The sequence below is a fragment of the Microtus oregoni genome, unplaced genomic scaffold (assembly GCF_018167655.1).
Source record: "Microtus oregoni isolate MIOR12 unplaced genomic scaffold, Mior012 000019F_ref0000042, whole genome shotgun sequence".
Taxonomy (NCBI): Eukaryota; Metazoa; Chordata; class Mammalia; order Rodentia; family Cricetidae; genus Microtus; species Microtus oregoni.
Window position 1 is genome coordinate 16385044 of NW_024543078.1, and position 288358 is coordinate 16673401.

Sequence of the window (288358 nt, forward strand, 5' to 3'; positions counted from 1 at the left end):
ATCTATCAAAATAACTTTTTTGAAATCCTAATTTTCCTAATCTTTATCCCTATGACTCAGACATCAATACTTTCATGTCTAAATTCCTCTCAGTCTTGTTTCTTGTCTCATTATTTCCAAAGATCTTCTTTCTTTTCTAGTTCTGAAAACTCTATTTCTATATTCTGTCAGTTTTCATATTGAAACATACACACAGCAATGAGCTCTGAATCATAAAATTCTGCATTAAATCCTAACAAGAAATACAAAACCCAAGGCTGAATGATTTAACTGATAAGGACCATTGCTGGCTCATGGTGAATGGCAAAATGTGTGCTGGTGGAATGTTAGCTGTCTTTATAAGTTAAGAATGACTTCAAGGCTTGGGTTCTTCCCTCCTGCTCTTCTGACATTCTTTTCTTTTAAATATGTTTTATAAGTCATCAATTTTAAGTGTACAATTAGGATTTTGGCAAGGTTGTAATTATGAAACCATGACTCAAAATATTTTCATGGGTCCATAAAGTTCCTTTAGCTTGCTGCTGTTCTTCAATTCAAGTCCTGGCAACTTCACCTAAATGGAACATTCTGATATATTTCCATCCATGTGTTCTTCCTTTCATGGCAGGTACATGCTAGGTCCACCCAGGCTTATCCTTGTATTAATAACTTGCTCCTTTTTGTTGCTGGGTGACAGTTCATCATATAAGATCAATAATGCATGTAGTTTATTCATTCACTAATTAATGGGAAATTGGTTCCAGTTTGGGGTTTCCATGCATTCAGCATCAAATCAACACTTGTATGCATGACTTTGTGTTAATATAGGACTATATTTCTCTTTCTCAAAGGAAATGTATCTCATTTTCAATTATGTGTTTTTCAGTGTATATCTGTTTGTGAGTGCAGTGTGTTCATGGAGACCAACATTAGGACTCTTGTTCCTTGAAGCTGGAGTTAACAGGGAGCAGTCAGCTGCCTTACATGGGTACTGGGAACGTGGGTCCTTTGTAAGAGCCATATTTGCTCTTAACCATTGAACTACCTCTTCAACACCTTTTCTCTTGAAATATCTAAGACATACCTATGATCATATGCTGAGTACCATACTAGCAGCTTATTTTACTTTTTAAGTGTCAGTTACTTTCAATCAGCCATGATCCTCTAATATGAAATTGCATAGTTGTATGATATAATCTTGTCCTGTTACAGTTGGAGCTTCAATCATCCTTTTGTCTCGTATACTCACTGTGTACAGTGCAGCACCAGTCATTTAGTAACTGGAAGGGTTTCAGATTGACAGTTACACTGTTTATTGATATTACATTGTTCATTTTCAAATGAGCCTTATAAAATAACCCAAATTCATATATGGTACCCACATTTCTCACCTTATTTTGTCTTATCACATAGACATTATGTTATCTTATATATCACAAGAAGGGTAAATATGCTACAATAAGATATTTTAAGAATGAGACCATGGTGGTGGTTTGAATAAGAAATGTCTTTTGAACATTGGGTGCCTGTGATGACTTGAAAGAAACTGCCCCTCCCCCCAAAGGGTGGCTCTATTAGGAGGTGTGGCATGTTGGAGTGAGCATGGCCTTATAGGAGGAAGTATGTCATTATGGAAGTGGTTTCTGAGGTCTCTTTTCCTCAAGCTACCCTCAATGTGGCACATAGTTCACTTCCTGTTGCCTGGAGATAAAGATATAGAATTCTGAGCTCCTTCTCCAGGATGATGTCTGCCTGTACACCATCATGATGATAATAGACCAAACATCTGAAACTGTAAGTAACCCCAAATAACTATTTTTGTTTATAAGAGTTGCTGTGGTCGTGGTGTCTTTTCACAGCAATAGACAGAAGCTGGTATCATGGATTGTGGTTCGACTGTGATAGGCCTAACCATGTTTTTGTTTGGAGGAATTTGGACTTTGGTACTTCGGATTAGGAAAGCAGTGGAAAGCTTTAAACACTGCTTAATGGGTCATACTAGTTGGAGCATGGAAGACATGGTATTGAGGGTGATTTAAACAGTGGGAGCCTGTCTCAAGAGGTTTTTGAGAAGAATTTTAGTATGTTGCCTAACGATTGTTCTTAAGATATTTTGGTGAAGAATGTGATTGCTTTTTGCCCTTGTCTGAAAAGTCTCCCTGAGGTTAACGAGAAATGGTTTGGATTAATTTCATTGGCAGAGGAAATCTCAAAACAGCCTAGTATAGATTTTGTATATGGTTACTAGTATAACTTTACTGAAGATCTATGATGAAAAGGAGCAAGTTAAGCAAGGGAAAATACAAAATGTTCAATTTGAGGAGAAAAGGAGCACCAGGAAGTGGAACAGAGTTAAATCTTGTGTTCAAGTAAGCAAACAGATTAAGGAATAGAGTAAAGGACATGGTGACCTCAGGGCAAGATCTTACACAGCTAAGTTTCCAATTTGTGAAAAGAAATTAAAGAAAAATTTAGAATTGGCTGTCATGGTGCACACCTTTAATCCCAGCATTTTGGAGACAAAGGCAACTGGATCTCTAAGTGTGAGACTAGCCTGATCTACAGTTTGGGCTCCCAGATAGCCAAAATTAGGCAGTAAGGAAACCATGGAAAACAGAAAGCTGATAAAGATGTAATTGAATGCAGGGACCATATTCCAGCCCAAGTAAGCAGCAGAACTTGGCAACTTCTGCCACGTGGCTCTTATTTTAGAGTTCAGAATACAGAAAGGGGTTATGGAATCTTCCTCTGAGACTAAGGAAAGCCACTGAGGCCAGGCATGTGTCAGGGGTATCCCTGCATGGAGGCCCAGAGAGGTCATTGTATGAAGTTGTGAAGGTAAAGCCTGGGTTGCTTTGGAGACCCTAAAATGTTTGAGATGCCAGAGCTAATAAGATACCTTCTGAGGAAAGCTACTAGCAGTGGAACCAGCCCAAGAGAAAGAAGTATGTTGCAGTCAATGAAGCGGAAAGGAGTTGGAAATTTGAAGAATTTTTTGACATTAGATGCGGAGATGCAGAGTTTAGAGTTTGCTTTGTGCTTGCGGTTCAAGATGTGAGCTCTCAGCTTGCTGTTCCTGCCACCATAGCTGCTGGTCATTGCCACACCATTGTTCTGCCATCATAGACTCCAATCCCTCTGGAACAATAAACCAAAAATAAACTTTCTCTTCCTTGCCTTTGGTAGTAGTATTTTATCACAGCAAGAGAAACGTAATAGATACAATCACATTCATATAACTTCCTGTTTATCTTTATAACTGTCTTATTATTAATTATAATTACCCTCTGACTATGTCTAATTTATAAGTTAAATTTTTTTAAGAAAAATAAAAATTATCTTACCTCAAAAACAAAACGATCATAGACTATGTAAGGTTTGGTTCTATCTACAGTTTTAGATATCCCCTGGGAATCTTGGAATATATTATGTACAAGATGGAGGTGCTAATTCAGAGCCTGACAAATCGCATTCCAAAGTGTCTGGATAAGCAGTATAAGAAAGCCCTATTTCCTCTATATCCTTCCCAACACTGCGTATCTTACCCGTGGTGTGTATGTGTACACACTTGTGTGTATTTGCTTATGTATGTGTACTTGTTAGTGTGTGTGTATGTATGTATTTGTTAGTGTGAGTGTGTACTTGTTAATGTGTGTGTATATTCTACATGTGTTACTGTGGGTGTGTATACATGTGTTGGCTGGTGTATGTGGGACCCTAAAGTTTCTCTCCAACTTTATTTTTTGAGATATGGTTTCTCACTGAGCCCAAAGTTCATCTCTGAGACAGGGCTGGTGGACCCATGAACTTTAGTGACCTATCTGCTTCTGTTCCTAACAACCCCCTCTACTTGTCCTCTGCCCCATCCCATCCCATGGTGCTTGGGTTATAACAGCACTTTTTTCTCTGTCAAACTCCCTTCTCCCAGCTTTATATGTGGATACTGGGGATTCAACAAGTCCTCATACCACACGCCTGTAAGATCTTTGTCAATTGAGCCACCCCCCCCCCTTTTTAAGACAGCTGTTACTTTGAACTGTGTGTTCTGCAATTCACTTTGTAGATCTGGCTGGCCTTGAACTCAGAGATCCGCCTGCCTCCATCTCCCAAGTGCTGTGATTAAAGGTAGCTGGAGTGCAGAGATTTTTTTCTTTTGTTTTCCTTTGTTTTTGATGAAGCTAAGCTATCGACTTTCATTATCCAGCATTTAAAAATAATTTCTAAATACATGAACTCAAATGGCACAGTGGTTTATTTTGGAAAAGTATCATAGTTTTGTCTCCTATATTTAAACTAGTCTGTAACCGATTTTATGTTAAACTTTAGGACAGTATGCGCAAAGGACTGAGGGCTTTGCTTTCTGCTCTCCATGATTTTAAAAAGTGTTTGTTTTTGTACAAGCCACTAAGCACGAACGCTAAGTGTCTTGCCATTTTTGTCATATTAGATTTATATTTGTCTTTCCTTCATTGTCACCAGGGCAGAACAATAGCTGGATGATGCCATCTCTTTCTAGAACATTCAAGAAGTGTTTGTTCACTTCTTAGACCTAAACTGGACACGGTCTACTTACCAACCAATCACTGAAATGGAAGTGAGACAGCCACACTTGATCCCACCCGACAGGGGTTTGTTTATGGATACATTTGAAGGGCCTTGACTTAAAAAGGACACACATGTCACCTGCTCTGATGGCCAATATTGGTTGTCATTTCACTGCAGCTGGAACCACCTCAAACACAATCTGTGAGGCCCTCAGGTGAGAAATTTTCTGGATCAGATTACTTGAAGTAAAGAGACCCGCCTGAGACATGGGCTGGACCTTCTAGTGACAGCCCACACAGGACAGGAAGCCGGCAGGTTAGCTTTTGACTGCTTGCCCTCACTCTCCCTGGCGAGTTCATCTGTCCTGTTGCTAAAGCATTTCTTCACCAACGCCAGTGTAGACTAAAGACTACCAGTTCTCCAAGAATCCTCCAGGCCCGGCATCAGATTGGAACTGCTGAGACATCTATCAGTAAACTGAAGAAGTACTGAATGCTTGGCCTCTCCAGTGTGAGACAGTCATTGTGGGACTAAGAAGAGAGCATCCTGTAGGCTTATCAAATACATCCCCTTTGAATATATATATTCATTCCTTCCCTGCTCCCAGGAAGCATTTGACTTACAGATGAAGTCAGGCAGTGGTCAGCAAACAAATGGCATGACGTGCTGCTGTATACTACATTATACTGTATACTGTGGTACTGGGAAGAAAATGGGTAGGATGCTGTCAAGTATGGGGTGGCTTGAAAGTTAAGGGAGGTTGGTTGGAAAGGGCTGAGATGATGTTGGAATCCAGATCCAAGGAAAGTGATGGGGTAGATGGTACAGATAACAGATTCAAGAGGCTTCATACTGAATGAGAATTGCAAAGCTGCTAAGGGTAAAAAGCAAGGAGGCCTCTGTAGTTGGGAAAGAAAAGGAATTGGGGGATGTGAATGCAGATGTGGGCAGGTAGATCATTTTAGGAAAGTTTCTCTCAACCGGGGGCATTTGGTAAAATTTGGTAATGTCTGTGGAAATTCTGGTCGTCCTCATCTGACTCCAGCCTGATCACCAATAGGGTTGAGAAGCATTGTTTTGGGTCAAAGCAAAAACCAGCTTATCAGTGGAGTAAATTAGAACAACACAGGGGTGGCTCAGCTTTAGTTTTCTTTCATTCTTTTTTAAAATCAAGAAAACTTGGCTGCTTGTTGTAAGTGAAAGGAGCAGTAGGGCAGGAAAAAAGCATGCCTGAGTCTTCTGAGTACACCCCCCCCCCCCCAAACACATATACACACCACTCCTGTGTTTCATGCAGCTGGCACTATACAGGCCTTTCCTATGCAAGGAGGATGACTTTAAAATTCAGGTCTTTCCTTGTGTTCCCACCACCCAATGCCACTGAGCCATTTAATGCATGGGGGATTGTGTTGAGAGCTTCCTACAGGCCAGGCAAACACCAACAAAGCTACATCTCCTGTCTCCAAAATTCTTTTGAAAAAAATGCATTTATATTCACACCATCCAGAGCCATTTTCCATTTTGGGAGTATGATGAAAGTGCCAATTCCTTACTTATCAAATTTAATGAAGAGATGTTAATAACACCTAGCCACTATCACTGTATTCGAGCCAAATTTGAAACATTTTTTTATTAAATAGTGGCCAGGAAAATGGACACTGGCCAGGTCCATACTTGAGATTCACGGAGTGTAGCCGAGAACCACCTTAGGCAAGGGCTTATAAAGGCAAACCCCACAAAGCTATGTACTTCCTGCCTTCCTCCAATCAGGGGCAAGCATACCTCCTGACTTAGTTCCTGTCACCTACAGATGGTCAAGCAAATCCTGTGCAGTTGGAGCAACCAAACTTGTTTACAGAAGTGAAAGCCTGTGGCTTGTTACATGAACAACAGCCCCCTTCATTCCAAGAAGTTCTCTCTCCTTGGGTAAGTGAGGCTTACAGGTTTCTCTGTCCCTGGACAAGTGGGGTTTACAAGTTAGAGGCATTTTTGTTTTATACGTCTCTTAAGAACGGTAATTTAAACTTAAACATAACTTTAGCCCTTATAGGGAGAGCATCAGATTTCCTCTCAGTATTTGCAATTTGGGTAATTGACTGTTTTTAGGTTAAGGACGTAAGTACTGTTTAAATAATTGGGTTTTTTTTGGGGGGGGGGAGGGGATTTGTTTTGTTTACTCTAAAACGGAAACTTCCATTGCATCCTCAAAGGACTAGAAATAAACTAGGTGGTGGTGGTGCACGCCTTTAATGGAGCTCTGTGAATTCGAGGCCAGCCTGGTCTACGAGAGCTAGTTCCAGGACAGGCTCCAAGGTTACAAAGAAACCCTGTCTTGAAAACAAACAAACAAACAAGCAAACAAAAAAACTAGAAATATACTTAACATATTTCTCTCAGTTGACACAGTAACCTTGAAACCCGATAGCTAATCGTTTCCATTTTGCAGACGGGGAGGTAGAAATGTACCAACTAAATTAAGTTTTTAGCTAACTAAAAACATTCTCCTGGCTGGGACTGTCACACTCAGGTACAGCCTTCCCCACCCCCTCAACCCTCAGCAGAAGCACGTACATTCAGTCCAGGTCCCTGAGGGCTGGGTGGGTGAGCCTGGCTGCTGGGCGAGCTCTTGGTGAGGGCTGGGCCCATTTGAAAGCGGTTGGTACTCAGGACTGGTACAGGAAGTCTTGAGTTCTTCCCGTTCACAAGTGCCCGCCCTGGTTGCTCCACCCCACGCTGCTCTGTTTGCTCTCCAGACAGACCTGGGCGGGCTCAAGGACGGCCACCCGCTATCAAGTCTCACGCTGGCCTCGCCCTCGGGTCGGTCCCGGGCAGGCTCCGTAGCCTCGGGCGGCTGGGGCTGCGGGGAGGGCCCGGGAGCTCGCCCTGCCCCTGGGAGGCGCCTGGCATTGCCCGCCCGCCTGCGAGGCCTCGACCCCGCCTGGCTGCGGAGACCGGCGCGGCGGGAACCCGGGCGGCAGGTCAGTCTTCCTTCCGTCCCTCGGTCGCCGAGGTCAGCTCGGGGGCTGCCACGCGGTCCGGACGGCTGCAGGCCGGGCCTCTGCTGGCCCCTGGGTACCGATCTGTCCCGGAACCCGATCGCTCGCTCTGCACACCGGGACTGTCCGGTCGGGGACACGGCCGCCGCTGCCCGCTGCGGGGGAGGGGTCTGCACCTGGCGAGCGGCTCACCCCGGGGACACCGAATATCCCAAACTTCTCGTATCTTTGTAGCCGCCCGCTCAGAAGTTGTTCTAGGAGACTTGAAAGTTTCAGCCAGCAACTTTGGCGTGGGTGTCAGGATGTTCTGCCCGGTTAAGGGGATCTGGTGACACACATCCTACTTCAGCGTCGTTCCCTAGGTGTTCACAGTTTAGGTTTCCCGCTCTGCTTGTGGTTGGGTTCATTCCGAATATTTTTAAGGGGGCGGCCTCGGCGGCACTGGGCTCAGTAAGTGAAGGAGGAAAAGTTCTACTTGAGCGAAGATGGGACAAAGTTTGCACTGGGTGTACTTATGAATCATTTTCACGAAAGCATCTGTCCTGGGTAGGGTTTTTTCTTCTTCTTGTGATTGTTCGTTAACTTTGCACCACCCGGGGTCATCTGGGAAGAGGGAATTTCAATGAGCAAATGCTTCCATTTGATTGGCCCACTGGCCCTTTGGTGGAATGACTGTGAGCAGTACCCCTTCTGGGCAGGTCCCAGTGTGTTTTAAAAAAGCCGAGTCCTCCAAGCCAGTCAGGCAGGAAGGAGCCATTAGGCAGGGTTCTTCCCTCCTGGCTGCTCCTGTCCCTGCCTGGAGTTCCTGTTTTGAGCTCCTGCCCAGACACCTCTTTAGGATGGACTGTAAACTATCATATGAAATAAGCCCTTTCTGTCCCAAGTTACTTTTATCCATGGTGTTTATCACAGCAATAGAAACCAAACTAAAGCAGAACCCATCAGGTTTTTACTTTTATCTAGAAATTCTAAGAGGTTCATAATTACTTTCACGGTTAGTTTCGGTCATTTATTCTAATATTTATTAATATAATTTTATACCCCTTAGAAATGTTTTTGGCCAACCCCTCAAAGCTCCCATTAGTAATTTGCTAATCTGATTACAATGATAATTGATTAAGGTTTCATGGTTTTCTTATGGATTATGGATTTCCTCTTATCTGTATATCCGTAATCTCAAAAGCAAAGCTGTTTTCATATTGACGGGAGTGGGTAAGAACGCGTGTCAGAAAAAACAAAACCAGTCTGAACTAGCCAGTGACCTGACCTGCCAGATTAGATAGCTAGGAAAACCCTTGCTCTTTGATGCTCATAGTGTCTGACCTTTGAATTTAAAGCCACACACCTCTTGAGTCTATTGAGCCTCGTGTTAACACAGCATTCTCAACAAATGAGTATTTACTTGTGTGTAAAACCATGTTCTTAAAGTGTATTCTATAGTGTTGCTAAGTATTAATAAACCAGTAAGTAGAGTTTTGAAGAAATGATTTAAATGAAACACAGTGGATATTTTTTAAAGATTTGTTTTTTATTTTTAACTAGGTGTGTGTGTGTGTGTGTGTGTGTGTGTGTCTGTGTGTGTGTGCCTGTGAGTGTAGGTGCCAGTGGGAACTGTCAATGGCATCAGACTCCTGGAGCTGGAGTTACAGAGGGTTGCAAGCTGCCATGTGGGTGCTGGGAACCGAACCAGGTCATCTACGTAAGCATTCTATGCTCTAAACCACCTGCCCTCTCTCCAGCCCCAATCAGTATATATATACATGTGTGTCAGTATCTTTTAGATTTCAAAGCATATGGATTTCTAACTTGATTATGGTGGATAGACTTCTCTAGTTGGAACTGACATCAGGATCCCAATCTTAATTCTGGGGAAAATATTGGAAGAAATGAGTTCTGACGCTCGAGTTTTGTTTTTCACTGTTTATCTCACCTCTCTGTCAACAGATGTGATGGCACCGAGAAGAAAAGAGAAATACAAGCTTCCCGTTCCACTCCCAGAAGGCAAAGTTCTGGATGACATGGACGGAAACCAGTGGGCGCTGGGCAAGATGATTGGCTCCGGAGGGTTTGGACTGATATACTTAGGTAAAGTATGACCAAGTCGCTAAGTATAATTATGGCTGTAATCATTGTAACTATGGTAGCAATGGTATTTTAAGGGTTAATTGAAATAACAGAAGTCATAATTTTTTTTAAAGCCATTTGAAGATAGTTAATGTTTAGTACATTAGCTGAACACATTAGGTTGAAGTCATAACTGCCATAACATGTTTGCTGTTGTCTTTTTTTCCTCAATAACTTTTAGAAGTCTTTTCAGAGCATAATTGCACAATCTGCCAGACAGAATATAAATTTTCTTTTTGGGAACTTGTTTTTGCTGATTTTTATAGCTCATAAACAACAACTATATAAATATAAATCTTAAAAATGATTATTAGATTATGCGTATAATATGTTTAAGACATGTCACAAGGCACTTGTGGAGGTCGGGGGACAATTTGCTTCTCTCCTTCCACCCTTCTGTGGGTTCTGGGACTTAGCTCAGGTGGTTAGACACCCTTACCTGCTGAACTGTATTCTGGACCTGACTGTATGACTCTTAATCATTACTAGCTTGGCAATACGAAGGCCTAACGATTTCTTGACGATGTTCCACATAAAATTAAGCTTTAGCGACTGAAAGCATGTATTACATAGATGAATGAACTTCTCTTGTGTGACTGGAGTTTAGTAGTTAAGTTGTTCTTGGAAAAACTGACAAAGTAGTTGCTCAAATTACCTTCTGTGCCTTATGATACAGGTAGGGAACCCTGCTTGGGTGTACTTCTACAGTGGATTGAAACATTTAGAAATTTATCTCTATGGTAGAGACCATTTAGGACTGTCTTCATGCTGTGGTGGGTTGGGGAAGGTATCTGTTTCGTGATTGTTTTTGATGAGGAAAATACTGGTTGATAAGAAAAAAATAATCTGGGTTTGGTGTGTAACTCATGAAAAGTCTTGGGTTCATTATTAAGCATATCCCATCCGAAGCAAAAAAACACAATGGAAGATTTATCTTACATATATTCATCCACCTTACAACTGTTTCTGTAATAGACATTTTTCGGGCTTGTGCATGGTGACTCATTCCTGTAATCTCAGCTTTTGAAAGGTAGAGACAAGGTCAGTTTGATCTAAGTCAGAAGTTCTAGGCCAACTAGGTCTACATAGTAATATCATATACAAGCAAACAAGCAAACAACACAAGGGGAACAACCCCAGAAAATAAACAAGGAAAAACAACGAACAACCAAAGCACCCCTCCCCTCAAATACCAGACCAAAAATATCCTCAAAATATCAAAACAAATAAACAAAAAAGAAGCTATTTTTGGGGAATTCTGGGTTCCTTGTCAAACAAACACGTTTCTGGATCATGAACGATTAAGATACTATTCTTTTTTGCCTTTTGTGTTTGTTTATTTTGAGACAGTCTCAAGCAGCTAAAGCTAGCCTTGAACTCCTAATCCTCTTGTTCTTTCCTCTTTGGGCTGGAATTACATACCTGGTTGTAGTTTTCAATGAATGAAAGAAATTCAGTAAGTAAGCAACTGCCTATTTATTATTTTGCCTTATATAATTCATAAAGAAGATTAGGACAGAAAAATTCTATAGGCTGAGTAAAGAGCAGTTTCTCAGTTTAAAGAGTGTCACTGTGTGTGGTGGCTCATAACTGCAGCTCCTAGCCTGCAGGAGCTGCAGCCGCCAATTCTGAGATGAAGACTAGACAGGGCTACATCATTAGAACCTGTTACAAAACGAACAAACAAAAACGAAACAAAACATGATAGTAGGTAGGCAACACTTTTCAATAGAAACATAATGGGAATCACCTATATAATTAAAAAATTTCAAAGAGCCACATTAAAAAATATTAAGAGCATCAGGTGAAATTCATTTTACTAATATGCACTATTCAACTTAAAATATCCAAAATAATTCATTCTATTGTGTTCATATAAAAATAGAGAAATACTTTACATCTGAGTGGAAGTCTAAATCTAGAGAGCATCAAGTGTCAAGAGCCTAATACTATGAGTGGCTCGTGAGAAATATAGGCATGAGTCTAGGGAGCACTAGGTGTGCAGAAATGTAGGCATGAGTCTAGTGAACGCCAGGTGTGCAGAAATGTAGGCATGAGTCTAGTGAATGCCAGGTGTGCAGAAATGTAGACATGAGTCTAGTGAACGCCAGATGTGCAGAAATGTAGGCATGAGTCTAGTGATCACTTGGTGTGTTGAATGGTGGAATACCTGCCTAATAAGTGCTATTTGAAATGGTTTAGTGAACTCTTTCCTACAGCAGTGAGTTAAGATCTCTAGTATATTGTCTTGACCATAGGTCAAAGATAGAAGTGAATAAATTGTTGCTAATGTGACTGTGACCTTGCGTCTACAGCCTATCGCATGTTTACTTTTCTGATGTGAATTATTCAAATAATTTCAAAGAACTGGAGAAAAGCTTCAACTATAATGGTCTTATCCCTTTTCAATTCTTAAAATGTAAATATTTGTGTTTATTCAGATTTTTTTATTAGACATTAAAAAAAATACCAATCTAAGTTTCTCCTCCCTCTCCTCCTTCCATTCCCTTCACATACCTTCTCACCCAACCCCCTTCCAATCCTCAGAGAGGGTAAGGCACATTGCCTTGTGGAAGGTCCAAGGCCCTCCCTACTATATCTAGGCTGAGCAAGATATAGATAGGATCCCAAAGGGAATAGGATCCCAAAAGTCAGTACATGTAGTAGGGATAAATCTCGGTGCCATTGCCAGTAGCCCCTCTGTCTGCCCCAGCCATGCAACTGTCAACCCCATTCAGAGGAACTAGCTTGGTCCCATGCTTGTCCTTCCCAATCTGGATGGAGTTGGTGAGCTCCCATTAGCTCAGGCAAACTGTTTCAGTGGGTGAACCCATCATGGTCTTGACCTCCTTGCTCATATTCTCATTCCTCCCACTCTTCAACTGGACTTTGGGAGCTCAATCCAGTGCCCCGATGCAGGTCTCTCTGCCTCTGCCTCCATCAGTTGCTGGATGAGGCTCTATGGTGATCTTTAAGATATTCATCAGTCTGACTACAGGGCAAGTCAAGATTGGGCCCCCTCTCCTCTATTGCCTAGGGTCCTAGGTGGGGTCATTCTTTTGGATTCCTGGGAATTTTTCCAGAACCAGGTTTCTGATAACTCCATAATGGCTCCCTCAATCAAGATATCTCTTTCCTTGCTCTCATCTCTGTCCTTCCTCCATTTTGACCATCCTATTCCCTCAAGTTCTCTTCTACCCTCCTTCTCTTCCTTCTTCTCCTCCTGCCCTCCCTTCTCTCACCACCCCTATGCTCCCAACCCTGCTAGTCAATCCTGTCTGTTTCCAATTTACAGGTAGGTCTATATATATTTTTCCCTTTGGGTTTACCTTGTTACTTAGCTTCTCTAGGATCATGTACTATCGGCTCAATGTCCTTTGTTTATAGCTATTATCCACTTATGAGTACATACCATGTTTATCTTTTTGGATCTGGGTTACCTTGCTCAGGATAGTGTTTTCTAATTCCATTTATTTGTGTACAAAATTCAAGAGAAGTACTCTAATGTGTAAATGTGCCACATTTTCTTTATCCATTTTTTGATTGAGTGGCATCTAGGTCTTTTCCAGGTTCTGGCTATTACAAATAATGCTTCTATAAATGTAGTTGAACAAATGCTTTTGTAGTATGATTGAGCATCTTTTGTGTATATGCCCAAGAGTGGTATTGCTGGATCCTGAGGTAGGTTGATTCTCAATTTTCTGAGAAACCACCGTACTAATTTCCAAAGTGGTTGTAAAAGTTTGCAATCCCACCAACAATGGATGAGTGTACCTCTTACTCCATATCCTCTCCAGCATAAACTATCATTGCTGTTTTTGATATTAGTCATTCTTACAGGTATAAGATGGTATCTCAGAGTTGTTTTGATTTGCATTTCTCTGATAGCTAAGGAGTTTGAACATTTCCTTAAGTATCTTTTGGCCATTTGAGATTATTCTGTTGAGAATTTTCTGTTTAGTTCAGTACCCCATTTTTTAATTGGGTTACTTAGAATCTTACTGTCTAATTTCTTGACAAAATGTATATATTTTGGAGATCAGTCCTTTGTCTGATGAGTGGTTGGTGAAGATCTTTTTCCATTCAGTAGGCTGCCTTTTTGTCTTATTGACTGTGTCCTTTGCTTTACAGAAGTTTCTCAGTTTCAGGAGGTTCCATTTATTTATTGTTGCTCTCAGTGCCTGTGCTACTGGGGTTATATTTAGGAAGTTGTCTCCTGTACCCATGCATTTAAGACTACTTCCCACTTTCTCTTCTATCAGGCTCAGTGTGGTTGGACTTATATTGAGGTCTTTAATTGATTTGGACTTGAGTTTTGCGCATGACAATGGATATGGATCTACTTTCATTCTTTTACATGTTGGCGTCCAGTTATGCCAGCACTATTTGCTGAAGATACTTTCTTTTTTCCATTATATAATTTTAGCTTCTTTGTCAAAAATCAGGTGTTCATAGGTATGTGGATTCATATCCAGGTCTTAAATTCAATTCCATTGGTCAGCCTCTCTGTTTTTATGCCAATACCAAGCTGTTTTCATTACTGTAGCTCTGTAATAGAGCTTGATGTCAGGGATGGTGATGCCTCCAGAAGTTCCTTTATTGTACAGGATTGTTTTGGCTATCCTGGGTTTTTTTTTTCCATATGAAGTTGATTATTTTTCTTTCAAGGTCTGTGAAGAATTGTGTTGGTATTTTGATGGGGATTGCATTGAACCTATAGATTGCTTTTGGTAGGATTGCCATTTTTACTCTGTTGATCCTTCCTATCAAAGAGCATTGGAGATATTTCCATTTTCTGGTATCTCCTTCAATTTCTTTTTTCAAAGACTTAAAGTTCTTGTCAAGTTGGTCTTTCACTTCTTTGGTTAGTGTCACCCCAAGATATTTTGTGTTATTTGTGGTTATTGTGAAAGGTGATGTTTCTCTGATTTCCCTCTCAGCTTCTTTATCATTTGTGCATAAGAGGGCTACTGATTTTTTTTATTTGATCTTGTATCAGTGGTGTATTTATCAGCTGTAGGAGTTCTCTGGTTGAGTTTTTGGCGTCACTTAGTACACTATCATATCATCTGCAAATAATGAAAGCTTGAATTCTTCCTTTGCAATTTGAATCCCCTTGATCTCCTGTATTCTTATTGCTATTGCTAAAACTTCAAGAACTATGTTGAAGAGAAATAGAGAGTGTAGACAACCTTGTCTTATTCCTGATTTTAGTAGAATCGCTTTGAGTTTCTCTCCATTTAATTTGATGTTGACTGTCGGCTTGCTGTATATTGCTTTTATTATATTTAGATATGTTCCTTGTATCCCTGATCTCTCTAAGACCTTTATCATGAAGGGATGTTGGATTTTTGTCAAATGCTTTTTCAGCATCTAATGAAATGACCATATGTTTTTTTTTCTTTCAGTTTTTTTATATGATGGATTATATTGATAGATTTCCATATGTTGAACCATCCCTGCATCTCTGGGATGAAGCTGACTTGTTCAAGTTAGATGATTTTTTTTTTTTTTGATGTGTTCTTGGATTTGGTTTGTCAGTATTTTATTGAGTATTTTTGCATCCACGTTCATGACTGAGATTGGTCTGTAATTCTATTTCTTGATTGAGTCTTTTGGTATCAGGGTAGCTGTAGCCTCATAAAAAGAGTTTGGCAATGTCCCTTTTGTTTCTATTGTGTGGAACACTTTGAGGAGTATAGGTATAGCTCTTATAGGAAGTTCTGGTAGAATTCTGCACTAACACCATCCAGCCCTGAACTTTATTTGGTTGGGTGGCTTTTGATGACAGCTTCTATTTCTTTGCAGTTTATAGGTCTATTTAAATTGCTCACCTGGTCTTGATTTAATTTTGTTATATGGTATCTATCTAGAAAATTGTCCATTTCTTTTACATTTTCCAATTTTGTGGAGTACAGGTTTTTGTAGTATGACCTCATGATTCTCTGAATTTCCTCAGTGTCTGTTTTTATGTCCCCATTTTCATTCTGATTTTGTTAATTTGGATGTTCTATGTCTTCTTTTGATTAGTTTGGATAAGATTTTGTTTATCTTGTTGATGTTTTCAAAGCACCAGCTCTTTGTTTCATTGATTCTTTGTATTGTTTTCTTTGTTTCCATTTTGTTGATTTCAGCCCTTAATTTGATTATTTCCAGTTTGTACTCCTCCTGCGTGAGTCTGCTTCTTTTTGTTTTAGAGCTTTTAGGTGTGCTGTGAGCTTTCTCTGTTTTCTTTATGTCGGCACTTAGTGCTATGAACTAAGTCTTTCTCTTAAGACTGCTTTCATGGTGTTCTATAGGTTTGGATATGTTGTGCCTTCTTTTTTTGATTGAATTCGAGGAAGTCTTTAATTTCTTTCTTTATTTCTTCCTTGACTTAGGGTGGTTTAGTAGTTGAGTGCTCAATTTCCATGAGTTTGTAGGCTTTCTGAGCTTAGTATTGTTGTTAAATTCTTATTTTAATCCCTGATGATCCAATAAGACACAGGGGGTTGCTCCATTTTTTTGTATTTGTGGAGGTTTGTTTTGCTAGCGAGTATGTGTTCAATTTTAGAGAAGTTTCCATGAGGTGCTGAGAAGAAGGTATATTCTTTTGTGCTTGGGTAGAATGTTCTATAGATATCTGTTAAGTTCATTTGATTCACAACATCTGTTTGAATTCAGGTTTATATTGAAGATTAACTATCATGTTTATACCCATGTTTTATGAATCTCTATGTATTCATGTACACCACTTGTTTGGGTCTGGTCATTAAGGAGGACTCTTGGTGCTCTGGAGTGATTGACATCCCTATTCAAGTGCAGAAAGTTCTTTTAGTCTAAGTACAGGTCATATGGCTTTTAGTTACTTTGTTTCATATGATCCAACTAAACTTCTTTTACAGTGCATTTCAAGATCCAGCATGTTGGGTGCCATTCCCTCCCACCGTCTGAATTTTAGGAACTGTACCCGGGAAAGGCCTGCACTAGCATATACTCACCATCATTGGGCAAACTTTTAAGAAATAGTTATTCTGACAGGGAGGGAGTGAGGGGGAGAGTGTGGGTGGGGGGGACAGAGACAGAGACAGAGAATGTTTCCTTCTTCAGAATTATACGACAAATGCTTTATTGGCTTGCAGTGGCTCACAGAGTCAGCTCAACTTTGCTAATGTGAGTTTTCACTGATTATTTCCAAAGCTGCAAGTAAGGAAATCCTCGAGAAGCCGTCTGGTTGTGGCAGTTTACCATGGCTCTCTCTCTTCATGTTGTGCATATGTATCGAGAAGCACTTACATTCAAGCATTTCCTAATAACCTTGTCCAGTGATTCCTTTCAGGTGTGCTCCCCAGACACAGTGCTTTGGCAGCCCCTTTATCAGCACGCGTGGCCTCAGGCTGAGAAGAAAATAGCTGCTCTGCCTAGCTCATTGTGCATGTACAACTGTCCTCTAGCTTGGAGATCAATAGCACAGGCCTGTCGGTAATCAGCAACTTGGAGCAAAGGGGAAGGGGCAGAGAAGTTTTGTGTTTACTCTTGGAGAGCTAATGTGCCTGTAGCATTCATGGCAATAGTCATAAGAGGGAAAAGAAGTCTGAATGCAAGAACAAAGTCTGTGCTCTCTCTTTGTATATGAAAGGGGGTTGGAAGGAGGGACAGAAACTGGTTAGGGTACGGGAAAGTTGCAGTCATTTTAGTACCAAATGAGCAAAAAACTTTCTGAAACTCCAGGGAAAGAAAGAACTGAAGGTTTGAATTCCCTTTAATGCTGCATGCAACATGGAAGCCACTACCCAAGGGAGGCATGCATAATGAGAGCAGAAGTTTTGGCGCTGGGAAAATCTGGGTTGAAACCCGACTGGCTCCACTAAGTCACGGACAGACCGAGTAATCCACCTCATTAATCCTCCGGAGGTTTTGTCTCTGTTCTTATAACTGTAGCAATAATTGCATGGATTAAATAAGATGTTTTAAAGCAGTTTGGAACCTAGTAAGCACTTACTAAGTAGAATCTATTTAGAATTTCCCATTCTAGATATCTGGTGCCATCGTACATTAGGAAGAGACCTTCATTGGAGGGATCTTCTGTTTTTTTCTGCCTTGAATTGTGGTGGGTTCGCTACTAATGTAAAACTAAGAACACAGGGACTGTCTACAGGTGCCTTTATGTTTTATTGACCACTATGTGTCTGTTCCCTTTCAAATTCACTGGGGTGATATAGTGTGTGGCGAACATCGCCCCTTAGACATATTTGCTTCAGATATGAAAGGAATTGGATTCTTAAAATTAATGAAAATTTAAAAAAGAAGAACTTGAGGATGAATGTCTATTACCTTCCTGTAAAGGAGTTTATTGTTGGACAGATTAGGCCTGAGATTGTGGTACTCAGCCCACACAATTGATTTTGCTTTGTTCTCTGCTGTAACTACAGATATCACCTGTAGCCCAGTCAGCAGGCATAGATGTGTTCTATTAAACACAGAGACCAGCTCAAGGGAACTCTCACTGAATCCTCGATAAGAGTGGCTCTCAACCTTTCTAATACTGCAGCCCTTTAACACAGTTCCATAAGATTGTTTTCATTGCTACTTTATAACTGTAAATAACAGTTTCTGATGATTTTAGGCAACCCCTGTAAAAGGGTCTTGTGATCCCAACCTACAGGTTGCAAAACCACTTCTCTAAAAGAATGCACATATGCTTTATTGATAATAAATTGATGTTATTATCTTTTACAAAGAGTAACATATTGTTGCTAAAATGGACCATTTGGTGATTCAGTATTAAGGACCATCTCTTATGGAAGAGTGATTAAACTCTGTTAAGTAATTTTATTACATTGCCTTACTGCTCTTCAGGAACAGAAGGAATCGGTGTGAGGGGGGACTTTGAGAAGTTATCAAATTTAACTTGTTTATTGATGAAGAAATGTTTCTACTTATAAAAGAGTAGAAGAATGTTTTATAGTATTGCTTTATTAGTTGGTTGGCTGCAGTGGATTGATTTTTAAGGTATGCAGAATAATACTGAGGAAATTCAAATCATAACACTAACAGCAATACTAAATGTTATTTTGGTAATGTTTTATAGAGAAGGCAATTAGTCTTGTGAAAATGAAAAGGGGATAATGGAAAAGAAGGATAATTTGTTTTAGAAATTATAGTAGCTGTATTTATTATATATACAATAAACTAGTTCCTAGTGAAGGCATAGTTAAGAGATATAAACTCAAGTTCACTTGTGTTTTTAAAATTTATTTAGTGTATTAGACCTATAGGTGAGTAAAAATATCTAGAAGATGAATTTGAATTTTATGTGTGCTGTCAGCAGGCTGTTAGTTTTGAGTTTATATGAGACAGTGCTTGCTGTTCCTTTCCCTCCCAGTCAAGAAATCCAAGTAATTAAGAAAGTTTGTTGCTGGGCAGTGGTGGCGCACTGAGTATTTAGGAGGCAGAGGCAGGTGGACCTCTGTGAGTTCGAGGCCAGCCTGGTCTGTAAAGAGTTTCAAGACAACTAGGGCTACATAGAGCAAATGTTTCAAAAAATTCTTGGTGAAGATTTGGGAGGGATTCTTCCAAGGCTTAGTCTTCATTTGAAGTTTTAATTTTTTTAGAAAACTGTCTGACCTTAAAAACCATCTTCTCTTCGGCATCTTCATTTTCAACAGTTTAAATGTCAGCCTCTGGTCTCACGGGCAGTTCATCAGCTCCCTGCTTCTGCTTCACACTCGAGTGTTTCTCCCTTCCACTGCGTGGCAGCCATCCCACTGCTCTTGCAGTGGTCAAGGTTCCTTCTTTTTCTTTCTTTGTTTAAATTGGAAATTCACTGCTGTGGGGAAGTTTCTTCTTCATGAAATGAGCTCACCTCTGTTGCCACAATAAAAGAATTCTCTGAGTTCGAGAGCTTCTGGCTTCCTCATGAAATATGGATGGACTTCTGCTTCTGTAAGGGAAAGGAGAAGAGGAATAAATAGTAAGAGGTATATTCCTCTGTTCAAGACCCAGGGGTATCCGTGTATACGAAATAAATTAGGTGAAAATCTGGGAAACTTCAAGACTCAGAGTGAGCCTTCACTAGACATGAACAGTGCCCACATTTGATGGTACAAAGGGGTGAGTGGGGTTCTGCACGGCTTCCACGCTTGGTTTGTAATTACACTGCTTCTCAATGTTTGCTTCTTACATCTCTCTCATGTGCACTGTGTTTCTCCTGAACACTGTGTCAAAGACTGTTTTAGCAGAAGAGGTGGGAAAACTCAGCAACTCTTTCAAGACAGTTGCTAGAGACTTGTACTCTTTCTTTACAAACATGAGCCAGGTGGGCTGAGCTTCTCCTTAGCATCTCTGGTCCAGGGAAATGATTTTGAAGAAAGATATCCATGAAGGCCAGAAACATCTACAGATGCACTGTGATCCCAGGCAGTGAAGCATGTGGCCCTTCATTGGCATTAGACTATAACAGGAGGATCTCCTGGCAGAAGAGCTGGCTTTTGCTGCGTTCTGCATGCTGCCCCTCCAAACCCATCTTTGATTGGCACCTATGCCCTATTGAAACTGGCATCACACCTTCTGAATGGGCACTGTGCCAGGCTAGCAGATGGGTATGGGCAAAGGCATGCCAGAAACCCAGTATGTGAATCAAGTTTAAGTATCAGGGGCCCAAACTCCCATCCAGGGATATAAAAACTGCAGTCTGTTGAGAGCTTTTTGTGCTTAAGGTTAAAGGACATGCCATTTCTACTCCAGCTTAGAGGTTGATTAATTTTGAAAGTCAAACAGGAACTCCTGTGGTGGTGTCAGGCAAAAGTCTGTCTTTGGTGAATGAGAATTACTACTCCATGTAGGGAAGAGAAAGTATTGTAATGAAGTTTCCGAGGAGACTGACTCCCCTGCAAGTCCCTCCAGCACTTAAGCAGCGTGCGTTCAGTGAAGATGAATATTTCTCTTCTCCAGCAGAGCCAGGTGCAATCAAAGCCAGATCTTCAGCCCGCTGCAGTAAAGAACCCTAAATTTAGAAAGGGCAGGCGAAGTTTAGAAGAACTCCGTGGTGGCGGCTCTTCTCACCACGAGCCGATGGAGCCTCACAGAAGTGTACAGAGGAGGAGATGAAGGGAAAACTCCAAATAGAAAGCCTCCAGAGGCTTCCAGCCTGAAACAGGAAGATCCTTAACAAACCAAGAGAAAAAGTTGAGTCCTTTTCCCTCAGTGCAGAAAGCTTTCTGAATTTTTTTTTTTTTTTTGTCAATAAAATCTTAGGTTACTGGGATGTTAGGACCAACTTAATACATAATAAACTTCCTATTCTTACTTTCATTTCCTTGCATGTCTATCATGTATATAAACTTTGCTTCTTGAATAATGGATTTTGCATAAAATTGAGCTCTAAACATCATATTCCTTATGATTGTCTCACACCCACCACAGAACTGCCCCACACCAGAAAGAGAGCACTCCATCCGTGTGATCCTTTTACCCATAGCTCCTAAAAGCTCTTAAATTCAGAGACATGCCTGTAAGACCAGCTGTGACCAAGAGCAGCCTCGCTAATCGCGTTATAGCCCCTGCTTTTGCTTTTCCACTGTGTAAACTTTATCTACGGAACAGATTCCACGAGGCCGTTGTGAATACTTCAGCGTATTCAAAACATAGAACTGCCACAAATTAAACTACTAAAACTAAAGCTGGTGCATTGTAACTGCCAAGTAAAACTGGCACGTCCCCTGTCAGACTGCAGGAGAGTGTGCCATACAGTCCTCGGAAAACACAATTCATCCAGAAGTACTCTTGTCACTTGCTCTGATATTAAACCAGAGAAAGTGACATTAATTAAAGAAATGACACGAGCCAACAAAGGCAATGAAATTCTACGGTTTGGCTTTATGCAGACCTTCATCCAACCTGTTCTGCCTAGGTACCATAGCCGACTCTGAAGAGAGCGTGGGTTATGACTTTTTCTCCTCCTCTCCCCATTCAGGTAACAGTCTTGGACAACTGCAACTTCCTACCCAGCACTGGGCTAGTTTGTTAGTGTGGCCCAGTCATTGTTGCGCTGCTCGAACACTGAGTTGGTGTCACGTGGTACACCAACTGCACTTGGGAACCCTGTTCAGTGTAGAGGGAGAGAGGTACGAGAGAGTTGATCTCACAAGCAGCAGAGAACCTAAACTTGTTGGGTAGAGTCAAGGAGGCCTATTGCTAGGACCAGTTGACGGGAACCCTAGGCATGACGGGACAAGCAGGAGCGAACCAGGGCTTCCCCTCTGTTCCCGTGACATGTGTCCTCACAGTCATTATTGTACTGCTTATCCATATACCAACTTTTCAAACCCTTCATGCTGCACATGGCCGTGCTCACCTTGCACCACGCTGTCGGTCTTAAGAGGCAGGCCAGAGTTACTAAAAAATGATTTTTTCATAGGAAAAAAGCTATAGAAAAATTTTCGAAAGAGCACTAAAACTTGTGTTTTTTTCTTTTTAAGTATAGTGTGTGGTCTCTATGCAAGGCATTTTAATTTCATATTTAGAGACAGTATTGGGTATATTTTAGGGAATTTGGGTTAAGTGTATCATGTTTATTTTTAAAAATATCTTTAATATTTTTAATATTAAATAATGTACTTTATTCATATGTTATAGGACTTAATGGGAAATGATTGCTCTGCTAATACATAATATAGAGGAATTAAAAATATATGGCCATTGTACTAAATCAGACCACTTCTGTATTTAGAATAAAGTAGTTTTAATGGGTAATATTTAATTGAAATATATTTAATAACCAGTACTAACCATTTTAGGGGCAAGTATGGTTTCCTATGGGCTCTACTCTCTGCTAGGCATGGAATATGTTAAAAAAAAAATCAACTTTACAAAAACTATAAGCACAAGTAACCTTAACAGAAAGTAAACAATCCCCCCCCCCCTTTTGTGTGGGGCTGGGAATCGAACACAGGGCCTGGTGTGTGCTACACAGGCACTCTGTCACTGAGCTGCATCCCTAGCCCTGGAACTCTTCTAACCCAAGTCTGCGAACAGGTTGATGAAGGGATTTACGCACAGTCATAAGCTTTTGTCATGCTCTCCAAGTGTAGGTATTTTGTATTTGAGGCTCAGCGTTTCTTTACTGTATAATTAGTCACAAGGTCTAATGCAAGTTTTCTGTGTCGGGCCGCCGGTGCCTTCAAAGAGACAGTGGTGCTTCAGAGGAGCAAGCAAAGGAGGCCAAAGTTGACACACATAGAGGCAAACAGTGGAGGGAAATCAACACGCCTTGCGGAGTCAGGCATTGGCAATATGTCGGTGTTCAGAGACTGTCTTGAATTTGCAATCCAAGTGACATAGAGTATTTAAATATGAGAGGCAGTAGTATCGAGCCTGCTACCACTTGTTTGACTAGCTCAGAATAGAACTCGGAGAGGCAAGGGCTCAAAGTTAAATGAACATTTATACATTTTAAAATCAAATGAAAGATTCAGAGTATATTCATGAATTAATTTTTTCCGGAATCCTAAATTTAATCAGCTGGAATTACTTTTAAAGTGTCATTCTATTTAACTTTGGGGGAATGATGAATTTGCCTTTTAGTAGGAATGCTGTATTTTATCATGAAGATGAAACAAACTGTCTTTTGTTAATTACTCCCCAGAGACACTGGCCATTTTTCTCCCCTATGCTTAGTGTGGAGTAAAGGCAGTGCCCACAAATTCATTTCAAACAAGACCAATTGGAAGCTTCGCCATGCGTGAGAGGCCTAGAAGAAGGCAGCTCCCTTTCAGGTACTCTGCATGCCCGGTAATGAGCAGTTGCAGAGGGAATGCCTTACTGAGGGGACCCGGAACACAGAGCAGAAACATGATAAAGAACGAAAGAGAGGTGTGTGTATGTCCAGTGAGTCTGATAGCTCCCGAGATGAGCGTGTGCAGCCCTCCTTAGGTCATCCTTGGCTGCTGGAACGTTTCCTAGAATGCCTAGTGCTGATGTAAATGGTTTCCTTACGTTATTTCCTTCCTTGGGAACTTGATGCCATTTGGGCCTGTGGAGGTAGTGAGAAGCCTCCAGGCCGCATTTTCAAAGACTGTCTCTGACTACTTGAAGCACAGGCTTCTTTGCTCTATAATTGATGTCCCTTGTGAACACTTTTAGTTTATAGCTAGCCAGAGAAAATATGGCATGTGACATGCTTGTGACAAGCTCATTTCTAACACAGCAGCTAAATAAGCGATTGATGGTATTGGCAGCTAATCTGCGAAATCTGTTAGTGGTGATGCTTACGGTGGTGCCATTTTCATTGAGATTGACAACCAAGGCGCAGGCCCTGGTGGTAGGCTTTTATTATTCAGATCACCAAATCTGTGAAGGAACATCTGATGTTTCCAGTAAACCCAGTGCTGAGCACTGAAAAAGAAAACACGTTGAAAATGTGCTCTAGCTTAGGTCATACATTAATATTCTTATGAAGAAAGAGTGAGACTAGTGAACTAGTTGTACTATCATCTGATGACAAAGAGTTGATGAGCTTTCAGGCTACTCAAAACTGAATAAATTTATCTCATTTATAGGGATGTTTGTTGTTTGTTTGTTTGTTTATTTAGATTTTTCAAGACAGGGTTTCTCTGTATAGCCCTGGCTGTCCTAGAAGTCAATCTGTAGACCAGGCTGGCCTCGAACTAATAGCGATCCACCTGCCTCTGCCTCCCAAGTGCTGGGTTTAAAGTGTGCACCTCCACTGCCCAGCTATTTGTTTTAAGTCTAATAAGCAAGAACGAGGACAACAAAAGGAGCCCCTTTAGTTATGACACATTGTGATGTAAATGCAATGACCCTGTGAGAGACACTTTACAGACACTGAGTTGTCTTTCTTTCTTTCTTAGAGGATAATTTAAAGACACACAGTTAGAAAACTAGGTCTTTTCAAAGCAAAGCACAAAAAATACTTGAGTAAATAAAATCTTGCTAATGAATTTGCTCCTTGCTAAAGAACTTGTTTCAGATAAAAATATTTACAATAGCAGTCTAGACTTTGAAAAACCTTTCTTTTATGGTGCTCTTGTGGGAAAAATTAAGACTGTTAATGGGGAGATGAGTTTAGGTGCTTGATACAGGTACTTGGTATGTTTTACAATGAGAGTTTTTATACCGTTTTATTTGGCATGTATACATAACACGAAAAGCAATGTGCAAAATACAAGCTATTACATTAAATTAAAATATTTATAGCAAGCCTGATGACATACCCATGTGATCCCAGTAGTTGGAAAGCTGAGACAGGAAGATCAGAGGTTCAAGGCCAGCCTCAGATACATAGTGCGTTTAACTCTCTCAAGAAAAAGAAACGTAAAAGGAAGCAAATGCAAATACATTAAAAACAAAAACACTATGATATAGGGTCATTCATTTCAGTTTCTGTAGAATGTGAAGGAAAGGTATTCATTGTACTAGATAGTCTTGATATCAAGAGATCATGCATTATAACAGATCTCCAGTGTGTAACTGAGAATGGTTATGAGTCGTGTAGACCTTCCCTCTTTACAAAATATTGAGAGGGAATATTGAATGGATGGGGGGGAAAGCCCATATATAGTAAGCTCTGAGAAGAAAACAAAGATCTACATAGCGAATGGAAGGATGGTATATGGTTGAGGAGGAGAAGATTGTATGAACTTCCATAATCAGAAAAAGTTCATCTGCAGCAGACAGCTTGGAACAGGTCTCAGTGTTCTAAAATTAATTACTTAATGTAAATTGTATGTATCATGCAACCTCTCAAAATGAAGAGACTGTTACTGGGGAGAACTTTTCTGTTCCTTCTACCACTGAAAGAGGTGTATTAGCAAAGGGACACATGTATTTTATTAATGTAAGTGGAGCAAACCTAAGCCAAAGAGGATATAAAAAATTATCAAGAATTAGTACCGAAAATATTAGCAGTATGTCTAGCAGATTGTGTCAAAAGTAACTTTAAAGACCTGTAAAACCTAGACTTTCCCTTGACTGACTTCAGTGTGTTAGAAAATGACTTAAACACAGGGATGGTCTGATGATTACCAGAAGATTCTTAACCTAACACACAGATTTTACATAAGAAGTCAAAAAACGTTTACCCAGAAAATGGAAAGACTTCATGATAGTTAAGAGAAATGGGACTGTAGTTTCAGCGTGTTGTGTGGCCAAAGTTTATGTTACTGAGGAGATAAAAAATAAATAGTTGAGATTTCAGAGAACCTGACATCATTTTGTAGCAGGTTGTCATTAAGATAAAGTAGACGTTAAGCACATGACTAAGACATCAAAAAAATAAATGAATTAAAATATGTGAATCATGTGTGGTGGCTCACACCTGTAATCACTCTAGAGGCTGAGATGGGAGGAATATCATTAGCTTGAAGCTACCCTGGGCTTAACTGAGCAGACTCTCTATGTATCTATCTATCTATCTATCTATCTATCTATCTATCTATCTGTATATAATCATCAGTTACAGCAAAGGAGGCCATGAATTTGAGAGAGAATGGGCAAGAGGAGGGTACATGAGAATGACTGGAGGGAGGAAAACAAAAGGAGGAAATGAAATAATTTTATTTTTAGTTAAAAATAAAATATTTATTATATAAACCACTTAATAAAATTTGGGGAGCTAATTTTAAGAACATCAATTTATAAATAAAATTTAAATGTAGTTCATACTTTAAAAATAGATCAGTGAGCTGTGGTAAATATGTGTTAACAAAAGCATCAGATTTTTACCCTCTAAGTGAACTCCAAATATACTTAATAATGGAGACAGCTAAAGCAAAATCAGATATGTATCAGTGTCTAAGAATATTTAGGAGCTAGATAAACAATAAGTGAACTGAAAGTATAAGTTTTATAGAATGAATGAAATTATATATAGTATACACTACAATTAGTGACTAGCTGGTAGAGTAACTCCAATAAAATTTACATTGCTGGGTTATAATTCAGCTTCCAGTTAACAGTAGGTAAGACGTTATAAACTCTTTACTAAGGAAGATAATTCAGGCTCAGAGATGGCTCAGTGGGTAAAGCCACACACTGCCCTTCCAGGGGACCTGCATGTGGTTCCCATCAGCCATGTTAGAAGACTCACTATTGTCTTCTAGATTCAGGGCGTCTGATATTTTGGCCTTTATGGGAACCCCCTCATGTACATACACACCCCAGTTTAAAATAATAATTTAAAAATATCTCTAAAAAAGAATATAACTCACTAAATTTCAGAATCATAGGAAAGTCTATAGAATATTCTAGTATTGTAGGTCAAAGATAAATACTTCAGTGTCACGGAGGAACTTTGGGTGCCTGGCTCTTTCTGTCATTTCTCACATTTATTTTTGGAAGTTTCTTGCATGCACTTCCTATTTACTCAGTTAATATTATTTCTTTTTCAGGACTTTGAGGAAGTTGAAGACTATATAGTTATAGTAATTGTTTTCCTTTTATACCAGTCTCAGAAAAGAAACTCACTAAGAAGGTATAAAGTGCATGAGGTTCAGAGACATCAAAAGATAGTTTTGGATGGTAATGCAAGTTAGGATAGAAAGTGAATTAGACACAAAATTTTGGACTCAACAAGGTAGACTATATGATGTAGTATTTTCTCTGAATTTGTCAAATGCATATGAACTCTACATTGTTGATGTATTTATTGTCTGTATATATTGTTTCTAGTTATTATATATGGTTTTTCTTATATTAATTATATACTTTTTAGACAAAAAAGGGGAAATACAGTGATATTTTGTTTGTGATCTAACAAATAAAGCTTGCTTGAAGATCAGAGGGGAGAGCTGAGCTTCAGATTAGCCATAGAAGCTAGAAAATGGTGACTCACACCTTTAATCTCTGGGGAGTCATCTTTTTGATTTGACTTCTACATGATCCTAGTTGTGACTGGTTCGTACATTCGAGAATAGGTTGTGAGGATTAGAAATGTTAGGTAGGAGGAATAGAAATAAAAAAGAAATACAAAGACATAGGATAGTATCGGGAGGGCAACTTAGATCCTACTCTCTCAAATTTATGATCTTCTCTTTGGAAATTGTTTCACACAGACATACACCATTTAGTGTTGCTCATATTGTATGTGTTTAAGGCTGGCCACTTGGAATTGGATAAACTCTCAGGGACCTCATACTTGGAGAACTGATTTTCCCTCTCTCAGCAGCTGTTAGCTGCGCATAGCTCTTTAACTAGGTTGGTGCCTTGTGAAATGTCCCACTGATGTCCTGTCAACTGGTACAGCCATTGTATAGGTCTTGTTGGAACAACCATATTGTTGAGGTTTTATAGGTGCAGCTTTCTTGACATATCTAGAAGACACTGTCTCACAGCTGCCATCCTGGCTAGTTCTTTGGCTCCTCTAACCTTTCTGTGATGTTTATGTGAACCCTTGGATACTTTGAGAACCAGTCTTCAGGAGGAGAATCAGTTCCCTTCCATCCTCCACTTCCTGTGTTTGAAGTGTGTGACATCTTTAGCCATGGGGTCTTAGCTTCAAGCTCAGGAGATAATCAAAGGCAATGGCTAAATTCAAGGAACCCAAGAAAGAACCACCAAAATGGCCACTCCATGATTACAGGGAAGGTTTTTATTGTGGATAAGACAGAGAATATGTCCTAGGGCATTATGGAGATCCAGAGCAGAGAGAAGGGAGCGGACTGGACATGACCTGGCCTAAAGAAGCACTAGAAGAGAAAAAAAAAAAAGCAAGGAAGAATAGAGGGAGTGGAAGGTGGAAACCTTCCCATTATAAATGGAGCCCAGGATCTGGAACCGCCTGGGGCTAGTATAGTGGAGTAGAGCCAGGAGGCTAGGTTAGGTGAAATAAATAACAAGGACACATGAGCAGAGACTGAGGGAGCCTGGAGGTCAGTGTGGGCTTTAGTGTGCAGCCACAGGTATAAGTCATTTGAGAGCCCTTTGTCCCTTCTGCCAGGAGTAGGGGAAATGATTCTTTTTGAAGACAGGCAACCAACCTGTTTCATAAATTCCCAGGGAATTCTGGCTTTATCTAACCACTAGAAATCCATCTATAGTCCAGTTTGAGCTCATTTCTGGACGTAAGCACTGCCAGAGACATAATATTGATAATAACTTTTGTGTGGTTTCAAGGTCTCTTAGGCTCCCTTGACCAGAAATTTCTCTTTCCAGGCACATGGGTTCTGAATTTTAAGAGCATGTTGTATATTTTATTATGTTTTTTTCAAATGTATGTTTTCCTGATATTTTCTCACAGCCTTTTTTAAAATTCTGTTTAGTGTCTCTTACAGAGCAGAAAAAAATTTAAGTAAGTTCAGTCTTTAAATTTTCCTTCATTGATTATGGTGTTGTTGATTCTGAAATCCACATTACCTCAATTTTCACCTGCTGTCTTTCACCCATTATTTTGCTGTCACACTTTTACATTGATATTTACTGCCTCTTCCTTCTCACCTCTGCCTCTCTCCCGTCTCGTTTATTTGTCCTTTCCTTCTTTGACACAGTTGAACTGGGTAGTTCAGTGTAGCCTCGGTATTCTCCTGTCTCAGTCCCCCAAGTCCTTGGACTCCGCGAGTGTGGCACCACACATAGCCTGTGGCAAATTTTCACATAAAATTGGTGTCTATCTTAAATTTTTATCTGAATATCTAATATTTTTTACTTTTGCTTTCTTATTTTTTTATTTTCAAGACATGAGTGTTTAATATTTTAGTGGAGAAGTTTTGCATCAATATCAGGTCCATACTCATGTAATTTCTTTTTCTATTAATGTATTGATGTAGTCTTGGTAGTAATGTGAAGCAAATTTCATAGAATCTTCTGAGTGTTCCTTTTACATTTATTGCTAGGAGTATTGCTACAATTTCCTAATTATGTGTTTATAGAATCCCCCAGTTAACCCAGCTGGGCTGGGCTTCGGTCTTTCCATTTGGAAGACTAATGTGTGTTCAGACTTCTGTAGGTTTCCTCAGTCTTCCAGTAGGTTGAACACTTGAGGTTCAGCTACATTGTATACAACATCCTGCTGTTGGCCTTGTAATGTCCATGTTAATGTTTTTCATAGTGCCCGGGGAATGAGATACAAGCCCAATGTGTTTTCTCTATTTTGTATTGGTCAGTTAGGATTAGAGATTTTCTCACATTATTGATCTTTTCTAAGAATTAGCTTTTGTGATTTATTAATTTTCTCAGATTTCTTTTTTTCTTTTTTAAGAAAAGGAAACAAACTATCTTTTTAATTTTATACACCAACACCAGCTTCCACTCTCTCCCCTCCTCCCATTACCTCCATCTTCCCCCTAACCCACCCCTATCCATTCCTCAGAGAGGGTAAGGCACATTGCTGTAGGGAAGGTACAACGCCCTCCCTACTATATCTAGGCTGAGCAAGGTATCCATCCAAAGAAAATAGGTTCCCCAAAAGGCAGTATGAGCAGTAGGCACAAATCCTGATGCCACTGCTAGTGGCCCTACAGCAGCCTGCCACAGCCATACATCTGTCACCCCCTTTCAGAGGGACTAGTTTGGACCTATGTTGGCTCCTTCCCTGTCCACCTGGAGTTGGTGAGCTCCCATTAGCTCAGGTAAACTGTTTCAGTGGATGTTCCCATCATGGTCTTGACCTCTTTGCTCATAGTCTCACTCCTCCCACTCTTCAACTGGACTTTGGGAACTCAGCCCATTGCTCTGCTGTATGTCCCTGCCTCTGTTTTCATCAGTTGCTGGATGAAGGTTCTATAGTGACATTTAAGATATTCATTAATCTGACTACTGGGCAAGGCCAGTTCAGGTACCCTCTCCACTCTTGTCTAGGGTCTTAGGTGGGGGTCATCCTTGTAGATTCCTGGGAATTTCTCTAGTGCCAGGTTTCTTGCTAGCCCTATAATGGCTCTGTCAATCAAAATATTTCTTTTCTTGCTCTTCATCTCTGTCTGTTGACTGAGGTTTCTGTCCCACCCGGTCCCACAGCCTTTCAGTACCAAAGAAATATACAGAGGTCTACATTAATTATAAACTGATTGGCTTATTAGCTGAGGATTCTTATTAGCTCTTATAACTTAAATTAGCCCATAATTCTTGTCTGTGTTAGCCACGTGACTTGGTACCATTTTTGGTGAGGCAGTCATGTCTTGCTTCCTCTGTGTCTGGGTGACGACTACAGACTGAATCTTTCCTCTTCCCAGAGTTCTCCTGTTCTCCTTGTCCCACCTCTATTTCCTGCCTGGCTGCTGGCCAATCAGCATTTATTTAAAATACAAGTGACAGGGTAGAGACCACTGTCTCAAAGCATCTGTCCTTCCTCCATCTCTACTATCCCGTCCCCACAAGTTTTCCTCCCCTTCTTCCCTAGTTCACCCTTTCCCCTTCCATTTACCCTTCATCTCCATGCTCCCAATTTTGTCAGGAAATCTTGTCTCTTTCCCCTTCCCAGGTGGTTCTATATATGTTTTCCTTAGGATTCACTTTATTACTTAGCTTCTCTAGGGTTGTTAACTTTTGCTTTACAGCTGCTATCCACTTATAAGTGAGTACATACCATGTTTGTCTTTCTGGGTCTGGGTTACCTCACTCAGGATGTTTTTTTTCTAGTTCCTTTCATTTATATGCAAATTTCAAGATGTCACTACTTTTTACTGTTGAGTAGTACTCCCTTGTGTAAATGTGCCACATTTTCTTTATCCATTCTTTGGTTAAGGGGTATCTAGGTTGTTTCCAAGTTCTGGTTATTACAAATAATACTGCCATGAACATAGCTGAATGAATGTCCTTGTAGAATGATTGAGCATCCTTTAGATATTGCTGAGTTCTGAGGTAAGTTGATTCCCAATTTTCTGAGAAACTACCCTACTGATTTCCAGAGTGGTTGTACAAGTTTGCATCCCTACCAACAATGGATGAATGTTCCTCTTGCTCCACATCCACTCCAGAACTAGCTATCATTGGTGTTTTTGATCTTAGCAATTTTGACTGGTGTAAGATGGTATCTCAGGGTCATTTTGATTTGCTTTTCCTTGGTGGCTAAGGATGTTGAACATTTTCTTAAGTGTCTTTCAGCCATTTGAAATTCTTCTGTTGAGAATTCTCTATTTAATTCTGTACTCCATTTTTTAATTTATTTAGAATTTTTATGTCTAATTTCTTGGAGAGCAGACCTCTGTTTGATGTGGGGTTTGTAAAGATTTTTCTAATTTATTTATTATTGCTCTCAGTGTCTCTGCTACTGGGGTTATATTTAGGAAGTGACCTCCATTGCTGATGCATTTAAGGCTCCTTGCCACTTTCTCTTCTATCAGTTTCAGTGTTGTTGGATTTATAATGAGGTCTTTAATCCATTTTAACTTGAGTTTTGTGCATGTTGATAGATAGGGATTTATTTTTATTCTTCTACATGTTGATATCCAGTTATGCCAGCACCATTTGTTGAAGATGTTTTCTTTTTTCCATTGTATAATTATAGTTTCTTTGTCAAAAATGTGTTCATAGGTATATTCGGGTCTTCGATTTGATTCCCTTGGTCAACCTGTCTGTTTTTATGCCCTCATGTGTTTTCATTACTATAGTTCTACAATAGAGCTTGATGTCAGGGATGGTGTTGCCTCTGTAAGTTCCTTTATTGTACAGGATTGTTTTGACTATCCTGGGTTTCTTGTTGATTATTGTTCTTTCATGGTCTGTGAAGAATTTTGTTGGTATTTTGATAGGGATTGCATTGAATTTATAGATTGGTTTTGGTAGGATTGCCATTTTTATTATGTTGATCCTATTTATCCAAGAACATAGGAGATCTTTCCATTTTCTGATATCTTATTCAACTTCTTTCTTCAAAGATTTAAAGTTCTTGTTGAACAGGTCTTTCACTTCCTTGGTTTGTGTTTCCCCAAGATATTTTATGTTATTTGTGGCTATTGTGAAAGGTGATGTTTCTCTGATTTCACTTTCAGCTTATTTATCATTTGTATATAGGAGGGCTACTGATTCTTTTGAATTGATCTTGTATCCTACCACATCATTGAAGGTAGAATGTATTTATCAGCTGTAGAGTTCTCTGGTAGAGTTCTTGGGGTCACTTATATACACCATCATATCATCTGCAAATAGCAAATGTTTGAATTCTTCCTTTCCAATTTGAATCTCTTTTATCTCCTTTTGTTTTTTTATTTTTATAGCCAAAACTTCAAGGACTATGTTGAATAGATATGGAGAGAGTGGACAGCCTTGTATTGTTCCTGATTTTAGTGAAATTGCTTTGAATTTCTCTATGCTTATTTCGATGTTCCTGTCAGCTTGCTGTATATTGCTTTTATTATGTTTAGATATGTTCCTTGTATCCTGATCTCCTCCAGACCTTTATTGTGAAGGAGTGTTCGATTTTTTTCAATGCTTTTTTAGTATCTAATGACATGATTATATGGGTTTTTCTTTCAGTTTATTTATATGGTTGATTAAACTGATAGATTTTCTTATGTTGAACCATCCCTGCATATCTGAGTTTAAGCAGACTTGATCATGTTAGATGATTTTTTTATGTGTTCTTGGATTCAATGTTGCCAGTATTTTATTGAATATTTTTGCATCCATGTTCATGAGTGAGACTGGTCTGTTATTCTCTTTCTTGGGTGAGTCTTTTTGTGGTTTTTGTATCAGGTAAACTGTAACCTCATAAAAAGAGTTTGGCCGTGTTCCTTCTGTTTCTATTATGTGGAATACTTTGAGACATATAGGTATTAGCTCTTCTTTGAAGCTTTTAAATCTATGTTCTACCATGAGGCTCATTACCTCATCTCTCTAAACTGCTCTTGCTGCTTCCCCTGTGTTTTCCTGATGAGTCTGCCTTCTTTTTCCCAGAGTTCTCTCTCTGCCCTGAAGTCCCACATATACTTCTTGCTTAGCTGTTGGCTGTTCACCCCTTTTTTTTTTTAAACACCAATCACAGCAATACTTTTTCACCCTGTGTATAGGAATATTTCACAACAAATTCTCATTAAAAAAAAATTTTTAAGAACAATTTCTCTACAAAACAAGTTCCAGGATAGTTAGAGCTGTTACACAGAGGAAAAAAAAATACCCCATGTCTTGGAAAACCAAAAAGGAAAAAAAAAAGGCAAAACCCAAAGAATAGCAATTATGGTTTTCATTTATTTTGTTTCACATTTTTACTTTTAAAGTTTCATTTTTAGATTTTAGATTTCTAAAAAGCTCACAAGAGAGTACCTATGTATAGTCTGCACCAAGGCTTATGAAACCTGGATGACAGTACCCTGGTCATCAGCTGTGACACAGTTTAACTTGTTAGTGGCTCTTACACTCTGCTGGATGTTGTCCCAGTGGCTTTTTTTTTTTTTTTTAAATCTTAAATCCCAGATGATATAATAGCAACAGTTTGTTAACACTGAGTAAACTCCTCGGTCTTTTTACTGAGACTAAGTCATGTAGTGTTGTTCAGTCTGCTTTCCAACTTTAGAGCCCATGTGGTTCCCAACCTCACTCTTGATTATTGATTATCTAGGATTGCATGCACATGCACAGTTCCAGTAGTTCTTCGGTTGTCTTTTTGTCATTTATGGAGTTAGTACATTTGTCCTTGTGTTTTAAGCTATTCCTTGCTATTTAGTTTGTAGACTTCAGAAATTTTAGTGTTAGCACACTTAGGAATGCAGGGGACAAATACTAAGTAAAGCCTGGAATATTCTATTGATTCACTGACTCAGTTGCCCCACACAAGTCTCTGTGTTTCTGATTTATGGACTTCCTCCTAGTCTTTTCCGGTCTTTGAAATGAGTGAAAAGCCCTATCTGAAGCATTCTGTCCCCTATCTCAGCCTCTCTAGGTGAGTTCTTCCTTTTCTTAGACAATGGTGTCCCCATTTCCTATCCTCTTTTCAGCATGCTTAGGGAACCATACAGAAAGGATTAAAAATGTCTAAATTTGGTCTGAAGAAGTAACTACTCTTAAACTATAAGGTGCTCCCAAAGGAAAGAGACCAGAATAATTCATGGAGTACTCCACCCACCCTTTCGCACTCCCTTTGGCTGCTCTCCAGAGCTTTTAGCCCTGTTGAAAACTCAGTGTGAAAATCAAATATATTGGAGTCTCTTGTGCTGCTACGGTGCACTACAGAGGCATCTGTTCTTTTGCTACAAGAATAAGGTCAATAACACCACATATAATTGTCCCTTCTTCATCTTGCAAGAGAATTGGTCTGAGTTCTATTATTTTCTTAACTGTTTCTGTGGCTTCAAGGAGAAGGATCAACTGCCCATACAACCTTGTTCTTTAGGCTGTATTTCTTCTCAGGTTGATCTGATAGCCAGGCACCTGTTGGCTTCTTGCATGTCTCTCACTTTGGGCTATGAGTTTCCATTTACAAAAAGTATATTGTAGAGGGAAATACTGACACTTGGTTCCCTTCATCCATTTACTGGTTAATTTTAGCCTTTACTAATGACTTTTGCCTACCATGGTTATTACTCTGATGTTTACTAAAATTGCCTTTGCATTTTTAAGATTTCACCTACAATTATTAACTGAACTTTACTCAAAAGAAAGAACTTCCTTATCTTATTTATTTATTTATTTATTCAATTACTTACACCACTATGGTCATTGAATATTTTTCTTTGGGCTAAAATTTATTACTATCATGCATTTTATAGCCTAGGGACCTTATCTTGCTTTTCCTTGTCCGTCACTGGAGTCAGACATTTCTTTATGCACTCCTGGTTCATTTAATCAGAAATGGCATTTAGAAACCACAAAATGTGCCCTAGATATGCTCATTAATACATGCAATGAATTTGATTTTTTTAAATTTCTGTGTCATATCTTTAGTTTTCTAAGTTAAGCTGACCATTCAGCTCACTCTTTTTAGAGTGCTTTTAAGTAAAAATATTTCATGCTATAAATTTCCACCTACAGCATCCATTCGTTAGCACATCTATTAAATATTCATTGAATATGAGTAGGTTCTAAACCTAGTGCTTGAGACACAATTCAATAAAATAGAACTCTTTCTACTGTTTGGTTTACACCATGGCAAAGGAAGACAATCATCATTTAAATGCATTCCAATTAGTTTTGATATATTCTCAATATTTTCAATTTTATGCATTTCATGGGTTCTAGTACACTTTCACATATCCTTTGGAACCACTTACTGTGATCAGAGAATATGGCTTAGTATTTTTAAGAGTTACTTTGTAAATAAGGCAAGACTTGTGCTTGCTGTCACAGTCTCTGTGAGTTCCTATGTGCAACAGCCCCATTGTCTCCGGAAGACACTGTTACTTTGGAGTCATCCACTATCTCTGACCTTTGTAATCCCCCCCCCCTCTTTCTTCATAGGTCTCTGATCTCTGAAGGGAGAGGTTCAGAGACATTACATTTTGGGATGAGTGCTTCAAAGTCTCTCACTCACTTCACATTGTGTCATTGTGGGTCTCAGTTAATTACTACCTACCACAAGAGGAGTCTTCTCTGATGAGGGTTGTGTGATACACTGATGTATGGTATAGTAATCCATCATTAAGGGTCATTTCATTGCTTTGTTCCTTTAGCAGATAATAGGACTAGGTTTTCCTCTGGAGTCTACGACCTATCTGGTCCCAGGTTTTAAGTCACTTTAGTAAAATCAGGAATGGGTTTCATCTCATGAATTGGGTCTCAAATCCAAGCAAAATGTGGTTGGTTCTTCCCATAACATTTGTGTCACTATCATCCCAGTGGATCCTGCATGCAGGTTACTGTTATAGGTCACAGTTTGTAGCCACGTGGTAGTGATGATTGCTTTTCTCCCCTGGTAGTGTGCAGAGTTCCTTCCAGCAACATAACTCCAGCTAGTCACTGGTGAAGCTTCTACCGGGGCATCCGTTTGGTTTTCCTGTGTTCAATGGATAGTTGCAGAAGGGGAACTGGACACAAAGTTCCACTGCTAACCAAGAAACTATTTATAATTAATACCTGTTGGGACATGTAAAATCTGTTTTCTTCAGTACAGTATCACTGTGTATATCACCAGGACAGCCCTCATGTCCAGGAATAGAAAGCCAACAAAGAACAGAGTCCATGTTTTTGTGTGTGTGCCTTTTGTTTTTTTCTTTTGAGTATTTTTGTTTTACTGGTTTTTATTTTAGCCTTTGTGGTTTCTTTTATTGTTTTATTTGTTTTTGAGAGAACGGTCATAAGGTTAGGGGATAGGGAGGTAGGAAGGGTTTGAAAGAAAGAAATCACAAGGCTGAGGATAGGGAGGTGGGAAGGTTTGGAGAGAGAGCCCACAAGGCTGGCCTTAGGGAAGTGGGAAGGGTTGGAGAGAGAGCTCATGCGGCTAGGGATAGGGAGGTGGGAAGGTTTGGAGAGGAGTTTCAGGGAGAACATTATTACATAAAAAAATTTATTTTAAATTATAAAAAGGAATAGAAAATGGGAGTTATTTTCCAGATACAAATTTGGACAGTCTAAAAGTAATAGTTTTATTCATTCTTGAAGAAAGTGTGTGTTCTTTACTGTTTTTAATTCTAGCTTCTAGAGAAAAATAGTGAACTGTACAGTTTGGTGTTGTGTAATATTTTGTGTTCTGACAAATAAAGCTTGCTTGCAGTCAGAGGGCAGAGCTAGCTATTAGTTAACTTGAGAGGTTTGGAGCACTGTAGATAGAGCACAGGAAGTGGTAGGTGGGGCTGAGACAGGATCCGCTGCCCCTCTGGACAGAGGAACAGAAGAGGTAGGAAGTCACTGGTGGCTGCTCCTCTGCTTCTCTGATCAGGTTTTTACCCTGATTTCTGACTCCTTGTTTTTGTCTATAAAGATTAATTAGATTTACATTCATTTTGGATCTGTTTTGTTTGTTTGCCTGTACAGTATTGAATGCCATTTGTATTTTCTACTATTTTGTCACTAGTTTTTCCCTATAATTCTGATAGTTGTTGATTTATATATTTTAAAACTACTATTATATACTTTCAAGGTATATTATCTTTATTACAGTTTATTTCATGATTGGATTATTTTCTTTTGTTTGTTTTTGTTTTGCTTTTTTGAGACAGGGTTTCTCTGTAGCTTTGCAGCCTATTCTGGAACTAGCTCTTGTAGACCAGGCTGGCCTCAGACTCACAGAGAGCTGCATGCCTCTGCCTCCTGAATGCTGGGATTAAAGGCGTGTGCCACCACTGCCGAAGCTTCATGGGCTTCATGATTGGGTTGTTATCTAATAATTCTTCGCTCAGTTTCTTTAGCTTTGAAACTCCATATTCTAGCTTTCTTTGTTTTTTTGAATTAATTTTGTTGTATTGGTTTATTTCTATTATCTGTTTAACTTAGCAATTTACCATAATCAAGCTTAAGTTTGTGTTTTATCAATAGTATAGATTCATCTGAGTTTTAATTGCATGGCATTTTCTTATTTTAGCTGATGAACTTAGTTTATTTAAACTCATGAAGATTCTTGACATTTTATCAATTAATATATATCATTATTTCATGTGTGTGTGTATTGGCCTTATGTTAAATGCTAACACAGTTTAGACCCAATATTTTTCCTCTTGAATAATTTCTCTTATGTTTTTGTGGGACATGCTATAGATCTAATATTCACTGTTTCCCATTAAAGTTTGACAGAATACTTTAAAAATAGTTATCCAGGCAACTCATGGAGTACTCAGCTATCACAGTCATATTGTGATTACATTTTCCCCAACTAATTTGAAATTTTCCTTTCACTACTCTATTCCAGGCTCATCAGTTTTTCTACATGAGAAATCATTTTTGCTAATGCCAATTCAAGTTTTGTTAACACAATTCAACGGGAAATTTATTGTGCAAAACTGTCATCAATATGCAAGATCAATAGTTGAAAAAATGACTTGTAGTTTTCAGTTCATGCACAAGCAGTGACAGTTATGTTAAGCTGCTATGTGTTGGACAACATCTGTAAGATGTCATTAGTTCCCAAGGCATCACATATCAGAGGTGTTAATGTTAATTTCTGCAATGTCTTTGGCTTTATTCTTTATGGCAATATTGCACTTAGGTAAGTAGTTGATGAATATCTGATTTTTTTCCCAGACAGTAAAAGCAGATACTATGGAAGGTTAATATCTAGAATAGGCTTGGCTTTTCATTAAAAGCAGATATTTCTTTCTCCAATTAGCTGTCTGATGATTCCATAAGGGGAATAGTAAGGGGGATAGTGCTTATGTATGTGAAACATTTATCTCCAGGGATCTTCTGGGCATTTGATTTTAGACTGTGGGGCTCTAATATTACTGGTCTTGGAAGTTCAGGAAGGCTGTGGTATAGCTATATCGTGATAGGTATGGAGATGCCTCAAATGTGTGTGAACCCATGATTATGTTAATATGAAGCAACATGAAAAAGGATTCAGATTACATAGTAGTGGGAACACACAGTGAAATCACCCAGGACTCAAACCTTCAACAGGCTGGATTCCCCCCGCCCCCCAGTGGTTATAATAACAATTTCTTTATGAGAAATCCCCATTTTCTTCTGTACTCTTCAGTTTCTTACATTCTATTAAAGGCTTAAAAGATTTAATTGTTGTTGTAGTCATTTGCTTTTAGACAAGAGGCAAGAAAGAAAACTTACCTTGTAGTGTAAAAGGGCCAAGGAAAAAATACCCTGCTCCTGATGTGACCCCCAAGCCCAAGACTAATGCCAAGAAACAGAATCCCACCAATCCCTAAGCTTGCCCCAAAATCAGGCCTGAAAAATCCCACCAATCCCACCAATCCCTAAGCTTGCCCCAAAGTCAGGCCTGAAAAATCCCACCAATCTCAGGCCCAAAAAACTCTATGTATACCATGTCTTTTGCTCAGTTCTCTCCTGTTTCTTGCCTAGCAAGAGACAGTCACTCTCCTGAGTTCTTCCCTCCCAATGAATCTTTTGTGTGAGATTTGTTATGCAGTGTGACTTTGTGTTATTCCCTGGCTCCTGACTGCCGGGAGACCTTTCCATCTGAGCTGTAACACTTACATACCTGACATAGGTATTGCTGCACAAGGACCAAGATTGGTACAGGAATGTTTCTCCCCAGCCTGAGGTATCATGTTAAACACATTTGTCATAAATAAGGAAGATGGGTTTTCTTACCGTTCGTCCATACCAGCAACATAACCATTCTCTGTGTGTACGCTCTTCATTTTATTCTTCCTCAAACCTATATAATCCTTTCCTCCAGTAGTTGGAACTGCATATGTGAAAATAAAATAACTCTATTATGCAGATTGAAAGATAATTTTAGTTGATATGTGTAGTTTATCTTTTTAAAATATGGATCCACAACCTAAGATCAATGCATATAGCATTGTTTATAAGTCCCTTGAGATGTGCCAGTGGCTAGGCCTTGCCCCTGAGAATGTCTAACTGCTAGGTTCCACCCACAGAACACTACACTCTAATTTCATCACATTTGGACCCCACCCTTCCCCTCTAGACACAGGCAGCCAAGCTCTGTCCTACACAGTAAAACGTCCAAGTTCAGGACTCCTGCCATATATTCCCACTTCACTACCCACAATAATTCATACCCTTTCTTTTCTCTAGTTAAAATACAAACAGTCATATAAAGTAAAATTAATAATAATAACCAGATATAAAAACATACTACCATCAACAAAACGAATAGAAAGAAAGAGTCCAAAATTAACAAACCACAAGAAACACATGCAGGCATGTGCTGGGACACAAGCATTCACATACCCAGAAAAACTATACAAACAAAATTAGAGACCATAATATATAAGCAGATCTGTAAGGGTTAAAAATAAATGCCCAGCCAAAGCATTGTGACACAAACAAACAAACAAATAAACAAAAACCAACCAAAACCCTCCAAAATTACCACTGAGTTTATTTATTTTTTTGTTGGGCATGAGCCTGCTTTTCAGTGTGTATTTTTATATCCCATGAATCCATTGTGGAAAACTAATTTTTCCTTTGAAAAGGTATTTTAAGATGGACGCTAAAAAGAAATCCCACACTTGTTCAGAATTGAGTATAATAAAGGCTTATTTATTTAGGGGTAGACTCACAGATTATAGTCTTCTGCATGAAAGGGGAACAGCAACCAAATCCAGCAGCCATTAGAGAGAGGAAATACACACTTTACGTCTGCATTTATAGTAGAAGAGGCCACACCCAAATGGGTGGGCAACTTAAAGGCTACTGCCTGTAGGATTTCCTACAGCACCTCCCCCTTTTGTTTAAATAAGAGAGTTCTAAGCCTAATACAAAATTGTATACAATAAGAACAATATCAGGATAAAAATTAGAATTACAACACGCATAAACAATATCAAGCCAAAAAAACCCACGTGATAAATGGCCCAATAATTCCCTATCCTAAGGAGTTTAAGTCTTGTATTATAAATAACTTTGCCAAGTCATGAAAGTAACTATGATTGTGTAGTCTTCAACCCCATCAAAAACCCGAGAAGGGAAATAATATTACTTGAGTAAGCAGGAAGTGCAATCAAGCAACTTCCAAAATGTGCAACAAATGACAGAGACAACTAGCTACCTGGGCAATCACCCAAAGTCTCATTTGCAACATTGGAGCAACCAACTTTGACTAAGGTCTAGACAGACCATTTTCAGAGGTAAGCTCTTATCTGTTACCATTCTTTATTTACCAGATTTCTTTTTTAACAACAAATACAGGAGAATTCCAAGGGGTGGTTGATTCTTCAATATGCTAAACATCTTGTTGCTCTTGTACCAGCTGTACTAAAGCCTGCAGCTTTTCTTCAGTTAGTGGCCATTGCTTAACCCATATTGATTTCTCAGTTAACCACTTAACTGAGAAAGGTAGGGTTGTTGGTACCTCTAAAGGTTTTCTAGTTGCTTTATGTTCTTGAACAGCCTGAATGACTGGTGATCTTTGTGTACAGTACCCTATAATATTCATCTCAGAATTATGAGTTTCTGGAACTGCTGGAATGTTAATCTGGGTATTCCATTGCTGCAGCAGGTCATGACCCTATAAATTCACTATAATATTAGCCACATATGGCCTTAGCCTTCCTTTCTGTCCTTCTGGCCCTATGTATTCAACCTATCTTGTGCTTTGTTTCAGTTGAGATGGGTCTAATTCCTAGGAATTGAACATCTGCCTCTTGAAGAGGCCAATTTGGATGCCAAGATTCTGGAGTAATGATACTTACATCCACACCTGTGTCTAGTAAGCCTTCAATAAAAATGCCATTTATACACACTCTTAGCTTTGGTCTTTGATCATTTATAGAAGTCTGCCAGAATATACGTTTCTTCTTTCCTATTGGAATTTTTGATTCATCCTCCATGTTTATTCCATCATCTATAACAGTATGGCTTTTTACAGAAGGCTCTGGATTTTTTAATTTTCCTGGGGAGACATGTCCTCTATAGTGAGTGGCAATGACTAGACCACTTTTGACTTGGGGGCCTGCAAGAGGCCCCGCAAGGAGTTTCCTTATGGTATCGGGTTGACTTGTTTGTCTATTGTTGATCTGCATTCATTGGTCAATGTCAGCCTTTGCCACACCTTCTACGTAATCCATAAGGTTGATATCTTTTATTTTTGCCATTCCCAGAGGAGACATTATTTATAGGAATTCTTTGTCTACAATCCCTTCTCAGATGTCCTATTCTACCAAAATTAAAACATTTACCATTTTGATGTCTCCTCATTATTTTGGAAATTGCTTCTCCTACCCAAGATTCAATATTATAGTCAAATGTCTCATTTGTTCATTGTATGCAGGATCCATTCATCCATTGGTGCTGATCTAACCTTTAAAGGCCCAAATATCTTTTTCATTCTAAGTTGGCATTTTCAAAAGCCAGAGATTCAATAAGTACTTATCTAGCATCTGAGTCTGTTACTCATATTTGTACAGCCTTAGTTAATCTTTGTAAAAAGTCAGTAAAGGGTTCTCTCTGGCCCTATTTAACCTGGTATGATTCAGTTTTTTTTCTTAGTTCTTGAATCCTGTTCCAAACATTTAAGGCTGCTTTGTGGTACATGGACAAGATTTGTTCATTATAAAGAACATGAGGGAGTGGGTCAACATAAGTGCCCTCACCAAGAGTTTGATCTTGGGAGGTCTCAAATCCTTTTGATTTTTCCCTGTTGTCCTAACATTCCACATTAGTTGATGTCTGTTATCCAGGACTGATGAAACTAACTGAAACCAATCATGTGGCGTTGCCTTTGTCTTTAGAAGCCCATGTCTTTACGAGCTCCCTAACAAATGGAGAATGCAAGCCATAAGGTACTACTGCTTGCTTAATTTCTTTTAAAGCATTCATTCTTATAGGTATCCATCTACCTTCTTTGGATCCTTTTGGGCCTTTAGAACTTGATGCTTTGTCAGAGTAGATTACCGGGTGGAAGCTAACACCCTGGTAAGTCATCTCTGACAGCGACTGGCCATGTTAAGTCCTGTTCTTTTACCTTCTTTCCCTGTTCATCAACTCCAATAATTTCCTCAATCGTTTCAAATCTTTTTACTATTGTCTTATGTAAAGCCTGAATCTCCTGGCCTGTATATATTTCTAGTGATTTCATTGAGCCATCTAGTGTCTGGTCCTCATTTTGCACATGTGATTTCAAGGTCTGAGGTTTTTCCTTTAAAGATAACCTCTTCCTTGGACATTATTTAGAAAGCCTGCAGATTGCCTTCCTGGAGAGATACTTTATCTGCTAACCTATCATAACTTTTTAACAAATTTTGATTGTCAAATTCAACACTATGATTTTTTTCAGATAATTTCTCAGTACCCTTTGATATTGATTCAATTTTTTTCTGTGAAATTAATGTTACTTTTTCCAATAGTATTAATTATTTCAGGAAACTTTTGATTTTCTATGATATTAATCCTGTCAGCTAGCTGATCATTATTAGTCTATAAAGACTGCAGCATTTCTAAAAGCGCCTCATTCTTGGCTCTGTTATCAAATGATTTTCTTAAGGATATAATATGAAGAAAAAAATTGAGTCCCTATATCCAATAAATGGATGTATCATAATAACCATATATGCCTTGCAGAATATAATCCATAGTAGTAGCAAAAGGGTTACTAAAATTCTCAATGGTAATGCTGTCTGCCATTATATAACTTTCAAGTTAATTGATTTATTAGTTAATAAAATATTTCCCTGTGTTATGAGGTCTGGTAAATTGTTTTAGGTGTGATAATCTTTATTGTCCAGCAGGTGTCTTTGTTCTAGACTCACGACCAGTGGTCCAACTGGTGACATCACAAACAGCCCTTGGGCCTCGTTGGTTTTCCACCTTGGTACTGGTTAAATACTGACAAATATGCTTTGCTTGACAAATTAAAAATAATTAAATCAATTCCATACATTTAGCAAGGAGCCCAGACCTCGGGAGCAGGGAGCACAAGCCAGAAGCTGTGCAACTCACAGTGTGGCAGGGAACGTGGCAGTGGGGTAGGTAATGTGCTCTAGCTTGGGAAATTTCCAAGTCGCCGTGTGCAATTAGCTCCGTTGTGGAGGGGTTTTACAAAAAACCACTTAGTAGGTGAAAGCAAGCCAAGCAGGTAGGGGTGGGAGACTGTCTGGGCTGTTTAGGCCTTTTAAGGCGGTCCACCCGGTAGGTGTGGAATTCAGATCCACGTGGGTGCCAGATGAAGATGGCTGCTAAAAATAAATCCCATACTAGCTCAGAATTGAGTATAATAAAGGGTTATTTATTTTGGGGTAGACTCAGAGATAACAGTTTTCTGCTGAACAGAGAACAGCTACCGAATCCTACAGCTGGATGAGAAAGTGACTGCACACTTTAAATTGGCATTTATAGTATAAGAGGCCACACCCAAGAGGGTGGTTAACTTAACGGCTACTGGCTGTAGGAATTCCTACAGCAGTGTTTGGTTATCAATTGGAAATAGGTTCTAGGTTAGGGATGAGACTTGGTGTTTACTTCCTGTCTCGGTACTGGCTTAGACCATTTGGCTTAGACCTGTAAAGACCCTGTGTATGCTGCCAATCTCTGTGAATTCATATACACCGGTCCTCATGTGTGTAAAAGGCCTTGTTTCCTTGGTGTCTTTTAACCCCCTTGGCTTTTTCAGTCTTTCCCCCTTCTCTTCTGCAGATTTGAGCTCCAAGGCGAGGGATTTGATGGAAACATTCCATTTAAGACTGAGTGTTCTAGGTGTCCAGTCTCTGTATTAGTTCCCAGCTCCTTTTAGGAAGCTTCTTTGATGTTGGCTGATTAAGATACTGATCTGCCAGAGTCCAGGTCTGAATGAGGGCAGGGCCTGAAGATGGGTGGATGCAAGGGCAGTGACAGGAAGAATCAGACTCAGGACACTTCTTAGCTTTGTTTGAGGAGAGATGGACCGAGAGAAAGCATATCCCTTGTGGAGACACAGGTCCCAGCAGAGTATATAAGGTGTTGGCGAGGGAAGGAAATGAGCCAGACCATGGTGGTCTGGAGAATCTTGCATCCTGACTATCTGGCAGCCAGAGTGCTTCTTTAGTTATACAGAATTTAGTAAGTAGGGATACATTTTTGTATTCCAAAACACAGATCACGTCATTTTTGTTTTTGGACATGTGTTTCACTTCCTTTTGCTCCTCTAGTCATCATTGATAAACTATGACAGGACAGAGTTACCATTTTCACTGATAAACTGTTATATTTGAGAACCAGTTTTATTTATCAGCCCCATAAGCCAAATTTAAAAATCTAGAGGCATATAACAAGCTGTTCTCAGGCTAGTTGCTTTTGGGGCTACAAGGACATTAAACCAAAACAATCATCAAGCCCTCCCAGGCTTACTGCCATGTCCCAGGTAATTTATTAGTAACTCTTAATGGTCAGAATGCCCAAGAAATATCCTCAGGCCAAAGGTGCTGCAGATGTTATTCAAATTCTGGCATAATACAATGTTTACATTTTATATCTTTATAGAATTTGTCTATATGTCTGATCCTGGCATTCTGTTGTTCCTTGGTCATATGATACCAAGGTGGCTCTGCATGTGCTAACTTTCTAAGAAAGGGGGGTCCTGATGTTGCATACTTTGATCATCTTCCACTTCATTCTTTGTTCATCAATGTAAGTTTCTGTGTAGGGCAGAGGTAACTTCAGCTAATCTAACTTCGCTGCTGTATATGCCATATATTCCTGAGTGTATAGTAGGAAGACACTTGTAATCTGATCTGTGGCCAACTCTTCTAGTCTGCTGAATCTTGTTGACCTTTTTTAGTTTACTTTGTTTTGAATGTTTTGTTCCTGGATAAATATAGGGACAGATGTTACTTGAATGTCTCATAGCCTCATAAAGAGACTTCTGGCTTCTTTATCTGTGTCACAATCTCCAAGGCATAGGGAAGACCTCCAAGTAGCTAAGGATATCTCCCTAATGTGGGGGAATCATATGATCAGGACTGTCTCAGGGAAGTTTAGAAATAGCATTCCTGGGTAGGCATAAATGAGTCATAAGAATTTTTCCATCAATTCAATATTCGCAAATTGTATACATATTAAAAGTCTCCGAAATGTGCAACATGTGGAGATGAAAACCAAAGGTGGCATGGAGGCCATCATGTGGCTCAGCTTTGCTGGATCTTTGTCAAACAGCTCTGCTAGCTTTATGAATTCAGACATGGCTGTGCCACTCGTCTATGACTATAGCAGAATGTTGTTAGGAGACATTGCTATGTTAGTTTAGCTGAATAGTAGTGTTTGGTTTTCTCATAGGTCCATGGTCTATCTAATCTCTTTAATTCCAATCAGATAGTGGTTGGTTACTCTCACTCAATAGTGAGATGTTGCATTAGCACATCTTGCAGGCATGCCCCCATTGTAGATCTCAGGGTATGTAACCAAGATGGCATTCACATTTCTCCGCTGTTAGTGTGAAGAGTAGTAAACTCTAGTCAGTTAGAGTGAAGGCTCTTAGTAGACACTTGCCGGACTTCTCCATGTTCAGTGAGTTATGTAGCTGTTGTCTTCAGCAATTACAGCCTTACCGTTAGTTTGTAGAGAGCAACAAATAGCCTTGACTATAGTCTTGATTTTTTGAGTTGTCCTCTGGCCGACAACTCATTTAGATATAACCCATTCTGGGCACTGGAGGTTTTATTTGGTAGTGAGAAATATCTAGTTATGGCTTTGCCTTCCCCATTATTTGATAATGACAATTTATCTTTCTTTCATGTATGTATATATTTTAAGAATCTTATAGGTTTACATATAGTCCCTATGTTTTTGCATCCCTTCCCCATATTCCCTCACTTAAGCTCCTCTTTACATCCCCTTTCCATTTGATCTTCGAGTTCCACTCTTCCCACTTCCATTCAACTCATAATAATCTATGTTTTTTCTCATTCCTAGGGAGACTCTCCCTTTCCCCCAGTCCCTTATTCTATGCCTAACTCTGTGGTTGTATAGATTGTAGCAAGCTTATATATAGTTTAACAGCTAATACCTACATATAAGTGAATACATATTATAATTTTCTATTTTGCTCTGGGTTACCTCACTCAGGATGATTTTTTTCAGGTTCCATCCATTTACTTACCTGTGAATTTCATTTTTTTTTTGTTTTTTAATCTCAGTGCATTGTGCAAATGTAGTACATTTTCTTTTTCCATTCACTTATTGATTGATGGATATCTAAACTGTTTCCAGTTTCTAACTATTGTGAATAGAACAACAGTGAACATAGTTGAGCAGGTGTCTCTGTAGTAAATTATAGAGTCCTGTGGATATATACCAAAGAGTTGGGTAGCTGGACCTAGAGGTGGACATATTCCCAGCTTCCTGAGGAACCATCACACTGCACACTGATTTCCATAGAGGCTGTACAAGTTTGCACTCCCACCACCAATGGATGATTGTTTCCCCTTACTCCACACACTCACCGGCATAAGCTGTATTTGTATTGTTTTCCTTGGCTGTTCTTACTATGACAGAGTTTGGTTTTCTGTCAGATTGTTTCCCCTAAGAACTCTGCCTTGCCATAAATGCTGATGCATTTCCCTTAAGTAACCTGGACAAATGCTTTAGTACCGTATAATCCTGATTTATTTACATGCTTGTCTAAATCGCTGTGATGTGCCACAGCCCCTCCTAGCTCCTTAAGATCAGTTCTCATCATGAGGTTCAGTGAAGTCCCTGAAACCCCATACTACTTGCCTAGTTGCTACTGGATGGGCCTCTTTCTTAAGTCTCCCGTGAATATTGTTCTACTAGCTCAGTGAAGGAAGCAGCAAACACTGTCTCTCACATGTCCAGTTCCCTCAGGAATACTTGTCCTCCTCCTGTGTTTTCCAGTTAGTGATGCTCATGGGAACTTCAGCTGGTGAGAAGCAGAGGCCAATGACTCATAGGAGCCAGTCCATCAGGGACTGATTGTGCATGTTTATGCAGCCTTGTTTTCAAGAAGGGGTGGGAAATTTCATACTTTTTTTCTTTTCCCATGTCACTCAGACCAACCTCATCCACTATATGTTCAATAACTTCATGAGGCAGGCTTGGGTGTGGGCTCTTTCATTTTCTAATTCTCTCTTTTTCATTCATATAGATCAGGCGAAGAGTACCTGTGAGGGTTATAATTTCCTCTACCGGGCCATGGTTCAGGCCCCCATGTGAATGCAGACTCATGGATTTTCCTTTCCTCTGTGTATAGGTTGGACTAGAAGAATATTTTCTATCACTTTGACATCTCCCTCTTTTTTCTAAAGGACTCATTATCCCTCGGAGCCCAAGTTTTGATCCCAAGAAGGGGATCTGACACTTACACTCACCCTCACGCCTCACCTCTGCCCCTCTCCTACCACATTAAAGTAGCACCCACATTTTTTTTTTCTTACTTGGACCAGTTTTTTCTGGGCAGACAGGTCAGCTTCCGTTATTTTAGTGCTCACAACAGAGAGACCATACAACTAACAGTGTATCTGGCTTAAAATCCCTCCTGTTCATACTGGTCTCAAAACATTATTCTACATTTTCAGGTCGATTGGTGGTTGGTTTGGGGACAAGGAGGCATGCCATCCCATACCAGGTTAGGGAAGACAACCTTGATGTTCCTTCCAAGCACTTCCATTCGTCAGATTGGTCAAGCTTGCTTGCTTGTCTTACAAAACGTAGCAGGGAACATGCAACTGTCACTACAGGGAGAAGCCACATCATTTCATTCAACATGGGTAAAGGCAGCCATATCAGGACTGCCCCTTCTGGCATCCTACCCACAGACAGATCAGCATTAGTTGCCTATATTATCTTCCATTGCAATTGTTTCTCTCTAGCATCTCTCTGGTTTTGTTGGGTTGTGTTCATACACCATGCCACTTCCTGAGGAAACCCCCAGATATGATGCCAGTGACAGACCTAAGGAAAGATTCTACACAAAGCTAGTTTAGCAAACTTATTGGTGTTACTTACAGGAGCATGGATGAGGGACTCCTTATAGGAGCATGGGTCATTTGGGCAGCTGGATCAATGAGAAGCCCACCATGGCATACATGTGAGAACTATATCCTTGGAACACCCTGAACATGCTTAATCTCATCTGTTTTAGCTTTCTTACCTTCCCCTGCACTTGGATCATGTGATTAACACTATTTATTCATTTCTTATATCTGAATGCCTGACTATAGAATATGATAAGTAGTATGTTCAGTGTCAGACAGACATGAGTTTCAGACCTCAGTCAATTTTTCTTAGTGAGACACTTATTCCATTTCCCCAGCTTCACCAGCAGTTTTTATAAAGTAGAGATGGCGCCACAGTTGTAAGAGGCTTTGGGGTTAATCTAGTTCATGGACATATATCTAAGATCTCTTTGTGATTTGGTAGATATGCACTGTTTTGGAATAACTATTATTTTCCACTTGTCTCTTTTTTTTTCTGCAGCTTTCCCCACAAATAAACCAAACAAAGATGCAAGACATGTAATAAAAGTGGTAAGTTTTGTTATTACATTTATAGTCCTGTCTTTCTGACTTTCCCCCATTCTGCCTTATTTTCATAAAAGTACAGTCTTTTCTCCACTCTTTTAGGTAGAAAGAGTGGTTTAGGATTCCACTTCTGTTTATGTCCTGTGGGCATAGTCCAATAAATAACATGTAGTTCAGTTAGTGAAGGAGTCATGTGTGAGGGGACCCCATGGTACAGTCCAAGGTGGGCATAGTCCAATGAATAACATGTAGTTCAGTTAGTGAAGGAGTCATGTGTGAGGGGACCCTTGGTACAGTCCAAGGTGCCTGAAGACATGTTGGCATACAGCCAGTGCTTATTTATGTGCACAGTTCTCATTGCTTTCAGGAAGATCTTTGCAGAAGACTTCCTTCATGTGTAAGAATATATTGGGATAGCTACAATATGTTGTCTAAAATGAGACTTTTCAAGTTTATTTAGTGTTTTTTTTTTTAAAGGAGAAATCTGGTGCTTATTTGATGAAGAAGAATTCTATAACTATTACATATTTTGCATGTGGATGCTTATATATTCAGAGTTGAAATATAATTTGTTTTATTTTTGAGATAAGTCTTCCTATTAAACTTAATTATTATTTTTTTCATAGGAATATCAAGAGAATGGGCCATTATTTTCAGAACTTAAATTTTATCAGAGAGCTGCAAAAAGAGAATATAGTAAGTAAAAATAGCTAAGCAACCATGCCGTGTATGGACTTGATAAAGTGAGGCTTAATATTTTGGTCTTCTTCTGGCCTTCTGGAAAATTCTTTTCCATATGAAATTTATTGTAAAGTGATATACTGAACTGTTATAACATATAAAAGCAAGACAGATGGTATACACATCTTGATATGGCACACATAATGGGTTATATATTTTAAGTCAAAGTTTTTCTGCTACTTTACATAACATGCTGACTTGTGGAATTATCAAGAATTCTCTAAGTGTAAAAGAGTGTAGAAAGAAATTATTTCTTTTATAAAAAACATAGATAGAAAGTACATAGTGACAAAACTAAAGTCGGGAGAGCACAACACACACAGGGAAGGGTTGAAAGGTGCATTAACGTATGTGAAAATGATTACATGTTGCGATATTTATGAAACCAGTAGAAAGGTGAATGTTGAGAAGTTATTTGGAGCTAGATATCATAAATAAGAACGACCAGTTGGAGATCTGAATGTGAAATGAGTACAGGCAGAGATGAAGGACAGTGGAGAGGCTTCTAAGAGCTAAGGGAGACACTGCGGGAGTTGGTGGGAGTCATAATGACTAGAATGGGCAGGGTCCTCTCTATCTTGTTCAGGAGAAAGAATGATGGATCTGGCCTGAATAATTAACTTTGGTTCCTTAATAAAGCTTCTAAACACTGTGACTAGTCTCCACCAACTGCTTCAACGGTGTCAGAGTGACAAATAGAATCCATTAAATTTGATTGTTTTATCAGGAAAGCTGTCTTAAGCATGAAACACATATGGGAGAGAAGTGAAAACAGTGATTAAACTACCTGATTGTTTAACTGGATTAAACAATTCAATTATGATCTTTTTTTGGTAAACAAAATTTATTCAAAACAGTTGTTTTACAGAATAAATAACTTTTAATTTCAGAGTCAGGTACTTCTTCTGCTCAATTTGTATTTTTTAGACTAACATGGTTGTAGGCTTTGAAATGAAGGCAGTAATAAGAATAAGTGCCCTCCTTTGTAGTCAACATGTGTTACATGTAGAAACTTAGCTAGCATATAATGAAATGATTTGTTTTCATGAATAAAAATATTTATGAGTGATAACAATCTACTTTGTAAGACTATGTCTTTTATGGTACTATTAATTTTGTTTCAAACATGTATTTTGTGTTAATTGTACTGGAAACAAAAAGTTTGAAACCATGAGATAGATATATCTATTTTTATTCTGTTTTTACTTTCTTAGGTCTAATTACTATTTTGGTTAGATAATTAAGTCTTAGCATCTATACAAAGGTAAAAATACCTTCCTAAATCATGTTTTTTGTTAACTTTTCTTTGCAGTTCAAAAGTGGACAGCACAGAGGAAACTTGATTATTTAGGAGTTCCTCTATTTTATGGATTTGGTCTGACCGATTTTAAAGGAAGAAGGTAAAAGCAAATTATAATCATATAAAATTCATATGATCACTTTTTATTATCAACAAACCTTTCCTTAGTGATCTAGCTGATGCAACTCAAAATATGTCTTGGTTCCTAGGCATCAGGAAGCCTCTGGTGGCTCATCGGCTTGGTTCTAGGTTCTGGTCTCTCTGGAGAATGTAACCAGGTGTCCGCCAGGCTGCAGTCATCTTAGGTCCTACCAGGGAAGGATCAGCTTTCAGTGGTCATTCCTATGACTGTTGACAACCCTAAGGTGTCTCTGCAAGGAGCTGTGTGTTATAAGGAAGCACAGCCGCTTTCCCCAGGGAGGGTGGAAGAGGAGAGGGCAGACACACACACACACACACACACACACACACACACACAGTGGGATAGAGACGGAAAGAGACGGAGATAGAGAGAGACACACAAACAGAGAATATGAATCTAAATGCACAGTGAAGTGTGTCCAAGCAGGCGGTGTCATAGATGTTATCCTACTTTGTCAATTTTAGACAGGTGATAGTTTTACTTTAGATGTAAGAAACCAGGCCTGGGGGTCAGCCCTCTGTTCAGATACCTTTCCATAGTACAAATAAAGTAAAGTGTCTCCTACAGGATTCTGAATAGACCAGAAATCATGGGGCATCCGTAGCATGTTACATGTACTGATAAATCATCTTGCACTCTAAGAGTTGGCTTCAGAATTGTGTGACATACTACTGAAGAAAGGATAGAGAGAATTCTGGGTAAAACGGAAGAGCAGAATTTGCCAGTGTGATCTGGTTAGGGATAACTGTCAGGAAAAAAAGAGACTCTTACAAAAAGAGGAAGACCTTTGAAGATTCGCAGAGGCAGTGGTAGAATATACCAAAAGTGTGGCACCAAAGATGGGCAACATAGCCTAAAGGAAAGCAAGAGATGCAGGGCCCCAGCCACATACTTCCTTTACTGGTGGAGGGGAAGCAGGAACCGCATCTCAAAGGTAATACAGACAGATTCTGGTAAAGCCAAACCAAACCATACCAAACCAACCAACCCAAACACCCAAAACAAGTCCTCAGAACATTCTCCGTATCCCTCACAAGCCTCACATTGGTGGCAGTTTCCTCCAAGGCTGAACCATTCCATCCTGCAGTGCTACTTCTGAAGCTGGAGAAAACAATCAAACTGCCTTGTCTGAGTCCTTGAAACTGAACAGATGTACTAGGCCCCTCCCTGACAGAGAAAATAACAGAAGCGGAAAGCCCCTCTGAGAGGAAGCAAAACCAAACCACAAATAGTCTCTCAGACCAGACCAACTGCCTAGAAGAAGCAGAGCCAGCTTGAGCTGCCTGGTTTAGCCAAAGTGAGGCACCTGGAAGGGACACTTTCCACATTGAGCTTTCTGCAGCCTGTGCAGTGTGCTCCTGGTTCTCAGCTTCCTGAGCTGTGGGCTTTGGTGATGTAACTGTCTTTAAGTCATTTCTGCTCCTCTAAGTAACTGGCCCATTTTCCTGTCAGTAACCCCAGTAAAACACGTTGATTCATCAAGTTTGACTTTTGTGGTATCAATGGTTTGCTTTGTTGTGGGTTCCCTATCTTGGGGCGAGTAAATGTGTGTGTTGTCTTCCCAGAAAATGTTTTTGTCTTAAAACAAGACAAATTGTAGCTTTTATTGAGATGATGATTCTTCTGATGGTCAACAGTAGAACAAACAAACTGTTTTGTCACTCATCATGATCCATGGGCCAGTAGACAGGCACTATCTTGAGAAAGAATAAAAATAAAAACAAAGTAACAACTCTTGTTGAAAATTGAGATACCTTGGAGGGCTGAGGACGGAGTAATCACAAGCCAGAGAATCTGAATTTAACCTCTCTCAGCACCAGCATGAGAGGCATCCATACAAAGTGGTGTGAAAGCCAGAGGGAACAGGACCATCACAGGGTGAAGGTTGGAGGAGTCTGCTCAAGCACTGAAGTACATGGATAAACTTAGTCCTGTTCTTGATGGCTGAGAACAGTTCTCATCAGCTGAGGATAACTCTGAGCTTGAGGTCAGTGGGTGGACCACCTCTGGAACCCCTGAAAAGACCAGTATCAGCTCAGGACTCCCAAGACCAATTTCTCAGCACAAAGATATATTTTCCCCAGAGGAGCAGAGGTCAGGGAATAAAAGACAAAGACAGGAGATAAAGGAAAAGGGAGAAGGGGAAGGGAGGAAGGGCGAAGAGGAAGAGGTATTTGATCTGGAGGGACAAAGGATTGCTTCTGGATAGAGAGGAGACAAATGTGGCACATAGAAAAATGGAGGTTTATAAAAGAAAAAGGGGAAACCTCATGTTAGAATGGGGTGTTTAAATGTGTATTTTAATTAGGTGAGCCAAATGGGACTTTTGATTGCTGGACTTCAGTACTTTGATAGGTGGACCTTGGTAGTCATCCTCAGGAGGAGGAAGTGGTCAAATAAGGGAGTAGACTTTGGTGGCTAACCTTAGGAATGTAATCTAATGGGTTAGCAGGGAAGAGAGAATGGGGGAGTAGGGTAAGGCTTGGTAAAGCGATATGCTTTAGTGAGCCAGTGTCCCTTGACCAGTGTTCACTACTGCAGAGCCTAAAGACTCTGAGTTATTGAACGTGCGTAGCAACATCCAGTGGAGCAGCGATGAAAACTGGTACTCAGGAAGCCTTAATAGTATGAACATGGGTCTTTCTTTAAAACTTTTATTTATTTATTTATTCATATGAATGCAGTTCCCCTCCCTGTGCTCTTCCCACGTGCTTCCCACCTCCTCTCCCATCTGAATCTACTTTATTTCTGTCTCTCATTAGAAAAGAGCAGCTTCTAGGAAGTAACAGCCAAACACAACAAAATAAAATATAATAAGATAAAACAAAAGCCATCATGTTAAAATTAGTCAAGACAAGCCAACAGAAAAAGAGCCCAAGATAATGCACAAGAATCAGAGACCCACTTGTTCACACATTGAGGAGTCTCATAAAAGCACAAAACTGAAAGCTATAGTATAAATGCAGAGGGCCTGGTGCAAACCCGTGTGGGTCCTGTGGTTGCTGTGTTAGTGTCTGTGAGTTCATGTGAGCCTTCCTCAGTCGTTTCAGAGGGCCTTGTTCTGGTGTTTTCACCTTCTCTGTCTCCCTTCTGCTACCTCTTTCATGGGGTGGTTCTCCTAGCTCTGAGGGGAGAGATTTGATGGAGACATCCCATTTATAGCTGAGTATTTGAAGGTCTCTCTTTTTCCTCCTAATGTCTGGCTGTGAGTCTCTATATTTGTTTCCATGCTGCAGGAGGAATCCTCTGATCTATTGGTATAGCAGATTATCAGTAAGAGTCATTTTATTAATACTTTTTTAAAGACTAGAACTATTTGCTTTGATCCTAGCTCATTAGGCCATCTAGACTCTTAGTCTTGGACACTCAAGCAGTGTGCAGTTTGTGTTCCATTTCATGGAGTGGTCCTTAAGTCAAATCGCACATTGGTTGGTCACTCCCAAAAGGTTTGTGCCACCATTGGCCTAACATATTTTGTAGATCAAAGGTTTTGTGGCTGGGTTGGTGTTTACTTTTCTCTTTTGGTAGCCTGCAGAGTACCTTTCTGTGTCACAGACACTAGAACGTGGGGGTGAAGGTTCTATGTAGGCCCCAGCCAGGCCTCTCCATGTCCAGTGAGCTGTGTGGGTGTTGTCTTCAACAATGGGATCTTATTGTCAGTTTATGGAGAGCAACCTATTGTCTTGTCAATACCTGAGTTGTGTAGGGGTTTTCATAGGACCCCTTTGGCCAACAACTCAGTTGGATTAAACCCAGTCTTAGCACTGGAAACTTCACTTGGTGACAAGAGATGGCCAGTAGGGGTTCCTTTTTGCTCAATATTTGGAGACTTTCTACTTTGATACATTTGACTGCAAATTTCATGATGTTATTTCTTTTAATAATCACCGAATAATACTCCGTTGTGTAAATGTACCACATTTTCTATACCCATTCTTCAGTTGAGGGGCATCTAGGTTGTTTTTAGGTTCTGGCAATTACTAATAATACTGCTCTGAACATGGTTGAACAAGTGTCCTTGTGATATGATTGAGCATCCTTTGAGTATATGGCCAAGAGTGGTATTGCTGGATCTTGGGGTAAATTGATTCCCAATTTTCTGAGAAACCACCTTACTGATTTCCAAGGTGACTGTACAAGTTTGGACTCCTACCAGCAATAGAAAAGTGTTCCTCTTACTCTGCATGCTCTCTAACATAGGCTGTGACTGGTGTTTTTGATCTTAGCCATTCTGACAGTTGTAAGATTCTGTCTCAGAGTCATTTTGAGTTGCATTTCCATGATGACTAAGGATGTTGAGCATTTCCTTAAATGTCTTTTGGCCATTTGAGATTATTCTGTTGAGAGTTCTCTGTTTAGCTCTGTACCCCATTTTTAATTGGGTTATTTGATATTTTGATGTTCAGTTTCTTCAGTTCTTTATATATTTTGGAGATCAGTCCCCTGTCAGTTGTGGGGTTTGTGAAGATCTTTTCCTGTTATGTAGGCTGCCATTTTGTCTTACTAACTGTGTCCTTTGCCTTATAGAAGGCTTTCAGTTTAGGAGGTTCCATTCATTAATTGTTGATCTCAGTGTCTGTGCTTCTGGTGTTATATTCAGGAAGTAGTCTCTTGTGCCAGTGCATTCAAGGCTACTTAATCCCTTCTCTTCTATCACGTTCAGTGTAACTGGATTTATGTCGAGGTCTTTGATCCACTTGGACTTGAGTTTTGTGCATGGGAGTAAATATGTATCTATTTTCATTCTTCTACATGTTGATATCAAGTTATGCCAGCACCATTTGTTGAAGATGCTGAAGAGATAGTTCAGCAGTTAAGAGCATTGCCCACTTTTTCAAAGATCTGAAGTTCAATTCCCAGCAGCCACCTGATGGCTCACAACCATCTGTAATGAGATCTGGTGTCCTCTTGAGGAAAAGACCTGGTCAGCTGTCTTTATCAACATAAACCATGAAACCCTATATGGATAATTTCAACAGGAGACCCCTATATACAGGCTGCCTGTGCATGCTTCAGCATTATCTGGGCATAAACAAACAAACAAACAAACAAACATGTCAACATCTAGTTGTGCCAGCATCATTTGTTGAAGATACTTTCTTTTGTCTATTGTATAATTTTTGGGCTTCTTTGTCGAAAGTAGGTATTCATAGGTGTATGGATTTATTTCTATGTCTTTGATTTGATTCCATTGATCCATGTGTCTCTTTTTATGCTAGTACCAAGCTGTTTTTATTACTGTAGCTCTATAGTAGAGCTTGAAGTCAGGGATGGTGATGCGTCCAGAAGTCCCTTTATTATACAGAACAGTTTTAACTATTCTAGGTTTTTCGTTTTTCCATATGAAGTTGAGTATTGTTCTTTCAAAGGGATTTTGATGCGAATTGTATTGAATCTGAAGATTGCTTTTGTTAAGATTGCCATTTTTACCATATTAATGCTAATATCCAAAAGTATGGGAGAGATCTCTATTTTCTGATATCTTCCTCAATTTCTTTCCTCAGAGACTTAACATTCTTTTCATAGAGGTCTTTCCTTTGTTTGGTTAGAATTATCTGGTGTAGGAGGTCCTTCTGCTTATGTATTGCTTTCATTGGTTAATCAATAAAGAAACTGCTTGGCCTGATAGGGCAGAACTTATGTGGGTGGAGAAGACAGAACTGAATTCTGGGAGGAAGAAAGCAGAGTCAGAGAGCGGCCATGGAGCTTCCAGGTCAGACATGTTGAATCTTTCCCGGTAAGCCATGACCTCATGGTGATATACAGATTATTAGAAATGGGTTAAATCAAGATGTGAGAGTTAGCCAATAAGAGGTTAGAGATAATGGGCCAGACAGTGATTAATACAATTTCTGTGTGGTTATTTCGGGTGTAAGCTACCTAGGCAGCTGTGATGAACAAGGGACCAGCTCCCATCAACAGTTTTCCCAAGATATTTTATATTATTTGTGATTATTGTAAAGGGTATTGCTTCTTTGATTTCTTTCTTGGTCCATTTATCATTTGTATATAGAGGTGCTACTGATCATTTTGAGTTAATCTTATATCCTACCACATTACTGAAGGTATTTATCTGTTGTAGGAGGTCCCTGGTAGAATTTTTGGGGTCACTTATGTATACTGTTATATTATCTGCAAATAGTGAAAGTTTGACTTCATCCTTTCCAATTTATAACTACTTGATTTCCTTTTGTTGTTTTATTGCTGTAGCTGTAGCTTGGAGTACTATACTGAATTGATAGGGAGAGAGTGGGCAGACAGCCTTGTCTTGTTCTTGATTTTGGTGGAATCACTTTGAGTTTCTCTCCATTTAATTTAATATTGACTGTTGGCTTGCTGTATATTGGTTTTATTATGTTTAAGTATGTTCCTTTTATCCTGGTCTCTCAAAGATCTTTATCATGAAGGGGTGTTGAATTTTGTCAAAGACTTTTTCAGAATCTAATGAGATCATCATGTTTTTTTTTCTTTCATTTTGTTTATATGGTAGATTACATTGACAGATTTTTATATGTGAACCATCCCTGTGTCTCTGGAATGAAGCCCATGATGATCATGGTCATGGTGGATGATTTTTTGATGTGTTCTTGGATTTAGTTTGCCAGTATTTTATTGAGTATTTTTGCATCAATGTTCATGAGGGAGATTGGTCTGTAATTCTCTTTCTTTGTTGCATCTTTGTGTGGTTTGGCTTTTAGGGTAATTGTAGCCACATAAGACGAGTTTAGCAATGTTTCCTTCTCTTTCTATTGTGTGGAACAATTTGCGGAGTATTGGTATTAGCTCTTTTTTGAAATTATGGTAGAATTATGCACTAAAATTATCTGACCCTGGGCCTTTTTTGGTTCTGAAACTTTTTGAATGCTTCTATTTCCTTAGTGATTTAGTCTATTTAAATTGTTTATCTGGTCTTTATTTAATTTTGGTATTTGGAACTTATCAAGAAAATTGTCATTCCTTTTAGATTTTCTGATTTTTTTGAATACAGGTTTTTGAAGTATGACCTAATGATTCTCTGGATTTCCTCAGTGTCTGTTGTTATGTCTGCCTTTTCATTTTTGATTTTGTTAATTTGGTTATTCTATCTTTCTGCTTTTGATTAGTTTGGATAAAGGTTTATGTATCTTGTTGATTTTCTTAAAGAACCAACTTTTTGTTTCAGTGTTTTTTTTTGTATTTTTCTTTTTGTTCATATTTTATTGATTTCAGTTCTCGAGTTGATGCTTCCTTGTCATTTACTCCTCTTGAGTGAGTTTGCTTCTTTTTGTTCTAGAGCTTTCAAGTGTACTATTAAGTCACTAGTGTGAAATTTCTCCAAATTCTTTATGTAGGCTTCCTCTTAATACTGGTTTCATAGTGTTCCATAACTTCAGGTATGTTGTGCATTCATTTTATTAAATTTTAGGAAGTCTTTAATTTCTTTCTTTATTTCTTCCTTGACTCAGTTTTGATTTATTTTAAGAGTTATTCAATTTTCATGTGTTTGTAGGTATAATGAGTTTTCCTTCCCACCTGCCTGTTCCTGATTAACCACTCTGCGTTGTAATATTCATTACAAACTTTTTGACCTATTAGCTCAGACTTATTATTAACTAACTCTTATAACTTAAACTAACCCATTCCTATTAATCTGTGTATTATCATGTGGCCATGGGGTTATCTCACTCCTTTGGGGGTCTCCCAGACTTCACCTACTTTTTCCCTGTATCTTCACCTAGATTTTGCATCTGGCTCTATTTTGCCTGGGTATTGGCCAAATCAGCTTCTTTATTAACTAACCATAATAAAACATATTCACAGCATACAGAAAGACATCCCACATCATGTAGGCTTTCTGGCATTTGTGTTATTGTTGAATTCTCACTGATTCTATAATATACAGAGGGTTATTCCATTTTTTTTGCATGTTTTGAGATTTGCTTTGTGACCAAGTATGTAATCAGTTTTAGAGAACATTCCATGAGGTGCTGAGAAGAAGGTATATTTTTTTTGTTTTTTGGGTAAAATGTTCTATAGATGTCTGTTAAGGCCATTTGAGTCATAACATCTCATTTCTCTGTTAACGTTTTGTCTGGCAGACCTGTCCACTGGTGAGAGTCGGGTGTTGAAGTCTCCCACTATTAGTGTTTGGGGTTTGATGTGTGATTTATACTTTAGTAATGTTTCTTTTACAAGTGTAGGTACCCTTGTATTTGGGGTATAAATGTTCAGAATTGATACTTTATCTTGATGGATTTTTTCCTTTGATGAATATGAAATGACCTCCATCTCTTTTGATTAATTTTAGTTTGAATCTATTTTGTTAGATATTAGTATAGCTACACCAGTTTGCTTCTTTGGCCTCTTTGGTTGGAAATTTTTACCCAACTTTTTACTCTGAAGTAGTGTCTGTCTTTGAGGTTGAGATGTGTTTCTTGTATGCAGCAGAAAGATGGATCCTGTTTTTGTATCCATTCTATTAGCCTATGTCATTTTATAGGCAAATTGAGTTCATTGATATTGAGAGATATTAATGACCAGTGATTATTAATTTCTGTTATTTTTGTTTTTTTTTTTGTTGGTGGTATTGTGTATTTATTTATTTAATTTATTTATTTTGGATTTGTTATTTTGAGGTTATCTATTGACTGTTTTTCATGGGTGCAGCTAACTTCCTTGGGTTGTTGTTTTCTTTGTAGTTCTTCCTGTAGGGCTGAGTTTGTGGATAAGTATTGTTTAAATCTGGTTTTGTCGTAGAATCTTTTTCCCTCCATCTAGAGCGAGTGAAATTTTGTTGGATATGGTAGTCTGGACTGGCATCTCTGGTCTTTTAGTATCTACAAAATTTCTGTCCAGGACCTTCTGGCTTTCAGAGTCTCCATTTCGAAGACAGATGTAATTCTGATAGGTCTGCCTTTATATGTTTCTTGGCTGTTTTCCTTTATATTTCTTAATATTCTTTCTTCATTCTGTATGTTTAGTGTTTTATTATGTGGCACGGAGATTTTTTTTCTTTTGGTCCAATCTATTTGGTGTTCTGTAAACTGCTTGTATCTTCATAGTCATGTTCTTTTTTAGACAGTTTAGAGAGTTTTCTTCTATGATTTTGTTGAATATATTTTCTGTGATTTTGAGCTGGCAGTCTTCTCCTTCTATCTCTATTATTCTTAGGTTTGGTCTTTTCATGGTGTCTAAGATTTCCTAGATGTTTTGTGGTAAGAATTTGTTGGATTTAAACTTTTCTGTGATCAATGAATTTATTTCCTCTGTTTTATCTTCAATGCCTGAGATTCTCTCTTTTATCTTTTATATTCTGTTGATTATGTTTGCATCTCTAGTTCTTGTTCATTTACCCATTTTTTCCATTTCCAGAATTTCCTTGGTTTGTGTTTACTTTATTTCCTCTATTTCAATTTTCAAATTTTGAACTGTTTCCTTCACCTTTTATATTGTTTTTTTTCTTAACTTTCTTGGCTTTTTTTTTTAGAGGATTTATTGATTTCTTCCTATTCTAATTTGTCTTTTTCCTCTGTTTCCTTAAGGTATTTTTCATTTACTTTTTAAGGTTGTCTATCATTTCCATAAGGTTATTTTTAAGATTGCTTTCTTCTGCTTCATCTGTGTTGAGATGTTCAGATCTTGCTATTGAAGAACCACTAGTTTCTGGTAGTGCAATTTTTTTTTTTTTTGCTTTTTATGATTTTGAATGTATTCTTACACTGCCATTTACCCATCTGGGTTTGGGATAATTATAGGTGGGTGTTTATTCTTGTGATGTATGTTTTTGTTGTTTGGGTCTTTTGTTCCTTTGTTGTCTATTTCCATTATTGTTTTTTGGCCTCATTGGTCAAGGGTTCTGGTAATTGGCTGGTTGTCAGTTGGAGTAGGGTTGTCTCAGGCAAGGTTTCTGGGTATCTGAGTGTGTAGATCCAGTGTATCATCCAGTTTTTCTGGCTGGTGTGGACTTTACTTGTGCCTATGGGGCCTGTTCTTCCTACTTGTGTGGGTGGTGCTTGCGCCTATAGGTTCTGCTGATGTTTCTAGAGAGGGTTCTTCGAGAGGAGGTTGCTTTTATTCCAATTGGTGCAGGTGATGCTTGTGTCTCTAAAGGCTGCTGGTCCAGATACTTCAGGTGGTGCTTATGCCTCTAGGGCCTGCTGATCTTGTGGCAGATGGTTGGTCAGGGGGGAGGATGGTGGATTTGGGTGGAGGAGTGGGTCTTGTAGGTTACAGAGTCCAGTGGATAGCGGTGGTGGTGGAGGGTCCTGCCTACAGGACTCTTTCCTGTTGACCTGCTGCTGGGACTGAAATGGGCGTGGGTGGGCACGAGATGTGTCCTGGGTCTTATGGCCTAGGAATTGGGGCAATTTATCTGGGATACCAGTCACTGACCTCTTCTTCCAATTGGTACAGGTGGAACTTGTGCTTCTAGGGGCTGTTGATCTTGCAGAAACATGACTGGTCAGGGGGTGGAGGATGGGTTCAGTGGGTTTGTGCAGCAGAGCGGGTCTTGTAGGTTATGGTATTCAATAGGTGGCAGCAGTGGTGGGATAGTGGGTCATTGTGCACACATTCCCCAGCAGCTTGGACTCATTATCCTTTGTTGTTAGGTGGCAAGCTTTGTTCTTTAAAATTTGTTAAGAGATAATCTCAGAATTTTTATTTCAGGAAGATCTCTTTTCTGATATCTCTTACAGTTACAGATTCATGGTGATGGAAAGACTGGGAATAGATTTACAAAAGCTCTCGGACACAAACGGTGTTTTTAAAAAGTCAACTGTGCTGCAGCTTGGAATCAGGGTGGTGAGTTTAAAACTCTTTACGTCAAATGCCTCAACTTGAGATTACTTTCTTGTTGTGCTTTTTACAGAATTCTGAGAAAATAAAGATGATTTCCTAGCAATATCAGTTATAGAGGGTAGAAAGCATTTTGGTGAAATTATTAACCATGGGCTCTGCAGATGACAGGCTATGCTGTGTTTGATCACTGCTATTACTCAGTTTTCCCTTACAGCTTAGTTTTGCATATCAGACCAAGCTGAGGTTAGCTATAAAATAACCTTTCTTTTGTCTGTGGCATTTCTAACTGCAAATTATAGCCAAATAGACTACTTCTCATGCATAATATGGTATGGTTTGATCTAAAGTATTTTGATTATATGTTTAGGGGTGGTGGCAACAATTAATTATACCAATGGATCCCACCCCCTTCCCCTCCCCCCACTGCTAACCATGAAGCAATGTAGTCACAAATAACCTTGAATGCATTCATTTGTTGATCAAGCCACGTATTTCCCTTATTTGTTTGTGTTTTGCTTGGATCTTTTCCCACCCCAATCGTAAGTAGACTGAAACAGCTCATGTCAGGCCGTGATGTGGAAAATAATTAATTTCTCCATTATCTGTTCATCTATCCATTCTCCTAGTAAGTGTTTACAGAACACTTCTTTCTCTCTCTCTCTTCTCTCATATATGTCTCCCCCCCCCACCGTGTGTGTGTATAACATGTAAGGTTCTAGGGGTTTAATGATGCCTAAGAGTTTGTTATTACACAGGATAATAATCAGAGGTACAATATTTTGTTCTGATGTCTTCAAGATTTGAATCATAACTACTGATTGATGAGTGAACTCTTTTACTCATAGATGTCTTGACTATTTTCCTGTACTTTTAAGCTATTTATTCTCAGTCTAAATTGTTTTTCATGTTACTGTGATAAAAATACCCTGGAAAAAGCAAATTAAAGGAGAAAACATTTACATTGTTTTATAATTTGAGGTTATAGCCCCTCCTTGTTGGGAAAGTCACAAACAACAGTATCTTGGGGCAACTGATCACATTGCATTCATAGTCAGGAAAGAGTGATGCGTGCCTGTGCCAGCTCTCTTTCTTCATTTGCTACAGTTCAGAATTTCATCCCAGGGAATGCTGCCACACACAGTGGCTAAATCTTCCCTTCAAAATTAGTCTACTCGAGATAATTCCCTACAGCTATTCCCAGGGGCTCATCTCCCACACGATTCTAGATTTTTTTTTTCCACTTGACAATTGAGATTAAACGTCACATTCTGCTTTGTACATTTTGGTCTGACGGGTCACTGGGCTTTCAGTGCCATAAGAATAAGTATTGTTAAGTCTTGATTTCCCTCCCTCCCTCAGAGGTTCAAGTACAAATATTCGATGTTTGAGGATCATTTGATTCAACCCTTGAAGTAATAAGGGCGTCCCCAACACCCCAGCCGCCTGCCCGGCTAGCTTATGCCCCGAAATAATTACACGGACACTGTATTCTTTTAATCACTGCTTGGCCCATTCTCTTCTAGGCTAATTCTCACATATTAATTTAGCCCATTTCTAATCATCTGTGTGTAGCACCCCAAGGTGCACTTACCGGGGAGATTCTAGCCTAGTCCATCCTGGGTCGGAGCTTCATCCCGGGAGCGGGGCATGGCGTCTCTCTCAGGCGTCTGCTCCAGAGAGGAAAGCAGTCGAGTCTCTGACCTCACTTCCTCTTCCTCCCAGCGTTCTGTCCTGTTTTCTCCTCCCACCTATCCTCTAACCAATAAAATGGGCCAGGGCAGTGCCTTTATTAGCCAATGACCTTCCTCCATCAAACCCTTTATGGGATGATCAACCAGAAATGATATTTTAGGATAATCAATAATAGTGAGATACATTATTTTACCATGCATGTAAATAAACCATTACTCTAGTGTAAAACATTGATACTGATCTTATCTATTTTTTTTCACAGCTGGACATACTGGAGTATATACATGAAAATGAATATGTTCATGGTGATATAAAAGCGGCAAACCTACTGTTGGGTTACACAAATCCAGATCGGGTAAAAAGAGCATTAACATTTGCTTTCAGTGAGCGTCTTTGGAGTATTGTAGTCAAATTTAGCAGAGACAGACTCTTAACCCACAAGAGTTTACAAACGAGGGCTTAGTATGATGAATGTTTCAATTTGTCTTGCCTTGCTTACCTAATTTAATCCTTGCACCAGATTAATGAGTAATTAGGATGAAGAACCCAAGAGTCAGAAGGGTTAAATCATTTGCTAATGGACACACATTGAAGAAGTGTCTGAGCAGGAATCTGAGTTTCTAAGCAAATGCAGATAAAGTACCACGGCCATCCAGGGAGAGGGGATGGCTCTGTGCAGAAAGATGGCTGCATGGGGCTCCATTTCTTCTCCCTGTAGTTGAGTAAAGAAACATGTCCAAAAGAGATTCCCGTTGGGGTAGAAATCTTCTATCGAGTATCATAGTATTTCTTGAGATGTGGCCAGGACAATACCAGTTTCAAGCAATTATTAGTAGCCCAGGTTTCTAGGGCAGTGAAACTTCTGTATTCACCAACACTGCACATATATCGTTATTTCTTTGTCAAGACCCACTTCCATTGGACATCGTGGTGATGCTATTGTCATTGTTGGTTTATCCGTATTAACAAAAGTCTTACTGAGGAGAGTTGAGGTGAAAGCTGCAGGTTCAGGGGTGGGATTATATGGGAACTCAGAGCACTTGCTGCTTATGTTTACCCAAGTTACTCAAAATTTATCTAAATTAAACACAAAAGTTTCTCCAAATAAAATAAGTTATAAAAATATGGCAAAAGTAACTAAATGACTGAAATTTACTTTAAGTTAATTTGAACTATCATATTTTGCAACTGTTATCTAATGTCTCAACAGATTTAAAGTAAACAAAATAACAGTAAGACTCAAAAATAGAGAGAAGTATAATTTAAGTGCTTAATGGACCTCTCTGTAAGTATTGAAAATTCTAAATAAGAGAAAAAGTCTCAACAGAACATACTAATAAGTTAAAAGTTTAAATCTATCTCTAAATTAATCCAACATAAAGAATGAATACATATAAAATATCCCCGTGGGGTTCATCACTTCGCTAGTCAGGAGTAGAACATCTCCAACTCTTTGAGGACTGGAAGAGGTTTAGCTTCCTGTCTCCCTCAGGATGCAACATCTGCCTGTGGTTTTCTCTCTTCTGAACCTTCAGCTTCTGCCTGAGCCTGTGGTCTCCCATGGTTGCCCACTCCATGCTGTAGTTAGGATGTTCCTGGGTGTTTGTAGGGCTTGGCTCTTGGCGGCTCTTTTGAGGAGCACAGTTCTGTGTTATACATTTAAAGCCTCCAAACACTTATTTATTTCATGATTATTGTGTGCAGCAGGGGTATACACCCAGGCATGACTTTTCTCTCCATTTGGAAGAGATTTTATATGCTGCTGCATAACTTACATGTCTTATTTCCTTATAATTTACCTTTTTGGGTTTTGAGAGAAGATCTCAAATAGTTTTGGCTAGCATTGAATTTGCTCATGTAGTCAAGGCTAACTGTGAGTTCCTCATCCACCTACCTTCAGTTCCAGAATGCTGGGCCACAGGGATAAGCCACTGTGCCTGGCTTTCCAGTCTGTCTTCTGAACTTAGGTTGTACTTTGGGCATTTTATTTCCATGCAGATGATCATAAATAATGTGGATAAGGGTACCAGCGTTTTCTTTATTGCAGACTTTGTTTATAACCAGGGAACTTGCTTACAAGAACTTTATTTCATAATTTGATTTTTATTTAGAATTTATTCTTCTGCATGAAAAGACAAAGAGCCTAGCTTTACTGTTTGCAAGTTTTAGGTTTCTCATGTTTCTGCAACACTAGGTTGGCATCAAAATGTTTATGAATCATAATTTCTTCTCTTGAATCCTAGTGTGTGTGTATGTGTGTGTGTGTGTGAGAGAGAGAGAGAGAGAGAGAGAGAGATCAGTACCATGAATATTGGTGCATTGTTTACTTGAGCTATATACTGCGTTTCAGCATTAGGTGATATGCCTGTTTCCTTCTTGCCTCTGACCCTACTTTATGTATTTTCTTTTTATTATTTTTTCTCACTGTCACTCTAGTCATATTTTCTATGTTTATTTATATAGATAAATTAAAAAAATTGGTATTCTTACTGAAGTTTTGGTATGTTTTTAAGTTAATTTGGTTGAGACCTGACGTTATAAGACAGAAGTTTCTGCCTTTCCCAGTCTCACGCCATTCAGTCCCAAAGAAACACACAGAGGCTTATATTAATTATAAACTGTTTGGCCTATTAGCTCAGGCTTTATGGCTAACTAGCTCTTATAAACTTAAATTAATCCATAATTCCTTTCTATATTAGCCTCATGGCTTGGTACCTTTCATCAGTGAGGCATTTTCATCTTGCTTTCTCTGAGTCTGGCTGGTGATTGCATCTCTGCCCTTCTTCTTCGCAGAATTCTTCTGTCAGGTTGCCTCGCTTATACTTCCTGTCTGGCTACTATCCAATTAGTTTTATTAAACCACTGCGAGTGACATATCTTCACAGGTTACAAGAGCATTATCACACAGCACTTCCCCCTTTTCTCCTTTCAAAATAAGAGCTCTGAATCCAGTCTCCTTTGTTTAGCTTTTCTCCTGACCATTATCTATAACAACTTCTAATCAACACCCTAAACAAAGGCAAGCATTCATAATCCATTATTTTTTGGGAATGTGAGTGGTGTTTTCTAGGCAACTTCCTGATGATTGGGTGCACAGACTATTTTATGAGACCCAGGGAAAAATTAGGATTATGGTCAGTTCCCTAACTGGAATGTGTGACGTTTGATCATCTCAGCCAGCAGTCTTGAAGCTGTTCTTGATAGAACTCAGAAAAAACTGCATCAAAGGTGCATCAGAGGTGCTCTGAAATGTTGGATTGTCTGGGCCATCTTGCTTCTACTGGAGATTTTTCAGGGGGGATCTTCCTCAGTCAAACCTTATTTTACTTAACCCGGAATGAATCCACAACCTCTCATTTTCTGTGGAAACAAAAGCAAAACCTCATCTCCAGAGTAATGTATCTTTTGACTTAAATTTTGACTTCAAGGCATTTTCAAAATATATAGGCTGGATTAATCCAACGGCATTTATAATTAAATATCTTTTAGCAACTGTTGCTCCTTCCTCGGCCATCAAACAATTCAAAGACAACATAATAACATACAGTATCCCGATGCTCTATGCATTTTCCATCTTCACATAGTTTTTAAAAACTCTATTTCCTTTATTTTTATTTTTAATTTTTGTGGGTTTGTTGTTGTTGTTTTATTTTGTTTTGTTTTGAAACAGAGTTTCTCTGTGTTCTGTGGTTGTCCTGGATCTCACTTTGCAAACCAGCCTGGTCTAAAACTCACAGAAATCTGCCTGCCTCTGCCTCCCAAGTTCTGGGATTAAAGGCATGCACCACCATGTCCAGACCTCAAACCCACAGAGATTCACCTGCCTCTGTCTCCTGTCTGTTGTGACTGAATGTGCACACCACCACACTCAACTATATTTATTTTTTCTTAAAGAACTTTCTCCATCCTTTTTCTTTTCTCTCCCAAGCATATTTATATTTTAAAACACACTGTAATCTGTTTATAGCTCTTTTCCTCATCTGAATCTGTTTTTTATTGTATATCTTTATCTTTTTCTGACCACATGAGTCTAAAATTTGCTCAGAGATATGACTAGAATTAAAGCTGCAGCTTTAGTTTCCCTGCAACTGGATTGGCTCCACTCCTTAGCTTTTTGGGAATCTAGCTTCACAGCAGAGGAACTGGTAGAACCTCAGCTCTGTGGTTTCTAGGTCCATGCCACCACCAAGAAGCATGCTGCTGGCTACTCATGAACACCATTTAAGTGTTTGATGGCAGAGCCTCTTAAAAGAGCCACGAGGTTTTTGCAGCCAAAGCTGAGTCAGGAACTTTCTCTTAAAGGAGCCACGCCTTTGCTTGCGTCCAGCGAACAGAACCTATCTGAAAATATGCAACTTCCAAGAAGCTCCAATTGGCTCCTGTGGGTCTAGAAGCCTTTTTAAAAAAGCTTTCCTAGGCTTTATAAAAAAGGGGAGTGGATATGATATAGAAGTGAATACTTTACATTGGCATGGACTTTGGTTTAGTGATACAAATTTAAGGTCAGTTTTGTTGTATGTATACTTATATTCTTATATAAGGTATTATGTTTATACATTCTCATTTTAAAATGTAATATATAATTAAAAATTACAGATTAATGGATAGTCGTTTATAATAGTCAAACTTGTAGTCATGTTAGTTGGTTTTCTAGATATATAGAGATATATTTTAGTTAGCTAATCTTCAACACTTCAAAGACCTATAGAATATGGCATTTAAACTGTTCTAAGAAATTAGAATTTTCTTGACAGTGAGATTTGTCTGCTTCTGGCAGCATCAATTTCTTCAGAGAGGTTGATGGGCATTGAAGAAACTTTTTATGGAATTTGCCTTCAGTGTGACAAGGCTAGTCATTTGGGCAAGAAACTGCCCTTGTCTGGACTGGTTAGTGGTATGCTGTATAAACTGGACATGCAGGACCCACAGAAAAATGACTGCTGAACTTGCCTAAAGAAGGTGAGACTGTCCTTCAGGGTTTATGCTTCATGAAAGAGTCTGCCAGACATTCTCCAGGACACAGAAGAAAGTGACTGACAAACTACCAATATAGGTGAAACAGTCTTTCAAATTTCCTGCTTCATGGAAAAGTCTGCAGGATACTATGAGCTTGTAGGCTGAAGATGGGTGCCCCAATGTAACAGAAGAACTTAGGGTCACTTTCCAGGCCGTGAGGTGTCTCTTTCAATTGTAGAGTTTTAGAAGTTGCTTATGATGTATTTCCTGTTTACTTGGTAGAATTATATCTGCTTCACTGGTAATATTGTATTCAGTACAGGAAATATAATTTTTCTTTTATGTTTATTTAGTTAATAATACCTAAATTATTTTTTATGTATAGTGTTCTATCTGCATGTATGTCTGCATGCCAGAAGAGGGCACCAGATCTCATTATAGATAGTTGTGAGCCATCATGTGGCTGCTGGGAGTTGAACTCAGGACCTCTGGAAGAGCAGCCAGCAGCTGCTCTTAACCTCTAAGCCATCTCTCCAGTCTATAATACCTAAATTATAAGTTATTTTATAATAAGTTTTATTGGGAAAGTATACTTACAGAAGAGACATCTTCGAAAAGGACATTAAATAAGTTTTAGCCCATGTTCTGAACTTTGTTATGCCATGGGCCTTCTATCATATTCTTATAAAATAGGATTAAAAGTCCATGTTTTCTGGATGTTAACACTGTGGATTTCTTAAGCTGTTTTAATGATGTTTATGAAACCTTACTGATTGTAGAATACTGGACAGTGTTGCCTGGTTGGTCCTTAGAACCCAGACACATGCCTGCTGACCTAGTGTTTAAAAAGGAATATGCAAATTTTATTGTGTTTACTCACACTGGCCTTACTTGAAGTGATGCTGCATGGTGATTTTGAACAATATCCCATCCTGCTCTGTCTTCCAGTACCACAGCGGGGGTTAATAACTTGACTGGCATCAGTGAAGCTGTTCCATTTCTACCTTTTGTTGATCAGGGGTGTATTCTTTTTTTCATGGGCCTGGTATATTCGTTTGTGTGTGGAGGTGCCCCTGCTGATTTTGATGGATGCTGATCATGGTGGATTTCTTTAACATCAAGACTGTTTTACTCTCAAGAGCACACAGCTCTTATTTGTGTTGTGTTACTTTTCTTCCTAAGCTGGTAGGACTATGAGTAGGTCTGCTGTTCATTCTCTTTATTTCTCATAGCACCCCTGTCTGTTTTTCTTCCTTATAACTTTTCAAGAAATACTTGATTGACCCGCCAAGGCGCGAGGCAAGTGGTGATGCAGTATATGTTGCCTGATTTAGTACCAGGAGTATGAGGAACCTATGAAGCTTATGAGACTCCCTTGCCTGTTGTGTGACACGTGTTCTGTTCAGAGCTGTCTACTATGTCAGAGAAAATGATCCCCAGGGAGGTAGCATGCCAACACATGAGTGTAGGACATGACCGGAAATGTTATTTCTTAAGATATTAGTCACATTGCTTTCTTGCTATATATACTTCTAGATTTTCTGAAAGCTACTTTGGAATTCTTTTAGTCTGATTTGTCAAATGAAATCAAAATCAGCCCAAAACTTAGTTTACATTTAACTTTTATAGTGTGTTAACACTACTAGTTTTCTGAACTCTAGTTGATTTTCTGAAGTATTTTTAAGTCGTTTAAGTAATCACATGCATAGCCAGTTAACTAAGGTTCCTACTCTTTAATATTATTCTCACCATTGCATACTAAAATGCTTCTTTTGAAATCATATTAGAGCTGTATTAAAAGTATACATTTGAAGGTACAGAAATGGTTGAACTCTTAATATGGTCTGTTAACATCTTATTAATTTTGGAGAGTAGTGATGGGTAGGAAATATTGACAATAAAGACAAAATGATTTAAAATTAGAATGTCCATACTTAAGATTAATATTTTACAAAATATACTTCCCAATGTTATGACTCAGAGAAAGTGTTCAATATAAAATTTCATTATGATGAAGGTACATATTTTTAAACTTCATTGTGAAAAATTTAAAGCATACTGACAAATAGAGAACTTCATATACATGTTGATTTTAAAAGTAACATTTTAAAATTTTGCTTTATTTATTTTTGACAGTAGTATATTAAAAGTAAATTACAGGTACTGTGCCATTTTACACAGATATTTAAGAATAATTATATGGTTTTATTACAGAATAAAACACCTTCACCATATTATAATCACAGCATTGCTACTCTTAACAAAACTGATAATGATTCTTTGGTGTCAGATACAATTTTTGTTTTTGTTTTTGCTTTTTCTGAAGTTCATGGAACATGGAAATGTGATCATCTTATCGGAGTTGCGCTATAAGATTCTTTCCCTTTTTGTACAATTTCCCCTTCTGAGTATTGAGATGGTTATAGGGTTTCTTTTTGGTTCCCTTTCTCACTTAAAAGTCTTTGAAACTATCAGGCAGCTATTATTATTGTTTGGATATTGTTATGGTTTGAATATTATTATGGTTGGAACAGGCTTGTGTTTTGAGCAGCTGTCCCCTCATGGTGCTGCTAGAGTATCATTTAGGGTGGTACTCTAGGTGGGGGTAGGCAGGACAAAGTAGATCACACAGAGATATAAGGCTTGTCCATAAAGTTATATTCTTGGTTCTGTTCCTTATTTATTCTCACTTCTTGTTGGTTATGAAGTGAACAGCATACTCTACCTTGCTCTTTTACTGACACAATCATAGAAACGAATCCTCTGAAACTGTGAACCCAAATCTGTCTCTCTTTCTTCAAGTTTCTCAGTGAGCCATGTGGTCCCAATACTGATGAATGTGGCTAGCAGATTTACAAGTTTCATTTCAAAAACTACAGGTCTATAGCTAGACATCTGCAACATGGTATTGAGTTTCTAATCTTGTAAATGGCAAGCTAGGGATGTGTTTCATTTACAGACTTCTAGCAGGTGGCACAAGGCACGGGGCATATTGAACATTCAATAAATAACTGATAACTAAGCAATGAGAAATTGAATGTATTTTGTAGTGTTCAAGGAAAATGTGTATCTTTAGCCACATACAGCTAGTTTTAGTATAATGGAGTATATTACCTAAGTTTATTTCTAATTTTCTTAAATTTCTGTTGGGAGAGATCTAGCCACTGTACCCAAGACTTTCACTATTTCTCATAACATTTATGAGTGTTTTCTTTCTTTAAAAATTTTATTACATCCCCATTGTCTCAGTGTGTGGGTGCACCCCTCGTGGTCCTGAGTTCCTTGCTCGTGCTCTCTCTCCTTCTGCTCCTGATTTGGACCTTGAATTTTCAGTCCGGTGCTCCAATGTGGGTCTCTGTCTCCTTTCATCGCCTGATGAAGGTTAATATTCAGGAGGATGCCTATATGTTTTTCTTTGGGTTCACCTTCTTATTTAGCTTCTCTAGGATCATGAATTATAGGCTCAATGTCCTTTATTTATGGCTAGAAATCAAATATGAGTGAGTACATCCCATGTTCCTCTTTTTGGGTCTGGCTTACCTCACTCAGGATAGTGTTTTCTATTTCCATCCATTTGCATGCAAAATTCAAGAAGTCCTTGTTTTTTACTGCTGAGTAGTACTCTAATATGTATACATTCCATACTTTCTTCATCCATTCTTCCATTGAAGGGCAAGGCCAGCTGGCCTGGGTCTGAAAAAGCCTGGGAGAAAACCGGACTTGCTGAACATAGTGGACAATGAAGAGTACTGAGAACTCAAGAACAATGGCAAGGGGTTTTTGATCCTACTGCACATACTGGCTTTGTGGGAGCCTAGGTAGTTTGGATGCTCACCTTACTAGACCTGGATGGAGGTGGGTGGTCCTTGGACTTCCCACAGGGCAGGGAACCCTGATTGCTCTTCGGGCTGACAAGGGAGAGGGACTTGATTGGGGGAGGGGGAGGGAAATGGGAGGCGGTGGCGGGGAAGAGACAGAAATCTTTAATAAATAAATAAACGGAAAAAAAATAAAAAAAGTAGAAAAACCCCAGGCAGAAAGCCAGTGAGAATGTGAAAAAAAAGAAAAAAAATTATTACATTTATTTGTTCATTTATTTGGGGAGCATGTCTCACACATGCGTGTGTTTGTCAGAGGAAAACTTGGAGTCCTTTCTCCCTCCTTCTTCCATCATGTGGGTCTTGGGAATCAAATTCAGATCATTATGTTTAGTAGAAAGTATCGTGACTCACTGAACCATCTCACCGGCCCTGTGCATGTTTTTTGTTTTTTTTTGTTTTGTTTTGTTTCCCCAGAGATAACTCTGCCAGTATGTTTGTAAAGAGAAACAGTATGAACTGCTTTGGATTAAATGTCTCCCATCAAAAACTGATGATGTTCCATCCCTAATGCATGAGAGTGAGACCTCATTTGTAAACAGAGGTCAAAGTAATAGTACACCATTAGGGAGGGCCTATTCCAGTGTGATTTGTGTCCTAAAGAAAGGGAGACTATGGAGAAAGAAGGGCGTAGAGGGAAGATGATATGGAGAGACAGGGATACCTATGTAGAGGGAATGGACCCGTGAGCCACCAACACTGAGGAGATGCATATGAGATGGTTATCTTCCACAGCCCTCAGGAGTGTTCTCTAGAAACTAATGTTTTCATGATTTTCATGAGGACAATAAAAGGTCTCCTGCTTTAGCTGCTCTATAAATGTTCATACTTATGAAATGCGGCATGTGTTCTGGTTAGATAGCGTTTCCAAGTACTTACTCTGTACTGGATGCTGGTCTAAGACTACTGTGTTTAAATCACTTTGTCCTTACAGTATCACTTTGAAGGAAAGCTGTCCTTTTTTCTTGGGTGATAAAACAAAGTTCAAAGAAGCCAAGTAACTTGGCTAGGACAGCGGTGGGCCCACGAGGTGGGGCTGCTCCTGGACTGATGGAGTCTGACTCCAGGACTCATGCTCTCTGCTCTGCATCCTTGAGTCAGGCCCCTGAACTGAAAGCTGCAGCTCTGTGGTAGTGTAGCTCATCTCTACTCAGAGCTTCCCACTGCTTGAAGATGTCGCCCCCAGCAGGAAGGAGATCCTGTGCTTTTCCCATAGCCACAGCTGTCACTGTCCTATATTGAGACAGAACCTGGAGCTGAGTGGACAGAGGTGTCCATTACTGATTGGTTAGTTTGCTTTTGGCAAGTGTGGCTATTTTCTTTTCAAATATCCTCGTCCTACCACCCCCTCCCAGTTCATTTATAGCCTTCTGTGCAGCCATTCAGACTTCTTCCTGGCTCATGTGTGATGACAACTTCTGGTCCTCTTTTCTAGATCCTTCTGCATGTCCTACGGCGCCTCCCACTGTCTTTTCTCTTCCTTCTCTCTTTCCCCCTTTGCCCACTGCCTATGCTTCTCTTCTGTTCCTTCCAGAGCCGTTCAGCAACCTGTGTTCCAGCCTCTTAGAGCGGCCTTCAAAGTCTCCTGAAAACACTGCTTTCCCTGACCTGTCTGATGCGGCAAGCAGTGACCCTCCCCCTCCCGTTTCCTTCCTGTGTTGTTTCTTTGTTTCTGTTTCTAGGACTTTTTGATATATTCTGAGACCCACCTTAAATGTTGCTTCTTTTCCTGAGTCTGCGATGGATGCAGGCGCCTGTTATCAGAAACTTCACAGGCTGTTTCTTGTCACTCTAGCAGCTGTTTCCAGATCTACAGGTGCCACTGCCCTCTCCCCTCCTTCTGTGTCTGCGGGCGGAAAGAGTTCAGCTTCTGGTCTCAGCTTCTGGTCAGGTGGATGGACGTGCAGATCGCCAGCTGCTGGAACTTTGTTCTGCACAGAGCACTTAACCTCACTCATCCCATTTTCTAATTCTCCAAAATGGCCTTCAAATAACTTCCTTTTAGGGAAGTTTGATTTGATTCTTGCAAGCGCTAGCCCTTCTCACTTAGCAAGAACTCAATACATAAGCTTTTTTCTTTTCAGCTTATGATCACCAATAACTTATTTTGATCCCTAATTTATTTAAAGTAATTTGGTTCATTTTGTCTGTGTGCTTCCCGACCAAGTCAAGCAGCAGGCTATATATAAAGTAGTACATAAAGGAGTCCAGTTTGTCCTGCCTCCTCCCCTGGGACTGTCTAACTTTTAAATACAAAGAAAAGAGAAATGTTTTTTTCTTTGTTGTTAAACAGCAAATCTACGTGAACATAAGTGAACCCTAACAAATTGCCTTGTGGTGTAAGGGGTCTATAATGTCATGGAGGGATGTGCCGGAAAGTGTGTGTGTGACTTCAGATTTTGGTAGGAGTGAAGAAGAGCGTGGGGAGAAAGCTGTCTGTGAGGGGGACACTGCTGTGGGATGATCATAGTTTTACCCACCAAACTGGAAAATCAGAGTAGCCAAAGTGTGAGAACATCAGGTGGCAAAGGAGACCGGAAGTGAAATCTTAGCAGAATAGAGCTGGAGGACACAGGGTGTGGGAGCCTCTCTGGCCATGTGACAAAGAGTTTCGATATGGGCTTGCTCCATCTAGGTAGGAAAGTTGTGATTTTTTATGGTTATGCTAAAGGAGAATTTCATGTCATTCATAGTCAAGGCTATGATTTACTGAGTTTTAATCAAATCAGGCTGTCAGAAAGGCAGATACTGAGGGAGAATTAGGAGTTCAAGAAGTGAACCTGATGGAAGGATAAAAGGGGGTAGGGAAATAGGTGGAGCACTTTCTGCTTTCTTTGTGTCATGGCCCTTTGAGTCTGGAGACGGAGCCGCAGAGCTGAGCAGCTGCATATCTAGCTGTGGTGCTCCACAGTGAAGACTGCCCATCAGAGGAGATGCCAGCGGCTAGAAAAGGCAGTATGGTCTTCTCCATGATTAGTCGTGGGTGGAGACCGCCCAGAAAAAGTGTGGTTGGGTAGGGTTGCCAACTGCCTGAAGAGGGCCAGTGACCCAGTTGGGGCCTTTCAGCTTTCCGGAGGCTTTCAGCTTGCTGTGTTCCTTACAGGAGAAAGAGTGGTGGTTGTTGTTGTTGTTATTCATTTGTTCTATGGCTTGTCCCTCAGTGGGTACCACACCATCTTCCCCTCAGTGGGTACCACACCATCTTTTCCTCAGTGGCTACCACACCATCTTCCCCTCAGTGGCTACCACGCCATCTTCCCCTCAGTGGCTACCACACCATCTTCCCCTCAGTGGCTAGCCCACCATCTTTTCCTCAGTGACTAGCATACCATCTTCCCCTCAGTGGCTAGCCCACCATCTTCCCCTCAGTGGCTAGCATATCATCTTCCCTTCAGTGGCTAGCCCACCATCTTTTCCTCAGTGGCTACCATACTATCCTCCCCTCAGTGGCTAGCCCACCATCTTCCCCTCAGTGGCTAGCATACCATCTTCCCCTCAGTGGCTAGCATACCATCTTCCTCTCAGTGGCTAGCATGCCATTTTCCCCTCAGTGGCTAGCATACCATCTTCCCCTCAGTGGCTAGCATACCATCTTCCCCTCAGTGGCTAGCATACCATCTTCCCCTCAGTGGCTAGCCCACCATCTTCCCCTCAGTGGCTAGCCCACCATCTTCCCCTCAGTGGCTAGCATACCATCTTCCCCTCAGTGGCTAGCCCACCATCTTCCGCTCAGTGGCTAGCCCACCATCTTTTCCTCAGTGGCTACCATACTATCCTCCCCTCAGTGGCTAGCCCACCATCTTCCCTTCAGTGGCTAGCATACCATCTTCCCCTCAGTGGCTAGCCCACCATCTTCCCTTCAGTGGCTAGCCCACCATCTTCCCCTCAGTGGCTAGCATACCATCTTCCCCTCAGTGGCTAGCCCACCATCTTCCGCTCAGTGGCTAGCCCACCATCTTTTCCTCAGTGGCTACCATACTATCCTCCCCTCAGTGGCTAGCCCACCATCTTCCCTTCAGTGGCTAGCATACCATCTTCCCCTCAGTGGCTAGCCCACCATCTTCCCTTCAGTGGCTAGCCCACCATCTTCCCCTCAGTGGCTAGCCCACCATCTTCCCCTCAGTGGCTAGCCCACCATCTTCCCTTCAGTGGCTAGCCCACCATCTTCCCTTCAGTGGCTAGCCCACCATCTTCCCCTCAGTGGCTAGCCCACCATCTTCCCCTCAGTGGCTAGCATACCATCTTCCCTTCAGTGGCTAACCGACCATTTACCCATCTGTGACTGTTTAGTACTTTTAAAGCTATAGAAATATGTATATATTTTGAATGTCAGGCTATACTAATTGCTAAAATTCCAAACAGGGCTGAGTTTTAAAAGGTCCATATGAAGATAGATTTTGGGGATAGAGACTTACTCATTTTGCTGAGTCTTTTACTTTATGGTCAGCATCTTCTCATGATGATTTAGTTCCTTCCTGTGACTCTATTAAGACTCTAGTAGCATTTCTGATGGCTGTGCTGCTTGTGGCTGTGAGTATGCATGATTTAAATCACTTAGACTAAAATTTGGTTCATGTATCTTCTCCACTGAACTGTTAGCTTTTGTCTTTATATTAAGGGTGAATCCTACACCCTTCACATTCTGAACACATTCTTGTGACACAGAGCTCAGTGGTGGCCAAAATGGCTGGAGAGTCTTTCTGACTGTTATCTGCTCCGTTCCCTTTTCTTGTGTACCAGAGAAAGTGAAACTGTAAGTCCTTCCCTTTCCTCTTTGAGATTCAAACTTTCTCCAGTGTCTCTCTCATTCTGGAGCAGTTGGGTCAGTTTGCTGAGCACCCAAAAGTTATTTCTCTGTGAAGTTTGGAAGTCTCTGTGCAGGGTAATAGTTTAAGTGCTTATCAGCAAACAGAAGAGGCATAAGCATTTGGCCTGTGGCTCGTACTGTGGCTTCTTTCTGCCCAGTTTTCTCTATCGATGCCTTTCCTATTAGAGTAGTCCTGAATGTTCCTTGTCAGCCAAACATGACTGTGAAAGTGCCAATGTGTGCCAAGAGCTGCTCTAGGGTCCTGGCCCTCTTTCTATGACTTGGGAGGGCTTCAATGTCCATATAAATAAAATGGGCATCTTGACCTACCTATAGGACTTCTTGCTATCTTGGGCCAGTGACTGAGCATGGCATAGTGCATGGGGTTCACTCCTAAAAGAATTAGATCTTCTAATCTACATGGAAAGTAGAAAAAGACAAGATCTCCTGAGTAAATTGGGAGCATGGGGACCTTGGGAGAGAGTTGAAGGGGAGGGGAGAGGCAGGGAAGGGAGCAGAGAAAAATGTAGAGCTCAATAAAATTCAATAAAATTAAAAAAAAATAATTAGATCTTACTTGTTGAGCTAATGCTGTATATGAAAAGCTTCTTGATAGTTTTCTAAAAACAGCAAATTTCTCCAGTGTATTAAAATAAAGTTGTTTTCCGGATTATGAGGGCTGCATCTTTTGGGAAAATCTACTTTTCAAGTGAAGTATATTCAGTTCTTGAAAGAAACAAAGGCAAGAGTGCATGAGACCTAATGAAGGCAAGAACTGATTGCTCACCTGATCGGAAGTGCCCACCTACTAGAGATCGATTACTTAGCTGTGGGAGAGAGAGAAAAAGACTCGGAAACACGTGTTTCAGATTGTTGGGACACTCACAGAGGCGAGCCTGTACCTCCTTGTCTGAAGGTCAGAGAGTTTGAGCTTGTTTTTGTTCTTTCATTGGCAACAGGTGTGGCTACAAAACGAGCGGTCCTGGCCTAGGGTGGGGTAACTTATTGTGGACGTTAAGATGGCCCATAGAGGTGGATCCACTTCACCCAGAGAATTCAAGCATACTCCTCTGTTCCTTCTTTTAAAATAGGCAGTGACTGCCTACAGGATACTTAGTCTAGAGTGTGTTCACTTCATATTCCTGCCTGGAACATCAAATACTTTACTCAGGAAATAATGGCTTGCTGTCTCAAGTATTGAAGCAAGTAACTGTTCTGATTGTCCTTTATGTCATGTTAAAGCAGTGGTATGCCTTCTCCCCTACACCCATTTTGTACTGGGGTATAAGAGTATATGGAAAATAAACATGGGTGAATTCAACATTAGGTATCCTTGCTAAATTGCCCTGCCAGTAGAGACTTACCGTGTTCATACTTTAAGAACATGGCTTTCTTCTGCTCTGCCTTCTGTACTCAAGACAGTTAAGGTTTCAGAAGAGGGTTCCTTAAAAGGCAGAGATTAGTAACCTATGTGACAACAGATGAAAAAATGTCTGCGCCTATGATGAAGCATGGCTTAAGTTAGGAACTTGAGTGTCCTGGTTCCTAGAACATTTTTTTCCCACCATTTGGTTTAGTGAAACATTGATCTGAAGTCTGACATTTCTCTTTAGTTTCAAGTTTCTTTTTAAAACTTGCAATTTATTTATTATTTTGTGGTTTGTGTGTGTGCACACGCACACAGTGCATGTATGGAGGTCAGGAGGTCAGAGGACTTAGTTCTGTCCTTCCACCCTGTGAGTCCCAGATACTGAACTCAGGTATTTAGACTTGGAGGCAAGTGCCTTTACCCACTGAACCATCTCACTGGCTTGCAACTTACCAGTTTCTTAAGACTTAATTGTGAAAGTCATGTATTTAGAGGACAAAGCATTACTCACTGGCCTCTCTGTCTCTTCTCTTCCAGGTTTATCTTGCAGATTATGGACTGTCCTACAGATACTGTCCCAATGGGAACCACAAACAGTACCAAGAAAATCCCAGGAAGGGCCACAACGGAACAATAGAGTTCACAAGTTTGGATGCTCACAGAGGAGTAGGTAGGTCGTTCTTTTCTAGTTCATGCTGTTATCTCAGAAGGATGACTGGGTCAAGAGTGCTGAAGCTACGTGAGGTGACCGCTGCATGGTCAGGATGAAGGATGAGCACACTGGCGAGATTTCTGTGCAAAGTAGTGAATTCCTGTTATCTTAGTGAATATCTGACAGAAACCAGAAACCACTTGAGTAGACTGTGGCTCTCCAGAAGGGAGGAAAGCCTGCCAGTCATTAGGCTGAGAAGTCACAGGTCTGTGTGTGAGGCTGCTGGACGGTGCTGTGGGGGCATCAGGATCAGTGGCAGTCACGTGCTGTCCTGTTAGCGTTGTGTCCTTCTCGGAGCCTTAAAGGCATCTCTCCACAGCAGCAGCATCCTCTGAACCCCCAAAGTGTTAACTTGGGAAATCTCTCCCAGTCGCCTTTCATAGATCTTACTTATTTAAACTCACTTTGATGGTATTGGAAACACATTTGCAGGTAAATTACATACATAGCCCTTTTATTGGATATTGATTGTACTGCCTTGCATTCTAAGGCAGACTTAATTCAACAATTCCCTAATTAGTTAAAGTCATAACCTATGTCTTGTATTCATTTACCATTAATTAAACCTTAGCTGTTTATTACTCTGCAGTCCAAATCCAATAGCCGGCCCAGAAAGCCATGGAAAAGGAAGTAGGAGGTCAATATTGAAAATATATGGTGCCGAGTCCCACTGATGGCTGCTTTGCTCACAATCAATATGCTCAGTGCAACTGTACTTTCTTAGTTGCTCTGTCAGCAAGACAAAAAGTCAATTCTAATGTTATGCTAGTGAAAAAAATGGCGATTATTAAAAAACTTTGGCTTTCAAAATTATATTCTTTGCAAACTTTGTTTATAAAAGTGTTTTCAGACATGGTAAAGCAAACATAATTTTAAACAGCCGTGAAAGATGCAGCCTCACTGAGGGTCAGCTCGACTTTTGTGCTCATAGCGGCCTTCGGACTGTTAGCCTAAACTAATACTTTCTAACGAGTTTTACTTGGTGCACACGACTGTATATTATTGCCTTTTCTATTAAAAGGACCATTGGCCATGTAATGCAGAGGGTGTTGATCATTTTCCAGAGCAATTAAAACCCATAGTCTTTTAAGGAAGGCCGTCAAGAAGGTGGAGCCAATGTGTTGATGGTATACCACCTTCTTCCTAGGAAAACTGCCAGGGAACAGTTTATGAAGTGAAAACCAGTTTTTCTACTCTGGAGTGGAGGGAAAGAAATCAGAATATGTCTTTGTCAAGTCTGGTTTTCTTAGAAAAATAATGGTTAGTGTTGTGGAATTTTTCATCACTTATGTTTTTGATGTTGTTAACCCTTTAATGTAAAATGTGACATGACTTTGATTAAATTAGGAAATAGGAAAACAACATGCTGATTGACAGTGGTGCTTCTTAAAACTATTTATTTAGATTTATTTTATGTATATGAGTATTTGGCCTGCGTGTGTCTATGTGTACCAGATGCATGCCAAAAGGTCAGAAAGGGCATTGGATTCCCTGGAAATGGAGGTCTCCACAGCTGTGAACCACGTGTGGGTGCTAGGACCTGAATCTGTGTCCTCTGCAAGAACAGCAAGTGCTCTTACCCATTAAGTCATCTCTCCAGCCCGGATAGTGGTGCATTCTCATTTTAAATTTTGTCATTTTCAGTGAGCCGAGGAACGTTTGCCAGACTTACCTGTGATAAGAGAACAGAGTTTTCAGAGACACAAAAGAACTCCTGACCTGGTTACGCCCCACCCATATTCTTAAGCACTGTTATTAATGTTGTAATGCTGAGTCCCTCGAAGGCACTGTTTAACTGTAGAAGGATTAAAGCGTAATTGTCAGACACAGTATCTGGGCAAGTCTTCTTTAGTTAATTCTGCATAGTGTTTGTTGTGTTTTGTCTTCATGAAATATTTAATCCAATTTCTATTCAGTACTCAACTTCAACTTCTTCCTCCCAATTATAGTATGTGCTGATTGAGACTCTGGGTAGATTTCTCCACCTGGGTCTCGGGTAGAAGACTGGACTGAGCGTGATCATAGGCATGGGGCTACATCTGAAAGAATGTTCAGGAAAGAGCCAGGGAAACGATTTTGAGATTTGCAGGGAAGTCTTGTGGTCTTGTGCTTGAGTGTTCATTTAATCACAAATCGACCAGCTTTTCTATAAAATAGTGGATTCCTTTCATGCATTGTGCATATTATCATCTATATTAATACATGTATGTTTGCCCACATATACCTACCTATGCATGTGTACATATATACATATATTTACCAAAGACATATGTATTTGTTCCATGATAAAAAAAGGAAGATTGGATATTCTGTGTTTGAACAGTGTTTGTTCCTAACATTTTCGACTGAATTTTGCAAAATAAAGCTTTTCAGCTCAGAATTTTGTTAAAAATGAACTACTCATTTAACCATATTTAGAAACCAGAATAAAGGGCTCAAATTCTATATGTAAATGGAGAAAATCAGATACTTAGATATCTGTATGTTATCTATTAGCATAGTATCAGCTATCTTTTCCTATTCCAGTCCAGGGGAGAAAAGAATGCAAAAGAAAACAGCAAGAATCAAGAAGAGCTGTCCCTGTGAAACAGATCCTGTGCATGTCAAAGAGGTTCCTGCACGGCAGCTGTGCCTCTGCATAGTCAGGAGAGGGTTTGCCCCAGTGGGCTGCCTGCTGACCTTGAGATTCTCCTAGTCCTTGACTAGACCCTGAGAACACAGCTATGTTTTATAGGCACTTGTCTAGGTACCATTTAGTCCTCCTACCTCCATGTTTTCTAATTCATAGGCAGCTACAGGGAGTAGGTGAAAGGGAGGAAAAGAACAGTTTTTCTACTATATAGCTCACTAAACCAAAAGCTGTGCAGAGGGGCATACTGAGATGAGATGGAAGGACAAAAGGATTGACGGGAAGATGGAGATTCCTGGGAGTGGTGCAGAAGGGCATGACTTCTACACCCAGCAGTTGTTCTTCCAAACTCAGGACTCTGTAACTGTAGGGAACTCTCAGCACTGACTTGCTCCATCAGGGTAAAATAGCATAAGAGTGTAAGGCGTAGTTCTTCATTATTAATTTTTCCTCCATAAAACTAGCATGTACGAGCACTGACATACTTTGTTCTTGTTGCAAGATAATTAAAGAGAATTATATGTGTGTCAAATACACTGTTTTAAAATTTGTTGCATTCTTAGTAATGTTAAGAAGCAATATTTGGATCAATGAGTAATATGGATTTTTGTAGATTTTTCTGCTCACTGAGGCATGCAGTCAATACCTAATTTCTCTAGAGACAGACTGCATTGAACAGATAGAGCTTTCTTACACACTGCAGACCTGGGCACTGGGTATATAATACCTGTTCTAATCTGACATCACTGATGCCATACAGTATAACATCTAAATTGCATTTTACATTTTAAATGTCTATTTGCTTATGTAATATATCCAGTGTCAAAGAAAAAATATATTGCATACTTAATTTTTTTTTTTTGCCATGTGCTACAGCACATAGAGTTTAAATCTTAGGCTGCTTCTTCCATGGTTTCATTTCACTTCAGGACTCCAACTTAGAAAATATAAGGGACTCTGTCTCTGTCTCCTTTCATCGCCTGATGAAGGTTAATATTCCTGAGGATGCCTATGTGTTTGTCTTTGGATTCACCTTATTTAGCTTCTCTAGGAACATGAATTATAGGCTCAATGTCCTTTATTTATGGCTAGAAACCAAATATGAGTGAGTACATCCCATGTTCCTCTTTTTGGGTCTGGCTTACCTCACTCAGGATAGTGTTTTCTATTTCCATCCATTTGTATGCAAAATTCAAGAAGTCCTTGTTTTTTACTGCTGAGTAATACTCTAATATGTATATATTCCATACTTTCTTCATCCATTCTTCCGTTGAAGGGCATCTAGGTTGTTTCCAGGTTCTGGCTATTACAAACAATGCTGCCATGAACATAGTTGAGCATATACTTTTGTTGTATGATAGGGCCTCTCTTGGGTATATTCCCAAGAGTGGTATTGCTGGATCCAGGGGTAGGTTGATCCCGAATTTCCTGAGAAACCGAAACACTGCTTTCCAGAGTGGTTGCACAAGGAGACAGAGACAGAGACCCACACGGGAGCACCGGACAGAAATCTCAAGGTCCAAATCAGGAGCAGAAGGAGACGGAGCACGAGCAAGGAACTCAGGACCACGAGGGGTGCACCCACACACTAAGACAATGGGGATGTTCTATAGGGATCTCACCAAGGCCAGCTGGCCTAGGTCTGAAAAAGCATGGGATAAATCCGGACTAGCTGAACATAGCGGACAATGAGGAATACTGAGAATTCAAGAACAATTGCAGTGGGTTTTTGATCCTACTGCACGTACTGGCTTTGTGGGAGCCTAGGCAGCTTGAATGCTCACCTTACGAGACCTCGATAGAGGTGGGCAGTCCTTGGGCTTCCCACAGGTCAGGGAACCCTGATTGCTCTTCGAGCAGATGAGGGGGGGGGGACTTGATCGGGGGAGGGAAATGGGAAGCGGTTGTGGGGACGAGGCAGAAATCCTTAATAAATAAATAAATTTAAAAAATAAAAAAAAATAAAAAAAGAAAATATAAGGGAATGAAAGTGAGAGTGAGTTTTCATGCTGCTAAACTGGAGAGAGGGCGTGGGTGACACAACTTAATATTCTACAACAAAGTCAAAAGAACAAACACCTTTTTCTATTACAGGGTATGGAGCAATACTATTAAATACTGAATTAAATACCATTGTTTCCCAAGGAGTAAGAGAACTATACTGTTAATCTCTTCTTTTTAGGTAAAAATGGATGCTATATATAGCCTTTGGCTAACATGTAAAGACAGGGAAGGCATTGTGGCTATGTGACATATGCTCTTTGGTTTCATATTTTGATTCTTTGTTACATTTATTTTGGGTGGGTGGGATACTGTGGCACACATGTAAAAATCATTTCATTCTTCCCACTACCATGTGGATGCCAGGGGTCAAACTCCAGTCCTTAGACTTAGTGGCAAGCACCTTTATTCACTGAGCCATCTCATTCATATATCCCTTTACATTTATACATAAGTCATATTTCTTGGCTTTTAAATTGAACTGTTTGACAAGGACCTAAATGTAAAGTCTATTTGTTCAGTTGTCTAACTTTTCCTAATAGCTGTCACACGCACACACACATACTACATCAGGGATTAGTCTGTAAATGGTATTAAAAAGAGGAAAAGCAAAACCCAGATGCCTAGGTTTCTTGTTTATTTGAAACATGCTACTTTGCCTTCCACTCCTGCTACCCCTCCCTCTGAGATTGTAACAAGTCATAGTGTGTTAGTCAGACTTTGCTTTGTGGCAGATGCTTGAAATAATTCTGTAGACGACAGAGTTGTATTCACAGACCTAAACATTCCACTCTGTGGTCTTCGCCTTCTTCCATGCTGGATGCATATGATGCCACATATCATGGCAGTGGGGTGGTGGAGGTAGTGTGTTCACATGATGCAGACAGTGGGATCATGTGAAGTGTGAAACACTTCAGCATGACAAACAGTGAGCAGAAACGGGGGAGTTGAGAAAGGATGAGCAAACAGCACAGTCCCCAGGACCGAGCCCCCAGGGACTATTTCCTTCAGTATCCCAACTCCTCACTCCTTACCCACTTCCAGTATTGCCATGTATGATTAATTCATCAAAGGAGTCAAACTCTCAGATCCACCCCTCCTGTGCATCCCAGAAAATCCCCCAGTCCGCCGCTAAGCCTCACGCCACAATTCTGTGGCAGATTTGCCATACTCCAACCATAACAAGAGCCACCGTAATATTGCCTTGCTCTCTGTACATCTGAGTTGACAAAATATTCAAGAACACAGTCACCAGTTGGAAACCTAAGAATAAAATACACATTTTCCTGCCGTTAGTCACTGCCCCCTTTTGCAGTGAGCCTCTTGTTCAAACGTTTTTACTTTTTCATAATTTTCCACCACATATAGCAACATGTTAGGCATTTCCATCTTCCCTACTGGAAACAAGTGTATTCATGTTTGCTTTGTTTCCTACCAAACCCTGTGTCTTTTTCACCCTCCATAATGCAGAAGAAATGAAACTTAGTGGAAAGCATACCAGACTGCCAGATGCGTATGGAGTCAATTTAACTATTCTTCTTTCTTTACCTTTGTAAGTCGGCCCAGTTAATTACCCTGGTTTGTCTTTAGAGTGCAGACTAGACCTCTAGTGTGACCTATCTGTTGATGTTACACCAGTTTAGATGGACATTGCTACTTTATAAATGAAAGACCCTCGGGGAGGACCTTCCCTCAGGAGGAGACCCTTAGACCCAAAGAACAGTCTGAGACCACTGGCTGCAAACAGCAAGTGATTTCTTTATTGAGAGTACACAGGTATCTGAAGATTTGTGTGCCCTCAGGCTAGGCAGGGGGTCTTTTATATGGAAACGGATGGCAGAAGCAGCCACACAGAAGCAGATTCATGGTTACAGGGATCCCATTGGTCCTTTCAAATGCGGCAAGGGATTTACTTGAGGACAAACCCCCTGGGTCTTGGCTGGGGACACAAATGTCTGATAACAGCTGACTAGGCTCTATCTAGGGCATATACTCTTCATTCCCCTCCTAGGCCAGATATCTGACCGCAGATATCCTGTTTGGCAGCCTAGGAGTACTGACCTTACCCTGAACTTTACTTGTTTGTTTTAAAGCCTTGCAAAATGGCATTACAGCAGCTAAGGTGGGGTCTTTTCATAAATAAATATTATCAACAAAGGCCCTTCTATCATAACGGGATGAAGTGGAGGGAGCTTTCTGGGAAGGATGGTCGCAAGGACAGTTTTGCCAGTGATTCGGGAAAGATCGCAATCTGCTACTTATTTATTTGTTCAAATAACTTTTTGCTGTGCCTTTTTGTATTGTGTTCAAAACGTCTGTGTGTTTGGCTCCTTCAGTAACTAAGGGCAGTGAGAGAATGCCGACTGGGTGACTCAGCTGGCGCTGGAGGTGGACATTAGCCCCCGCGCATGTGCTTCCCTCGTTCTGAACAGTGTAGCTTCAGGATTGCTCCAACATGAAGCAGGTTATTTAACATCTTAAGCCTTTGTTTTCTTATGTGCCAATATGATTAGTAACAATGATGCTGTTGGAATGATTAAAAAGTAATAATAGAGTACTACACCGTGTGGTACTGTAGATGCTCTCTATTAATCATGTAAATTCTTTTATTTTAATTTTCAATTCTAGTGTTAGCTCTTTCTGGAATCTGTTTGTTTTCTGAAATAGAGGCTGAGTCCTTACCTGGGCCTATTTCTTTTATTATTGTTATACTGGCAACACTTTATCATTTTGAAATGTTGAGCAATTGTGAACAATACACACTCAGTGAAAAGAAAGATTTGTCTTGCTCCGTACTAGTAAGCACAATAAAATTAGATGCTAAATAGTATTTGGAAACTAATTTAAGAAAGTTTAGAGGAAATCTCCTGGTAACAAAAATTCCAACAGAAAGTAAAAGTCTGAATTGCTGTGTATTTGTATGAAGACTATTAAATAATGATTTATTGGCTATGAAATGCAAGTGAGAACCTTATGCAGTACGGTCAGTTATGCAAACATGTTTTCAAGAGAGAACAATCCACAGTCTTTTGTCTTTCCAAATGAATCCAGTGTATTGAAGACTGTGCATTGAAGTGCAGAGGTCAGCGTGGGAGAGTTGGGACTGGGACTCACTCCTGCTGTACAAATTCCTATCCTGGCTCTCTTTTCATTTCTTGGTTCAGTTAGCATTTTCTAATGAATTTGGAACAGTCAGCTTCAAGGTTAAAAATATTTTCAGACATCTTCTTTTCTGTGAATAAGTGTGTTGTTGGCAGGCATGTATGTGCACCATGAGCATGCCTGATACCTGTGGCTGCCAGAAGGTGGCATTAGACCATCTGGAACTGGAGTTACAGATGTTTGTGAGCATCCAAAGAGATACTGGGAACCAAGGATGAGTCCTCTGCCACAGTAGCAAGTGGTCGTATCTTCTCAACTATTGTTTTTGAATTAACAATTATTATAATTATTCTCTCTGTATGGTAGGACATGATACTTGTTGTAGGTTGGAAGAGTTTAATTTTTCTAAAACAAGTCAAGTGTTTCGTCTCTCCGAGGTCAATTTTCAGTAAGCGATACAAACTCAGAAACATTTTTTATACTTTTGTCATACTTCTTAGGCTAGGAAAACATAGTTGTTCTTTTTAACATTACAAGTATTTCTTTAGGATTTAGCAAGAAGAGCACAATATGTTTCTTATCCACACCTACTAACATAGTGCATATAGGGAAAGATTGAAAATTTGATGTTTAATTAGATAATAGTGAACTCAACTCTCAAAGGACTATTTTACATAAAGACCAGTTTATGAAATATTGGTTTCAGAAATCTAAACGGCTTGCCAGTATTTGCAGCTGGAGGGTGGTTGGAGTCACTGGGAAGGTTCATTCCACATTAATTCATATTAGTTTTTCCCTCTCCTTTTGTGTATATCCAGTATCCCCAAACAAGTGTCAGAATAATTTTTAATATTAAAAAATGTGAATTTTCTAACTGATGGTAATTGGGAATTTTTGTAACGGAAGAGACTCGTGTACACGTCTGTACACATGGAGCTATTCTATTACTAATGGGAGATTTATCACCAAGGAAATAACTGCAGAGCAGCATGATAGAGACTGTGTTTTTATTTCAATACTAGAGCCAAGTCCTGCATTCGACCACTGTTGAAGCCTGTGCAGAAAATAAACAGCACCCATGGGCCTGGCCTTGTACTGGATTCAAGGGACTGTAATAACCCAGTACTAAAGTAGCAGTTGAGATGGACTAGTGTAGGAGTAATTGTGCACTCTGCTTTCCTAGGAACTTATATATGGTGACCCAGAGTAGCTACAATGTGCTGGCAGCATTATAATTTACGTATGGTGACCCAGAGTAACCGCAGTGAGTGAGGTAGCACCATTCTTCTCAGTGGATGGAGGCATAAATTAAAGACCTAGTTCATTCACTCAGTGACTTTTCAGAATTTATTTAGTGAAGGGCAATGAAATAGGATACCTGTTTAGAACAACTTTAACAGCCACAGATTGCTCAGGATATTATATATCCCTGCACAGATGAACATTCAAGTAGTGGAATAAATATAAATACCAGCCTATTGTTTTTATAATTTGGAATGCTTATAAAATGACTTTATTTTACGGGTATTCTCTGACTGTGCAGTCATTAGTTCAGTGACTTATTAGCAAGTGTCAGTTATATTTCACAGTTCTGAGGTCTCGTTGTCTTTTGATATAAGGTAGTTGAGGAAAGTATGTCAAAATGAGATGAAATTAGTCCACGGCACTGAGAGTTTATCTCTATTTGGCTTCAGAGCTTCCTTCCCCACCGTAGCCTCTACAGCACATCCCCTCCACGCTTGCCTCACCTTTGGCTTTTCTCTTCAGACCCAAGTCTGTCTTTTCGAGGGAGTCCCTTCTCTCCGGAGATGGTGTGGGTGGCACTGTGGAGCTGTGTGCCCACAGTTGCTGTGCTTCCAAGTAACTGAAGGTCTTCCTGAGCCTGGTTTTAAAGACTGCACACTAGATGGCAGTTTTGTCATATTCTTCTGACTTCAAGTGCGACCACTAGTGTGACAGAATAGGAAAGGCCTTCAGTGTTTAGTCTACTCTCCCAGGGTCTCTGCATGACCGAGGCAGACCCCATGGACTTCCTGGAACATGTGTTAGCAATTTAGCTGCAGACATTTATTTCTTTGTTTTACTGTTGGGCTCTTTGAGAAAGTGTTAGTGCTGGGTTATGGGTTGTCTGGATCATGTCAGAGGCCAAGGGATCAAGTTCATGTGACAGACTAGACTAAGGAAAGATGAAGTTGGAGGAGGTGAGGAAACTGACCCTGACTTCAGCAGCAAGTCCTGCCTGTCTGTGGACTGAGGCCAAAGGCCCAGACGGTTAACTTCACTCCAGCTGAGTAAACACGACACTTCGCCATTTGGCTTTTTCATATTTCGTCAATGGGAGCTCAAAGATTTCTCTATTTCTCACGAGCTTTCTTATCCTCCCCTTTCTGCAGCCCCTTCCAGAAGAAGCGACGTTGAGATCCTCGGTTACTGTATGCTGCACTGGCTATGTGGGAAGCTGCCTTGGGACAAAATACTGGATGACCCTGTGGCAGTCCAGACTGCAAAAACCAAGTAGGGGTTCTCAAATATGCGATCTCTTCATGGAGGGGAGTGGACATGCCAGACAAAATTATCCCTCGGCCACCATGACAACACAAATATCATTAGTTTGAAAACTAATGTTTAAAAAACAAAACCAGGAACAGACAGAAGAGAATCTATTAAGGCCACACTATTATAAAATAGAGATAATTTTACAGTGCCAATATGAGCTAAAATATCTCTTTCTGGACTTGCTGTTTTCCAGCATTTAGATCCTAGGTTTTGGTGTTTCTAAAACGGACTTTTTTCAAATCAATGTGGTACCTGAGTCTGGAAGGGGGCTCTTCGTGGTGTGGTTGAGATCAGCTGTACAGAACAACAGGGTGAGGCAGGAGAGCAGGGCTTGCAGTCCTGAGGTGAGGACAGCATACCTCATGTTCCTTCCCCAGAAGGTAGAAAGAAAGAAAACATTTACATGAGCCATTTATGTGAAATACTCTTGTAGCCCTCATAAACCATTCTAACAATTCTACCTTCAAAGTTTTTACCTCGACTCTGTTAGCATAAAGAGGTCCGTTTCAAAACAGTGTGTTTCACAATTCTCTCGCTGGGCAGCTAGGTCCCAGGCACTGAACTTTCCCTCACACACAAAGATAGGCTGAGATCGTTATCCATGGAAAGGCTGCTGTTGTACCAAAGGAGTAGAGTTTTAGGAAAACAAGCAATGAAAATGGACAGAGAGATGTAGCTCAGCCGTATAAATCAATCTTCAAATTCAAAAATTGTTTAGACTGTGTCTCACTCTGTAGACCAAATGGTCTCAACCTCATGATCTTATTGCCTCAGCCACCCAAGTGCTGGGATTGCGGTGTGGCCCACCACAGTTCGCCTGACTGTGGGATCAGTACTCAAGATATAAAGTTTAGACTACAGGTTGGAAATGACAGATGTTTGCAAACTGACATGTGCAATAGTTGCACCTGTAATCTTGACCACCCTAGTCCCTGACACAGTTGTGCAAGTCACAGCTGGGCGTCCTGAATGAGTTTGTCCATTTCAGTCTTAGTAACTAACACTTCTGGCCGGGTTACCTCACAGACATCGACACTCGTCAGCAGTTCTCGTATACAGTGTGGTAGCTCAGTTTATCTAACTTAAGTAGTGTGTTTCAGTTCAAGGCCAGCATTTTAATTCTAATGATCATTGATTGCAGGCTTTGTTTTAATAAGACTTGTGAATAGCTTGTTTTAGTCTTGTATCAACATGTATACATAAATGCCTCTGTCTTAATAACTAGTGAGAATGTCTACATATGTACTCATGTATAATAAAAGGATACTGTGTAAATATAGTTTTAATAAGTTAAACATTGCCTTTACTTTACATAATATTATCTTCATTTTTATTTGATTAACAATATAAATCCAAACATTAGTAGAGCTAATATATTATGTGTCAAAATTTAAAAGTTCTCAGATTTCTTACATAATAAACAGTCCTTTATTTGCCTGTGAAGGTGTAACATGAGGTAGGATGGTAAATTTGGCCACAGTACAATGTTCCTTCGTTTTTGCTGTCATGGGTCGCTTGAGATCACGGCACATACCACACTTTTTCCCTTGAGTTTCTTTGTGAACCGTTCACTCATATCTATAATTTTAGTTGAGACTTTATATATTTTTGCTACATCAACTTAAAAGAGTCATATTTATTTTGTCAAAAATCCTGGAAAGCATTACCAGTTATTTATTGTTTTGATTTGGTGTGTTGTATTAATACTTTTTGTTAACTCATTCAATCATTGGTTAGTATGAACTCTTCCCAGGGGAGAACCATTGCACACAGATAACCAAAAACTCTTTCTCTGCAGTGGTAAATGCATGAGGAAAATGTGATTTTGTTTTCAGGAGGGGGAAAGGACCAAAAAAGTGTTTTGCCCAAAGATCACCAGTGAAACCAGGGAAGTTGAACATACCAGGGCCTCTCTTCAATGGAGGAGATAAAATGCCTGTTTTCCCATCCTGAAATCTAGGAGTGGATATTGTTAACAACCTGGTGACCTTTGCTATCAGTGGAGACAGACCTCACCCAAATCCCCCAGAATGTCTATCCCAGACTCTCCCTCCCTAAACCTTTATCTTTAGCTCCCAGTTAATAGAACCCATCCTTAGGGGTTTATGTAGTTTATGGCCTCTATGCTAGATTCTAGGCCTCTTAGCTATAGAATCCACCTTCATGGTCACAAATTCTATGTAGCCAACTAAGCTTTATTGTGTACCCGGAATTGAAACGATTGTTGCCTGGAAACCTTTCCCCCATACTCTATTGTGTTTAAATGTGCTGACAATAAACCTTGTGGCATCAGACTCCCAGACGTTTTGATCCATGTTGACGAAGTCAGTTTGAGCTGAGTTTTGACTCTCACCTCTTCTTGATAGTTTTGATCCGTGTTGACGAAGTCAGTTTGAGCTGAGTTTTGACCCTCACCTCTTCTTGATAGTTTTGATCCGTGTTGACGAAGTCAGTTTGAGCTGAGTTTTGATTCTCACCTCTTCTTGATAGTTTCGCTGCACTGTGCCATCTGCAGAGACCCACACACCTCTCCAGTGACAAATCTATGAGGACAAAATGACTTCATCATCCACAAACAATTTTATATGTATTTGTTTTTTGCTGTTTTTAAGGCAAGCATTCCTACCTCTGCAGTCGTCAGTAATATACAACCTGAGATAAATCATCCTTGTTTCTCGTTGCTTGACCGCTAGGTGGTTGCAACTGTGAAACTGACCAGTTAGAACTAAGCACCCCCACCCTTTGCTAATCCCCCCTATCCATTACAGCTGGATAAAAAGGGGCACAGTTGTGGGTCCTGTCAACGCAGGACCATAGTTTTGTGCTCTGACTGAAACAGTGAGCCTGGCCTGAAGACACTTACCATGTGCTTTCCCTGTTTTGTTTAGTCTGCTGGATGAACTCCCGGAGTCCGTGCTTACGTGGGCTCCTCCTGGAACCAGTTGCCGTAAGTTGGAAGACAAACCCACTGTGTCTCTCTCTCCACAGGTCATCACAGTTGCCACTTAGCCTTATCCACTCCCCTTCCCACAGGGGGAAAGCTTCTGGGCCACAGATAGTTTGCTAGAGAAGATGTTTAAGTCAGCTCTGACATTAGTGCCAAACAGTGGAGCCCTAGCTTTCCGTCTTTCTGGGCTTATCTAAAGTTGAAGGTTTTATTTTCAGAATCATTCCCAGGTTTGTCAATAGCAACTGGTATTTTTGGAATTAAAGCACTATTGAATGGAGGTAAAATCAACTTATAAAAAGACTATTTTGAGTCAGTGTATTTTAAAAACTTACCCATTGCATGCCTAATTGCTCTTTATACCTGGGTCACACTATTGATCAGTCAGCACACGATTTTAGATTAGAAAGTCACCTGATGTGGGGATGTAGAGGTGCATTTTAAAATCAGTTTCCTCCTTGAAGTTTATAGAGGATGTCTTCAGGTTCTTTGACATTCATATTGTATGAATGGTAAATCAGCCTCCAGTTCCCATTTCTGCCACTTGTTTCAGCATATGTGAGTCATCCAGTGGTGACTTCAGCTTGAAGCTGGTTTGACATGTAGAGAAGAGCCAGCGAACCAGAACGTCAGACTTTTCTTCACCAGTGCCGGGTTAGCAGAGTGAGTCTTTATTATTTTTTTAGCACAGGGTTTCTCTGTGTAGCCCTGGCTGTCCCAAACTCACAAAGATCAAACTGCCTCTGCCTCCCAATGACGGGATTACTTGGCAGCAGAGTGGATCTTAGTCTTTATTTACTGGACCATCTCAAGGTCAGCGTTTAGCTGACTTCTAGAAACACACATGTCCACTGGCCTTCTACTAAATTCAGATCGCATATGTGTGAGTCGCGAGTCGAGGTGTCGTCTTAGCCTATAACCTCAGCTCATCTTCACTATGAACCAAAGTTGTCATTTACAAAGGAAATCAAAGAAGAGCAACCCAGGCCTGTTCCCACCTCCATTTCCTATGTCTTGTTGTATATCGTGGTGCCAGGCTCCCATCGTCCCCTTTCTGTGATACTTTTCTTCTAACGGAAAGGAAAAAGAAGGGAGATAAATTTTGTTGTTGTTTGTTTTAGTCTGTAACCACATTAGAGAACTTGATAAAAGTGCCATTATTCTGACCATGACAGTTGGTATATTTTCTCAGTGAGACAGAAAACAAGATGGGGCAGAGATGCCATTTCCTTTTAGATTATACACCTGCCTTAACTTCCTGTCCTTTCAGCTCAGGTCTGAAAAGGAAGGCCTGGATGCCCCCGATTGTCCAAGGTAGATGCTTGTGAGCTAGTCTATGTCCCATGATACGTCAGTCTTTAGGTATGTGCTAGAATTTTAGTCACATGAACAGTCTAGTGATGGGCCACACCTGATTCATTGTTTTCTTACCCATGAATTTAGGCTATACTATTAAATAAAAACAGGTTTCTGTTCTTAAAGCACAGAGTTTAACAGCAGCATTTTCTCTGGAGAATGTACAGCAAGTACAGTCTTGAAAATAAACTGGTTTACAAAGCTCTTCTTCCTATCCTTTTTTAATATAAAACAATGCAGAAGTTGCAGCATGTGTATCCAGCTCAGTGTAGTACCTTCAGAAGTCTTTATTGTCTTGAATAAAGTTGTAAAATAGTCAGTGGCAATGCTTATATGTCACTAACCCAAAAGGCAGGTAATTCAGGACCATACTAGTTCTGTGATACTTAATGCATTCTGTCTAATGGCTCTGGAAAGTCACAAGGAAACCAACATTATACTCCATGGAATAAACCCAGATCTTGGTACGCTAGCATTTATACCAGCACTCCCTCACCATGCTCTGAACCTCAGGCTTATGATAATAAATCCATAGTGGGGGTGGTCCTTTTTTTCTTTTTGCCCTCCCGAGCCTCTCTGATGCCACATTTCCTAACCTCAGGTCCATGAGGCCTTTTGTACAGCTGCTCTCAGTATGTGGTGTGCTGGGAATTCTCCTTTGTCTTATAACAGGCATGCATTTCCTACAAACTTTGCCCTGTTCTCCATTTGGGATCTTCTGATTAATAGACTTGTAGTTTATATTAAGCTCAGCTTACCAGCTATTGCAAGACTAAAAAGCAATAGAACATGTCTCAGAAAATGGCAGAGAATGTGTTGAGTATTTCATTAATAACTGGATTTGGATGCCTCAAAGGGACACCAGAAATCACCAGTTAGACTGTGTTTTAACAGAGGAGCTAGTTAACTCCGAGAAATCTGGTGAACTAATTGTTAGACAACAGAGCTTGATACGTCTCATGCATTAGAGAAGAAACGCGGGAAGTAAGTTGCCTAATGGCTAGAGCGTTAGAAAACACACAGCAATAGCAGGACCAGGAGTTCTGATCTGAACTATGTTAGCTCTTCATTCCTAGATAATAATTCTAACTGTGGTATAGAATCGTCACTCTGGGGGCTGGAGAGATAGCCCAGCTAATAGGCAGGTTTATTGCTCTTTCAGAGGACCAGAATATAGTTCCCAATACCCAGTATTGGGGAGCTCAGAATCACTTACAGCTCCAATACTAGAGAATCTGTTGACTTCTTTGGACGTGAGTGTACATGTACATACACACATGTACATACATACACACACATACACATACAAAGGTTGTCTGGTTTTAAGAGAAAGAAAGGATGTGATTATTACTTTTTGGATATATTTATTTGTTTGTTTATTTATTTTTGGCCTAGGGAGTGAGATCCAGTGCCTCTATATGTCTGTTTGAATGGAGGGACAATGCAAGGGAAGGGAAAGTGCTAGGTAGTTACCCTCAGCTGATGAAGCTGCCCAGACGTTCCTGCCATGGAGCTTAAACACCCAAGTGAGAGAGAATGAGGTAGTGTGTGAGTCAGTAATAAATTTCTGAAGGGGAAAAGCAGATATAAAAATTGTTTAAACAACACATTACGTAGGTTCAAAACCCCGTGCCATTGTCCTTGGCTTCTCATCAGCCCTCATTGTTCGCCATGCTCAGAGAGTCCAGTTTTATCCCATGCTTTTTCAGTCACAGTCCAGCTGGCCTTGGTGAGCTGGGGAGAAGGGTGGGAGGAGGGGGAGAAGGGTGGGAGGAGGGGAAGGGAAATGGGAGGCTGGGAGGAGGTGGAAACTTGTTTTTTTTTTTCTCCTTTTCTCAATAAAAAAAATGGAAAAAAAAAGAACTAAAAAAAAATTGTTTAAACAAGTGAAAATAGGATAATTTTAGCGTGACCCTCCTCCTGAAACAAAAGTACAGAGCATAGGCATTCGAACACAACTCTTTATCACTTCATATTTATTAATTGTGCTTCTTTTAAGAAACTAGTGGGAAGAAATAGCTTAGTGTCAGAGTGAGTTCTTAGCCCAGGTGAGGCCTTGGTTTGAAAGCCTATCACTAAAATAAACAGAAGCTGCCGTGATGAGCTGCTATGTAGCTCTGCTGACACAGTTTTACATTAGAGAGAAAACAGCCAGCTCCTCAGCCTACTGACCTGAAATCGGGAGTAGCGGGATGCACTGCGTTACTGAGGGACAGAGGACAGGCGGGAGGGTTCCTCCTCGTTAAGGCTGGTCGTCACTAAAAATGTGGAATCCATGGTCATTTCTAAATATATTCACATAATGGCAACATGAAAGCTGTAGGGGAAACCTACAGTGCTTTTCCCTTGAAGTCAGACTTATAGTGAGTGCCATTTGTTTTTAAGTGAACGTTTAAATGTTAATGCAGAGAAAAAGTCTGAAGTGTATTGAGCTGCAGTGTTTTGAGTATTAGTAGCTGCACCTCATACAACCACGTTAGTAACTATGATCGTACAGGCGCTTCCACCTGGCACATGAGCACCTGTAAACATACCAGCGAAGAGATGTTGAAAGATTGTCAGTGGATCCCATTTTAACAAATCATGTCAGTCGTTTCTAAATATTTTTTTTAATTTTTAAAAAAACATTTTAAATACTTTTTATTAACTTGTTTATTTTTAGATCATTCAGGTTTGTCTGTGTGTGTCTCTGTGTGTGTGTGTGTGTGTGTGTGTGTGTGTGTGTGTGTGTGTGTGTATGTGTGAAGGAAAAGGTAACATACATTTTGGGATTATTATAGTTTTAATAATTCTTCCCAAATGTGAGTAACGTAAAAACTTTGCTACTTCACAGGTGAACTCGCCCAGTTCTTGGTGTGTGTCCATAACTTAGCTTATGATGAAAAGCCAGACTATCAGAAACTCAAGAAAATTTTGAATCCAGATGGAGTATATTTAGGGCCACTGGAATTTTCCACTAAAGCACATAGCGTCCATGTGCGTCCTATGACCTGTCAAAAAGTAAGTATCGCATAATCATTGTGCTCTTGTGATTGCACGCTGTGAATGTGCTCCCGAGAAGATGTTTCAGCCAAAATGACGGGCTTGCTACATTGATAGCTCATCACTAGAAACCTTAAAGTTCCTATGGCACGTTGTCTCTTAGAATGGGATCTGTGCCTGCTGTGTGTTGATAAAGAACGAAGCTATCACTGATGGCCTTGTGTGTGGCTAGGGCAGAGCTGAAGGCCACTCCACCTTGATTCGTGAGAGCCCTGCTGTGCTTCACCAGGCTTTCTCTCACTCCTGCCCTGTGTCTTTGCCTTCCAGTTTTATTATGTAGCTGCCTAATACTCTTAGAAGTTATTGATATACATCTGTTGGTATTTCAGCTTATAGAAATAATTATTTCTTAACCAAGTTGTTACTGTATTTATTTCCTTTGTTGTGTTTATTTGAATGGATGCTCTCACATCAACTTAAAAAAGTTAATACTTACAGCAAAGAATTATAAAGCCAAAGGATTTTCAGAAGAGGATGGTAGGAACCTGAGTCTGTGATTAGCAGCACTGTTATACAGACAAGGAAGTGACTTTTTCCTCACTTGAGGCTATCCATATTAAATAAATAAGTCCATAATAAATAAATAAGTCCATGTATGTATGTATGTGGAGGGCAGTCTGGTGAAGGTATAAGTTAGGCTTAGAATGTCATTTACTTTAATATTTCTTCTGAACTTTGGATCCGCACAAGTGCTCGGGAGCCAAGAATGCAGGATGCAGGCTAATGTGACTGATAGGCTGCTCGATGAATGGTGAGTCGAGTCTCGGTGCACAGATGGTTCTGATTTGCTGAATTTTGTAGCTGCTGCAACTGAAGACATAAAATATCCTTCTAGTCATAAATTAGCTCTTTGGAAGCAAAACCTTGGCACCAGAGCTTTACAACCTTCAATTAGTAGGAAAAGAAGTATTTGAATGACTGTGGTATTGACATCTGTAGGCCTGCATAGTAATCATTCCTAATAGAAGAGAATATCTGTTTGAGGAGGGTTTGCATGGCTAATTAACTACCAGTGAGAATGTGTAATTTTTTCATGATCCCCTGATTGTCACCTTTCTCTCGTGATACAATTACATTTTATTGTAGCGAGTGCCTCACAGACCAATTGTCAGCACTGTTTACATATTGCAGGAGGCAGAACAAAAGTTCATGTTTAACGAAAAGCCACCGGATTTTGATCTTGGTAATTACAGAGACTTCTTTAACAGTTTTATTGACTTTTGTATTTTTATCACTCTCCCAACAAAACAAAGAACCATTTCCCAACAGAGTGCTCTCCTTCCAGTGACGGGAACAAAGAACCATCTCCGTGGCAGTGTCCCTTACAGTGACGGTCAGCACTTGATCTCTAGTAGTTTAAGATTCACACCTTTTTTTTTTGTAGTTTTCAATTTCATCAGCTTCACTGAAATATAAGTCATTTACAAACAATACTATATCTTTTGATATAACATTCTAATTATTATCCTCTACAATCCGCAGTTCACTAAATCAAAGAGCATTTGTGGTGAAACCAATTTCTTAAGCAGAGAATAATACAGTGTGGAACATTTTCCAATGAGCTTTCATGAAAAATATTTAATTCCCTTTGATTAGAGCACTTTAATTATAAGTAACACTATTTAAAAATAACATCCAACTTTAGCATCTTAATTCCTGCCAGCAGTGTGATCAGTCTGGATCTGTAGCTAGTAAGACATATTTCATAGCATATCAACATTTAATTAATGACTTTATTTTTCTACTAGTTCACGTGCACATATATATTTAAATATGTCAAAAATATAGTTTTACTATCTGTGGGTAAGTTTCATCTTAATTTTAATTTCTACAGTTTACAGGTTTTTATTAATGCTCTCAAAATCAAACCTAAAAATGTTGAAATTCTGCAGACATTACCACCCGGTCCCCAGTTCCGCTAAGCAATGCACACAGGACGGTCTCTGCAGCTGATGGTTCCCTAACAGAATTAGTTGAGTCAACCTGGTGGCTACAAATTTTCTCTTTCAAGTGCCAGGGTCTCCTCAGTGACTCCTTGTCACTATGCATGTGGGATGCTGCAGCTAGTGATAGAGTAGTGAATGAATTATTATTACTTCTACTTTTTTATGGAGAGGTGTTTAACAATCAGTCATTGTACCTGAAAAAGCAGGCCTATGCAAATAAGCTCTTTTTACCACTTATTATTCCAAGGGAAGGGAGTTATGTATATTAAAATTTTCAGCATATTATTTCATCTGCAAATGAAATCTTTAGAATTTAGCATTAACAAAATGCTTTTGACTTAGAAAGTGGCACCCGTCCATATGAACTCACAACATGCTTCTCCAAGTGAAGAGATCTTTTATTAATAGTTGTTTGGGTATGGTGAACCTCTTGCAGTAAACTGGGCGGTTTCTTCCAGAGCTAAACCGGAAATGAAATTTTGTCAGTCTAGCAGAGATGCTGTTGTGTGGGGTTTTTTTGTTTGTTGTTTGTTTGGTTGGTGTTTTGTATGTTTGTCTCCTGAAAAGCAAACCCTTTATTTGCAAGAACATGCAACAGCTCTGGAGGTAGCGGCTGTCACCAGACTGTTTCCAAGGTTCATTCTCTAGATGACCTGCCAGCTGCTTATGCCACCCACGGAAGCATTTGAGTTTGCTCATTCGTTTTGTTTGATATTGTTTTGTGTTGTGTTTGGCTTAAGGACTGTTTAACAGGCATGCTACTATCCAGCAATATCCTGGGTCACCCGCTGTGATTTACTTTTTCAAATTGAGTGAATGAACCGGCATCTTGGCTGTGCTTGCTGAGGTCAGCTGTGACTCAGAGTTCTGAGTGTGAAGTGAGTGGGAGAACCCCACTGTGCAGTCCCGCCCCTTCTCCTGGCCCCTTCCTGATTGTCCATGCCTCTTCCTTCAGAAGCAGGAATTCAGATGAGTTGCCCACTTTAAGGCTAAGGGCAAGCTGGGGCTCAGAGAAGAACTTTGAGTTACCTTCATTGCACACCATAAAATGTGGTTGCTTTCTCAGTCTGAACCTTAAGTCCAGCAAATCAAAGGGGAATGTGTGTTGTTGGGGTACAAATCTTCATGAAGAACCTTTAGTTCTTAAAGTAATTCTATGAACTTGTCTGCCTGTGTGTTTTTTATATGAAAGCAATGGAACACACATCCCTGGTTAGAAGGCTTCTTCGTTATCAGTGTTTAGGACTGCAAAGTGTTCCAGTTTTATAGAACAGTATGAGGTTACACTGGAAAATTAAGTAAAATATTATCTCATTTGAGTTGTGGGTTTTTTTTGGAAAATGATGCATATTTGGGTAGTATCCCTTTTGATACTCTGAGATGCCAGGAGTGCTTTTTGTATTTATTTTCATAATCTTTGTAAATATGAACATATCACTCTATTCAAAATTAAGGATTTATGTATTCCATCTTTCTCTTAGCATTATAAATTTGTGTAAAAATTTAACTCTTCCATAAAGGCGGAAAACATATTGCATATTAGATAAAAGCACCCATGGCCTTGCAGCCTCAGCCTCGGGCCATTGACCTTACCCTGAGGGACCAGGGAGCAGCAGACAGGATGGAATATGTTATGCCCAATCCTGTTTCTTATGTCAGAGGTTCTCAGGGAAAACTGGTACCTTAAATGCTTAGTACATAGGAGATTAAAAGTCCTCAATTGTTTCAACTAAGAACAGCTCCAGTTCTGAAGGCACAGGCAGAAGAAATAACATGGTGTTGCCGAGACCTGTGTGTCTCATTGTTGTACAGGTCTCTGTAGCAAAGAATTACCCAGCAGTGACTGAACGGAAGCGGCAGCGATGGACGGAGTCAGGAGAGTCATGTGGCTTTAAAAGAGAAGGCAATCCCCCTTTTCCTTAATACCAGGTGAAATGTGTCCAAGTGGCCAGGACAGACACTGCATAGCTGTAACTTGTAAGTGGAATGTAACTCAACATGGATTAGAGGGGAGAATGGTGGATACCAAAGGTTTGGTGTTGGGTAAAACAGGGGCATGTTGAATGAAGACACAAACCCTTCAGTTATAAGATGAATGAGTTATAAGGATGCAGTATACAACATGACTAAGCTGTACTTAGTGATGTCGTGTGTCATGGCATGTGCTTGTAACCCACTAAGAAAATAGGTATCATTCCCACTACACACAGATGTGATAAATATATGGATTCCATCATGGTATTTCACAATGTGGGATGTCAAAACCTCACAGCCGACAACTTAAATCTTCCTTTGCTGATTGTATCTCAATAAGGATGGAAGGGAAAACTTGTACTAATCCAGAGCGTGTCTCACAGTGACTGCTACGCCAGTGTTCTGGGGGATGAAACCAGTTTGGGGACCCATACTTCACATTAGTGTAGTATGTAACAAGTATACTTTTCTTACCAAGGTGATATCAGGGAGGGCGGATTCTAGGACCATCAACTTTCCCAGTGGACTTAGAGGGCGGGTGGAAAAACTGTTAAACATTTCCAATTTGCAGGTTAGTGAAAGGCAGTGGTTTTCCTCTTCATTAGGATGCGGAGATCTGGGAGGAGGTGGATAAAGGAGGGTGTTGTGACAACTTAGCCCCACCTTCAGACAACCAGCCTATTGCAAAGGGAAGGAATGAACACACTTGGCAACAGAAACTGGAAATTGAGAGACTACAAATTAAGACTCTATTTGCCCAGCCAGCATAATTTATTCTCTATTTTGGCACTGGCTACTCCATTATTTCCCCTTCTGCTGTTCCTGTCTCCTGCTTGCTCCATTTAACTGGGGGAAAAGGCGATGACGCTCGGATCTGCTGTAAACACGGAGCTGCAGAACAAACACTTCACTCAAGGACCTTTGCTGGCTTTCCGTCTTCCACCTGGGCTATAGGAGCCACCCTCTATTTCTGTGTCTACTTCAAGGTTATTGAGAGTCAGTCTTTTCCCAGATGTCACCACAGTGTGACACAGAAGCCTGTGAGACAGCAAGCTTGTCATGAAGTTCACCTCTGGCCCGAGGACACGGTGCCAGTGACGTGAACTCATCTTGCTCAAAGGTTAAACTACCTGCACTCTGTGTAAGCAACATCATAAGCTCCTTGTATACTTTCACATTAATTAGCCTCTCTTCAACAATAGGAAAATAAGAGCTTAATTAATAGGAATTTAAGCTACACCGATACACTGGTTCCACTCGCAGCAAAGGTTAATAATGAGCTCACATGCAGTTTGAAAATGTGACAATGTTCCATAAAAATACCATTTTCACTGTAAGCAAGTTTTCTGTCGAGATGATTTTTAAAGCATGCGTAACGGTGACACTGAATTTAACTGGTCTTGTCCCATTGACGAGAAGGGGTCTGCAGTTCACTCGGTACTGCATTTTTTTCCCTGCTAGCCATTGTTGCTTCTTGTTTGTTTGTGTCTTTGTCAAGTCCAGTGTTTTCCAGCTTAGGTTTTTAGAGAATGGCAATGTGACTGAATTTGTTTTAAAGACATGTCATAGTTTTCATTTCATGACATAGTCTTACTCCATACCAACAGGTGGATTCACTAAAGGTTACCCCGAAAGCAGCCAATGACTTGCCAGAGAAGTTCCCAAAGAAAGTTTGTGGGACAAGTACGCCACAGAGAACGGAGCATGAAGAGCGTCAGCCCCGCGCTGTGCTGAGCAGAGCAGCAGCACCGGTGAGAGTCGGTGGAACTGTTTCATTGATGTGACCTTAGCATAAACACTGGGAACGCAAACTCCCTGCTCCCGAGCCCAACGTTGTGTGATTTTGTTCAATGTGGGCAGAAAATCTCCTGTCCACCTGGTAAAATCAAAGCAGCCTACATCATTTGTTACAGGACTAGAGACAAACATGCACTCAGATAGCTCTGACTCCTTCTGTTCCCCTAAGAATGGAACGAAGCACACTGGATTTCTTCCACTGTCTACAGTCCATGAGGGGCACTTCCCCTGCATAAGCTGCACTTCACATGATCCCCGGCCTCTAATCCTTACCATTAAACATCAGAGTAGTATCTGCCTGTCAGGGGGCTGTGTTTGGAATCCTCTGGGTGGAGAGTGACTTGCCCTTTCCAAGTGACTCATGAAGACAGCAGCAAAAGCCCTCCCTCAGCTGACATCCTAGGATGGGAAAGCAAAGCATACAAAATTTATCTGGAGGGAAAAGTAAAGTTTAATTCTGTCAGAATAGCCAGCGTCTCATTTGATTTGTGCACCGTCATTCTCCAATGGTTCGGAGCAGTTCACAGTGTGAAACAGGATAATTTAATACCCCACCTTTCTCACCCTCCACCCAAGAAAAATTGATATATGGGGCAGCTGGGATGTTAATCACTAAACTGAGCACTGAATTTGGCTCTGAAGTTCTTGGCAGCTGAGGCAAAAATTAGAAGTAGCGTGTTATGCATCTCCCATCCAAGCAGCAAACAAGTTTATCCAGAGAGCAGTGTTGCTCTTAGTGCTCAGAGGAACCTTTTACATTTATTCAGTACGAAATAGCATTATTTGTGGCTTTATTTTAAACTCCCATACAGAAATCTACTTCAGATGGGCATATTTTACAGTCCCACTTGTAAAGTTAAACACAAATACTGCAGGGTGACAAAATCAGAAATGCTAAGTCTTTAGTGTGTACTGGAATCTTCTGTCATGCAAGGCAGGGAGGTCCTGTGAAAAGTAGATGCCCAGGTTTCAGGACAAGAAATACATTCGCTTTGGCTGGCCTGGCAGTGGGATGTGCGGTGCAGTGGGATGTTTGTTGCGGTGGGAAGTGAGTGTTGCAGTGGGATGTGTGGGATGTGCATTGTGGTGGGATTGCGGTGCGGCGGGATGTGCAGAGCTGTGGTATGTGTGGTGCAATTGGATGGGTGGGATGTTGGTTGCAGTGGGAAATGAGTGCAGTGAGGTGATGTTGCAGTGCCGTGGTATGTGCAGTGCCATGGTACGTGCAGTGCGTTAGGATATGTGGTGCTGTAGCGTGTGTGATACGGTGTCCTCACTCACTCACTCTAGCTCCCTTGCTCCTTTTCCTCAGTCTTCTGACGCCAGAGTGAGTTCTTCAGAATTATGTCTATGTTAGGTTTGCCTCTTAAATTCCATGACCGTGCAGTAATAGCATATGTTTTATGTCCACCCTTTCATAATATACCAATTATTCCTTGTCAGTGCACAACTCATGTGTCCATTTTCCTTCTAGTGGATTCGTGACTCACTTCTGGTTTAATGTATTTATAGAAAATACTGTGTTCATTCTACCCCAAGTCTGCTGTGTATATTGCATTTCTTCTGAGACATGGAATTACTAGATCATTGGTCAAATGATGTTTAATTAGAAAATGTTTGCACATAGGCAGGCCAGATGGTTTAGCAAGTAGAGAAACTTGCTATGGACCCCAGAGATCCACATGGTGTAAAGAAAGGACTGACTCCCACAGGCTTCCCTCCAAACCTTAACACATGAGCCATGATGTAAGCATAGCTCTAACCCCAACAAATAAATAGGTTAAAAATGTTGGCGAATATTCCTGGAAAGTAGTTGTATTGTTTATGTTCCCTCAATCCATGCACGTGTTCTGGTCATTCCTACACTTCCTCCCCAGCACTTTATGTTGTAGTCTTTAACATCTAACCACGTTTACATGTATGTTAGTATCAACTTCTGAGTACAGCTCTGATGGCCAGTAGCATTGTGGTTACTGGTCATGTACATATCTTCTGTGAAGTTTCTTTCCATGTGCTGTGACTCAGTGTTTGCATGTGAGCTCTGGAACTTCTTTCCATAGTCCACACACAAGGTCCTCGTCATCTTTCTGTAATATGGCCAGCCTCTGTCTATTCATATTGTTCCTTCATAGTTGCATTTTGGCTCTCAGATCCTGTGTTTAGCAAGAGGTGGGAGTTGAGGTCCACTCTTTATACTTACTGGATCGCAACATCATTCCTTGGAGCATTGTTTCTCTTTTCCTAACTGAACTCCTCTGGATGCTTTTTAAAGAACCAGCCAAGTGTGTTGGTGGGGACTGCTCCTGGGCTATTTTCTCCCATCGGCACACACTACACATATTACTGCAGCTTTACAGCACATTCTAAAACTAGGAGGGCAACTCTTCAGTCTTCTTTATGAACTGCAGTGCTTAACAGTTTAATTCTTGCTCCCTCCATAAGATTTATTTTTATTTCAGCATAATATTTTCATGTATTATTTGGGAATTGCATAAAGTGCACCTCATTACACTAACTTTCAATTCCTCTTAGGTCCACTCTCTCATCCTCGTGCCCTCCCCCCAAAAAAGAAAAAAATTACACCAAGTTCAATTTGTGCTGCCCATGTCGTAATTGGAGCATGGTCAAACTCTCAGTGGCCAGCCCTTTAACGATAACTGAGTCCTTCTTCACAATATTGTTACCTAAAGTTTTCTTATACAATATATTCTGTTTCCCCTCACAGCCTCTTACCCATCCAACTCCACACGTTCTTTTTCTCTTTATAAAACAAAATAGCAAACTAAAAATAGGAAAGAAACAAAAACAAAACAGGAAAAACAAACACAGAAAAAGCATAAGAAATGCATATACGTAGACACAAACACGCATGCAAGCACACAAAATCCATAAAAACACAAATTCAGAAGCCATAATATATAAGCAAAAGACTCACAAGGAAAAACACAACAAAACAAACAAACCCAATGTTCCAGACAAAACATTATGAGACAAAACATCTCTAAAATACCATTGTGTTTATTTTGTGTTGACCATCTACAGCTGGACATAGAGCTGCCTTAAGTGTAGTCCATATGCTCAGTGACACTCCAGGGGGAAAACTTTTTTATTTTTTTGCAAGTAGTTATCAATTGGCAACCACTTCTGGGTTAGAGAGGGGCTCATATCCACTTACCCTCTCAGTGCGGGCACCCCATCTGGTTTGATCTTGTGCATGCTGCTACCATCTCTATGAGTTCATATGTGTATCAGGCCTTTTGTTTTCTTGGTACCCTCCATCCCCTCTGGCTCATACAACCTTTCTGCTTCCCTCTTCTACACTGCTCCCCAAGCCCTGAGGATAGGGACTTGATGAAGACATCCCACTTAGAACTGAGTGTTCCTAGGTCTCTCTCACCCTGCTATTGCCCAATTGTGGGTCTCTGTATTAGCTCTCATCTGTTACAGGAGGAAGCTTCTCTATTGATGGCGGAGCAAGTAGTTAGGAGTCATTTTACGGCTAAGTTCTTTTAGCAGAATGGTATTTGGTTTTCTTGTCTTGGGTTCTTGGCCACCTAAGCAGTGTAAGACAATTTCCATCTCATGGGGTGTGACTTAAATCCGGTCAGAGTGATTGGTGACTCCCACAGATTTTGTACCACAGTTGCACCAGTGTATCATGCAAACAGGTCATCATTGGAGACCTCACCATTGTGGCTGGGTTGGTGTCTCCCTTTCTGGTAGTGTGCAGAGTGCCTTCCAGTCAGGCACCAGCTTGACTTGTGTTCAGTGAGATATGTGGGTGTTGTCGTCAGCAGTAGGGCCTTATCATCAGTTCATGGAGAGCAACATGTAGATTTGGCAATAGCCTGAGTTGTTTGGAGGTTATCTGTGGGCTTCTTTGGCCAACAGCTCACTTAGATGGCACCCACCCGTGGTACTGGAGGTTTCATTTGGTGGTGAGAGATGTAGAGTTGGGGCTTTGTTTCCCCTGTTATTTGATGATTCCAATTTAGAGTGCTTTCATACATAAACATACATATCTATTTTAAGAATCTTCCACTGCAGTAGGTTTCCGTATGATCCCTCAAATGACCCTTGGTGTTAACTATCCCTCCCAGATCACCCTCTGTCAACTACCTCACTGCCCCATCAATGTTTAAGGACTAACTTCCTCATAAGCAGGACAATGAGATTTTGGTGGGAGTTTAAGGAGGACAGGCAGCCCACCACCGTCTCACAGTGCATCAACTTGGTACTTCCCTCCATTTGTGTTGTCCCAACAAAACTTTCTGCTTCTGCATATATGTATACTATCGCTTTCTTTTAAAATTATTTAAATATTTCACTTTTATCCTAAGTACTAGTTTTCCTATATGCTTTAGTCATGGTGGTCTTGCAGTGTATAAAGATAGGAACTAACTTTAGCGAGTGGTTAGTAAATCCAACAGCTCTCTAACAGAGGAAACACTGCCCCACTCAAGTGTTCTACAACCCGAGCTTTGTCAAAAATCAGCGCGATGATTATTTATCTATGTTTAATATCTTTTTGTGAGAAAAACAAGTACTTCTATTACAGTGGTTTATAAACTGATTTCAGCATTAATAAGTAGTATAATTATGCATACAAATGATTTTAAAATTATGTAATTATGGTAAGGACTCATCTCACTTGTATACCGATTTTTTATATACCTGGAGTCACATAAAATTGATTCACCTAAAAAGGGGTCAATAGTTGAAAAATTTATGAAGCCCTGTATTAGAGAAAGCCTGGGATGTTGTAAGCAATCCAACAATCAATTCTGATGAGTGCTCAAAACCTGAAACACTGGTGGAACGACAATGGACTGGGCGGTGGTGGCTCACTCTTATAATCCCGGAGCCCAGGAGGCTGGCACAGGATGGTGGCCATGAGTTTAAGGCCAGCCTGGGCTACATATTTCTATACAATTGAATCACAGCCACTTCCGAGTCACCTGCTGGGTGACATCAATCCTAGAAGCGTGAAACCTAAGGCCATCGTTGGCAGGTGGGTCACCCTGGGGTTTCCCAATAAGCTTTAAGCTTTACTCAAACCCATGGTTTGTCATGTCTGAGCCTGTAGTGAATGATGTTGTAGCTGTCCCTGAGATGCTCTGAGGGCATCTGTCCTGCTGCAGTCTAGGGATGGTCATCTTCATGCTATCGATCAATTTGTTGAGCTTATTTTATCTCTGGCTTCACTTTGTCATCAGATTAGAAAAGTTTTCAGCCTTAACTTCATCCATGTTGTTTCCCTCCTCCCTCCTCCCGCTCCTATTCCAAGCACATGCATGGAAGATTACTTGGCATAGCTATACGGGCAGTGGAGGCACTATTTTTAGGTCACTCTTGATATTTGGACATTTCTTTGTCCCAGTGGCAGAGTAACTATTAAGTCATCAGTTTCTAGTTAGCAACTGAGCCTAGTGAGTAATCGTTTGAATTTTCCATGTTGTATTTTTCAGCAGAATTGGATTATATTTTCATATCTCTGCTAAGATTCTTTTTAATGAGGTTTAACTTTTCCTCTAAGTCCTCTAAAGTATTTGGAGTCTGTTCTCACAGTGGATACTTTTTCTTCATTAAAAATATCATGTTCCCGTGTGCGTGTTTCTGCATGTGCGTTAAGTGCACAATAGTACAGGTGCCTACCGTGGCCACGGGATCTCCTGAAGCTGGAGTTACAGGTGGCTGTGGATGCTGGGAACCAAACTTGGGCCCTCTGCAAAAGCAGTACATGCTCTTAACCACCAAACCATCTCTTCTGCTCCCTGGAAATGGATTTATTCACTTAACTTGATCATAGCAGGACTTCTAATTTTTCTTCTGCTCTGGTTTTCATAATCTTAAATTGCAGACTTTCTGAAGTCTAGGCCATTTTCTTTCCTCATGTATTCCTTGTTAGTTTGAGATGTTTTTAAAGCGTTGACTCTATAGACTTTTGTCTAATTTTATTGTTTTGTGTCCACTTCATCAGCTTAATAGCAAGAAGTTGCTTGATACCCATAATGCATGGCCCGACTAGAAGTAGCATTGGTATTTTCCCAGCTCCCCAGCTGACTATAATATACATTTAAGGTGAATAACTGCTAGGAAGATGGCCTTCCGGAAGCAATACTATTGGCATTTAGGGGCTGGGTGATTTGCTGTAGGATGACGGCCCCGTATGTGTAGAAAGCTCTGCAGCATTTCTGTATGTATCCACTAGATGCACACAGTACTCTCCCCCCATTGTGGTAACCCAAATATTTCTAGAAATTGTTTATTTCTGTGGGTTACCATCAGTCTAGATTGAGAGCCAGTATCCTACCGATAGATTACTGTGGTGCCTTAAGCCTTTGCTACGTATATAACAAGCTGTGCCAGAATTACCCAGTTTTTGGTAACACGGAGTTGCAGCCACACATACACCCTAATCCTGAGAGAGAGCTGTATTTTCACATGGGCATCTCTCTGCCTTCTGTGTGGTCTGATGGCAGATGTCTCTTCTAACCTCTCATGTGGGAATACTTGGCTCCCAGATGGCAGTAGTTTAAGAAGCTTGTGGACACTGGAGGAGATGGAGTCATCCTGGAGGAATTGAGTAACTGGGGAAGATTGACAGTTTACAGCTCACCCATCCTTCCGTTCACTCTCTGCCTGCCTCCATGAAAGGCCCTTTCTTCAGGAGCTGTGAGCCAAAATAAGCCTTCTCCTTAAGTGGTTTTGTTAGGGTCTTTATCAGGGAAGAGGAAGTGACTGAACGGCCTTCTCATGCATGAAAAATAATTTCCTATGCAGAGACCAGCAAACACCTCCTCAGTGCAAAAGGGTCAATTCAGGACCTCACATGGACTTAAAGCAAACTTTTTACCATGGAATTGCACTCCAGCCCAGCAAAATTCTTCTCGAGTGTCTAGATTGAAAATATTTTTGGTTTTACAATGCATAGTTTTTGCCAGAGCTATTCAACTGTGCTATTTCAGTACAGAAGCATCCATAAATGAAACATAAGCAAATGGACGAGGCTGTGTCCCAATAAAACTACTAACAAAAGATTTTAATGAAGAAAATTTGTAAGCTTGTATCCTAGCCTGCCTTCCCAACCAGTGTACCACCTTCCTATGAGATACCATTAGCTATTACTGAATTGCTGGAAAAGTCACGGGAGGTCCCTCTTAAATTTTAGTAGTATGATTTCTGTTCTTGACTAAGTATATAATCAACTTCCCAATGGTCCGTGGCCCCTGGAAATGGATTTGGTAGTATGTTTCTTCCCCTTGATGTGAGAATGATTTGGTATCCTGGAGAAAGTCACTTGTTTTCTTTCAGTGACTGAAATTGTCAGTAAAATGCTATTCTCATATGAATCTCAAGTAAGAATTGACTTCTATTTAAGAAGAAAATATCTCTCCTCAATGTATCTTTTGTTTGGACTTGTTTTTTGCTTGGTTTGTGGCATTGTGTGAGACAGGATCTCAATGTATAGCCCTGGCTGACCTGAAATTTAATGTGTAGAGGCTGGCCTCAAACTCAGAAATCTTCTCAAGTTCTGCGATTATAAGTATGTACCAGTGTGCCTGGCCTACCCATATCTCATATAGGGCTCCTTTCTGACCTTTCAAAGGGACTGTGTGGGGGGAGGGGAGGAGAAAAGCTGCTTGAAGAGCAGCAGTTCTGAGGATGCAGTACGCTGGATGGAGCTCACATGACTAAGATAGACAGGCATCTTCTTTCTTTAAAATGAGGCTGTCTTTTTCTGAATTTCAGTAACTGGTGGTAGGCAAGGGTACATCAGAGGTCACCAAGCTAAAGCAGAAATAGAATGACCTTGGACCTCAGTCAGGTTAAGTAGTGAGCAATCAGCAGTAGTTCAACTGTTCCTGTTTCAAGAGGAGCGGGCAAAACAAAACTGTCCTGCTGGAGAGCTGCAGAGCCCGCGGCCTTGCAAAAGCCCTCTGTGCTCTCCTGATGGGCCAAATGTCAAAATGTTTTTGTTTGTTTTTCATGACAGGGTTTCTCTGTAGCTTTGGAGCCTGTCCCGGAATTCTCTCTGTAGACCAGGCTGGCCTTAAACTCACAAAGATCTGCCTGCCTCTGTCTCCTGAGTCCTGGGATTAAAGGTGTGCTCTACCACTGACCAGAGTCAAAAGTTATGTTAATGACAGACTTTCTGGCTGAGTTATTTTATTAGCATTGTTAAAGAATATACAATAAATACCTGGATAATACAAATCTAAAATATACTTATTTCGTAGGAAAACTCAAGGAGAAGAAATATATATGAATATTCAGATCTTCGGAGTGAAATTCACAGTCTCCAACAGACACCCAGCTACCTGGGTTTCCAACCTTCAAACTGGGAGCCATATCTGGATTGTACCAGTAGGGAGTCAATCAGGAAGCCAAGGTCTCCTCAGTTCAGATATACTTGCCCCGCTGGTAGGGCAGTTTCCCAGATGTCTCTCAGTGAGGAGACGAAGGAAGATGTGTATTACTATGGACTCACTGTAGTCTGCTTGCTCATATTAGTTTTTCTCGCTTTGTATTTCCTCTGAAGTCATCAAATAAATCGGTTTGTTTTCTTTATAAACAATTTTTCAGGATTCCCATCTCTTCACAGGTGTCTCATTCTTCCTTCAGGGTTTTCTCACAGACATTTTCAAGGTAATTGGCTGATAGAGAGAGAAAGAAAGAGAGAGATTTTAACTTTGGGCATACTCTTAAGAAGTAAAATAGTATTTTAATTTATTATTGACTTTCTATTAGACAATATTTCACCGTATACTTTTGAAATACTTAAGATCACCAAGAAATTCAGAAGACATAAATCTTTTTGATCAAAGATAATTTGAAAATTAAGATATATCCAGCATAATTCATCTCACAGGAAATGATCACAGTTCCATCAAATGCAGAACAACACATTTTCAAAGCTGTTATACAACCTAATATACTGCATATCCAACTTCTGTACCCCATTCCCCAGAGCCAGGCGCTCCATGAAATGTGACCAACAGTTGGCTTACCTTACTACAATAGGGACAGTCACCAAAGAGGACGTTGAAGCTCTGTCTGCTGGTGCTCAGCCCCCTCAGCCACTGCATGGAAGAATGTATGGGACAGCATCAGTGGACACATGCTGGCCACCCCAGACTGACTCGGCCTCGTTTTGTTTTATGAAAGGGAAACCTTGTCTGAGCCCATGCCCAGTTATTATTACATTGAATAATTGGGAAATCAGCATTAAAACTTGGTATGTAAATTCCTAGTATAAGCAAATTATGTGCCCTTTAAGACTTGGCTGACAATCACGCACTTTACATGCAAAACAGACACACAGAGACTCATGCAAGCTCCTGTGGTTCACATTCCTAAGCCAATTAATGACCTATCAACAATTACTTTATAAAATATATCTTAGGGTTTCGAGATTATGATCTTAACTCAACAATGGGTTAATTTTCACTGCACTGATTACAAGTATAAGGCAACAGTTTTGAAAAATAAGAAAGTACAGATTCCATTAGAATTTCCCAAGTAGATCTGGTATTTCTTAGGTAAATTGACTATTCCTAAGTTTCCCATTAAGAAAGGGTAAATGGCACCAACTACATACTAAACCTATGTCAAAAGGGAGAGACTGAAAGCTAATGGCATTTCCCCTGTAAGGTGCTATGGATGCAGACAGTTAATCATATGAGCTGTGTCCTACAGGAATGAAATGACTGAGAGATGAAGGCTGCCGTAAGTCATGTAGATAAGATAATAAAAAGCTGAGAGATGCTCAGGTCATAGAAACCTTTGAGTTTTCAAAGGAGAATTGCTGTATTTAGTCCATACTTATATGCAGCCTGCAAAGTAGCATGCACTACTTCCTAACGTCCTCACTCCACTCCCGTCTCATCGCCCTCATCTGGCAGATCTAGAGAATCTGCATAATGCTGGCAGACTAGGGAGATTTCAGTTATACCTACCACCAGTTCATTATGGGTTAATATTGCTAGTCACCAGTGTGTTATTGGTTTTCTCCCTGGGATTCTCTGGCACACTCAATAGAATCCAAGATGAAGAAATAAAGCCCATGAGCATGTAAAATTAACTAGTAGGGGTTTGTGGCAAAGGAGGGAAATGCCTTAGTAAACAGATTTTAGACTCTATTTCATATGTACATGGTTGCCAGCTTTACCTCATACAAGCACATTTGATGGAAAGGCTGTCCACACTGGGGATTATCACACACTTGATCAGGAATGGCACCATTAAGGTGATGGGCATAACAGATCCCACAATCCATACTAAAGTCCTTCAAAAGAAAAGTTTTTGTTAGCATGTCTGTCTAATGAGCATATGGTAGATTAGGAAGAAAGAATAGCATTACTTAATATTAGTTTTTATATCTGTTTGTGTTTCTGTATTGTGGAACATACATGTAGGTTATAACACCTAGTCATTTGCATAGTGCTCCCTTGTGCACTCAAATACAATAGATTTCATCTTTGGCTGGCAAAATGTTTGCATTTTAGCACTTTTTCCATATACATAATCATGTCTGTGTATACACAAAGTCAGATCTGACATCAGCTAGTGAACACAAAATCGCACAATTCTACAGCAGAGGGAAAAGAAAACCATCGCCATCATTTAGTGTTGATCGCTATGGCTCAGTCCAAAGTCAACCCCGTCTTCATTATCTTTACAGTACCAATGGTGCTGCTCGCCACTGAAAACTACTGCTGCTCTTCACAAACTTACAGTAAGCTTAAAACTGTACTGTAGCCATCTATAAGCTGACAGTGCAAAAGACCAAACATCTCAGTAGTGTTCGTCCTTTGTACTTCTCATACATGTAGCTGTCATTAGGCACTTGCTGATGAAGACCATGAACAAAGCACATGAAACTCAACTAGCGAAGGCTAACAAGTTCAGTGATGCCAATGTTACCACTTAGCGGAGGTTAACAAGTTCATTGATGCCAATGTTACCACCTAGCGGAGGTTAACAAGTTCAGTGATGCCAATGTTACCACCTAGTGGAGGTTAACAAGCTCAGTGATGCCAATGTTACCACCTAGCCGAGGTTAGCAAGTTCAGTGATGCCAATGTTACCACCTAGCGGGGGTTAACAAGTTCAGTGATGCCAATGTTACCACCTAGTGGAGGTTAACAAGTTCAGTGATGCCAATGTTATCACCTAGCCGAGGTTAACAAGTTCAGTGATGCCAATGTTACCACCTAGTGGAGGTTAACAAGTTCAGTGATGCCAATGTTACCACCTAGTGGAGGTTAACAAGTTCAGTGATGCCAATGTTACCACATAGTGGAGGTTAACAAGTTCAGTGATGCCAATGTTACCACCTAGTGGAGGTTAACAAGTTCAGTGGTGCCAATGTTACCCCCAGAAGAGGTTAACAAGATCAGTGATGCCAATATTACCACCTAGTGGGGGTTAACAAGTTCAGTGATGCCAATGTTACCACCTAGCGGAGGTTAACAAGTTCATAGATAGAAATATTTCTTGTAACTGAGGTCTGTGTTACAAAATTCCTGCAGATTTTTTAAGAGAAGCATTTAAATTTTATTATTCACAAAATGTAGCCTATTAAGACAATAATTAAACTTACAGATCCTTCCAAGACAGTACGAGCTGGAAAGTCAATTTCTAAAACATCTTTCAAATTTTGTAACAGACTATTTTCTGGATCCCTGAAAATGAAAATGCAGAGAAAAAAATTCCCTATAAAGTTTGTTAAGGCACAGAACAGTACCAATTACATTGCCAAGGTACCTACCATAAATGTAGGTTCCCACTCAGCTTGATTCCCAGTGGTTTTGTCACTTAAATATTAAAAAGTGGGAAAAAGTTTTAATAATTTAGGCTTGGTTGATCTTGTTTCGCAAAGACACAGCTGCTACAGTATTTGTTTCGCTAGTTGGCTTAAAATATAAATTATCTATTAACTAAAGTATATAATTCAGAATGAGAAATACATTTAGAACAATGGTAATATTAATATTTTTAAATATTTAATGTCAGACAGGATTTTATGAATCTGTTCCAGATCCTTAACTTTAAGATCTCATACCGTGGTCAGCTCCAAGAAAGCAGAACTCAGGAAGCATAGTAGGGTGCCTAGGGTCTACCTCTATGTTGATGGAAACATTATGCCCTGAAATGAAAGAAGAGGCTTTTAGATGTGGGCAGCTCATCAAGCAAACCAGTACAAACTCAGGACATGCTGACCTGGCCACCTATTTTATTCTTAGGAAAAACTAGTCAAATTGATTTTTATTTTTGTTTTTATTTTAGTGCTGTGTAGAGGCAAATATACCATTTTTTAACAGTGAGAAGTATTTTTGAAATTATGTCTATCATTAAAGATTCAAGGACCTCAAGTTTCAAAAGACAAGACCAAAATTTATATGATTAACTTAAATTGATATTCTGCTAATTATGTTCCAGTAAAGTTTAATAAAAAAATTTCAGTGGAATTATAGAGGCCTTTAATATATAAAAATATCATACACTTAAGTAATGAGCTAAATTACTTTTTATAACTTTCTTTACAAACTCAATATTTCATATAATTATAGTCAAAAGTAAGAAAAACTAATGTTACAACTGTTAAAAACTGACATGTCTAAGAAAACTTGCATAAAAACTTAGTGAATATGCTTGACACAAAGCTGAGACTTTTCCTTGTAAGTTAACAAATGTTTAATTCATATAAAAACAGATGTTTCTCTTACTTAATGACTCAAAGAAGCTATTTTTGAAGCTAAGAAAAATGACTTCACTTAGCACTAGATTCTCTTACAGGTTTAACTCTACTGAGTATGTACAAATTCCACCAGTTGGTGAAGGTATGTGGCATAGTGAAGATCAATTTGAACTCACTTTTTATAACAGAAGCGGTATGATAAATTCTATAAGCTTTTTGATAAAGTGGGAAATAATAAATTTAAATACACAAACTGGCAAAAAGGAATGGCGAAAGTAAAACAGTGATATGTGGTGCAGTCAATTCAATGAGAAAAATTAAAATTGCCCACTTCATTTGCCAGTACAGGGACACACACTTTTCACTAGCCTAGAGCAATGTTGTCTGCTAAAGACCAGAAAAGGCTGTCTCCGAGGCAATGGCCTTACGAACACATCTTTCAACTCAAAGCTTGGCCCGAAGACAGCAAATCATTGCCTGAAGCAGGAAGAAGAGCGAAAAGAAATACAAAGCATAAATACAGCTCAAGAAATCTACTAGAAAGCATAGTTCAAGGATAATTATTTTAACGGGGCCATGATGATTAGAAATCATGACATTTCTCTTAAGAATGTTTTCACTCTTACCATCTACTTGCCAACAAATATATTATAGTTGATTGATTATTCCAAATGAAATGCTGTTAGACTTTCCCAGACTAGACAGCAACACTCTTGCTAGTAAAGAGCTGCATTCCTATGCTCTGCAGCCCCACCCTCCTGCTATGCCATATAGAAAGTATAGGCGCCCTTCACTGACTTCTGTCAAATTCATATAACTGTTTCACAATGTCTACTGGAACATATTCTTTACAGTAGCATTTAAGCAGACTAAAAAAAAACTTAAATGGGCAGACCAGAAGCAGATATTACCATAATGTGCTGAGAAATATAGTTGAAAAATCTAAAATTTTTACAGGGGTTGAACTCTAAAATATTGAAAACAGCCATCTGACAGGCTACAGACCATGAGAACTGCACACCTGCTCCTGTACAGTAAAGGAGGAACCCATCACCTCAGTGCTCACATGGAGCCTTAGGTTTACTGTCAGTGGCAAGACCCAATTTAGTGTCCTTCCCTCTCTATTTTGTTTTTGTTGGTGGTGGTGGTTTGTGGTTTTTTTTTTGTTTGTTTGTTTGTTTGTTTTTTATTTTGATTTTTCATGACAGGGTTTCTCTGTGTAGCACTAGTTGTCCTGGAACTAGCTTTTGTAGATGAGGTTGGCCTCAAACTCACAGAAATCGACCTGCCTCTGCCTTCCAAGTACTGGGATTAAAGGCGTGTGCCACTACTGCCTGGATTTCCCCTCTATTTATTGTCAGAAAGTATTGCCAAATTTTGGCTTCAACAGAAGATGAAGACATCATTATTTCTAATACAGGCTTCTAGTCTGCATAGCATCCATTTTGAATTATCTGCCCCACAATTTCTGCCAACTAACATTAATTAAAACGCTATCTGAATGTGGCTTCCGAAATACCTTAGAACTTGCCTTTCTACCTAAAGCAATTACTATTAACTATATAGTAATAAAAATCAGGTTTTAGTTCCCAGAGTTTCAAAAGCTGACTCCATATAAAGAAGTTTCATCTAAGATTTTTAAATGCCATTTTCAAACACATTTTTGCAAACAATATAAAACACCTGAAAACATTCTCATTCTCCTTCCCTACCCAATGCAATCCTGCGTGCTGTTGCACTCCGGGGAGGTTTTTCTGGTTCCAGAACCCAGGTCTTCTCATCAATTTCATCCATAACATCCCAGAATACCTTCAGTGAGTCCAGTGCCGCCAAGAACTGACTGTGGACATTTACCAAGGAGCTCTGTGAAAGGCAGAAGCTGGGAAGTTAATGAGCTCCACAAACAGCTGATTGGTTTCCACTCAAAACAGTGCACTCAGTCCTCTGAGGCTGTCTCACTTCCCCCAGAATGTGGACTGACAGAATCACACTTCCTTGCCATTCATACTTTACCCCAGTAGCATGACCTGTGTTATGCATGGGTCTACACATTATCAGGAATGGTCTTTATATAACTGTTGCAGGAGGTCCTCCCACTCCTCCAGCCTATAGCCCCTGAGATACCAGCCCATTGGGGGGTGGTCTCTCTCCCTTTAAAAAAGCGGCCACTTCCCTCTCCTCTCTCTCTTCACTTCCTGCTCTGCCGGCAACTAGACTCCCTTCCTGGTTGCGCAGAGGGCTGTTGTCTGGGACGGTGTTCTGTAAGTTTTTTCCCCTTTAATAAATACCACCCTATTAATCATAATTCCAAACTGGTGTGGCATTGTTTGTGACTTACGCCTTCAGTGGGCACCCAACGTTTGGTGTTAGGACCTCTCCTTCCCCCACTCGGCTGCCGGCCGCGAGTTCGGCTTGGCGCTAGCCTCCCTTCCTCAGCCGCTGCCTGTGCCTTGCAGCGGCTGGCGGCCACCTTGTGGTGGTGGCCTTGTGGCCTGTGTTTTGTGCGTGGAGCCAGAAGCTTAATATAAATCATCACGCACTGGCATTTCTTGCTGCAGTTCTTTATATTTTCTCTTTAGACACCTCAGATTGACTTCAATTCCCCACGCACCCTATCGTCTGCCTCCCCACGTGGATTTAAACTCCACAGGCCCGCGTAGTCTCTGCCCACAAGGTTTGCTCTTTTCTGAGTCGTTTTTAAATCTCCCTTCCAAGCACAGCTCTTAAGTGGCGCGAACCAGAGCATGCGGTTGCCGGTTGCTGAAAGCTGCAACCCCTCAGGGTGACTCTGTCACATGGAGGCATAGCGGCTTCCAGGTTGCTCTTCTCTACCCCGGGATTCTGGGTTTCTGGTTCCGTCTCTGGAATTGATTTAATTACATTTACTTTGTTGAGAAACTCGCATTTTCCAGTTTTTAACATCTACTAAGGCACTGAAACAGAACCCCGTTTTCATCGCGACTCCGCAACAGCGCCACCTGCTGGATAATAGGTAATATGGCAGTTTTCATTTCTAACGCAAATTTTACTGCTTTGTTTTCACTAATACAATGGATTAGTAAATTTATATTTACTAATACAATGGATTACGTCATACAAGGTTTATATGATTATGGGGATACCTTAATTTGCTTGTTACTAGGTTTCAGTTTTCTTTTCCATATTCTGTCATTAAGGAAGAATATGGCACTCCTAAGAACGATAGAATCTTTACGAACTAATAATGAACAACTAATTGACAGGATTAAAATTATTGAAAATCAGAGGTTATCTGAACAAGTGGATACTATGACAGACAAAATTGACTCCATATCCAAGGGTATTAGAAAGTTACCTGAAAGGGTTCAGGCTGTTGAATTTGACCTTCAGACTTTATCACAAAGTTTTGATAAGGTAACAGACAGAATGTACCTCCATGATGGGAATCTACATGATACACAAGAAAAGTTTAAGGAGGACATGTTATCTTTGAAGGAAAAAAATTAAAGCTTTGGAATCACAAGTGCAGAATGGGGACCAAAAAATTGATACCTCAGTGAAATCACTGGAAATATATACAGGTCAGGAGATTCAGGATTTAAGAGAGACAATGATAAAAAGATTTCAAAAGATTGGAGAAATTATTGCAGCTGGTGAACAGAGTAAGGAGGCACAAGGACAGGATACATTGCCTCCACCAGCTATTAGAACTGGCTTACCCAGGGTTCTAGCGACATACCCTATACTTAATTCTGACAAAGCATCAACTTCTAAAGGCTCAAAGGGAGTCAGAGAAGCTAGATGGACGCCAATAGCAATGAATGATCTGAAAGAAATTAAGCAAGCTGTTGTTAATTTTGGCTTGCACAATGCATATGTAAAGGAAATGATAAGGACTTGGGCTTCTAATGCTAGAGCTACCCCCCATGATTTCCATTAGTTAGTGTCTGCAGTTTTAGATAATGGACCTTCCTTGATATTTGGAATTTATTTCAGAGAAGAATCCAAACATATGGAACAGCAAGGAAGAGCAAAAGGTGTTGAGGATTCCCAACATCAAATTCTTGGTGCAGGAGAATATGCTGATCCACAGGTCCAAGCTTTTTATGATGATGAAGTACTGTGTCTATGTCACCAAGCAGCTTTAAATGCTTGGAATAGGATACAAGATCCAGCAAAAAGGGTTGAATCATATACCAGAATTAGGCAGGGACAGAGAGAACCCTTTATTGACTTTTTGCAAAGATTAATTAAGGCTCTGGACATAGGGGTAACAGACCCAGAAGCCAGACGAATACTTCTTGAATCTCTAGCTTTTGAGAATGCAAACATAGAATGCAAAAAGATAATTGGGCCTTTAAAGTCTAGATCAGCACCTATGGATGAATGGATTCAGCATACGATGAATGTTGAGACGTTTAGCTATAATGATGAATCTTGGGTAGGAGAAGCGATTTCCAAAGCAATGAGGAGATATCAAACTGCCAGGTGTTTTAATTGTGGTAAATTAGGACATTTGCAAAGGAATTGCAGGCAAAGAATTTCTAGGAATAATATCTCTTCTGGGAAGGACAAAAATAGGAGACCTAGGCCTTCAGGTATATGTAGGAGATGCGGTAAAGGCTGGCATTGGTCCAACGAATGCAGGTCAACAACAGACAGACGGGGCAATCTGATATCATCGGGAAACTCCTTGGGGGGCCTCTCGCAGGCCCCCAAGCCAACAGTGGCCCAGTCATTCCCAGTCACAGTGGAGAACGTGCCTCACCAAGAAAATTAAAAGCTCCAATTTCTGCTGTAAAAAGTAATAATGGTCTAAATGATGAATTACGTGTGGAGGATGAGTCAAAAAAAAAAAAAGAGGGATGATGGGATAATAGATTTGTAATTGTAAGTTACTGTTTTTAGACAAATATATTGGTATAGATTCTTGTATATTGATACAAAGTTAAATTATATTGACTATTGTATGCATGCATGTTTCTATCTCTGTTTAAAACATTTTTTTATGTATTGACATATACTGTATTGATATATATATTGTATATATTTACCATATTGCAGTGTACATTTCTACCTCTGATTAAGATACTTATATAATGTTTGGGTATTGACATATATTTACCTACAGCAATGTATATTTGTACATTGTTTATATTTGGAGGTCATTGTCCTCATTTGTTTCACAGTCGTTCATTGTCTTAGTCTTTAAGTTAGATAGATATTGAGAATTATATAGATTAATAGTCATCTAAGTTTGTCATTTATAATTAGACTAATCAGGTTCTTTAGATATATAGAGATTATACTCAGTATAGATAGATAATCTTCAACTTCTTCAAAGAGCTGTAGAAAATGGCCTTTAATCTAACTCAGAGTTTTGTGGTAGTGAGACACACTTGCTCCTGGCAACACCGCTCTATTCCCGAGAGAATGTTGAGCACCAAAGACACTCCACCTGGAGCCTTTCTTTTTGGCAGAACTGGCCTTTGGGCAAAGAAATGCCCATACCTCAACCACTGACAGAGATACAGAGCATGCATCTATGGATAAAACAGGACTGTCATATCCTGCCAAGACAGGGTAAGATAGTTTTGAAAAGTTGCTTGCCTTTGAAAATGGTATGTCAGTTATGTTAGGCCTTAGCCAAAGTTGGTTGCTTCAACGCTGCTAACGTGACTTTGGGTGATTGCCCAGGTAGCTAGTTGTCTCTGTGATTTGTTGCATGTTTTGGAAGTTGTTTTACTGAACTTCCTAATTACCCAGGTAACATTATTTCCCTTCTCAGATCTTTGATAGGGTTGAAGACTATATAAATGTAGTTACTTTCTCTCATGACTTGGCCAAGTTATTTATTATACAAGACCTAAGCTAATTAGAATAGGATATTTGTACTTATTGTATATAATTTCATAGTAGGTTTAGAACTCTCTTATTTAAACAAAAGGGGGAGGTGTTGCGGGACGTCCTACCGCTCCTCCAGCCTATAGCCCCTGAGATACCAGCCCATTGGTGCGCGGTCTCTCTCCCTTTAAAAAAGCGGCCACTTCCCTCTCCTCTCTCTCTTCACTTCCTGCTCCGCCAGTGACTAGACTCCCTTCCTGGTTGTGCAGAGGGCTGTTGTCTGGGACGGTGATCTGTAAGTTTTTTCCCCTTTAAATAAATACCACCCTATTAATCATAATTCCAAACTGGTATGGCATTGTTTGTGACTTACGCCTTCATATAACCACATGGCACATGCTATCAAATGAACAGAAATCACATTAAGTGAAATATATGAATAAACATATTGATGTTTGTCATACACAATGCATTGGGCATACACTTATAATTTTACTAAAAGTTATTCTTTTTTACTACAAAATGAAATTAAACACAGTGGTATTTATGATTGGACTATCTTTAAACATTAGCAAATTAGCAAGCTTTGCAAACCTAATTAGTACAACAGTATGAAGATTCTTTTTGTTGTATTTTACTTGTTTTTTTGCTAAGCTGGGCATTCAACCAAAGACACAGACCACACTAGTCAAGTGTCTGCTACTGAATTTTATCTCCAAGGTCTGCATTTCCTTACACTTCACTAAATAAGCCATGACTGATTTCAAAATATAATTTATACTTTTCCTTTAGGAAAGGAAAGTGTTTCTCATAAAATATTGTGATGTATTTAAAAGATACAACTATTTGCTAAAAGTTTTTATAGAGCAGTTTAAAAAGAACTAGGGTTTTACTGTCTCAAATAATCAGGATATATACCAAGTCTGAAATCAGTATAGATGTATTCATTCAAAAGAAGTGAGAATGGGAGAAAAGTGTCCCTTAGAGGCCGACGAATGGACATCCTCACACTCACGATCCCATCACTGCAGTAAGTCTGTAGAGTCCAATGCCTTTTTGGCTCTGTTAGCAGAAATGGCTTCAAGTCTTTTAAACTACTGAGTTTCAAGGATGGGGTTAGAGGATAAGAACTGAAACTAGACCTTATGTCTGAAAATAACCTTTCAAACATGAAGGGGAATATCTTTATGGCGTGTCACACTGAGGTACAGATGTAAGTAAAAGAAAACTCACAAGAGAAACTCACTGAATTAAACTACACAGCTAGTTCTAAAATCAGTATGTCTGGCCTTCCCCTTGTCCCATCTAGATCTACATCAGTGCATTTAAAATCTGTGACTTATTTCACTACTTACCTAATGTTTAACTCATTCAAAAGAAATGAAAAAACATTTTTTATAGTAGTGTTCTTTGTTTGAAAGTATTTAGAAACACATTGGGCATTTCCCCTACTTACAAAAATTCTAACTGCATTTTGAACAATACACTTTTAAAATAAGAAAACAACAGGTTATGGAAGAAAAATAATTCACAAGTAACCTTCAGACCAGACATAGATGGCAAAAAATAAATAAATAAATTTAAAAAAAAGTGAACCTTAAGCCCTGAAAACCATTATGAGACTTCACAAGAGGGACTTACAGAATAACTGTTTCAATCCTAGATACACACCCAATCCAGACAAAGAAGGATGAGAACACTTCTTTTAGCAACTGTCCTGACATGGGAGACTGGAGTAAAACAATCCCACAAAAAGCCAGCAAATAGACTCAAGTTGTTCAACTTGGTTGTCAAATCACACACAAAACCTTACTTTGAAATTATCCAATTAAAATACTAAGTTATTTCAATATGTTAGCAATAATACTTACAAAGGTGTACTAAAACAAAACAAAACAAAAACAATGTGGCCAAAGTTAAAGTCAAAATTCATTAATTTTTACAAGGGAAATAAGGAATATATTTTTTGAAATAAAAAAGCCAACTCTATTTTGTAATGTAAACAAGTTGAGATGTCACCAAAACTATTGCTATAGTTGATATATTGATATCTTAATAAAGTCTTTCTATCAACTTGAAATATGCAGTAAAAAATGAAAACTCAAGTAAAAAAAAGTGAGACTATATTAGTAATAGCTACACTACAATAATCCAAACCTAAGCCCACTGCTAGGAACATGCATGAACCTGAACGCATGGCTGAGGATGGGTGTGGAAAAGTCACACCCCCTTGAACAGATCTGGGATTTCATCTATTTACAAACGACCCTGCTCTTGCACTGAGGAGATCCATCCAGAGACGTAAGTGTGTGCCTGCCTGGCCAGATGGTCCAAGAATGGAGTACAGGGTCCCTCCAGCTCCTGCTGCAGGGGCTTCTTTGTTCCACATGATCCTGCCTCCCCCAAGCCTTCCCTATTGTCTGTAAGGTCCTTGGCCCAGAAAGAGTTCCTGCTTCTGCACTGAAGAGATCCATCCAGAGGGATAAGTGTATGCCCACCCAGCTGGATAGTCCCAGGAATGGAATACAGGCCTCATCTATTTCCCTAAACGTTTCTAGTCATTCAGCGGGGTGTCTCCCCAGCTACTGGCTTTTTCTAATTACCCCATCCCATCCCATCTTGCCCCTAAGCACTCCTTTCCATCTGCAGGGTCCTTAGATCCAGCTCCAGTGCTGAGGGATCCTAAGAGAGGGAAGACCAAGAAAATCCCCCAAGTACACAGACAGTAACAGCAAAGATTGGACCAAGACGCAAAGACTCTCCTGGCTGCATCTGAAGGAAGAGATGGGCACACACCAATGCAAGAATTACTCCAACAACCTGAAAAGCCACATGACAAGACCAGAATCCAGTGAACACACAACAAGAAGACTTGAACACCCTATTCCAGAAGAAGAAATCGAATTTAAACGTAACATTATGAAAATAATAGAGGCCCTTAAGCAAGATGTGAAAAATTCCTTTAAAGAAATGGATGAGAAGACAAACAAAAAGTTAGAATAAATGAATAAATCTCTCAAATATACCCAAGAAAACCAAGAAAAAGCAATCAAACAGATAATGGAAACAGTTCAAGACTAGAAGACCAAAATGGAGGCAATGAAGAAAACACAAACCGTGGGATAGCTGGATATAAAAACTCTGGGTAAACTAACAGAAACTACAGAGGCAAATATAACCAACAGAATACAAGAGCTAGAAGAAAGAATCTCAGATGCTGAAGATACTATAGAGGAAATAAACTCATTGATCAAAGAAAACAGCAAATCCAACAAATTCTTAACACAAAACATCCAGGAAATCTGGGACACCATGAAAAGACCAAACCTAAGAATAAGAGGGGTAGAAGAAGGAGAATTACACCTCAAAAACCCAGAAAATATATTCAACAAAATTATAGAAGAAACCTTTCCCAACCTGAAGAAGGATATTCCTATGAAGGTACAAGAAGCATACAGAACACCAAATAGACTGGATTAAAATAAAAAAAATCCCCTCACCATATAATAATCAAAACACAAAACATACAGAATAAAGAAAGACTATCAAGAACTGCAAAGGAAAAAGGTCAAGTAACATATAAAGGTAAACCTAACAGAATTACACCTGACTTCTCAATGGAAACCATGAAAGCCAGAAGGTCTCGGATAGATGTGCTGCAGACATTAAGAGCCCATGGATGCAAGCCCAGACTACTATACCCAGCAAAGCTTGCATTCACCATCAATGGAGAAAACAAGATATTCCAGGACAAAAACAGATTTAAACAATATATAGCCATAAACCCAGCCTTACAGAAAGTACTAGAAAGAAAACTACAACCCAAGGAAGCCAACAACATCCATAATAAAACAGAATCTGACAACCCTGCATCAGCATAACTCAATGAAGGGAAACACACAAACACTACCACCAAAAATTAAAATAAAATAATAACCAGAGTGAATCACTAGTCCTCAATATCACTTAATATCAATGGACTCAATTCACCTATAAAAAGGTACAGGTTAAGAGAATGGATAAGAAAACAGGATCCAACATTCTGCTGTTTACAAGAAACACACCTCAACTTCAAAGACAGACACTACTTCAGAGTAAAGGGTTGGGAAAAGGATTTCCAATCAAATGGACCTAAGAAACAAGTGGGTGTGGCTATACTAATAGCTAACAAAATTGATTTCAAACTAAAATCAATCAGAAGAGATGGAGAAGGACACTTTATATTCATAACAGGAACAATTCATCAGGTTGAAATCTCAATCCTGGATATCTATGCCCCTAATATAAAAGTACCCACATATGTAAAAGAAACATTACTAGAACTCAAAGCACACATCAAACCCCACACACGAATAGTAGGAGATTTCAACACTCTTCTTGCACCAATGGACAGGTCAACTAGACAGAAACTTAACAGAGAAATAAAAGAACTTAACAGATGTAATGAATCAAATGGACTTAACAGACATCTATAAAACATTCCACCCAAACAAAGAGAATATACCTTCTTCTCAGCATCTCATGGAACCTTCTCAAAAACAGCTCAGAGATATGTTACTGATCACATAATCAGTAACAAAGCAAACATCCACAGATACAAAAAATTTGTAGTAACCACCTGTGTAATATCAGATCACCATGGAGTAAAGTTAGAATTCAACCACAATGCTACCCCCAGAAAGCCTACAAACTCATGGAAACTGAACAATCAACTATTGAACCACCCCTGGGTCAAGGAAGAAATAAAGAAAGAAATTAAAGTCTTCCTTGAATTCAACGAAAATAAGGATACAACATACCCAAACCTATGGGACAGTATGAAAGCAGTGCTAAGAGGAAAGTCCACAGCACTAAATGCCCACATTAAAAAAACGGAGAAAGCTCACATTAGAGACTTAATGGCACACCTGAAAGCCCTAGAAAAAAAGAAGCAGACTCCCCCAGGAGGAGTAGAAGACTGGAAATAATCAAACTGAGGGCTGAAATCAACAAAATAGAAACACTGAAAACAATCCAAAGAATCAATGAAACAAAGAGCTGGTTCATGGAGAAAATCAACAAGATTGACAAACCCCTATCCAAACTAATCAAAAGGTGGAGAGAGAACACGCAAACAAGATCAGAAATGAAAAGAGGGACATAACAACAGACAATGAGAAAATTCAGAGAATCATTGCATCTTACTACAAAAGACTCTATGCCACAAAATTGGAAAATTTAAAAGAAATGGACATTTTTTAAATAAATACCATATACCAAAATTAAATCAAGACCAGGTGAACAATTTAAATAGACCTATAAGTCATGAAGAAATAGAAGCTATCATCAAAAATCTCCCCCCCCCAAAAAAAAGCCCATGACCAGATGGTTTTAGTGCAGAATTTTACCAGAACTTCCAAGAAGAGCTAATACCTATACTCACTAATGTGTTCCACATAATAGAAACAGAAGAGTAATTACCAAACTCCTTTTATGAAGCTACAGTTACCCTGATACCAAAACCACACAAAGACTCAACCAAGAAAGAGAATTACAGACTAATCTCACTCATGAAGATTGATGCAAGAATTCTCAATAAAATTCTGGCAAACCAATCCAAGAATACATAAAAAAAATCATCCATTATGATCAAGTTGGCTTCATCCCAGAAATGCAGGGCTGGTTCAACATACAAAAATCTACCAATGCAATCCATCATATAAATAAACTGAAAGAAAAAAAACATATGATCCTTTTATTAGATGCCGAAAAGCATTTGACAAAATTCAACATTCTGTTATGATAAAGGTCTTGGAGAGATTAGGGATACAAGGATTATATCTAAATATAATAAAAGCAATAAACAACAAGCCAACAGCTAACATCAAATTAAATGGAGAGAAAGTGATTCCACTTAAATTAGGAACAAGACAAGGCTGTCCACTCTCTTCATATATTCAAATATAGTGCTTGAAGTTCTGGGAACTGCAGTAAGACAATATAAGTAGATTAAGGGGATTCGAATTGGAAAGGATGTAGTCAAACTTGGTTATTTGCAGGTGATATGATAGTGTACACAAGTGACCCCAAAAACTCTACCAAAGAACTTCTACAGCTGATAAATACCTTCAGTGATGTGGCAGGATACAAGATCAACTCAAAGAAAAAAATCACTAGCCCTTCTATACACAAAGGATAAAGAAGCAGAGAGGGAAATCATAGAAACATTACCTTTCACAATAGCCACAAATAACATAAAGTATCTTGGGGTAACTCTAGCCAAGGAAGTGAAAGATCTATTTGACAAGAACTTTAAGTCTTTGAAGAAAGAAATTGAAGGTAATAGCAGAAAATGAAAGGATCTCCTATGCTCTTGAATTGGTAGGATCAACATAGTAAAAATGGCAATTCTACCAAAGGCAATCTATAGATTCAATGCAATCCCCATCACGGTCCCATCAAAATTCTTCACAGACCTTGAGAGAACGATAATCAGCTTTATATGGAAAAACAAAAAACTCAGGATAGCCAAAACAATCCTATACAATAAAGGAACTTCTGGAGGCATTGCCATCTCTGACACCAAACTCTATTACAGAGCTACAGTAATGAAAACAGCTTGGTATTGGCATAAAAACAGAGAAGTCGACCAATGGAATTGAATAGAAGACCCGGATATTAACCCACAAACCTATGAACACTTGATTTTTGACAAAGAAGCTAAAATTATACAATGGAAGAAAGAATGCATCTTCAACAATGGTGCTGGCATAACTGGATGTCAACCCGTAGAAGAATAAAAATAGATCCAAGCTATCTCCATGCACAAAACTCAAGTCCAAATGGATTAAAGACCTTAATATAAATCCGATCACACTGAACCTGATAGAAGAGAAAGTGGGAAGTAGCCTGCAACACATAGGCACAGGAGACCACTTCTTATGTATAACATCAGCACAGACAATAAGAGCAATGATGAATAAATGGGACCTCCTGAAACCGAGAAGCTTCTGTAAAGCAAAGGACACTGTCATTAAGACAAAAAGGCAACCTACTGAATGGGAGATCTTCACCAACCCCACATCAGACAAAGGTCTGATCTCCAAAATATATAAAGAACTCAAGAAATTAGACGTTAATACTCTAAATAATCCAATTAAAAAATAGGGTACTGAACTGAACAGAGAATTCTCAACAGAAGAATTTCAAATGGCAAAAAGATACTTAAGGACATCTTTACCTTCCTTAGCTATCAGGGAAATGCAAATCAAAACAACTTTGAGATACCATCTTACACCTGTCAGAATGGCTAAAATCAAAAACACCAATGATAGCCTATGCTGGAGAGCATGTGGAGAAAGGGGTACATTCATCCATTGCTGGTGGGAATGCAAAATGTACAACCACTTTGGAAATCAGTGTGGCAGGTTCTCAGAAAATTGGGAGTCAACCTACCTCAAGATCCAGCAATACCACTCTTGGGAATATACCCAAGAGATGCCCAATCATACCACAAAAGCATTTGTTCAACTATGTTCATAGCAGCATTAGTTGTAATAGCCAGAACCTGGAAACAACCTAGATGCTCCTCAATGGAAGAATGGCTAAAGAAAGTGTGGAATATATACAATTTAGTGTAAAAAACAATGACATCTTGAGTTTTGCATGCAAATGGATAGAAACAGAAAACATTGTCCTGAGTGAGATAACCCAGAGCCATAAATATGAATATGGTATGTACTTACTCATTAGTGGATTCTAACCATAAACAAAGGACATTGAGCCTATGGTAGAGAAGTTACGTAATAAGGTGAACCCCTCCAAAAAATAGATAGATAGATAGATAGATAGATAGATAGATAGATAGATAGATCCTCCTGGAAATTAAAAGCAGACAAAATTGCTAGGCAAAAGTTGGGAGCATGGGGTGGGGGTAGGGTGGGATGAAGGGGAGAGGGGGAGGGTTGGGGAGAGCTTGGGGGAGTGGGATGGTTGAGAGGGAGGAAGGACAGATATGGGAGCAGGCAAGAAGATGTCTTAATTAAGGGAGCCATTTTGGGGCTGGCAAGAGGCTTGGCTCTAGAGAGGTTCCCAGGTATTCACGGGATGTCCCCATCTAGGGCCCTGGGCAGTGATGGAGAGGGTGACTGAACTGGCCTTGTCCCATAGTCAGACTGATGACTATCTTGAATATCACCATAGAAACTTCGTCTGGTGACAGATGGAGATAGAGACAGAGACCCACATGGGAGCATTAGACTGAGCTCCCAAGGTCCAATTGAAGAGCAGAAGGAGGGAGAATATGAGCAAGGAATTCAGGATCACGAGAGGTTGGTCCACCCACTGAGACAGTGTGCCTGATCTAATGGGAGCTCACCAAATCCAGCTGGACTAGGCCTGAACCAGCATGGGATCAAACTGGACCCTCTGAATGTGGCTGACAGTTGGGGCAGTCTGAGAAGCCAATGATAATGGCACTGGGATTTGTCTCTACTGCATGTACTGGCCTTTGGGGATCCTAGTCTATTTGGATGCATACCTTCCTAAGCCTGGATGGAGAGGGAAGGACCTTGGACTTCCCACAGGGCAGGGAATCCTGCCCTCTCTTAGGAGTAGAGGGGGAGGGAGGGAGTGTGAGTGGGTGATTGGGAAGGAAGTGGGAGTAGGGGAGGAAGTGAAAATTTTGAATGGTATTATTTATATAGTAATAAAAAAGAAAAAAAAGAGAGAAATTTGTAATTACAATTACCAAGTTGTTCCCTCCTAAATGTTGTTTTCTGGTGAATAACAAGACAAGAAGCTGCTGTCTGACCTAAAACGTCAACTATTTTCTACATTTGTTTTAGAAATTTTGGAGTTTCAGCTTTTATGCTACATTTACTGTCCATCTGGAGTTCATCTTTTTGTGTGAGTCAGTTTGACCTCTGCCACCCAGACTCCAGCTGTCACCACATCACTTGTTAAAGTGACTGCCTTTGCTGTACCCATTGTGTGCACCTTGCTGAACACAGACGTCTGAGTCTGTTCTGTGTTGTGTCCCAGTGACCTAGTTGTCTACCTTTGTGACACCAGATTCCTGAAGAACAAAGGATTCCCAAGTCTTAAAACTGATGTGGCCATTTCGCCAACTCAGTTCTTCAGAGTTGTTTGTCCGTCAGTATCCTCTGTGTTTCGATATCATCTTAAAATAATTATCAGGCCTGAAGAAATAAACAGAACGTTTATTTGACTTCTATAAAATAGACAGGTCAATCTGGAGAGAAATGGCATTGTAACAACACTGAATCTTCCAATGCATAGACATGGTTTTCTCTGTCCAAGAAGAATTTGAGAAAAATTATGCAGGCACTTCAGCAGAGATGCAAGGATGCCAAAGATACCAAGAGATGCTTCCCCCTTAGTCGATGAGAAAATGAAAATTAAAGATATTTAAGATACCATTAAATGTCCACCTAGGTAACTAGAATGAAAGAAACTGAGCGTAGCAAGGTCAGCAAGGAAACTGACAAGCAGAAAGTCTCAAATATCATTGTTAGAAACGGAAGAGAGCACAACAGTGAAAAATACTTTAATAGTTTCCTAAGAAGCTCAAGAGACAACTCCTGTAATATCTAGCCACTTCTAAACACGCACTCAACAGAAATGAAAACATACTTCGATAATGGCACACACTGTTCATAATAGCAGCTTTGTTTTACCATGTCAACAATGTGTGTGTGTGTGTGAAAATGCAGATACCAACTGATCGTGGGGTGTGTAGTCTCAATGGTTACAAGTTCAACAAAACTCCTGAATCTCGGGAATGTCAAAGGAGAGGGGGTGGAAGGCTTGTAAGAGCCAGAGGACCAGGAAGTGTGCTATGAGGTTGTGTCTCCTAGAAATGCTAGGGAAGATAAACCCTCAACAACATGGCCACTAAATGCGATCTGAACAGGATAACATCAACAGATATGCTAACCCAGAAGACAGAACTCTACCAGGAACTCACCTCTAGACCAAGATCTACAGGCAACTAATGACCACTTAGAAAAGGACAAATCTCTTTCCCTGGTGATGAGCCCCTAATTAGTTATCAAACAGCAAGTGGTCAGCCCTGAAATGAGAGGTACTAGAAAGAGCCATCGGGGAGGACTTGGAGGAGGAAAGGGATGAGGGAAATGATGTCATTATATTCCATTAAAATAAAAAGGGGTTAAATTGTATGTATGGTTATGTGTACATGTGTGTGTCACGGCAGTAGCTTGCAGGTCAAAGGCCAGCCTCTGGTGCCAATCCTTGCCGGAATCTTGTTTGACACAGGACTTCATTAGTTTTTGGTGTTGTCCTGCTATATTTGCCTGGTTAACTGGCTTGCAAGCTCTTCATCGTAAGGCACTAGGATTACAGATGCTTTCACTCCGCGTCCGGATTTTATGTGGGCTCTGGTAATTTTAACTCAGGTCCTCATCCTTGTGAGGCAAACACTTTTAGCCAGTGAGCCACTTCCCCAGCCTAAGCCGAGGCAGTCCTGAGAACATCTGTGTCCACAGACAAGGGAACAACAGACACCATGTGGTCCGTCCATAATATTTCCTTCTTTTTCTCTCTCTCTCTCTTTTTTTATTTTATTTTTTATTTTATTGGTTTTTTGACACAGGGTTTCCCTATGTAATAGTCCTAGCCGTCCTGGAACTGGCTCTTATCGACCAGGCTGGCCTCAAACTCACAGGGATTCACCTGCCTCTGCCTCCTGAGTGCTGAGATTAGGCATGTGCCACCACCGCCCGGCCCCATCCATAATATTGTACGACATGCTGCATCATGGGGAACCTCAGGCCAGTTATATTAAGGAAAGCAGCCTGACACAGGGCAGTGCAGAGACGACACAAACAGTGAGGAAAGTTAGAGGAGAGATGAGGATGGACGGGACAAGGAAGGAGACGAGAGGGGAAGGAAAGAGTGAGAGTGTGGTAGAAATGTTGGTGATCATAAGAACGGAGATGACCTCATGGGCAATTATTTGTCAAAGCTCACCCAAATGTTTACATGTTTAATGTGCTCCATTTATTTTGTCAATTATAGCTCAATAAAACCAGTTCAAGAAATATGCATTGCACTCTCTGGACAATAACAGATCCAGCAGTACTTTTAGCAATGTTTTCCTTAAGAATTAAAAACTTTTGAAAAAATAACAATACTCTTTACAGCTAAGAAAAGACAAAGGAGCAACTGGTTCATGTACCCACAGAGATGATGAGATCTTATCAAATACATAGCACGGACACTGGAGAAGGAAGAAAGACATATACATGGGAGACAAGATATTGGCACTTGCTCCATAGCCGTCATTAAATCATGTTAAACTGGGAAAGCACTTAAGCACTAAAGTGTGAACACTGCCAGTCTCAAAGTGCACTGCTTCTTGTCTTTAAAAGCCTTGTGTTACTTTCCTAACACCCAAAGAGAAGCAATAATGGCAGTCACTTCGGCAGATCTCAGAGTTTAGCGTGTTCCTCTTAAGCACTATTATTTCCAGTATTTTACTAATGTTCACATAGTCCTGGAATGTGAGCTTTTGTGCTCTGATGACACTTAAATTAATAGCATAATTTTCTAGTACTTGCAACAGTTGCTTCTCATTCTGATTTTTTTAAATATATTTCTCTATAGTTCTTGCGGATAAACCCTATAATAACCATTTTTATCTTTATCTTTGGGAGATTCAAAAGAGACTTACCCAGAATGTGAAAACATGAAGAGATTAAACTTCAGAAATTTAATTTTCATACTGACAGCAATATTTCCAACCAGGGATCTCTAAACAAACCTACATACCCATTTGATTTCACCTGCATTTCCAATGGTGTCCTAACTGGAATCTGTAGTTCTATTTGTGACTGGAACTATCCAAGCCCATGTTTCCTGTCAGGCAAATCCACGAAGGACTTGCTGTCTCTCTTGAGCTGATATTTTTTCAACTGCAACTGAACATCTCAAATATTAAGAATTTGCTGCTGTTTTCAATTTGTGTGAAGAAGGTATGATGTGCTACCGGGGATAAATGAAGCAGAAGCACCTTATGTTGGACAGAACAGCTGGAGCAATCTTACTTAAGAAAGAAAAAGTCTGTCAAGCTTATGTTGAAAAAGAGTACGCACTTTTAATATTGTCCTTAACTATCCCATGTTTTATACGATTAAAAAATTGAGTCAACTGGCTAAAACTTCAGTCAGTCTATCTTTGTCTGAGTGTGTGTGAGAGGCATGTGTAGGGCATGTATATGTGCACATGTGTCTGCACATACATGAAGGTCAGAGAGCAGCACCAGATACACTGCTTCCTCAGCTTCCCCTTATTTTAGAGACACGGTCTTCCTCTGCACTTGGAGCTCCCAGATTCAGCTAGGCCAGCAAGATTCAAGGGTCTGCCTGTCTCTGCCTCACACCATTAGCGTTATGGACAAGTGTCACCATGTGTCAGTTTTACATGGTGCTGGGAATCCAAACAGCTCCTCGGGCTTGTGCAATGTCATGGACCAGTCTAACTTTCTGTTACTGTATGCTGGCCGCTAATCATATTCCCATAGTGCGACACAGGGAACTAAGCTACACTGACAGCTCTTTATAAATATGCCCTGCTGTGCTGCCTCTACTGTCTCCTCCTCCAGCTCTGCTTCCCTCTCTGCCTACTAGCTGGTTTGGTTTTCAATACTCGATTTCTATCTCCCTGTGTGTGGGGAGGCATTTCCAAGCAGAAAGAACTGGTACCTCTCACACATTTCAGAACCGCTCACCATTCTGTTTCCAACCTCCTACATTTTTATCTTCAAACTGAATGTTTATTTTCTCAAAGACTATATTAAGATGCTTTCAGAAAAAAAAAAACCACAATATACTTAGTGTGTGTGCGCAAATGCTTCAGTGCACGCGTGAGGGTCAGAGGATACCTCGTGTGAGTCAGTTCTCTCCTTTACCTGGAGATTGAAATGAGGCCCAACCCGCCAGGTTTGGTGACAAGCATGCTAACCTGCTGAATCATACCTCTGACCCCTGAAGAATGCTTTACAAAATGCAAATACTCCCATGCATAAGTGTGCTAATATCCATTCATTCCAAATTAGTCCCAGGTCGAGAGAAAGAGTAGAGAGAAGTGGGGAGGGGGGGCAGCCAAGATGAGTACAGTACAATGATATACACACATGGAAATGCCATTAATGGAAATCATTATTCTGCATGCCCATTAAAAATAATTTAAGAACAAATAGATATAACATATGAACTTACCAGAATGGATGATAGAGAATGTTAATATTATATATGTGCTTCATATATATTAGTTAAAATAATCTTTTTATCCAATACTAAAATATTTAAAACACAATCTGATGTATTTTTCCTTTTTCTTAAGGCACCTGCTCTGCACAAATACTTTATCAGCTGATGCCAAAGATCAAATATTAGTTTAAATGCAAGCAATATGTTAGCCAATAAAAAGCAAGACATTCATCTTTTGTACATGTGGTTAGCCATCTCCACACCCACACAGCTCACTGAGATCTAGGAACATCATACAGTTTTTGGGACCTGGAGAATCCTTAAGACAAATGTAACAACATATACGCTATTACTAGATAGATATATAATACACGTAGACATAACACACTTCTTTTTCTCTGAGCTCTATGTTAAGAGCTCATTGGGGTAAAACTTACTGCATTTGTGTTACAATTTACAGTTCAAAAGCACTTCTGTTCATATCCCAAATTTTATCGTATGTAGTCAAAGACACAAATGTTATTTCCTTCTTTTTATAAAATTAAATAACTTACACAACACCATACATTGGTGTGCCCAGACGGGATTTGATTTGGCCGTTTAGAATCTGTTTTCTCTTTGCCTATGCTAACTCTGGCCCAGAAAGAGCAGATAGCTGAGCTCTGAGGGCCCTGCAGAAGTTGTGTTTCTGTAACAAAGTCTATTTCCCTGAACATTTGTGAAGAGGAAAAATTCATGTATGTACGAACTGAGGCAAAAGGCAGCCAAGACAATTGTATGAAATTACACAGGTTAAGGGCCAAGTATATAGCTCATCACTGACCGATGCTCTATACTCAGGAGACTGAGGCAGAAGGATTGCTCTAAGTTTCAGGACCACTGGAGCTACACAATGAGTTCCAAGATGGCCTGGGCTATCCTGTGCATTCTGTCTTAAAAAAACAAAAACAAACAAAAAATGGTGACGTGTAAACCGAAGGGAAGTGAAGATGTCTGATTGCAGACCGGCAGCCTCGAGGAAAGGACAGTGGCCCTGCCACTCCCCAGGGCTCTGCCTTTAATGACACTCTTCAGTCATCAGGAGACCCCTGCCAGAGGCTTCATCACGACCGTCACTCTCTCCATCCATGCACTGTCCCAGAAGGAGCAGCTTCCTCCATGGCAGAAAATACACAGGCCACTGCTCAATGTATCTGATCAAATCTAAATATTCCGATGCCTGTGGCAAGGCTATTTCCCCAAATCTGTACTTAATGACACATTCTCGGGGGGAAAAAAAAATGGCTACTTTTGATTAGTCTGTGACCTGGATAAAAAGACTTTCATTTTGTTCTAAAAATCACATTAGCCACACTCGAGCCCATCCGTTGACAATACTGACATGTATGGCCTGTGTGGAAAATCTTAAAGGTAACATATTTCACAGCACATGTGGTATGGGGGCGATAAAAATCACAAGCGGTTCTTACATTCCACACTAAAATCTAAAAGGAGGATTTACCGAGTGAACACAATGAGCATCGGAGGAGATGCAGACACTGTGTCCCTGGCACAGAGCACTGCCACAATAGCAGCAGCAGCCTTGCCCTTGCCGCTGCGTCTTACGACTCTGAACGTCCCCTCTGAGCCAGAATACACTGGCTGTTGCTGCTCATGCTGTGAGACACCTGCACTGGCTACTGGGCTTGTCATGACGCACAGACCCTACCATCTTCAGCTTGACACTGTGCACGTTATAATTACTCATCCAAATGAACATGTCAGAGCAGCAGCGGCAGACCTCTCATCAGGGCAAAGGAAAAATACATCACAACATTATCAGCCCAGCAGGAAGACGGGGACCATAAGGAAAATTACCCATTTTTAATATGATGCCACAAAGCCATGTCTGCTATGCTACAAAAAGAAAGGAACATAGAGATCTTCCGTGTTTAAAGTCCAGGAACACTGACGCCAGAGAAGAAATGTTACAGAAGCAGACAAAGGCTTTGTAAAATCGTTACGTGGGCTCCGTATATGGGGTTTTAATATGACTGCATTATAAGACTACAACAATAACATTCATTTGCTTAAGAATAAAACTGCTTAAAAATAATTAAGATAAACAAAAAAGATAGGAAAACAAAACAAAGGAAAAACCCCAAACTTGTAGAGCAGAACGGCCCCAGCCAGTCTGTGAAGAACTGTGTGCAATGCGGCTGCACCTTGCACCTTGCTTTCCAGAAACAAGTCAGTGTTGCCAACATTCAATGTTGAAGACAACCAGAGTTCATATTCCACTACAAAAGCATAGGTCGATACATGCAAACAAAAACATTTTTAAACTTTCAAAATTTTATATGTATTATATTTTAAAAGAAACTGAAATTACCTCAAATTGATAAGAATGAAGACATCTCCAAACTACATGTATAATATAGACAAGAGTAAGTTTAGATTGTTCTATAACACTTGAATTGAATATGAACAAATTATAGCTGTTAGAACAAACTATAAATTTATATCTTTTCAGAAAAAAAGATATAGATTTTCCTTGACATGCAAAAAAAAATCAAAACCATTAAAACTGATATACACAAGCACTCTGTTAGTCTGACAAAACATAGGAAACAGAGTTAAAACAGAAGCCATGAAAAGATGTCCATAGTCTACGTAACCAGCAGAGCACTGGCATCAACACAATATGAGAGATGCAGAGCTTCTGAAAATACTTCCAACAGGCAGAGATTATGAGTACGGCAATGATTATCAATTCTTGGTAAGAATTAAAGGCAGACTACGATCTAAATACATATGATAATGTAAGAATTACTATGTGTGCCTGGATGTTAAGTACAGATATACACAACCAATTTGGGAAGGCAAGCTGGCAGTAATTAGGAAACTCAAAAAGGCATATACCATGTAACAGTTATAGGAATAATCCATGCAGAAATCCTCATACATATGCACTGGGGAGTACACAGAAGTGTTTTAGTACAGGCTGACAAGAAACCGTGGACAACTTTATCAAAAGGGCAGTGAATAAATTTACCGATTGATGAATATAAAAATATAGCATTTTAAATGGGTAAACGACACACAGAGATGAGTGTAGACAAACAACTAAACGATACTGATTTAAAATCCTGTACATCGCAAATATAGCATAAGAATGTGCACAGATAGCATACTTAGAACGGAAGGGAAAGAGAGTCCTGTTTAGAAAACTAATACCACAGAAGTGAGGTCCAGAAAGGGGAGTAGGGCCAGTGTGGCTCCAAGAACTTTTTATATCTAATGGAAAGGGAGAGAGCCAGAGACACATCTAAAGCAAATGGGACAAATTCATATTCATCAAAAGTGAGCTGTGGGTTAATAAAAGGAGTCTTCACTTTTCTAGAACTCTGATAATAATTTTAACATAGTCTACAAATTTAAAACATTGATATTCCATTTACTACTAATTAACCCTGTTTGCTTGGAGCTATTACAAAAGCAAATTTCCAACAGTCAAATCTAGGGCTTTAATGGGTTAATATTCTATTAACTGCACACTCACAAGCCTGCGGTTCCAGCTTGGGAAAAGCAGGAACACCAAACTGAAGATAAACGGCTCCCAGTTTCCGGTTCACACATACTCTTCATTACCTTTCAAAAAACTTACACTGTACCCACAATAAAAGGAAACTAAGAACGTCACCGCTGATATAAATATTAAAGTGTGAGCTCCACAGCCGGTTTTAGAAAGAGTCTGTACCCAGATGCGGTGTTTACTCATGACCTCAAGGAAGTTTAACAAAGACAATGTTGCCAGAGTCAAATGAAAAAGATGTTTCTAAAGAAAAAATAAAATAAAATTTGTAGACAAATTAACTGTTGAAAAGAAATAAAACATTATTTTTATAAATTTAAAAGCTATATCTGGTACCAAAAGAAAATCGCATGTTCCTTTTAGTTGCTGAGTTTTATCAATTTCCAAGAGAGGAAATGGGATTTGTTGTTGTTGTTTTTAAAGAAAAAAGGAGAAATAAAGATGACTTAAAATATCTGATTAATTATTCAAACCCTCACAAACTTAAGTCTTCTTATGCATTTTAAGATTAATTTATGGTCAGGTGAGATGGCTCAGTGGGCAAAGCTTGCCACTCAAGGCTGGTAACCTGAGTTCAGTCCCCGAAACCCACATAAAGACGGAGAAAGACAACTCCACAAAGCTGTCCTGTGATCACCACATGTGCTCGAGAGCACACACGTGCCTACACACGCCAACACAGACAATAATCATATACATTTAAAACCAATGTATTCATGCATCTTAAACATAAACTTTTCCATATTTTAAGCAGTTCAGAAAAAAAAATATGGATGTCTTCCCATTAGAGCACACTTGTCGAGGATTACTGTGAACACTTTCTGGAAACAGAGGTGTCTTCTGCTAGTACTGTCAACTGACAGAACTGGTGCAAAAGAGGACAGGGAACAATATCATCATGACACTGTCCTCCTCTGATATGTGTCACTACTAATGTCATCTTCTGAGTACAGAACATCCGTTTATATCATGAACATAAAGACATTGGTCTTTATCAGTGTACTAGGAAACTGAATTGGCCCAAGAAGAGTAAGCACTGACAAGACATAGGACAAACAGTTCATATTTCATTCCTCTCCTACAAAGGTTATATGTGTCTTCAATATTAACAATTTAGCAACATACAAAATTCCACACACTTTCTGTTCAGATTCACTACTTTCTAAAGAGTTTTTAATAATTTATCAAAACATTGTACATCAGTGAAGTTTCTACATGTTCATCTAAAGCAATTTAGACAAGTATGTGTACATGCTCACATGTAGAGATAAAAAGTTTAGATATTAATTTTATTTATTTATTCATTTATTAAAGATTTCTGTCTCTTCCCCGCCACTGCCTCCCATTTCCCTTCTCCTCCCCCAATCAACTCCCTCTCCCTCATCAGCCCAAAGAGCAATCAGGGTTCCCTGCCCTGTGGGAAGTCCAAGGACCACCCACCTCCATCCAGGTCTAGTAAGGTGAGCATCGAAACTGCCTAGCGGACAATGAGGACTACTGAGAACTCTAGATATTAATTTTTGAAAAAATATGAATTATTACAGAAGGGTTCACATAAATGCTTAAAAACAAACAATTTAATAATTTTAGACTCTAAAATGATCATTCAACTAAAAAGAATATAATATTTAATTATTTAAAATCAACTTTATTATTTACCTGTGGTGTCCAGGAAAGAGAAAATGGAACAGGAAAGTCCACAACACATTCTGGTGGCTCCACAGGGTACTGTGACAAAACATGAAAGCAGGTCACTCCTGTGCCTATGTGACAACCTGACCTGCAGCACTTCAGAAAGACTAGATTCACTGGGAAAAGCATTATAGCTACAAAATATATAACGCTGTTATAATTATGTGATATATATACATTAAATATATACACCTATGCACACACTGTAACTGTACAATTGTAGTGACATCGAGAGCTGATTAATAGCCACCCCAGGCTTAGGAGGTATGGGGTTCAGTGATGAGGGGGTTCTAAAAAGTGCTGAGTAACCAGCAGCAATCCGAGTCAATATCAGTGCTGCTGGTGGGATCTGAGGAGGAACCAAAAGCTAAATGTAGTATTTCTTTAAACAGAGATTAAATCGATTGTTATTCAATTCCTCTGGTCATTAATTTAATATCAGTTAGCTTCAGTTATCAACTGAATATACAGTGTTGTTCAGATAATCAAGAAGCACATAGCAATGACTATATGTAATTGTTAATTTAAATGTAACTTCCCATAATAAGCATCTGCTCATATCAAGAAAAAAAAAAGAAAACAAAAATAAAACAGAAATAATGAAATGAAATTAGGGAAAAATAAAACTTCGAGTTTTAAGCAATAAAATACTTTAAAACTGGTAAAACAATTAGAAAATTAATTACTTAGTTATATAAAAAAATGATAGCCATAAGAGCAAATTAGGTTTCGATGTTACCAAGGATAAAAAATAGCTTTTTTAAAATTAAATTGTTTATCAGAGAATTATATTTCAAAATCAATTAAAATATAATTCTGAAATCTTCAAAGTCATTTATAATTGAAAATATTCATTACTTGCCATTAAAAAGCTAAACTCCTTAAAAGAAAATGAGTTTCCTATGACTATTTAAGTTCCAGGCTTTAGTTTTTAATCTCTTATTTTTCATTACTTTATTGGAGATGTCACAAAGACAGGAGGAGGTGCAACTATAACATTTTTTAAAAAATAACTACATTTAAAATCAGTGTTTTCCAAAGAATTAACATTTTGCTATCAAGGTAAGTTTGAGTACAATAAAACTAAATATCAGTGCATACTAATAAACTCTATCTGGTTATATAAAGTTAGTAACAAATTCACCGAAAGACAAAAGAAAAATATTATAATGCTTAATTACGAAACAAGAAAAAGAAAAAAGATGAGGTTAAGGAAAATGGAGTACATTCAGACAGCTCAAAGCATTCCAGGTTTACTTTAGAGCAGGAGCTGCAACCATAGAGGGAAAACATGCACACGTTTATTTGATTTCATTGTTTTTGGTTCTGTGAGTTGTCCCCACCCCTTTGCTCCTGCCCCATCCCTCCAGTCTCTGGCTCCAGCTCTGTCACCCAACTTTTACAGTCCTGAATGAGACATTTAACATTGCCCATATGAAAATGACAGAACTTAAAGTGTTATAAAAACCCATTTCCTCTAAATTATCAGGATTCTTTAAAAAGACGAAGGGTAGCAGGTGGCTAGGCAGGAAATGGGGCTGTGTCACCAAGGCTGACACTGAAAATTTAATCCAGGGAATGCACAGGTGGAAGAAGAATGTTCACTCCTAAAAGTTGTTCTTCAGCATGTGTACCAAGGCACATACACACTCTAGAGTGATGATAGCTAGAGAGATAGATACATAGACGGCTGGATGGCTGGCTGGGTGGGTGGATGGGTGGATGGATAGAGAGATGACAAATGGATGGATGGGTAGATAGATGATAGATAGTAGATAGATAGATAGATAGATAGATAGATAGATAGATAGATAGATATAGATAGTTAGATATTAAAAATTTTAAGAAATAAAGAGTGGGCCCTCCAAAACTCCTAGGGTCAGAAACAGAAAATTGGATTCACTTAGGGTGGCTGTTCATCACACTAGGATCTACCAATGGCCAGTTTCAGTTCAAAGTTAAAGATCATCAGTGTGGTTAGTGTAAGAATATTAGGAAGACTTGCTGTTCTACATAAATCCTCTGTGGCCCTGGATGTTGTACATACACACATGATTACATTAAAAAAGAGTAAAGCCCTATATCTCAGTAAGATTCAGTACAGTAAATACTACAAGTACAATGACATGGAGCAAGGGCCATACCCAAAAGAGAGTTAAACAAAAGAAGCAAACACAATAATTGATAACATTGTGTGTACAAATAAGTCCTCTGTATCATTTGCGAGATGAAGACACTGGTATATATTTATAATTGTGTAAACACACAGAGACATCTAATGAATTAAACTGATCTGTAGAGTATTTACAGCACATTTGGTGTAAGTTCAATAAATTTAAGATATACAATACATATTATTATTACTTAACATGAAATGCCAATTTGTTCAAATAAACTGCAAATAAATGAAGAGAACCAAAAGCACTTTTATGTGTTTAGGGGTTTATTATGAATTGTTAAAATATAAAGTTACATAATTGGTATTCATTTTTTCCTTTTTTTTTTTTTTTTGGCTTTTAGGATGGGGTCTGACTTTGTAGGCCACTAGATCTCAAGTCACTGTGGCTACTCCAAAGAGAACACAGACAAACCACCAAGCCCAAGTGGCTAAACCTCAAACACACAATGAGTTGTTTTTCAGGGATTTATTTGTTTAATAACAGGAGTTGTCTAGCCCAAATCAGTATTGTGTTCACTGTGGTTAGAGGACGGTCAGGAGGGTGGTAGAACTGGTACAATATGTGCTCAAGAAAAAAAACAAAACAAAACAAAATGCACTTCTTTTAAATGTCAAGTCAAAAAACAAAGGTTTTTTATGTAGTCCCCCCCCCAAAAAAAAAACAATTTAAGGTTTGTTTTTTTAAAAATCATAGTTTGGGTTAAGATACTATATTGTACAGCCTTACCACATAGCTTTAGTGATTAATGTTTTTAAACTGATATTCATTCCTAGGTCCACATACTGAGTGGGGAAGAAAGGGAAGAGAGAGGGAGAGATCACATATTGAAGACAAACTTGGCATATCTAAATCTAAATTAAATAAGCAAGTTTAATAAATACCACCAACATAAGATTAAGACCCCATGTCTTTTTCAAATACAACCCCTATCTCCTCCCATCTCAAATAAAGTTTTGCTTTTTCTCTGCCTGTATCTGTCTGGAGTAATTACTGTGAAACTAAAGATGTAAAAAAGAAACAGGAAAATATTTTTAGAGAAATATCTACATTGCAAAGCTATTTTTTAAAACAACAGACATAATGGAACTTACTAATGTCCACATCATCATTTGCAGTATCTCCAATTAATGAAGTTAATGTTATAGTTAAATAGATTAAAAAAATAAAAAAAAACCCTTTTGCTACGGTGACCCTCACAATACTTAAAATTACTAAAAAATAAAGCCTTTGAAACATAGAAGGCAGTGTAGACAGGAGCCCTGTCTGCTTAGTAAGCACAAGTGCTTTAACTCTGAGAACAGATGTATCAAAATCCCGGGTCCTGACCTCCCCAATGGCAAAGCGAGTCTCATCAGTGTACAGTATCTAAGCAGTGACTTGTGTGAAGAAGAGGCAGAACCACTGTTGCTGCTGAGTGTGACCTTTTATAAGAATAAAAGATGATTTCTTCTACTTCTTTAACAGAATACCTTTAAAAACTTAAAAAGAAAATAAAATCCTTTGTTTTAATGAAACAAACCTCTCATTTTCAAAATTAATTAGATTCATATCCAACTTTTTAATTGATATGTCTTAAAATTATACCTAAACGTTTTGTGTGTGCAGGAGAAATGAGCTACTACTGAAGCTGTCTCTTGAAGCCCTCAGATATACCAACTTTTCTGTGCCACCCAATAGAGCTTTATATGTTTGTATATTTTCTCTTTTGAAAACCTTAAATGTCAGATACATTTTTAAAAAGGACAAATACAATTGATCTTTTCATCACTACCATCTTCTGAAATAGAATTGATTGATGACTATGAGAAACAATAAAAATCTGGATGTCCTGGTTTCCTTTAAATTTCAGTGTTTCCCCAGTTGTTAGTAAGAGAATGATTAATATGTTGAGCTTTCTTATTTATTTCTTAAAATCCCCAATCTAGATGAAATGAAAATATAATACAATAAATGTTGTGTGACCATTTATAGATCACTAGCAAGCACAAGCTTATAAATAGACTTAGCCTTTCTAAATTCTTAAAATATATACACCCAAAAACTTTAGTCAAAATAAATAATAAACTGTGCATGCATGTATATGTGGTGTGTGTGTGTGTGTGTGTGTGTGTGTGTGTGTGTGTTAGGGGGTAGGGTGAGGAAAGAGATAAGAACAACAAAAACAACTCACAGTCAGAAGTAGAGGCAAGAGACTTCCTAAGACCTTCAACAGGACAGGGGACTTGTCAGTCATTCTGTTCTACAGACGATACCATAACACTAGCATCCCAGTGTGTACGGACTATTAACTCTTTCATATTTCTTGATTATAAGGTCTGCATATTGATGAAATTTGAAGTAACACAGTGACACAAAATTATATCTGGACCTTTGAAAACTGGATGAATAAATTCCTCGAAGCTTTCTAAAGTTAATTTTTAAAATCACCCATGTCCTTTTAAAATGACCAGCACTTCTAAACATTGAAAACATCCAGAGTTCATTTCTCAAAGTTTTCCTGATCACAGTAACGAGGTATGTACCTTTGCCTTCAACTTGACAGTGATCAGATGCTTTCTACCAGAAGCATCTTCTGCTTTTAACTTGATGGTGCTGAAGGAAGTATCCACACACACAAGCCTGCAGAGCAAAAGAAAATAAAAAATGATCACCCAGAGGTGGGCTATGGGGTGCAGGGGAGGGTACCATTCCCACTACTACATGGAGAAAATTAATCAGGAATTTCTGCATGCCAGCTTCTCCTCCTGCTATAGATTTACTGCAGTTAATACAGCAGCCTAGAGCTTAATGTGGCCATAGATCTCGGGATTATTTACAATGTGTGTCAAGGCTCATGCTGTGGTCAGTGAGCACTATGTTTCGGTTTTCCATCACTGGAACCTTTGGCACACACAGCATGTTTCTGTCAGCATCTACTTATGTACACATTAAACTTCCTGTCAAAGTCTTTGATCCATTTCTGTAGTTTCATACAGTATGAGATTTTTATGCTTCTCTTATTTGTTTTGCTCCTCAATGAACTTCTCCTTTGTTATCAATAATGTTACTGTACAACAATCTGGCTGATATTAGTTCATAAACTCAGATTAAACCTATGGAAAATGCTGCATAAGCACAGGTATGGAATGGTCTCTTTGCAATAAATTTCCTTTTTGCACAAAATATAGCTTCTGACACTTAACCTAGGCATGTATTCAACATGACTAATATTTTAAGCACATAGCTCAAACTCAGTTGTTTTGGCTTTGAATTGCTCTAAAAGCATGAATTCTCTACAATGAAAACCAATATCCTTTGAAATACATCATTCTGAAAAATACAGTCCGTTGAGCAGCATAATCTACTGCCAAAGTGGCTCAGAGTTCGAGTGTGCTTACCAGTGCACCAGGAGAGTGATTAGTACTGGGCATTTTCATAATACTATTCTCCTTAAAGACAGAAAGTGGGCTGACACCACTGTGCACCAACTCATCCCCCAGAGAGATGGTAAGAACCAACATTAGCATCTAACCCAGGTGACTTCTCAGCATCTCTATAGTCCATTTGGTTGCTGACCAGGGACAAGGGTAAAACGGTTCAATTAAAGAAAACTTTGGACAATGGAGCTTTGGAAGACTAATAAAAAAGACAGGAATCGGAAGAGCATATGTGTGTTCAACAATGGATTAAAATGTAAAACCAAAGTATCAAGAGTAGAAGTTCTATCTAATCAGTAAAAAGTCTAGAGTCTTAGAACACAAAGAAAAGTAAAATTATGGTAGCAAACAAGCTGTGTACATGACCACTCTTCTTTGTCACTGATATCTACTAATAACCTATTAAACTTCTCACATGTACACAATGCATGCATTAGTCTCCATCACCCTTCTCATAGGTCCCGATGACGTGTATCTAACGAGAAACTTCTTCAGTTCCAAAGCGAGAAGCACGTGCATTGATCTGTCACTCCTCAATTTATAAACATTTTCATTTTATGTATTTAAAAATACAGGATTTTTTTTCTTTTTTAAGACAAGGTTTCTCTGTGTAGTTTTGGGGTCTGTCTTGAAACTAGCTCTTGTAGACCAGGCTGGCCTCGAATTCACAGAGATCCACCTGCTTCTGCCTCCCGAGTGCTTGGATTAAAGGCATGACCACCATCACCTGGCTAAAAATACGGGGATTTTTAAAGTATAAACGGTAGTTTCAAAATCAAAAATTAGCACTGATTAAAGCAAAAGCATAGAAACTTTCATGCAGATGCAGCTTTAAAAGCACTGGTTAAAAGCGGATTAAAGGGGGCAGGCGCCCAGATGGGTGACAGCTGGCCAAAGAAAAGATCTGTAAAACAGAGCAGGATTCTAACTGGCCGAAAATAAGGGCATTCCTTTTTAACACAAGAAATCAAAACAGAAGATGAAGTTTTATAAATAATAACAAATGGAAACGTTAAGAGTGTTCTGCTAGTAACTTTTCAGTAAAAAGTTTTATGTAATCATAAAATCAAAACTGTTTACTTATAACACTTATAATCCAACAAGATAAAAAAGAAAAGAATGGTTGGTTGCTACAGAAACCAATGTAAATCTACTTAACAACTGCAATGAGAAAGAAAGGAAGAGATGACAACCCTGGGAAGCTCCAAGAAGGGGAGATCAGAGTGACGATTAAGAACAGGAATCTGGAATTGCTCAGGTGAAAGTCAAGAGCTACATAATGAACAGAGTGAACATGAACGGGATTTAACACAGAGTCAACCTAATGGTTTTTGCTTTTTTTAAATCTCTTGAAATACTGCACTTAGTTTGAGCAAAAACTTAAATTACTTAGCTTCTTTTCCTTAACCACTTAAATGAATTTTAGTAGTTCTAACATCATCAGGCAGCCCATATTAAAGCCCAGACTGAGAGGGATGTAGGAAGTTTCCATCTTTATTGGGAAGCACTAACTACATCACTCCTAGACCACTCAAAATTCCCGCTCTATTCACTTTGGTCACTTCATTTCTCTTTATAATATCAATCCAGGTTGTCTGCTGTGTCAACATCTACCCTTTCATTTAAACCACATTAACTCTTTGCCCCAAAATAGTCAATGAGCCCCCATCCCCTGCAGTCTTTGACCCAGCAGTGGAAATCCTGCAGTGGAGCCCCATAGCTGCATCTTTCCATGTGATCAGCTGACTTACTGCACTGCCCATCCTGTAGCCTCACTCTTCAGGTTGAACGTCCTTTCCCCATTCCTTCTGAGCTTGGAACACGCGTCTCTCCTCTAAGATCTTGGCCAAGTGTTCACAGACCAAAAGCACTTCAACTTCGTTCTAGTTTACACTAACTCATGCCTTTTCCTTTGGGTTCAAGCTTGGCAGTTAAACAAGCTTTTCATGTAGTAATGTGTAGCTTTCTATTTCTATGAATGTAAAAAAGCAGCATGTATGCATGAACACGCAAAAGCTACTGTGATCATTAGTTATTTACTGATTTAAGTACCAGCTTTAACAGCTGAATGTAAATCAAGTTAAATATTACAGATATATTCCAATCTTTAAAACAAGTTCACTTCTGTATTATTTCAATACTTTGAACATATTAGTAGGGTATTTAGAATGAAATCACACTAACAATTTATTTTATTAATATATTAAATTAATATTTTTATTTCTTACCTATTACAAAACAGGTTATCATTCATTGAAGCTAAATCATTACCTAATTAAGTACTATAAAAATCATATATAGCCTAACATTATTGGATGAACTTGTATAGCAGCAACAAGTTATGTCTATTTTACAAAGGAATGGTATGAGTCTCATAATGTCCTGGTTAGAATTTTTCTTTTCTTTTTTCTTCTTCTTCCTTTTCTTCCCTTTCCTTTCTTTTTCTTCTCTTATTTCTTTTCTTCTGACATCTGGGAAGAGTGAACTTCAATTACAAAAGTGTTTCCACCAAATTGGCCCATAGGCAGTATTTATTTAATTAATGACTGGAGTGGGATGGCCCAGTCCACTGTAGGCAGGGCCACCCATGAGCACAGCAGCTCTCAACCCGTGGGTTGTGATCCCTTTAAGGGTCTTGCGAGCCTTTCACAGGCATCACCTAAGACCTTTGGGAAACACAGATATTACATAATGATTCATAACTGTAGAAAAATTAGTTATGATGCAGCAAAGAAAATAATTTAATGGTTAGGGGTCATCACACCATGAGCAAATATAATAAAGGTCATAGCATTAGAAAGGTTGAGTACCACTGCTTGGGAGTCTGAGGCAGATGGACTGCCTCATGTTCAAGACTACTTGGTTTACATATCAAGTTCAAGACCAACCTAGGCTGTAGAAAATTTTGTTTTAAAAAATTAAAAACAAAAACATCAAACAAAAATCCCCAGAAATGCCAACTATTTAATTTAAAAACAAAGTAAGGTGTATATTACCAGTGAAAAGATCTTTCTCTTACTCTCAGATTTCATACAGGCTAATCTTCAAGATTACTTATTCAAATACATAGAAAATACAGTCACTTGAACATGATCAAACTCATTACGTTTCTGAAAATGCAAGTCATACAAATTATTGTGTGTATCAGTTTTAAAAATATTTTAAATTACAGCTGGCCAGCTATTCAGAAAAGGCCTGTTCAGAGGGTGGCAATCTAACAGGGGCCAGCACAATCAGGCCTTGGCCTTGGGTCTGCAGGACCTAGCCTGAGTCTATCACGTCCTGGCAGACCACTCCTAAGAATTACAAAAATATAGGTTATGGGTTTTTTTTTTTATTTTCTGGTGTGGGAGATCCTTCTGTCTGTGTTGATTTCATTGGTTAATGAATAAAGAAAACTGGTTTGGCCTATAGCATGGGTGGAAGAAGGGCAGAGTCAAAGAGACACTATGGAGCCACTGCCAGAGTCAGACATGCCAAATCTTTGCCAGTAAGCCACTGCCAGGTGGCAATATACAGATTAATAGAAATGGGTTAAATTAAGATGTAAGAGTTAGCCAATAAGAACCTAGAGCTAATAGGCCAAGCAGTGATTTAATCAATACAGTTTCTGTGTGATTACTTCAGTTCTGGGCAGCCGGGTCGAACAAGTCATTCCTTGCAACAACTGGTGCCCACATGGCCAACTAAATCCATGTAAAATCTGAGAAAGCTTAAAAAAAAAATTCTAAATGTAAAAACAACAACAACAAAGTTTAGCCGCATTTGTTTTTCATCTGGCATCATGCTGCAGCTCTTTTAAGAGAGATTTACCTGGTTCAGCCACAGCAGAAAAAGCCACACTATTTTAAAATGTCGGCTTTCTGGGCCCTGCCAGCATGAACTCTGACTCTTTAAGGCAGGAGGTCAGGCTACAGAGTTTTTGACTGGGGTTTGTGAGAAGAGTGCTGCGGCTTCCTTGATGGCAACTTGGACCTGCTGTGTGCCTGAAATTGGGCAGTGTGTGTGGCTCAGTGGCACAAGCGGCTCCTCCATGATGAACTGGGTGGGGTGAGCACACCATACAGCATTTGACCTAGTAATGTCACAGTTTAGGTTCTTAAGCGCTTAGCATTTTAAGAAGTGCTTCTGGTCAAAAAAATAATAATTACAGACATGCAATAAAGACAAATCCAGATAAAAAAGATTTATAATGGGTCACAGTGTTGGATAAATGTACATAGACTTGGGAAAGAGAAGAAAAAAAGTATAGAGAGTTGAAAAAGAAGTAAATCATTTTTATAAAGAAGTCTTTAAAGTGACAGTCCATATAGTCATAGATTAAAATGAGTAAAGAAAAATAAGCCACATAAAAATGGAAAATTCACAGAGAGTCTGGATTATATGTACTATTGTGTTTTCTTTGAATTTTTTTTACTGTAAATGGGCTAAGTATAAAGACATTTCATTGCATAGGCTACTAAGCAAAACCAGCATGTATATTTTAAAAGTATCTTGATTTTAAAATCTGAGTCTAAGTATATGTTGCTTTGGAAAAGAGATTCTTCTTTTGTTTTCACAGAAGATGAGAACTTGTGGATTGCTTCCAGACCAATATGGTTTCATGGAACAAGATCCTTCGAAAGGTTGCTGTGAACACCTCCACAAAGAAAATACTTCACCCAATAAACAGCAGGAAGCAGTTTGGAGAGAAATAACTATGCTCATATTCCCAAATATTGTCTATAAATGTTTACATTTAAGGGGGGATATGCTATAGAGATGGATACTTTGCACTGGTATGGGCCTTGCTTTATTGATACAAATTTAAGGTCAATTTTGTTATACGTATATGTATTTCTGATCAAGATTAAGGTATTGTGTTTGTGTAGCTCATTTAAAAATGTAACGTATAATTAAAAATATAGGCTAATAGATAGTAATCTATAATAGTCAAGATTGTAGACATGTTACTTAGGCTTTTTAGATATATAGATATATATATATCTAAATATATATCTTTAGATAGGTTATTCTTCAAACCTTTCCGAGACCTTCATAATATGGGCATGTCCAGTTCATACAGCATAACATCAAGCAGTCCAGGTTCCATAAGGAGCCTCTTTGATGCCCATCTTTCTTTTGAAGTAAATTGTGCTGCCAGGAGCAGATGTGTCTCACTGTCATGAAAAGTACTAAGTTTTTAAGCCATTTAAATGCCCAAATGGCTAACCAACTCCATAATTAAAAAATATAGGCTAATAGACAGTCATCTATAATAGTCAAGAAACTGCTCTTGCCTGGACTACTTAACTGGACATGCGGGACACACAGAAAAATGACTGCTGAACTTGCCTAAAGGTGAGATGATCTTTCGGAGTTCCTGCTTCATGAAAGACTCTGCAAGACATTCTGCAGGATACAGAAGAAAGTAACTAGCAAACTGCCAATAAAGGCAGACCCGTCTTTGAAATTTCCTACATCATGGAAAAGTCTGTTAGATACTATGGGCCTGTAGGCTGAAGATGGATGCCCCAATCGTACAGAAAAACTTTGGGTGACTGTCTAGGCAGTGAGATGTCTCTGTCAATTCAAGAGTTTTGGAAGTTGCTTACAATATACTTCTTGTTTACTGAGGTAATATTATATCCTTCTGGAGTCTTGGTGGAGTTGAAGAATAGAGAGTTATAATTTATAGTTTTCCTTAGTTATGATAAAAGATAAAGTAGATATAAATATTGTAACTGTAATTCTTGCTTGAAGCTTGTTTTGATATATGTAATTTTGCTATGTTAAAGTTAAAACCTCCCTTTTTTATTGAAACAGAAAAGGGGAAATGGTGTGGGAGGTCCTTCTGTCTATGTGTTGCTTTTATTGGTCAATGAATAAATAAACTGCCTTGGCCTATTGATAGGGCAGAGCTTAGGCAGGTGGAAAAAACTGGACTGAATGCTGGGAGAAGAAAGGCAGAGAGAGATGCCATGGATCTGCCATATATAGACATGCTGGAACTTTGCCGCTGCCACGTGGCAATACAGATTAATAGAAATGGGTTAAATTAAGATGTAAGAGATAGCCAATAAGAAGCTAAAGCTAATGGGCCAAAACAGTGATTTAATTAATACAATATCTGTGTGATTATTTCGGTTCTGTGCAGACAAGGTGAACAAGTGGTTCCATGCAACAATTTTCTTTTCTTTTCTTTTCTTTACTTTTATTTTATTTTTTTTTTTAGTTTTTCGAGACAGGGTTTCTCTGTAGCTTTGGAACCTGTCCTGGCACTAGCTCTTGTAGACCAGGCTGGCCTCGAACTCACAGAGATCCGCCTGCCTCTGCCTCCCGAGTGCTGGGATTAAAGGCGTGCACCACCACCACCCGGCCCTAACAATTTTCTTACTTGACTGGATGGTGCCATAAAAATGCTGACGAAGCTCGTACTCCATATTTCTCACAATCCATTCACATGGTATTTCCTCCACCAAGAAGTTCTTCACAAGCAGCAATAGTGTGCTCTGAGTTGCTCACTCACCCGGGTCCCTACAGCTAAATCGTTATCTTTTATAATCTGAGCAACTGAATGTACAAGTGTCTCTATGAGTGCAGTAGTTTTGCTAACAGACATTTCACTCATGATAAGGTAGACTTGACTAGCTTTACCCTCAGTGTGTGTCCATATCTAGACCTAGGGGACATTCATTAAAGGTTCCATATCAAGAGTGTCTTGTGACAGACACAGTTCCAAGCAACAGTACCCTCAACATGCTTAAACTGAATTTATTCATTCATATATACATTGTATGAAAGAATTTACCTTGTGATTTATCCTGAGAATTAAATAATATAAAGAGCACGCAAGAGAAACAGGCAGTCTTCTGTGTAGTAACTTTAGTCTAAAGATATATATAATTATTGTCTAATGAATTGCAAATGCCAGAATTTTTCATATCCTTCCATCTCTCATTCAAGTTAGAAATCTGGTCCCTTTTCACCATACCAAAACAATGTGTACAATTCAAAGGAAAAGTCAATATTTCTAATGTATTACTTAAAACATTTGTTCCATAAAAGACTTCACATATTGTACTCTTTGTTCTATAACTTTATTGCTAATGGTTCTCACACAATGCTACAATTATACTGTACAGTACTTACCACAGTGGTCATTAAGTGCTATTGTAATCATCTTAGAAGTCTGACTCTTACACTACATGTTAAGTTCCGTGTGGTATTTTAAGCCGCCTATGCATCTTCATTGCTCTAAGTCATATTAGACATATAATAGCTGGATGAAAAATAAAATCCTGAATGAGTCAAAACTCCCATTTCCTATCATCAATGTTTCAATCAATTTCAGTGTTAGATTTCTCTCAGTCATGTCAGATCCATTTGGAAACCTGCCTTAAATGCATTTTGTCAAGGTAACAGGGGAAAAAGAATTATCTCTCCCAATGCCAAGCCCTTCCCACATATCCAATACTATGAGCATAACATGGAAGCATCTGAAAATGAATTTAAATGATTTAGCTCTTCTCTGATCATTTATATCTAAAAATGATTGCCTCCAGGACACAAAAGGTCCAAGCCATCTTCACAACCTCAGTTGGAACTGCTACTATAGCATCTCAATATTTGTTTTTATTCTCTTCTGTGCCCCATTATTGTTATTAATTTTACTTAAAAGATAAATATATTTCAAGTCCTACTGCAGAACAAAGCCTTAGCACACCCAAAGCTTGATTTGATGAATAAAACATCCAGCAATTCCTAATATCAGCAGAATAGTGCATTGAAAACTAGATGTAAAATCCACTTCTACCTAAAATGGAGTAATGTATTATGGATCAAAACTTTTCTAAATAACTCAATTAAGTATCCTGATAAAAGAGGAAAGGCAGAGGTGGGGATGAGGGGGGCTCAAAGAATTGCTAAGGCAACCAGGATTTGAAAACTACAGCACAGCAGAAAAAAATCTAGGCAAAGGGTTCAGATAAGAAGCAGCGATTAAGTGGCCAAAGAAACAATAACAAATGCAAAACCAAAATCATCAATAGCACTTCTGGCAATCCAATCTACTGAGGAATAGAGATAAAAATAATGGACTTGAAGAGTGTGAATGGGGGAAAAGGCAAGTTCAGAGAATTTAGTCTAATAGTTCACCAGTTTTTTGTTCGGATAAACCCTTGAGCAATGAAGTAAAAATATCAGGAGACACTTACGAAAAGTCAAAGAACATCCAGAAAGCCCACAGTAAGGAGAGATTAATTAAAATTTAGAGCAGGGATGAGAGGAAGTTTAAATGAAGACCCCTGAAAGATCTCAATGAGAACTCATGAACTGTGACTCCTACAAAGAGTGCAAGTAATAAACAGATGAACTCTAGGTGGAAGGGATTTTAATTGAGATGAAAAGTAGTTTTGTAGATAGATAGAAAGAATTAAGAGTTTAAGATCCACCCATGGAAGAAAAATGCCAGCGAATACACTTGGCTCTTCCTTCAAAGAGACAAAGGAGCAAAGCAGTCAGGTTAAACAGCTCATGGAAACAACCCACTCTGACCTCAACAGCACCCTGCAGCAGTCTCTTTCCATTTTATCTATCTAGCCAAAGAAATCTTCTGAGGGATGGAAAGTGCTGCCCTGAGTCTCGAACCTGTTTATTCACACTTTCCAATATGCAACCATATTATTATTATTATTATTACTATTATTATTATTATTATTATTATTATTATTATTATAGTGCTGCAGCCTGTAGAAGCAAGGGCAAATACTGAGGATCAGACAGGAGGAAGCACTGGTCACCGGCATTCACTGAGCTGTCTCCAAATTATGCCACTTTCTAGTTTCTTTTTTAAAAAGAAAAAAATGTATTCGTAATTTCAGTGAATAGAAGCAATGGTTTAAAAAGAAGAAAATGAGAAGGAAGAAGAGGAGAATAAAAAGGATAAGGAGAAAGAAGAGAATCAATGACGTCATTCAAAGCAATAGGAAAACGCAACACTGTAATATAAAGTCCTTTACTTTGTTTTTAGAAGTCATTAAATCGAGCAGAGAAAGCAAAGATTCTCAAGGAAATGAGAAAACCCAGAGCTGCAAATGTGAACACAGGGGCTATGAAGCTTAGTGTCTATAAGCTGGAAAAAAGAGCAGGTAAAATTATAATTTTATTTTATAAGTTATTACCTTCTAGGTCATGGTTAGCTTAGGGTTAGGCTTGTTCTACAGATGAATATTCAAGAAAGTGAATAGATGTGCATTCTTCTGGAGCCCTCTTATTGACTTCATGAAACATGGGAGTTTGAGAGATTACAAACAGACAATTTCCTTTACAAAAGCAGTTTGTGCAAGTGAGGAGGCCAGCTAGGTCTTCCCTTAAGGAATGTGTGCCAATGCACCGAGTATCAGGCATACATAGTATTGAGCATATTTGCTACCTGGTGAGTGTGGGTAAAAAAACAGTAAGCTGCTCTAATAGAAAGAACAAGTAAGAAAAATTAGAGATAAGGGTTGCTCAAAATTAAGACTTACTTATCAGAACTTTCCATCATAACTCTGAGAGAAGGACAACGGACTAGAAATAAAAAGAGGCAAGATGTCTTCTAGTCCACATAACTAAAGACATATCTAGAACTAAAGCCTGCCGGTAGATGAGAACTCTACTTAAATCGTTGGCTAAATGTTTTTGAGGGTGTTCTGAACTAATAAATTCAAAGCATTATTGCCAAATCTTTTCATCAAAGTTGATAGAAGAATAAAATATCTTAAGTTAAACTACAAACTGTGTCTTTCTCTGAGAGAAGAGAAGCAAGTGTCCACAAAGGATTTAGAACGTGAAAGAATGGAGTAAGGGGAAGGAGGTGGCAGCGGGGATAGAGCAGGGAGGGCGAACTGGAATTGGTATGTAAAAATAAATAGATAGACAATAATAAAAAGAAAATAAAGAACAGTCAAACCACAGATATAGATTAAAAGAAAAGAAAAAATAAAAATTTACAAAAACAATAATAAGTTGTAAGGAGAAAAAGGGAAAACAGCAAATACTAGGAAAAGTCAAAAATAAGGACAACTGGACTTGTCCAAAGGCATGTGTCAATTTCCATGAGTACAACTTTAATTTGACACTCAACCCAACATATTTATTTTTAATATTGCTCATAAAGAATTTATGATAGTTTAGAAAAATTAGAAAACAAAAAATAGCAATAAAACAAAAGCCAAGGTAATATTAGGAGAACACAGAAATATTAATTAAACAAAATGATGTGGGGCGGTGGTGGCGCATGCCTTTAATTCCAGCACTCAGGAGGCAGAGGCAGGCGGATCTCTGAGAGTTTGAGGTCAGCCTGTCTGCAGAGTAAGTTCCAGGACAGCAAGGGCTGTTACACAGTGAAATCCTGTCTTAAAACACACCCTTCTCAAAAGTAAATTACCTATAATAACTCTAAAGTGGACCCAAAATCTGACCCTAAGCTTCCTATTAGCTATTTCAAAGGGAGTTTAATCAATTACAAGATTCATCTTAGTGATTAAATTAAAGGACAGATGTTCCAGAGAAACGTGTCTTTTAACATAGGAAAAGAAAAATGTCCTTCATTACTTCTCAAATATACTGTATCATAAAATGGAAGGCACCCAACATAACTTCCTGCATCTCATGGGGCAGCTGCTTTATCATCCCCTAATGCAAATCGGTGACTTCACAATAATGGTTCTCAGTTGTAAAATCCAATTTGGAAAACATAGTTCTATTATATACACTTCAACAGTCCAGCTATTCTGAAACACTATTACTTGCAATCATGATTTTAGTGAAGTTTTAATAGTTGGATATTTAAGTTGTAATTTTTGACAAGAGACCAACGTATAAGTTTCAAGGCTCATAAATACAGAGCTACGTTCTGTCACTATTAGCCAGGAAGAAAATGAAGTTAAGAAGCAGTTACATAAAATTAAGAAGTCTAAATAAGATACATGTCTGAAATAATGGCCAACCCATTTCTACACAGAAGTACACAAAAAGATATATGCTTCGCTCAAAGCCAGTGCAGAAAGCAATGATCTGTGGACAAGCGGGGAACTGTTCTAAGAGAAGATTTACAAGGAACAGTACAAGAAGCTGAACACATGGACAAAGGGCTGAACTCCTTTAGAGGAGGACCTTCTAACAGTAGTAAATGTACTGCATTTTCTCTGCCTCTGAAAACAAATTTACACGAAGATAACTTGGGACACACTTTGTGTGGTTATAGTGTAAATTTATTAAAGGAAATATGTTTTCTTTTTCCAATTTTATATTTATATTTATGGACAGGAAATTTAGCAGTGTACATTTGACCCAGGTCAGTAGTGAGTTCTTTATTGTCTGCCTTTTCAGCTTGGCAATGGGAGCCACAGATTTAGGACCCAGAATATTGCCTCTCCAGTGGGGTTGGATCTCAGCTGTCATTGAATTGGTCCTAATAGTTTCCACCAGTGTAGCCAGAGAACCCTTGTCTCTGAGTCAACCTGTCAACAGTGGTCTGAGTCAACCTGTGTGAAGGCAACAGTGGTTCATGTATTCCTGTGGACTAGCGGCTCCAGCCTGGCCTTCCCCTTGATCATGCAGTAGAGGACCCCCATTTTGTGACACAGGGCAAGCAGGAAGACCACCGGCATAATGGGGTCTACATTATGGGCAATATCCACCAACTGAACCTTCTTGTTCTCTACCCAGGTGGCGACTGTATTGACCCTTGCTGGAGGAAACAGGTGGTCTCTTAGTTGGGAAGTCCCCTTTGTTGGCAGCTTCCTTCTCATCTTCTCATCCCGGGCCAGCAGCCTACAATGCTTCTCTTGCTTTGTCTCTGAGCTGTAGCTATGGGCATGATTAGATAGCTGGGTAGCTGTTTGTCAGTCCAGGGCCTGGGGGAACTACTTAATGGCATGAGGTACTTGAGCCACTTATAGAAGATATCCCTTTGCCGCTGCAGCCTGATATAGTCAGGCCATTATATCAAGTATGTGAGATCTCCTTCAGGCTGGATGTCCTGCCCGATGCCAAAGTTCTTAGGCCTTGTCTTAAATAGAGGATTTACCACCTTTTTGGCCTTCTGTTTCTTCAAAATGGCAGGAGACAAGGCCACGTTCTTCCCCTTGGTCTTCTTCCCCTTGGACATTCTGCTCGGTTGGAGAACAGAGAGAATTACATCTTCTACCTATGATGGACTCCTTGTTTTCTCTTCAACGGCAACTTGATGGTTTGTCTTCTTTAAATTAGTGGTCAAACGGTCAACTCAGAAAACAGCTAAGAAGCAGCACACATAAGAATAATGAAATGTCTTAAATACATTCAGATAAACTTGCTGGTGAAAAATTCCACTCTCTATGTGGTAACTGAAGTCAGCCCATGATTTATCTTAGTAATAAAGAACTCTGAACTGAAATAATAAATACACAGTGAAGTAGACCTGGTGGCAGGTACAAACTGAGAACTAAACTGCCTATTTGCACTGATGCTTCAGCCCAGGCAGAAAGCTAATATACTTACTAACAAAACATGTTTTTAAAATGTCCACACTGAGAATTGAATTCAGCAACTGAAAATCAGGTAAATTACCAGACATTTTTTTCCCAGATGATGTATGGATATAAAGTTTTAACAATTTACATTTCCATCTACTGAATTTCTTTTAAGCTACTCTTTTCTGCCCCACCCCCCAATGTTTTGAAACAGGGTCTCTGTATATAGCCCTGGCTGTCCTGGAACTCACAGAGATCCACCTGCTTCTGCCTTCCAAGTGCACCAAACCAACTGGCCTTCCTTTAGTCATTATTTCTTCAGAGAAAGAAAGATTTACTGCTAAAAGTACAAAAGCATGTAAAATACATGTTGGCATTTATTTATTTATTTTTTCTTGTTTAAGATCATGCAGTTCTATTTATTTATTTATTAAGGATTTCTGCCTCCTCCCCACCACCGCCTCCCATTTCCCTCCCCCTTCCCCAATCAAGTCCCCCTCCCTCGTCAGCCCAAAGAGCAATCAGGGTTCCCTGCCCTGTGGGAAGACCAAGGACCACCCACTTCCATCCAGGTCTAGTAAGGTGAGCATCCAAACTACCTAGGCTCCCACAAAGTCAGTACGTGCAGTAGGATCAAAACCCCAGTTCCATTGTTCTTGAGTTCTCAGTAGTCCTCATTGTCCACTATGTTCGGAAAGCAAAAGTGAATAACAGTCAAACATAGCTATGTACACAATCATATCAAGAAACCGGAATTTTCCATTTTCACTAATATTTATTAGTATTACATTTCACATGCATATATGTATATGTGTATATGTACATATCTGTGTACATGCATGTGGAAGCCAGATGTTGATGATCCATTTCTTCTTCAATAGCTCTCTAGCTTACTTATTAAGGGAGAAGTGCTCCATTGGAATCAAAGGCCGCTGATCCAGTAGTATAGCTAGCCAACTTGTTTCGTGTGGTCCAACCTACGCGCTCAGCACATTCATAGTTTTCATGCTTGTAGAGCACAAACTCTACTCCCTGAGCACCACCCAACACCCACTATAACTTTTAAACACGAACATGTAGTACACTTGGATACTGTTAGGTGCACATAATGCATTAGGCACACCTAATGAAAATTCCCGTTAAGATAAATCTTAGGGGTACCAAATGCTATTGTTTGAAATCACATGAAGGTTTTCAGGTTAATATTTCACAATGCTCCTGTCTGTAACTGACTGCAGCCATCAGCATCTGATACTGTACACCAAATGAAAGCAGGCACAAAACTAAGCTGTGATGACTAGAAATAGATAAAGCTGCAATGTGTTAAACAAAGGCATTACTAAGATACATGTTTAAATAAACATACTTATCCCAGCCAACAGCTCCTATCTCATTAAGAAGGTCTGTGCAGAAACTGCGAGAAGCTGGTCGTATACACAACTCTTGCCGATTCTTTAAAGCAACTTCCTGTTGAAAAAAATATTTTAATCAGCTATGGAATATTAAAAAGAGAATTATTAACTGGATACAAAACAAAATTTCATAATTCTATCATTGTGTAACTAAAGTGCTCACTGTTTTTATAGAAAACCTACGTGATGGTTTGTTTTATTGCTGTTGTTTAAAGATGGTGGACAACACCAGGCACAGCAGCCAGAGTCTCTACGCAACAATCTAGAGAAACTGAAAACAGCTACCAGAGAGTGCAAACATTCTCAACAGATCTTCCAGAGGCTTAAATCCTGACTCTAACGTTTCCTAGTTCAGACAAAAGAGACTCACTGGTTTGGTTTTAAAACATACGGAAATAAAATAATCTACCTCAGAGAATTCTTTTCAGAAATTCTCCATTCTCATTAATTAAACATACACATGCCTTGACGTTCCCAAGAAGTGCCACAAGAAATTTACAAACCTTCATGAACAGTTTCCATAACTATGACTTCACGTGAGCACCATTCTCAAGATCATCACTGTGGACTTAGTACACTGTCGGCAAGGGCACGGCCCCAGAAGAAAACTAAGTATGCCCATATTTAGGGACATTATCTTAAACAGTAATAAAAAATGCCAACTTTGTCTATAATATACATATATATACATATATGTATATCTGTGTTTATAATCTCTGAAGATCTTTCTTCAGGATCTCATTTATACTCAGAAATACAGCACAAATGTAGAAAACAAGTACTGAGAGTCAAGAATTGAAGAGAGGGTCTTCCTTTAGCTGAAACTAATAAATGTGTTTTGAAAATTAAATAACCAAGAGCTACAACTTACAATCCAATAAGAGTTCAATGGAATATAGTCTTGTTTGGTCGCATATTCTTATACTTGCATACTAAAATTGTAATAAACAGGAGAAAATTTCCTAATTTTTCTCAAATAATGGCAATATGAAACAAATGTTTTTTGTCTTACTCTTTTATTTTGTGTATATGAATGTCCCATCTGCATGTAGGCCTACATGCCAAAGAGGGTATCAGAACCCATTATAGTGGGTTGTGAGCCACCATGTGGTTGCTGGGATTGAACGCAGGACCTCTGGAAGAGCAGTCAGTGCTCATAACCACTGAACCATCTCTCCAGCCATCTTATTTTAAAGTTCCTATACTGTGATCTTTGATGTAGTTTAGGAATTTTGATAACCTTTATTAGAGTTTATAAATTCATAAATCAAAATTTATGAATTTCCTCAGCAATTCTGACTCTAAGCATTTTATCAACACTATATCTTCAAGAGTTGGATGAGGATAAAAAATGATCTCAGAAGAGAGCTCTCACAACTGTTTCAATACATACTACCTCATACTGTAAAAAGTCTCAAAAAAAAAGTTATAAAATAAAAAATATCAAAATGCTTTCAATTGTCAGCAGCAATATTGGCATTATGATTTTGACATAAACGAAGATAAGAGAAGCTTAACGAGTTAAGTAGAACTATTATGATTTGCAGCTTAATATCCCTCAAAAAAGCCCACATGTTTAAGGCGTGGTCCCCATGGAAAACACTACTGAGATTTTGCATGGGTCAATGCACCGATGAGTTCAGAGCTCTATGAGCCATTGGGAAGCAAGACATGGATGGAGAAAATAAGTCAAAAAGTTTATCTTGTCTTTGTCTCCTCATGTCACTCTCTCTGCCTCCAATATATCATGACCTAAGCCACTTTTCTTCTCCCAAACATAATCTTCTGGCTCACCATGTAGAAACCTAGTAACTGTGGAGCCAAATGACCATGGACTGACACCTCTGAATATAAATTCACTTAAATGTTCTCAGGTGTCTTATCACAGAAACAGAAATAAGCCAACACAATAACCAAAATAAATAACAAATAAATAATTAAGTAAATGTAATTAGAAGCCAACATTTCAGAATAAAAAGACAGAAGCATAAATGCAAAGAAAAATCCAACTGGAAATGCTGTTGTGAACTCATGTTTATTACTCTTCCCTCAGCTGTGTCTACTGAAAAGAACTAGAAGGAGAAGCAGCAATGTGCACCCTACTCTCTAGACCGAGGTACCTGACACCATTTCCCACAATAATAAGGATTAGTGTTAATAAAGAAATCCTACAGACTTATTAGAGTGGCTGATTACAGTTTTAGAATTGGATGGACAAGTATGTCTAGAGTAACTGACATTACAAGGCAAGAAAGATTAGCTTATATTAAAAGACCACAGGAACTAACATGAGACAGCTTGAACTGATCAAAAATAGGACAATTTAAGCATCAAGAAGAAAATGACTGTAATGGATTAAAGCTAATCAAACATAAAACTCCTGAGTTAATAATGATTCTTCAAACATATTAGTTCCCTATGGTAGTTGATAGGCACTAACTCATTACAGTAAAAAATATTTTTTTTTAAAAAAAGAAGCAATCACCTTGGTGCGTTAGTGTATGCCATACCTCATGTTAACAGAATAAAAGTGGCGGTTCTTTATTCAAATAGTTTTGATTAATAAACCTAAATGACAGATTTATTTTTTCATTTACTCACCATTAGGACACTGCTCTTTTACTAACCATTGTACAAGCTGTGGGGTCATAGGCCCTATACAACCAAATGTGAAGTATAACTTAAAGAAAATAAAACGCCCTTTACAAATGCCAGGGAAATGGTGGATACAGGACAACTAGCAGTGGATGACAAAACTCCTAGGTGGTATATGATAGGAAACTGGACCAGATGCATCTAAACCTACTGATGAACCTTTAACAAATGAAGAATAGCATACATCAAACAACTCCTAGAGCATTAAACTAAGAAGCACAAAGCACCAAGTACTCATATCAAAATAAACATGCTGAGATCTGACAGGCAGATTACAAAGAAAATTTATTGATTACCCTTTACCTAAATTGTTTAGGAAATGTTTAGGATTTTAATTTTTTTTATTTTGGATTAGTGTGGTGATATCTTCTTTGTACAAATAAAGCTTTTATTTCAGGGGGCAGAGCTAGCCACTAGCTAATAATAAGATGTCTGCAGATCTGTACAGACAGACAGGAGGTGATCAGTGGGTGGAGAGAGGACATGATAAGGCAGGAGGAAACTGCTCAGTATCTTTTCAGCTGGGAAGTGGAGAGGTAAGGGGTGGCTGTGGTTTTACTCCTTTGTCTCTCTGATCTCTCAGCATTTTCCCCTATATCTGACTCTGGGATTTTATTATTAAGACCTATTAGAACTAATGCTACATATTGGTGCCCAACTTACAAGAAAGATTTCACAAAAAGCTGTTGGCTTGAGACTTTGCAGCTACCAGCATAGGTCGGAGCTGCATGTGGGGCTCCCATCGATCACTACCTTGCCCAGCTAGGTTTTCTTTTCTTTTTTTTTTTTCCCCTAAGCCTCTGAACAAGTTTGGGATTTTCCTGTTTTAACCTCTCTACAACCGTCTCCAGCTGCCACCCAAATTCCAGAAGCACCTGTGCTCCAAATGGCACAGAACTTCCCCACCCTAGTCTGGCTGGCTGACTGCAGCAGCCCCGCCACAATCCCCTGTGCATTTTTCAGATAGAGGCTGTCTTCCTGCACTGTGGGTTGTGGGCTTTCCCTACATCCCCTCTCCTCAGGCTGCAACTCCTAGCTCATGACTACATGCTAGGAGCCACAGCTGTCCTCGGCCGGGCTGTTCACTGTCTGTGTTCACAGTTCAATGACACTATCAGCAGATGTGGTAAGACTATTGGAAATTCTTAAAGGGAGGAATTATTTAAAAGAGAGGGTCTTTTCCCACATTAAAAAATGGGAAACACTAAGCCAGGCAGTGGTGATGCATGCCTTTAATCCCAGCACTCAGGAGGCAGAGGCAGGCAGATCTCTGTGAGTTTGAGGCCAGCCTGGTCTGCAACAGGTAGTCCCAGGACAGCCAGGGCTACACTGAGAAACACTGTCTAGAATTTAAAATGAAAAAAAAAAAAAGGAAACACTATTACTATGGAGAGATTTAGGTATACACTAGACAATATGAAAATGGAACAATTAAATGAGAAGATAACTAATTTAGATCAGACTTATGTAATGTCAATTATAAACATTATCAACTTTATTGTTTTTAATCATTAAAAAAGTTGGTTAATATGACTATCAAGATACAAGTTTTAGAGAAACTTAATAAAAGAGATCATAGAGACATTCAAATCCAGACAGAGGAATATAATGAAGAACCAATTTCAGAATGTCATTATAAGGTTAAAGAGTAACAACCTAAGGTTTTTTAAACAACAAACTTTAATTTCTCCAATCACCTTGCAGTAACAAATGCTAAATGATAGATATCCCCAAGGCTGTGCAAGAGTTAAATAGAATTCTGTGGAAATGTTAGATTTAAGGAGCTTCAAGGAAGCAATAGTCTCATATGGCATGCATTCAACTTTTGTGAAGCAGATGATAAACTCACAGTCAACTTGCAATAGAATGATCCCTAGAGACTGGAGAGACTTGATTAAAGTGATCTTGGAGCCTGCTCCTCAATCACAATATAAGATCTGGTAGAAAAAAGGGGCTAAGACCATTGAAAAATGAAGAAGGGTTAGATGTATGAAAATCTCCCAAGACCAACTTCTTGCAGAGGGAGATTATGCTGACATACAATGGCAATCATGACCACCCCCTGGATTTGTACAGCTTTGGATGCTTGGGACTGAACTGGAGAAATAGGAAAGAAAATTGAGTCATTTGCTAAAGTTACACAGGGCCCAAAAGAAGCCTTCATGGATTTCTTACAAAGACTAACTTCTGCAGTAAACAGAATAACAACAGATTCAGAAGCTAGACAAATAATAATTAAATATCTGGCTTTTGAGAATGCTAATGCACAATTCAAAAGGGTAACTAGGCCATTAACACAAGACCAGCACCCTTGAAGGAATGGATATGAGATACAGTTAGTATTGAATCTCATTACCATGATGATGCATAAATAGGAGAGGAGATTTCCAGAGATTTGAAGAAAATTTGAAATGACAAGCTATTTCAATTGTAGCAAACACAGTTACCTAAAAAAATATTCTAACCATGGCATTCCAAAAAAAAAAAAAAAAAAAAGCTTTCCTCTCCCTTCCAGATTATGCAAAAGCTGTGGCCAGGAGAGGCATTGGACAAATAAATGAAGGTCTACAAGGACAGTCAGGGTAACTCTTTGCTATTGGGAAATACCTTGAGGGGATTCTTGCAGGCCCCCATGCCAATTTGATTCAGTCAATTCCTGTAACCATGAAGGAAATTCCTTCCCAGAGCAATTAAAGAAACTAATGCCTATAATAAGAAACCATACTTGTCTGGAAAACAGAAAATCTATAGAGGAGAGAAAAAATTTCAGGAAATACTATAAAGCAAACATTTTAGCAAACTTCTATAAATGAACAAAGACAAAAATTAAAAATAAGAATAAATGACATTGTCATTGAAGGTCTTGTAGACACTGGTGCAGATGTCACAATAATTGAGCCAAAATCTTGGCACCCAAATTGACCTCTTCAAGAGGTAAATATTCAAGTTTTGGAGACTGGAACTTTATCTCAGGTAAAACAGAGCACAAGATGGGTTGAATGTATAGGGCCAGAAGGACAAAGAAGAAAATTAAAGCTATATGTGGCTAACATAGCAATGAATTTGTAGGGACATGATTTGTTATTGCAAAGGAATACTCAGATAAACATTCTCTTAATCTTAGAAACAAGCCACACATTAACATATGTTCCAGGGAAAAATACTGATGGTATTAAAAAGAACAGTCACTGACCATTCAAGCTGCACAAGAACACGACACAACACCTGATAATTCAAAGGCACCAACAGCCTTACCTTTAAAATGACTGATAAGACAAACCTGTATGAGTTATGCAATGGCCTTTAACAAAAACTGCAGGTCACAGAACAGTTGGTACAGGAACAGTTAAATACTCAGAATATTAAAGAATCAACTAGCTCCTAGAATTCTCTTCTGTTTGTTATTAAAAAGAAATATGGGCAACAGAGAATGGAAACAGATCTAATAGCTGTTAATAAGGTAATTCAGTCATTGGGCTCTCTACAGTATGGAATTTCTTTGCCTTCCTTATTACCTGGATGGCCTCTTACAGTTATTGACTTTAAAGACTGCTTCTTCACTATACTTTTACAAGAAAAGGACAGAGAAAAAATTGCCGTCATAGAGCCTACTTATAATAATTCTCAGCCTGCAAAGAGATTTCAATGGAAGATTCTCTCACACGGAATGTTAAATAGTCCACATTGTGCCAATATTTTGTAAGTCAGCCATTGGAAATGATATGTAAGCAATATCCTGAATCAATAGTTTACCATTACATGGACAGCATTTTGATATATAAAAATTTAAATAAAGAAAATGACAAATCATCCAGAAAAAAAATGTCCCAAGAAAAACTAATTTGCAAGTGAATTTGGTACAACCTTTTGTACTCACCAAGATAGGATAGATATGGAGTATTTCTTCTGAATTTGCATTTGCTTATGGATTAGATATTGTTATGTATTTATTGCCTATATATATATTGTATATTGTTATTATACTTATTGTACATAGTGTTTCTTATATTAGTTATAACCTTCCTTTTTAAATTTTTAGACAAAAAGGGGAAATGTGATACTTTTTTGTACAAATAAAGCTTGCTTGAAGAAAAGAATGCAGAGCTAGCCACTAGCTAATCATAGAGGTCTGGAGGTCTGTACAGACAGACAGGAAGTGATACAGCTGGGCAGACAGGGGAAGTGATAAGGCAGAAGGAGACAGGAACTCGATCTCTTTTCAGCTGGAAAGTTGAAAAGGTAAGGTGGCTGTGGTTTTGTTCCTTTGTCTCTCTGATTTCTCAGCATTTTCCCCTGTATCTGACTCTGGGCTTTTATTACTAAGACCTATTAGCAGTCATGCTACAGATTAGTTTCATATACATAGTAGATATTGTGATGGGATGAAAACCAAAGCATAGTATTCCTATTTATTTCTGAAACGCAATGCCTGAATGAAATTTTAAACTATATCATTAGCAATTCTCTGCCTGACACAATGTCTCAATCTGTAATATCTGCCATTTGTGTTACAGTGTTCAGAAAGATTGGAGTGTGAAACATTTTGGTTTGGAGATAGTGAATAAATATTCAACCCTTAGGAAAGTGGGCTGAAAGATGCCATGGATATCTAACAAACTCAGTTTGCAATGTGAGAAATTTTATAGGACACATGACTTGTTTTTTCCAACAAGGACATGGATGAAGAGGAGCAAAGGCAGAAAGACAGACAGGATAAACTAAACCTGACATCAGCATCGATTCAAGTGTGGGACCCTCAACCTGATGAAAGCAAAGCATCTGTATGGAAGGACTATTATTATACATTCAAAATCGCTACAACTGTCCTTATTCTGATCATGGCATCCATGTGTGTTCATGATGTGTGCTCACATCACACGTGTGGAACACACATGTACAATCATGGAGTGGGTCCTCTCTTTATACCTTTATGTGAGTTCTGGAACTTCAACTCAAGTTTCCAGGCTTGCACGCCAAATGCCTATACCTTGCTAGCCCGAATTAAATATTCTGAAACAAGCAAAAGGACTTAGCTAAAGATATATACAGTGATATATTTGTAAAGCAATTAGTACAGTCTCCATGATTTCCTAACAAATTACTATAATCTCTTCCAAAAATGTTGGGGAAGAAATATGATTGACAGAATGTAAATGACACATGATCAACTCAGGTTAGTCACTACAATTGCCTCTCTTTTATTCATGTTGAAAAAGTCCTTCAGGAATCTGTATCTGTATAAAATTAATTAATTCTATTTTATACTATGTCATTAAGTATGACCACTTCATGTAAACAAAAGACTCTGACTTCAATCCTCATCACCCATATGAAAAAGTCTGACATGAAAGCATATACTCATAATCCCAGGTGTGGGAAGAGAAGCACTAAAAGATCTCTAGGGCTCAATCTTCAGGGTAGATAGCCAAATCAACAAGTTTCAGATCAGTAAGAAACACCATCACAAAGAAAAGGTAGAACACAACTGAAGAAATTGACAGATGAGTATGTCCACATAAATGAAAACACATATTCAAATGCCCTAACATATGTGCACACATGCAGACATCAATACATAGATAGATAAATGCCATTAGAAAGTTTTAGAAACAATCAATACTTACTTAGTAATACAAAAAGAGTGTGAGAAAAAAATTCTTACCAAAAGCATCTTCAACTCCATCATAAAGCTCACTAGATCAGCAGACTGCTTCAATCTCTAAATCAAAAGATTTCCAATTAATACCTCATGCAATGAATGCTCCACTCACTGAAGCTGAAATGAATCTGAACAAAGGATTAATTTTAACTAAATATTAACAGTATTAAATAGTGAGATATTGGTCATCACTTCTATTCCTGCCAATTTCATTTTGAAAGAGTAAATAAAACTTTTTGTCTTAGTTTGCTTTTTATTGTGATAAACACAATTACCAAAAACAACTTGAAAAGGAAAGGGTTTATTTCCACTTAGAGTTGTAGTCCATCCTGATGGCCAGAGACTCCAGGTAAGGACCAAAAGCCGAGACCAAAGCAGAACACTGCTTATGGCCTTGCCCCCCGGGGGTGATCAGCTTGCTTTCTCATGCCATCCAGGACTACCTGCCAGGGGTGGTATCATTTCAGTGGCCTGCACCTTGCACAGCAGTAACTAATAAAGGAAATTTCCTACCAACCTACTGACGGCCATCTGGTGAAAGTAAGTTCTCGACTGAGGTTCCTCTTCCCAAAAGCTCAAGCTTGTGTCAGTCAAGTTGATTAAAACTAATTAGTCTACTCGGATGAAATGTAGTCAACAGTGGATAAATTCACATAAAACTGCACACTTGCCTTCATTTCTTCAGTACTCATCACTAAAAACTTAGGAAGGCATTATTTTAAAAGGAGAAGGGCAGAGTAAAGAGATGTGAACAGAAAGAGGAACATAAGATATAAAATTCTAACTTTTAAAGTCTACTGTAAAGGTTTGAAAGAAAATGGCCCCCAAAATGAATGGCACTATTAAGAGGTGTGACCTTGTTGGAGTAGGCATGGTCATGTTGGAAGAAGTATGTCACTGTGGAGGTAAGCTTTGAAGTCTCATATATGCTCAAGCTACTGCCCAGTGTCACAGACCACTTCCTGTAGCCTGAAAGATGTAGGACTCTCAGCTAAATTTCCAGCACCATGTCTGATTGCACAACACCATGTCATGCCATGATGATAATAGACTAAACCCCTGAACTATAAGAGAGTAACCCCATTTAAATGTTTTCATTTCTAAGAGTTGCCAAGGTCATAGTGCCTCTTCACAGCAAACAAAATCTTAACTAAGACACCTAGTTAATGTATTTAACGAGATTTATTAATAATAGTATACACTTTGCTTCTTGATCATTAAGGCCATGGATAGTCATTTTCATCCTTTCACAGCAAGGTTATCCTAACATTAAAAAACAGGAAACATTCAATAAAAAAACTATTAAAATAAAATGGCAAAAACAGCTTTCCCTTATAAAGCAGAATGAATATTTCAGAGATCTGGTATACAATTTCTATAAAATCTTTTATTATGAAAATAACGACATGATGTGGGAGTCCCCTCTGTGTGCTGTGATTACCATTAATGAATAAAGAAACTGCTCTGGACCTATAGCAAGGCAGAACTTAGGTAGGCAGGGAAAACTAGGCTGGATGCTGGGAGAAAGAAGGGCAGAGTCAGAGAGAAACCATGGAGTCACGGGAGACAGACACTGGAGACTTTAGCGGGTAAGCCACTGTCACATGAAGATACACAGATTAATAGCAATGGGTTAAATTAATACATAAGAATTAGCCAATAAGAAGTTAGAGCTAATGGGCCAAGCAGTGATTTAATTAATACAGTATCTATGTGATTATTTTGGGTCTAAGCTAGCCAGGCAGCCGGGAACCAACAAGCAGCCAAATTGCAACAACAACTACAGAATAAACAGTCACATCTTAGAATGTTTTCTTAGAATTCTACATCATTTCTCTGGTGAAAAAAATACTGCTTACTTTATGTTTCTGTTTTACATTATGATGCATTGCACTAGCCACACACTGTTCTAAACAAAGCTAAATGTAAACTTGTTCCATGTTTTCAGAAGAGAAAATTAAAAGCCTAAGGTATTTGAATAGCACATGATGGCAAAGCACCCATATAACATGGTTCTGGTGGAGCGCATGCCTGTGGAGTAAATCTGACACCATTGGTGCTTTTACATGGGACAACTTGTAGCAAAGCCCTGTGAGCCATAATCCAGCAGCTAAACACAGCTCAATACCTTATTTTATAATGAGTTCTACTAGAATGCAGCTTTACCCCTGTGTCTTTCAGTTAAGGCTTTTTAGGAGTTGCTGTCAGAACAGAATACCACACCTGACAGGGTTTGGTTGTTTATCAAACCCGTACAACCTTTATAATAAGTTTGTTGACTGCTTGGGTCATATTTACTGAAAACAGTATAAGAAAAACTTAGTAACATTTAATTGAACCCTGGGGGGAAAAATTGAATGCTGAGTTTTCCCTGACCAGCTGGAAGGCAGGGGGATAGAAGTGATGGCAACTTTAGAACTCTTCTATCAGAATAAGCATAGAAAAATGAGGTATTTGTCCCACTGTTTGCTTAGTCCCTATGAGTGTATATCTCAGGCTATTTAAATGACTGAATGGTAGACTCATTCTAAGTTTTTCGTGTACAATATAAATTAGTAACAAGAATGAGGGAGCAGGGTAAAGAGAGTAGAGATAATCTCAACATTCCATTAAAGCAATGCTGAACTCACACAACTAGCAAAAGAGTTTGCATTCTTCTACTCAAGCAGGTTCATCTCGCACACTCCTCTGTGACCCAGTAGTGCTTCAGAGAGGGTGAGCGTCTTTGCCTGTCATCACCATAACTTATCTTTCACACAGAATATAATACAGAACCTCAAGAGAGACATGCAAAGGAAAAGATCATTAAAATAAGTGCGATTCTACTAACATTTATTTTTCTAGAAAAGACATTCCACCATTTGACTTATTTCAGTAATAATTTCATTTCCAATGTTTCTATACTCTTCTAATGACTTTTTAGATAGGGTACACCAAGCACTAAGAATAGCTAAATTAATGCTGTCAAGCTCTCTCCTCAGTCACCCTCGGCTCCTCTCTTTATGACAGGTCACAGGGACCTAAGTGACTTCCATTTCACCTTACTTCTTCATAAACCAGAACTACAAAACCATTATTGTTATACACAGCCTAGGTCCAAGCATTTTTCCTATCACCACTCTGAAAGTTTAGTAGAAAAATCAACCAAGAAATACATATGGATGGGGTGACCACATTTAAAAGCATAGTATCAAGACTGGAAATCAATTTCAAACCCCAATGTTGCCTTGACATTTGCTGAGGATTCCAGCAAACATTCTACATAATACACAATCTTTAAAGCACTTGAAAAATACAAAACACATCAATTAATAAATAAGCTTCTTTACAAACCAGGACTTTAGAGCGCAAATTTAGTAATTTCTGTCCTCATTTTGAATAATAAAACTATTAACATACTTACTTGTTGGACAATTTGACGGTATTCATTAAGTATATTTTTCAGTTGCCAGCTAAACAGTAATCTAAAAATTTAAAAGGGAAAAACAGTTTATTCATTGTTTGCTTTTACAAGGAAAAAAATATTTTATGCTATCAAACATGCACATAAAATCAAAAATCACATAAGCATAATTCTGTCAAGTAAATAAAAATATTGGCCACTCACACTGCTGAAAGTCTTATTACTTCAAACATAAATAACAACTATCTGTAGGAAGCATGCTAATAACACACCTTTTCTAAACTAGAACATGTTCAAATAAAAACTCCATTGAAGTAGACACTTCATCACAGTAGGAAGATATAATACACAGTTTGAATCATAATAAATCAAATATATATTTGAAAAAGGTTGTGTACAATTTATTCTTCAAGTTACAGATTAATGTAATTGAACAGATACTTTTAATTATATAGGTGTTGATAAGTTCATCACCCCCAGCTTACCATAACTCAGAACATGATATTGGTAGATCAGTAACTTTTTTAAGGAATTGTAGAAAGTCTGAGTTTAGGGTTACATTACATAGATGGCTCAGGGGTTAAGAGCACTGGCTGCTCTTCCAGAAGATCTAGGTCAGACTGTCAGGACCCACATGATAACTCATAACTGTTCCCTGAGCAACAGGTATTCATGTGGTTCACAGATATGCACACTAACAAATCACTCACATACATGAAATAAAAATAAGTAAGTGGGACAGGGGTGGTGGTGCATACCTTTGATTCAAGCCCTTGGGAGGCAGAGACAGGGGGATCTCTGAGTTAGAATGTGGGGGGTTATTCAATCACATTTTGAACCCCAAATCTGGATATCCATTGATTAATTAAAATTAACCTTGGATCAAAAGGCTAAATTAGCAACTAGTTGACAGAAAGTAATCATAGAGCCTCAGAGGGCATCTGGAAGAGATAGAGAAAAACAGTAGTAGTAGGGATGAGTTTGGAGTGGCATGGCTTTTTCTGGTTTGACAGAGATACCAGTAATGAGATGTGACTAGTTGCTTCTCAGCCTCTCTGAGCTCACAGGTTTTCACCCCAGCCTTTGAATCTCAAGTCTCATTTATAAATAGAACAACAGAGATTTAGTTAAGCTTCTTTTAGCAGTAGCAACAGGGCTGGTGCCTGTGGGATCAGGCCCTGCACGGAATGGCAAGGTTGATGCTAGAAAAGCAGGCCAGTAACTGCGGTGTTGCAACTGCTGGATAAAATATCATTAAATTAAAGTACAGCCAGGGTGCCGAAATTAAAACAACATTTGGGTGGCACACAGGGATAGAGGAATCATGCCAGCCAGCTATTCTACAGTTGCAGCTTGGGTCTTTTCATGCAAGCACTGACAGAAAGCAACTTCCACTTGCCCGTAATTGGAAATTGCATAAAGGGTTTGTGTTCACTGTTGAAACTGTACAGAGACAGTAAGAAGTCAGCAGATTTGATGAGATACCTAGAAAATCTTAGAAGATAGTTAAACATATTAAAAAGAAAATCTTTCTCACATTAAGAATGGGAAACATTATAATGCAAGGACTCTGTATAGCACTACAAAGTATGGTTTAAAAATTGAAATTTTAAATGAAGGGAAAAATGACTTAGATGGGATTGACATTATGCCCATTGTAATTACTAACAGTTTGGAAATTTTAAAAAGAGGTTTGATAAGTTTGACAAATATAATAATTTGACTGATGAGATGCAAATCTTAGAAAGACCAGTGAAAATAAGAAAATTTGATTTATAAGATACGGACTTTAGAAAGACTTACTAACGAAATGAGGAAAAAATGGTTAATAATATACAAGTCTTAGACTTAATATTGATAAAGACACAATCTAATGAAAATAACAAAAATAATTAGACACAGACAGAGGAGTTTAGAGCACAACCTACCTCACCACTGTATTATGAAACTGAAGAGCAGTGGCCTAAGGCTATTAGAATACAAACCTTAATTTTTCCAAATTACCGTACAAGAATGGCCACCAGATAACAGGCACCCCAAGGTGACAGAGAAGTTAACTGAAATAATGTAGAAATGCTAGCATTTAAGAGATTTAAGGAAGCAGTTATTTCATACGATATACATTCCTTATCTGTGGGGCAGATGCTAAATTCATCAAGAACTTGGAACAGAATTATTCCACAAACAGAAAAGATTTAGTTACAACAGTATTGAAAGCTGATCCTCAGTTACAATGGAAAACATGGTGGAGAGAGGAAGCAAGGGTTCTAGAACAATGAGGTAGGGCTAGAGGTCATGACATTTCCCAAGACCCGTCTCTAGGTGAGGGCCAGTATGCTTATTTGCAAAGAAAGTCTATATTTGATGATAACACCTTGAATTTATTGTGTATAGCAGCTTTGAATGCTTAGGACAGGGCTGAAGAATCAAGAAAGAGGGCTGATTCACTTACTAAAATTACACAAGGCCCAAAGGAAACCTTCACAGATTTTTTTTTTAACAAAGATTGACCTCAGCTGCAAATAGAATATCAGATACAGATGTTAGAAAAATGTTGACTAATTGGGTTTTGAAAATGCTAATTCAGAATGCAAAAGGGTGATTAGGATTTTAAAGACTAGCTCAGCACCCATAGATGAGTGGATCCAAAATACAGCTGATATTGAATCTCTCACACTTGTGATGACACTTGGGTAGGAGAAGTAAAATTTCTAAAAGTTGCAAGAAAAATCAAAAGGTCAGATATTTTAACTGTGGTAAGCTAGTAATCCCTGAAAAGGGATTGTAGGCAAGGTGTTCCTAGAAATAATTTTTTTCTAGAGATAATTAAAATGAAAGGCCCCAGCCTTCTGGAATATGTAGAAGGTATGGCAAAGGCTGCCAAAGGACTAATGAATACAGATCAACATGGGACAGACAAGATAACTCATTGCCAAGAGAAAACACCTTAGTAGGCCTTTCATAGTTCCCAATGTCAAACTGGGCTCAGTGATTCCCTGTTAGCATTGGGAAAACCTCTCCACAAAGCAATCAAAAGACTTACTGTCTGTTATTACAAACCATACTGCTCAGCCTGGTCTACAAGAGCTAGTTCCAGGACAGGCTCCAAAACCACAGAGAAACCCTGTCTCGAAAAAAAAACCCATACTGCTCTGGATTGCAGAACAGGTTCAACTAAAACAAAATTTTCAGGAGATCATAAAGCAAGTATTTTGGAACACTTCTATAAATGCTCAAAGACCAAAATAAATACAAATCAATGGCATTGAAACAGAGTGTTTCATAGACACATGTGCAGATGTAACAATGATTTCACCAGAATTTTGGCATTTGGAGTGGCCTCTTCAAGAGATAAATGTTCAGCCTCAAGGGATAGGAACTTTATCTCAGGTAAAACAAAGTATAAGATGGATCAAGTGTATAGGACCAAAAGGACATATAGGAAAATTAAAACTATTTGTGTCTAACATAGTAATGAATATATGGGAATGTGATTTGTTGTAGCAATGGAAAACAAAGACTAACATTCCTCCATTATCAGGAACAAACCATAAATTAATGTATGTTTCTGAGAAAAGTATTACAAGGCACAAAGAACTAATTGGATTCTCCCTCATATAATAAAGGGAATACCAATTTCTCGATCACCTACATTCTATACTGATGCAAATAAATCAAGAAAGGCAGGTTATAAACCAGGAAAATTAAGTAAAGTGGCTCAAAACCCTTATGATTCAGTTCAGAAATCAGAATTATAAGATGTGTTATAAGATTTTCCAGAAACTCTTTATATAGTTACTGAATCTCAATATGAAGAAAGTGTTGTCATAAGTATTGAATTTTCTGAACTTATTCCAGTTGATTCAGAATTAACTTTGTTATTTATTTGACTACAAGTAATCAGAAATAGAAATTATCCTTTGTATATAACACACACCAGATCCCATACAGTTCTACCAGGTCATCTTGAACAAGTTAATCTTGGAATTGATCAGTTATTGGTAGGAAATCTGTTAGAAGACTCATAATTTCATTAGAAACACCATTTTAACAGCAGGATATGAAGAAAAATTTTTCTATCACTTGAAAACAAGCCAAAAAATTATAAGTAAATACCCTACTTGTTCTCTGTACATCAAACTCCAGTACCTGTAAGAAGTAACGCAAAAGGTACTCAAAGAAATGAAATTTGGAAAAAGAATGTGTTTCATTTTATAGAGTTTGAAAAATTAAAGTATGTGCACCATACCATAGATTCAGCATTTCAATATGCAACTGTTTTAAGTTCTTGAAAGGTTGATTCTATAATTATACATTTATTAGAAGTCATGGCCATTATTGAAATATTTGTACAAATTAAGACTCGCAATGCTCCAGCATATTTCTCTAGAGAAATAAAACAGTTTTCTTCATATTACAACATAAAGCATTTTACCACAACACCTTACAAGACAAGCAGTTATAGAAGCAAATATAATTAATAAAAAGAAAGGGGTAATACAAACTCCCAAGATACAGATTGGACAATGCTTTACTAAGTTTGCTTAAATATTAATGAAAAAGGAACAACAGATGTAGAGAGACATTTGATGATAGAAAAAAAACCCTGCTGAATTAAATCAACCTATATATTTTAAAGATGTGTTGACCTTGGAATGGAAACAAGGATATGTATTACATTAGGGGAAAGGTTTTGCTTTTATTTCTGTAAGAGAAAAAAAGCTATGGATACCATCAAGATTGATAAAGATTAGATTAGGAAAGGAAAGGCCTCTTGATTAGGAGAGGTAATAGTTCATCAAACAGCTTGGATATTGAATCTAAACTAACTTATAAGACTAATAAATATCTTTGATTAACAGGTAAAAACAGATTTCTACTATTAAAAGATAATATTTTTCATTTGCCAAAAGGCATTTTGCCTTAACAAAGATATAACCTAACAAAAAAAGGAACTCTCCAATGTTAGTGTTTGGAAAGAATTTTGGTTTTGTCTTTCCAGGAGAATAAAATCATCCAACTCAGAAATCTGAATAATAGACAAATGATACATCTTTAGAAAGACAAATCATCCAAAGAAAAATGTTCCAAAATAGAGTAAAATTGGCCCAATAATATACCACATTTCCAAACAGGTAAAATTTCCTAAATCTTCCCAAGTATTTGTTTCTACTGTTCTCCATAAACATAAAAGACAAATGGTCTTTATGTAGTCCCAGCTCAATTAAAAATTAAAGCTAGCTTTGGAGTTGGAGCACAGCTCTCTTCTTCTCTAAACCCAAGCATGCTTGTTAAGGGGAAATCCGAAATCTCTGTCTCATGTCAGAGGAAATACCTGGTGTGGAATAGAAGAAAAACCAAAATTAAGGGACTATTGTATTGCCACTAATCAAATAATTGTTTGGTTTTATTTTCAATCTTCAAAACTTTTCTTAAGATATAAATATTATCCCAAAATTTGTAAGATTAATATATATATATATATATATATATATATATACATACATATATTTAAACTTTCTGTCATGATATAAATGGTCATATAGAGTATTGACTAACTCTAGAAATAGTCTTCATCTAGCTTCCTGTGTGTGATTTGGGCTTGAGTTTGGAGCAGGTAAGTCTGTGTACACCATATATACTTAATAGATTGTGGTTCTTTAAACTCTCTGAGATCTGATGCGTGTAACAGTTAAAATGTTTACGTATTCTACAGTGAACAGTAAGCATTCCTAACAGTGACCTTTGAAGTCTCCAAAAGAATGATGGGGCCCCGAAATGATGATTCCACCTGGTTTGTATTAACACCAGTAAGCTGACAAACTATAAACTGCTCAGGATAATTTCAAGGTGGTTAGCTGATATGGTCCATCCTTACAGAATTCTCCAGCCAGGACTTCAGATAAGCCCTTCACTTTCCTAATCTGTGGATAACCAATGTTACAGCAAGTTTTCCCAGGACTTGACCATGATCTCATCTTCTCAGAGTCCCCTAAAGATGAAGTTGCCCATATACAACTGGAAGTAATTTTAAGAATATGGCATCCACATGCCCAAGAGTTAGGGTGGGTGGTTTTTAGTCACCGCATGGGTTATGAATGCTTATTGTCATTTATGGGGTGCTGGTTACAAACTGTTACTGATCATGGTAAGAAAGGAAACTAAACAAGGGAGGCTGGAATGAAGCATGTCTTTCTGAAAGAAAAAAGGGGGATATGGAAAGGATAGGATAAAAGGGTAGATTATTGGATCTACTTTAAAAAGCAACTCAAATTAATCTCAAATATTTTACATTGGTATAGATTTTTGTATACAAAAATATTATTTTTGTGAGAACATACTCTATATATGTTCTTACTCATGTGTGTGTGTGTGTTCCTACTTCCTTAAGGTATTTTTGTATATTGATAGAAACTTAAGGTTACGTTTGTTATAATATATATATATATATATATATATATATATATATATATGTTTCTACTCTTGTTTAAGGTATTGTACCTATGCGGCCTATTTTAAAATGTAAAGAAATACAAGTTAGTAGTTAGTCATTTATAAAAATCAAATTTGAGTTATGTTATGCATGTTTACACGGTTAAACAAAGATATATTTTAGAAAAATGCTCTTCAAACACTTCAGAGACATACAGATTATGGCATTTAAGATGTTTTCATAACCTAAAGTTTTTCATGACAATGAGGCACGTTTGCACCTGGCTGGTGCGGGAGAATTGTCTGTATTCTGTCAATCTCAATCATGTTATAAATAAAAGCTGATTGGCCAGGCAGGAAGTATAGGCGGGAAAAGCAGACAGGAAGTAGAGGTGATGCAATGAGAACAAGAGAATTCTGGGAAGGAGGAAATTGATTCCTCCCATTCCAGCCCAGTCCTGCACAGACCACCACCAAGGAAGCAGGATGTGACGTGCTAGCTGAAAAGGATACCTAGCCATATGGAAAAAATAGATCAGAATAATGGGTTAATATAAGCTACAAGAGCTAATAAGTAGCCTGAGTTAATGAGCCAATCAGTTTATAGCTTATAGAGATCTCTGTGTGATTTTCTTTGGGGCTGGCCGGCTGTGGGGTACTGGGCAGGAGAGAAACCCCAACAAGCAGGCCACATTCATGTTACACCTGGCAGCACCAATTTACTTCCAAAACAGATGATGGGCATAAAAGAACTTTCACATGGCGTTTGTTTTCAATGTGACAAAGTTAGCTACTGGGCAAAAAACTGCCCTTGCCCCGACTAATGACAATATTTTGTCCAAATTGGATGAGCAGGACACAAAAGAAGGCAGCTGCCAAACTTTGCCATGACAAGGTATGACAGTCCTTCAAATTTCCTGCTTTGTAGAAATGTCTGTCCCATATACTAGGCCTGTGGGCCAAAGATGGATGCATCAACATTACAGAGGAACCTTGGTGACTGTCCAGGTACCCAGCTATTTCTTTCATTTCTATAGTTTTGAAGTTGTTTGCTTTGCTCTTTCTGTTACTTAAGTAATAATATATCCTTCGCAGGTCTCTGACGAAGTTGAAGATGACGAATTAGTTATAGTTACAATTTTCCTTGTTACCAAATTAAGAAGAAAAAAACTCAGAGAAGAAGTAAAAAATTGTATAGGTTAAGAGACATAAAAGCTTAAATTGTTTATCTAAGAAAATATTTTGAGGTTTAAAATGATAGTTTTGGGTAGGTAAATCAAGTTAGGATAGGAAGTAAATTAGATACAAAACACTGTATTAGCTCACCAAGATAGGAGAGATAATAGAGTAGTAAGTAGTATCCTTACTTGATAATTGTTCTTAATGTATATAGTTTTATTGTGTTGGAGTTTAAACCTTTCCTTTTTATTTAGACATAAAGGGGAAAATATTAGGAGATATTCAATCACACTATGAAAACCAAGTTTGCATTTGCATCAATTAAAAAAAAATACCTTGGATCAGGAGGCTGAGTTAGCAACTAGTTGAGAGGAAGTAATCATAGAGCATCAGAAGGCATCCAGAAGAGAGAGAGAGAGAGTGACAGGAAGTAGGAGGGGGGATTTAGAATGGTCTGGCCTTTTCTGGTTTGGTGGAACAGAAGCACAGGTATTCTGGAGGGGGAAGAAAGGAGAGAGGGTTAGCTAGTTGCTACTCAGCCTCACTGAGCTCATAGGTTTCCACCCAAGCATTTGAATCTCAAGTCTTAATTTCAAATATAATGACAGAGATTTAGTTAAAGCTGCCTTTAGCAGCAAAGACTAGTCCGGTACCTCCAGGAACAGAATTCCCCCCAGGCTGTGGCCTGAGAAGCTGGGTTGCTATAGAGAAGCAGGCTGGTAACTGCAGAGTTGTAATAGCTGGCTGAAATAGCATCAGATTAATGTGCAGCCACTGTTCAAAATTAAAACAACATTGGAGGCCATCCTGATCTACATAGGATGCTACAGAACAAACAAGGTTACACAGAAAAATCCTGTCTTGAAAAAAAAACACAAATAAATAAATAATAAAAATAAATAAATAAATAAAGTCTGGATTTTCCAAACTACATCCTTTCTGATCCACCACCATTCCCTCTAGTCTGCTAAACTCCATTCCCACCCCTGTTGAAGAGAGAGCGGGCCCTTTGTTCCATCCCGCTCGGGTAGCTTACACCCGAAATAATCACACAAAAACTGTATTCATTTAAACACTGCCTGGCCCATTATCTCTAGCCTCTTATTGGCTAATTCTCATATATTAGTTTAACCATTAATGTGTATCGCCACTAGACTGTGGCTTACCAGCATGAGTCTAACCAGTGTCCATCTCAGGCAGGAGAATCATGGCGTCTGCCTGACTTAGCTCTTCTTCCCAGAATTCAGTTCTGTCTCCCTGCCTACCTAAGCTGCTACCCTATAAAATGGCCAAGGCAGTTTCTTTATTCAGCCAATGAAAGCAACCTCCTACACCACACCCCATCTCCTCTCTTAATAGCAAAGTAGTCTTCACAACTGCCCTTCTGCCAACAGCATTCTCACCAATACTTCCCATCCCTTGTCACCAAATTGGTCTCTTATTAATTACATGTTTACTGTGGTGCTTTCCTAATTTATCCTTCATATATTTCCTCCTCAAGGCATTACGCTGCTTAAGTACAAATCAGCTTCAGAGCTCCGTGATTCTTCCTTCCAGATCCACCTATCTTTTCTACACAGCAATTAGTAATTCTCAATTTCCTTTTTCCTCACTCATGCATTACAAAACCCAAAGCTACCTCTACCTATGACCAGTCATGAAATCCCTGTGTTTCTACTCTTAAACAGCTCTGGTTTCTTTTACTCACAGGAACTGAAAAACAGAACTGAGGTGTGTGCCCTACCTTCTGAGGAGCTGTTTCTGAGACAGGCAATTTTACTGACCAACATGACAGAATGGTTCTTCCCAAATTATAAGACTTTGCTTGTACAATAAATATCACAGGAACGCTTCGGAAGTCTTCTAATCCTTCGCAATGTCCCCTTAAGTCCCTACTCAGAACTTGTTGGGAAAGTATACACAATTGCTCCTTACTGCCTTGATAATAACAAAAAGAGAATGTCTGTGTTATCTTTGAAAAGTCACTGAGCAGTGGTTTGCAAAGGACAAACTGCTCTGGAAGAAGCAGAAACGTTCCGGGGACAGTGGCACTATCTTGATAAATATTTCAAGCAAAACTCGCCAGCAGAACCATCCGACATCAGGCCACCTACTCCACTAACACACGGATAAAAGGAAACGCCATGTCACCTTGCGTTCTTCAGTTGCCGGTCTTTAGGCAGCACTATTCTAAGGTGAAAGTCGCTTCCCTGTGGAAAAGAAAGGTACAAATTTACTTCTTTCACTTAATTCTAAAAATTTAAAGTCACACAAAACGTATTGTCCTATATAAATATTGTCCTATATTTATAAAGAATCTCAAGTTTAGTTAAATTTTTAAACTTTAAAATATAAGCAACTATACACACACAGACACATACACACACATATATACACGGGAAATCACAGAATATTAAGATAGGACATGGATTTTTAAAGAAAAAGATATAAGGAAAAGAAATACTATGAAATTGTTAGTAAACATAAAAAAATTATTTCTTAAAGTATAATTTCACTAAAAATAATATTGCTTCAAGTTGCTATGGATGAGGAAGAATTTCCCATATAATCCAGTTTGTAATTTCTAAGTTTTAATAAAATGAAAATACAGTGTTATATAACCTCAGCATTTAGACATAACAGACAATTTTAGGGGCTGGAGAGATGTCTCAGCTGGTCAACAGCCTCCTGCATAAGCATGAAGAACTAAGCTCAAATCCTAGCACCCACATAAGAAGCCTGTAACCCCAGTGCTGTGTATGTGAAGGTAGGAGGATCTCTGGGGCTTGCTGGTCTCTGGTCTAGCTCCGAGTTTAATAAGAGACCATGTCTCAAAATAGCAGAGGATGGCAGAAGAGGACAGCCAAGATCCTCAGTAACAGAAACATGTTCATGAGCATGTATACATGTGTATACCACACACATCTACACACCAAAGCAGATATGTACACCTGGACACCACCACATACATGTGTGTGCGTATAGACACACACACACACACACACACACTCCAACATGCACTATGAAACAATTTATATAGTTAACCTTCAATAAGTAAAAAAGTAGTATATTAATTTTTTTAGTTTAAATATTTATTAGTTATACAAAATTTCTCTCAAGAGTCTACAAGAAGGAAAATATGAGTCTCTGAAAAAAAATGTGTTTGGTTTTACTTTCTTTCAAGAGTGAATAGATAAGCAGTTTAAACTTTGTAGCTTAAATAGGATGATACATGTGAAATCTGAGCAAAAATAAGCAGGAAAAGACAAACAGAAATGTAATCTTTTACTCCAACAATATAAAATGAAAAGAGTAATAAAATTCTTGAAAAACAATTACCATGTGGAATTTTAGCAGACTCCCTCCAAGCAGATTCGAAAACAGAGGAACACAATTAAATGTACCCCATAACCTTTACTTTCATGGTAATATTACAGTTCTGACTTTCATTACATTTAAATGTCCTTTAAAAAATGAAACAAAATGTACTACTGACCTTTTCAAAAGGTCAAGTAACAATAATTCACTATTTCATTAAAGCACTAACAGGTATTATGTAGCAACTTTCGCCTAACTTCAGAGGCACCCCACACGTAGGGCTGAGAGTGAGATAAAATGCACACTGTACAGAGAAGCAGTAAAAGCAATTCAGCTTTACCTGGAAGAATAAAAGTCAAAGTCCCAGATTTGGGAAATCCAGTCACTGTAAAAGGTCAAGTATCTTAAGTGGGCCAATACTTGACTTTTCCCAAAATAAATAAATAAATAAATAATACACACACACACACACACACACACACCTAGATTTTCTGTAGTTAAAGCAACTAAGTAGTAATGTTCTTTCTCAAAAAGCAGATTTTCGAGCTTCCGGACAACAAAAGCACAGCAAGTTGTCTAACCCTGAAAGTCCTGACACATCCCACCAAAAACTAGAATGATTAATCATACAAATAAGAAAAAAAATGACAAAAATCCCACGTTTGCAATAATTTTGTAATTACTCAGAAGGAAAATCACTTCTGAGTAGAGCTCCTTCTGGGGCCCAACGGCAGAGAGTCAGGAGTATCATTAAAATAAAACAATATCAAAGAAGAAAGAATGAGGGGATTGGCGTTAAGTGCAAAAATCATAACAAAGAATTCTGATAGGACAGAGCAGTGATGATAAATAAGAGAGCTAACAAGAACCAAATACTCAAGGAGAGGGGGCAATTGGCAGCCATGGATTGTGCTCTTAGCACTCAGACAGAGGAGGATCACGAGCTCGAGGTTTGTCTGGCCCACACAGTGAGATACTATTCTAAAGAAGGGAAAAGAAAGCCAGAAGATGTCTGAAAACATTTCACAGTAGGAAGAAGATTGGGTAGAAATACCCTCTGGAAACTGCACATCAGAAAGAAAAAAATAACAGTGGGAAACTTAAACTTTGATGACAAAAATAAGAGCCCACAACAGATCACCACTCCCGCTTCCCCCCAAAATATGATTCATTAAATAGACTGCACTTTCCTTCACCAACAGAAGAGGGTGTTCTTGAATCAGAAATTTCACAAACTATTGCAAACAGCAAAACACTCACAAGCTCAAGGATCTGTGTCCCCAGCCTAAAGGTGTTACATCACACAGGCAGTGAGAAGCAAAGTATCTCAGGTGATGGTGGACCCCAAGAGAACAGAACCCAGGAACACTCTAATTAGAACAAGGACTAGAGTATCAGGAAATGAACATTTCAAGACCAAGATGTCTAAAAAACCAAGGCCAGAAACTGAAGGAAGCAATGGACTTATTGACTAAACTCAGAAAGGAAATTAAACAAATCAAAATGGTATTACAATGAGAGTAAGTTCAAAGATGCCAAAGGAAGAACAGGGTAAGACAGAACTTCTTAACAGTGAAAGAAAAGCAAGAGAAACGCCAAATGACCATGAAAAAATAAAAATAAGGATGAAGTGGGAAACACCAGAGAAAGTCCAATATACATGCAATAGGAACCACTGAAAGCGTATTTACAATCATAGCTGAACTCCACTTTCCCAAAGTCACCACACTAAAACGGGCAAGTTTACATGAGAGAAATGAGTCACAATAACCCAGTCTGAAAAAAAAAAAATATCAGAATTTAAAAATAAGGAGAAGGGGCCAGACGGATGACTCAGTTGGTAAGGAATATGCCATCAAGCCTGGTGAGTTGCATTCCTTTTACTCACATGGTGAAGGAGTGAACCACCTCCCTCTTATCCCCTGATCCCCAGATTCAACTGTTGCTAGCATGTACCTGCATAATGCTCATACACACGAATGCACATGCACGCACATGCACACACATATGCACATACCCACACATGCACACCCATACAAAATAAATAATGCAATTTTAAAGGAAAAGCTTAAAACCAAGGCGTCTAGGGAAGTAATGAAAGCTAGGAGACATACACATAGAGGATGCCAAACAATTTAGTTTTGGAAGGAGGAAGCTGAGGACAGAGTTGCACACACTACACAGCTTCTACTACAGTACTAACTCCCCAACCATTCTACAAAGGAATCTTCCAGCTCCCTCAATCTTGGCACAATCCAACCAACCAACGGAGAAATCCTTGTCATACAAGAGCCATTAAATACAGTACCTAGAAAAGGATTGCTTCACGGGCACAGCCAAATTAATCTCTGCTCGTGTTTAACAAAAATAAAAGAAAACCTTAAAACAGTTGGATTCTCTTCAAGTGACAACTACTGCTGACAAGAAAAAGCATTCATAGGGGGCATACTAACAAAGCACATTACACGTTCAGAGGAGAAAAATAAAGCCCACGATGGGGAGAAAAATCAAGAGACACAAATACAAAACAGCATAGATTGTGAAATCCGGGGGAACTAGTTGCCCTCTCATGGTGGCACTCACACACATCATGAGATCCGGAACTGAGCCCTCTGGCCAATAGCTGTGTGAATAATCTTGAAAGCAGCTTCTCTGCCACTATTTAACTTTCAGACAGTCTAGTCCTGGCAAGCATCTCTTTTTGGCATCTCAGGAGAGACCCTGAGCAGGACTCACCCACCAAGGTGTTTCCAAACCCCTGATCTGCAGAAATGGATAATTAGTCTGCCCTTTCGTTTTAAGGGTCAGAAACAGAAAGGGCAAGAAGTAACCAGTATGAAGTCAGCAGCACAGGCCCTAAGGCCATCAGCTGAAAGGGTGGCAAGCGCTGGGAACCTAAGAACTGAAGTTGGGTCCCTGAGAGCCCAGATGAAAGCCACCTACAATCTTAGTTCTCCCCAGGCAAACACAAAGGACCTTAGGGACAAGATGGCTAATGAGACCCACTGGAATTAGCAAGAGACGCTACCATAATAAGCAATGTGAAGACCTTTGGAAGCAAGCAACCAGTGTGAGCCTCCGATCTCCTACACACATACACTCACAGAGAGAGAGTTAATTCCTTGACTCACCCAAACTACCAAAGCTCATGAAAGAGAAAAAAGCCTAATAATAGGGAAAACACCTTTCATCTATTCACAAATAATTCGTTCACATAAAAATTGGCTGCAACGGCACCAAAAATGTATCCATAAGTTCCACAAGTGGATAGTTTATTCATAATACTAATTGTGGTGTAGCAAAACCAAAAGTTCTAACAAAGACGGAAATTAGAAAATGTAGAAACGTTTCCATTTAACTTAACCTGAATGAAGAACTAGAAGTAAAACTTATACAAGGTCCATATAGTGATGAAACACTACACATAAGCATGTACATGGTACTTTCCTAAGAGCAAGATGAGGAACTGCAACACCTTGGAAACCCACATATAGAAGCTGTGCTGTCACTAGTTGATTTGGGAAGGTATAAACAAAACAAAGGAAGTAACAGTCACAATCACACAGTCAGTCAAAGAGAAGTAAGATGGGAGAGCTATCCCTTCTAGCAACATGCCAATTCATAAATGGAAAAGGCATGGCAGTGCTTGGAAAGGCATGGCAGTGCTGGGAAAGGCATGGCAGTGCTGGGAAAGCCATGGCAGAGCTGGGAAAGCCATGGCAGAGTTGGGAAAGCCATGGCAGAGTTGGGAAAGGCATGGCAGAGCTGGGAAAGGCATGGCAGAGTTGGGAAAGGCATGGCAGTGCTGGGAAAGCCATGGCAGAGTTGGGAAAGGCATGGCAGTGCTGGGAAAGGCATGGCAGAGTTGGGAAAGCATGGCAGAGCTGGGAAAGGCATGGCAGTGCTGGGAAAGGCATGGCAGAGCTGGGAAAGGCATGGCAGAGCTGGGAAAGGCATGGCAGAGTTGGGAAAGGCATGAGAGTGATGGGAATGGCATGAGTGGTGGAGAAGGCATAAGAGTGTTGGAAAATAAGCATTTGCCACCAATCACTATTATTAACTAACTGGAGCCAAGAGTCAAGAACCAAAACACTACGGTAGGTGTGTGAATGTGTAATGGATTAAAGAACCTCACACAAAAAAAGTACTTATTAATTAGAAAAGAAAATCTGGCAGAAGTCACTCTAGTCTGGTGACTGATTTATGAATATCAGATCTGGGAACTCGAGGGGAACACAGCACTCTCTGAGGTGCCCCTGTCCAAATGCATTTCTAGAATTTAATGGTGAGAAAACATCAAACTTAATAAGCGGAAGGCTTAAAAATAAAAATTCAAGTTAATAAAACAGACTAAAACTCCTCCAAAATAAAGAGATAAGAATTAAATACACCCGGGAAAATTACATCAGATAGCAATTTTAGTAAGCGTACTGACGCTAGGGCTGAATGGACTCTTGCTTTTATGAAATGAATGCTAAATTGTTCACAGATAAAGAAGCAAGAACTATGTCTATGATTTAATCTCAAGGGGTAAAGAAAACGTGTGTATGGAACCAGCCACAATCACACTTTGGATTAAACCGGTTATGCTAGATAGTTTTTAGACATTATTCAAGATTTAAAGGAATATGAAAATGAGAAATTGCCTACAGCAAAGGCTAATTTGTTTCCAGTCGAATCTGATGGCTGTGACGGTTGCCTAAAGTACTGCTGCACATATAAACCCTTGGTCTGCTCGTCCTGTCCTGCACTTGCCTGGTCCAGGGTCAACCTCCAACACCGCACACAAAACAAAACGTGAACTTTTCTGAACGTCTCTGTGAAACTGGAAAACAGTCTAACTTGATATTTGAACAACTAAGCAAGAAGAGATGGATTTTCCTTCTATGACAATAAAATAGAACCTCTCTTTTTTGAGATATTCACATGGTTTTGAAAACACATAAAAAGAAGCCCAAGCTTCCTGGGTGTTCATTCACCACACAAGATTTTCTCAACTCCCAGTAATGGTCAGAGGAAAAGTTTCACTCTGCAGCAGACTTGATAATGTGCTCGATATTCTAGAGACTGCTTTAAGGAGACCTCAGCACACATGGCAATTATTACTCCTGTCACTCAGGGCAGAGTTACAAGCTGTTGAGTTTAGTATTTAGAGGAGAAGTCTATACTCGAAATCCTAATTTGTTATACCATGGAGAGGCGGGAAATGAGATTGTTTTTTAAAACAGCCAGTTTCCAGGTTATCTGATGCCATCACGGCCTCTCTAAATTTCCCAGGATTTGATTTCAACTACAAAATCATGGGTTTGGGATTTACAAAAAAAGAAAGAAAGAAAAGAAAAAATTCTACTTAATAATGAACCCAGAGCACTCAAAGTCCTGTGGTATATGTAGTAAGAGAACTCGGGAACTCAGGAAAGGGCTCAGCCAAGGAAACCGACCGCACCTCCCCGCCCACCTCGGGCCCGGACCTACGAGCCGCCCCGCCCTCCCGCCTGCACCGGCCCCGCCCACAGCGACCGCGCAAGCGCACTGACTCCGCTCTGCTTCCGGGCCAGGCTTGCCCCGAGCCGGCCGCGGAGCTCTGCGGTCGGGCTGCGCAGCGAGTGACAGGCTCCGGCGCGAGAGAATGACCCCGCAGGGTACCTGAGCCGAAATGAATCCCTCATACACTGTTTTCTCCCGGTTCTGAGGAAGCAGCAGCGGGAAGTGGCGCAACAGGTTAGCTTCTGTCTCCGCCATGGCGCGCAGGGATGGCCGCCGCACATGCGCAGTCTGCGGAAGAGGGGGCGGGAACCGGCATTGGCGGGAAGAGTTTGGCGACTTCTCGCCGTGGTGGCTGCCGCTTGCCTACCCTGGACGGTTCCGTTGGGCCAACTAGTCCAAAGGAGACCATGGGTCTGACTAGTCGGTCAGGATTTTTCTGGCCTTGACTCTAAGAAAACAAAACGACAAAGCCCTCTTGTTGATTTCTCCCGGGAGAGCTTCTACAGTGTGCACATAGCATACTGCCTTTATCCTGAACCTGTCTCATCATCCCTCCTGTTCTGTTAGCTCTAGACTAGGACTCCAGCATACCCCCAAAATACCCTTCAACCGTCGGCATATATAAATAAACTGTAGAACGGACCTTAATACATGATGTATTGAGTGCTGGTTCAGTGGCGTACTGTGTTTAATCGGATATATCTGAAAGACCTGCATATAAATTGAGGGAGATTCAGTTTAACCCTGAGTCCGTTCTGATGCTCTGCACCCACCAGTACGGCAAAAACAATAAAGAGATTGATGACGGATTTAGTGAAATCTCCTATACATTTTGCTAACTTAAGAATGTTGATTTTAAACTAAGTGTTGATTTTAAAAACTTAATAGTTATCATACAATGATTTGGTATTACAATAAGTCACTTCTGATCCCTACTATTTTTAAGATATCACTGTGATGACGGAAGTTAGAAAATAATTCCACACTACTTCAGATTTACGTATAATAAAGGGTTATTTATTTAGGGGAGACTCACAGATTACTGTCCTAGACTACAGTCCTCTGCATAAACAGGAAACAGAAATTGAGTCTAGCAGCCGGAAGCGTAAGCATTACAGCTGCATTTATGGTATGAGTCCACTACCAAGTAGGCTGTTATCTTAAAGGCTATTGAGCTGAAAGAGCCCCCCACAGCATCACTGTAATATGCCAAAGATTGTGCAAAGATGATAAGATATTCCCCTCTTCTCTCCTATTGCCCTCACTGTAGATCGGATTTAAAAAATTATACTTTGACAAAATGTGGCACAGTATCCTGGATACTTAGAGAAAGCAAGAATCTGCAACTGTGCTTAGATTAGACTACACAAATATGGTGGTTCTCAACGTTCCTCATGTTGAGATCATAATTATTTCCGTTGCCACTTCATAACTGTAATATTGCTTCTGTAATGAATCACAGGGTAAATATTTTTAGAAATAGAGGTTTTCCAAAGGAGTGACGACCCACAAGTTGAGAATGAATTGCTAAGACTTGCTCGAAGTGGAATTCAGATTGCAGTAGTGTCAGCATTAACAAACTCTTGTACAATTTATGTTTTACAGCTCTGAGGAGAAAGGTATCCTGGCAGTCAGGCATCAAGGAATACCACAAACTCATACCACACAGCAAACCTCCCAAGATATTTATTGCAAAGACACTAGAGGGTGGCTGCCTCTGATTGAGTGAGAAGCAGCAGGGAACTGAGTAGGAGATAGGCTTGTATAGGGTTTCTTGTGGGTAGAGTTTTCCAGGATGAAGAATTCCAATGAAAGAATTGGTGACATTTTAAGACTTGAGCTTTGGACAAAGGATTGGTGGACTTTTTAAACTCAGAAGTGAGCTTGGACTTCTTTAACCCACAATTTAAGAAAACACAAACTTACCCCCAATGGATTCAGAACATACCACCTTGGCATTTGCATAAACAACAAAATCTAGGTCAATCGAATCATCTCTGGCCCCTGGTTCAACATTAACTATTTGTTAAGTGTCGTATTCTACCTAGGCTGTTATAACAGAAGTACCATAATTTGGGTGGCCTCTGAACCCCAGAAATTTATTTCTGCTTTCATGAAGAAGAGAAAGTGTAGAACCAAGACTTACATTCTATATTTGATGTCTAGTGGAGAGTTGCCCTCATGATACTTGTCTTTTCCCTATTATCTTACGTCATGCTAATTGCTGTCACTGATAAATACTAGCCACAGTAGCCAAAGACAGTTGGCTTCTTGCGGCTGAACTCTCATCACTAACTTAATAGGGATTTTTTTTTAAAAAGTATCACTAAATGTCATCTTATTTTTAAGGGAAACAGCCCTTAGGTATATTCATGGTGGTTAAATTCCTAAGTGAGAACATCACAAAAATAAATAAATAAGTAAATAAATAAACAAACAAACGCTAGGAAATCTGTTCATAATCAAATAAAAACAAAACAAGAATATTTCATTGCCACTATCCTGAGGCATTATAGAATATGCTGAGGCATTATAGACTGAGTGGTAAAAACTTGTGTTGACATCAGTTTATATAAGAAACACAGTGAAAATCAACTGCAGAGAATAGTTTGTATATTTGACTATCAGAAAACCAAGAAGCTTCTAGCACCATTACTAATATTTAAATTGTGGATATCGCTTACAAGTTACATGAGGATCCACTCCAAATCTCAAGCTCTTTGAGGCACCATGAGTACTATTTGTTTTGTATAGTGTGTCACAAAATAGTACTCTTTAAATGTTATGGTCTTGGAAAACTAAATTGCTAACTTAGAAAAACTTAAAAAATACCTTAAAGGATAAGAAATATAAGTTCTGCAATTGTATGTGTGGTGGTTTGAATGAGAAGAGTCCCATTCTTATTCTCTGTCTCTCTATTTCTATCTCTATCTCTGCCTGTGGGTCAGGACATAGCTCTCAACTACCTCTCGAGCACCATGTTTGTGTGCATGCCTGCCGTGTGCCATGCCCCCTGTTGATATGGACTAAGCCTCAGAAACTATAAGTCAGCTCCAATTAAATGTTTTCCTTTATAAGAGGGCCTCATTTTTACCATAAAAGGACAAATCCTACCAGATGACACATTCAGGTAGGATTTGTTCCCCAGCATCTTCTCTAATGCTGACATGCCCACAGAAAATATTTTGGACCATGCTCAGCAGTTCCGTCAGGGAGGCCTACAGCTCACTAGCTAGCCCCAAATGGTCTACAAAGACACCCTCCAAGAGATGAGCAGGGCCTTTTTAAAACATTTGAAGAATTATCAGCCTTCATATTAAACAAGATGTTTCTATTCTTTCAGTCATCACTTGTTACCCTCACTGCATGGCATCAATATTTGACTTTGTCCCAGGGGCTTCTCCTGTTAGTTCCCATCTATGGAAGAAGACAGGATGCCTGCCAGTGATTTCCATTAGATACATGAGAGAGGTTGTGTGAGTCTACTGAGAAGAGAAGTGAAGACTATGCTCAGGAAGTAACAAAATTAGGAAAGAATGGAACTACTTAAGAGCCTCAAAGACTGGAAAAGCAAAACAATAATAGTCTCTTAAGCACAACACTGTCATAGGTGAAAAAAGAGGGAAGCCTTACAAGATTACAGTGTAAGCTACTGTATGGCAGGTTACAAAAAAGGTGGAGACAGTTGACAGTTAGGGGTGTTTGTACCCCATAATTATCAGTCTTTGGATCTTTTTATTGCAAAACATTGATTAACTCGAAGCAGCACTTTGCTCTTGCCTTTTTTTTTCTATTCAGAAATTTAAAAGCAACCCATAAATTGTAGTGTAGGGAACAATTTTGCTATTATTTTTCATGTTTTAACCTTTGACAACAATATAGTCATGAGAAATAAATTATAAGGCTTACTTTTATGACAGGAGTTTGGCCAGTGACTTTCTGAGAAGATATTCTAGTTAGCACACCAGTCCAGTTCTCTTAGAAAAAAACTGTCTTGCTAGGAAAATTTCCCAATAGTGAATGTGGATCCTCAGCGGGTCTAAATCAGCAGTAATGAATGATTTCTGCTCCACTTTAGGCAGACTTGAGGAGCAGTGGCATCCTCGTGAAACCCAACTACAAGCAGAAAACCCTATTTTAGGATTAAGAAATGGTAAGAAGGTATGCCGTTCAAAAGACTCTGAAGACTTTTGAATCCCTCTGAAATAGGACAGTCTCGATTATAAGCAAATATTTCTTTTTTTTTTAAATTTATTTATTTATTAAGGATTTCTGCCTCATCCCCACAACCGCTTCCCATTTCCCTCCCCCTCCCCCGATCAAGCCCCCCCCCCCCCCATCTGCTCGAAGAGCAATCAGGGTTCCCTGACCTGTGGGAAGCCCAAGGACTGCCCACCTCTATCCAGGTCTCGTAAGGTAAGCAAATATTTCTCAGCAAAGCAAAGAATAATATAACAAATAGGATTCACCCAAGAAAAGAGCTGACCCCACACCCAGTGAAAGCCAAATACAATGATGGCTTTTGATGATTCTATATTCTTTTGATGAACAACTAGAAGCAATTCCTCTAGAATACTAACACCTAGCCAAAACTAAAATTCAGAAATGCATATCACCCTGGAATCTATCATACTGATTCACAGGGATGCACTCCTGGAACATCAACAATATAGAGGCTGCACCAAAGGAGAGAATAATAAGTCCACTGGACTAGGAAAGAGCAATTATAGAGGGAAGAATGAAAGATACAGAAAAAATATCAGTGAAAGAAATGACTCTAGTTTGAAAGTTTCCCTAAGGTTAGTCAATCCAATTTACTCAAAGATTCAATTAATAATAATAATAATTCTAAAGCTCCAATATAAAGGAGCTAAAGTTGTTGGTCAGTGGGTAGAGCATTACCTTTATCTGGAGACTGATGCCTACATTCGCCAACACTGGGTGACACACATCGATAATTCCAGACTCAGAAATTCAAAAAATTCTCAGCTACTTCTCAAATTCAAGATTACCCTGACACACATGAGAACCTGTCTCAAATGGAAGAAAGACAGAGATTAGAAACCAAATCTGATTATCAGTAATTCCAAAAGTATTTCGTTACATTTTTTTCTTTTTACACAGTTTCAAGGTGGTATTTCCTTTCATTGGACTGATGTATATTTTATGAATTTATACTTATTTTGTTGCAAAGGTTTATATATCGTTACTAAGGATTGGGCTGAGACTGTAACCACTAAGTTACAATCCCTGAGTTCTGTCTGCACACACACAGACACACATGCACACAGTCATGTACACCCACATGCTTACAAACATGCATACTCACTCACATCCACACTTGCACACACACACACACACACACACACACACACACACACACACAACACCAAAAATAGGACAGAGAAAGGAAAGAAGGGAAAAAGGAAAGAAGAAAGGGAGGAAGGAAAGAAGGAAGGAAGGAAGGACGGAAGGAAGGACGGAAGGAAGGAAAGAAGGAAGGAAGGAAGGAAGGAAAAAAGAGAAAACAACACTAAAAATCACTTAAAAATTAGTCATTAGATAAGTGCGTAGCATCAGAGTGCAATAAAGAAACAATTTTAAGGTGGGCATTATGACACACCTACAATTCCAGCACATAAAATTCGCATCAAGTTGATGGAAATCTCAAGGCCAGCCTTGAACTACATCCCTACAAGGCTATATGCCAAACCTTGATTAAGAAATAAATAAATGATAATAGCAATTTAAAATAACCCATTTTGTATTTAGGGAAAAGGTCATCTGTATACACAGTGATGAAATATTCTATGAATAAAGTAAGGAAGCAATAAAATTATACTTTGCAACATGAAAGTAAATTGAAAGATAAGTAAGATTTGGTGGTATCCTATGTTGGCTCTTTATAGAGTCCTTTGCTTAATAACTTGGTTACTACTTAGTATTATTTATTTCTCTCTGTTGACAGAAGTTGTAAAACATAAATTGTCTATAGTAAGAAAATAGCTAATTTTTGTAAAGCTTTTATATTTAGCTGAGCTAACAAAGCAAATTAAAGTTTGTTTCAATATTTTAAAGTGATTTTATTATATATTGTTATTTCAAAATAGAAAAAAAAACTTCTGAGTATCTTTGTGAACAAAAAGCAATAACTCTCTTAGTATTCTTAAAGCTCTTAACCATAAAAAGCCAGTATTATCAAATCTGTGGAGAGACAGATGCAGTCGTACTTCTGATAAGTATGTGTAATCAAAACACTTATTAAAACAATTTGTTTATGTCTGATAAAACGACAAACATGAACTTCTTTTGAATAAGTACCACCCATGAAAATAAAATCTCCCCCTTCAAATGATTTAAAACAGTTTATAGATATAGAGACAAATTCAAATATGAACAGATTTGAAATACAATGGCAAATAAGATATGAATGGTTTGCTTATAACAACAGGATTAGACGTCTAAAAGACATTAAGCTCTATACATACTGTGAACTGTGCTCATTGTTAATAATTAAGCTGATTGACCAATAGCAGGGAAAAAAGAGGTTAGGCAAGACAGCCTAATACAGGGAGAATCCTGTGAGAAAAGGGCAGAGTCAGGATAGTCACTGCAGATGCCAGCCAACTCGCAAGCAAGCAGGACACGTAGAATATAATATAGCAAGCCACAAGTCACGGGGCGGAATGTAGCTAATAGAAATAAGCTAATTTAAATGCAAGAGCTAGTTAGTGATAAGCCTGAGCTGTCAGCTGAGCATTTATAAGTAATATAAACCTCTGAGTAGTTATTTATTTGAGAACTGGCAGGCAGGACAGGAAACATCCATTTACATATACATGCATATTACATTTTCATATTAAAATTTATGTGAAATACTGATCTGTATAAAAAGCAGCACTGAAGAGATCAAAGGAAGTATATATAATTAACTTATTCCTTAATAGTGGTACATTTGTCTATGTCAAACAAGTTGCTTAACAGTAATGTTAATTGCAAACATTTTAAAAAATGTAAATGCTATCAGAATTGAGATTATCTACTGACTCAATGAAACACTTATAAATGAGGAGTGAAAAAAGCTGAGTTCACATACTTGACTTGTTTACAAAATAGGTTAAGAGTTTCTTGCTTACTAGTAAATATGCATCAATCTCTTGCTCTCTAAAGAAATATGGAATTTGTTTTCAAGATACCTTATTAACTTTTTCTGCTTTCAAAAATTAAAACATAATTCACACAAAGTTTACATTACTTCTGTAATTTTTATTACATTAATTAATTTATATTTAAAACTATCTTTTCTCATTTTACATACCTATCCCACTCCTTCCACCAGGAGTCAACAAAGTCTGACACATCACTTTGAGGCAGGAACAAGGCCCTTCCTTATATTTAGGCTGAGCAAGGTATCCCTCCAAAAAGAATGGGCACCAAGAAGCCAGTTCAAGCAGTAAGGGTAAATCCTGATTCCACTGCCAGTGGCCACAAAGACTTCCCACCACACATCTGTCACTCACATTTAAAGAATCTAGTTTGGTCCTATGCAGGTTCCCCCCTGCCAGACAAGAGTCAGTGAGCACCCACTAGCTCAGATCAGCTGTTTCTATGGGTATCCCCATCATGATCTTGATCCTTTTGCTCATATTATGTCTCATCCCTCTCTTAGACTGGTCTCCAGAAATTTAGCCCAGTGATTAGTTGTGGATCTCTGCATCTGCTTCTATCAGGTGCTGGATGAAGGTTCTATGATGATAACTAAGGTAGTCATCAATCTGATTACATGGGAAGGCCAGTTCAGGCACCCTCTCCATGATTACTTATGATTTTAGCTAGGGTCATCCCTGTGGATTCCTGGAATCCTGGAAACCTGTTTGGCAGGTTTCACACTAGCCCCATAATGGCTCCCACACCAAGATATTTCTTTCCTTGCTCTTCCTCTCTGTTCTTTCCCTATCTCAACCATCTTGTTCCCTCATGTTCTCCTCCCCACTCCCCCTTTCCTTTCCACCTTTCCTCCTCCCTTCCTTACACTCCCAATTTTCTCAGGAGATCTTGTCTATTTCCCCTTTCCTGGGGGATCCATATGTCTCTCAGGGTTCTTGTTCCACAGTTTCTCCAGGTTATCCTTTGCTTTACATCTAATATCCACTTATGAGTAGGTACATACCATGTCTGTCTTTCTGGGTCTGGGTTACCTCACTCAGGATGTTTTTTGTTTTTTTTTTTTCTAGTTGCATCCATTTGCATGCAGATTTCAAGATGTCATTGTTTTTTTTAACACTGTGTAGTACACCATTGTGTAAGGATACCACATTTTCTTTATCCATTCTTTGGTTGAGGGTCACCTAGGTTGTTTCCAGGTTCTGGCTATTATGAATAATGTTGCTAAAAACATAGTTGAGCAAATGTCCTTGTGGTATGGATCTGCTTCCATTGGCTATATGCCCAAGTGGCATTGCTGGGTCTTGAGGTAGATTAATTCCCAATTTTCCGAGAACCCACCATACTAATTTCCAAAGTGACTTAGTTATGCTTACACCTATAGTTCCCATTCGTTTACCCAGATTTTCCATTTCCAGAATTCCCTTGGTTTGTGTTTTCTTCATTGACTATTTCAACTTTCAAGTCTTGAACTGTTTGAGCTGTTTGCTTCATCTGTTTGATTGCTTTTTCTTGGTTTTCTTGGCTTTCTTAAATAGATTTATTGATTTTTTTTCCAATTTTTTGTTTGTCTTTTCCTCCTTTTCTTTAAGGGAATTTTTCATTTCCTCTTTAAGGGTCTCTATCTTCTTCGGAAAGTTATATTTAAAGAGGTTTTATTCTGCTTCTGAGTTAGGCTTCTTAGGTCTTCTTATTGTAGAACCTCTAGGTTCAGGTCTCCAGGGCTTCGCTGGGTGGGGGTTGGGGTGGGTAACTCTGGGGGCTAAGGTTTACAGTGTTGGGTACTCCAACTGTGAACCCAGACACTCACTTCTCCAGGGGCAGCCACAGCCAAGGCTCCGGTGGTCAGAGATGCTATGGGTAGTGGCTGCCCATGTGGGGAGACTTCTACCAGGTACCTGGGTCCTGGCTGTGTGTACTTCTGTAATTTTTAAATCAAGTATATATTAAATTATAATTTCAATAAATTTTGCCAGATTACATGTTGACAATTTACACTAGCTCATTCTCTGACAATTTATGAGCAACTACTTTCCTATGATTCAGATAATAAACTAAACGTTTTCAGCTCTACCAATCTGGTAGTTAAGATATGGTTTCATTATCTTTGAAGATTTGATTTATCTTAGTATGATAAAGTTAAATGAATTTTTACTTGTGTAAGATCCTTTGTTCCCTTTTCTGTTATTCCCATTCCCTTTTTGTTTCCATAGTAGATTAATCTTACAAATGCATCACATCACATAACTCACTTCACGATGCTGGGGGTTCCTTACAACTCTAAAAGTAAATCAGTAAAAAATTGAATGGGCTTGAAATCAATATTTACATGTAAATGTGTTATGTGAATGATAATTATTTTAAAGTCACATATATCTTTTTTCATCCATAGATAGTTTAGCTCTTTATACACACCAAGCTTCTATATATTATTTTATATTAGCAGTTTCTCAAAATGTTTTGTGAAATGTAAGTAGAACATCATTGTTGAGTATTATTAGAATTTTGTCCACAATAGAGATGATGGCTTAATCGTGTACATTTTCAATTGGACAATAAATTCAAGAAATGATGTTGTAAAATTATCAACCAATAATTACTGCAGCCATGTGCAGTATGAATTGAACTCAATAAAGACTTGGAGTAAGGTGTCTTTGCATGAGCTTGTATTACTTTGATTGATGGATAGGGAATTTCTAAAATATTTAAGATAAATATACAAAGCTTACAGATCCAAATATATACAATATCTTTTGTAGTTACATGCCATCCAAAAATCATTCTAAGTTGTCATTTCAACATTAAAGTAACTCTACCTACATGGAAAATATAGTTATTTCAAAATGATAATATGCTAATTAACTATTCTAAATGAATGAGACTTTGAAAATAATCATTAAAATATTAGTATTTTATGAAAATGGCTCTATCTATCTAAGCAGTATTCATTTTAATCTCTTTTCTTAAAATCTTATAACTAGCCCAAAGGAAAGGAGAGTGTAAAAGGAAAAGGGCACAGAGAAGTAGACATTGTGTTGTAAGGTAGACGAGTCAGATTTGGTATCTCGAAATGCCAGAGGATGGGATAGACAACAGATAAAAGAATGAAATCATGCAAGTGTTTAGGACTCTGTAGGTGGTATTTATTCTAGTACATGTAAAGTCTATGGATATTTGTTAATATAAGTATTATATATAATAAATATATATATAGCATAGAAGCAATATTTCTTCATACAAATTATAATTATGGAAAAGTTACTTTCTCTTTTTAAAATTTGTTCAAGTTTCCAAAAATATCTATCAACTTTAATATGCATAATTTAGTATAAGTCACATTGTAACTTACTTCTTTTAGAGACCCATATTCATGAAAACCAGGGTAGACGCAGAATAATATAGAAATTAAATAGCCACATTGGCAAACCAAATGAGTTCACCTAAAGTTAAAGCCAGATAAATGTTCCTCAGAACAGCCTTAGCGCCCCTCACAACAGCCTTAGCTTCTGCTCTACCTAGTTTATTTTCAACTAGTTCATTTATCTGAATATAATTTTCAAAACTATAAAGGAAATATTGTTCATTATTTCCTTCCCTGGTCTTTTAATCACATGAGATTTATTATTTTCTGTACTCTCATGAATAAAGCACTGTACTTGGTCTTGTGTGTACAGTATCCCCATAATATTTTTGGTTTTGTTTGTTTGTTTTGCAGTGTTGGTTTGGTTGTCATAAGATAGCTTAGTATATCCTTGTTTTTGATTTTTCTATCAATTTAGAAAGATAACTTAAAGATATCATTTTCTCGGTTGACAGTTACTTATTTTCAGAGCTTAAAATACATTTCTTTATGTTTTCCTGACTTTGAAGGTTTCTGACAAGAAGTGTGCATATTCTGTGGTTTGTATAGCTACTTCAGAGTGAGATGTCCTCCGGATTTGTTTTGTTTTTGTTTTCCAAGTCTGCTTGTTCATTTTTGTTTTTGTTTTATGTGAGTCTTCCTGTGAGCTGTCTTCACTTGAATTCTTATTCCCACTACTAGTTAGGCGGAAGCCTCCTTTCATCGTAGAAGTAACAGAGACCAGGATTCCACAGGAGTCCCGGCCTTAACCTGCAGAAGAAGAGATTAATAGATGTTGCTTGTGTCACTGATAAATTTCAGAAACAGTGTCAATAGTGTACCAACTAGGAAAAATATAACATGGTAGGTTTTATTTTTTCATTCAGAGCTCAAAAATTATTAGGGAGTGGAATGAGGAAAGAAAGGAAAAAGAGGGAAAGTAGGAATATTTATGAGAAGGAAAGTATATGAGTTATAGATAGGAGAAATAATACAGAGAATATTATAAAATAGTCACAGACATATAGAGAACATATAGTCATAATAGCATATTTAAATAAAGAAGATAAAACAACAAAATAATAACTACAAAAGTATAAATTAAAATGAGAAGTTGAATTAGAATTTCCTGACTGAATGTAATCCTAGTCAAAATCCCTTGACTTGGGAAGCCATATGTCCTTTGGAAGAACCTGCTATCTTTATTTTGCTAAAAGGCCATGCTGTCAAACTACCTTCTAAACACTATATTTAAACCTACAGATCCAGGTTACTGTCATCTCAAGTCAAAAGGCTTCCTTTGCAATGGACAGAAGCCTATGGAGAGATGCATCATCAGTCACAGAGCCAAGGATAGAGACTGCTTGACCCTTGACAGAACATCTGCTTTAAGCCCTCCACTCTGAGGATCGGAACATCAAGGTATCTGAGGCAGAAAGAGCATGAGAACTGGAAGAGAGGAAGGAGTTCTATGAAATGCTGCCACAATGATCTCATGACAGCTGTCATTACCTCATAGGATCTGTCTAAGATCGCACCAGCCAAAATCCTAGCAAAATGGCTTAGATGATCTTCAGACTCCAAGCTTCTTAAGAAGCTTTAGCCATAGATATTTGCTCAGGGAGGATGATCCTTTATTGAGGATGTCCCCACTGGTAGCATTCCAATGTTCCAGTGGATGGTCCCACACACATATAAGGGCAGCACTAATTGGACCTAGTGGGTTATCAAAACAAACAAAGACAACAGCAGAACCTATGAAGTTAGGAGGATGTGATAGCTTGAATTTAACTGGCCCCATAAGCTCATGGGAAGGGGCACTTTTAGGAGGTGTGGCTTTGTTAGAGTGGGTGTGGCCTTGTTGGAAGAAGTATGTCACTGTGGATAGGGATGGACTTTGAACCATGCCCAGTGTCTCAGTTGACTTTCTATTGTCTGTGAATTGAATCAAGATGTAGAACTCTCAGATACGATCCTTCTCCAACACTGTGTCAACCTCCCTGCCACCATGTCCCCACCATGATGATAATGCACTAAACCTCTGAACTGTAAGCCACCCCAATTAAACGTTTTCATTTTTAAGAGTTGCCGTGGTCACGGTGTCTCTTCACAGCAAAAGGAACCCTCACTAACTAAGACAGAGGGAAACGTATAAGGAAATATAAGGGAAGTTAGAAGGAGAAATTGAGGGTACCTATGGTCATATCCCATTGTATACATGTAATAAAATCTCAAGAATAAGGAACTATTTAAATTTTTAATTAAAAAATTATAAAGAAAGAAATAAACGAAATAGAAAGCATTTAAATTATCAGTAGATACCTTTTCCTACTAGGAATAAATGTGGTTTCTCCATAATTTGTGCTGGCTTTTCATAGACAAGTGATGGGGGATGAAGGGTAGCCGCTAGTCTGATAGTCTCAGAAATTCTAACAGTGTAGTCGCTATGATGTTTCTACTGGAGGGTAAAATTTGCCAGAGGAGACCCCTCTGCTCCCATCTGCCAGCTGCAGCCTCTCAGTGTTGTCGTTAGGCTTTCTCTGCAGGCTGGGTGACTGGTGCTCTGAGAGGAGATGCTGGTCTACCACCCTCACATCTTTGTTTCTGGGTGGTTTCCTCGCTGCTGTTTTCTGGAGGAGGAGGGAAGAATTTTCTATTCAAAAATCTTTCAGACAGCCGTCACATGGATGACTTTAATGGATCAAAATGTTAGCATGCTTTTCTTGTTAAAGAGATCTCAACAGTATTCTTTGTCTCTTGTGATGTAACCAAGTCTCTGCATGCCTTGGGTAGCTTTGGTTCAGCAGCAAAATATTTTAAAATCTTTGCTATTTTGCTAATCTAATAAATTCAAGTGAGTTTCCTAATAGATGTGTACAAAACTTTAACATTAAAGATGTGAAGATTTTTTTTTCTTTCTTCTCTTGTTTACAAAAATCAAATTACTGTGAAATACTGAGGCCATTACCCTTCCATTCCCAGAGGCATAGCAGCTCTGGAGTCCTCCCCACTTTCCAGAGGCATAGCAGCCCTGGAGTCCTGCCCCCCCCACCTTCCCAGAGGCATAGCAGCCCTGGAGTCCTGCCCCCCCCCCACCTTCCCAGAGGCATAGCAACCCTGGAGTCCAACCCCCTTCTCCTATCAGACATGCTGAGAAAAAATTCCCACAGAACACTTACTTTTTTGGAAAGTATATACATTAAATACTTTAACAAGATGAAAACTGATAGCCACCCTACCCTAGGGTAGTAAATTCAGACCACAAGAAACAGATATCTGAGCCAGTTCTAACTAATGCTTCTGGAGTGGCCTGATTAAGAGGGGTGGTCAGAATGGGGCTCCATGGCCAGGTGGGGCAAACCTTGAGAACTGTCACTCCAGGAACCTGATGAGAGTCATAATGACATTGGGATATTTCCGTCTTAAAGATCTACAGCAGTGAATCAAACTTAGAAACCAGCATGAGCTGTGGGTCATGGTGACTCCTCCCCAAAGATGCATAGCAATGGTTGGCAGTACTTTGGTTGTCACAACTTGTGTGTACATGAATGCCACTGGTGTCTCTGTCAAAGAAGCCAGGACATTGCTAGACATCCTGTACGCATAGGACAAACCTTCTTTAAGAGAGTCATCAAACACAAACTGTGCTTGAATGGGAAGCCCTCCTCTGTAGGGATGGAACTGACTCCCCAGCAGCTTGGCTTGGCTTCCGGCCTTACTGCAGTCATCAGCCCCTATGCCCCCATCTTCTGTGCATGCCAATTGGACTGGCTTCACCGTGCTGTGCTGACAAACAATCCCCAAACTTTGTGGTTTCATACAAGCAACATTTATTTCTTACTCGTGCTACATTCCAACAAGTTGACATGTTCTTGGCACAGGGACCCTGGCTGATAAAGACTCCATTGCAAACCAGACTTCCATAAAGGAAAAAGAAGGAAGAAATAAATCAAGTGTTGGGCCTAATGGCCTCTAGGAAGTCATTCCTGCTTATATTTCATTAGCCATAATGAGTACCAGGGTCACTCCTTCTTTCAAAGGGAGCCTCAACACATGCAAATCCTGTGTGCTTAGAAGAACCAGAGCATTTGGTTAACAGCTCGTGAATATTCTAGTTTATAATTTTGTAGATCAGTCAATAATTAATGCACACAAGGGTTACTAATTGAGAAGCCAGTAAACAATCATTTCTGTGCTCACTGTGTAGAGCATTGCATTGAGTTCACACTTGATAACACGTACACAGCTACCTGGAAGGCAGGATATTTAATTGGTGGTCTAGAAATCTTTTATAGGTGCATTTCCAATAGCTCAAACATAGCAAATAAAACAAACCCTTCCAAAAAAAAAAAAGGCTAATGAGCATTCCAAGAGTGCTAAATGGCTTGGAATGTTTGGAGAGCCTGGCCTCAGGTGTGTCCAATTTTCCCTTCTGTTGCTGTCACAAACATAGTGACCGGAAGCGACTTAGGAGAAGAAAGGATCTCTTTCACAATCCATCACTGAGAGAGGCCAAAGCAGGAGTTCCAGGCAGGAACCTGGAAGCAGGAAGAGGAAATGCTACTTACTGGACCTGCTCCCTCCGACTTTTTCAGCTTCCTTTCTAATATAGCCCAGGCCTACCTGCCCAGAGATGACAACACCCATAGCTGGCTGGACCCTCCTATGGCGATTAGGAATGAAGAAAGGCTACACAGACCTGGCCACATGCCATTCTGATATGGAGGATTCTTCAGTTGTGACTTCCTCTTCCCAGATGACTCTAGGTTTGTGTCAAGTAGAGAGTTGAAGCTAACAGTGGCAGGTAAGAAAGGGAAGATTTAAGGTGAGGTCAGTAGAGAACAGATGCATAGAAGGAGACTCGTGTGGTGAGTGTAGACAGTGGGGCTCTGTGCGAACAGCAGTTCAAGGCTATTGGAAGCAATTTTATGGCAATTAGTAAAATAGTAAATAAAATTTAAAAAGGTCATGAATTTGAAACAGAGTGGAAAGGTGTATATGGAAGGGCTTGGAGGAAGGAAACTGAAGAGAGAAATAATATAATCAATTTGTATTCTCAAAAATAAAATATCTACTGACAGTGAAAGAAGAGAATGTTGTTGTTGTTGTTTTGGATTCTAAACATTGAACCCAGAATCCTGCTAAGCATGCATTCTATGCTCCCTCAAGTGTTTTAATTGGGGAATTTATCTTACTTGACAAATTTAACTAGAAGACAACATTCGAGCAGAGGCAGTAAGTTCAATGGGGAGACAAACATCACACTCCAAGCAAACTTGATGACAAAGATATAAGGGATGATAGAGAGAGGGAGATGTATCTTCTGAGCACTTCCTGCTCCTCTGTGCAGTGCTCACCTGTGACTAAGGTGAAGGAAGAGCTCATTACTGGACCCCTTCCCTTCAGTAATTACATTTAATAATGGGTATTAAATACTATCCATATGTGAATAGCTTCCAAATTTATCTTTCTAGCTCCAACCTTCAGGTTTGTGTTTATCTATTTTAGAACCTAGATATAACTTGAAGTAGTTTGTATCAAAAATTGACCTCCAGAAAATATGTTCATAGCTCCTGAAAGAGAGTTTGCACCAAGTGTTAACAGGTGCTGAAACTACTGATTGAAAGACTGTGGTGGAGCAGGTATTCCCAAGATGTAACACCATCAACCTCAGAACAGTGGAATCACCTATAACTAGAAATAGGACCCCATCCGATCTGTACCAGCTGATGTGTCAAGGGATGGGGCTTGGCCTTAATCTGCTCAGGTTTAGGGATATAACTTCTAGTTTACAGGAAGCCTGGGGATAGAGAAACAAGTTGCATAACTTTGGCAATCCAGAGTGTCAACAAAACTTTTGAGCAACGGACTCAATGTCTTCATCCTGTAAAGGGGACAGGAGGGAAAAGGCAGAATGGACTGTTTCTGCTTAGGAGGGACTTAAGCACAACTCCTCAGAGGGGATAAAACCCTGTTGGAATCCTGAAGAGATTAATTGTAGAAGGATATACAGCATTGACGGGAAAGCGAGTTTCCCTGATTGCTAAAGTATTGAAAAGATTTAAACATCCAAGTTGAGACACAAAAGAGGGAAGTTGGATACATTTAATATGTAACTTGTTAAAATACAAGTTCTTAGCACCAAACGTGGCACACATCTTCCATCCTGGCACTTAGGAAGCAGAAGTAAGTGGATCTCTGTATGTTCAAGGCCAGCCTGATCTACATAGCAAGTTCCTGGCCAACCAGGGTTACGTGGGGAGACCTCGACAGCAAAATTTTAAAAATTTAATATCATAATCCAGTTTGAGGGCATTATTGACTCTCCCCCAAGGAAATATATTTAGCAATGTCTAGATTCATTTTGGACAGTTACACCAGGAGATGAGGGATACTAATGGATAGATCCCACAACGCTGCAGGACACTCTCCAGTGTGCCAGAGAGTCAGCACAAACGGAGGGCTAGCTTCACATGGCAGTGGATCCAAGGGCAGGAAACCCTCCACAGGCAGTTAAATGTAAGTACAAAGGAAGGGTAGGCCAATGCTATTTTGTTTACTCTGAGCTCGGCACAGCTCCTGCCATAGAGTTTAACTATAACAATATTGAATAATCCGCTATAAATTGTGTAAGCTTCCAAATTCTTGGAGAATTGCAAGGTGGGGATAGGGGGGCCATGTGGCTGATCTCGGTAATAGCTCTCAGAAGGATCTACAATGTATACTGTTAACATAGTGTTAAGCGGCAAGAGGAACAACCTTAGGAGTGAATGGCTACTGCTATACCAGTAGGATTTCAACCTTCCTGTGTCTGAAAATCTCTTGGGCAGATCTGCAAAACTGAAGATGCTTCATCTAACCCCAGAGACTGATTCTGTCTGGGAGAGGTGTGGCTCATAACAGGCATCATGCTTTTAAACTATCCATATTATTTTAATGGGCAGAAATGCTAGAAATATAACCTTTCTTTGGGAACACAAATGAGCCTATTTGTTACGTTCATTCTTATGACATATTGCAGTCAGTGTGCTAGCTCAGAAAGTTGGCTTTAGTAAGTAGTTTTCTAGGTTTGCGAAAACAAATGGGAATCCAACGTTGACTCTGTGTGTGTGTGTGTGTGTGTGTGTGTGTGTGTGTGTGTGTGTGTGTGAAATGAAAGGCCAGAGAAGTCTTGGCAAAATGTAGAGGAAAGCGTTTAAAGGCTCTGGGAGCTGAGAAGGTTGGATAAATACAGCACGTGTTTCACCCCTATATCCTGTCAGAGCCGTGAAGACTTCTTTCACTTGCCAAGAAAAATAGACAGAAGAAGGAAATACCCAAATATTTAAAGTGCTCTACTGGCTTGCCTTTTCCTGAACTGGGAACCATGTAGAAGGCGCTGCAATAAAAATGGTGTTCCTTGTCTCAGTGGGGCTGTGCGAGGCCAGCTGAGGCCTGGCCCAGGTGACGGCTGTTAACAGTCTGAAGCAAAGTGGGTATTGTTTTAATAGCCAGATGCTACACTCGGGGACCCGGAAATGGCTTCAGTAGCAGAAATTTCTGACTGTGGTTAATTAATCATGGGGTCCCCAGGAATGAAATAGACAGACAGCCAATTAAGGTGTGTCTTGATTTATTTAACCAAAGCTGCTCTAGGTCTGGTGAACAGAGATCTCACTGGAGCCGATGTGCTAAAGAATTTGGAGTTCACAGACCCAGCATCACCCAGTGAAGGGGAGGCCAGTGCCTCTGAGGAAACATCCTGCTTAACATCACAGAGGCATACTGAACCTTCTGCCTTGTCCTGTCTACAGCGCCTGGCAGTTGTTAACGGAGTGCCTCAGCACTGAGGAAATGGAAACAAACCTGGGAAACGCCAGATATGGCTCAGAGCTGTGACCGGTTCCAGAATCTGGAATTCTACTACAGACCACTTGTGGGAGTTGGGATAATTATGGAATACAGAAATAAATGTCCAGAGTTTATTGCACAGTAGAATTATCACACTCTCCAACCCTGTCAAAGGGCCAGGCCGGAAGTGGGGGGGGGGGGGCAGGGTCGTATTCTCAGATTCAGTATTACTTGTTAAAGTGGGTATTTTGGGGAACAGGCATGATCTCCTCCATTTCTTTCATCATAAAATAAGGACATATTTTGGGAGACCAGATACAAGTCACTTGGAATTCTTCCATCTGTTTCAAAATAGGGAGCAAGCCCGCAAGTTGCTTCCTAAGAGATAAGTACTAAATATTAATTTAATAGGCTATCTATGACTTTACCATCTGATTCTTAAATAATTAGAGAAGATTACTAGAAACAAAGTCAGTACAAACTCTAGTTGTAACTGCTATTAGATGTTTTCATCTTTCTTAGGCTATTTTTTGCACCCAGGGTACAGGTAGTTTATAGGGATTTCCAGAAGTTTGCTATCTTTAGAAGAAGAACCTGTACCTATTTATGTTTTCTGAGATTTATTTGTTTTATTTTACGTGTATGGGTAGTTTACCTTCATGTATGCCTGAGTACCATTTGTGTGCAATGCCCTTAGAGACTAGAAGAGGGAGTCAGATTCCCTGAGACTAGAGTTAGAGATGGTTGTGAGTTGTGACGTCCATGCTGGGACTTGAACCTGGGTCTTCTGGAAGAACAGTCAGTGCTCTTAGATGCACCCACCCATCCAGCCTCCCACCCCCATACATCTTTATTATCCCACCTCAGGCATTGACTCTGGTGTGCAATCTTGTTTACGGGGAACTTGGGCATGCTACTATTGCATTCCCATCTGGTACAGTAGGTCTTATTCTGATCATTTACAGAAAAGGAAATTTTGTCTGTTCATGTTTCAAGCACATAAGAAATGGGAGCCTAGTGCCTGCCCCTAAGTCTTCTCCAAACTGCCCACTTGGTTCATTTCACAATCAAGCCTAAGAGAGTGTGGTGGTTTGAAATAAAATGGCTCCCTTACGGAGTGGCACTGTTAGGAGGTTTGGCTTTGTTGGAATAGGCATAGCCTTGTTGGAGGAAGTGTGTCACCACTAGGGGTGGGCACTGAGGTCTCCTATGCTCAAGTTATGCCCAGTATGACACAAACGGCTTCTGCTGACTGCAGATCAAGATGGAGAACTCTCAGCTCTGTCTTCAGCATTATGGCTGCCTGTGTGCCACCATACTCCTTGCCATGATGACAATGGACTAAACCTCTGAACTATAAGCCAGTGCCAATTAAATGCTTTCTTAAAATAAGAGTTGCTGTGCACAAACTGTTTCACAGCAGTAGAAACCCTAACCAAAAGAGTCTCCTTTAGGCAAGTGATTGAGTAGGCAAAACTGTAAGCCTAAAGATTATTTTTGTTTTTATTGGGGTGAGAGTGTGTGTGTGTGTGCTAGGTGCTTGCCTGTGTGCCCATTTTTGTGAGTGTTTAGATGCCTGCAGAGGCCAAAAGAAGGTACTGGCTGTTAAAAGATAAGTTGTAAGCTATCTGACATGAGTGCAGGGAACCAGACTTGGATCTCTGGGAAAGTGGCAAGCACTCTTGACTAGTGATGTATTCTTTAGCCTCTTAGGTCTAATTTTCACATGGCTGCATGCATTATGCCTGCTCCTGATGAAGGAAGACTGCTGCCTGGTTCTCAGGGAACTGGACAATAGACATCCTTTCAGCAGGCAGGGAATGGATTTAGAAGGCAGGTGCTTTTCATGGAAAAAAAATCTGGCTAGTGCGTCACTGTGAGTTTGAGGCCAGCCTGACCTGCATAGTGACAAGGTCAGTCAGAGTCACATGATGAAACACTGTCCTAAACATAGAAATTTCTATCTAGAGGTCAGGGCTTACACAGATTTCCGGGCAGGTGCTGCTACTTCTATGGATTATCCAGAAGAATGAGAGAAAGCTTAATGAAGGCAAACATAGGAAACAAATGTGTTTATGAGGTGGAGTTCTTAAATATTTCCAGGGTCTGAAATCGTTTGATCCTCAAGTGAACATTCCTCAGGTTGTCGATGAAGAATAGGCTCCTAAGTCATCACGTGGACAGGAAAGCCTTGGAGGTCAGTGTTGACCAACCATCTCATGGACCCGAAACTAGGGTTAAGAGATCAAAAAAGCAGAAGGTAAAGTAAAAGTTGGAGAAAGACATTGCAGTAGAAAGGAGCTTCTCAAAATCGGTCCACATGAGAAGATGGAAATTCTTCAACATCCTTGATATAAGAGGAGAAAAACAGAGGCTAGGAATCTCATTCATGGGTAGAACATTTTTTAGGACACTCAAGTGATAGAGATATGAATAATTTGCATTGGTATGGATTTGACTTTATTGATATAAATTTAAAGTCAATCTTGTTATATGTATATGTATTTCTGATATTGATTAAGGTATTGTGATTGTGTAGTTCACTTAAAATGTAATGTATATAGGTCGTTAATAGATAATCATAATAGTCAAGTTTGTAGTCATGTTAGTTAAGATTTTCTAGATGTACATAGATATATTTTAGATAGGCATTCTTCATATTTTTCAAAGATTATAGAATATGGCATTTTAAATGTTTTAATAACTTAGGTTTTTCATGACAATGAGACATGTCTGCTCCTAGAAACACCAATCTACTTCAAGAAGAAGATGGGCATCAAAGAGGATCCTTATGGAGTTTGATAGCCATTTGGGCAAGAAACTGCTCTTGCCTGGACTATTGCATAAACTGGACACAGAGAACCCGCAGAGAGAGGACTACTGAACTTGCCTAAAAGTGAGATAATCTTTCAGGGTTCCTGATTCATGAAAGAGTCTGCAAGACATTCTGCAGGACACAGCAGATAGTGACTGAACTGCCTTTGAAATTTCCTGCTTCATGGAAATGTCTCTGGATACTACGGGCCTGAAGGCTGAATATGGATGCCCCAATGGTACAGAGGAACTTTGGGTGACTGTCCAGGCAGTGAGATGTCTCTGTGATTTCTAGAGTTTTGTAAGTTGCTTACTTCTCATTTACTTAGGTAATATTATATCCTTCTGGAGTCTTTGTTGGAGTTGAAGAATAGATAGATAGTTATAGTTGTTTTCCTTTGTTATGATAAAAGATAAAGTAGATATAAATATTGTAACTGTAATTCTTGCTTTATAACTGTTTTGTTATATGTAATTGTGCTATGTTAAAGTGAAAGCCTTTCCTTTTTGTTTAAACAGAAAAAGAGGAAATGATGGAGGAAGGTCATTGGTTAATTAATAAAGAAACTGCTTGGTCTGATAGTTTAGAACATAGGTGGGTGGAGTAAACAGAACAGAATGCTGGGAGGAAGAGGAAGTGAGCTCAGACTCGATAGCTCTGCTCTCTGGGGCAGATGCCATGAAACTCCGACCCAGGATGGACATAGGCTAGAATCTTCCCGGTAAGCACACCTTGGGGTGCTACACACATTAATAGAAATGGGCCAAGCAGTGCTTAAAAGAATATAGTTTGTGTGTTGTTATTTTGGGGCATAAGCTAGCCAGGCGACAAGGAGCCAGGCTGTGGGAAGAGGCCCACAGCTCCTACTACAGGTAATTTAAAGAAATTAATAGAGATAATAGTTGGATTCTGATGAAAAGACACAGAGTATATAGCATAAGAGTAGGACTGTGCCTTTCATTAGAAAGATAACCTGATTTTGGTCACCTCTGTTGAGCTCATTAGCACCATTACATAGGTCACAACACTGGCTCTTGTAGTGTCTAACACTGACCATACCTGGGGACAGCAAGAGAGGACAGAATGCATTATCTGCCATAGAGTGGATGCAGTGATTTGTCGCTAGTTCTATCATCAACAGACAGAAAATTATAGTGAGGGGACTAAGCAAATGGGAGCTGGCACTGGGGTACCTGAGCGAAAGCATCGCATTCTTGAAACCCAGCTTTCAATGGCTGCTAGTGTTTCTTCCTCTATCTCGCAGGTTCTCCTTTCCACTCTTTTGGCTGTAAATCCCTACCCACACCTGGCAGTTCACACACACAAGCTTTTCACAAGCCTTGTTCAAAACTCATCTCCAAAAGTCTTCTTTAAATTACCCTAATTATAACCTTCATTTAAACCCACTGTGATCTATACTTTAATTTTGGACTATGTGAAGACTCGGGAGTGCAGCACTTTGCAATTGGTGATGGGTCTTTAAAACTGTGTTTTTTACTTATTCCATGTGCTGTTTTACTTATTCCAGTTCTGTTTCTTTACTCAAACTGAGAAATTGCCAGCAAGTACCCTGATGTGTGCACGCACGAATATGCTTGCTGAGATGTCAGGAATGTCTGATTTGATTTGGATCCTATGGATAGGTCTGGATTGATGGATCTGCGATTTTACTGATGAATTTGAAATTTTGTGTTTCTTTTGGAGATGAGAAGCAAAAGTTTGGATTTATTTTGATATTTTCCAATCTTTGAAAACATACATTGACTAAAACCAAAAAGCAATTTTGACCAAAAGGTTAAAATTGTGAACTTTAAGGCTGAGAACCATTGGGACTAATACAGTACATTTTTACGAAGATTTAGTTCAACTTGAAATTCACTACGATGCATAAAGATTCCATACATAGTAAGACAAGTAGCTAGATGACTGGAACACAGATCTAATTTCGGCATTCAGTCAGCTAACATAGAGGCATCATGAACTTCAATTAGCCTGGACTAGACAGCAAGAGCCTGCCTTAAAAAAAAATTATGCCAGAAAAAAATATATGAAAGTCATAGAAAATTACTGAGCTTCTAATAAATAAGGGAATGCAAATTCATCTTCAGTGTTATTGGTGTGTTTTTGAGTCCACAGATTGTTTCATTCTGTTAGTGCTGACACAATTTGTCACTCTCATGCTGACATTTTTCATGGAACCTTCTTATGAACTGACCCCTTGGGTTCCAATAGATTTCATTTTGACAAATGCTGCTTTGTAATGTCACGGAAAATATTTCCCCTGGAAAAAAAAACACTTTGTTTACTCCATTCATAAAAGGCTTTGGCAGGGCTTGATAAACTCTATTTTTTAAACAACTCTCAAATAACACATTCTTTGCTGTAGGCTTGTACATTTTATGAGGTGTGTCAAAGATTCTGAGCATTATATTTTAAAAGACTTGCTCAATGGCAACTCAAGAAACTGGCTTGTTTCACCAGCTGTAAATAAAGTAATTTAGGTCTCATTTAGGATAATATTATTTTTAATTTTACAAACTTTATTATTAAAAAACAATTTGCAAATAAAATAAACAACACACATAAAAATTATCAGTTCACATTTTAGTGACCTTCTATACAGTTAGAGCAGCCATTCTAAAGAAATGAACATTAACATTGAATTTTATAGTTTCACCATCTAATGTATATTTTTATCCACTACCAAAACCAAAAACTCTACTGCAAAATTAGAACTAGAACAATTAACTTTATTTCCTCTTTCATAACCTGTGTCCATACCTATATCCAGTCCTTCATCTAGAGTAATAATTCTTAAATGATTATTGAGTATAATTTACATGAAGAGTTATAGATTTTGAATGTATTCCTTGTTCACAAAAGATTATACAGAGGAATTCTGCAGTGACAGGAATATAGACGATCTTAGACAATTAATAAATGTATCAGTCAGAGTTCTTCAGAAAAAACAGAACTGATAAGGTGAATATGTGTGTGTGCTTGCATATGTGAAAATATATACATGTATGTGTGTGCATGCATGTGTGTGTGTGAAAATGTGAATGTGTGTGTTGTGAGAGTGTGTGCATGACTGTTTGTGTATATAGTATGTAAATGAGTTTGTGTGTGTTTCCATGTGGACGTGTGTGTGTATAAACTTCATTAATTCAGCTTACTTCAAAATACTAACAACAGGTAAACCATATCTGATAGTTGCTTGCTCCTTGAGGCTGCATGCTCTCAGAAGCTGAAATATTTCCACAGTGGCTGTCTCACACTGGAGAGGTTGAGAACTTGATAATTGCTCAATCCACAGGGCTGAGAGTCCCAGAAGTCCCAATCTGGCACTGAAAACCTAGAGATTTCTTAGAATCACTGGTCCCTGGTTAATAACAATGCCCACAAACACTTGTTCTGATACCTGTGATGCAACCAGTAACAACAGCATCAGGATAAATTACCCTGGAGGGGAAACAGAAGACCCATCAAGCAAAAAGCACATTGTCTTCTTTCTCAGGGGTCAGTCAAGAGAAGGTGTATAAATGGAGACTGCCCTTTCGTTCCCAGCCTCCCGGACCCAAATTATTACACAGAAACTATATTAATTACAACACTGCTTGGCCAATAGCTTAAGCATATTCCTGGTTAACTCTTATATCTTAAATTAACCAGTTGTTATTAATCTGTGTATCACCATGAGGGTGTGGCCTCCTGGAAAGTCCTGGCATCTGTCTCCTTCAGCAGCTACATGGCGCCTCCCTGACTCTGCTTACTTTTTTTCTATATCTCTGTTCGGATTTCCTGGCTTTGCTCTGCTAAGTGCTTTGATCATCAACCAATAAAAGCAGCACATATACAGCAGGACATCCCACATCAAAGGTGGCTCTTCCTGCACCCAATGGGACAATGTCTCAACTGATGCTTCCTATACAGGTGATTCTACCTGGTGGCAAATTGACTTTAAAAACAATCATCACAATTAATCTTGCTAATTTTTGCAAACCTTTTGCAAGCTTTTGAACATATGAATGAGGGAGAAGAAATAGCAGGCTGGGAATCATTAGAACCAAATTAAGACAACATGTTCTTTACAAATGTAGATAAATGTGTGAAAATATGCTGGAAAAGGTCCGTGACATATGCGCTGACTTTTATGGCATGGTGTGGTACTTCCAAAACTATTATCACATCAAAACTTAAAATTAACCAACAACTACACATACAGACTACCACCCAAAGTTTATAAGCTATTGCCTTATTTAGTTGTTATTGAAATGAATTTTATGCCCTTTTAGCTATCATAAAATACATTGATACTTAACTTCAAGCCCAGAAATTCTGGGAATATTCCTTTCTGTTAGTGTGGCGCTGTTTTGTTTTTATTTAACATTTGGGAAACCATCACAAAGGACATATGTTTATTTCACATTTATTTATAAAGGGAGCATGTGTGTCAGCATGTACATGGAGGTCACAGCACTGTTTATGTGACTTGATTCTCCCCTTTTACCATATGCATCCTGTGAATCAAATTCAGACAGTCAGGTTTGTTGGCAAACCCCTTTAGTCTCTGAACCATCTCTCTGATCCATACAAAGGACATTTTTAATGCCACCTCCTAGCAGTATATATTCTCTAACCAGTGTCTAATTTAGCAAAGATATTCTTTCTCTCTATATAGAGGAGTAGGTCAATTTCTTTTGCTCTATACAATGGTAAGACAGAAATTCTGGAGAAATGTCCTGATGAAATAATCTGATTATATTGACTCTAAATGTAAAGCTTTGGGAATGAGACTATATTAGATAAAAATGTGTAGAATAGTTATAATAACTTTTATTCCTATAAAAATTTTCTTATTTCATTATTGGTCATGTACTCTGAGGTTAACTAAGCAACTTCTTTAAGTTGCTAAAAAAATAAATACCTAAAAAAACAACAGCTAAAATTGTACAGTTACAGAAGTTACAGCAAAACCTGTCATTTGGGAATGGATAGCATAGGTTTCTGTATTAGCCTTTGCATTGCTGTCACTAAAAATATATGACAAAAATCAGTATGGAAGGAAGAGTTTGTTTTGGCTTGTGGTTCCAGAAGTAAGAAGCTGACTGATCACACAAGAAAAAAAAGAAAGTGAACTGGAAGCAGGGCAAGGCTATGAACTCAAAGACTGGGTGCCACTACTGCACGGCCTCCCACAAGGCTCTACCTCTTTAAGTTCCATAATGTCCCCACACAGCACAACCGACCGGGGACCAAGTGTCCAAATATCTGGGCCTATGGGAGACATTCTTGTTGAAAGAACCACGGTTTCTAAATGATCTAAATTCAATGACAAGAAAACAGAGGACCTTTTTTGTAGGAGGAGGGCTTGCTTGTTTATCGTGGCCTCCCAGAACTGAAATAATCATACAGAAAGTGTATTAATTAAAACACTGCTTGGCCCATTAGCTCTAACTTCTTATTGGCTAACTCTTCTATCTTGATTTAACCCATTTCTATTAATCTGTTTATCACCACGAGGTCGTGGTCTACCAGCAAAGTTCCAGCACATCTATCTCCAGCAGCGAGTCCATGGTGTCTCCTGACTCTGCCCTTCTTTCTCCCAGCATTCAGTTCTGTCTTCCCAAGACTACCTAAATTCTGCCCCATCAATAGGCCAAGTCAGTTTCTTTATTCATTAATGGTAAGAACAGCACACAAAAGGGGACTCCCACATTACCTATCCACGTTGTACAGTGCATGGCTGCTTTTCCCGGCAATGTTTTGCCCACCTGTACAGAACATGACTGCTTTTACCCTGCAATGCTTTGGTCTTTCAAGCCAAGGACAGTATCTCTTTCAGAAATAAAAGTTATGCAGAAACTACTTATTTTCTGTTTAATCCAATTTTACCAACTCTATGGATGTGTCAGAAATAAGACTCAAGATTTATAACTTAAAATCAACTCATTTGACATTATCTACAGATCTTAAAAAATAGAAAGTTTGCAAAAAAAAATATTTCTCTAAGCAGTGTCCTAATTGGCTTCTGCTTGTACCTTTGTCTCTCTATGATCAATACAGGTCACTATAATTCTTTTAAAATAAGCATAATATCATGTCCCCATCCTGCTCATTTCTCTCCTATACCCATTCCAATCAAGTTAAAACCCACTTCTCCAAAAGCAGTTCACAAAGACCAATAGTTTCTCTTGCCCTGCTTCCCACTCTGAGTCCATCTCTACTGTGGCTTCCTCGTTGTTCTGGCCAGTGACTTCCCTGCTGTCCCCTGAGCAAGCTGGTCTTGCTCCTACCTCTGTGCTGGTCATTGTGCCTCAAATGACTGCCTCTACGTGCTGTTCCCTTTCTCTCTCTTTCAAGTTGTTGCTCAAATGGTGTCTTTTAAAAAGGTCTCTCAGTCAATTGTTCACAATTACAGCATATTACTACATCCCATTTCTTAGCCTGCTTTCTTTGTAGACATTATCTTTTAGCAAATATATATTAAATGTATTGGGTTGTACAAAGTAATTTCAATTTTGACTTTGTTTAAATTTCCTGTTAGATATTGGAATATGTTCTTAATAAATGTGGTTATGTTATGCATCATTTTAATGAAACTTCCCACCTCATTTTTTCACTAATGACTTACGACTTTCTGTTTAGTTTAGTTTATATTTGTTTTATACTATGGAAATGATATTAGACAAAAAAAAATATGTTTGAGTGATTTTCTTATCCAAGTTCAAAGTGGCTCACAAACTAGCTGGGACCACTTGAACACCAAGAATACATTTGGCCCAGGAACTGCTAACAAACAGAGTAGAGTTGTGACTCAAGAGGTTTGGCAAAGGTGACAAGAACCTTGTTAGGGAGCAATGCAGGCGGCCACTGGAAACTGAAAATGACCTTGGAGCACAACCATCCAAAGAGATCCTCTTACAACTCCACAAGAGCGCATCAAAAACTCCATGGGTGGCATTCCATTATGCTTATCATTTGAAGCAAAGCTGAAAGAGTAAAAATGCCCATATGTGTGTGCCTTACGAGCTGACCAGATGTGAAACAGAATTCTTTGTTTATCTGTCCTTGTCTTACTCCAAGCCACAATGAGATACTTTTCTGTGGGATTATCACATATGTTGGCTAGTGGATTTTGTGTGACATCAGATGATGACCAGCTCAGTGGCTAGATTGAGACAAAGCTCTTAAGCCCTTCTTAAAACCACACTGGCACCAGGAAGGGGTCATGGTCACAGTGGTCTAACCCATTACAGTTTTCTAAACCCAGTGATGAAACTATGATATCTGAGAAATTAGATCAATACCATTGGTGGGATGCACTGAAAATTGCAATGCCTGCACTGACACTGGTAAACTAAAAGGACCCATTTCTCCATGATGCTGTTCAGCCACACGCTACACAAACAAAGCTCCAAAAGTCTAAAGTATTAGGCTACTGAGTTTTGTGTCACCCATTATATTATATTATTATATTATATTCATTATATTCATCTGACTTTTATCCATCCAACTGCCACTCCGACAAGTATCCCAGCAACTTTTTGCAGGGAGAATACTTGTCCAACCAGCAAGATGAATGACATGCTTTCCAAGAGTTTAATGAATCCTGAAGTAGGAATTTTTAATGATACTTGAATAAACAAACTTATCTCATGAGAAAAATACATTCATTGTAATAATTTCTGTTTTTATTAATAAAGATGTATCTGAGTCTAGTTATAATGGCTAAAATGCATAGCACTGAACCACAATTTCTTCTCCACCAATCTAGTATTTATTTGCTTATCATCTGTATCCCTCCAGTAGTGTATTCAGACTCTACAGGAGAAGCATTCTTTTCTGCCATATCTACAATGCTTTTTCTCCTCCCTTAACAATAATAGAAACTCAAATATTTACTAAATAAATTACCACATATACAAATTTTGACTTCATTTCATCAGTTTTCTGTAAACATAGTCATAGAAGTGCTAAGGAACATGTGAGCTACACGATTTGGAACATCTCGTTTTCCTGTGAATGGTAGTATTTTGGGACACTTAATGTATCTGAGGCACATCTGAACAGAATTGATCACCAGAGTACCACCACGAGTGGGAACTGTATTCCGTGGTGACAGGAGGGACTTGCATGCATTTTCATGCTGCAACCAACCTGCAGTTGAAATGGAAATAGCTCTGCAATAAAATGAATTGCGTCTAGAGTCCAAAAAGTGTGACTTTCAAAAACTTAAATTACTATATAAGCCACGTGATTATAATGGTTGCTAACTTAACTTGGGACTTCACACAGGGGAAGCAAGCACTGTGAAGGCTGCCATTATCTCTTATGGACTTTAAGCATTCACTATTTTGTCTTTCCTTGACTTATGCATGTTGGAGTAATGGGTATTAATCTGTCAGCTGCAATAATTAGTCATAAGTAATGGATGTTAGCCCTTTCTACTAATAACAAAATTATCCAATATTCCAGCATCTACGATTATAGAATAGACCTACGAGAGGTCCTTCCACATGCATGTTTATTTACAACAGATGCCAGAATCCAGTGATGCCCATACTTCAATTGGTGCTCAAATGGAGCCAAGATGAATACTTGGTCAAATCCTAGTTAGTGATGAATAGGGAGATGGATGTCTAATCATCTCACTCTAGCTTAGATTCATGCTTGATTCTTCCACAAACCTAGCATCCAGTGCCACACATTTGTTTATTCTTTCAATACTTGATTTCTTCCTCTGAAAATATTTAGTGATAACTGCTTATATAAGCAGTGTCTGGAGCTAAAACAGTGAGCATTAAACAGCATAGCCCTCACCAGGAGGGAGCTTATATCTAAATGAAGAGGCAGGTATAATGTGATGCAGTTACAGTATCTATCACAAAGGACAAACAGAAATCAGTGCAAAATAATTACCTATCTCAGGCCTGATCCAGTGTGGGCTATAAAGAATCATAGCAAGAATGGGTAGGACTTTGTTGTACAAACAGAAGAGAATAATGTGTACAAGGGTGTCCATCTGAGTTACAAAGCTACATGCAATTTTTAAGAAGCTGTTGAATTGTTGTATAAAGAATAGCCAGAGGAGGACTAAAATAATTCTTTTAATCTTAGAAGGTCTTTTTAAACTAAGAGCGAGGGGAAGAATTTATGAGACTTTAAGAAATGACAGAGTTACAGCTTGTTTTTAAGATAAAAATCACTCAGCAGAGTATACAATGCCACTTAGGATATACAATCTCACTAACCACTATAGCAATACAGGAGGGCTAGGGTGAGGGCAAAGGTCAGCTAACTGCTTTTGCTCACTTCTAAGTAGGTAATTAGATAACTCATGATAGTTTGAAATGTGCTTTCCTACGGCTTTCTTTCAAGAAGGTTTGCTTTCCATTCATTAAAGCAAATGGAGGGAGATTAACTGAGATGGTCTGAAATAAGCTGGCTTTGCTATGTTGGTGTTTAAAATATGTTGGTACTAATGCAGATGGGTAGAATGAAAATATTAAAAAAACCAGAATCAGTAAGTCTTGCTAATTTTTATTAGCTATGGGGCAATATTGAATATTGAATGCAAAATATTTCTGGCAGAAATGGCAATAACAAATACCAAATATGCAATAAATTAATTTCTGTAAGCTTGATGTATAATAATTGCATTTTATGATATATAATTCAGTGATGCACATTTAATTACCTAAGAGGCATGTATATTGTAACAGGGTATTATTCTTTTTATAGGTGAGAGAGCCTTGATGTACTGTGTTTATATCAGATTTTGATATTTGGTTTGTTTCATATTTGCTTGTTCCTGGAGATTAAACTCAGGGCCTTGTGTATGTGAAGCATGTTTTCAGTCGACCAAGCAACTTGTCCAACTCCCAACATTCAAATGTTTAAATAAAATAAACACTCAACACACAACTTTTGCCTTTTGTGAAGTATATTTAAAGCAAAGTTGAAAGCTCCAAAGAGAAGAGCAAAAATAAAAGAGCTGGGGGATACAGAGAAGCCGATAACGAAAATTAAAGGAAGGATTTTTACAGGGGAATAACAATTTCATTTTATTGTAAAGACCTAAATGAATAAAAGAGACTTTGAATGTGAGGATGATTAAAAAGACAAAATCATTAGCTAAAGATATTTACAAGTTTAGACTCTTTCATTTTGATTGTAATTTTAATTAGCTGGACACAGGGGGGGAAGAAAATGAAAGCCTACATCATCTACTTACTCTTTAAATTGCCTCTACCTTAATTTTCTGCTCTTCAGTTCTTAATTTTCTCTATTTTTGTTCTAAGTAATCTGGTTATCAGGCGAAAGTGATTTCCCCTCAGCCAGGTTTAGCATTCAGTATTTGCATCTGTGAACCAAAAGTTCATTTTATTGCTTTAGTGTTTATTCTTTCAATAGCGAAAACTCTCTCCAGGTAACTTTTTTTCAGTCTTTTGTCTATGCAGCAGGGTGCTTTCTATACCCCTGACAGTTAGACAGTTAATAACAAAGGCTCCTATTTTTAAAATAATTATGCTCTATTTACACAGTTTCCACAAAATTTACTCATAAAATTTAGAAAGCAGCAAAGCATCAAAAAGCTGTAGGTTTTCTGTTCATTAAAACAATTTTTCTATGTGCAAGAAAGTCGTTTGCTTCTGTTTGAAAAAAAAATCGGCCAGAAATTCAGTATTAATCAAGTCAGGGGTTTGCATGTATATGAATAAAATTTTTAAAAATCACATGGACATAGAACAAGGCACATCTGTTTAGAATAACCTACTGTGGAAAGGGTTTGTCTTCAAGATATTATCTGGCTTTTTAGGAGGCTATTTATTTTGCATTTGTTAAAGAAAACAAAATTAGCATAGCTAACCATGTATTACATGTCTCTCATTTGCCCCGTTTCCCAAAAAGAAATTCACTTAAATAATGTGTAGCCTCCCTGTTCAAGTGCCTTGGGGTCGGAGGATGAAAGGCGCTATTTAAGTGGTGACGATTATTGTTATTATTCTGCCACAGATAAAGAGGAACAATTGCCTTTTAAAACTATTGTGGACAATTTCATTTTGCTCCCCCATATCTCAGAAACAGTGTTTGAGCTCTGAACAAGAACCACGCACTTTAAGTAAACAACATATAGAGTCTTGGCATATGGGAATTGAATACCCTGAAGATCATAGTGGCCAATCATAGTCATCCGGGATGGGGTCATTTAAGGGACAGCGAGAAAACCCAGCTATGCACCACAAGTGCATCTTGTGTGTGAAATTCCAAACTTTATTTTGTGTTTTCTTAAAGCTTTCCTCACCGTAACATAGAAGCCTTCCTTCTAGTAGATAGTTTTGTGTTCCTTATCGCCGTTGCATGATTTTCATTGAATGAGCTCCAGGTATTTTCGAATAGGTTGGGCACCCGCAGGGGGGTTGAGGAGGCAGAAGCGAAATAAGACATCAAAAAGGAAATTGCCGGGGACTTGGAGGTTTAAAAACATGCAGAAAATTAAATACAGCAGCAGAAAGGCTCATTCCCGACTGCCCCCAAGAATGTGATCACTGACACTGGAATCCTTAGGCAGTGTGAACAAGTACTGCTATAAAAATTCCCTTATTGGCAAGTGTTCCAATGCGGGGTTCTTGGGTTTATCCTGCATCTGAGGTGACAGGTTGAGGACTCACCCTTTCAGGAATGAGTCTCTCTCTGAAGCACATGGCAACTGAAAGGTCTTTCACTGTGTGCTCTAGAAATGCGCTGCTAATTTGCTTACAGTTTGGGTGTGCCGGAGCCGCACTGAAGCTTCATGCCAGGATCATCATTTGTTCTTGTCCATCTTGTCTAAGAAGTGTACTTTTAGACTTTTGCACCAGAATCAGCTGAAGTGCTCTATGCACAGAGATTCTTGAGGACCCCACTTTTCTCTGGGGTCCAATAGCCCATTTAGGAAATCTGCAGAGGCCAAGCTAAAAAGTGAGGGTGCAGACAAGCTGTTGTGCAGTAAGGTGAATGCCACCTGCTGGGCTTCCTACCAGACGCGATTCCCCACCCTCTGGCTCTCCGGCACCCTTCCTCACTGCTTGTTTTACTGGGTAATAGAGACTCCAGTCACTGCAAGGCCTTACGGCTCCAGTTTCCCCTTAAGGCTCCCCGGTCCACTTCTGTTTATGGACAGCAAGTGCTCAAGCAATGCCTATTGAGTAAAACAATAAATTACTGAAGAAATCTAGGAAAGCGCTATTTGTGCATTTTAAGTGAGGGGGAGGAGAAAGGACAAGTATTCTGGGAGGCTCTTCCAGGTTTGCTGTTTGCTGGTCTTATGGTAAAGGTTTGGTGTTCGCTGGTGTGCCACTGAAAGACCATGGAAACATTTCAGGGGACCCTACTCACTGGGGCGTTTTCTCACGGAGGGAATATTATTCCCCAACCTCTTCTGAACTCTCTGCTGTCCAGTTACTGTGGCTGAGCACCTCTGTTTTCTACCTTGAAACCTAGGCTTCACCTGGCCTCACTGGGACCGAGTGACCATGGACTGAATCCTCTGAAATGAGCTGACATAGCCCTTTTATTTTCCTTTTATTTTTTTCCCGTTATTTTTTCCTCAGGTATGTAGATGGAGATTTTTCTCCATCCCTTTGGGCCCATTGAATTGGTTTCCCTCCACCTACCAAGTCCCCGTCACAGCTTATGAAATAGCCACTTTGAGGTTTATTATCAGTTACAATTGCTAGACTCGGGCTTCTTACTGGCTAGCTCTAACTATAAATTAACCCATTTCTATTAGTTTATAGTTTACCATGAGGCTTACGGCTTGTTACCTCACATGTTGCTTCCCTGGGGGCTATATGGTATCTCCTCACTCCACCTTCTCTCTCTCCCTATCTTTGTTTCAAGTTTCTGCCTAAGAATATTCTGCCTGGCCATTCGGTAAACAGCTTTATTCATCAACCAATAAGAGAGACACGTAGTCACATCCTACAGAAGGACATCCTACCTTCCAGGTATTCTGTCGCAAAGATGGTAAATTGACTAGCATAAAAAGAGAAGGTCTTGCCAGCAAGACTGAACAGGGAAACAGTTATACCTGTCAATAATGATCAGACTCCTACTATGTGACAGTCCTTGTCCTAAATACTTGAAATGTGATAAAAATTCACCCAGTGAAATGCATAAGTGGAAAACTACTTCTCTATTCTATGAAGAATAGGGAAAAGTCCAATAATTTGCCCCAAGTCACTATCTGGCAAGGCAGGACAGATGACGACAGGCCCCAGCACAGCTGGGCTCCTGACCTGCTGCTCCAGAAATATAGCTGCATGAATGGCACGTGGAGCTGAAGGTAGGAGTGGCTGATGTTGCTAAGCATGCTCCTGCTACTGTGGGTGTTTACATGATCGACAAGGAATGCTGCCCTAAACAGGTCCCCATGAAAGGAGAGAGCAACTTGGTCTTCATCAGCCATTGGTACCCATTTGATTCTGTTCAACTGAACGAGGATCTGGGAGGACTCAATCAGCATTTCACATTGAAAACTCTCTGAGAGCTAAAATAAATAAGTAAACAATAAATAAATAAATGGAGAATCCTTTATTAGAAAAATAAATTTGTATGAAAGCAAGTGTTCTGTCTTTAATTTTCCAGCTGTATATTTAAATTTTCTCTTAGGCCTTTAATTTTATGCTAGAAATTTCAGTAAACCACTATAGTATTTATGTATGTTCTAAAACTGTAGTGTAGCAGGACGTGCCACAAAGAAGCTAATTCATCTTTACAGATGCTCATGAATCCTTAAAAGAATTTAGTTTAACCAAATCTCTGAGCAGGAGCAATATTGTAAAACTAGAGAATAAAAACTTTGCTTGTTAGAAACAAGGAGTCGGGTGAGAACACCGCCCACCCAACAGATATGAACGTTATTACTTTGTAAAGAAATAAAAGAATAATAAGTTTAGAAAATTAACTATCAAATTACATTTTTTTTAAAAGAGGGACACTTAAAATGTTGATGAACACATATAAGATGATGACTCAGGGGCACTAAAAGTGGCAAATGGGCGGGTTCTCCGCCATCACACGACAAGGGCTGGGGATTCTGCTTTATGGCCGCCATCATTAAACCGCGGAGTGCTGAGGAGGCAGCCGCGCTGCCACCACAGTAAAACCAGCCTTTAAAAAGATGTTTCTAATTAAATCATGAAAAATCAAAAGAGGAAGTGTTCGGGGAGACCATTTTGAAGACCTTATTAATGGCGCTGTCACGGAGAGGGCTTTATTAGATTCGAACTAGCAAAAGCCACTGCTCCACTGCTGGTGTGCGAAGTGCCACATGCATGTCGCCCTCCCGGAAACCCTTTTCTTTCAGCATAAAAGTTTCCTGTTTCGCTCTTGTTTTCTCCAATAGCTGGATCTTTTGGTTCAGTTAAATTCTAGTTACAATGCTTTGACATTTGATTTCACGCTTTAATTGATCTCTATCCATATATGTCCACAGACTATTTGCTGCCTTTTCTTGCCCAGCACTTTGCGTTCTACTTGTGTGAAGAAATCATACAATCAGTTCGACTCTTCCTTTCCAGAATAATGCCACTTAAGTGTTCATTGTTTAATGCATGAATATACTTTTTAATTAATTCTGATGATTTTCTTCTACATACCTTTGGCTTCAAAGCCAACCAAATTCCTTGTGATTGCTCTATTTCACTTTCTGCAGTTTTTAACCTCAAAGCTCCCTCTAATACTTTTTTCAATGGCTTCGTCCTTCCTCTTCTGCTTTCCTCTCCATCCCACAAGTCCTTTATTTGATGAACATGAAAATCGATTTTCTGGAGATCCTGTCTTTGTCATTGAGGTCCAGGTAGTCAGGCAGAGCATATTTCAGGCATATCAAAATATTTTTATATCAAAATTAAAGTTTTCACTTTGTGAAAATGGCCTTTTAATCTCTTATTATTAGTTATTAAAATAAAGTTCTTATTATTATTAGTTATTAAAATAAAGTTCTTCCGCATTTCTAATGAGTAGTAACTGTCTCTAGTAATTTTTATGTTGCTGAGATAAAAATACCCTGGCAAAAGTAATTTAAAGTAAAAAGGTTCATTTTATCTCCCTGCTCAGGGTTGCAGTCCATCAGGTAGGAATTCATAACAGCAGGAACCTGAGCAGGAACAACTTGCCACACTGCATCCACAGCAAAGAAGCAGAGTGTAGTGCCTGAGCTCTGCACTATAGTCTGGCCCAGAGCATGGTGTCTCCTGCATTGGGTGGATCTTCGCACCCAACTTGGCCTAGTAAAGACAATCTTCCACTGCCAGCCCCAGACTCCTGCTTCTCGAGTGATTCTAGATTTTGTTGAGATCACTTATCCCAGTAACCATTAAGACAAACAAACAACGACAACAAATCCTAGGGATTATTTTTATAGTAAAGCATCCATTTTACCACCCTGCTCTATGGTGGACTGAATGGAAGCATTCTCCACAGGCTCAGATACCTTTTTTCTGCTTGGTGGTATCGTTTGGGGAGATGGCACATCTTTTGAAAGAAGCATGCCACTGGGCAGACTTAGACATCATAGCCAGCACACACTTGCTATTCACTGTCCTTGCTTCATTTTTGCAGTTGAAGATGTTCTCTCTCAGCATTCTGCTCCAGATGCCATGTCTCTCTCCCGCCATAATGGATTCCTATTCCTCTGGAACTGTAAGCTAAAATAAACCTTCTCTTCCGCAAGTGCCTTTTCATCATGGTGTTTAATCGCAGCCACAGAGAAACAGTGAATAAATTCTCTTTGATTTGACCAAAGGAAAGGACAACAATCCTTGACCCATCCATATTTCTCATATCTAATAACCCCACTCCTTTAGCCAAATCACCTGACCTCAACAACATGGTTTATAACCTGAACTATTACCTCCACAGATCTCCAGCCATGACCCTTCCAGTCAGCAAAACCTCACTTTGGATGGCCAATGTGACAGACCATATTTTCTGCTGTACTTAAGATACAGAGAATAGCTAAGAAAAAATCCCCAGGACCTTCAATCAGTTAGTACCATCACACATTTACAGAATGAAATGCTGGGACTTCAGTGCTATACCATAATCTTAATTGGACCCTATCATCTGCCCATCCCATCTGAATTTTTCAACATCCTTTATCTTCTGACTTCATCACCAAATAAGCTTGTCATTATTTGACAAGACATTAGCTTTATTCCCCATTTACTTTACCTCCATCACTGGAGGTAAGTATTACTTCTTTGAGATTTAAGAAAAGCAAGGATGAATGGCAGGGGAGATACCATGATAATGTAGGTGGTTTTCCTAGGGTGAGGCTTATTCTTCGCACTCTGGATGTGCTGACCCTGAGATTTCCCCAAATGTGGGAAACATGATTGCATAATTTGTGGCAGTGGGGGGACTTTGCACTCTTCCCTGGATTAAAAAAACAATCACAGAGAATCATGGAAAAATAATTAGTATTTTTTTCACTTTTCATAAAGTTCATACTTTATAATAAGACAAAGAAGAGGAAAGCGTCCACATTTATTCAACACAACTGTCATGAATAGGAGCCTTTACAAAGGAAGGACAGAGACTGGTGGGATGACTCAGAAAAAAGGAGCACTTTCTGCTCATCCAGAGGACCGCAGTTCAGGACCCAGGACTCACATCAGGTGCCTCACAAACTGTCCGTAGCTCTAGCTTTGGGAGATCTGATCTCTCCTTCTGGTCTCTACAGGCACCCATAAACATGCCATACATTTCTATCCTCCCCCTCCATGACTAAATATAAACCATAATCTACAACTCATTCCTCTGCCTAAACACTTTTTGGCACATTAGCACATGAAGGTAGATCTTTCCATTGGTGTGATGAAGGACTTGGCTCTTCCTTACCCACCTCCCCATTCTCACTTCCACACTCACCCAGTCTCATGGTTTAAACTTTAGAAACTCCAAACTATTTAGACTCTTCCAGAATCTCTATATGATTTTCTGATGGGCATCTTTGTCCATGCTATTTCTGTGTCTGAAATACTAGTAAAAACTCTTGAGAATTTACTATCTTATACTCTTATTCATCTTTCAAAACTCATTCCAAACAATGTCTTCATTAGACTTTCTCAATCAATAACTGTGGAAATAGGAGAAGGCAAAGCAATTCACCTCTGAGAGCAGAATTTGCCAGGGCTGAGCTTTTATGCTTATTTGTGCTCCATGGTGGATATTTTAGAAGTGTACACTGAAGACGAGCTGCTCATGCACAAACAGGTGTTGAAACAGTATCACTCCCTTCAAAGTACTATTTTAAGAGCATGTTTAGGTACCTCACTGTTTCTGCATTTGGTTTTAATTGCATTGTATTTTCCACTTTGGAGGTAATAAAATAGAATTACTAGGTATGAAATAGTGTCACTGTTTTCTGTTTCCTGGGTTAGATGAGTCGAGTAAGGAAGGATCCGTGGGTGCCCAAATGTGCCACAATGCAGGGGCCCTGGAGTGTGGCCCATTCTGTGCATATTTTACATGCTGGCTAATGCACTGAAGGCCCTCCAGTTTATGTTAGGTACTGTAGCCTTAAAATATTACATTTTTAGCACATTCTCCAATTATTCTTCAGAATAACAAGAAAGGAAGAAAGACTATGCTGGTCCAAGGCCACGGAGGAACTGTCCTGCACTAGGCCAACAGTTTTCATGGATGCACCTACAGCTGAGTCATTTTCAAAGATTTCTGTAAGTGTGTAATACCACAAGTCACATTATACTGTATTCTCCCCAGAATGAATCATTTTATTAACATCTGCTTTTTATTTTGTTAATTTACCAACGAAACAAAGCCAGGTATTTTCCATTGACCTGCCTAGATGCATGCCCATGAGATATTCTTTTCCCCAAATATTTGGTTACCACAGTAGTTTTTGTTGTAATAATTACTTATTATTATTATTATTATATGTACAAGTGTTATGTGCATATGAAATGTGTGTATAGGGCATCTGTGCAGAACAGTGCCCAAGTGGATGTCAGAGGACAATTTTGTGGAGTTAGTTTTCTTCTTCCTCATTTACACATACTCTGGGGACCAAACTGAGACCATCAGGTTTGTTCAACAAGAGCCTCTACTCATCTTGCTGGCCCCAGTAACTATTTAGGGATCATATTTTAAATAACATAAGTTATTCTCATTGTCCATTTGGCATGCCTCTTCTTAGTAACATTTATACCTTATGGTTACACTGTTTTCTGTATATTCATGAAGGATTATTAGAGACCATTTATTCTGTCTTCCTTTATTTTTATTAGCATTAGTTCAGCTCTTCTTTGAAGGTCTTTTATTGCTTATATTCCAGAAACATTCCCTTTCATATTGCATGCTTTATTCAATGTCAAATGATATTTTTATTTAAGTAGAAGAGTGTGATAATATCCCTGTCCTTTGCTTTATGAAAAGTTAGCTAGGGACTGACCATACAGGGAAGCCCCAAAGCCCAAAGGCAACAAAGCCAGCTTCTCCCACTTGAGAATTCTCCCCAGACAAAAGGCTTTCTTCTTCTTCTTCTTCTTCTTCTTCTTCTTCTTCTTCTTCTTCTTCTTCTTCTCCTCTTCCTCCTCCTCCTCCTCCTCCTCCTCCTCCTCCTCCTTTTTCTTTTTCTTCTTGTAAGAATGAAAGCTCTGATTTTGTTTGTAACTTGAAAAATAAAGGTGTGGCTCCTAAGTATTGTTTCTATGTGGGGGTGGGCAGGTGGGTGAAGGAGGGCATGAGCTGAGATGAAGAGATGAAGAGATGGCAGTGCATGCTGTCTGTGAAGCCCTCTCCTCTCCACCCCTGATGATTCAGAATCCTGCTTGTCTCCGGGGCCCATCAACTAGGTCAGACAGACCACTCTGCATCTCAGGCCCTAACCATCTCTTTACTTTAATGTTGTGACCATCTTTCCTCTACCTGCCCTTTTGCATTAATGTTTTGATATTACCCTTTTAGCATTACTGTCCAAATAATTTGCTTCCACCAAAAATCAAGTGGGAGCTTTGTGTTTTTAATTAATTAATATAAAAGTTTTCTAAAATAAAGGAATTAATACATTAAAATTCATATGTGATACAGACATTGCCTTCTACTTTGTATTATTTTGATGAAAAGATAGTTCTAAATTTTATATTTCTTTTTCTATTTCTATTCTATATTTCTATTTTATTTTCTATATTTCTATTATATTACATTTTGAAAATTTCTAGTTATTTTAGGTGTTTTCTGTTATATTATGGATTCATTTGTATTGTTTAGAGTTTTTCAATGATAAATGTATTGCCCATTAAATGTATATTTAGTATATGGAAAATTTTCAAAAGAAAATTCTTTTTGGTAAAAATATTTTCTCTAAACAAGAACTTATAACAAATTTTAACTTATAAAAATAAGAAAGCTTTTTTTACCTGCTTTTCTACATTCTTGATTCTGTATTTGAGGATATCTTTAGTTTATGGAAGATAAATTTAAAAGCTCTGATGCATTGTGCAAAATGAGTAATAAAATAGATCTGATGCATCAATTGCTAAACAATTATATTAAAAACTAATTACTTTGGAAATCTGAGCCATTAATTTTGTTGGTTCTCTAATGCTGTAGTTATTTTAACCAAGTTGTCCTGTCTTGGTGCATATGGATAAATGGCATCATGTTAAGTATCTTAGCATAACTGTGATTCTGCCAATATTTTTTTGGTTCTTTAATTTTTTTCCCCTCTAACTGATTTGCTATTTTGTCTCTGTTACTTGGCACTTAACATCAGTTCCCATGTGTGGATTGACCTGGGGTCAGACCAGCCGTCTATGGAACTCTTCCACAGGCTTCTCGGGAACAAAGAATCATGAGCCAGGAGAAACTGGAAGTGCAAAGACGCCCTGGTAGATGCCAAGGCTGTAGGGGGAAGGAATTTAGTACTAGGTAATTAAAGACAAAAGGGAGAGACATGAGAATCTCGTGAGAATCGGGTCAGAAAACTAAGGGCAGGCATGGAAGCTGGTATGTATTGTGACCAGGAGTGTGAATTGCCTTCACCAATTCCAAAAGAGAAAGCAGGGTGGGAATGCCCTTGTCCTTGTTTGTCTGGGCTGATGCCACATAACTGAGGTAGCTTATATAAAAGTTGAGGGTTCCAAAAAAGAAGTCTTTCCTGTCAGATGAAGTCAGAGCCAGGAAGTTCTGAAGTGGAAGAGCTCATGCCTGCCTGTCTGCAGTGCTTTCTCAAGGACATTCTAAAGGCCAAGGATCGTTTCTTTTAACCCCCTGGTTTACGTGCATCCCATGCTTTGTAGACTTCACATGTGTGCACAGGCTTTTGCAGCATTTATCTTTAACATAAGAGGCTTTTGACCAGGCAGGTCCCTAACCCCAGCATTCTCTACTGGTGAGAGGTCCCCTACTTTGGGTCTCCACCAAGCTATGCTAAGCTAGTAACCTTCATTTGTTTCCTGTTTTGCTGTAACTTAACTAGTCAGAGCACAGGAAAAGCCAGTCACCTCAACAAAACATGGTCAATCTTAGAACATTTCATTTCTAATTCTATAACTAATTTCAGAATCACTTTACTGCTTTGCTGACATGACAGCGTTTGACTAATTTGTCTTTCAAAGACCTAGTAAACCTTAATTTCCTGCAGCAGCTTTGAGTGGATTTCTGTCTCTTTCCACTGACTTTCAACTCATGCAATTTAAAAGCTAAATGTGAGCTGTAAAACTCAATCAATTTGGTAGTATTCTTTTAATATCAATTTTTATATAATTAGCCCCCAAACTGTGTTCAATTACTAACAATTAATCCTATGCACTTTACAGGACAACACTAATTTCACACTTAGCAGCATTTGAAAGGAAGGTGGTGCAGATTCCACAGTGGGAAAGCTCCTCCCTGAAGAGCTGTGCTTTGTTGCACAGACTAGACAATGGAAAGTTTTCCCATTGCAGCCCACTATAGGAGCCCAGGTTTCCTTCAGCAAACATAGGCAGAATCATGCATTCTTTAATTACAGTTTTCAGTGGGATGGCCAACCTTTTAAAACAGATTCCGGGTTGTATGTTTTCTTTTGACAATCTTCCTGAGTTAGTATTTTTTTTTTATCAATGCTATATACTTAATTGTTCTACTGAGGTTGACTGTGAGAAACCAAACAATGGAGCCATAACAGGACAAAGAATGAGAATGACAGCCAAAGGCAGAAAACTGTGGAAAACTTGTTATGAACAAAAAGAAACATCCCCTTAGAAATCAAGAAAAGCTGCCTTAGAGGTTGGCTCCGTTGTTGAGAATGCGTGCTGCTCAAGTGTATATGGACCTGAATCAGATGTTCAGTACACTCATAAAAAAAGCTGCACACAACCTTACAAGGTTTTAACTCTGGTGTTCTGGGGGCAGAGGAGTGTGCATAGACAAGAGGATCCCTGGGGTGTGCTGACAGCCAGTCTAGCTTTTAAGGTGACTTCTGGGTTCAGTTAGAGACCTGGTTTGAGAAAATAAGAGAGAGAATGATAGGGCAGAGTATCCAACAGCCTCCTCCAGCCTCCTCATCCATGTATGTGTATGTCATGGGTATGTGTATGTGTATGTCATGTGTATGTGTATGTCATGATAGGGCAGAGTATCCAACAGCCTCCTCCAGCCTCCTCATCCATGTATATGTATGTCATGCTTTAACCCCCAACACAAAATAAAACTTGAATACAAATTATTTCAAGAAATCCCCAAATTAGAACAAATTTAGTGTACTTAAGATCCAGCTCAGTGTTAAAGCTCTTGCCTAACATTCCCAAAGTGCTGGGTTCATCTTCCACCTCCCCCACAAAGAGAAAGTTAACACATTTAATACATATCTGATGCAAGCATACTGTAATGCACCATGGTTTTTCTAATGTAGAATAGGCTAGCCTTGAACTCATAGAGCTGTATCCCCCTGCCTCTGCCTCCCATGTGTTAGGATTAAAGGCATGTGCTATCACACCCAGCTATTTTATCTTTCCAATAGCAGCAATCTCCAAATGATAAATTAAAATGTATTATTTTTACTGATTTCTATGTACCTAAGCCTTTTCTCCTAACATGTGGTGTCTGAAGGTGACATCATCACATCTGAATCCTATAAAGATGTTTTCACTTAAAATACTAGAAATTATCTTAATAATTCATGGTCAAATACTATGAATAAGTCAAGGTTTGAACTACCACCTTGTGCCCAAAATGAAAGACCACCTATCAAACGGTGTGCCTGGTGTTCATCCAAAGGTACACATACATCAGTTCATTTCAGTATTTCATAGCTTACAAATTTTAGGTCCTTCCTGTTAGAAACTGGTTGATGAGGAGTTGGAGCCAATTTTAAAGCTTTGTAATTCATTCTCAGATATGCAAATTGTGAGTATATTATAAGTTTTTAAAATTATAGAAACAATTTATAGTACAAAGTGCTATTGCTCAAGGGGCTGAGCAGGAACACAGAGTTCTGTATGTTAATTTTGATTATGTCTCAATGTGACCAATGTATAACTCCCTACTCTCCTTTTATTTCCCTCTCTTATTTGAGTATAACAACTTTCTTGAACACTTGGAAATGAGATCATGAATGACGGAGACTGTCTAGAACTAACACAAACACACACACACTATTATGGGACCAGTAAGAGGCCAAAAACTTTACGGACTTTTTAGACATTGTCACACTTTATAGACATAAAGAAGAGATGAATGACCCACAGAGATGAGTATATGGAAGCCACCATATCTAAACCTGGCAAGTTTATTAAAATGCACATAACTTAAAAACGGGATGCTCGTAACAGGTTTCAAATGCACCTATCAAAATTCATCATTAAATTAACCTTTTGTGCTACATTTTGTTCAATGCTGTGTGTAAATTCCAACGTATGCATAACGCGTCATAAAGTATAATGATAGGCCTCTCTCCAAAGGCAGGACCTTCCTCCTTGTCTCTCTAATAATATTTTGATCACGCTCTTAAACTTCACACCAGTAAAACAAAAGTCATACAAAGAAATGCATTCTACTTAAAAGTAGGACATTTAAAAAAAAAAAACCCACGCTCAATTTTGCAGCCATCTGTAGGAAAAGGGTCTGTGATGCATACCTATAGTCCTTCTGAGCGCCCAGAGTGCCACAGGATGCAGAGGTGCAACTGGCGACTCTGTGATGGAATGTGAGCCTCGCTACTCTTCTAAGTATTGCAGCATCCGTCTTTATGACTTAATAGCTCTGCAGCACCGAGTTTCAGCAGGGAAGCCATTCTCCACTTGTGTGAGTCCTAGTGTCTTCCTAAGCCTCCCCTGCTTTGTGAAGCCAATATTTAGAAAACTCTAGCAAACTAACACCTGCTAAACATAAATCACGGGCACGCATCTACGACTGGACAAAAGCTCGGAAAGAAAGAATAGATCAAATCCCCGAAGAGCCTCACAGTGAATTAAGAAAACCTTAAACTTAATCCTGTAACCTGATAAGCAGTCAGCCGACTGACTTATGGAGAGCTGCAGCATGGGAGTTAGACTGAGTGCCAGATGGCTTCTAGGACTCAAATTAAGAGGAAGGAAAAGAGAAACAAAACTGATGTTGATGATAAACACAGGTATGAAGCCTGACAAGGAGAATGTAGTAACAAAATAACACACAGGAGTAACTAATATTTTATACCATATTCTCTTTCTTTGTTTCTCCCAGCAAGCCTGACAGAAAGTGGTAATGTTTGACTAGTCGCAGCCTAATACCAGATGCCAGTTCGAACAGGTGCAAAAACAAAGAACAGGATGCTACCATTTGGAACATCAGCTTTGCTCTTTATATATGCCCCATATGCTGGTGGGAGCTCACCTACTAGGTTTCTTATTGCTATTTTCTCGATCAGGAGAAGTTCAAGTTGACAACAATATAGCATTTTCTCTTAGTAGATGGGAAGGAGTAAACAGAGAAATGGCCAGTTAGTTTTTCTGGGGACTATTATAATTTCCACAGCCCACTATCATGGAATGGTGCAACTGCTGGAGGAATGAGATCACCCTGGAAGAAATAGATTGTTCCCTATATTATTCCACAATGGTGAGGCTCTGCAGCGTTCTTCCACAGGGGAAAGATAGTGGCAACTGGCATTGCCAATTATCAATGTTAAATGCATGATCAATTGTACAGGGGCTCAACAAACAGACAGCTTGTTCCACACAGTTGCTTGGTAAATTGGATGCAGGCAGACAGAGGAGCACAATCTCCCTCCTCTGTAGGTGGTCTCTGTTTCATTAGGTTTCCAATTGATGTTGCTGCACAGTAATCCAAAAATGTGTGATGGGAACATCTCTCTCATTTTTCATTAGCACTCCTTCACAAATGGACTGGAGGCAGGTACAAAATAAAGATTTTGCCAGGCTTACTTTTATCCTTTTGGAGACTATTGAGTATCCAACATCACTGCTGGGAACTTAGTTTCTCCTCATTCGGAGTCACTGTGGTGACTCATCACAGTTTGATATGATCATCTTCCTTAAGAATGCTGTGGAAATAGAGGGAGAGCGGCTAATCTTCAAAAGACAGGGATTTAGAAAAAAAACCATCAGCTTATGTTTTATACTGAACAGTAACATGACAACACAAGTTATGTGGGAAAAGAAAAACAGAGCTGAAGCCATTGTTTTGGGAAGTTTATCAGATATGTACAAAACATGAAGGGTTTTTTTTTGAGACTTTCTAGAGATTATCCTAACTGAATTCCTTATTTTCATTTCATAAATGATTGCACCTCTGGCTTTTCCAAAGCAATGCAGTTATTGGCACCAGCCTTAGATGAGAAAACAGGACCCATGACTTAAGCTGTCTTCCTTACAGACTACACTCAGGCACAGTGTACACTGTATGTGGGTACTGCTGAATACCAAGAGCCGCATAATTCATATCCTTTGCATAATCAAGCACACACCATAACTTCTCTATTAAAAAAACTATATCGTGATATTACCTAGTGCACTCCCAAATGTTCTCCCCTTTGGAGAAGTTACTCAGCCTCGGTGCACAAATGGCAGTGGTTCATTTCCTCACAGAAAGCATTGCCTATTTCTGTTGGATTTTTAGAGACACGAGACATCACCTCTAATTTCTTTCTCCTACCTAATGCTGGTATCTATGTTCTTATTGGCTTGAGAGACTTTCTAATTCCAATCTAGTAAAGGAGCCAACAATATCCCACCTTGTTTGTTTCATGAAACTGCACCCCTCATAAAAGAAAACAACAGCTCCTCATTTGCTCAATGGTTTTATGTGACTCCAGACAATGACTGCCAATGCCCGACAATGTTACTCTGCCTGTGACAATGAATTCTTCAGTTGTGGTGTGTATTAGTTACTCTTCTATTGCTATGATAAAACATCACAACGCAAAGAATGAGGAGTTCATTTTGGCTTCCATTTTCAGAGCATAAGAGTTCATTACAGCCAAGGAGCCCAGCAGCAAGAGGAAGAGATGGTATCCAGAGCAGGAAGCTGAGTGTTCAGAGCCTTGAGCATAAGGAGGAAGCAGGAAGAAAATGAAAGTCATGAGAGACTTTACAGTCGCAAAATCACGCCTAGTAATATACCTCTTCCAATAGGTCATGCCTCCTAAACCTCTCCATGCAGCTCACCAACTACAGAACAAGCTTTAAATGCCAGAGCTAACCTCCACAGAATGAACCTGTGCTGGCTAGTTTTGTGAGAACTTATCACAACCTAGAGCCATTTAGGAAACGGGGACCTCAACTGAGAAAATGCTCCCACTAGGTTGACATGTGTGCAACCCTGGGGTGTGTTTTTTGAATTAGTGATTGATGTGGGAGGTATGTGTGTATGATGTGGGAGCTTACTGTGGGTAGTGGCACTTCTTGACATTTCTTACAGGTGTGCTGTAAGAAATCAGGCTGAGTTAGCTATGAGGCGCAGGCCAGTAAGCACCATTCCTCCATGACTTCTGCTTCAGTTCCTACCTCCAGGTTCCTGCCTGCAATTCCTTCCTGGCTTCCCTTCATGAAGGACTGTGGTTAGGACATGTAAACTGAAATAAACCTTCTTCTTTATCAGTTGTTTTTCATCATGGTCTTTCATTACAACAATAGAAACCTCAACTAAGACAGAAGCCCATCTATGCACAATTTCTAATGCAATTCAGGCTATATAGGACTCAAGCTTTTTTCCTCTGCTCTTGTTGAGACAGGCCTTTATTTCTGTGTTGGTAGAAATCCCTTTGTCTAGCAAGTGGGGAACATGGTGTCTCAGTCATCAGCTTTCACACACACCTAGAATGTTGAATATTGCCTTTTGTATTTCTTCTTTCATTACTACCTAGCTAGTTTAAAGACTAATGTAATAATCCTAGAATATGAACCTCAAGGAAAATAATAAACAATTCTAAAAGGAATATTTTATATTTTATTTGTATAAAAATATATGTTTACAAATACAGAGAATATATTCACAATGGCATATATAATAAAATATATGTGTATATAGGTATAAATATATATGTTATTCTAATTAAGTTGCCTTAAATTTATCCCAAATTTAAGTAGAAAATTCATACTACCCATTGTGATTCATCCTCACTTTACTTTAAGAGCATTAAGCCCTCCTCATCAAAAGATAATATATTTCTTAGAGTAAGGATAAATTTAAAAAATGGTAATTAATCAGTGAAAGCAGGTGCTGAGTGTGTGAGTATATCACATACCTCTAGACTTAGCTACTTTTGTAAACTTCATGTCTTCCTAGAGTCTCTTATCAAGTTGTCAGCTATACATACATATACTTTAAGTTTCTCACTTTGCTTAATATTTAGTGTGTTATAGCTACTCAGTTTCTTTGAGAAAACATCTTAATTCTTATAACACAAATATTGTTTCTGGTGTGGTTGATGATATCATTGTGTTTGATGTCATGTTTTTGTTTTACCTTGATGGAATCATGTTAGCATAACTGTTTTGGGATACTGTTTAAATCATATTACCTTTGTTCTAATGAAGAACCTGTTGGTCGTCACCACTGTGAGCCTGGTCTACTAAACCCTGTGCTCTAACTAGTGGGTCTCTCTATCAGGGCAGTACCTTCCTGGACACCCATTCCCCACCTGCCTGCCTCAGTCACATAGAAGGTGGTCAAGCCTAAAACTAGTACTTTGACTTCTGTGTTGACTAAAACCTCAGAAATCATGGACTACCCTTTAGGGGGAAAAACAGAATTTAGACCTTTATTCAAACAGCAAAGTGTTAGACGTGGCTATGATGTCTTGATGAAAACATGGGGTTTCCCACAAATCTATGTTTCTGTATTAGTGACAAAATGCGGAGAGATAGAAACTGAAAGGGGGAAGTTACCACACCACTCAGCATACAGATGGCATCTGTGTCACTGAAAACAAGGACAACAGCAAACCAGGAGACCTAACTTTGGAATCCTTAAAGTAGGGAAACATCACAAGATTGAGAAAAATGGAGCTATTACCCAGCAACAAACCTCAGGTGCCCCTGGGAAGCTCTCTGTGGTTTCCAGGGAGGGTCTTACCCCAAACCTGCTTCCAGGTCATGACGGCACAAGGCCCTTCCCCTACAGTGGTCTCCCTGCTTACTCTCTAATTTTACAGGAATTTTTTTCCTAGTAATCCTCCTGAAACTGTGAATAAAAGCTACTTTCCCGACAACCACGGGTCATGTCAAGAAGATACACTTTCTCCCGATTTAAAGTATAACTTCTGGTTTCATATAAGCTGGAGAATCTGGGCAGTTACCCAGTATCTGTACATTAGAGAAACAGAACTTTCAGATTCGCTCTCCCAAGTGCTGTGAACATGAACTGGTTCAATGCCTACTATCTCATTCACAGAAATTACCAAGAAAATTAAATCTTAAACCTCAGCATAACAATGGAATTCTGTTACAGTAATAATAAGACATATATAAATCAAGTCTCATAAAACATGGCATTTTAGGAAAACAGGGAGTTACAATTTTATGTAAATAATACTAAGGAAAGATATATAGAATATTTTATATAGATATTTCTTTACGTTTTCATATCTGATATCTTGTCTCACTGTTTTCTTTCCTTTTTTCTTTTTAACATCTTGTAGGAGAAGATGGAACTCTCCAAAGGATTAACAATCAGAGAAGACCTGTCAATGAGGGACATTGTGGTTACTGTAAAAGACCCTGAAGAAAAGATTCAGATTCAAAGACAGAGGGGCAATCTGAATTTGCATTTAAGATCCTTCCGCCTAGGGCAGTACTTCCATGATGCGTTCAGCTGATGTATAAACACCATGAAGGGATATTCCAGTGGCTCCAATACCATGCATTTCATAATGTACTTGTAGACAGAAAGTTGGTCTATTTAATTCGAATTCTGATTGTTCCTTAAAAGCAGAATTCAAAAAATCAATTTATCCACATAATTGACTTAAGGTTTTATTACATTTCTATTTCCCACCTAGCAGTGAGCATATGTTATAAAATAAAACATATAGAAAACTAAATACTTTTCTACAGCCTACTCATTTCCCATTTTAGGAAATAAATATGATATGATGCCCTGAATGGTTGTTGAATTTGCATCGTTACTTTGGCTAGAAGATTTTACCAAAATAGATCAAAGTGATAGCGAATTGTCATTTAAAAATTAGATTACTGTAGTCTTCCCATCTCAAAATAAGGAAACTGATTTGGCTTAGTCTATGGAAAATTAATCTCATGGAATCTGCATTTCCTAAGGGTTACAATTGACTTTGCATGCGAAGATAACTTTCCTTAACATTGGCCTCTACATTCAAACCCAGCAGCTGGGGCTAGGGCAACAGATTTCATCTACAGCCAAACAAGAGAGGGTGATAGGAATGAAGCAGGGGGAATTTTGAGCACCATTCTGTCTTTGCTGTGGGGTATAGCATCTTTCCATCTTTGTTGTAGGGGTGCAGCATCCTTCTGTCTTTGTTTTAGGGATGCAAAATTCTTCTGCCTTTGTTGTAGGAATGCAGTTTCTTTCCATCTTTGTTGTAGGGCTGCATGTCCATTTCTATAGCAAAGGAGAGATTAGAGGGAAGTGCTCACTTCAGTAATGTTTCTTTGAATATCCTCTGTAGACTAAGAAGGTACTATTGCTAGAACTGTTTATTCTGAAGAATACTCAGGGGTAGGCTGACTTTGACTTTCATGTTTTGTTTTGAGCAAGGGCTGTCAGTGTATCTAGTTTCATTTTAAAATGAATGGAATTACTGATTATAATGAAAATATTCTGATTTTTTTGACCTAGGTTTTTCTTTGTATGTTCAAATATTATCTGTATTATTTGGAGGAAAGTCTTCCACAACCTCTGTGCTTTCTTTGTAAATGTTTTTACAAAATCAATGCAATTTATAATTTTTTTAAAAAGAAGAACCTAACTAGAAAACTGAAGTCCTAAATCTCTCTAGCACTTTGATCTTTCATTTCTATTTTTTTCTTTTTTGGGATACTTTGACATTTTTTTAATTGGTGGTATAAATGATAGAGTCTGAGGTCTCAAATTATTTGCCACAGTCACTAGGTTATGTCCTTGTGGCTGATCAGATGGGCTCTCTTTCTACCTTCCTATCAGAGGAGGTTTTTGTAAACTAGTGATATAAACGATTATTTTTAGTTAAGAGAAGCCCCAGGAAAGATTAAAAAACTGGATGTAAAGACATTCCCGTTCTTGATCTTATCTCTTTCTCATCTCAACCTTTGGAGAGTCTTGCTGGAAGAACACAAGGGAAGGGACGAAGGCTTCTTACAGATCTGTGAGACCTCCTTCCACTCAAGTCCCAGGGGAGCTGGAACGCTAGACCTCTGTGCTTCAGAAAGTCTTTGGACCAGAAAGGGGGCCTTTATCTGCCAACATTTCAAACATATTCAATCAAATATTGATCTAGAAAATCAGCTACTTTTTCGTCTAGCAAAGAGATTAAATTAGTAGTGCCTACTGCAGGTCTACACATGGGCGGGAAGATAATGGTGGGATCCTAGGCTATTGCTAGGATCAAAAGTTTGTGTGGACACCAACCTGATTTAACGTTTTCTGTAATGCATGGAGACAAAGGGGTGAAAGATCTGCTTGCTAAAGTAATGTGCTGGAGATTAGCTCACATGGCGAGTCCTTGCATCGGGAGACCGGGTGATGGTTTTCAGATCCATCTCATCTCTGCAAATGAAAGGAGCCGAACGTGGCCTGCTTCACCTCCCCGAAAGGTTTTCAGCACCAGAAATAACTGATGCTTCTTCCTCGAGGTGCTGGTAGCACACGTTCCTCTGACTCATACATAAATAGCCCTCCTTTCTATTGTGTCTCGTTTTCAAGTGGTTCGTAATGTGGTATTACTGAAGAACAGGAGGCTTGTCTGCCAATTTTTCCATAACATGAGGTTAGCAAAAATGAATAGCCAAAGGTTTGGAAAATTGTTTATAATTTTAGCCTTATTTTATGAAAGTCTGTGTTCAAATTGTTGCATAATATGAAGAGTAATCTTTGGCTCCCCTTTACTCCTAAATTAGGGTAGTTCAGTTTTAATTAGAAATTTTAATTTGCAGGAAAATCAGTTTCTTACAAAGTACCCCCGGTGTATTTATGCCACCTTTGAAATCTAAAAATGACTTGTCCCTATTATTTTCTGATTTTTTTCTTGAATTTACCATAATTTATTCAAGGGAAGAATATATTATATACAAACAATTCTACAAATTGTTAATGCTCAAATCAATATTTTTTGAGTTAATAAAACTCAAAAAAAGAGACTCTAGACTTTTTCCTTTAGATCTCCACCTGCTATAGTAGTCACAGGGACCTACTGATTAGAAGCTGGTGGTAGAGAGACCACTCATGTGAAAAGTGACTGCACTCACTAAAAGATAAAGTTCATGTTCCAGAATTGATAGTTGCTTGATGCAAATTAGATTCTTGGATAATATTGGATAAAACTTGAAATTTGGCATTTATTGGAATTTGAAGGCTATGACATTTTCTCAGAAAGATTATCTCAAATGGTGTTAACAAAGTTAACAGTCTGGGCTGAAGTGTCTGACATTAAAACCAGACTAACTCTTTGGCTAGACTGCAGTTGTTAGAATCTGGAAAATACAAACAATTGGAAGGAAACAGTGTCCTTGAACACCACTGCACAGCAGCAGCCTTCCTACACAATGAGGACGTAGTGATGGCCAAGTATACCTGGGCTCTGTTCTCAAGAATCACAGAATAAACAAACAGTAGTATGTCAGTGATGCCTACTATAAAAGAAAAAAATAGCAGTATTAGCTAACGCCCTGGTTTATGCAGGGCACTTAGTTTAATATTAAAAATCAATGTAGAATCTTGTATGGGTGGTGACAAGATTAATAGGAAGTTTATGAACTCAGAACATCTGATTTCACAGAACTCTTGCAAAAGCAATGTCAAAAGTCAGTTTATGGCAGGCTTAGCAAACAACTATAGTATGCTGTGGCTTTCCTGGTAACAGAGGAAGGTTTAGACTGTTAGCAAATATGCAGGTTTAGACTATGGCAGGAAAGGGAATCTTTGTATTTGACATTGATCACAAGTGGTGAGCTCTGCTTCCAGGAAGTATGTCTTCAGGGTTATTGGCAATCTGGTAGTGTTCAGAGGAGCTGCATCTCTACAGTGAAAGATCCAAAAACCACAGCCATGAGAAACATATGAATGAACTGAGAAGGTTGGCACACAGAACAAGGGGATTATGATAGTGTCTTTAAATAATTAATATGCTGTCAGGGAGATGAATTAGATAGTCTTGTATAGCCACACACGACAGACCTCAAATATCCAAAGGGTGGAAGTTGCAAGCTTAGGTTTAACATTAGTGATGAATCTTCTGCCAGAAGGACATAATGAGCCCATTTGTGAGGTAGTAGATTTCAAAGTATTAGAAATATGAAACCAGTGGCCTGAATAAGGCATTGTCCAAAGAATGTTGTAGAAAGATTAGACTCATTGAGACACTGGACCAAATTTTTACTAAGGCCATTTTTATGCACCAAATATCTGTGGTTTCATGTTATAATTACTTAAAAATCTCATCTTTTAAGGTATACAAATGTAAAATTTTTACCCCTCTACAGAAAATGATAGCTATCCCAGTGGGGGAAAAATAAATAACGCACCATCTTTTACTTCAACATACTTAAATTCTACTTCAGATAGCAAGTATTTTTTTTTTTTTTTGGTTTTTCGAGACAGGGTTTCTCTGTGGCTTTGGAGCCTGTCCTGGAACTAGCTCTGTAGACCAGGCTGGTCTCGAACTCACAGAGATCCGCCTACCTCTGCCTCCCGAGTGCTGGGATTAAAGGCGTGCGCCACCAGCAAGTATTTTTAATATACAGAAATAACTCAAGTTATAAAAACAAGCTCTGGTGCACTTTATATACAAAGTTCTCTGAGAAAATATACTGAGTTCTGAAGCTGGTAGCGATGAAGGAGTACTAAAGCTGTTAAGAAAAAAGCAATGGGTTAATTCTTCCTCATTTTGTTTATTTTGGGGGTTATAGATGAAAAGTAAGAACGATCATTACCCAGAAGCACAAAGCAGACTATTAAGTAACTTGATACCTGATACTCAAGCTCAGCATAAGAACTATTCATAAATAAATGTATGGTTCTGGAACTGGGAGAAAGCTCAGCAGTTAAGAACATTTGCTGTTCCTCTAGAGGACAGAGTTCAGTTCTCAGAACCCAAAGTGTGAGTGGTTCAAAGCCACCAGTAAATCCAGTTCTGGAGAATCAATACTCTCTTCTAGACTCATGGACAACCATAGTAGTAACATGTATACATTCCACATGTACATATAGCCAAAACAGACAAACAACAACAACAACAAAAGCCAAATCACTTACAAAAGGATGCATATCATATATGTATATATATCCTAAGTTAACTTCACACTCAACCCTGTGCACAGATATGAGCATCATCTCTTCTAAAGACAACTAAACATAAGCTAGAGAGTTTATATGCTAATATTGGGCATGAAATACTTTATAAATGTATGTAAAATTGAGTAGACCTTGGAACCTATCATTATGTGATTTTTGCACCAAAAATATGTTATTTATTTTTATTGACTATTCCTACTTGGAGATGTGAAATTTCCTTTCTCTATGGTAGATTTGTAGGCAGCTGTTTCAAAACTCAAGTCATAAACAATACAACTCTTCTGTTTAGAATGTAAACTTTTGTTATTTTTAATATGTATAAGATGGAATTATGTCAAAACACAGTTGATTTTAGGACTTTTAATAATCATCTGAAACCCTGTTTCCTGGAACTATGAACCTCTTTGCCCCATCTTCCAAAGCCCTAAATAAAAATTAAGGTTGAAATGCTATATTTGTCGTAGTATATACTATGTATATCAGTTGACCACTACTACTCTTAGCCAAATTATAGTTAACTGCATAGATATATAATGCTTTACTTTGTTAATCAATTGGTCAAGGCCAATACTTGGGCTGTTCTATCTTTAAACTATTATGACATAATCCTGTTAGTGTGTACAAGCCTGCATTTGTTCCTTTTCCTTCACCCAGGGTATAGATATAAAATTGTTAGCGTACATGCTATTTTAATCTTGCTATGTGAAAGAATCTGACATAAATTATATAAAGGAGGAAAGATTTACCATGGGTTGGGAATTCACAGACCGCTGTTCATGGTGGGTTGGATTTGCTACCTTGGCCTGTTGTGAGGCAGAAACTCATGGAATGATAGTGTCACCAAGCAGAGCAGATCATGCCATTGTATTTGAGAAACATAGAAAAATAGTAAGAAGATGCAAAATTTAACACATACCAAGTGACATACTCCTAAGTGACCACTTCTTTATCCATCTAGGACTTGCCTTCCATGTTCTTCCAATAGTCTACTCAGATTTTGAAACCATCAGTGAATCAAGCCACCAATGAACTCATAACCTAATCCTCTCCAGATTCATCTTCTAGACATACTCAGAGCATTGTGTTACTAAACTTGGCATCTCTCAGTCCATTCAAGCTGACAATTACAAATAAACTTTGCATCTGGTAACTCAGTATCTAGGTGGTTGAAAAACTGTACGACTGTTTTCCAAGATGGCTATGTCATTTGACATCACTGTCAAGAGTTTCTGAAGGTTCTAGTTTCTCCAGCTTTTAGTCAACACATTACCATTCAACTTTGAGTCTAGTTATTCTGATGAGGGTAATGTGTGGTCTAATCATGGCTCTATAGATCTTTGAGGACGAATAATACAATCTTTTCATATGTGTGTTATCTATTTATACAAATTTTAGAGATAGCTGTTCAGATATTTGTATAATTTTTGCAGGGGGGAAGAGTTTTGAGACAGGGATTGTCTGTGAAGCAGTTCTGCCTTGCTGTAGGAAATCCTAAAGCCAGTAGGATTTAAGTTACCCACCCACTTGGGCAGGGCCTCTTATACTATAAATGCCGATGTAAAGCATGCATTCTCTCTCTCTCTTCTGGCTGCTAGATTTGGTTCCTGTCCCCTGTTCATGCAGAGGACTATGATCGGTGAGTCTACCCCCCAAATAAATAACCCTTTATTATACTCTGTTCTAAGCTAGTGTGGAATTTCTTTTTAGCATCCATCTTTATCTAGCACCCCACATGGATCTAAACTCCATACCTAATGGGTGGACTGGTCTAAAAGGCCCAAACGGTCCACAGCCCAAAGGTCTTCCACATCTTCCCCTTGGCTTGCTTTTACCTACTAAATGGTGTTTTGTAAAACTCTCACCACAACAGAGCTAAAGGCATACGGTGACTTGGAAATTTCCCCAGCTTGCACACATCCTCAACCCCCCCCCATTGCCACATTTCCTGCTGTGCAGGCTTGCACAGCTTCTGCTTTGTGCTTTATGCTCCTGAGTTCTGGGCTCCTTGCTCTGTGTACGGAATTGATTTAATTGTTTTAATTTGTCAAGCAAAGCATATTTGTCAGTATTTAACCAGCAACAAGGCAGAAAACCAGAGCGGTACAGGACTGTTTGTGGTGCCCCTTGTTGCACTGCCGCTGGTCACAACTCTGCAACCACAATACCTGCTGGACAATAAAGATTATTGTAACTGGAACAATGTACTGGACCTTGTAACTCAGGTAAATATTTTATTAATTAATAAATCAATAAACTTGACAATTATATAATTGCAGAAATTAACATGAAAATTTTAATAACTTTTGCTGATACTATGGATTGTATTCTGCAATGCTTATGTGGTTATTATGATACATCCATTTATTGGACATAGGGACTCAGTTTTTTTTCTTCATATTATATCCTTAAGAAAATGGTTTGATAACAGAGCCAAGAATGAGGCACTTTTAGAAATTATACAGTCTTTACAGACTAATAATAAACAGCTAGCTAAAAGGATAAATGCCATCAAAAATCGAAATTACCTGAAAAAAATATTACTATTGAAAAGGATAACATTAATTTGATAGACAAAATTTAACCCATGTCAAAGGGTACTGAGAAATTATCCGAAAGAATTCATACTGTTGAATTTGATGATCAAAATTTGTTAAAAAGTTATGATAAGTTATCAGATAGAGTATCTCTCCAGGATGGCAATCTGCATGCTATTCTAGTAATGTTCAAGGATGAGATATTATCTTTAAAGGAGAAATTTCAGACCTTGGAATGACATGTGCAGAATGAGGGCCAGAGAGGAAACATGCCTCAGTGAAATCACTAGAAAGATATACAGGCCAGGAGATTCAGGCTTTACAAAAGACAATAGAAAAAAGATTTGAAATAACTGAGGAAATTGTTGGAGATGATGAACAGAGAAAGAATGTACAAGAACAGGATTCAACATCACCAGTAGCTGTCAGAGATCATAGTTTTAGCTTCCTACTGTGTAATCTACTCTGAAAAAGCATCAAGTTCTAAAGGGCCAGAAGGAGCCAAAAAAGGTAGATGGATACCTATAGGAATAAATGATCTAAAAAAAATTAAGCAAGTTGTTGTAACTAATGGCTTGCATTCTGCATTTCTTAGGGAGATGATAAAGACATGATCTCCTAGCATCAAAGCAATGCCACATGATTGAATTCAGTTAGTTTCAGTAGTGCTGGATGATGGGCCTCAATTAATGTTTAGAATTTATTTCAGAGAAGAAGCAAAAATTTTGGAACAATGGGGAAAAGCAAAGGCCTTTAGACTTCCCATGATCAAATTCTTGGTGAAGGCACTCACAGGCTCAAGTTCTTTACAATGAGCAAATCTTATCTCTATGCCTTAAAGCAGTCTTAAATGCTTGGAACAGGATTTAAGAATGAGAAAAATGAATTGACTAATATAGCAGGGTTAAACAGAGCCAGAGAAAACCCTTTACTGACTTTTTACAAAGATTAACTAAGGCTATACAAACAAGAGTAACAGACCCAGATGCTATATGTGTACTTATTGAATCTCTGGCTTTTAAAAATGCCAACTTAGAATGCTAAAAGATGCTTGGGCCTTTAAAGGTTAGATCAGCACTTATGGATGAATGGATCCAGCATACAATGATCATTGAGACATTTGACTATAGTACTGATTCTTGGGTAGGAGTAGAAATTTCCATAGAAATGAGGAGACATCAAAATGCCAAACGTTTTAACTGTGGTAGAATAGGACATATGAGAAAGGATTGTAGACAAGGAATTCCTATGAATAATATCTTCTCTGGGAATAATAAAAATAGGAAGAGTCAGTCTTCAGTTATATAGAAGGTGTGGCAAAGGCCAACATTGGATCAATAAATGCAGATCAACAAAAGACAGACAAGGCAACCCAATACCATCAGGAAACTCCTTGAGGAGCCTCTTGAAGGCCCCCAAGACAAAAGTAGCCCAGTCATTCCCAGTTACTATAGAGGACATGTCTCACCAGGAAAATTAAAAAATCCAGAGCCTTCTGTAAAAGACCATACTGTTCTAGATGCTGACATAAACATGGAGGATAAGTAAAAAATTCTGATTGGAAATAGAAAACATATATTCTGGAAGACTTCTATAAATTAGAAAGACCAAAGCTGAGAGTGTATAAATGACATTGTAATTATTGGTTTGATAGACACAGGTGTGGATGTGTATATATTACTCCAGAATTTTAAAATATACAATAATACTTTTACCTTTGTACCAATTTTTGTTTATTTTGAATGCATCACAATATTCTTGCTTTCTTTTAAGATTTCATGGTAGGAGGATTACATTTACTATAAAATAACTTCTTATATCTCAATCTTTTCTCTACCTGTACAAAAGAATAACATATCCTACATACTAAGGGATTATAAACATTCCTATTTTGTTTTGCTATCACGTCTCCTTGCCTTTATTCTGAGATAATGATGCCCAGATGCCTGTACATACTAATGTATATCAGCAAATGTTACCAAGTTCCAAGAAATCCATCTAACATCAGTAAACATTGTATGTCAAGTACCTAAAACACTTACAGAAAAGCATTATTGAAGCAAACTTGAAGGGCGGTGATGGAGCAATAAAAGAATGCATGCTGCTGCTCATTAGCAAGCAATTCTTTATGTAACTGTAACATGGTCCTGAGACATGAATAAGTTTGCCATTCAGTTTTGAGAATGATATTGTCTTTTTATTTGGGTTGTCATGTTCAGTAATACACACTTACATTTCTAGGATTTAGTGTTAGATACACTTTTCTTTCTGGGGTGATTTATAATCACATATGATCACTTCCTATTATTTATGCTACATTGAAACTTTTTGTTCTGGCCTCCATAAATGGGTGGGACCACAGTGCTAGTAGGTAAGAAAAGAAAAGATACACCAAACCAAACAAACTACAGAGAAATCAGGAAACTGCTTCCCTAGCAGCACATCTGTCCTAGGAAAGATGCTCAGAGAGCAAGTCCCAAAGGCTGGAAATTTGAGGAGCTTGCTCTTCAGCCTCCCATCTCATGAATCTCTAGGGATGATTGATGACTTCATTTCCACTTGAGCCTCAGATTCCTGAGACACTGAAGGGATGGAGGGCAGCTAGCTTGTCATTTTCTATGCATTTATTTGTTCATAGTAGGAAGGTCAGGGTGGATGATAAAAATATGTGGCATGGTGTTTTCTTTCCATCAATTCCAATCTATGCCTTTAAGATGTTCATTTTCCTTGCTCTGAAATCTCTGATGAGTCAATAGGGAAGCTAACTGGAATCAATGACAAAAATGACAGGGGACAACTTCCTAAGTCATGTACTCTGATGCTCATGTTTTGTGCCAGGAAAGCAAAAATCACCCCATCATGGGGGAAGGGGGTAATTTATATGACTTCAATGGTGAGCTCTAGTTCTGTCTTATGGTGTAGGAGGTTTTTCTGTCTATGTCTTGCTTTCATTGGCTGAATAAAGAACTGCCTTGGCCTTTTGATAGCACAGAACTTAGGTAGGTTGAGAAGACAGAACTAAATGCTGAGAAGAAGGGCAGAGGGAGAGCCTCCATGGAGCTGCCAGAGACAGACATGCTGAATCTTTTCCAGTAGGCCACTGCCATGTGATAATATACAGATTAACAGAAATGGGTTAAATCAAGATGTGAGTTAGCCAATAAGAGGCTAGAGATAATGGGTTAGGCAGTGATTTAATTAATACAATTTCTGTGTGATTATTTTGGATTATTTCAGGTGTAAGCTAGCTGGGACAACAAGCAGCCTGCTCTTCCTGTTACAGTCTTATAGTGTTCCATGTTGAACATTGTGATAGTGTATGTGTATGCATGTGAGTGTGAGGGTATGGGTGAATTGTGTGAGTATGTGTGAGAATTTGTATGAATATATGTGAATTGTGTGTGAGCATGTGTGAGTGTGTGTGTTTATTGGTATGAAAATGTGCAAGGTTAAAAAAAAGTGAAAAATGAAATTCACAAAAAGACGTGGGAAAGGGCTTATTATTTCTGGACACGATAGTTCTTGCTCTGTCTGTTACTAGCCAATGCTTAACAGTGCAATCCTATTTGCTCCTGGATAGAAATGATGCTTGCTTTGCTTCCACCATTGTAAGCTTCAAAACAAAAATAAAGCGACCTAAAGGAATGTGCTACACCTGACAGTACATGATTTATTTATAAAAGGAGGTTTCCACTTGCTCTATGCTTTCCCCACTTACTGTGACATCTGTTAGGAGAATTTCCCCAACATGGCACATCTCCTGGTTTCCATTGTCAGGTCAACACATCCTTAAAATACACTGGTTGATTCAATTCACAAGTCTTTTTCTATTATCCAATGCCTTTCTGCTCCTGTTATTCCTTTCTCATTAACATTAAGAAAATTCAAGGTTAACAAAGCATTATACAATCCATTTCTGGGGGTATTTTCCATTGCTTTCTGTTTATTCAGCTTATCTTTTATAGTATGATTTGACCTTTATATAACTGCCAGATCTGTAGAATTATTTGGTATACCTGTAATTTGTTTTATATTATAATAAACAAAAAAACATTTTATTTTCTTAGATACATATACCAGATCATTGTCTGTCTTTATTTGTGCAGGAATATCCATGATGACCATAACTTCTAATAATAATAATTCTATTGAATCAGCCTTTTCTGAGATCAAAGTAGTTGCCCATTGAAAACCTGAGTACCTGTCTATGGTGTGGTGTACATATTTTAATTTACCAAATTCTGCAAAGTGGAGCACATCCATCTGCCAGATTTCATTTTTTTGAGTATCCTTTGGGTTATTCCTTACAGGGTACTTGGTTATAGATACTACAAGTAGGACATCTCTTTATAATCTATTTAGCTTGTTGCCATGTAATAGGAATCTCTGACTTTAAACCTTTGCTATCAACATGATGTTTTTTATGAAATTCAGAGTCCTGCAACACATTTCCAATTAATATTTGATCAATTTCTGCATTACCTTGTGCTAGAGGACCTGGCAGATCTGTATGGGATCATGTGTGTGTTATGTATATGGGACAAAGCCTATTCTTGATTATATCTTGCACCTGGATGAATAATAAAGTCAATTCCATATAACTGGTATAGATTCAGCAGTTTCAATATGTAAGACAACTCTTTCTTCATATCAGTAACTATATTGAGAGGTTCTTTAAAATTCCTCAGTACCATAAGAATAGCATATAACTCTGCCTTCTGGACAGAATTATAAGGGCTTTGTTTCATGTTACTTAATTCTTCTGATTTGTAACATGCCTTCTCTGATTTATTTGTATCAATATACAATGTATAGGCTCCAGTTATTGGTGCATTATCTACAATTCAGGGAAGAATCCAAAAAGTTCTATTTATAAGATTAAGTCTATCACTTTTGGGATAATTGCTCTTAATTTCTCCCAAAAAATTATCACTAGTCCTTTGTCAGGGTTCACTGTCTTCCCATAACTTTTTTTTTTATTTCATCAGCACTAAAAGGCACTATAATCTCTGCTAGGTCTATACCTGCTAATTGACAAAGTCTCAATTTACCTTTTATAATTAATTCAGAGACCTTTTCCACATAAGTGTTTTAATTTTTTGCTTGGTTTATGTGGAAAAAAGTTCCATTCTAAGATAATATTATCCCTTTGCATTAAAATTCCTGTAGGAGAAATTTTGAAAGGCAACATGACTAGAATTCAATTAAGATTTGGATTTACTTTATCCACATGCACCTCCTTTAATCTTTCCTCAACAATCATCAATTCCTTTTCTGATTCAGCTGTTAATCCTCTGTGACTATTTAAGTCCTTATCACCATCTAAAGTTTTATTCAAATGAACTATTTTTTTTTGCTATTATCCCAACAGCTGGTTGTAGACTGGAGATGTCTCCCAATAATCTTTGAAAGTCATTAAGAGTCCAAAACCAGTCTCTCCTAATTCGTGCCTTTTCTCTTCTAATTTTCTGCAAATCTATTCTGTAACCTAAGTAATTAACAGAATCTCCTTTTTGAATCTTTTCAGGAGCAATTTTTAATCCTCATTTAGGCAAAATTTTCTTTACTTCTTCAAACATCATTTCTAAAATATCTGTATTTGAATCAGATAACAATATGTCATCCATGTAATGATAGATTATAGACTTAGGAAATTGCTTACATATTGCCAATGACTGGCTGACAAAGTATTGACATGGGTGGGGATATTGAGCATTCCCTGTGGGAGTATAGTCCATTGATATGTTCTAGTAGGCTGGGAATTGTTATAGGTAGGCACTGTGAAGGCAAACTTTACTCTGTTTTTTCCTTGAAAAGTATAGTGAAGAAACAACCCTCTAAATTAATAACTATGAAAGGCCACCCCTTTGGTAACAGAGAAGGCAGAAGAATTCCAGAATGTAGAGGGCCCATAGGATGAAAAATCTAGTTGACACTTCTAAGATTTGTCACCATTCTCCATTTCCTGATTTTTTTTAACAACAAATACAGGAGAATTCCAAGGGCTGGTAGATTCTTCAATATGTTGAGCATCTAATTGCTCTTGTACCAGACATTCTAAAGCCTGCAGCTTTTCTTCAGCTAGAGGCTACTGTTTAACCCATATTTGTTTCTCAGTTAACCATTTTAAAGGCAGGGCTATTAGTACCTCTGAAGGTTTATCAACTGTTTTGTGTTTTAGTACAGCACAAATGACTGGTAACCATCGTCTATAATATCTTATATTATTTTCCCCAGAAACATAAGTTTTGGGGACTGCAGTAATGTTAATCTGAGTATTCCATTGCTGCAATAGGTCACAACCTGACAAATTCACTGCAATATTAGCTATATGGCCTCAATCTTCTTCTCTGTCCTTCTGGCCCTAGGCATTCAACCTATCTTGTGCTTTTTTTTTCTTACCTGAGATAGAGTTCCTATTCCTAGGAACTGAACATCTACATCTTGAATAGACCAATTTGAATGTCAAGATTCTGGAACAATGATACTTACATCTGCACCCGTGTCTAGTAAGCCTTCAATAAAAAATTCCATTTATATACACTCTTTTCTTCGGTCTTTGATCATTTATGAAAGTCTGCCAGAATATACGTTTCCTGTGTCCTGCTGAAGTTTTGACTCATCTTCCACATTTATTCCATCATTCTTATCAGTATTTTTTTTTTACAGTAGGCATTGGATTTTTTTTTTTTAATTTTCCTGGTAAGACAATGTTCTCCTCTGTAACTGGGAATGACTGGATCACATTCATGACAGGGGCCTGCAAGAGGCTTCCCACAGTATTTCCTGATGGTATTAGATTGTCTTGTCTATCTTTCATTGACCTACTTTCATTAGTCCAATGTAGGCCTTTGCCACCCCTCCCACATATACCCAAAGTCTGAGTCCCCCTATTCCTGCCATTCTCAGAGGAGACATTATTTCTAGGAATCCCTTGTCTACAATCCCTTCTTAGATGTCCAATTCTTCCACAATTAAAACATTTGGAATTTTGATGTCTACTCTTACCGTTGGAAATTTCTTCTCCTACCCTAGTTTCAGTATCATAGTCAAGTGTCTCAACATTCATTGTATGCAAGACCCATCCCTCCATTAATGCTTATCTGATCTTTAAAGGCCCAAGGATCCTTTGGCATTCTTATTTGGCATTCTCATTAGCCAAAGATTCAATTATTATATGTCTAGCTTCTAGGTCAGTTACCCCTATTTATACAGCCTTAGTTAGTCTTTATAAAAAAAATCACTAAAAGGTTCTCTCTAACCCTGTTTAACCCTAAAATATGATTCAACTTTCTTTCCTAACCCTGTTTAACTCTAAGATATGATTCAACTCTCTTTCCTAGTTTCTGAATCGTGTCCCAAGACTTTAAAGCTGATGTGCTACATAGGGACAAGGTGTGTTCGTCATAAAGATCTTGATCCTGAGTATCAGAGTAAATTCCCTCACCTAGAATTTGATGTAGGGAAATCTCAAGTCCTTTTGCTTTTTCTCGTTGCTCTAAAGTTTTAGCTTCTTCCTTAAAATAGCAACTGTGGACCATTTTCTAGGTCTGCTGAGATTAACTGAGTCTAGTCTTGTGACATTGCTTTGTTACTGGAAGCCCATGTTTTGACTATTTCCGTAACAAAACAAATGTAGTCTGAAAGCTACAATTGCTTGTTTAATTTCCTTTAGATCAGTTATAAGTATGGGCTTCCATGAATATTCTTTGACAATTTTAGGGTATTTGGAGTCAGATACTCTTTCTAATGTTATCACCAGAAAGGCAGGCAGATCTCTGGGGAAGCTATCCCAAAGGTTTTTACATACTGATGAGGCTAAATTTTGTCTTTGTATTTTTTTTCTCTGAACATCAAATTTGATAAGTTCCTCAATCTTTTCAAATCTATTTATCATTGTGTTTTGTAGAGTCTGGATCTCCTGTCCAGTGTTCTGTTCTAATGCCCTCATTGAGGATTTCAAGGTATGAAGTCTGTCCAGTAGAGATAATGTCTCATTCTTGGACATAATCTTCATGGCATGCATATTACCTTCTTGGAGAGACATCCTAACAGTCAATCTGTCACACCCCTTTGACAGAGTCTGATTAATACACTCAAAAGTACAAATTCTCTCAAACAACTTTCAGCACCCTTTGTCATTGACTGGATTTTTTTGTGTCAAATCAGCTGTATCCTTCTCCAGAGTGTTAAATTTTCCTTTTAGTAAATTACTGTCAGTCTGTACCATTTCTAAAAGTAACTCATTTGACTGAGTTTTGTTAGTTAAATTGTTCGTATCCTTCTTCAGAATTCTGACATCTCCTTTTAGAAGATTGATTTCAGTCTGTAAAGACTGTACCATTTCTAAAAGTGCCTCATTCTTGGCCCTATTATCAAACCATATTTTTAATGAAAAAAATATTGAAGACAAGACTAATCCCAGAATTAAAAATAGTGAGGTAGGAGGGAAATCGTATAAGTCTTGCAAAACTTCATACATGGTGTAAGTAAAGAGGCTATTGAAATCTTAAAAGGTTAAATTGTCCATAATCTTGCCTCTGAAATTATATGAAATCATACCTGTGATTCATTTAGCTGAAGTAGGTACAATAACCGTTACCTGCCAGTAGGTGTCATGGTGCACTCAGAGCCATGTGGCTGGTTTAAATCTGATTTTAGAGTTAAATGCTGAAAGATATGCTCAGATTAAAAAACAGTTATTTGATATAAATCACAGACTGTGTGTACTGCAGTGGGCCTTGATTAGTCAGCAGTCACACAAGCACAGGAATAACAAGATAACAGAGGCACCCAGGAAAGCCCGTGTCCTCTCCGAGTTTCCACAGTGCATGGTAGCAGGGCACAGGCACCAGGGTGAGTGCATAAGAACTTAAGCTGCTCTGAGGCATGAATGAGAAAATGTAAGGAACCACAGCCAATCTGTAGCAAGAAAAGTCATTGTGTGAGAATTCTATATCCAATTGAATTGCTGGCTCTGCTCACAGGCCATGGCTAAGGCAGGCTGAGGGAGGCAAGCCAGGCACACTTCTAGCCTTTTGTAGGATGTGTGGGCACTCAGAGCTGGGATTCTAAAATTAAACAGTTGGGTGCCAGATGTAGGCAGAAGTCACAAAATAATTCTACACTAGTTCAGAATTATGAATAATTATGACTAAGGGTCATTTATTTAGGGAAGATTTACAGATCACTGTCCTAGATAACAGTCCTCCGCATGACTGGGGAACAGGAACAGAGTCTAGCAGCCAAAGCGAGAGTCGGAAGCAAGATAGCAAGCACACTCTTGCTGCATTTATAGTATATGAGACCACACCCAAGTGGGCTGTTATCCTAAATGTTATTGGCTGAGGGAGCAGAATGTGCTCCAACAGCAGTCTGTAGCCCAAGGATGGAAGGGGCTTTCAGTGAACACCATCCTTTGTGCTAGGACTTGGAGAGAAGCATTGCCCATAAAGAACACCTCCTTACACCACTGGCCTGAGAAGAGCTAACTGAGGTTAAAAGTCTAGTCACAGGTAGCAACATAGTAATGGGCCAAAGCTTTTCCAAAGAGTCTTTGTGTGTCTGAGATCTGGAAACATCTGCTGTACCACTTGTTGAAACTTAGGTCCCACAATATTTGCATTTGCATTTGGAAATCTAGCTGGGGATGTAGGGATACACTTTGGCCCCTACCACCAGGATGAAGAGGATTCTAACATAAAAACACTTGATTTAAATATGATATAAACATAAATTTTATTGGGTTTTCCTTATTAGACTAAAGCCCTCTGGAAATATGGCTTCCATTAACCTTTTTCTTGGAAAGAGGTTGCTTGCTATTCATTCTCCCAATAAAGTTTTCTTTATTTTAAAACTTAATGTTATAGTATTGACAGCAACTGGAGGTTTCTCTCCTGCCCATCAGTTTCTAAATAACCACTCTGAGGATTACTATTAGTCATAAACTGTTTGGACTATTAGCTCAGGTTTATTATCAACTAGCTCTTACAACTTAAATTAACCCATTTTTATTATTCTATACTTTACCACCAGGCTCATAACCTTTTACCTCACAACTTGCTTTTATGGAAACTGTTGGCATCTTACTCCACCTTCCTCTTCCTGTGTCTTCAGCACAGGAGACAGTTTCTAGAACAGAACACCAATCAAACAGGCATTAAGGGCCGGGCGGTGGTGGCGCACGCCTTTAATCCCAGCACTCGGGAGGCAGAGGCAGGCGGATCTCTGTGAGTTCGAGACCAGCCTGGTCTACAAGAGCTAGTTCCAGGACAGGCTCCAAAACCACAGAGAAACCCTGTCTCGAAAAACCAAAAAAAAAAAAAAAAAAAAAAAAAAAAACAGGCATTAAGATCAACAACTAATCAATGGGGCCTCATGAAACTGAAAGGCTTCTGTAAGGCAAAGGACAGTGTCAAAAGGACAAAATGGAAGCCTACAAAATGAAAAAAATCCTCACCAACCCCACATCTGACATAGATTTCCAAAATACATAAGGAACTCAAGAAACTAGATATCAACAACCCAAATAATCAATTAAAAAATGGGGTACAAATCTACATAGAGATTCTCAACAGAGGAATTTGAAATTGTTGAGAAGCACTTTAAGAAATATTCATTATTCTCAGCCATCAAGGAAATACAAATAAAAATGACTCTGAGAGTCCATCTTACACCATCTTTCAGAATGGCTAAGATGCAAAACACAAGTGACAACTCATGTTGGTTAGGGTGTAGCTGAAGGGAGCACTCTTACACTGCCAGTGGGAGTGCAAACTTGTGCAGCAACTTTGGAAAACAATATGGAGGCTTTTCAAATAATTTGGAATCAGTCTACCTCAAGACCCAGCTATATCACTGATGCATGAACTCACAAAGGTATAAAAAATGTTTGATTAAGAAGCGCAATAAAAGGACAAACTCACAGATATAGAGAAAGACTGAAGCCACTGCCCATCCATCCACCTTGAGTCTCCAACCACACCAAGCAAAGTCAGAGCAAGAGAGTGAGCTAGACTCTTCTTCTTCCTTATATGGGTTCATGTCCACAAGGCAAGTACCCCAAAATTATTGGCAGAATAAATCCCACAACACTTCCCACTTTTGTCTAAATAAGAAGGTTATAAATCTAATATAAAACTTTATGTAATAAGAAAAATAATCTATCATTGTCCAAGAGAAAGAAAGAGTAATAACATATACAAAACCGAACCACAACCAGCAAGAACAACAATAAGCAAGAAACACAAACACATACTAAATGTTTAGACTATAGGTAATTGTCAAATAACAGTTCATTCCAATAGCTGTCCTATCCTGATGATAGAGCTATAGGATAGCACCAAACATGACTGGGAAAAAAAAGAAAGTAAGAAAAGAAATGAAAAGAAAAGAAAAGAAAAAAAGAAGGAAGGATGTTGTCGGGGGGTTTTTTTCTTGCTCAGTTCCCACAATCATTAAGTCCCAAAGAAAATCACAAAGAGGACCACATTAACTATAAACTGATTGGCCCATTAGCTCAGGCTTCTTATTAAGTCTTATATTAGCCCATTATTCTAGTATATGTTAGCCACATGACTCGGTACCTTTTTCAGTGGGACAGTCACATCTTGCTTTTTCTGTGGCTGGTCATGACTGTACAGGAATGGGCTTCCTCCTTCCCATAATTCTCCTGGTCTCCTGACCCACCTATACTTCCTGTCTGGTAGTCCCTCTTATATTTCCTGCCTGGTTACTGACCAATCATCGTTCATTTAAAATATATTTGACAGTATATAGACTATGGTCCCACTACAGAAGGAAGGAAAAGGAAAGGAATAAAAGGAAAGAAGGAAATAGAAAATAAAAAAGTCAATGAAACAATTCCTAATTATATTCTGCTGTATTCATAGATTGGTGCCTAGCCATCAGAGAGGTTTCACCCTGCAATTGATGACAGCAGGTGGAGAGACCCACAGCAGAACACTAGGCAGAGCTCAAGGAATCCTGTGGAAGAAGGGGAGGAAGGACTATGGGAGCCAGAAGTGTCACTGATAAAAAAAACCTACAGAATTTATTAATTAAAATTTTTAAGGAAAGAATTAAGTCATTATAATCTGTTTTCTGGAGTGGTGGTGCTACCATGCTTCCGTGGTCCCCATGCTACCATCCTTCCCAAGCACACAGATTCTCCCTCTGGAACAATAAACTAAAATAACCCCTTTTGTTCTTAAGTTGCTTGTAGTCATGGTGTTTATCAAAACAACAGAAAGATAACTATTACACCAAGAAAAGCTGAGATTCATGAAAATAAAAACGAATGTAAGAAAGATATTATCTTTTCTTCTGAGTAACCACTATTCGCGCTTCTTATATTTCTAAACAGGTGCTCTGAGTTTTATTTTTATCCTAAATAGTTCTCAGCCTGGCTACCCCTTTCTATATTGTGTGTGAATCTGCAGGATCTCATTCTTGTATATCCTGTTATCTCACTATGAAATCTTGTCTTTATTATTCCAATATCTTTTCAACTTATCATTTCTTTTCAAATTCCCAGAAGTCTTTAAAACACTACATTATTGCTTATTTTAATTTGCAAAGATGTTTTATGTTATCTATGTTTTCTCCTCATGTATTTCCACATATAACATCAAATACAATATGTATGTATTTTATACATTCATCTATCATGTCAGAATTTATGATGTGAATCATAGTGCTACTAAAACTTGTGACAATTGAAAAACATTTTAAATAAACAAAATTCACTCTGGTGTTGACACATATGTTTTGAAGAATTTCAATCTTCAAAAGTTTGATAGTTAAAATTTATAACATACACAATTCTTACCAGTACACTTCCCTAACCTTCATTAACATTTAATTTCAGTTTGTTTTACATGGGGCATCCTTGGCATGGCTTAAATTTCATTCTTAATGCTCTATGTCACTTATGATGTGATCCTGCTTTTTCTTTACCATTTTTATTACCTTAAAATCCAGGTAGTATTTTCTGGAATGGCTGTTCTATCCAATGTTACTTGGTTATTGGAAGTTTCCTGACATCACATAGTGTGGATCTGAGTCTCATTGCTAAGTTGCTTGGGTATAGTCTATCTAGGCCTGAAGTTAGATTTTTCTATATAAAATATGTTTTATTAGAATGTCTTTGCTTATGCATTGCTACCTAAATCCACAATAAATGCAGTGAACAATTATAAGTTACACGGATAATGGAACTTTGGAGAAGGATAGCATCCACCAGCAGTTACTGCTTCTGAGGGCTTTCTGTCCTTATTTCACTACCCACATTTTTGTTCTTTCTTGCTAAAAAGGAGTTTCATAGTCATTGTCAAGCTACATTTTAAATTTAATTTATAAGTTGGCTAGTAGAAATCTTCAATTCATTAATAAAAATATAACAGCTGTATAGATAGCTCCAACTGTCTCTGTTGGCACCTTCTCAGTGACAGCCCCTACTCTGAGAAGTTCCCTTTTATCATAGGTGATCAAGATACATGAGTGAACCACTCACAACAGCACAGCTAAAGAGGCCTAGGGTGAACCTGTCTGGTTAGAATGCACACAGCTTGAAGTGTGACTCCTTCTAGGCCTATTGTGTGGACATTCACAACTGAGAACCAGGATGTGGCAGCAAATGACTTTTCTTGAAAGTAGTGCTAGATACAAGTATCTGGGGGTGGTGGTGGGTAAATACATTCTTTGGTCCTTAACATAAATACCATAGATAAACAAGCCTAGAGAGAGTGTGCAGTGATGGGGTGGTGGGGGCAGGGTTAAGGTTCCGGAGTTCCAGGGAGTCATGCAGGCTAGTTCCTGCTGGATTTCCAGCACTTCATTCTGACTGTGTTTCAAGCAGTGATTTCTGCATTTTGTTTGTTTGATTGTTTCAGGAATGGACCCTGCTCACTCTTTAATGAATTTATCTTTTCCTTTTAGCTTAAATGATTATTTGCTTTGTTATCAAAAGGATTTCGTTAAGTCATCTGGCTGAATAGCTCTGTTAATGAGAAAATGGCTGAAGTACCAATAAAATTTACAGATGCTCGGGGTTAGGGAAGAGAAGTGTAGGTAAAATAAGAAGTTTGGAGGTTTTGCAAAGAGGAAGCTTCAACACTCTCAGGAGCGACTTGGGGAAATTCCTGGTTAGTGGAGATTGTGAATTTCATGATCCACTGCTCTCTGAATTTTGGTCCTCTCACAGTCGTTCTGGTGCTCTGTGACTTTAGAAATCACGTTTTTAATTTTCAAAGTCTATATTTGTTTATTTGTGTGCATGTATGCATAAATGTGGGCACAAGTACACCAGAGGCCATGGAGGCTAGAAGACAATTTTGGGGAGCCTGTTCTTTCCTCTCACAGTATGGGTTCTAGGCCTCAAACTCACTTCAACAGTCTTGGCTGCATGCCCCCTTACACACTGAGCCATCTTGCCAGCTATAATATTCTTATTTTGAATAGAACAGAAACACAACTAGTTTTCCAAAAATATCCAACACCCCCAAACTCTTCTCTGTTCACCAAAGCTGATTTGGCATTCATGACCTATGAAGGTATAATTATGTCTCATAACTGCAATTTAGCACGTGTGGACAATATATTTTGTACTACCATAGTTCTTCTAATTTAACTCAGGCATCTGTGCATTTCCTGTGTTCCATTGTGCTATCAGTTAGCTATACCCCAAAACTTTGATTTGTAGGTAGAGGTATCAATTCATCCACAGGATCCTAATGATATACAAGTACTGAAATATTTAAATTCTTAGCTGAAGAATGTGATGAAAGACCCTAATACTTCTTATCCTTCAGTCAACCATTTGCAGCTCAATTCCTCAGAGACTTCCTGGCTGTAAGCTGATGTCTGACTTTTTTGCTTTTATCCTTGTCTAGAATGTCACTTCACATGCCAATATAACATGGAAAAGGAACAAACAAAACAAAAGAATTTGTTTCTTTTAGAAATTCTTTCTTATCTATCTTTTCTCAGAGAGCGAAGTGACATTTTTTGACGTTCTTCAGGAGACCTCTCTCATGTCCATTGGCTTCCAATGAGGGATAAGGATGAGGGATAATGTGGGTGTCATTGCTGAGAAAGTGTTAAACTATGATCAACATAAACGTCCAATGCTCTAACCTGGCACTTCACAGAGGAGGAAATGCCCAGGTCTGGTGTAAAGGAAAGGAGTGGAGGATGCCATGGCTTTTATATCTCTTGCTGTCTTCACACAGTTGTAAGTATATGTCCAACAAATGTGTAGGAAACAGTGTGACTAAAGAACTGGAGTCAGCCGTGTTTCCTGAGCACTATCTGGACAGACATACTCCTGGGCTCTGGCATACAGTCTATGGCCAATAAGGTGGCTTTCACATGATACATACTTACAGATTTGAATGAAGACAGTTGTCTTTTTAGATGGTCTCAAAGTCCAAAGCCTATTTTGACGTCCCTACTGTTAAGATTACAAGTGTATAATTATAGTCCTTCTATATGACTGCCACTGCATAGATAACACATTCTTTAGCTGTCATCATGTTCTGCTTTTACTTCATGACTTTCTTTAACGATACTTGCTATCATTAAAGAAGTGCTTAGTGCTAAGCCTAACTCTGATTAAAATTCCTTAAAGTTATAGAATGTATCTGTCATTTATATAACCAAGTCATACACATTTGTGGTCTCAACACGCCTGAGGTTAAGACAGAAAGATCACATGTTCCATACTAACCTGAGCTACATAGCAAGGTTTAGGACAATTGGACAATACAAAACAAACAAACAAACAAACAAAAAACCCCCAAAACCATGTCTTAGAAGGAAAAAGGGGATGAAGGAGAAGGAGTAGAGGAAGAGATGGAAGAAAAGGAAAGTAGAGGCAGGGGGCAGCAGCACCATTAGGGAGAAAATTACCAGGGATAACATTTGAAGAGACACAGGAAGAATAATGGTCAGCTTTCCATTCAATGTACATACTCATCTATTCGAGGCAGAAACGCTGAGACTCCTATGGACTTCAACACTAGCGGTCACAGCAAATGTGACCAGCTGCAAGGTGGAAGACTTTTTCACTTCATAATTGCTGAATTCATAATTCCTTCAGAAAAGCCAAGGATTACATAAACCTCCCTTCTAAACACAAGAAACAGAAGATTGGAAATGGTTCCAATATTGATATTTAATTTTAAAGATAAGATAACCAGCAATTTGAGTGAGCAATTTGGCATAGCGTGTATTTCCCTGTGTTCCAGAATTATATAGATTTGTGCAGTAGCTAGTAATAGCAGAATTAGGGGAAGAAATTAATGTATTAATATTAGATTTAAAAGGGCATTCTTATTAAAGAATAAGAATAGGTTATTTATTCAATAAATGAATAAATTGTTGTTATTAGCATTTAAGCCCTAAAATAAGAAAATACTCATTACAATATACAGATGTAAATACCGTGGGTAATAGAAGACCAGCTAATGGGAGGCGGTGGGCAAAGCATTAAGCCAAAAGAGATAACGGGCAAATGAAAACTAGAACCAGTTCATTTAGGCACAGTTGACTGAGGGACTGGTTTCCATCCCCAGTAGCCTGAATTTAATAAATTTGTTAAAACTGCACCTGTTTTCTGTGGATACAGTCTCCTTCCTGCAAATTCTTCTGGGACTGACACCCTCAGCTTCAACTGGCGCTTCCAGTAGAATCTGGTTAAAATGGTTCTGTAGGTGCAGGCTGACTTCACGGGAAAGGGGACAGTATCCTGGGCTCATTGTCTTAGCCAGTTTGTCCCGAAGGGGATTTCTGCTCTGTCCTCAGCTGAAAAATGGTGGTTCTCCAGGTACCAATGGTGCCCTGCATTGGTGGATATCCATTCCCTTTCTAGGAAGTATTCAGGGGATAGCAACTTTTTAGCTAAGGGATAGACAACTTATTTTGAAGACACCTTTATGGATACACACACAATTTTTGCACAAATTTATTTGAAATAATGCAAAATTATAGGGTTAAAGATCACCCACCTATTCTAATAGCTCATTGGCACCATCATAGAATGCAGGAAGACACCTTTGGTAATCTAAGCTTTGAACTCATTGAGTATATGAAAACATCAGTCATCTTCACTGGTGCCCTCTCTGAGTTCAGAACTTGTAGGAAACACTACAGTAAAAGTTCTGGTACCCAAAGGAGGGAAGAGTTAGAAGCCACACATCTGACAGCCTGATGCTCCAAGACCTGATGCTGTCTTGATGGGTCACAAGTGACAAATGCAGCAATTTGAGGACACGTGGAACTGTGGGAGATGCCAACGGGAATTCTAACAGTCCTAGTTCTTCACCACTGACTGTGAGGCTTTCGGTTTGTTTGTCTTTTGCAGTCTTAGGGATCAAACCTAGGACCTGTAAGTGCTAGGCAAAGGCCTGACCACTGACTTAGCTACATCCCTAGTCATGACAAGAAAACAGTACAATTATAGAACATTTGGGGAAAAAAACCCACAAAGACAAATAAACAAATAAATATACAAAACTGGGGTGATATCATAATATAGCTGCAAGCAATATTAGCTCTTCACAATTTAGCAATTTCTACAAACACCCAGAGTGTGCCATAGATTTTGCTTGCAGTAGTAAATATATGTCTAATAGCTAGCCACTATCTGTCCTGATAGAGGGTAGAGGAGGGCTGTACTGGTCCCTGATCCCCACCAGATGATGTGTAGGCTCGGAACTCGCACAGTACTGTTATCTCTGCATTTTGAAGCCTTTTGATGAGGGTCCCTGGGACCATTGTGTGAGCGGAGAGCACCACTATTTAGTGAAGCTGCTCTGTATAGAAACATCCATCAGAAAAGCAGAAGAACGCTCCCTGGTAGCCAGTGTGGTACAGGAGAAGCAGGCCAGAGGTGAAGGCTCTTTATGGAGACATTTTCCCTGACCTACAAACCTGGCATTTCTCACTGGGGTTCTTCTTTCAAGGAGTCAGAGGCCTTTTGCAATGTTTTATGGTACTTTCCATTAAAGTCTGCCATGTAAATCAATCATGGCTTCAATTTTTCTGTCAGATGCCTATTACCTTAAAGAAAAGCTTTCAAAATTAATCAAGCCAGTAACTCAATTTAATTTTTCACGAGAGAATAACAGTATGGGGCTTGTCTGTAGCTATCTCAATTTTAAAAATTTATTAATCAATTTTGGTTGGCAAATTTCTTACAAAAGAAGTTCAAAAGGTAGATGATTAAAAATTTATCTTAATTTCTATGTAAACAGCCATTTTCTTTTTCCTCAAAATAAAAGAGTTGCATCTTCCTTTAAATGGGGATGTAAATAGTCCAACGGATCATGTACTGTTATGTTTATTTAATTAAAAACTGCCCATTTTATAAATTGTTAACCCCTCTAGAGTGGGTCCAGATCTCTAATATCAATGCCTAGGACATGAATAGGTGTACAATAATTCTTAGATGAATCCATACACAGATATTTATATATCAGAATAAGGAAACCAGGGGTCAGAAATTAACCTCTAAAGCTCTTACCCTACAAGCATAGGTCCTCAGTTCTGACCCACACCACATGCACGAAGGTTTAGTCCAGTCCTGTAGTTGTAATTCCAGCACCAGGGAAGCCAAGACAAGACTGACCCTAAAGTTCACTTGCTGAGAGCATGTCTAGATTAGTAAGTGTCGGGGTTAGTGAAAGACTGTGTCAAAGCCTTGAGCTCAACATTAATAAAGAAAAACACTGAGCATTGGCCTCCACACACATGTGCTTGCACACCTATCCACAAGTACACATGTGTGAACACACATAAGCTTAACAAACACACACACACACAGAGAGGGAGGAAGTGGGCAGAAGAATTGTTCTCATTCATCTTTTTCTTGGAAAGTAGAGAAAATTCTGAATGAAGATGTTAATTGTTCCAGTTCCTCAAAAATGGTAACCAGCCATGGCTAACTCATTGATAATGATTTAGGCTAACTAATTGATAGTGACTTAATTGGTTTAGGGATTATGCAAAGAAAGGGATATTGCATTTAGTTTTCTCTTTTGTGACTCATTCTTTTAGTTTTAAACTACTTTGTGAAAGTGTGTTTGGCACATAATAATTCACACACATTTAACAATTTTAATGTATTTTAATTGTTTTTTTGAGAATTTTATACATGCATACAGTACATTTTAATCATTCTCACCCACTCACATCTCTTCCCATAATGCTTCCCAGACCAACTCCTACCCTTGACCTGCTCTCATTTTTATGTTCTTTCAAAAATCATTATTTTAATAACCCTTTTTCTGTCCATACATTCATAGGTGTATATAGGGTTATCTACTGGAGCACAGTTTATCTGCCAAGGGCCACATCCTTAGAAAACAAAACAAAACAAATGAACAAAAAAATCAAAAACCAAAAAAAATCCTGACTCCCCTTAGATAATATCAACTCTACATGGCTCTTCAGCTAGGATTTGGAGCTTGAGATTCAGCCCCATCCCTCCCATGCTGCAATGTTCATTTCCTGATCTTGGTCAGGTCTCGGTCAGCTCTGTGAGTTCATGGCTGCAGTGCTTCCTTCACATGCAGAAGATGCTATCCAGTCCTCCTTGGCCTTCATTTCCACCCGCTCATCCACGATGGTTCCCAAACTTTGGGGGTAGAGAATATGATAAAAAATACCCAATTTATCTCTATTGGGAGCTCACCAAGGCCAGCTGGACTGGGACTGAATAAGCATGGGATAAAACTGGACTCTCTGAACATGGTGGACAATGAAGGCTGATGAGAAGCCAAGGAAAATGGCACTAGGTTTCTATCCTACTGCATGAACTGGCTTTGTGGGAGCCTAGCCTGTTTGGATGCTCACCTTCCTGGACCTGGATAAAGGGGGGAGGACCTTGGACTTCCCACAGGGCAGGGAATCCGAATGCTCTTCAAACTTGAGAGGGAGGGGGAATGGAATAGGGGGAAGGGTAGAGGATTAGGGGGAGGGGGAGAGGAGTGGGGGAGGGGGAGAGGAGTGGGGGGAGGGGAAGGGAAATGGGAGGTAGGGAGGAGGCAGAAATTTTTTTCAACAAAAATAAATAAATAAATAAATTACCCAATTTATGGCTGAGCACTGCAAAGATACTTACTCTATTTCATGTACACATTTTAATGAGTTTATGAATAAGTATAAACTTGCAAGTCCATCGATAGCATAAAATACATGAACATGACTATCACTTTTTTTTTGTCTGGTCCACACAGAACCCCAAACTCTGCCACTGTGACCACTTTGTTTATGAGCCCACTGGGCAATACCAGGAATGGCTGAGGTAAGAAGCTGACTATCCACAGAATATGTCATCCTGTCTAGTTGCTTACTGGACTACCTAAAGTAGCCTTTTGATGAGCATTTACATAGGACACAGGTATCTTCACGTCCTTCACCCACTTGGAGAGCTCTATCCACATGCCTCTTTCCCAGATGTCGTTCTCACCCGTTTTCTAATCATGCTCTTTCCAAGTCCCTGACCATCCAGTCAACCCATTGGCTGAAGGGAACCATGAAACTGGCCTGTCCTAGTTGCCTTGAGAGGCATGTGTTACTGGTTTTTCAGGTTAAAGTCCATGGCTCCTGACACACACCCTCAGTGAAACATTTAGGTTGCTTATTGTTTCTCTGTATGTCCCCCCAGAAGTCAAGGAAGCATGGAAGCTTGACAGGACAATTGATCTTAGACATTAACCTTGCATACCCTGTAGAGTTTGCAAATGTCATTGTATCCTGGCAACTACAACTGTACTGATGCTGGCAACTGCCATTATTTTCTGTTTCTGATAAAGGTATAAAAAGTTTGACTGTTCTCAATAAAATCTGTCACAACTGCAGTTTCCTGTGGCCCCTCCAATCAAGCCTGGTTTTATTTCTGTCTGACCATATCAGGTAATCTTGGCCAGGTAAGTAAGCACAGGAACTTACAATTGACCACAGCCCATGAATCAGTGAACAACCACACATCTGGCCATTTCTCCTTCCAAACAAAATGCATGACCATGTGTACTACCTGAAGTTCTGTCCACTGTGAAGATTTCTCTTTCCTGGTAACTTTCAGTGTTATAGCTCTCCACTTCAGGGTGGTGTCCTAATCTTCTCTTCCTCAGTCAACCAATCGTAGGGAATACCCCATGAGGCTATATGTACATGTTTGGCAGCAGACAGCATTGCAACAGAAGTAGATGCTATAGGGATTTGGGCAACTAATTCATGTAACTTGCTTGTTCCTTTAAGACCTGTTAGGTCCTGATCATATATACACCACTTTAACTGGATAATAGATTGTTGGTGTGCATGTCCTACGTTATGACTTGGTGGGTCAAATAACACCCAGCTCATGATGGTTGTCTCAGGTCACATGGTAACTTGGCGACCACTTTATTATTGCTGTTTTGTTACTATCTTAGTAAGTCAATCCAACAGAAGTGTCACCTTCTTAGTTTATTTTAACTATATAATTTGGTACTGTTACTATAGTCTGTGGGCTGCGGAAAGTATCTCTAAGATTTGATCTTTACATTGCCTCCTTGTTTTGATACAATATATAGAAACTATATACCCCTCCCATATTCTTGATATTTTGGTGGGGAGATTCATCCATTTATTCATGAAACCACCCATGCATGCAGGCTATACATGTTTATAAAGCACATACGGTCTGCCAGGCCTTCAGCTCATTGCCAGAATTGCCACAATGACCCTGTACGTCATTGCCCCTTTTCTGTGTTTGTTGAGATTTTGCTGCCATGACAAATACCTGAAAGAAATCATTGAAGAGGAAGAAAGATGTGTTTGGGCTCCCAGTTTCAGGGTTTACAATCCAAAGTCAGCTGGATCCATTGCTTTGGGCTTGGGGTGAGATGGACTATTATAGCAGCAGGAGCATGTGGCAGAGACTGCTCATCTCATGACAGCTAGGAAGTAGGGAGAAATCTGATGTGTACTATATTGATGATCTCATCATGGAGCAAACCCCTGGATAGCTTTGTGCTCCAGTGTCCACATTGTATGGTATATAATTAAATATTTTCTATAGTTCTGTAAAGATGTTTTATAAACATGTATAAGCTGAATATTTGGATGGTTTTAAGAATAAATCAATGAATCTTACCAACCATATATCAAGAATATAGGATGGGTAATTTTTAAAATAGTTTCTATATATTGCACAAAAATGAGAAGACAGTTTAAAGAGTAAATTCTAGATACACTCTATGTAACACACTGACTCTAGTAACAGAGTGGATTTCTATAGCTTTTATTGTAACTATAGAATTATTGTATAGTTTCCCATTCTTATGGCAAAGAACCAAGTTTCTCTAAAAGAGGAGAGGAGATAGGTCAGGCTTGTGAGAAGAACACGGTGCTGCTCTAAACTGAGATGTAGAAGGACTGTAGAAAAGGGGTCATGTGCCAGAATGAAATCCCTCTTACTCCTAGGACTCACTGTTTGTTGTTAGTGAAGTTGGCTAGGTGCACAGACACCTGAGAGAATATAACACTTTCAGTCTAATTCCCCGAGGAGAGAACTGTGCTCCCATGTGCAGCAGTGACCTTCAGAACAGGGATGGTTTGCACATGATGGAAGAAGCTTGGAACTAGAGAAGAATGAGAACGACACTGTGCTTTCTCATCCCATCAAGAGACCATCGTCTCACAGGATTAATAACTCAAAGGAAAGGGGTGGGAATGCTGTATGGTAACTGTCTCAAAGCACTCCTTGTATATTTGTGAAGAAACTTCTCTAGGAAGATTTCCAGAAGCAGGATCACTGCAGCAAATCATATAAACCTGAGCTGTGGTGGCCCAGGTCTGAATTTGTTCCCTGATTCCTGTGGTGCCTAGAACATGCAGTGAGAGGATGATGTGCACATGGCCTCCAATGGTAAGAGCATCTGTGCACATGGCCTCCAATGGTAAGAGCATCTGCGTACACGGCCTCCATCTAGGATGATGCCTGCTATGTTTCCCAATATCTACAGGACTGTGCAACTCTGAGCTCTACAACTTCCCCATCTGCACACCCTGCCTAAAGGTGCCCTATGCATGACCAAGCTCACCTAGCTTACATTTATCAAAATATCTGAGTTCACCAAATATTTACATTCTTCTTTGTGTTGTTGTAAAATATTTGGATTTGTTGGATTTGTTTTCTCCTTTACAATTATTTGCTAATTTAACAGTTTCTAATTTCACTTTTTAAAGAGGTCATTTAAATCAAGGCATGGTGATGCACACTTTTAATCCCCAGAACTTGGGAGGTAGAGGCAGGCCTCTGTGAGTTCAAAGACAGCTCTGTCTATATAGTGAGTTCTGAACAAGCCAAGACTACCATGTCTCAAAATAAAAAACAATCAAACAAAATCAAAAAATTAAATAAAATAAAATGGTTGAGTTTGGCAAGGTGATGGGATGTTATTACTGTCTTCCCTCTAGAAATCACTTGTTTTGTCCATATGTTTACATTGTCTTTCTTTGGGGTAGGTGGAAATCAAAAGAATAAGGTAGGCTGATTTGTCCTGTGGGTTTCACTACAGTTGCAGATAAGACCTCAGTAAGTGGCTCTTATCTTTTCTATCTAGCAACCTACTGTTTAAATGGAAGAATCTTTTTTGGTTTGTCTTTGAATTTTGTCATTCTTTCCTTAAATATTGCCTGCAGAGTATATAGGGGAGAAAGAGCACTGTAACCTTAGAGGAACGTGCACACACCAGACCTCTAAGAAAGGCTTCCCAACTCACAGATCAAGCACATAGATTCTAGTTTCATTGCTCGACAAACTCTGTTATGAGGAGTCTGAATCATGAATATTCAAAACCTAGCAGCTATAAAATGTGAAATATAACCAAAAGTAGCTAACCAGAAATCCAAGATAGTTTTCTATAGCCACTAGGTGGGTGGCAGAGAAAATGGACAGAAAGTCAACAAAACAATCTCACAGAGGTTTGTCACAAAAGAGACAGAAGAATTCAATAGCTTCAGAGACAAAACTTGGAGTAAACGTCTCCAGATGCAATCAGATATGGGCAGTAGAGGTGTGTGTGTTTCCACATGTGTTTTGGATTTCATCAACATACATGTATTTAACTATTTTTTTAGATTCCATGAGTCAACTGGGCATTAATGTACAAGACTGAAGTCTTACATTTGTTCATGTATGTCAAGATCAGTATGTACAAGGCTCTAGATGAAGGTCTAGGGATCTTGGACTCCATTCATTTAGCAGAGAATCTATTTTGACATGGCAAAATGCTTACGTTATTCATACAAATAAAAATGAATTAGTAAAAGTTTTTACATGTCATATTATATTGTTATTGGCATTACATATAATTTACTCAAGCTAATTTTTAATTATCCTTATCCACAAGTTTCTAAATACTCATGTATCAGGAACCATGTCAAACACTGCTTCTTTTCCTAAAACAAAGGAGACAGTTATTGTATTCAGCTGCTTCTGTGGTCCTCTATTTCAACTTACTTTAAACAATCTGAAGACAACCACCTTACAAAATTGCTGAGACCAGTCCCTTTATCTGCAAAACTAGTCTACTTCCCTTATAGCCTCCCAATCTTGTGTCAAAAGCTTAAGCAATCAGCAACAGTGGTTGGCTAGAATTTCATCAAATTTCTTACTTATCCTTCTTCTAATATTGGAAGCAATGAGTGTATACATCAGACAGAAAGAGGTCGATAGTCACAAAAAAGGGAAAGGAATGTGAAAGTCAATACTCTGATGGAGAAATGTGATGGCATTGAATAAGTTAATTCTCAGTAGAAAGATGTATAAGTATTATTTTATATACCTTGGCTGTCTCATTTTCCAACAACATGGTAATATTACTGAATAAAAACCCTACAAATTAGAAAATGCTCATTTTTGTAGCATTCATAATCAAGTGAAGTATTAAGACGTAAATTTTGTTAAGACACTTAGCATGTTGTCTTAATTTTAAAATCTGCTTTTTTATTGCAGCAACAGAACTAGATGAAGGGTATCATTATAAAGAAAATATAAATTGCACACAGCTTCTTTAATAGGGTCCAGGTAGGCTGACTATTCTGCATCCCACCAAACTCTGAGGCAGGGAGCTTCCCCCAACTCATATTCCTTTTTGTGTTTCAAAGACTTGTGTGGGTCACCCTTATGGTTATGTTTATATGTAGACTTGCTTATCCCACAATAGTATTATGACTGGTTATCACATTCTAAAATGCCAGATTCTGTTTAATTGTAATGGTGTCTACTTTTTTATAGAAACTATTCATATTTTATTACTGTAAACAACTTTGATCATAATGATGCTATTCAAAAGAGCTGATCAAGCTGAGAAAAATGACACTTCAGTCGTAAAGTCACTCTATATGTAGCTATTAACATTTTTATAGTGCATATAAGGAAAAAGGGTTTAAGTTGCAACCATAGGCAAATAAGAAAATAATTTTAAACACAGAGCTGTTCTTTCAAAGATTAGAAATATGCTACTTTAATAATTGTTACCAACTTTTAGATTCTAGCACATGACCTTCATGACAAAGAACAGTATATATTTGAATTTGCATTAGAAAGAGTCAAATGATCTTACTTTGCTAGGGTAGAAAACAAGGGCTTTCAATTTCTGGGAAGAAGTAAGAAAGAAAAACACCATAACCTCACTTCAAAGCTATTCTCTGGTTGCATTCCAGAAGGGAGAAGCCTACAGAGGAGGACTTTTAAGAGACATATTCTTTTGGCACTTGTAGGATCCAACATGCTCTTCAGATGAAATCAAAGGCACTTACCAGGTGCCTGCCACAGAGGGAGTGTGCAGTAAAGTATAGCATAGAACATGGCCTCTGACACAGCGAGCTCATAATCCAGTTCGGGAGAGATGAGATAAACATACAAACAATTAATGAATGGCATCTCTATTGCATAAATATTTAAATAACAGCGTGACAGCAATGGAAGCGGTACAAGGCCATGTGCACACATAATGACCAAGAAAACTAGGGAGAAATAACCACTGCTGGAATTTAGAACAGGAGCTCAAGGGTGGAGTGGTCAAGGAAGATTCGATGAAAGTGTTCTCGGGCTTGGTCTTGAAAGCCGGGTAACAATAACATCGCACACTTGTTTAATATTATTCATGCTGTCAGAAAGCACCTGAAGCAACAAGACAAGCAGGAATCACTCTCCCATAATGTTGATTTCATTTACTAAAAGGTAGCTCAAGACATTCTATGCAGAAATGAGCATTTGTTATTAGCATTATTATTGTTATTCCTACCACTAAGCTGTGAAGCTCCTTGGTAATGTTTAGGTGCTGCGCATATACATTACTGCTTATAATAATATGTATCATATATATTAAAATTCGAGCTTCCCTTTCTCAGGTCAGTTATGGATCCAGGGAGTTCTGTTGACTTCTGTGAAAGACACATGCTCCCATGTACGTGACTTTCTGCACAGGAACATGAATTTCCCAGGTCCTTTCACAGGTACCGTCTGTTTCGAAACTGTGGGCACAGCCTGCTTCACAAAAGGAGTTCATGTCCTAGGGAGGAAGAAACTAAAGCTTTGTTCATTGTTAGCGAAGGATCATTCTGATCAGCGTGGTCACAGGAGTCCTGGCGTTGGGCTGTTTCTCTGATGGTAGATGAGCTGAGGACCCAGGTAGGTGACACACATATTCACAGTGAGGTCAGGTGACACAGAGGGGGACTATGTAACCTGGGGAGGATCATCTAAAATCATTCAACTTTAATTTTAAAAACAGTAAAAAAAAAAAAATACGGAGAGTGGAGTGGATTGTAAGCTGAACTATAAACTTTATTTGAATTACTTGTTAGAAATTAACAAATGTTACGTAATGTAGGAATAAGCCTAGCCCCTTAGGGGGCGTGTTCGCCTCGGGCAAATGTTTACTTATAAATCGGGCTAGCAGGAGCCCACGGCTCATTCTCTCTGCTTTCCTGTTCTCCATGGGAGCCGGTGGTTCTGTAAGTCTATTTCCCCATTAAAGCTGTATATATTATTACAATCTGTCTAAATTCATTTACGCCGCTACAACTTAAATTATTTAAGGTAGTCTTTAAGGGTCAGTCCTAAACACGTATATCAGAGCAGCACAGATAGACGGATTCAATAGTGTATGTGTGTATGTGTGTGTGTGTGTGTGTGTGTGTGTATAGCATTAACAAATATAGAAGTAGTTATGAATTTGAGATAGAGAGGGGTCATTGGAGGAGTTGGAGGGGGATAAGGAAAGGTAGAAATAATGACAATAAAAAAGATAAAAAGATTTAAAAAAATCAAATTAAAAGAATCAGAAAAGCAAAATCCTGGTGTGAAAAACAAAAGTTTGCATCTTCTGTGCCACCAGTCAGGGACGTCTGCCACTTGATGCCTGCCTGTGATGTGCTTGGGAAGGACTGGGAGGGGGGTCTGCAAAACATGAAGGTAGAGTCATATAAGTAAATCTGAGGAATTGTCTTTCAAGAAGTGTGGCCATACCCGCCTGCTCCTGTTCTATGGGATGTCCTGTCCTCCTAGCTGGCTTGTTGTCTGCTACGGTCATTCAAAGTCACTTCCAACCTTCCTCCTCCACCTTATTCGGGAATTTTTGTCACTAGCCAGGACTTTGCTGCTGTTTGCTGTAATGCTCATGACCGTCCCCCACCCACGCCGTGAGTGTTGTTCTAAACACAGTAATAGGCATTGAACCTCAGGTGTCACCCATGCTACGCGAGTGCTCTGCCACCGAACTTCACCCAAACCCACTTCGCCAAGTCTTTTACAGATTGGCCCCACACTGTACTTTGTGCCCGGCAAGGCAGTCAGTCTCAGAACTGCGAAGTAGGCAAGTCTACTTCAGTGAGTGAGTGCGTACACAGAAATCATCATTAAATCCATCCTTGATTTCCTAATAAGAATGTCTCAGGGCTGCCTCGACTGGCTTTTGGGCAAAGAAAGTCTTCGTTTTGGGGGCAGTTCTGTGCCATGCAGCAAGTTAGGTAGTATCTCTGATCTCTACTGTTTCCCTGGGGACAAGCAAACCCATCTCATCTGAGCTCAGTGAAAGCATCTCCAGAAGTGGTCAAATAGTTCCGGGGGGAGGGGGGGGAGGGACATAATTGCTGCTGCTGAGAACCAAGGCACTAGGCATTTTTAAAGGCTCCAGGTGGACATAGTGTAACTCGGAAACCTTGGCAACAAGGTATATTATAACAAAGTGCAGATATGATACATTATGAGGTAAAACATTCATATACTTTCCATTTGAAAAAAAAAAGACCTGAGCAAATATTGGCGACTTAAAGTGTTTTTGAGCAAAATTCAGGGTAGGAAACTTATTTAGCCCAGGAACCCTATGTTTGCTTGCTTTCACTAATTATTTTTCAAGTACAGCATTTTGTTTCCATTTTCAAAGGTCTAACCTGTAACCCTGAATTTACTTGCCTCTATTCTTTTGTTTTTCAAGCAGGATAATTCTTTTTCCTATTATAAAAACTTTAATTTATGAGTCTGAAACTTATATGCCTCTATCAGTCATTTTACTTATTCAAGCAGAGTAACTTCACAATAGGCTTACTATTCCAATAACAACTTTGAGCATAGTCTCTTCTACTTCATGACCATTACTGGTTAACATGAAGTTGGTATGGTCACACCAATTGACCTTTACAAGACTCCCTTAACTCGTGCGAACATCACCATGTTACCCAGGATAGCCATAACTGGCGAGGACAAACAAAGCCATTATTTTAGGTCTCAGCGCTCTCAACAGAAGCACCTGAATTCTCTGTGAAAACATTTCTGGTTCAAGAGGTCAGCTTTTACTTGAGATTTGTTTCCAGGTAATGCTGTCCCAGTGAGCACAAAGTTCACTTTGCGAGCCATTGTCTGGTGTAACGAGTGTCTCAGACCTAGGCAATCTACAGCGGAAGGAAAAACCAACCTGCCATCGTCTTTGGATAAAGCAAAACCTCATGAAGGTTGTAAGTTCAAAGAAGAACAAAAGGTAGGGACCAGGGACAAAGCCTAAGCCTTGATGAAGGTGGTAACATTAAGTAGCTTCTGTATGAATGGTGTCACTTTTCTCTTCCATTGCACCATACACTGAACATCTCTTGTCACTGGGGGTCTGTGACATTTAGATACTCAGAACAATGTACAGAAGGCTGAATGAATTACCAGCAAGTTTCAGAACGTGTCTCTGCCTGTCGCAGATCTGTAAGAGAATTCATAGTACAAAATAGCACATTATAAAAGCAAACAGCAGAAAACGAAGAAGTGGAAATTTGCAAATATCATTAAAAGTACTATATATAATGTATGTCATTTAGTTGTTAAAGCAGAAGGTCCATGAGTAGATATTACTAGTAGATATTACTAGTCGCTAGGTAATTTGCTAGACAAGGAAACAAAGACCTAGATAGGATAGGCAAAACAAACATTCAAGGCTCTGCTGTTAGGCAGCAGAGCAGGAACTCAAACCCAGTTCTGCCTGTTCACAGCAGAGCCTGGCTTCTTCACCGTGGGAAGGATTCTTGCATCCACTTTTCCTGAACTGTGGCTCGTTATTTGTCTGCTTCGGCTCATTATCTGTCTGATGCATAAACCAACTGTCCTGGTTTTCTTTCGGTTGCTGTGAAGGAAAAAAACAACAACAATAACAAAACCAAACCCTGACCAAAAGCAAGTGCAGAGAGGAAGAGCTTCTTTGGCCTACAATTCCAGGTCACAGTCCATCATAGAAGGAAAGCCAAGGCAGGAAGTCCAGCAGTTATTACCTCATAGCCAGTCAGGAGCAGCGAGAAACAAATGCAACCATGCTCTCAGCCGCCCGCTGCTTCCTGCCAGCTGGCTCTCTTTCCCCTTTCTCAGTCCGTGACCCCGCCAGGGAAATGGAAGCACCCATAATCAAGTGTGTCTTCCCACCTCAATAAATCAAGACACACGTGCCCGGGGCCAACCTGATCTAGATAATTTCTGGACCAAGGCTCTCTTCCCAGGTTATTTTTAGCTGTGTCAAGTTGAAGGTTAATGTTGACAGGCACACCAGCAATATTGCTTTGTTTAGCAAATAACAATGTTTCAAAGCCAACACATTAGCCTGCTTGAGCCAAACACAGAATCTGACTGCATAAATTTTCAGGGCTCAGTAAAAGTGAGTTGATTTAAAACCATCATCCTTTAAAATAATTTTTCAGTTTGATACACTCTTTCTTTGCTATAGAGAATTCACACAATTTTAATATGTCCTGTATTGCTATCGACAGAAGGAGGGTATAGTCAAGGGGAGAAAACCCTTAAATAAATAAATAAATAACACAAAAAGACATGGGAATAAGAAATCTTGAACTTGAGAAGAAATTAAAAATAACTAAGTGGCTACTTTGCATGGCAGGATTTTCCTGAAGAACTTCTAAAAGTAAGCTGACCTTAGGGGTAAAAAGATAAAGATCCACTTTTGTCTACTGCCATCGTGATCTGTGTCTTTTGACATAGCAGTACAATACCTGAATGTCCTATTTAGATGACCTTCTTTCTGTTTTTTTTTCTTTTAATCACTCAATATCAGCAAGTGTTCACCCTTATAGTCCCACAATAGTAGATATAAGTTGGGGTTTTAAAGATGATTTCATCAATAGGATCGGTGTGACAGGCAGGACAGGATTTTTTTCCCCATCTCTGTAATTCCTTCAGTCCATCTGGGTCCAAAGCCCTTCTCATAGGAGCAATCTTACAGCACATATCCTACTCCACTTTTCTCTTCAGATGACAGCTCTGTGGAAGGGTTACATCTGTTGAAGTTCCTTGTACTGTCTTTGAAAACGAGACTGCTTCTAGTCTTTTGACTCAAAATTCCAGAGGAGCAAACTCACAAGGTGAGTTTCCTCTTCATTCTGGCCGATGTAGGCAGAATGTTTGCTTGGAGCAAATGTCTGCAGAATAATTTGTCAAGAAAGCTAGGTATAGTAGCTCATTGACTCATTCTTGCAACCCCAGCATTTGGGAGGCTGAGGCAGAAGGACACCTAGGCTACCGAGTGATACTGTCTCAAACAAACAAACAAACAAACAAAATTAGCTAATGATCTCTGCTTCTAAATACCTAGACATCTAGGTTCATTTTAGTATGGGTTCCTCAACAGCGGCTCCATGCCATTTGAAGCCAAATAACGGTTTGCAGATGGGTTTGCACTGTGAACCGTATAGGGATAGTCCTGGCTTCTGCTCCCTAAATACCACTACCTCTACTTTCCCTAATCTTCACAGTCAAAATTATTTCTATGTTTAACAAGTATGCTGGAAAAACTACTCTTATTGGAGAAATACTGATTTGTTCATTTACATTTTTTAACAGATTTATTAAAGTGCAATTGACGCACAAATATTTCATATCATATTGAGTATGTGTCCAACTTGATGACCCTGAACATAGGCGAACACCAAAGACACCATTGCTACAGTCAAGTTTATAGACGTATCTAACACATGCTAGGGTTCTGTGCATCTTTCCTTGCCCACCACCTATGGTAGAAACACATTTAAGGAGATCCTGGGTCCCCAGGATGGCATTGGCATTGCTAACCATAGGTGTTCCTTTATGTGGCAGATCTCCAGACTGATGCCCTCACTATCAGGGACTCACACCTAGTGAGCGCCATCTCCCATTTCTACAACTGCTGAGTTACTGTTTTTGAAACACCTTAACCTTTTAGACAAGAGGACCAATTAGGTTGGCAACAGCACTAACAACAGCTATAGGTCTATGCTCCATACCTTTACAGAAACACACATCTCTACTGTAAGAACAAGGTGACATGCTTTTCCAATCACTCTTACCATTCAACTGGTATGTTCTATCAAGGTGGCTTTATTGAGCCATCGAGAACCAAACCATAAGGAAGACAAAATTATGAGGTCACCCAAAACCCAGTATGAAAATGAATAAGACCTGAAGTAAATCAGCGGTTCTGCTTCTACAACCAGACTGTTTGTGCTTTATCTTCCTCTTAGGGCGCTGCTTCTCCTTCACGGCGCTGCTGTAAATTACGCACCGCAGACTCCTTCATTTACTAGGTTCAGGTCAGGAGGGATTGTATTTCTGCAGTTGGTATTCAGGGGTTTTGTAATTTATGAGGCTTATTAATTTAGCAGATTATTTACTTAGGATGTGATGTCACTGTCTCTTCCCCAGGCACACACTGTGAGAACTTCTGGTCGGCAGTGCACTATTGTGGGAATCGTCAAGAGTTAGAACATGTTCAGAAACCTCGAAATTGCATAAATTCCATGAAAATCAGCCCGTAAAGAGGATGGAAAAGTAATAGGCCCTGTTTGTTCCTTTGGAGAAAATGTGAAAGGGGGGGAAAGTCCAAGTTCAGAGTAGCAAGACGATGCAGGGCTGTTTCCAGGGAATACTCAGCAGGAGACAAGGTGGGGGAGGAGGAAATGTTCTGCCCAGTCCTGCTTCCAGCCCGGGCAGTCCTCAGCATTAGGGAATCCACTCCTGATTGGTTCCCTGTTTCTTTAATGACAGGCAAGAATGGGAAGAACAGTGAGTTCTTACTGTTGAAGCAAGAGGAAGTGTAAAGTACCCAGGGTTGGGTGCCTCTGATAGAGGCATGGGTCAGGATTCCTTAGTATTCAGAAGCATGCACTGGGCCCCTCTAGAACAGGATTAGTCAGGAGAAGGTAAATAAGATGGGGCTGCTTACAGGAGGCTGTGTCCCTGTACCAGGGTCCACCCAGGGTCCACAAGGAAATCCCATCAATGGTTCTCCAAAGGCATCCAGCTGCTGGAGAACCTGGCAGAGTGCAGGCCTCACAGAGTGGGATGAAAGCCATTCAACCTCACTGAAAGGGATCTGATGCTTTTCCTTTGAGGTGGGTGGTCCTTAGACTTCCCACAGGGCAGGGAACCCTGATTGCTCTTCGGGCTGATGAGGGAGGGGGACTTAATCAGGGGAGGAGGAGGGAAATGGGAGGCGGTGGCGCGGAGGAGGCATAAAACTCAAATAAATAAATAAATAAATAATAAAAATAAAATGGCTCTCTGCATTCTATGCTGACAGGAGCTTCTCTTTTCTCTTTTTTTCCCATGCTCGACCATTCAGGAATCTCCCTCCAGGTGTCAGTGTGGTCTCTGCATTCCTGAGTACAGGATCTGGGATCTCTGCATTCTTTGCATTTTCCCCATCTTGTCCCTTTATTGAAAACTTCTTTTTGGGCTTCTTTCCTTCAAACAGTCATCCTGGAAGACCCTACCTGAGCTCTACTTTTTATACAAATGGAAACTCAGCACCTATTCTCAGAAGCCCCGTGGCCCCGCAACAAGGATGGCAGTTTGCTATTACCATGTGGGCTTTAAGATCTCGGTTGTACAGGTTTATAGACTCAGCTGTAGAGTGCAGAGCGTAACACAGATGATTTCCACTTTAACATGTCCTTTGCACATAATTCCTTCCAGGCAACAGCGGTGAGTTAGTCAGCTGGACAGACATATAACTACCCATGAGAATCAAATTACTAAAGACAAGTTAACATCATGTTTTTTGTACACATTACATGTATGTGTATGTTTGTGGGAAGAAATGAGGTATTTTCTCAAATATTCTTCGATGGTGTCCCATGTGCCGACACTGCATGGGAGAGCTTCCTGCAGCTAGAGCCTGCAGGTAGATGAGGAAATACACAGGAACCATACAATAGCGTGTTGTGACTTTAATCCACATTCACTGGACACCTAAAAGGATATATGATAAGGGTTTATTCTTAATGAGACATTTTAAAGCTCAATTGTAAAGTATTGGATTTTGTTAGCCCAGCGTGCTGGCACTGGTCCACCGTTTCTCCTCCATGGCATTCTTAGGGTTATAAGAATGCTGGCAAGGCCTGAAAACCTAACAGGAAATGCTTTGTTCGTGCACAATTAGGCTAGACTCCCTTTTTAATTCCCTAGCATTAAACTTTAATGTTCAGTCTCTATCATTGCTGCTTTGGTTTCCAACTTTACATAGCAGAGCATGATTGTACCTTTTTCTCTCCTTTTCCCCTTCCTCTACAGCTATTTTAAATGTTCACTGCTTCTCTCGAAACTTAGCAATCAGATAAAACCGCCTTGATTGATGTTACAGAACCTAGATTTCTCCCACAGAACCAAAGGAAGCTTTCCTCGTTATCTGTGGTCTCCTCAGCCAGGCCGTGCTCATCTTCAGGTAAATGGACTCATTCCCTATCTTCCCAAATCAGCTATCCACTTTTCTCTAGCCAAGCTTGGCTGTAAATTGACAAAATCTCCAGTTGTCTATGTGATTTCCCTACAGAGTGCAGCTGGGTCCCTTTCAGTTTAAAGGAAACAGGTGTGGGGTAACTCTGCGCAACCTTTCACAAATCGCTGTCATAAAAAGCAGAAATGGAGGGTGACTTAAATCTGTCTCCTCCCCCCCCCCTTTTTAATGCAAAGACATTCTACTGTTGTGGAATAGGGAATTTGTAAAACCTAAAGTAGGCTTAACGGGAAAGCATCAAGCTTGCTGCAAGTTTCCATTTATCTTTGGTTGTTTGGACAAGAGAAAATTTTGATATTCAAAAGGCCCAGAAACACTTACAAGAATTAAAATTGAAGTCAAAGGGGAGTGTGAGCTTTGAATATTCCCCAGTTTGGTAAATACCAGAGGGAACCTGTGACTGGGATTTTGAAGTCAGGTTAAAGAGCCTGGGATGTTGTCCCGAGCAGTGTTCATCAGCAGAGACCTTTGGTCGCTCAGGAGAGCTCTCAGGACCTCAGGGTTCTCATGTGTAGAGAAAGCTGAGTCAGGCAATCTCTGGGTGATAGGCAGTGAGGTAAATTAGGCAAACTTCGTCACTTCATTATCTTGTTTCAGTAGTAAGATAAGAGACAAAAACATACATACATGAACACACACAGGGTGCTAATATCTGAAGTTATGCAATTGGATGATAAAGCTTGAATTAAAAAGAGTCACCCATCTTAACATCACATTCTCTTAGATTTCTACCATCAACACCATCAACACCATCAACACAGCAAGAAGTTGGTGGCCTTTAAGCCAATTTCCCCCATTTGTACAAGAGCTAAAGCCTGTTACATGTATTCCGTATCTAGTAACATGTCTTTTCCAGTGTACCATACAGCTTTAAATTAGTGCTGAGAGCTTTCCTAAGCTATCTGCTGCCCCTATTGCCACTCAAAACTGACATCTTTACTCAAGGCAAGTCAGTAATTCCTGCCTCCCCAATCCACTCTTCTTGAATCTTTCTCTCTTAATGTATGAAATCTGTTCTAGTAGTTCTACAGATACCTGCAGGTTCCTACTCAGGCGCACCCCTTCTGCCAGACTCATGCCAAGACCAACCTGCAGAGGGCTCTCCAGATAACACCAGCACCCGCACAAGCTCCTGGGACTTCACCACTGGTACTGCCCATCCAGGCTCAAGTAGGCACCTACCCAGCACCTGGAATCTTGTTTTAAAGGGTATACCTGCTCTCACGTCTTGCTCATTCACCCTTGCCTCCCTTATACAGCCAGGGCACTTCTCGGGTCCTTTTATTCTGGTAGTTGTCACCCTTTCCATGGCTAGCCCTGTTCCTAGGGCTGATGATAAAAATCTATTTTTTTTCTCCAGTAACCAACCTTCCCAGCTGATGTGGGTGTGTCATATATCAATCTGTTGATTTCATTGGTTAAGCAATAAAGAAACTGCTTGCCCTGATAGGTTAAAACATAGGTGGGAGGAGTAAACAGAACAGAATGCTGGGAGGAAGAGGAAGTGAGCTCAGAGACGCCATGCTCCCCTCTCCCGGGCAGACAAGATAGCTCTGCTCTCTGAGGCACACGCGATGAAGCTCTGACCCAGGATGGACGTAGGCTAGAATCTTTCCTGGTAAGACTGATGCTACACAGATTATTAGAAATGGGCTATTCCAGGTGCAAGAGTTAGCCGAGAAGAGGATAGATATAATGGGCCAAGCAGTGTTTAAATAAATACAATTTGTGTGTTATTTCTGGGCATAAGCTAGCCAGGTGGCCCGGATGCTGGGGATGCAGCCCCGCCACTCCTATTACAACACTCAACTCTCTCAAGGAACACATGCCTAAGGTCTCCAGGATGGCAGATAGCTAGATGCATATCCACCCACACCTCCCACTGAGCGTGAGCCCAACTCCTGCCCCTTCTGCACCTTTCCCCCGCATCGTCCCATGCCCGTAGGAAGCAGCCAGACATAAGCCGGCATCCATATGCCAGAGTCTGGGATATCAGGTGGAAGCTTCACTCTGGCCCTTGGCATCCAAATACCCAAAGAATCTGGGATGTTCTGTTGAAAGCTCTGCACCAAGATCCCTCCCCCATTTCTCTCCAACCCCCTGATGCATCTCAGAAAAATCCACCAAATGATGACCCCTCCCCCAGAGATGCTCAAGACTACTCCCACAGGGTACTTAAACTGACTTCAGAAAAGAGATGCATGGTTTTCCGGTCTTCCTTTCTTGCCTCCTCTCTGGGGGGCTGGAAAATCATCCAGGAGTGTTTTTATCCATTAAACCTATGCTTTTTCTAATTTGGTTTGATTAATCTGATTTGATTATTGCATCGGCAGAGAGGATTATTGGGGTACAGAAGCTTTTCAGTACTAGACTAAGCCAGAAACCTGGGAAATCTTTCTTCTGCATCCACATGAAACTCATTCTGTGTCACTTCACTGTTACCAAAATGTTCTTCAAATTTTCTCTTCCTTGCCATTCCCATTACAGTGCCTCAGCTCCATCACCCACCAATTTTACCACACAATCCTTATCATTGCCAGCATCAATCACTACAGCATTCTTCAGTTCTTCACTGACTATGAGACATGAATTATCTAAAGGCCAAGATGATAGAAAAACTGGTTGGGGCCTATGTGGAGGTATAGGGTGTGAGGATAGTTATCATATCAAAATATGCAAAAATAATCTCCAATTTCTAAGCTGACCCTCAATATGAAATATCCAAAGAAAAGTTTAGGTGGATAAACATGGGAAATGGAATAAAGAGTATATGGTATCTGAAATGCTTAGTTAAATTTCTATAAATACAAAAAATTATCTCTAAACCATAGTCAAAATATTGAACCTGGCTACCATCATTGGAAACAGTTACGACCTTCTGTAACTGTAACGTATGCTCTCAGATGTCCTCCATGGCAGGTCAAGATTCGTGTTTAAGGTTCAGAGAAATGAGAGAAAGTGCACTTGCTCAATTGTATTAAAATCTAACTTGCTGATAAGCTGTCTTGCTCTAAATTGCAAGTTTCATAAGCACTAAAAATTGGCTGACCTACTTCACCATGGTAATTGAAAGGGATTATTACTGACAATTAGCAAGCCAGCAATAGTAATAGATAATTTACTTTCCAAATATTTTGCAAGCAAGCACATTTCTTTTAAAAATGAGAAAACACATTAGACAGTTGTTTCTCAGCAAATTACAATGCATCTTTTATTTCTTGACAAATAATTCATACTGCAATATTTTTTTTACAGCCTGTAATTTGATTGTGGCTCTTATGTTTGTTATGTCTGCAGACACTTTGTCAAGCCAAGTATTTAGCCAAAAGTATGGGGACTGAGCCACACAGTTCTCATTGTAACTGACAGTCCATGACTATGCCCTGGACAAAGTGCATGAAAAGAACTTTTATAACCAGGGTTGGTCTTTGGGGGGGAAGTGGGACTATTTTCAGTGCAACTATTGATACTTTTATAGCCTCAGACATTTTGTTACAGCCTTTCTAAGGTGTAAGTTTCTTTTCTAACCTTAGTAAAAATACAGTAAGGCTGTAGTGTATGGGTTCTTCCCACAAACTGGAGCAGAAATCACTATCTTCAGCTGATGATAAAAGGTGTGGAAGATTCTAGAGTTTTAAGGTGCATTATTAGATGACATCATTTTTCTTTTCTTTTTGGATTTTTGAGACAGTGTTTTTCTGTGTGTAACCTTGACTGTCTTGACACTCTCCCTATAGACCAGGCTGTCCTTGAACTCTCAGAGGTCAACCTGCCTCTGTCTTCTAAGTGCTGGGATCAAAGCTGTGTGCCGCTACATTTGGCATTTGATGACATCTTCATTTATTTTAAAAAAGCAGTTTTGAGATTAAATTAATTCATGTTAATTATCTCTTATTTCTGGTCAATATGCCATTAATCAAAATTCAATTATTCTTCGACTATATGTTTGTCTTAACAGCTTCTTGTGACATCTTTTGCTTTACCATAAGGTTGTACTTAAAGCAAAATACACACTAGGTACCCCTAAAATATTTAATGAATTTAGTCCTTTATGAAAATTTCCACATAATGGGCTTCCCAATGTCAATGAATCATTTTCTTCCTTTACCATTAAGAAAATATATTATTTTCTATATAGACAAGTTGCAGACAGTTGTACGTCAGCTGGTCTTCTATGTCCATTGGTTACCCATCTACAACTAAATCAAATGCACAGACTGTTTTCTTTGTAACTAAGCTTATAATGGCGGCCTCCTATACTGAACTTTATTTTCTTGTCTACTTACATAGTATGTATAGTGTACTATAGGTGGAGTTCTTCTGTGTTTCTACCTTCACTTCGCAAATAACCAACACAGAGGCTTATGTTAATTACAAATGCTCAGTAAATAGCTCAGGCTTATTGCTAACCAGCTCTTATTTTTTTAGTTAATCCATATTTCTTATTTATGCTCTACTATGTGATGGCACCTTTATTAGCATGGCATGTTAATCTCCTGCTCCCTCTGTCAGGCTGTAACTCCAGACTCTGCCCTTTTTTCTTCTAGTGTTTTCCTAGTCTGGCTCTCCTGCCTAACCTTATTCTGTTCAGCTACTGGCCAGTCAGCTTCTTTATTAAACAAATCACAGCGACATATATTCACAGAGTGTAAAGGAATATTTCACAGCAGTGTACTGGGATTACACATGTTAGATATTCTAGAAGATATGTTTAGACTACATGTAAATATTATACAATTTTATATAATGAATTTGAGCATCCCAGAGGTTGGGATGTGCAGGAGTTCAATAGTTCACCCTCTTTGAATTCTAAAAGATAGCTATCTGCAATCTAAAACTCTGGAAAGAATCCTAATTGTCTACACTGTTTTAAATTAACCACAGAACCTGTGTTAGCATGGAGAAACACTCAAAAACTATTGTTTGAATGAATGAGTGAATGTATGAATATCCTCTTCTTTATTATTTTCCTCCCAAGAGCTAAGATATTTTTGAGTTTACCTCTATTGCTGTGTCTTAAAACACAAACCACTGTATCCTTTGGTTATACTTTATGAACCTTATCACACATCAGATTTCTGTTTAATGATTTCTCAGTAAATGTGTACAGAAATAACAGCAGAGCTGGCAATAAGTTTCTTTCCTTCTCACTAGTAATTTAGTCTGTTCTTAAAATCAAGCAATAGTCTTGAGAGATTTTTTTCCCCTAACCTCTAGCCATTCCTTCTCAGACTCCTTCATAAATTTTCAGGGCTATTTTCTCTTACCATGCCACAGTTCATATCACTGATCATTTTAGTTTTGAATATTATCTGAATATTGAAAACTTTTGGATATTAGAGAGCTTAAGATCAAAGTGTTGTTCAGCTGTGCCCCACAGGACACCGTCTCTTCTTATTTGCAGCTGTGCCTCGTCAGTGTCTTTTCTGATAAGGGGCTAGTCCCACCATAATGGCCCCACCAGCTTAATCTCACCTAAATTTAATCAGTTCTCAGAGGCGGAAAATTGGGAGGTACCTCTTCATTATCTAAAAAAGAGGGGAGACACAATTTAGACATAATCCTTGGCAACTGTTTACAGACGTACTTGTGAACCACATTTAAGAATTCATTTTTTGTGCAGCTTATATTTTTAAAACATAATTCTTAAGGAATTTCACATCATGTACTCTCATCCCACTCACCTCCCAGTTCCTCCATATTTGCCCCTCCCCTCTGACACATGATCCCCCAAAGAACCCACACAGTAGCTAATTTAAAACAAAACAAAAGCTCTCCAGTGGCATCCAGAGCTGCAGTGTGTCCAATCAGCCCCACCAACACAATGTTCATTGCAGCGAGTCATTGATCTGTCTTGTTCAAGGCACACCATCATCATGGGACTCCTGTAGGACAGCCTGCTGTTGCTAGGAGTCATGGAGATCCTGCGGTTATCATTCCATAGAACAGCCCCTTCGCAGGCTCCAATAGGTCATAGATGGGGTAGATGTTAGGACGGGCCAACTCAAGATCCAAAATAAGGTAGCTGAACAGGTTGGTCCAGGCCACTGGAACCACCAGACTCAAACAAGGGGCAATGCCAGCTCTCCTAGGCCTATGTCATTGTGCAAGCTCTCCCACACCTGTGGTGAGGGGTGGGGTCATATCTTTCGAGTGCAGGGGGTAGCTCTCCCATAAGGGTGGAGCCAGCTCTCCTGCTGTGGTATCCATCAAGGGGCAGAACCAGCTATTTTGGGGACATCGATGAGCAGCCCGGCTCAGTATGGCCCTTGAGTTTCAATACACATGGTTCCTATGACCTTTTCTGGAAACGTGGGTCACGGAATTCATCACAGACCCCAGTTGCAGCAGGAACACAGACCCAGATGTGGCCCCTGGCAGCAGCTTGTGCCTGGACATTACCAATGGACATCGTAGCAGCATAGGCCACCCAGATTGGCATGACCCAGTGGCAGCACAGCCCTAAACACCAACATGACCACAGGTTGTGGCCCAGTCCGTGGGGCATTCATGTGGTCTTTGGTGGTATCATGAACCACAAACATCAATACAGACCCCAGTTGTAGAAGTACCACAGACCCAGACATGTTTCTTATCAGCATCCTAGGCCCAGATATCACCTTGGCCCAAGGTGGCAGTGAAGGCCCCTCAGATTGGCATGGTTCAAGTGGCAGTATGACCCTCAGATATCAACATAGCCTTAGGTGGTGGTCCAGGCTCCTGGCATTGGAATGAACTTTGATGGTATTAGAAGCCATGGATATCAACCCAGACCCTGACTATGGTAGGGCTATGGACCAATACAGGGTCCAAAGCTGTAGCCCAGGCCCAGCTGCCACTGTGATCCCTGGAGGCAAGCAGGCCACCAAATCAGCATATCCGTCACAGCCCTTGCCTCTTCGGATCTGCTTCTTACCACAGAATACAAACCATTTGCCTCTCTTTGTCTCCTACTTCTCTATCATATACCTGCTCATCATAATGGCACTCACATTCCACATGTCACAAGGTGCCGGGGGGCCTGTGAAGGTCTTCAGGCAGCCCCGCCCATGAGAACCCAGGCTTCCCTATGGCTGTCTTTCACTCACCTGCGCCTGATGGCATCAGGTGGGCCTGTGGATGCTTTCAGGCTGACTGGTCATGACCGCGGAGCATACATTTTAGCTGAAGCAAACAAACAGCAAACCAGAAAACAGAGATGAATGATTTCAGACAGTGATAGACACCATTAGGAGAATAAGCTGAGCACAATGGCCCAGTAGAGCCCAGATGGAGCTAGGAGTCTGGTTAGTGTGAGAGGCAGAGCTTTGAGACGGTGTCTTAGGGAAGAGATCTGGATGATGAGCACGAGCAAGCTGAAGTGTGAAGTAAGACTTTCGAGGCATAATCTGAGATTTGTTACTTTAAGCGACAGACATTCTTTCATTACCAAGGCTTCAAATAGTATCCTCAAGTGACTGCTTCAAAACTTCTCATGAACACAAGCTTAACATCAGCTCTGGGGCCACACTGCAAAATCTGCTTCCTTCCTCTTCTTTTCTTCCCTACTAAAAGTTATGAGCACTTGGTGGATTAAGTAGACACGCAGGACCATTTTCTGTCACCTCCCAACCCCATCTCTCACCTTCTACATAGAATTCTACTCCAAGATCCAACTCCAGAATGTATTTGTTCTCTTTCCATCATTAAGACCAACACAAGTTGCCATGATTCTCACAGGAATCTCATCATTCCTACCACTGCTCTTGACTGCTTCAAGGCATCCATAAGAGGAATGGGTAACCACGTGCACGAATAAAGTGCTGAGTGATATGGTAATCACAGCAAGGATATAAGGTTATATATACAAATAAATCATAGAGAATTAAGTTCATGAAGAAACCAAAAAATATATGGGTAAGTTCTATTTGGCTAAAGAACCATGACAATCTGGTTAAGAATTACTTTCAGCAAATGATAGTGGAACAACTGGATGTCCATATGCTTAAAAATGAAGTTTTACCAATTTCCTATACCATACACAAAAAATTGAAATAAAAATTTTAAACTAAATGGAAGAACTAAAATAAGAGGAATCATTAAAAGGCAAATGAGTAATCTGTGTGACATAGCTTAGCAATCGTGTCTAAGATATAAAACAAGCAAGCAACAGAAGAATAAAATCAAACTATGTCAAAAGCAAAAGTTTTTGTACTGCAAATAATTCAATCAAGAATATTAAGGAAAAGAACATACAGATTGGGAATATATTTGAAAATCATACATTCAATAAGGGAACTGTATATTGACTGTGTGAATTCTTCTTACAATGTAATTATGAAAGGGTAATCATGGTTTTTAAGTAGTGGGCTGGAGAGAAGGCCCAGCAATCAAGTGTCTGTGCTTCTCTTGCAGAGGGTTCCAGCTCAGTTTCCAGTACTCATACTGGGCAGTTCACAGTGGTTTGTAACTTCAGCTCCAGGAGATCAGACCCCCTCCTTTGACTTCTGTGGGCACCTGCATTCATTAGTATACGCTGCATACAGATACACATATACATAAACAAAAATAAAATAATTTGTTTTTTTTAATAGTCAAACTATTTGAATTGTTATTTATCAAGAAAAGACATGCAAGGGAAGACTAAGCATGAGAAACTATGAGCACTCTTAATGCTTGTTGAAAATGCAAATGAAAACCACAAGTGACATCCTGTAGAATGGCCGTGACAGAAGGGACAGACAGTATTAAGTGTTGACAGACATGTGGGGAAATCAGAACTCTCATGCAGCTGTGAGAAATGTGAAACCATTCAGCCACTTTGGAAACAATTTGTCAGTTTTACAAAGTGTTGAATAGTCTAATCAAATCCCCAGCATAAGTTTCTGTCCAATAGAAACAAAAACATACATCCCATAAGAACATATACTTGAAAACTAGCAGCAGCTTGATTTGTTGATGGCCTCTAACATCGAAGCACACTTAAAAGACTACTGATAAGTAGATAAATGTGTCAAATTTATAGAAAGAATTGATATTCACCAATAAAGGAAACTGGCGCATGGATACACACTTTAACAAGGACGAGACATGAAGACACTGTGCTTGAAGACAGTCTTAAAAATAAACATAACATGTGATCCCACTCATAAGAAATGTATTGTAACATGAGGGGCCTGTTTGTTTGGGTTTCTGTCCTGCCCAGTACCCTACAGCCAGCAAGCCCCAAAGAAAATCACAGATTCTACATTAGGTTATAAACTGATTGGCCCATTAGCTCAGGCTACTTATTAGCTCTTGTAGCTTATATTAACCATTATTCTTATCTATGTTAGCCACATGGCTCATTACCTTTCTCAGTGGGGAAAATTACATTTTGCTTCTTCCGTTTTCTGGGCAGGACTTGGAGTAATGGGCTTCCTCCTTCCTAGAATTCTCCTGTTCTCATTGCCCTGCCTCTACTTCCTGTTTGGTTGACCCACCTATACTTCCTGCCTGGCCGATCAGCATTTATT

The 288358-nt window shown here is 39.1% G+C and overlaps 2 protein-coding genes and 1 non-coding gene across 4 annotated transcripts; 2 read left to right on the forward strand and 1 right to left on the reverse strand.

Moving 5' to 3' along the window:
- The first annotated feature begins 7313 nt into the window (after window positions 1-7313).
- On the forward strand, window positions 7314-111855 carry Vrk2 (VRK serine/threonine kinase 2). The gene is made up of 13 exons (XM_041669651.1): window positions 7314-7502; window positions 9465-9605; window positions 49506-49555; window positions 50176-50245; window positions 51603-51690; window positions 62409-62514; window positions 64466-64558; window positions 79751-79883; window positions 90051-90171; window positions 93102-93160; window positions 97350-97516; window positions 103086-103229; window positions 111516-111855. The coding sequence occupies exons 2-13, from the start codon at window positions 9470-9472 to the stop codon at window positions 111813-111815; spliced, it is 1467 nt and encodes a 488-aa protein (XP_041525585.1). The 5' UTR covers window positions 7314-7502; window positions 9465-9469; the 3' UTR covers window positions 111816-111855.
- Fancl (FA complementation group L) lies at window positions 111791-188195 on the reverse strand. Of its 2 annotated transcripts, XM_041669653.1 has the most exons (14): window positions 188076-188195; window positions 181263-181321; window positions 171501-171561; window positions 168101-168157; window positions 159738-159838; window positions 145002-145098; window positions 140267-140335; window positions 117691-117841; window positions 115343-115426; window positions 115049-115094; window positions 114881-114962; window positions 113447-113563; window positions 112287-112358; window positions 111791-111932 (listed from the first exon to the last, which is right to left on the reverse strand). In XM_041669653.1, the coding sequence occupies exons 1-14, from the start codon at window positions 188169-188171 to the stop codon at window positions 111897-111899; spliced, it is 1128 nt and encodes a 375-aa protein (XP_041525587.1). In that variant the 5' UTR covers window positions 188172-188195; the 3' UTR covers window positions 111791-111896. The 2 variants fall into 2 exon arrangements, with proteins under 2 accessions (XP_041525587.1, XP_041525588.1); XM_041669654.1 differs by lacking the exon at window positions 113447-113563.
- Window positions 188196-225337: 37142 nt separating this feature from the next.
- LOC121459927 lies at window positions 225338-225493 on the forward strand. The gene has a single exon (XR_005975999.1). It is a non-coding gene; the product is annotated as a U1 spliceosomal RNA (small nuclear RNA).
- The last annotated feature ends 62865 nt before the right edge of the window (window positions 225494-288358 follow it).

Bases quoted from the DNA above. Each gene is read 5' to 3' on its own strand.
- Vrk2 (XM_041669651.1), top strand. From the start codon at position 9,470: ATGGCACCGAGAAGAAAAGAGAAATACAAGCTTCCCGTTCCACTCCCA. The intron at 51,691-62,408 runs GTAAAAGCAAAT...TATCTCTTACAG, and splicing joins ACCGATTTTAAAGGAAGAAG to TTACAGATTCATGGTGATGG. The intron at 97,517-103,085 runs GTAAGTATCGCA...CCATACCAACAG, and splicing joins GTCCTATGACCTGTCAAAAA to GTGGATTCACTAAAGGTTAC.
- Fancl (XM_041669653.1), bottom strand. From the start codon at position 188,171: ATGGCGGAGACAGAAGCTAACCTGTTGCGCCACTTCCCGCTGCTGCTT. The intron at 117,842-140,266 runs GTAAATAATAAA...TGCCTTTCACAG, and splicing joins CTCTTTCCTGGACACCACAG to AGCTCCTTGGTAAATGTCCA. The intron at 111,933-112,286 runs GTAAGCCAACTG...TCTCTCTATCAG, and splicing joins ACTGTCCCTATTGTAGTAAG to CCAATTACCTTGAAAATGTC.